Genomic DNA, 288,358 nt, shown 5'->3' with positions numbered 1-288,358 from the left:
TATTTTATTCTTTTTATTAACTAGGCTACCTCTTCTTCCCCGCACCACCCACCTCCAAACTTTTCTTCTACTATTAGACTTGGCTTTCCCTAATGTTTGGATTTATATGCTCTGTTCATAAGCTCTCTGTTTCCCTTGCTGCATTAGTATTATCTATTAAGGGAGTTTATTCCAGGTTCCTTGCTCCTTGAGAACCCAGGCTATATCTCTACTTAGGCATTTTAAAACATGTAGTCCCTACCCGTCCATAGGGCTGATTTCTCTATCTGAAACTAGGCTTGCCTTAGTGCCAACTCGGCTTACCAGTCTGGCTTTGATTTTCATGTTCCTTTCCGATTTCCAAGCTTTTCCATAGTATCTATAATTCTAAGGTTAGCATGGCAACTTTTTTAAAAAATTCTGCTTTATTCCACTTTTTGCATAACTTTGTAGGAGGTGCAAGGGGGTCTTTCTGGGTCAGCTTATACAGACATGTTTCCTGAAATCCTTAGGTGATTCATTCATTAGCTCATTAATCCTACAGGATAAAAGGGCTTCCCTGGTAGCTCAGCTGGTCAAGAATCCGCCTGCAATACAGGAGACCCTGGTTGGATTCCTGGGTTGGGAAGATACCCTAGAAAAGGGACAGGCTGCCCACTCTAGTACTCATGCCTGAAGAATCACTCCCCATGGACAGAGGAGCCTGGTGGGCTACAGTCCATGGGGTCACAATGAGTCAGACACGACTGAGTGACTAAGCACAGCACAGGATAAAAGGAATTACTCTCATTTCCTGGGCTTCCATGGTGGCTCAGCTGGTAAAGAATCTGCCTGCAATGTGGAAGACTTGGGTTTAACTGCTGGGTTGGGAAGATCCCCTGGAGAAGGGCACGGCTACCCACTCCAGTATTCTGGCCTGGAGAATTCCACGGATTGTATAGTCCATGGGGCCAAAGAGTCGGACATGACTGAGTGATTTTCACTCATTTCCTAAATGAGAGGATAACTATCTGTCACACTGTTCTCCTTGTTTCATATTATTTCAAAAATTTTTCCTCCTTAAATCCCCAATGAACACGAAGGTAATAGATTTTTAACCTACACTTTTAGTTAGAATAATGCTGGCTTCTGTAATAGACAAGGCCAAAGCTCTCAGTGGCTTAAACAGTAAGTTTATTTCTTACACACTGAAGGATTTGCAGGGTCTCTGCTCCAACCAGTTGTTTAAGGACTCAGCTTCTTCCACTTTTGGTTCCACGCTCCTCCTGGGCCTTGGACAGCTCCCTGTTCAGCCAGATGACAGGGAAAGAGAGCTTCTCGTGGGAGGTTTATGGAAGCAGCCCTGGATGTTGTACATCTCTTCCGTCCGTGTCCCACTGGCCAGAAATCAAATGGCTACAAGTATAACTGTGAGGGAGGCTGGGAAACATGGTGTAGCTGTGTGCCCAGGAGGAAAGGAAAATGAATTTAGTAAACTGCCAGTCTCCCTGCCTGTATTTTAAAATTTTCTGTTCTACAGTTTTCTAAATATCTGGAAATGATTTAATCACAAGGATCTGTAATGATAAATATCATCTCATCCATTTAATCCCTCAGGTAGGCTTAAAATAATCTTTGTGTATTGTATGAGTTCAGTGTCTTCATTTCTTGGTCACGTGTTCTCTGCCCATACTTAAAACACTTATTTTACTCTTAACTTCTATTTCCTTACCTTTTCACCTTCTTTGTTGCTTTGGTAAAACTGTTTATTGCCAAAGATGCCCATGGAAGGAAGAGGGGGCAAAAAGGGGGACACCCCTATCAGGGAGAGAGGCCCTGATCCCCCTGGGTGGCCACTCAACCTCTGGAGCTGCCCTGACTCAAACCCAGAGCCAGGCTGACCCTGGGTGGGCTCTCCCGACCCTGGGCTCTCTTCCCGCACCACAACACAGACAGAAGCCCGAGGCTGGGCTACGGGAATCTATTTCTTCAAGGCTGCCCTCAGATCATTCAGCTGGAGTCATACCCACTTTGTCTCCAGGAACAGTCCTGGTATGATCACAGGGAAGACTTAAAATGTCTCAGTAGTAGGGCTCCCTGGCTTAGGGCAAGAATAGACTCCTGATTTGTTCCTCCCAATGGAGCTGACAAGCTATCCTCAAAATGTCTTTGTTCACAGATTTGGTCAGTCATCCAACCAGCTGGTCACTCATTAGAAACCCTGCGAGACCTCGGCACCCTCCAGGCCCAGCCCTGGGATGTGCATATTCCAAGCTGAATGAAACTCGCCTCCTGCTCTTGGAAACACTTTCTGAGTTACAGTCTCTCAGAGGCCACCTGGGGGCAGAGAAAAAGCTCAAGGTATAGTGCTGAGCACCCTGATGGTGGTCTGTGCAAGAGGCTGAGAGGTGTGAGGAGAGGTCTCGGCAAGCTCAGCGTGAGGAGTTACAGCGGGAGAGCACAAGGCCCAGCCTCAGCACAGCCCCAACCCTCCTCAGTTCTGGGCTACAGGCACCCCGAGCAGAGCTGGCTTCACACTTGGACTACACTGCACCCAGCTTACCTGCCCAGTCAGGGTCCTTCCTCAGCAAGGCTGGACGTCCAGGGCAATCTTTGTGCCTCATCATTGCTCTTCAGGCCGTTTAAAATGCTGATTGTGGATAAAGACCCCAGCAGCTCACCCAACCCCTCTTCCTGGAAACGTCATTATGAAAACCTCTCCAGTGAGGCCAGTCTTGCCTCCTTCACATCTGTCCTTCCTTGTCAGTTCATGCTTACCCTCTCACCCACCCTCAGGCCCAGCTGTGGACGGCCAGCGGCTCCCTGTAAGGCCGTGGGGCATCCTGAGCCGGCCTGGGTCTCCTGCCTTCTCCTCCACCGCTGCCCCTTCCTGGTCTTCAGTGTCAAAGCCCTGGACAGCTGGAGCTGCAGGTGACCAAGCCTGGCGAACTGCACGGGCGGACTGGTTCTGAGGAGGCCTCCTCAGAGGGGTGGCCCAGATGCTCCACAGGATTTAAACGTACGGATTCTGGGGCAAGGAAACTCAGGGGCCTCCTGGGCTTAAATACTGGGTGTGTCTGAGAGTTAAAATTCTCCCCAAGCCATCTCTGGAGAAGAGAGGGGTTATCCATCCACTTAAGATAAAGCTGCAAAGGCCCAGGAAAGATGAGGTTGTGGCAAAACTGAAAAGGCAACACAACGAGCCTTTTCCAGTCTGTTTCTTTCTTCAGGAAGGCCTGCAAAGTTACGCAGCCAGCAAGTTCACAGGGACAGAAACTTCTAAAACTGTAGGAAGGCCTCATATGGTAGAAAAGTTTCCAGCAAAGGAAGTATAAACGATGCTTGGCCACTAGCCCCACACCTGCCCATTCAGAAGCCGGCACTGGGCAGGTCCTCAGGGAGCTGACTTTGGACAATCTCGTTTCCCTCTTTGGGCCCCTTTTCCTTATTTCTCAGCAGAAATAACAGGAGGAGGAAAATACTTCCAGTCCTGGAGAGTTCATGGGTGATGGTTCCCGTAAGTGTCATCTTCTTAGGTGTAGAGGAAAGAACGCCACCTGCTGGGCGTTCACACGGTTTTGGAATCAATTTAGAAAACTAGCTACACGGACAATATAAAATTTAAAGGATTTTTAAAAAAATAAAAACAAGAACGAAAAAGGCTTTTAAGTGTAGTAAGAAGGAAGCCTGTGTACACGGTCCGTACAGCTCTGCCACCATCATGCTCATTCACTGCTGCAGAAGCGAAGCCTGTGGCTCATCCACGGCAGGTCCCCGGAAGTCCGCTCGTCCCTTCGCTGCAGACGCCCCAAAGAGCACAGTTCCAAAGGGTTCCTCCTAGTGGCCCTTAACTGTTCTCCCCTGGAGAAACCCATCTCGAAGCCAAATGTTCCCAGCAGACTCGGGCCACACACAGCTGGCAGAGGCACTGTCCCAATGTGGCCCCAGGTCCCTGGAGGGGCCCCTCGGCTATGCCTGCTCGCTGGCCCCGCCTCCGCTGGCCCCCGAGCCCTTGCCGGATGCCTGGGCCTCTGCAGAGCGCGAAGCCTGCTTGGGCAGGCGGATGGGGACGTACACGTTGGACGCGCAGTGCTCCCTGAGGTAGCCTCCCCCCTTCTCTTCGTAGTCCTTCCTGGTGATCCAGACGTCCTCGTTGTCCAGGTGGTCCAAGGCCCAGTCGCGAGCTCCGTACCAGGCGTCCAGCACGGGATTTGAGGCCAGCTGAACCTGGAAGACGAGCAGAGCAGTCACCGGAAGGGCATCTCCCATCAGTTTCTAAGGACTGAATGTTTAGCAAGGCTGGCTACAGAGATGCACATACAGGAGGGCCCCCTTTGATTCCAAAATGCAGCAGGACTATCTCTGCACCCCCCAAAGGGAGCTGAGCTGAAATGCCCCAGACATTCCAAGGAAGGACACGAACATGCAGAGTGTGCCAGGACCAACCTCACCAAGTAAGAGGTCATCAGTTACTTTATCCACACCACCCTGGGCAGGGGGCAAGGGACCAGCTGCCCCACCTCCTGCCCCCGTCCTGTTGGCCACAAGGTGTCAGGTGGAGACCTGGAAGACCTGGACCTGAGCCCCTCTGCCAGTGAGGGAAGCAGAGGCTGACGCGAGGTGGCTCTGGCCATGGTGGCAAATGAGCCTCGGAGGACATGAGAGCACAGAGGCTGCCCTGGGCTCGGATTCCGCTGCTTATTCCAGGAGCAAGACTGCGGTCAGCAGTCCCGGGAGTGCCCCAGTGAGGTTTAAGCTGACCACAGGGCAGACTGCTGTCCAACTCAGATCAGGCTCCTTTTTCCTGGAGTCACCTGGCTAACCCTCCTTTCTTCCCTCCATCTCCCATAGAAGTCCCAGGCTGGAATGGAGGTTTGGGAACTTTCTGAAATAAAGGGCAGGAGGAATCAGCACAGATGGAGGAGGAGGAGGCAAGGGACCTGCAAGAAAGGACCATCAACAAAATCAGGGTCACGAGAGCCCCGGCCGCTCTGGTGTAGAAGTGTCAGTGAAGGAACGAGGGAGGCGCTCGCTCCACTCCTTGCACCGGCAAGTGCCCACTGTGAGGAATATCAAGCAAGACCATGTGTGGAGTCTCAGAGGGTCCTTCTAGCGACTCATGGAATCTAGTGTGTTCTCAGGGGCCCTCAACACAACAGCTGATGTCTGTCCATCACACGCAGGCCCTGGGCTGAGCGCCTGACTCGCCCTGAACACTGAAAGCTGGTAACAGGTGCCAAGATGACCCCCTTCTCACTGCTGAGAAAACCGGGGTGTGGCAAAACTCAGTGATGGTGGTGCTGGAGTCAGAACCCAAGCCCAGAGACCGCCCCTTGAATGTGTAACACATCACAGAGCACGGGGCGGGCCAAGCCAAGCCCCTCAGCAGGACACACAGGCTCCATACCCCATGCGCCCTGCCGGCCTCTCCAGCCCCGAACCTTCACAGCCACTCTCAGCTGCACGCCCCTCAGCAAGATTTTGGCCCCCAAGCCTTTGCTCCTGCTCATCGTCCTGTCCTCAATCTGGAACATTCTCTCCATCCCACCCTGCTCCACACACTCTACATGACAAACACCTCCTCGCCCTCAGAAGACTCACTTCCAAGGAGCTGTCTCTGAACTCCAAGACCCCTAGGTGCCCAGGACATCTCAGCATCCTGAGATGACTGGGCCACGAGGGGAGCTCAAACCACTTCTCTTGGTGATTGGGAATTTGGTAAAGAAATTGTGGGGTACCCCCACCAGACAGTTGCTTTTAAAAGTATTTCTGATGAATAATGACATGGGAAAATGTTCCTGGCAGGTTAAGAAGTTCAAGTTACAAAAGCCATGTGTAGAAAATATGTGGAAGAAAGAAAAAACCTCCTCAGCCAGTCCCCTCTGCCTGTGGCCCAGGGCCTGGGTGAAGAGAAGGCCTTAATCTCAATGTACACTCTTTTTAAAGAAAATAACTTTGGTAATAATGAATCCCACACGCCGCAGAGCAAGTGGGGCTGTGCGCCAAAGTACGGAAGCCTGTGAGTCTGAAGCCCGCGCTCCGCAACAAGAGAGGCCGCTCTGAGGAGAAGTCCGTGAACCACAACCAGGAAGTAGCTCCCATCGCAGTAACTAGAGCAAGCCCACTCGCGGCAACGCAGACCCAGTGCGGCCAAAAGCAAATAAATACTTTTGGTGATAATTTTTAAAAAGTTAATTAATTTAGCTGCCCTGGATCTTAGTTCCAGCACGTGGGATCTTTGGTTGTGGCACGTGGGATCTAGTTCCCTGACTCGGGTCCGCTGCACTAGCAGCGTGGCATCTCAGCCACTGGGCCAAGTCCCTCAAGGTACACTCTTGTGTACTCTCTGAATGTTCACTGCATGCAGGTCTTCCTGTGTCAATGAAAACAAAACAAAGAAGTACATAAATTATGATTTCCATCTTGCTTTAAAAATCTGAAGAATAGAAGGAAAGCCATGAATGTGTTAACAGTGGCTGTTTCTGGATGATGGAATGACTATTTTTCTCATTTACACTGTACTACTTTTGCAACCCAAAAAACAAACAATAAGGCTATTTTCGAAACAGCTGGTTACATGGACAATCAGTACCTGAAAAGAAGACTGAAAGGGCCTCATCTCCAGCAGCTCCTTCTCGATTCTGACCTTCATCCCAGGATACATCATGTTCCCGCCAGTGAGGAAAACGTTCTGAACCAGCAGCTCTTGAACATCCTTTGGGTACCTGGGGATGAAACGATTCCGCTGCTATAGTCTCTCCTACTTGAATATTGGAAGAGAATGTGGATGTGGAAATGTGAGCTCTCAGTACAAATCAGAAAACATCCACACAAAAAGTTAAAAAACAAACAAAAAACACTTTCCATTTTTCATTTGCCTTTACAGAATGAATGTCAAACAGCTAGCTAAAACCTTATTGAATGGTCAATTCATTTCCTTAACATTATGCCTTTCTAATACATGTTTTTAAAAAATTGACTTTACTAAGGATTGCTTTAAATCCATTTAGATGAAGTCTGACAAATTTATAAACCCCAGCAACCAACACCACAACCAAGATACAGAACATTTCCATCCCACCCCCCAAAGTCCTGCCTCTCCTTCAGAGGACCTCCCTCTCCACCTGTGCTTTTTATTACTAGTTTTATCTTACACGTTTGATCACTTTTCTACCCACTGCGAGACAAAACTCAAAGTTATTCAAACAAAGTAGCTGCAGTCACTTTTCTTCCTTGCTAGTTGTTAAGTTGCCATTCTGTTTGAACCAACAGCAACTAGAGGACCACAAGACCGTGTTCCCTACTTGTCCCACGTGAATCAGGAAAACTCACACTGCAGAATCATATCTGTATAAACGGGTGGGGAGAGGCATGTTGTTATAGAAATGTAAACTCTTAAAAAATAAAATGCAAGGTGGGAAAAACACTAAGTTCTGCTTGTTTTTAGGGTGATTTAGAACCACTAGTCTGCAGTGATGTGAAGACTTTTAGAAAAGCCAGTGCACATATATTAACATATTGCCCAAACTTTTAAAAGACATTCTTAAAGCTCAAGTATATACACATTGAGCATCTATCTACACACTGAGAAAAGAATAGACAGCCCTAACTCTGTGCCAGGCCTGGTGAGAGAAAAAGAAGACCCTCTGAGCGCAGCAAGTCAATGAAAGAGATGCCTGGCCATCAGCTCCATTGTTCAACGCAAAATTCAAGGGAATGGTTCAAGAAAACAGAAGGAAAAGAAGGTCCAGGCTCACCTGTCCAGGATGTACTGGAGGGTCTCTGCTATGCCGGCCTGCTCCTCTCCGATGAGAGATGGCTGGAAGATAATTTCTGGAGCTCGAATTCTTTCTGTCCCAACAAACAGCTGATGGTACGCTGCCAAGTTAAACACGGGCTTTAAAAACCCAAGGTTTAGAAGATATTTTTAGGCCATAAGAACAAACATCCCAATTGCCAGCTTTCTCAAATTGCATTTCCCATTCCATCATAGCTTTGTTCGTGCCAGAATAACCTCTCCCTACACTCTCTTGATGTGATGATTCAATTTTTCTACCTTCTTTAACCTCTGGATTATAAACTGCTACACATCTCTACCATGAAATGACCCTTGAGATGTAGGAAAGAGACTTGGCGAAGAGCAGTAGCAGCAAGGCTGGCAATGGAAGACCAAGTCTCCGCCAGCGACCGGCCCGGCACCCAGTCCCTGCACGGCCAAGAAAGCCTTCTCCCGGGTGTCTCAGCCTCACATCCGTCTATCTGGTTGCCACGATGATGGCAGAACCATGAACCCAGATAAGGATGAAACATCGTGACACTCGCTTCAATTTAAATAAAAGCATTAAAAGCTACTCTTTGGGTCTCAAAGTCCCTGGTTACTGGGACTCTCCCAACGAGCAGACTGTTTCTCACAGTTCCACAGTTAGTGCTGGAACCCCAATCAATCACCACAGGGGAAAAGTCCCTGACTCTGCAAGTTTTGAGTACTGGTACTCGCCCTTCTAGAAAAATACAACTGAGATTTGCAGCTGGAGGGGGAAATATTCCTAAAGAAGCAGACTAGACCTGACTGGTCATTCACGTCAAGCTTCAAAGCATAAGCAAGGTCGAGGCTACAGGAGGCCAACCTGGACTGTGGCCACTGGCTTCTCCACTTCCGGCGTCTCCTCTGAAAACAGGGGCTCAAAGTCGTTGATGTTTTCCACATCTTCCAGAGATGGCTCGAGCTGCTCCAGGTCAGGAGTCTGAGAAGAGAAGAAACACAAGACAGAACCTGTGATTCAGTGAGCCTTAGCTCTGTGAGCTCATGGTCACCAAAAAGAACTGGGACCTCACCCAGTGTCCTCGAAGTATATCCACACATAAAAACGATGAAAAGTTTCTAAACTATTAAAAAAAAAAACCCAAACACACATGAACACAAGGTTAAAAGACTAAAAAGCCAGAGATGGGCTTTGTTCTTACCCCCTATCTTCCACACTGAGACCAGTCTCATCAACTCCCACCTTCTCTGAAGCCTTCAGAGGGGGCCGCTCAAGTCTGCCATTCCAGAGAGGACTGTCCCAGAGAGACTCCAGAGATGAGGGGCTCAGAATCCAGCTGGTCACCTCCCTAAGCTCGGTCCACGCTGCCTCTCACCCCAGCCACAGTGATTGGAGAGAATCTGGACTCTGACTGCTCGGATCTGACTCTCAGCCGCACTGCTTCTAGCTGTTGACCTTGGGCAGATTTCTTCCCTCACCTCAATCTCAGTCTCCTTATTCATAAAACGGGAATGAAGACAGTGCTTGCGGAATGGTGAAAACTAATCAGGACAATCCTTGCGCGGTAGGGGTCTGGCACGAGCCCCTGTTCTGTCATTAGTCCCATTGCTTCTGAACAGCGCCAGTTCTCTGGCTCCGACCTTGGAGGTGTGTCCTCCTCCATCCCCGCGGCCTCTGACAAGCTTCAGGTCACACTGGCTCCCTCCTGGATGAAGCCATCCCATTTTCATCCTGTCTCCCCACCTCCAGCCTCTCCCTAAATCCATCATCCTAACTGCCACCAGTTATTTTCCTAAAATAAAATCTCGTCAGATTATGCCTTGCTCAGCACACTCTGAAGGCTCTGTCTGAAGGATACTATTCAGGCTGACAGATAAAGACTGTTTCAGGCGGCCACGGCTTCCCTTGCGGCTTGGTCTCCCACATTCTCCATGCAGGATGGGCCCTGCTCCCTGCATGTATATTTCTTTCCATATAAAATGTCCTTCTCTCCTCATTGGATATCTACTGAAATCAAATAATCTTTCAGGGCCCAGCTCAAACATCCCAATCCTTTCTCATAACTCCATCTGAGGACTTCCCTGGTGGTCCAGTGGTTAAGCATCTGCCTTGCAACTCAGGGGATGTGGCTTCCATCCTTGGTCAGAGAACTAAGATCCCATTCACCGCAGGGCAACAAAGCCCCTGCAACCACAACTAGAGATTCCCATATGCTAGCAACTAAAACCCAATACAGCCAAAGAAATAAATAAAACATTTTTAAAAACAAACAAAAAAACAAACCTCCATCTGCATTCCCACAGACATCTATTAACAGCATCACATTTGATAAAGGTTATCACAGTCTAGGGCTTCCCTAGTGGCTCAGACGGTAAAGAATCTGCCTACAATTTGGGAGACCTGGGTTTGATCCCTGGGTCGGGAAGATCCCCTAGAGGCAGGCATGGCAACCCACTCCAGTATTCTTGACGGGAGAATCCCCATGTACAGCATATTACAGTCCTGAGTATGGTTCTAGAGCCCTAGGTTCTGAGGTACTGAGGAGGGAAAGGATTGTATTTTAGTCACCTCTGTGCCCCTGGTCCCTGGCAATCATGCCTAGCACTGAGTGGTAAGTCCCGGTGGTAATACACCCTTAGATTTCTCTAGAATAAAGAGGACTGTAAAATGTCTGGATTTTAAAGGCTTTTTCAGTATTACTACCCACTTTCATATCTAATTATATTCAAAAGCAGTCACCTTAAAAACGAGATTTCTTAGCTTCACCAAAATTGTGAAAACACACACACACACATTTTCCTTATCCTGATTCATGATTCATAGAGAAGAACAAAGCTGGTAATTTCAATGCAGCAATAGGCATCCCAGAGAGAACTGATTTCTCCACCATGGCTGGCTTCTCTCCCTCTTAGGGTCTGCAGGGTCCCCAGGTGTACTGGGTGACAACTGGGAACATATACATGGACTGCTCTTTGGGAACCAAACAGAACAACAGTTTGCCAAGGCCCGTCAGAGAAGATGCAGTGTGGTTCCCCGTCAGAGAAGATGCAGTGTGGTTCCCCAGAACAGCCTTGAGCAGCAGAAAAACAGACAGAGACCAGTTCAATCTTGATTCCTCAGGTAAGAGATCTTTCTATCTTCGGCCCACTGTGCTTTCCAACAAAGGAGGGTGCTAGGGAGCTGCACTCCCAACCATGTGCAGCGATGGAAAGTGAGCATCTTTTAAGTACTCCGTGAAGAATGCTAGCAGGACTTCCTTGGTGGATTCAGCGGTAAAGAATCCACCTCCCAATGCAGGGGACACAGTTTGACCCCTGGTCCCGGAAGACTCTACATGCCGTGGGGCTGTGTGCCACAACCAGAGAGTCTGCGTGATGCAGTGAAGACCCTAAGTGCTGCAACTAAGACCCAGGGCCGCCAAATAAACAAATAAATAAACATTAAAAACAAGAATGCTAACAAAACCTACTCCTTTACAACATCCTCACTGAATACCTGCAGTGAGGGATGCAATGGATTGGTCTGTAAGAAAAAATGGATTTTTAGAATACACTGGAGGTTTAAAAATTCAGCTGTATGAATCCAACGCAACTTTTACCATTTAGATGGCATTTCAATATGAACTGTGGTCCACATATATTTGCTCTCTCCATTCTAAAGGAACTGTACACTTGGAAAATACAATAAATATTTTTTGAAAGGTAGAACTCGTTGGCCAGGGTTGTGGCCAAACTCAGCCCATGAACGTTACTGTATTTGATCTAATTTTTAACAATCTCTCTGACTGACCGTTAAGGTTTGGGACAGACGGATTTATCAGATCTGTTGTACTATGTAGAGAAACCTTTTAAAGTCCAACAATTCAAAATCTCCCCAAGCCCAGAGAGATCTGAATATGTACTCAGGTTACAGGACCAAGTAGGGACTTAGTAAGTACCTGCTGAATGAATGAACAGAGTGACTGAATCAGGGCATATAACAGACACAGGAAAAGGAAAAGCTAGCTCCCCAACTGCTTGGGAATCACATCTTCGCAGTTATTTGATTTCTTTTCTTTTTAAATCTGAAATCCTCCGTGTGCATGTAGCTTAGTGGTTCATCTCTGATATAAAGATGCTGACACCCTGTGGACACGTTGATAAGCATGATAAAACTAAGTTCAGATAAACAAACAACAAAGGCAATGTGAACAGAGGATTCGATGGTTGGATGGCACCATCAACTCAACGGACATGAGTTTGAGCAAACGCCGGGAGAGAGTAAAGGACAGGGAAGCCTGGCGTGCTGCCGTCCATGGGGTTGCAAAGGGTGGGTCACAACTGAGCGACTGAACAACAACAACAATGTGGATCCAGATCCCGCTAACCAACGGCTCAAATCTGAAACATCTGGAAAGTGGGAGGAGCAAGCCAGAAAAGGCACGCTGGTTCTCCTAAAGCCAATCCAGGATGCTGAGCGAGACTAAGATGGAGGTCAAGGCCCCTTCAACCCCAGACCTCAGGGGTCCAGTATGCTGTGTCTAGGAAGTCTGACTCAGGACCTGCTCTGTCAAGCGTGCATGCTCACAGCCAGTCACCATCCTCATGTGATCTACAGCCTGTTGGAGAGGTGGGGAAGGGGAGGCTGAGAGCGGAAACCGTGAGAGCCGGCCTCCAATGGAGACAGTCCCTGCAAAAGCAGGCTGCCTGCTGAGCCAAGGACAGCTCTGAGACCCCCGATGAGCAGCACACTACACACACCCAGCGGCAAACCGCAATTTTCCACCGGACTGTTCCTTTCGGAAAGTAAAGGCTTTAGAATTTAAAGCTGACTTAAAAACAAAGGTCAATAGCTGGACTGGCTAACCCTGCTCTGGAAGTGTCACAAGGCAATGAACAAGTACCTTTATTTTAGAACCCTAGAGATGACAGATCCAGCAACGATGCATCCAGCTATTATCACTTTTTTCAAGATCTAGAGAAGGAGAGCCAACCAGAGACCTGGGACCAAGGTGTGACCTGCAGGCAGCCCCTTCCACACGAGGCCCAGTGCTAGGGTTTGATTTACCCAGGGCCCTGTCTCAGCCCCACCCACCCACCCACCCTTTCAGCCACATGAATACTTATTCACAGTCCACAGGCAGGGAAACAAAAAGGAGAGACTGAGAAGATCAAAGAGTTAGTTTTAGTAACTAACAAAAGGCTGGTTTTAAATCAACCCGCAAGTATCTTTTCAAGGTTTTTAAAATAACATTTCTTAAAAGTTAACATGTGCATGATAGGAAACTGAAAAACACAAGAAGCAAAAAACAGTGTCATTCACAATCACAAGCCGTTTACCCTCCGATGTGTCCTTCTGGGTCTCATTTGTGTATTTCCTATTGAGCATGTCTATTAGCGCCTATAAAAAAACTCGCAGACTACGTGTGAAGTGTGATCCCTGTCCTTAGGGAACACTGAGATGGAAAGGCGGCGAATGAAAGAGTAGTCACAATATATTTAATACGAGATCAGAAGAAAGTTGAGGCATTTATGATGATCCAAGAACCATCAGTGGGGCAGGCTCACGCTCAAGATGGGCCACACAATCAGCCTGTGTTATGTTCTTCCTTTTCTACTTGAACACTTTCCCCTCCCAGGGGGCCAGGGCACTACCAGGTAAAACCCCTTGGGTCAGCACTCCAGTTGGTACAAGGTCAGTGCCATCCCTGCCCCCATCCGTGCCCCCAGAGACATCAAACACCACTCTGTTCTGTTTGCTGCTCAAGTCTGGTACAACCCCTTTGTCATCAGCCTTTCCTGGACACTCCTCTGTCCTCAGAAAGGGCAATCCTACACAACCCCTCGAGACCTCCCTTCCGAGGCCCCAGTACCTCTGGCTTGCTGTCCACCACGTCCACCTCGAGACTGACTTCTGCTTGAAGGATCTTCTGCTTCGCCTGCTCCACTGCAGCACTGAGCTTCTGGATGTAGGACTGCAGCTCCTCCGGGGAGTCCATGTTCAGCTCCATCAGGGCCTTGTGAAACTGATCCATCTGGCCGTCCTCCAGGAGCTCCTGCAGGCAGAGCAGTCATAACCGGCCCTCAGAAACGCGCATCTGGGTGATCACGCCCAGGATGGAGAGAAGGAGCTCAGCGGCTGGATGGACAGGAAGAACGGCGGGAGAGGGCTCCCTGCGCCTGCCCCTCCACACAGCCTGCCCCATGAAGCTTCACACCACAGCCCTCCTCCCCAGCCGTCTCTGGGCTCCCACACATCACCATCTCAGTACCACCTGAGCAGGCAACACTCATCTATGCGGACAGATGTCAGACTGTGAGCTTCTGGGTGGGCCAAAGGCGGGAGAGGGGCTAACAGGAGACGGAGGGAGGCTCCTGGGCTGCTGGGTGCTCTATTTCTTGATCTGGATGTGGCTACGTGGTGCATTTCAGTGGTGAAAACTCACTAAGCTAGACCCTTAAGATTTGTGTGCTCTGCATCATGTGTGCCACACTTAAGCCAAGAAGTTAAAAATCAAACAAAAGGGACTGTAAGGATAAAATACATCAACAAGGCCAAGTCCGCAGCTCTTGCAGCAATTCCTGCGGCTACAATGTCCTCCACACACGTCATCTCTACACGGATGATCCTGCTAGACTCCTCCTGGACTTCAGGGTGGGGGGGACTGAGATGGCTGATGCGTTTCACAGCTGGGGCAGAATCTACAGGAAGAACACGGCGGGGACCCACCCAGGGGTCCGCATCACCTGCACATAGAGCAGCCGGTCTAGCCGCTCCTGATCCAGCTGCAGCTTCTCCTCCCGCCGCCGGGCATTGAGCTCCTGCAGCCGCCGCAGCTGCTGCTGCCGCCGCTCCTGCTTCTCCTCGGAGGTCAGGGTGCTGCCCAGAAGCTTGCTGGAAAACGGGAGCTGCATCTTGTGGACGTTGTCCTCATAGTAATCGGGGCACCGCCATTTCTGCAGCTCTTCAAAGGAAGCGTTTCGGAAGTTAGGAGACGGGAACACCATTAGCCCTGAGATTAGAAAGGTGGGACCAGAGTCCCAGGTGCAGGGGAAGATGGAGGAAGCATGCTCCCCCCATTTCTGAACCCACCAGATCGACGAAATGCAGCAGGAAGAATGGACATGACGCCAACACACCTGCTCTGAGAAAACTGGTAAACAAAGCTTTTCAGACCGAAAGGATATCACCTGGAGCACCAGAAATGAACGAAACACAACTGAAACGGTGAATGGACTCCATTAACCTCCTCCGGAATTCTTTAAAATATGTTTGACAACTGAAAGTAAAAACTGTGACAATGTCTGATGGGCTTCCCACCTATGTAGATGTGACATAGAAAACAAGTTCGACACAAAGGAGGAAAGACACAGGACCTCTGGAGTGCTAACATCTCCAGGTTCCACTTGAAGTGGCAAAAAAGAGACCCTAAGACTGTGAAAAGCCAGTTAACTGTCATCTCTTGAGCAACCAGTAAAACAAAAAACCTACACAAGATACGGTGAAAAACACAATAGATAAATTAAAATGGAATGCCAAAAAAACTGGTGGACCTAAACCCAGACACAAGAGGGACTAAATTCACTGTAAATGGTCTTATCAGCTAAAAGACAGAGACTCAAAGAAGGGATTTTTAAGGAAAGGACCTGTTAGAAAACTTGCTTTGAATATAATGTTTTACGTAGATTAAAAGGCCAGGAAAAAAACCACCACACAAGCACCAATCAAAAGAAAGCTCAAGGGCCTATACTAATGTCCAAGTAGACTTCAAAGCAAAGAAAATTATAAGGGATAAAAAGGAACATTACATAATGGCAAAAGATCAATTTGCCAAGAAGATGTAAAAAAGGATGACTATATAAAAGACCAATCTGCCAAGAAGATGTAAGAATCCTAAATGTGTACCTAACAAGAGAGCTTCAGATACTTGAAAGCAAAAACTGACAGAACTGAAAGGAGAAATAGGAAAATTCACAATTCTCCCTGGAGATTTCAACACTCTTAATAATCAGTACAGCTTGATGGACAATGAAGCTGGGTTGACAAGAACTGAACAAAACCAACAACCAGCGGAACCCCAGTGACATCACAGACTCCTTCATCCAACAACAGCAGGACTACCTTCTTTGCAATTGTACACGGAAGATTCGCCAAAGCAAACCATGCCTGGGTCCTAAACCAAACTTCCACAAATCTAACTGATACCAGGGAAAAGAAGTTCTTTGACTATGACAGAATTAAAGTAGATATAAACCACAGAAAAATAACTGGAAAGTCTCCAACACTTGGCTACATTCTAAATAATCAATGGTTGCACATAAAAAAGGCTTGAGGGAAACGTAAAAATATCTGAACTCAAATAAAAGGAAAATACACCATATCAAAATCTATGGAATGTAGATAAAGGACTGCTGAGAGGGAAATTCAAGCTTTAAATGCCTATATTAGAAAGAAGTTATGATAAAAATCTAAGCTTCTACCTCAAGAAACTAGGAAAAAAGGGCAAAGTAAACCTAAAGCAAGTAGAAAGGAAGAAATAATAAAAAGAAGACATCAATGAAATTGATCAAATTTACAACTACACCTGTTAAAGAAAATGAATTCCTTCAGAAAAATAAATCCCCCAGGCTCAAACAGTTCTGCTGCAGAATTCTAACAAACATTGAAAAAAAAAAAAAAAATCAACTATTTACTCAATCTTTTCCAGAAAGTAAAAGAAAACACTTTTCAGCTCATTTAATAAGACCAGCATTGCCATGATCCCAAAACAAGACAAAGACAGTAGAAGAAAACTGCAGATCAATATAGTGACACAAATACTTCATAAAATTTACCAAATTAAATCCAGCAATATATAACAAATAACACAAATAAACAAGTAGGGTTCAAGGCTAGTTCAATATCTGAAAAGCAATCCTTATACTCTCTTAAATGAACAGTCAAAAGCACAAACACCACAGAATCATATGAGATGCAGAAAAAGCATTTCACAAAATTCAAAAATCCACTCATGATAAAAATGATCAGCAAAACTTGGAACAGAGAGGAAATTCTTCGATTTGATAAAGAGTAAAAACTCACTGTATTTCATAAAAATTCACTGCATTTCTATACAATAGCAATGAGCAACTGGAAACTGAAATTTAAAATAAGTAAAGAAATAATTTAGGCATAAATCTAGTAAGACATGTACAGGATCTATATGCTGAGAACTATAAAATGCTGATGAAGGAAATGAACAAAGACCTAAACAAATGGAAAGACACATTATGTTCATGGATTAGAAGCCTCAACATAGTAAAAAACGTCACTTCTCCTCAATCTGGATCTAGCATTATATTCGGATTTATATTCAGAAGGTTGCTGTTTTATATACAAACTGATGTACACATTTAATGTTCTTTCAATCACATCCCAACAGAACTTTTGGTAGATATGGACAAACTGACCCTATCATTTAAATGGACAGGCAAAGGAACTAGAATAAACAAAAGAATTGTAAAAAAGAACGAACATATGAGGTATCACTTAACTGAAAAGTTTTTGAAGAAAGTAAATATCAAAAAATGGAAGAGGATGCTACGAAGTATTAAGTGTAAAAAAGTGGGCAAAGAGGGAACTCCCTGGGAGTCTTGTGGTTAGGAGTCTGCACTGTGACTGCAGGGGGCATGGGTTCCATCCCCGGCTAGGGGAAGATCCTGCACGCCACACCTCGTGGCCAAAAATAAAGCCTGTCAAGAGTGAGCAAGAGAGTCACCCTGGGAACAATTTAAAGAACACCCCCAAAGACAACACTCGGAAGCTGCAGGCAGACGTCCTCTTCGTACCTTCCACATAATCCTCAGCGATGTAGCTGTGCTCGTGTAGGATCTCCTCCATGCGACTGAGAGTGATGGCGGCCAGGTGCCCGGGGTACTTCAGCTGCAGGAGACGCTGGAGGTAGCCAGCTGCCTGGCTTCCTCCCAGGTTGATGCGCTTGCAGTTTCTAGCATCTAACCTACAACCAAGAAGTGGAAATAGCACTGAAACTTTGGCAACGTGGAGGAAAAAATATGGAGCAGGTGGACAAGGGGGGATGATAATTTAATAATGAGGAAGAAACTGACTGGTAGGGGAAAACAAAACAGTTGGAAGGGACTTTAAGTTGCCTTAGTGCAACCTCTGACCCAATGCAGGCATTCCTAGACCACGTCCTGACAGACACATGGACATTTAACTTCTGGTGTGGTGTTGGACAAGACTCTTGAGAGTCCCTTGGACTGCAAGGAGATCCAACCAGTCCATTCTAAAGATCAGTCCTGGGTGTTCTTTGGAAGGACTGATGCTAAAGCTGAAACTCCAGTACTTTGGCCACCTCATGCGAACAGTTGACTCATTGGAAAAGACTCTGATGCTGGGAGGGATTAGGGGCAGGAGGAGAAGGGGACAACCAACTCGATGGACATGAGTTTGAGTGAACTCCGGGAGTTGGTGATGGACAGGAAGGCCTGGCATGCTGCGATTCATGGGGTTGCAAAGAGTCGGACACGACTGAGTGACTGAACTGAAGAGTCTCCGAAGGAAACCAGGTTCAAAGCAAAGAACATGCTCTCTAAAGTCAGACCCTAATGTTACTTGTCGTGTATTTCTCAAACTGTGGTTCCAAGGCCATGCATCCTGGAATTAACTGGGGACAACGTTTAAGGTGACAATCCCCAGGACCTGTCTGCTCCGGGGAGGGCCTAGGGATATGCACTTTTTCTTTTTTGGCAGTGCCACACGGCATGTGGGATCTTAGTTCCTCAACCAGGGATCAAACCTAAACCTTCTGCAGTGGAAGCTTAGAGTCTTAACCACTGGAAGCTCAGAGTCTTAACCACTGATAGCCAGTGAAGTTCTGGGGTATATGCATTTTGACAAGCTCCCCAGGTAGCTCCAGTGTACCCCTCCCCTAGACACTCCACTTCTACTTATGCAAACACATTAAGTAACAACATACACACTGGCTTACTGTAATCTCCTAAGAGTGCCAGGTTCCTCTCACATGAAGTGAAGGGGAGGAGAACCAGAGTAACTTTATAAATTCTCAGTGTGAGAAAAGGAGAGGAGCTGGGCTCTAGGAACTTGCTGTGCACTGAAATGATGCTGCTATACCACACCTCACCAGCAGGGGCCAGCACAGAACAGGACATGCTCCAATCTGATCCTAGCTTTCAGGTCAAATCATTTTCTCTCAATATAAAATAACAATATTATTTTTAATTTCTGCATATTCTGGTTACATAAGATAGAAAATTCTGTAAAGCAGGAGTGTTTTGGAATGCATAACTATTAGTTTTTTCTTCATAAATGTTTGTACAAACTTCAAGAGAAATTCCCACAACAGGGCTCAATAAATTTGTCACCCTTATTTTCACTTAAATATTCAGATTGTTTTACAAAGTGCCATCTCCTACACTATCTCATTTCATTCTCAGGGTAACCCTGAGAAATCAGTTTTTCCCATGTCTATTGTTAGGAAACCAAGTGAAGAAGTTAAGTACCTCATCCTTAGCAGGGCTGCAAACCCAGGCTTTCAACTTCTCTCCTTATTTACACACTCACTCTATACAAAGAGAAACCTTCTCAGGAGAGCATGATGCTGGCCTGGTCTCTCTAATTTTTAATTGAAGCACAACTGATTTACAATATTTCAGGTATACAGCAAAGTGATTCAGTTATATATAACATATGTATATGCATACTTTTTCAGATTTTTTTCCATTGTGCTTCCACTGGGCTTCCCTGGTGGCTCAGATGCAAAGAATCTGTCTGAAATGTGGGAGACCCGTTCGATCCCTGGGCTGGGATGACCCCTTGGAGGAGGGCATGGCAACCCACTCCAGTATTCTTGGCTAGAGAATCCCCATGGACAGAGGAGCCTGGTGGGCTACAGTCCATGGGGACACAAACAGTCAGACATGACTGAGTGACTCAGCACAGCACATATATATACTTTTTCAGATTCTTTTCCATTGTAGGCTATTACAAGATACTGAATATAATTTTGTGTCCTACACAATATGTCCCTGTAGTTTATCTGTTTTATGTATATTGGTGTGTCTCTGATAATCCCCAATTCCATATTTATCCTTCCCTTCCTGGCCTAGTCTCTTTGAAGTGAAAGTGAAAGTTGCTCAGTTTAGTCCAACTCTTTGCGACCCCATGGTGTATACCCAGGCCAGAATACTGGAGTAGGTAGCCTTTCCCTTCCCCAGGAGATCTTCCCAACCCAGGGATTGAACCCAAGTCTCCCACATGCCAGGTGGATTCTTACCAGCTGAGCCAAAAGTGAAGCCTAAGAATACTGGAGTGGGTAGCCTATCCCTTCTCCAGGAGATCTTCCCAACCCAGGAAAGGAACCAGGGTCTCCTGCATTGCAGAGGAATTCTTTACCAACTGAACTATCAGGGAAACCCCCTGGCCCAGTCTCTTTATCAGACAATAAAAGCCCAACTATAAAATAAGGACACATTTTAAACATGACAGAAACTACCCTCAACTTTTATACAACTTGGAAAAACAATCTACTACATATCTATTATGTACCATACTTGAAAAGAAAGGTCTAAATAATTGTCATTAAAGAGCTTTAAATAAAAAAGCAAAATAGCACTTAATAAAAAAAGTGACTCCAGAACACATCAGTGTAAATTAAATTTATTTAAATAATTTACTCAGAACATTTTTATTGAGTGCCTACTACCTACAGATACTTGTGTTAAGCTATCTATTTCACTCTAAGAACAGTGAGTTTCACTATTAATGAGTTTCACTTTCAGAATCATACAATTATAGAATTACAGATTTGGACCTCAGAGACCATCGACCCCAACTCAAGCCAGGAGGTCACAAGGACAGATGGTGAAGTGACATATCTATACTCACACAGTGAGGGAGGTCAGAGTTAAGCCCAGAGGTCAATTCAGGGTCCTGTACTTGCTCTTTCCACTCCACCTTTACAGTAGGTGCCCAATAAAAGTTTCCTGAATGCTTCTCAAAACAGCACTCAAATGCCATAAGTACAACTCACCTCCCTTCTAAGATGGGTAAAATATGTGTACACTGATATCCAGATGAAATGATGAGCCCGCTGGAAATCATGTTCTTTGGGTTATTGTGGTAGAAGCTGAAGAGGCTGTCTATCCCATAGGCAACCTTAGGAATCCCGTAGCACTCAAACAGAAGCTCAGACATCATCTGTCGTGAATACAGCGGGGTGCACACAGCTTCTGTCAAAACTATGGGATGATCAACACAGCCCTACTTTGAAAGAAAAGAGCAAATTGTTAGGTGCTAAGAGGATACACTTTTCAAAGCATAAAAAGAAACAAAAATCCTTATTGCAAGGGCTGAATTGGCTTTTGGTCTCCAATCAAAACACCTGATCAGAAGCAATTGAGAAACACCCCTCTTCCTTGGAAGTTTCTTTGGAATATACGAAAGTAGGGTCAGTTGTGTCCGACTCTTTGCAACACCACGGACTGAAGCCCAACAGGCTCCTCTGTCCATGGGATTTTCCAGGCAAGAATACTGGAGTGGGTTGCCATTTCCTTCTCCAGGGAATCTTCCCAGGGAGCGAACCCGGGTCTCCTGCATTGCAGGCAGATTCTTTACCATCTGAGCCACCAATGCTCATAGTAACTTAAGTCAGTTCAGTTCAGTCCAGTTACTCAGTCGTGTCCAACTCTTTGCAACCACATGGACTGCAGCATGCCAGGCTTCCCTGTCCATCACCAACTCCCAGAGCTTGCTCAAACTCATGTCCATTGAGTCAGTGATGCTATCCAATCATCTCATCTGTTGTCCCCTTCTCCTCCTGCCTTCAATTTTTCCCAGCATCAGGGTCTTTTCCATGAGTTAGTTCTTCGCATCAGGTGGCCAAAGTATTGGAGTTTCAGCTTCAACATCAGTCCTTCCAATGAATATTCAGGACTGATTTCCTTTAAGATTGACTGGTTTGATCTCCTTGTAGTCCAAGGGACTCTCGAGAGTCTTCCCCAACACCACAGTTCAAAAGTATCAATTCTTCAGTGCTTTCTTTATAGTCCAACTCTCACATCCAAACATGACTGATGGAAAAACCATAGCTTTGACTAGATGGACCTTTGTCGGCAAAGTAATGTCTTTGCTTTTTCATATGCTGTCTAGGTTGGTCATAGCTTTTCTTCCAAGGAGCAAGCATCTTTTAATTTCATGGCTGCATTGTCAACTGAAGTCAAGCCCCATCCAAATTGTGAGCCAATCATCTGGCTCTATCTTCAAAACAGCTCCAGAATCCAACTGCTTCTTATCACATCCGCCATTCCTTCCTCAACTAAGTTACTAACATCCCTCACCTCGGAACTGCAACAGCCTCCTAACTGATTTCCCTATTTCTACCCTATGACTCAGGCCAGTTCATTTTCCATATAGCAGCTATAGTGATCCTTCTGAAACAAAAGTCACATCCCTCTTTAGTTCAACACCCTGCAATGTCTCACCATTCCACTCATAATAAAAGCCTACAAAGTGTGTGACCTCTCTGGCTTCTACTTACTGAAGTGAAGTTGCTCAGTCGTGTCCAACTCTTTGCAACCCCATGGACTGTAGCCCATCAGGCTCCTCCATCCATGGAATTTTCCAGGCAAGAGTACTGGAGCGGGTTGCCATTTCCTTCTCCAAGGGATCTTCCTGACCTAGGGATCGAACCCAGGTCTCCCTCATTGCAGGCAGATGCTTTACGGTCTGAGCCACCAGGAAAGACCTTATAAGTAAGACCTTCCATTTACTACCCTCCCCTCAATCTGACTGTCCTCAATTAGGATTAGGGCAAACTCTTGCCTCAGGGCCTTTTCACGGGCTGTTCTGTCTCTCCGGATTATTATTCATTTCGATATTCACAAGGCTTGCTTCCTCAATCGTCTACTTTAGTCCTTGCTAAAAACACCACCGTAACCCTCAGTCCTCTCCCTACCCATCTTACTGAAAAGCTGTAACCCTCTCCTCTCCGTCTATCATGCCGTAGAATCTACTGCTTAATTCTACTGTTTATTCTCTCTCTTTTCATACTAGAACGTCTTTCCATACTAGCTCCATAAGCACAGGAGATTTCGTGTTATGTTCCCGGACATATTTCAAACACCTAGAAAAGTCCCCATTGAGAGTAGGTGCTCAACACATATCTGTTAATAAATAAATGCACTAACAAACGAACCCAAACAGATGCTCCAAGAGAAAAGGGCGTTATTTTGTTCACTGCCATATCCCAACCGCCTAGCACAGGACTTACATACGTTAGGCGTTTAATATTTGATAGACTGACCGAAAGACTAAATGACAACTGGAGCGACTATCATCTCTCGGAGAGCGGAGTGACACGAGACACGACCACACCCCTCTCCTCAATCCTAACCCCACCTCGCCTGTCACCTGTGAGGAGACACCCAGATGCTGGAAGCTGTAGTCAAGCAGCAACTCCTGAAGCTCCAGGTTCACCGGCACGTTGCGGTCGAAGGGCGATCGCAGCATCCAGCGCAGCGGCTCGAGGCTGCCCAGCGCGTTCCCCACCTGCGGGCCCGCCCCGCCCCGAGCCCCACCCCGCCCGCGGGCGCACACAGCGCGGAACTGCAGCCGGGGCTCGGGGCCCGGGTCCGGTCCGGGGCACGCCCAGCCTGCGCGGGCCTGGAAAGACCCATTGTCCAACACCAGTGGCACCGGCAGTGACCCGTGTGCCACCGGGCCGGCCTCCAGCACCGGATCTGGCGCGGCGCGAGCATCGCGGAACGGAAACACGTTCGTGCCCAGCCCTGCAGCAGTGGCCGCCGCCATGTTGGAGCGCTGCTGGCTCCTCCCCTCGCCGCGGCGTCAACCACGGCGCGAGACTCCGCCCCCGACGCAGCGTGCGCTCCGCCTTCGCAAAGAACCGCGGCTGTCTCCAAGTCTCCCGTGCTCTTGCCCTTTCATCCCAACCGAGTTCTCACCAAACTCGCTTTCGGTAGCCCAGGTCTCCTTCGGGGATCGCTAGGCCACGCTCACCCTGGTTGTGGTTTAACCTTGCTCCCAGCTTTCGACCTGTTACTACCCTTCGCGCTAGCCGGGACTCGGGCCAGCAAACCCCGCCCCGAATGCGTAAAGCCTTCGGTCCCCGCCCGTTCCTTGCCTCCCGAACTGAGCTGAGCTCCGCGGGGCCCCGCCTTTCCGCCTAGCCACGCCCCATTTGCCTTCTGTCACCTTCCTTCACCGTTGACTCCTCCCCACGTCCACGTGATAACTTTGCCTTCGGTCAAGGAAACAAACTCCGGGTTAGCTGACTGCTCGACTTCTTGACCAAGGAGTTCGCTACTCAGGTGTGCTCATTTTGTTCATTCATCAGGTCGTTCACTTATGATTTCTGCACTTCTCTGCAGGTATGTTAGAAGGAAACATGGTGACTCAGACGGTAGAGAATCTGCCTGCAATGCAGGAGACCAAGGTTTGATCCCTGGGTCGGGAAGATCCCCTGGGGAAGGAACTGGCAACCCACTCCAGTATTCTTGCCTGGAGAATCTCACGGACAGAGCAGCCTGGCGGGCCACAGTCCATGAGAGCCATACACAAATGAGCGACTCTTTCTCTTTTTTTTTTTTTTGCACATATATTTTATAATACAATATAAAGTTTCCCAGGTGGCGCTAGTGGTAAAGAACCCACCTGCCAGTGCAGGAGACCTAAGAGAGTTTGGATCCGTGGTTTGGGAAGATCTCGGTGAAGGAGGACATGGCAACCCACTCCAGTATTTTTGCCTGAAAAATCCCATGGACAGAGGAGCCTGGCGGGATACAGTCCATTGGGTCGCAAAGAGTCTGACACCACTGAAGTGATTTAGCACATAAAGTTTTAAAATAGATTTATTAACTCCCACAAGTCTATGGGACTTTTACCTTCTCACAGACCTCAAACACTGCAAAAAAAAAAAACAACTGCTAAATGTTAATATGTCTATATTCTCTTTTTCTCTTTTGTGGTATAATTCCCCTACATGGTCCTCTAGCTTGTTGTGATCTTGTGACTCAGTTTTGGCCTTTTGGCCAAATGGGGGGGAAGGGCAGGGAGGAATGGAGGTGATGTCATCTGCCCCCTCCTCAGTTTTAGCTGTAAAAGGACTGGGCTCCCTCTCCCCTGCCCCATTTCTCCCTTTCCACCAGGCAAGATAACAAGAATTAGAGCGCCTGCTTTGACTGTACCCTCCCAGCTCTGGAGCACTTAATTTTGAGAGATAAAAGCAAGTTAATTATAAAAGGTTCAGTTCAGTTGCTCAGTTGTGTCCGACACTTTGTGGCCCCATGGGCTGCAGCACACCAGGCTTCCCTGTCCATCACCAACTCCCGGAGCTTACTCAAACTCATGTCCATCGCGTCAGTGATTCTACCAACCATCTCATCCTCTGCCCTCCCCCCTTCTCCTCCACCTTCAATCTTTCCCAGCATCAGGGTCTTTTCCAATGAGTCGATTCTTCCCATCATGTGGCCAAAGTATTGGAGTTTCAGCTTCAGCATCAGTCCTTCCAATGAACACTCAGGACTGATCTGCTTTAGGATTGACTGGTTGGATCTCCTTGCAGTCCAAAAGGTGGTTCTGTAATAAACATCCTTATGGAGAGATGAGACCCCCCCCAAACGTTCTCAGGAACATCTAGGAACACTTCTAGGCAAAACAGGGAGCCAGTATAGCAGCAAAATCAGATGAAAGGTGTTGCCTTCCAACATAAGTCATGATCTCACATCTGAAGGAATCCATCATTAAACAGAGAAAGAGCAGAGCAGAACACATAAGATTCAAGTGAATGTAAATTCAAGGACTACACCTGTGTATACTAATGTGAGAAAATCTCCAAGATACATTTTTAAAAGAAATGAGTGCAATTTATAGAAACTCCCTTTAAGAAAGGTGGGAGGGGGGTGGAGTGTAGAAAATATATAGTATTTTGCTTGTATTTTCATGTGTGAATAGATAGACAAGAAACTAAGAGTTTGCCTGTAAAGAAAAAGGACAAGGTGAGTGGGTCAGGTGTGGGAGATTTTTTTCACTGCATACTTTTTCACATAGTTTTGATTTTTTAATCTTGTAAAAGTATTACCGTTCCAGGAAAAAAAAAAAAGAGCACTATGTATAAAGGAGGTAGATTGGATTATTGCTCCCAGTTCTTCACTTCTCTGTAATACCATGTGACTCTGTTGGGCCTCTCTCACTGTAGACCTTGATATTGAACTTGGCCATGGGATTCACTTTTAGCCAGTGGACTATTAGCCAAATGTGATCTGAGCAGAGGCTTTACCTGTGCCTATGTGGCTTAGACTGCCCTCTCATCATGAGTCATGAGAAGAACATGCTCTGAGTCTAAAGAGGATGAGAGAGACACATGGAGCAGATCCAACACAAACTGCAGCCTGGAACTAATTCAGCCAACCTCCCTCCTAAAGTTGAGGTGTGCCCCTCTTCACTTCCTGACTGGTGTCCATGGAGCCCGGTTGACTCCCTTCTTCCCTCCAAAGCCCCTAGAGTGGAAAACGTATGAGTCCCTGGGGTAGGGCTTGTCATTTAATAAAATACGTCCCTGATTAGCATCCTTCTATGTTTGGGAGGCAGGGGACCATCAAAAGCCCACTTTTGAAATAGGGAGAACCTGAAAGTAAAGCACTAGAGAAAAGCAATCATTATCCACTGGGAAGGGAGGTGAGAGAGTACGGAGTGGCCGGGAAGCAAGAAGCATTGAGAATGCTGAAGGTGGAGAACCTTGTGAGCGCCGGCAGCTTTGCACTCTCTGCGCTAGGGGGCGCGGCAGAGCGGGCTCGGAACACGGTGGCGGCTCCCTCGCGAGGATAAGGATCTTGGTGGTTCCCAAGCCACCCAGCTGGATGGCGGTCCGAAGCGCCCGGAGCCAGGATTCGTCGTAAGAACAGACAGGAACTGATGGGGGGGAGAGGATGGAGGGGACGGGTCCTGGGGGGGGATTCCCTCGCTCCTCAGTTCGACTCCCGAATGAACCTTGCCGGCCCTTTCTGCCTCCTTCGAATTCGGATTGCGAGCTCACAGCGGACCCCTGCAAAGAACTCAGCTCTCTTCCGCTTCCACACATGCACTGTACTGTTGTGGGTTGGGGGAGGCAGAGATGGGTCTCATCTTTCATTTCTCCCGTAGGCCTGAATGCAGGCCTGGGGATGAGTGTTTTGCCCACGACGGGGCAGGGTTTCCCTTGGGGCGCCTAGGAGCTTGGCTCTCGGCCTCGGTCCTTCAGGGCCCAGGCGGGTGGAGGGGGGTGGGGCGGCGGGGGACGATTTAGAGGGGTGACCCGGGCTCCGGGGAACTGAGCACAAAGCCCGGAGCTAGGATGCAGTGCAGAGGATCCAGGCGGGTCCGCGGAGGTGGCACCCCCTGTCCAGAGCGTGCTTAGTGTCTCATTTGTCCTTTCAAAGACGGGAAGGACGGAGCTGGTGCAGCGTGACGCTCCCACCTTCCCTTACACTGCAGGAATCCGGGCTTTTTCTGAAGGCTATGGACCGAGCTCCGATTCAGAGAGCACCCAAGGGTGCGTGGACCTGCCGAGGAGCAGCGTAGGCGGGGCAAGCTTCCCCGGCCTGGGAGACGTCAGAAGGTGTAGAAGGACGGGAAACTGAGAATCCTCTGGCCAGCTCCGGATTCCAGCTCGCGACAAGAGTGACAAGGGGGCATCGGGCGGATGATAGCAGGCATTTCAAATGGCCCGTTTAAATCCTCAGAGCCTCGGGCGGCCAAGGGAACCTAATTTTATCCCCCTTGCGCTCCCACTCCCTTTGGGTGGCTGCGGAACCAGGGCAGTGCGCAGTTACCTCTGTCGCAGGCACGCGCTCATGGATGGTCTGCACACCGAGGTAAACACACGCATTCATCAAGGCTCTTCACGCGCCCCCCGCCCCCCTCCCCCCGGGATATCGCGTAGACTGCTCTCGCTTGCTCAGCGGCACACACTCACCCACGCCTGTCACAGCGGGCAGGGAGAAATGGTCACCGTGCATTTTCCCCGTGCGCCCTTTGCTCCTGGAGAAATCGTTCTAAACGAGGCCTCTGCCTTGATGGGAGAGACCAAAAACCTCCAGCATGGCTTCTCTCTCAGTGAGAACGGCCCAGCAGTCCTCAGCACGAAGAACTCATCTGTAGAGTCTAACCACGACCCATTCCCATCTTTCCCAAGACTGACGCCATGGACGCGAGGGCTGCGTCTGGAGTAGGATCTAACCGGATCCTCTGGGTATTTTAAGTAAACACATTCTCAGGCTGCTCAAAAAAAGGGGAGGCTGGAACATAAAGCGCTGTGCTTGGTGAATCTAAACAGTCGCATCTCTTCACTGTGGCTATGTAAACTCCACACAGAGGGGACTGAGGGGGGATTCTCCAGGGTGAGAGATGCGTGAGAGGCCAGGTTGGTTCCCACCCTGGGAAATACACAAGAGCCCTGCTGATTTCCTTTACAGCCTGTAAGTCCTACTGTGGATTTCAGAGTCCTTGTCTATTGCCCTTCTCTCCTCTTCTAGACTGTAAGCTCCAGGAGGGCAGAGCTGGGTTTGTTTCTCCAGGAAGCCAGCACAGTCCTCATCTGTGGTGAGCTGTCTATACATATTTGTTGAAAACCCTGTAGGGCTTTTGTTGTTGTTTAACTGCTAGGTGGTGTCTGACTCTTTGTGACCCCATGGACTGTAGCCCGCCAGGCTCCTCTGTCCATGGGATTTCCCAGGCAAGAATACTGGAGTGGGTTGCCATTTCCTTCTCCAGGGGATCTTCCCCACCCAGACATCCAGCCTGCCTCTCCTGCATTGGCAGGTGAATTCTCTACCAAAGAGCCACCAGGGAAGTGCTTCTGTGCCCAGAAAAAAACTTTTTAAAAAAGGATCGGAAGTTGAGAGCATCCACCAAATTCTCAGATGGATCCAACTTCCGGGAAGAGATTTGGGTTAAAAAAAAAAAAAAAAAAAAGCCTAGTCCTGGCGGCTGGGGACCAAGGTCACACGGAAACCGTGGGCGCACCGCCTGCTCCTCGGCCTGAGTCCCCCAAGCACCTGGAGAGCCGCCCCCTCCTCTCCCGGTACTCGTTCCCTATAGCTGCCTCTTTGCCCCCAATTGCTTCACCCGGGAGGGCCAGAGCCCGGATTCCCGCGCGTTCGAAAATGCAGAACTGAGCCAGGGCCGCGAGCGCCTTTGTTTCTTCTTTATTTGCGGATATAATTATGCACCGCACTCTAAATTAGAGATAGATTTTTTTTTTCTGATATACATTTCACCTTATTCACCACGAGCACACCACACGCACAGTAGAACAGTTCCACAACCTGGTAAATTGCGCAGAATGAGTTTGGATTCCTGAAAACCGCAGGCAAGCCAGCCCCGCCGCGGCTCCTCGCCTCGCCGCTTGGCTGAAGGAAATTCGCCCACCCGAAACGGATTTCCCGGCCAGCCTTTCCCGCTGCGGGGTTGAAATGTCTCCGGAATGGGAAGCGCTCTTGCTGGAAATGGCCGGACGCTGCAGATTCCGAGCACTGATGGCTGTGAAATGTCCCCCCCAAGGTCAAGTTTCCGCGTCAGCGAGCTGCGCCCCCCTCTCCCTCCCTTCCCACCCCTTCCCTCGGTGACAGGGACCAAAGTGTCGGGGCCCCTACTGGAAGGACAGAAAACCTTGCCCGCAGATGCGCCCCCCGCCTCCCCCGAAACCAGGGTGTTTTGTGGAAAAGAAAGGACAACAGAAACGCAGACGCGATGGATGGTGGATCCCTAGCCCCTCCCACCCCCAACCAGCAGAATCAGAAACTAGGAACCAGAGATGTTGACGGCTTGGCTTCCCTAGCGCGGCGGCAGCGGGGCGCACGGGGTTGGTGGGGGTGGGGTGGGTGGGGAGCGAGGAGAGCGCGGGAGCGCGGCCGCGGCTCGCCCCCGCGCGCCCTAGTCCTCCGCGTTGGTTCGGTAGGCCTCAATGAGGCCCTCCAGAGAGTGCACGAAGCCGGACACGCTGCAGATGCCGCCGATGACGAAGATGGCGACGTCGAAGAAGACCTGGTGCCACAGCAGCTTGCGCCAGAGCAGGCGCAGGTGGAAGAGGCTGGGCAGCAGGAAGCAGAGGCCGGCGCCCGTGAGGCTGCCGGTGAGGCCCATGAGCAGCGCGAAGTGTGGAACGTAGATGGCCATGAGCAGCGTGAAGACCACCAGGGCGCAGCGCAGCGTCAGCCCCCACGACTTGAGGCGCCCATCGCCGCCGTAGCAGGCGGGGAAGAAGGCGCGGCTGCCTTCCTGGAAAAGCGACTTCTCCAGCACCTCGACAGCAGCGAAGAAGGGCAAGGGGTAGGACAGCAGCGCCTTGGCCACCAGGAAGATGTTGACCACGGCGCGGATGGACCCGGGCAGGTTATCCGTGATGACCTCCTTGGTCTCATCGGCCCAGGTGAGGTAGGCGACGAGCGCGAAGAGGCCTTTGAGCACGCAGGCGGCGATGTGCGTCCAGTTCATCATGCAGTGGAACTCGCTCGGCTGCTGCATGTTGCCCTCCAGCGAAGGCAGGAAAATCTGCGACGTGTAGCTGAACACGATGATGCCGATGGAGATGGGAAACTTCTTGACGTCGATATAAAACTTGACCTTCTCCCAGGCCCAATCGCGCGCCCGCGACAGGCAGTAGGCAATGACCAGAATGTTGATGACGAAGTGGGCCAATGTGCACAGCAGGCTGAACTTGGACACGGCCTTGAGGTTCTTAAGGAAGGCGCAAGGCAGCAGTACCGCCGTGGCGATGATGGACCAGGACTTCTGCGACACGGGCAGCCCCGGGAAGCTGTTGTACATGAGGTTGCCGCTCACCACCACGTACAGGATGCAAGTCATCACCAGCTCGATGATCTGCGCCACGTTCACCACGCGGCCGCCCAGCGTTGGGAAGCGCGGGGCGCAGCAGGCGTTGGCAATGGCCACGTACGAGTCCCGCACGCGCACCACCTCGCCATCCTCGTTCTCCTCGTACAGGCAGGCGATGAGGATCTTGCCCGTGTAGCAGCACACCACGGCGGCGAAGATGATAAGGAACAATCCCAGGTAGCCGCCGTGCAGGATGGCGTAGGGCAGGCCCAGCACGAACATACCCTGCGGAGCGAAGAAGCAACCAAACCCGGGCGCTCAGAGGAGGCAGGTCTCGGCGGAGGAGGGTCTAGGGGAGTGGGTTAAGGGTGTCGCCGGAAGGGAGCGCTAAGGAAGTGAGAACGGGGCCTAAGCCTCTGAGAGAAGAGGTTAAGGGTAGGCTGGAATGAGGGTGTAGAGCAGCCGGAAGGGGGAACGTGGACGTTGAGTCAGAGATGGCGAGGGACGGAACCGAGAAGAGGTATGCTTAGGGGCTGGGAACTGGAGAGAGGGCTGAGTTGGGGCGGGGGGCGGGGGGGGGGGGGCGTCAGGCTACAAAGACGGAAGGGTAGGAGGAGATACCTGCGGGTGGTTCACTAGAAGGCGAGTAGGGGCTGGAGGGGGCGTGGCCGGAAAAGGGCAAGGAGAAAGGTAGAGAGCGGGGCCTGGGCCACTCGGAAAAGGGGGCACGGAATCTAAGGTGGGGCTGGAATGGGGTGCACAGAAGCTAAGGAGGGAAACGCAGGGGCCGAAGGGCCAAACCGAAGAAGGAAAATGTAAAAGCGGCAGCGGGAGGGAAAGGAGTCGGGGGAGGGAAGGAGAGGGGCTGAGCGTGAAGCCAGCTTCAGCGGGGCGGGAAGGGAGGGAAAGGGAGGTTGCCTGCGAAGGGTTTCGGGTGGGGTTAGGCCAGGGGGCGCGGGGGCAGGGAGGCAGGGTAGGGTGTCTTAGGGCCAGGCCGGAACTGGGGCGCAGAGACGGATCCCTAAGGAAGGGGACTGAGGGGTGGAGGCAGGCAGGATGAGGGGCCTGCGGGGATAGCGCGAGCGCTGGGTCGAAGGCGGAATCAAGCGGGAGTCGAGAACCAGAAGCTGCGGGATGGGGCGGGCAGAGCTATGGAAGGAAGGTTTAGAATCCACATGGGGAAGCAAAGCTAACGAAATCCAGGGCTCCCGAGGCTTGCAGGCCTCCAGCTTCCCACCCTGGCCTCCCACCAGGCCAACCGAACGAGCCCTTTAAAGATGCCCCAGGTGGAGGCGCGAGCAGCGGCCGAAGCTGGTGCGGTCCCCGGTCCCTGATTGCGCTTGGCCGTCCTGCCCGGCCCTGGAGTGGGAGGCGTCTTGGGTTGGGTCACTTTTTGAGCGGGGCCCCTAAGAGTCCCGCGGAGCCCGGGTCCCTAAGTAACCCCATCTGGGCCTCCAGCTCCTGGGAAACCCACGTTCTGCGCCCCAGCAACCGTGAGCTCCGGGGACGCCGAGGATAGGGCTTGGACTGCAAAGCCACAGGGCCCGGGGACGCCCGGGGCCGAGGCCTCCTGTGCCCCGCGAGCTGCGGCCGGCCCGCCTTCGTCGGCGCCCGGGGTCGTTGTGCAGATTGCAAACCCGCTCCGGGTGGAGACCGGCGCCGCCTGGTGGGGACTGAGGGTTGACCGTAGGGGTGGCAGGGTAACTACCAGAGGAGGTTCAGAGCATCTGGAGGCGGCTCTGCCAGGGTCACACGCGGAGGAGCTGGTCGCCTTTTTGTGGTCGCCAGGAAACAGGGATTTCGGCAGAGAGGGGTGAGTCTGTGGGCAGGTAGCGCTGGGGCACCAAAGACCATGCTGTGCTTGTGTGGTCACACGTATGTGTTTGTGTGTGTGTGCATGTTTGTGAATACCTGTTTGTCCCCGACAGGACTGCACCTGAGACAGCGGGTGGATCCTGTATGCATGAATCTGTGCGTGTGTGTGTTATGTTTAAATAGGTTTGTGTGTGTGCCCCTGGTAGGTAGAGGTATGTGTTTCGGTGTGCGGGAGGTGTAGGGGTGCATACGAAGGTGCATTTGAGGATAATCTTGTGGTCTATGTATAGATGGATGTCGTGTGAACCTGTGACCTGCGTTTCTTCGTTGGGGAGGGGGGCTGTGGGTATGTGTGTCTGTCTATGTACATGCGCGCTGTCTGTGCGCGTGTGTCGTGGCAGGAGACTTCCCGCTCAGCGATTCCCCCCTCTTCCTTTCTACCGAAAATGCAGCTGTGAATCCATTCCGGAGTCCCAGGCGACACTGTTCCTTCCTATCCTGATTTTCTTTCTCCCTCACCCCTCCCCACTCCCCCTCCTCCTGTTTCCCTCGCTTTTGCAGGGTCTCCCGGCAAGCATCTCTGACCGAACCTCAGCTTAGCCATCCCGCGGCCGAGGACGCGGGAGAGGGGCCGGACCAGTGGGAGGACACACCGCCTGGGGGCGTAGATCCCTGCGCAGGGCTGAAAGGGATGGGGAAAGGCGAGATTCCGGGTACAGGAGGGGGTCTTGAGGCTGAGATCTCCAAGGGACTCTGCTTCCGGCAGAGCCTGGTGCGCAGAACTGGGGGTGGGGGGGTCGGGGGAGGGGACAGGCAGAGCTGGGAATCCCGCGCTCACCTGGATAGCGTTGGTCACGTTCCAGCCTGCCTCCCATGCCGTGATCTTAGGTTTGTCGTGGCCTCCGAACTCGCCACCAGCTCCTAGGGACTGGTCCTTGGAGCCCGAGGGCGGCAGGGGCGCGCCACCGCCGCGCTGGTAATGGATATCTCCCTCGACGGGTGGTTCGGCGCCCTCGTCCCCGCAGGGCTCGCCCTCGCTTTTCAGGATGTCCATCTGCAAGCCCTGACGGTGCTCAAAGTCGAGGTCGTCGCAGTGCGCGAAGCCCACCGCCTCCTCGTCGGTGGCCGCCTGAAAACCCATCCTGGCGAACATGCCGCTCACCTTGGCCTGGGACTTGTTGGACACGGATGTGGCCACATTGGACAGCTTGCTGCGGAGCAGGGTGGCCATGGCGGCGGTGGGGCCCGAGGAGAGGACACCAGGGACCGGGGACCAGGGGGACGCGCGGCCAGGCGGCGAGAGCCAGGGGGGTGCGAGGGCGCTATCTTCGCTCGCTCTCCCCGCGGCGCCCCGGGGCGCTCTGGCTCATGACCTCCTCCGCTGGCGTCTGAGGCTCGCTCGAGGCCGACCCGGCGGCAGGCAGCGGGGCTGGCGGAGCGGCGGCGGCGAATGCACTGCGGAGCTGCCGCGGGGCGCGGGCTGGGCTGCGGAGGGCGGCGGCGGCGACGGCGGCGTCAGAGCGGCTACGCGAAGCTGGCGCGGCGCCCCCACCCGCGCGCAGCCCAAAGCGCTCCCGCCCCTCGGAATCAGGCGGGGATGCGGGTAGGGGGGCTGGGGAGGGAGAAACTCCGGGAGGCAGGAGGCGTGAGGAGAGGGCAAGGAGAAGAGAAAGGGGGCACCAAGGGACTCCGGAGGACAGAGATGGGGACCGGAGAAGGGCGCCCACGGAAGGGAGCGGGAGGGAGCGCGCGAAGGAGGGGGGCGGGGAGCGGGGTGGGGGCCCGAGTGCTGCATTTCTGGGGGAGGTGCTAAACTCCGATCCTGGCCCTTCCCATCTCGCAGCCGCAGGGAGGGAGGGGGCCCGAGCGGGCAGATTCTCTCGGTCCCCTGTCCCTGGCTACCCCCTCCAGAGTCCGGGAGCCTTTCAGCTCCAGATCCTCTCGCCAAGGACTGGTCCAGATGCCTGGGAAGGCAGCAGGACAGTTACCTGTCTCCGGCAGCGCGGGCCGTCAGGGCATTGCTCTGTCTCCCTGGCACCCATCACTGGCACTTGGACCTGGTTGCAAGCTCCCCCTTGAAGGCAGAAGGGTGCGGCAGAAGTGGGGGGACCACTCTCAAGAAGGCTCAGCCCCGGCCTCGGTCCCTGGGGCTGTCTCCTCCCGTCCAAGGATGCCGAGATGGAACTGATTCTGCGGGTTGCTCGCCACCAGCCGTTCTCCAAACGTGCAGAATGAAGGCGAAAGGTTGACTGTTTGCTACTCTTTTCGTTTGGGAGTCTGGAAGGAGGCAGAACGGAAGGCACCTGTCGACAGCTTCGAGGCGGGTCTGCGAGTGCTGGCGCCGCGGAAAAGCGCAGCCAGTGCCTGGCACAGAGGAAAGAAGGACTCGCAGAGGGCCCAGGCGCAGAGGCGCGCGGTGCGCTCCGACCCTGATGGCCCTGCGGCCGCCGCGGGCGGTGCAAACCTAGACTGTTTCTGTTGAGTGGGTGGCATGTGTGTGCGCTCGAGAGTAGGAGACCCAGAGACAAAGACCGACACGGTATCAGCTATTGCTCCGGGCCGGATCTGAGTGGACTCCGAGGGTGAGATTTGGTAACCATGTTTATTCTGTGAATGTGTAGTCCTGCGCCTCATCTAAGACCCTGTGTGCACAGAGCTTGTGTGCTGGATTGTATGTGTAGATGCATTCCCGAATGAGTTGCTTGCGTTTTTGCCTGTAGGAGTCCTTTTGTAGTCGTGTCTCCGTGCGGGTCCGCGGCTCCATGTGTTCCCAGCTGGGCTCCTGCCCCAGGACTCAAGCGGTAAACAGCAGCGTCAGCGACCTGGCCCTGGCAGCCGAGGTGGAGGAGAACTAGTGGCTGTGACTGGGAGTAGGATGGGGAGAATTCGAAGGAAACGAAAAGAAAGGGGCTCCTAGTGAACCCCTTCCCAAAACCAAGGCTCTCTGAGAACCCCCGTCTCCGTCTCTCCTGCTGTATTTCTGGATTAGCTCACGTCAGCGCACAAGTAGGGCGGCCTGAGGGCTTTGACCAGTTGGAGCTGCCAGGGCAAGACAGGCTTCCCTCTACCCGCCTCCCTCTCCTCGCCCCCACCCCCAGCGCCTCACAGCCTCTGAGACTCTCCTCTCCAGATAGGGAACCTCCACCACATTGATAAGAGATGTTGTAATCCCTTCTAGGGACCCTCTTAAATACCCCCTTCCCCAAGATCCTGCCTGGCAGAAACCAAGACAGAAATTGTCTGTCTGTCCTAACCTGAAGCATCCTTCCAGCCACTGTGACAAGAAAACCTTTCCACAGAGCCCTCTCCCAAACCCAGATCCTCCAAACAATGATGGGACTCAGAACAAAGACAGGACAGAGGTCCTTCCCCCTAAACAGAGATTCACTCCTCCAAGGAGGCTTTAAAGAAAAAACACACACACACACACACACAAAACATTCTGATCTCCTATCCCAGGAATTCACACTATGCAGAGACCCTCCCCACTTCCAACCCCAGATGCTGGAGAGAGAGAATCTTTTACCTACAGATTCTTAGAGACAAAAATCTATATCACCTAATCCTCATCACTCCCTTTTCTGTTCTTGGTGAAATTCTTTAGTTGCACAGATGATCCAGGGAGGGACTTGAGTCCCCTAGTACAGTCTTCCACCCCATACATGCTCAGACCTGAAGATGGTCATTAATGCCTTCTTTGACAAGTGAATCAATAACATCTATGCATCAGTTCAGTTCTGTTCAGTTGCTCAGTAGTGTCCAGCTCCTTGCAACCCCATGGATTGAAGTACACCAGACTTCCCTGTCCATCACTGACTCCCAGAGCTTGCTCAAACTCATGTCCATTGAGTCAGTGATGCCATCCAACCATCTCATCCTCTGTTGCATGTCTCATGCATTAGTTGGGCATTGCCAATTCGTGTGTGGATTTTATGAGGGTCCAGAGTGCTTATTCTCTCTTTCCTTTTGTCTGGTGATGTTCACTGTTGTAGGACCCAAGGTGAAGTTCTCTTAGTAGTGAGAAGTGGGACTCATTCATTCAAACTCATTTATTCATTCATTCAGCTAACCTTCTTGAAGCCCTACTGTGTGTGTGTGAGATTCTCTTCCAGATGAAGTTGATACAGGCATGGCCCTGTCACTACTCCTAACGCTAGTTCTTGGGTCTGGGTGGGGAGAACCTCAGTGAGAACTCAGGCCAATCACTCTCTCTGTAGTGTTTTAAACCACCCCTGAAACATCCCAAACAAAGCCTCACTTTCATTCTCATTGTACAGACAAGCCAACCCAGGCTCAACAGGAAGGTGTCCCGATCAAGGTCACACAGAGTCTAGGGTAGAGCTGGGCTAAGATATAGGAGCTCTGATGCTCCACTGTGCTTCCCCTCCACAATCTCATCTTGTCCTTCCACGCCCTCTCCCTGTTTGTTTGGTGTTTGGCCACCCCACTGTCCAGAGAGACACAATTCAAAATTAGACTCCAGTCCTTCCGGCTGCAATCAAATGCCAGCCATTGGGGGAGGAATGCCTCTGTTTCCCTCCTCTCCTGCTGTTGGCAGTAAATGCGGGCTGAAGGCTGGTGTGGTAAGCTCCTGAACAGCCCATCCCTTATGGCAGAATCCTGCTCCATCATGTGCTAGCCGTGTGACATCGGATGACTCACTTAACATCTCCTAGCTTCCATTTGCTCATCACTAAAATCTGAAAATAGCAACAGACTCCTAAAGTTCTTGAGGGGGATTCAACGAGATTGTGTATGTAAAATTATCAGCATGTGCTAAGGGCACAATATGTGGTAGCGATTATTTTATTATTGTTGTTGTTATTACTATAACCTGGTGGCCATTTTTCATTGTTTGGGAGGAAAGTGAGTGTACAACAAGAAAAAGCCTTGCGATTGGGGCTGAGTCGAAGTGAGCTGAATGCACTCCTTCTGGCTTTGCCTTGCCTCCCTGTCCTCACCCCTTCCGGTCCTGGGCTGACCTTCAGGGAAAGAGATGAAGGACAGGAGGAGGGCAAAGTGCAGGGGGCCTGGCAGGCAGCCTCAGGAGACCACCAGGACGACCTACCTAGCTCGTTATGAGCCAGCCTGTGCTCTAGTGAAGCTGTCGGCCTCCAGATTCTTCCACTAGCTCCTCTAGGGCCACCTTCAAGAGAGGAATTTGCCGCCGCTTGGCCCCCTGGGTTGAAACAGCACACACATACACACATCTGCTCACACACAGAGTGTGACAAGCCAGTTGACAGATGCACTAAGAAATGAGGGCCAACACACAGACTCAAGTACATCAGTAGATTCACACAGATTGACAGAGCAACACACACAGGTCAGACACCGGCCAGCACATCCACACACTGATAGACACCCAGACACAGGAACACACACACACAGATTCACAGCGACCAATGAATTGTCAGGCACCCACAGAAGCAAGAATACCCCCATGTGACCACTGAAGGGGAAAAGAGGAGAGAACAAAGAGAGGAACGGGGCAGAGGAGACATAAAAAGGAAAATGCTAGAAGAGGCAGCAGGGGGACAGAGCAGGACACGCCAGGCAGTGGCAGCAGCCAGTGGGGCACAAAAGAGACAGAGATGCCACAGGCTTCCTCTTGGCCAATGTCAGAACCTAGTTCTGTGACTAAGACAATGGGGTGGGGAGGGAGGGTGAGGGAGCAGGAACAGTCCCTGTTTTCTGTCCTGGGAGTGGGGTGGGGGCTCCCCTCCCAGGGCCACATAAGGTCCCACCCTCTGGGGGGACTTAGGCTGCCCGAGAGGGAGCAGTGAGGGACTCCCAGGACCCCTGCCAAGTTCTATGAACTGTATTCTGAATCAGTCCCACCACCTGGAGCCCACGGCGGGGGTCCCTCTCCCATCATGAGTTTTTTTTTTTTATATTTTTGATGATTTTGGTACCCAAAGGGTTAAACACCTGGCTAGCACAGATGGAGGACACTTTGTGGGGAATAAATGGGGTTAAATAGAACCAAGCTTATCTCCCAGAGCAGGCAGCACCATGGGGGTGGGGCATGGAGCCCTTGAATTAATGGCCTGGAAAGCCAACATCATGAGCATCATTTCGGGGCTGAATGATTACAGAGAGACCCCCTCCTTTTCCTTTTTCAGAGCATAGACAGTTGTGAGCCTTTTCCTGCCAAAGGGGCAGCCACTGACTCTATAAATCACCCTCTCCCCTTCCCCCCGTCAAGCTGGGGCATTGGCTTGAGAAAGTCATGCCAGTCTTGCCTCAAACCAGAATCCAGTTTCCTGATGCTGTGTCCATGGGCACCAGGGCTGAGAGGGGACCTCAAGGCTGAGGGCTCCAAGTGGGCAATCCATACCCAGAACAAAGACCCCAATTCTTCTCCCTTCGGTGAGACAAATCGGGGGCACTGTAGATGGTGAAGATGCTATCTCTGCTGGCTCAGGGTAAAACATATTAAAATATATTAAATGATTTTTTAAATGCTGGCATTTTTCCTTGCGGAAATAGAAAGCATCTCATCTCTGGAGGCATGCAGGCAGAGGCTGGATGTCCTCTTCCAGAGCAAGTGGAGTCTAGCCTCAGGGCAAGAGAGGCTGGATTCCATGACCTCTGGCCTTCCAGGTTTGTGCCTTTGTGTGGATGGCTCTGAGAAGAGACCAGGGAGCAGGGGACATTGGGGACCCAGGCTGGCCTGGCCTTGAAACCAGAAGAAGCTGCCTGTAACTGAAGAAGGAGCCCTGGATCGGACTTGGTGGGTTAGACCAAGAGTTCCTGCCGTTATGAGAACACAGTTTTCTATCACATTGGGAAGCAGGAAGAATGGTGACCTCATTCCCCACTGGGTCCCCAGTGCATAGCAGACGCTCAATAAACATATGGATTGGATTCCATCCACATCCCAAAACCATTCCCCCACCCTGAACTTTTAGGATAATTGGTTAAAAAAACACATCCAGCTCTGAAGTCTGAGTTCTGTAGCTCTGCTAAATGGATTCCTCTTTTATGCTTACATCACCCTCTACATAGTTGAAGGTCAGTCATACGTAGACACATATGAGAATGATTTTTGTACAGAGAGGGTTTGGGGTACACACCTATATTCAAGGACTCTTTGCAAGACCTCTCAGCAACCTTGGGCATACTTGAGTCACCAGTTATAACTGGGAGAGATGGCTGAGGTGGAGGCTGTGACTCCAGTGAGCCTTGCTGCTAGGCCCCTGGACGCCAGGAGTGCAAAGGTGCTGTGGGTCTGACCTGGACCTTCAGACCTGTTGGTGCAGAGCTAACCTTTAGTGAGTGCTCTTTGCCTGCCAGGCATTGTTGAAAGCACTCTGGGGATTGTCTCCTTAAATGCCCCAAATCCTTAGGTTCAGCGGCTGTCATCTTCAGAGTTTTCAGGTAGGAACCGCAGGATTGGACATGGGGAGATGGTACTGGTTGGGCACAGGCAGGGAAAGGGGGAAGGCTGGAAGGATGGTGGGAGTGGGAGATGTTAGACTTGGGGAGCCAGGGGAATGGGGGATGAGCCATGCTTAGAAGGATCAATACTGGTCAAAACCTTCCCTCACCCAGAAAACCCATTTCCCTGAGTGATATGAACCAAACTGTGTCCTCTCATAATTCATTATGTTGAAACCCTAACCCCCAAAGTGACTATTTGGAGCTAGATGCTCTATGGAAGTAAGTAAGGTTAGATGAGGTCATAAGGGTGGGGCCCTGATAAAATAGGATTGGTGACCTTATAAGAAGCGGTACCAGAACTTAGTTGCTCCTTCTGCCATATGAGTACTGTGAGAAGGTGGCCAGCTATAGACCAGGAAGAAAGTCTTCACCAGAAATCAACCCTGCCAGATCTTTTTTTTTTTTTTAATATTTATTTATTTGGCTGCATCGGGTCTTTGTTGCAGCACTCCAGCTTCTCTAGTTGCAGCTTGAGGGCTCCAGAGTGCATGGGCTCAGTAGTTGCAGCACACAGGCTTAGTTGCCATGAGACATGTGGGATCTTAATTCCCCGACCAGGGATCAAACCCACGTCCTCTGCATTGGAAGGCAGATTCTTAACCACTGCACCACCAGGGAAGTCCCAACCCTGCCACATCTTAATCTGAGACTTCCAGCCTTCAGATGGTGAGAAAATAAATGGTTGTTGTGTAAGCCACCCAGTCTCTTGTATTTTGTTATGTTGCTCAAGCTAAGACGCTGAGTGACCTGCCAGCTCCTGGCTAGCACTAGTTCAGTGGCCTAAGATTTTTCTAGGTCACAGCCTCCTTGAACATCTGATGAGGCTGAAGATCTTCTCTCTAGAGACACACACAAAATGTGGCATGGAGTTTCAAATCCTCTGTAGCCCACTCATGATGGCTCTATGACCTCCAGCCTAAGGGCTCACTCTAGGAGTTTCTTTCTCTTCCGGTTCTGCTGAGAGCTGGAGTCAGGTGAGACATCAACATTAATAGTTAGCCAATGCTTATTCCATGCCAGGTTTAGGATGAGTTGTTTTGTCTGTGTTTCTCACTCTTGCCTTATAGCATCTCTATGAGCTTGGGTTGGTTTCGTTACAGAGGAGGATGCTGGCATACAGAGAAGTTAAGTAACTTGCCCAATATCTCACAGCTAGGGAGTGGATCCAGAATTCAAATCCAGAACCAGAGCTGATCTTATAATGTCTACTCTCTAGGTGAGTCCACCAGGAAGGGCTCAGGCCTTGGACTCCGGGGAGGGATTGAAGTCCAGATGTGGCTCCCACTGGCCAAGCAGATCTCCACGTCTGCTCTTGGGCCTGTTCCCTGCACTGACAGGTGTATATGTCTTTTCTGGCCACATTCATCTTCCTCCCAACCACCCAGGCATCTTCTCTGGGACAGGGAGTCGGGGGAGGCACAATGCAGGCATAGAACAGGTACTCAGAAGAACTTGCACATTTCACAAAAGCCTGGGTGGCCTTTGAGGGCTAGGCCCTGCGTCCTGGGCTTTCCAGTCCCAAAAGCACATGTTTCTTCCTCCACAGGATGGCTTAGCCTAGCACGGCTGATAAGGGCTCCTGGGATATTGCTTCTTAACCTGGGATGTATGGACTCTCATCCAGAATTGATGGATTTTATGTTGTGTTATTTTACATCTAAACAATCTACCAGCAGATTCTAGATCCCCAGGATGACCAAATAATGCTTTAATTGCCATAGGCCTTATGACAAAAGGACAGAGGAGGACCAAACGCTGCAGCATACAGAACCATATTCCCTGTGCAAGTGGCGATTTAATTTCAGCAAGGCATCATCCATCACGTGAAATTAATCGTGTCATTTTGAAATTTCTGATTTTGTAGCTTTATTCGTGTCACGTGGCTACACTGTGCTTGCTTTTCCAGTAGTATAACGCTAAAAGGATAAGGATTTATACTCAGCTTTATGTTTGTGCATATTTCAGTAAAATCATAATAAAGATAATTTGTCAACTGTTGGGCAGGGGCTGTGATTTTTTTTTCCCCTTTAAAAGTGGCTCGTGTATTAGCCAAGTGTGAGAAGCGTGTGTTTAATTCATTCTGACCAAGTAGAAAATAAGCTTCACACATTGATGCCCCCCCCCACCACAACCCTTGTCACCTGGACGGGTCCCCATCCTCGGCTCGGCTCCCCCACTGCTGCCTTCGAGGGGAAATATGACAGCGTAATGAACAGTGGTACGACTGCTATAAAAAGGCAATTAAGGGAACTATTGGACTGGGACAAGCCAGTGTGACCTGGTTAATAGCTCTGAGCGGAGCTGGGCTGTGGGGAGGGGGAGGGAAGGGGGGAAGGGGCTTGCTGTTTTACTGTGAAGGGCTGAGCTGAGCTGCTGCCCACTGCCTGCCAGGTACCCAGGGAACCCACGACGAACAGGTCCAGAGACAGCCCAAGGGGGAGCTCAGCTCCAGAGTCCATTCTGCCACTCCTGGCTGAGTGACCCAGGCAGATGACTCAGGGTCCCTTAGTTTCAGTTTACTCATCTGTTAAATGGAAATAAAAATGATTGTCCTAGAAGGATTGGGAGCAAGGAGTAGAACATTCATTGTTTAACTGGTCAGCGCTTAGAGCTGTATAGAGTCCAGAGGAAGATGAGCAAGAGGCTTTTGCTTTGTGTTCAAGTAGGATCTTCAATACAAGACCGTGTGTGTGTGTGTGTGTGTGTGTGTGTGTGTGTGTGCACACGTGTGTATTCCGATCGGTTCACCCAGGCTCTCTACTCTCCACAGGATGTGAGTTCTTGATCGGATCTCCTGGAGTCACCCACACAGTCTTCCATCATGAGGTCACCCCTCATCCCCTTTGGACCTCTCTCATCTTCTCAGCGCCAAAGTCCCTGTTCTCCCCACCTGCCCCTTTAGGATGGAGACAGAAACACTTTCCACCCCTCCCAGTACCCGTTTCGCCCTACCTCGCAGTGTTGGTGGAAGGATTAACAAGACCGCACATGAAAAGTAGCTAGTGAAGCACCTGGCGCATAGTATGTGCTCGATGAAAGCAAGCTATTCTCATAAATCAACTATATTTCAATAACAAAATTTTTAAAACTTATCCAAAGAAAGTGAGCTATTCTTGTGGTCACAATGGGCGAAGCTCTAGGTTTATATTTAACACCTCGTACAGTGCCTGACACAGAGTGAAAGGCGCTCAGTCGTGTCCGACTGTTTGCGACCCCATGGACTGTACAGACCATGGAATTCTCTAGGCCAGAATACTGGAGTAGGTAGCCGTTCCCTTCTCCAGGGGATCTTCCCAACCCAGGAATCGAACCCGGGTCTCCTGCATTGCAGCCGGATTCTTTAACAACTGAGCTATCAGGGAAGCCCCTGACACATAGTGCTGAATAAATGTTGGTCGACTGAATTAATTAATGAAACCCTACTTGGTCCCGTTATATACAATCTATGATTGGACACTAACCCCTCTCAGAGCCTCAGTTACTCATTAGTCAAAGAGGGATGTGATCCTGCCCTCTAGCCAGATGCCTTGCAGATTGTCAGGTCCTGCCCACTGAAGAAACTGGTTCTATTCACTTCCGTACCCACCCCCGCTCCTCTATGCTTGGCACCTGGATTTCTGAGAACCTGGGGGCTCAGCCCCCCAGCACATGCATTTATCCTAAAATAGGAGACCAGCACACACATCCATCTGCCTGGTCCCCCTCCCCCTCCCCACAGCTTCAGATGGAAGTGGGGCTGAGAGCCAGCCACCGACAAAGGAGCAATCAAGAGTCATTATGGCTTATTTAGGGTGGGCTTAGTGATTGGCTGAGAAGCCCCAGCTCGCTCCTCACTCAAGAGGAAGAACGTCTGAGCAAGGCAGCTGGAAACCAGCCCCTCAGCTACTTCTTTCCAGCACCCAGCCCCAAGGCGGGCTGTGAGAGACAGGAGGGTCCCTGAAGGAAACCTTGTCCTTTAGGTAGGCAGTGACTACCCCCACCCCCCAAGCCTATGCACAAGCATCCCCTGCGCTGAAGATTGTACCTGTGGGTGTAATGCTGACCCGGAAGAGCTCTAAAGCCAAGTCTGGCCATCTATCCTCCAACCACATTTACGATGAAGTCCAAACTCCCTCCCTTGCACTCACAGCCAAGAAGACCCTCTGTGTCCTGACCCCAGCCTGCCTTAGCAGCTTCCTGTCCAGCAGTAAAACTGGATCTCTGACCAGGGAGTGGCCTCTTTCCCACCCCGACTCCCACTGTTACTCTCATTTCTGTGGTTCAGAACCCACACTGACAGGCAGGTAGTGTGTGCTAAGTCACTTCAGTCATGTCTGACTCTGTGCAACCCTATGGACTGTAGCCTGCCAGGCTCCTCTGTTCATGGGATTCTCCAGCAAGAATACTGGATGGGTTGCCATTTTCTCCTCCCGGGGATCTTCCTGACCCCGGGATTGAACCCATATCTCTTATGCCTCTTGTACTGACGGGCAAGTTCTTTACCATTAGCCCCACATGGGAAGCCCAGAAGGCAGGCAGGTCCACCTGCAAATCCAATCTTCACTTTGAAAGTGTGGCCAGGAGATTCACTTCACCTAACAGAACCTCAGCATCCTCACCGTCAATAACCAGGTCCTCTCCCAGGGTGGCAGAGAGATTACGTTAGAGGAGATAAAGCATCTAAAATGTCTCACATGTTTTACACCCTTCATGAATATTAGCTTGTATTATTTACTGTGCTTTCTTAGGTCACTGCTTAGATGTCGCCTCCTCCAGGAAGCCCTCTTCTATTGATTCCCCAGGTCTGGGGTTTGCCCCTCTGAAGTATTCTGACCACCCTCTGTGCTTTGCCCTGGCCTGTTGTAGGTACAGAGAGGTGTGGTCTGTGTCTCATTCATCCTTATATCCTGGAGCTCAGCACAGAGTGTGCCATGGAGGAGGCTCTCCAGGGGCCTCCAGACAAAGCACTGTCCTGACAGGCACTACCAAGTGAGTATGCCCAGCATCCCTGGCCCCCAAGCCCTGATACAGGAGGAGGTGAGGCTGTATCTCAGGCTGCCCAATCTATACTTCAGTGGGACCTGTCTTTTCATCCCAGCCCTTGGACCATTGTCCAGACTGTACCCCCTGCTGGAATGCTTTCCACTCTCCTAGTCGCGCAAGCCTGTCTTGTCCAAGGGGTTTTCTAGGCCCACCCTGCTCAAAACAGTACATAGAAAATAGAATTTGCCCTTCTGTACCACACAGACAGATTGCCTGTTAGGGTGTGTATTTGAGCTGGGTCTTTACTCTCTTAAGTGAGAGCAACTGATTTTCAACTGTGTATTGTTCTGAATAAAGAAAATTATCCATTAAAAAGAATAGCAGCTACCGCTTAACTGAGGCCTGCCCTTTTCCATCTAATGTGCAAAGAATTATCTCGTAAAATGTAACATCTCATTAAATGTAGTTTCTCGTTTATCCTCAGCCTCAGCCACTAGTTAATCTAAAGGGGCATTCCTGGGAGGATGCTGGGGCCTCAGGTAATTCTGGAAGAACCAGAAGCAGCATGGCTTCAGAGGAGCTGGGACCAGGGTCCCCTCTGCTCCTTGCTTCTGTTTCCTTAACATGTCACCTTTTTTTTTCTTCCATGTCGAGGGAACACAACCGCCAGCAGCTCCCAAGCCTCTCATGCCATAGCTGGCACCACCAGAGGTGGACCAGCTGTCTGGCAGCTCAAGCATCTGCCTGGTTTGTAGGTTTGCTGCAAGGTTTAAATAAGATCATGTGCATTAAAGTCCCATCCCTTCTAGTAAATACTCGGTAAACGGTGGCTGTGATTAATATTGTTATTATTACCAGCTTTGATCATGTTCAGCCTAAGAGGACGTGACACTCACAGGTGGAGATGTGAGGCTGGATCCCATATGCGATCCATCCTTGGAACAGACCTTTTCTGAAAAGGGCATTTGTTCACACCAGAGACCATGCCCCAGACCCAGCCTGTCACCGCCGCCAGGGGGATGACATCACGGCAGGGGCTTTAGGGCAGGGCTCAAAGGATGGGGCTGTCCACAAGCCTGCTGGAGGCCTCCCTCTGGCCCTGATCTTGGCAGCTGCAGACCAAGACAGGGGTTATTCTCTTAGGGATTCACAGGCTGGGCTACTTTGTCTGTTAAATGAAGGTCACTAAGGGACTTCCCTGGTACTCCAGTGGCTAAGGCTCCACGCTCTCATTGCAAGGGGTCTAGGTTTGATCCCTGGTTGGGGAACTAGATCCCATCAGTCACAACTAAGAGACTGCATGTTGCAATGAAAAATCCCTCATGCCTCAACTAAGACCTGGTGCCGCCAGATAAATAAATAAATGCTAAAAAAAAAAAAAAAAAAAAAAAAAAAAAAGACGGTCCCTGAAAGGCAAGGAGGCTCCTCCATGCAGAGGTGTAAAAGTCAAATGAATGTGCTCACCAAAGTGCCTCCTGTAGAGGATGTCCATCCATGTTAGAAATTCATAGGCCTGCTTGAGGCAGGAGGTCCTCTCTGCAGGGTCTCCGAGTCTAGATTCCGTAGACAGGGAGAGATCCTTGTGCCTGAACAGCACCCAAGGCCCTTGGAGTGGGGCCAGTCAGCCCCAGCCCTTGGCCTCCTCCCTCTGACTCCTGAATCAATGCTGCCCTCGGATGCAGATGCTACAGGTCATGCCCCATCCACCTGCCACCCTCCCATCCCTGCCACCCCCACATCCCACCCTTGCTCTGTTCCCCCAGGTGGGCCTTCCATGTTTGACACTGTGTAAAAGCATTGAGCCGACCTCCACACTGGGCTATTAGTAACCCTGACATCAGGGGGGTGCTCCCTGCCCCTGGAGATCAGAGAGGGTGCCTAGCTGAGTCCACGCCTGGTTGGTGCAAGTATCTCGCCAAGAAATTGAATCATTCGATGTTTCTTGGTGGGTGGGTATGGAGAGGAAAGGTGGGGAAGGCAGGGACAGTGAAGGTTTCCTTCTTTTTGTTCCTTGGCCTCTTGTAATCAGGCCCTTCCCCACTTCCCCTTCCTGCCCCTCCTCTAAGCTGGCCTCTGACCCCCCACCCCCCCACCCCCGCCAAGAATTCTTTCCTGCCATCTGTGCCACTGCCATCGTGGCTACAAGAGAGATGTGGAATTTAAGGAAATGATTCTGGAAAGCTCAGGGCTCCAGGGAATTCACCTAATGGTTTCTGGGCCAAGATCAATAGGTTAGGGGATGTCTAAGTCCTTAATTAAGCTAAGTCCCTGAGAATATGAGTTGTAACTAGGTATTAACTAAGCATCCTTTTTTCTCCAAACAAGAGGGCCACTCTCACTTAGCATTTTCTTGGAGTGGATATTTCCTGTTTTGTTTTCCTTTCTTGGTTTAGTTTCTGTTAACATGGTTGAGAAAAAATATATGAAATATATACACTGAAAAGTCTCCTCTAACACCTGTTTCCCATCCACCCACCTTCTGATTCTCCCCAACTACTGTTACTGGTTTCTTCCCATTTGCCTACACCACAAATGGAAATGTACAAACAAGTACAAACATATTTTCTTATTGTCCTTTTCCTTTTTTAGTCACACAAGAGGTAGTGCACTGTTATGCCTTTTGGGTTTATTATTATTTTTTTGCCTAATTTATCTTTGGAGATCTTTCACATCAGAATAGAGAAGCTACTTAACATTCTGAAGGAGCTAAAAATAGCGTTCTCTAATTATTTTTCCTTCTTTCTTTTCTTTATATTCTACCGCTTCCCCCAAATAGATATGTCATGTTCATTCATCCATTTATTCAGTGCTCACCAATCTCCTGCTCTATTCTGGGGCCCATGCAAGATGCTGGGGCATCAGAAATGAATTAGCCCAGACTCCCTTCCTCAGGGCTCAGAGGCTGGGGGGAGCCAAGTCACCACCAGCAAGCTGTGAGTTGGGGACGGGGGCAGTCCCTGGCTCACTTTAGTTTGTGTTAGTTGATCAGTTGTGTCTGACTCTTTGTGACCCCATGGACTGTAGCTCACAAGGTTCCTCTGTCTGTGGGATTCTCCCGGCAAGAATACTGGAGTGGGTAGCCATTCCCTTCTCTAGGGATCTTCCCAACTCAGGGATTGAACCAGTGTCTCTTGCATTGCAGGAAGACTCTACCATCTGAGCCACCAGGGAAGCCCTTACTGTAGTTAGTGACTTTTCCTTTGTAGGACAGTGATATGGACTGGGTCTTTCCCTTTCTTACCTTTCTTGCACCGTGCCCACACATCCACCAATCTGCTTTTATGGAGGGCTGGGGGAGTCAATTTTCCCTGTTCTGGGGCAACGATTTTTCAACTAGTTTGGGAGGGAAGATTTCTAAGAATCTCTAGCAAGGGTGTGTGTGTGTGTCTGAGTTTTATAAAAGCAAATTCATCATCAGAATTTACATTGCTCCTCTGGAAATTCCCATTATATTTTTAATACAAAGCACAGAAAATAATAACCAACTGAGATGTTGGCTAGCAAGGGATATGAAGGCAAGGTCTTAAGATTAAAAATGTGCCTGAGATTGTGTGAATGAAAAGTTCCTTAGTGGAACATCCTTGTGTTTGCCATGTGCCTGGGATGCAAATAGTATGTATTATGATCCACTTTATGCCTCTGGTGCATTTACTATTTTAAAGTTATGATAGAACAAGGATATAATAGCAGCTACCTCCCAAAGCCACATGGCTACCATCTATTAAACGCTTCACATGGAACACTGTCCTAGTAACCCTGTGAGGTGAGTATGACCATCATCACTGCATTGATGAGAAAACTGAGGAACGGAGAAGTTCAGTAACTCCCCTGGACCAAATGAGTAGTCAGGAACCTGAGTGGGTCTTTCCTCCATCCACTACATTATCCCACCTCCTGAGAGTCCATTTCACTTCTCTGGGCCGCAACTTTTCTCATCTGTAAAATAGGGATAAAATATTACATCAAAAGACTGACTTGATGATTTAAAGGGATCTTATTTGTAAAGTATGTAGGACCCTCCCCAACACATTGCTATGGATATGACCTGAGATGAATGTCAATGACGCTCCTATACTCAGGCTGCTAGGAAGGGCCTACTTCTTCTTTTTTTTTTTTAATATTTATATGTTTATTTTTGGCTGCGCTGGGTCTTCATTGCTGGGCACAGGCTTTCCCTAGTTGCAACACGCGAGGGCTACTCTTCATTGAGGTAGTAGGCTTTTCATTGCGGTGGCTTCTCTTGTTGCAGAGCACAGGCTCTAGGCACGTGGGCTCAGTAGTTACTGTTCTAGGGCTTAGTTTTCCTGTGTCCTGTGGAATTTTCCTGGACCAGAGATCGAACCCATGTCCCCTGCCCTGGCAGGCAGATTCTTATCCACTGGACCACCAGGGAAGTTTAGGGAGGGCCCTCTTCTGCATGGGGCCCTGGGAAGATTGTGTTGCAGCCGAAAGTCAGGGGAAGGTGAGGGATGGGGTGCCAGGGGAAGCTCATTGATTTGATAAACTCCCCTCTGCATCTCAGCCCCTTCCCTGGCTCCCCTGGAGCGCATCCTCTGCTGAGCAGGGCCAGGGTCCCTCTGGGAAGGAGAGTCTGTTTTGGTCCCATTTCCATTACACACTTGGCTGAGCAGAGGCGGAGAGGAGCCAGTGGCCGCCAGGCAGTAATTAATTGCCTATTTGCACTCCTGCTGTCACCTAGATGGAGGATGCAGGGCAGTTCCCGCCTGGGCCTGGGCGGGCTGACGGCTGGGAGATGAGTGTCCCTCCTCTCTGGCCTCTGCTGTCCCCTCTGAATCCATGCCCAGGCCATTTGGGAAGGAACCATGGCAGAGGAGAGGCGCCTTCTGTCCTCTGTGATACATATACAAATGGAATCTAGAAAGACTGTACGACGTTCCTACGTACAGGGCAGTAAAGGAGTGTGCTGTGTATGCTAAGTCGCTTTAGTCATGCCCAACTCTTTGCAACCCTATGGACTGTAGCCTGCTGGGCTCCTCTGTCCATGGGATTCTCCGGGCAAGAATATTGGAGTGGGTTGCCATGCCCTCCTCCAGGGGATCTTCCTCACCCAGGGATGGAACCCACATCTCTTACGTCTCCTGAATTGGCAGGTGGGTTCTTTACCACTAGCGCCACCAGGGAAGCCCTGCAGCAAAGGAGACAGCCATGAAGAACAGATTTTTGGACTCAGTAGGAGAAGGAGAGGGTGGGATGATTTGAGAGAAAAGCATTGAAACATATACATTACCATATGTAAAATAGATAACCAGTGCGAGTTCGGTGCATGAAGCTGGGCATCCAAAGCCCATTCTGTGTGACAACCTGGGGGGATAGGGTGGGGAGGGAGGTGGGAGGAGGTTCAGGAGGGAGGGGACATATGTACTTGTGGCCAATTCATACTGATATAGGGCAAAACCACAATATTGTAATTATCTTCCAAATTAAATAAACAAATTTTTAAAAATATTTAAGCAGAAAAGAAAAAAAAAAAAGCCTTGTGGTCCTGGTCAGTGGTACTTACTGACTTGTCAGCACCACCTTAAGTGCCCTGTCTTGGATGATTTCTCGAAGATAGTAAGGGTCACTTTAGCTTCTGAGAAGTGGCTATTGTGAAGGGAAAAAAAATTCAGAACTCAGAGTTTTCGGACCCTGGGTTCTCATCCTGGCTTTCTTACCCACTGGCTGTGTGATTTTGGATATGGCACTTGCCATCTCTGAGCCGCCACTTTCCTTGTCCAGGAAAAGAGGGAGGGGAGCAGGCAGTCATACACCTGTGGACTTGTGCTTTTTCTACCTCCAGAATCCATTCTCTTGGAGAATCATCTGCTCCCCTCCCCATTTCATAATAATCCTTCTCTGTTCCTATGGTATGGTGCCAACCCTGCAGATTCCAGAGACAGAAATTTGACCCAGGCCTAGCCATCAGCGTTCTCTGTGGGGCTTTTTAAAAATTTTTAGTTATTATATATTTATGTGTCTGTGTCGGGCCTTAGTTACAGCATGTGGGATCTTTGTTGCGGCATGCAGGCTTTTCTCTAGTAGCACACGGGCTTTAGAGTGTGTGGGCTCAGTCAAGGCACGTGGGCTTAGTTGCCCCGTGGCATGTGAGATTTTGGTTCCCAGACCAGGGATCAAACCCAGGTCCCCTGCATTGGAAGGTGAATTCGTAACCACTGGACCACCAGGGAAGCCCCTTCTGTGGGGAATTTTTTTCCAAGCATGTTTGAGGAAAAAAATGCTGTTGGCATGCATGCTCAGTCATGTCCGAATCTTTTACGACCCCAGGACTGTAGCCCTCCAGGTTCCTCTGTCCGTGGGATTTCCCAGACAAGAATACTGGAGTGGGTTGCCATTTCCTTCTTCAGGGGATCTTCCTAACCCAGGAATCGAATCCAGGTCTCCTGCATTGGCAGGCAGGTTCTTTGCCATCGTGCCACCTGGGAAGTCTAACTTTGAGGGTTGTAGGGTACACAGTGGAAGTAATGCAGTTGACAGCACTTTGCAAGCCTCAGAGCACAAGGTATGTTTGTAAATAAAATCATTATCATCTCCATTGTCACCATAATCATCGTTATAGTCATTAATATTATCATTATCATTGCTATGTCTGGGCCCAAAGACCTTTGCTAGCAAGAAACAGGTTTATTAATCATCTGGCAGGGGCTTGCAGGAGTCTGAGGTTAACTGGATCCTCAGCAAGAAATATTAGCTGATCAATTAGTGATGTCTACCCTGACTGCAGAAGGGGCCAGTCCTCTGTGCTGGTCATCCTTCATTCACCTCTCCTGTGTTGGAAATGAATATTCAATGTTATGCGACATTTCTGGTATTACAAGCAAATGCAAAATCTCAAACTAGAGCCCAGAAAGGGGCCCAGAGGATACAGGGGTGAGTTCACGTGGTCGAAGCCAGAGCTTATGGGAGGGCTTTCAGCACCAAAAGTTTGGAGCTCAGCCTGGATGTGAAAGAGAATTACAGGCACGATCCTGGGCAGAAGAACTGGCAGACAATGGAAGATATGTAGGCTGGGGATCTGCAGTTGAACCCTGTCTGGTCTAGGTGGTACTCCATCTATCCGGACCCTGCTGATGGGTGGATATCTCATCCTCCATTTGGGAGTTTGTGTTTTGGCCAAGGCTGATGGCTTAAGCATTCTGCCTCTAAGAACAGCTCTGATGAGGACGACCAAAGGAAAGGCTGCAGCTGAAGGCTCCCCTTCTGCAGCCCTGCGGCCAAGATTCCTACCGCCCCCTCAGCCTCACCACCTCCAGGGTTTCCATGACCCAGGTCCTCAACACAAATTCTCAAAGAGCATCTGGCTTGACTCAGGGGACTTGTCCCTGAGTGCCCCCAAAGCTGCGTCTTGAAGGATCCTGAATCTTTACAAATCAAGCACAGACAGGTCTGAGCAAAAAGTCTACTCCTGCTCACTGCTCTGGCTGGAAAAGTGGCGGAGGTTTTCTAATTGATGCCTCGTGAGAATTATTTTTACAATTTGGTGATGCTCAGACTACACATCAGGTGTAAGCTAAGCATTTCCTTCTCACGACTTCAGTGGACTCTCACAGCAACCCTGCGGAGCAAGTACTGATATTAATATCTCTGTTTTACCAAGGAGAAAGCCAAGACTCAGAAAACTGAAGTGCTTGGCCCAGGGTCACACAGCTAGTACGTAGCAAATCTGAGTTTCCACCCCAGCGCTGTCAAATCCCACATTTCTAGGAGCTCGGGGGCAGTGCCAACCTCACCTCACTCCCATGCATGCACCTCGGTTTTTATCCCCCAGCGTCTGAATGTCCAGCTGCCCCTATCTGTAGCAGGCAAATGCTTAGATGGCACTTGGGGACATCTGGGCTGCTTCTCATCCCCTGACCTGGGAAAGCTCTGGACAAGGTCTGGGAACAGGGAATGGCAAATGTGGAGGGGACAAGGGAGCAGAGAAAACAAACTGGGAAGATAGAGCTGCAAGGTGAGATGAGTCACATTGCATTCTAAATATCAGGCATCAGGGAGCCATTGATCACGACCTGGAACAAGGTCATAGAGCAGGGTTCACCTTAGGTCGTTTAGGTGCAGTGTAATGTGGGGAGAGGTTGCCACCCAAAGAAAGAGTGTCGTGATCAGAAGAACAGGAGGAGAGGGATGTTCTAGCTTAAGGGTGAAAGGTTCTAGGAAGAGGTGACGCCTGGGTTGAGCCATGTGGGCCTCGATGGAGTTGTCCAGGTGAAGAGGGTAGGGGGAGGGCAACTAACAAGGTTCAGAGGTGGCAATAGGTGCATTTGGGAAATTTCGAGTATTTCATTGGCTGGAGCAGGGGTCAGTTCTGGAAAGGGACCAGGGCTTTCCGTCCATGGGGGAGGGTCAAGCAGCTTAGGCTGGTGAAGAAGAGGAAGCCCTGGGATTTGGGAGCTGACCTGGCACAGAGCCAGACGTCACCAATCAGAGGGCACCGATGAGCTGGGGCTGGGGGTCCTAGCATCCACCTCAGGGTGAGGGTGGCAGCAGGGATCTGTGAAGAGGGGCAACATGGTGACCTCACCACATGGGTTGGGCCAGGGCTGGGGGGCCAAGGAGAGCAGTCTCTAGGGAAAGAGGGGACCTGGAGGGGGCTGGGCTGATGGGCTTGTGGGCAAGGACTCAGATCCAATAAGGTCCTGGAGAGCAGATGCCAGAGGGAAGCAGAGCAGACTGAGGACAGAGGAAGGAGGCACCTAACATGGCCCAAGGGAAGAAGGCTGGGAAGACTTCCTGGAGGAGGAGAAATCCTAGTGTTTTGCAAGATTAAAAGGAGACAGCTCTGCCTCAGTTCACCAACTTGTACACGAAGGCATTCTCGGGGCAGGGCTATGGCTCAGTAGGTAGGCATGAAGAGTTCAGGCACTAGATACAATCCCTTTTCATCGAGGTCAGAATTAGCCCCTTGGCCAAGGGAAGGGATCTGACTACAGCCACTGGGGGGTGGGGAAGTGGGAATGGGTCACCAGCAGTTGTTTGGGGTGGCTTTGAGAAAGAAGGGAGACCAGTGAAGAGGCAGGTACAAGAATCTAGGTGAGAGGCAGTGAAGTCGAACCTCAGGCGGTGGCCACAAGGAGGGGAAAGAGATGCTGTCCATGCTGGAGACTGACGGGTCAACAAAACCAGGCCAGGTCTGCTCGCAAGAACTTGTGACCTAGACGTTTGGTCAAAAAATCAAGCAATAGCCAGAGATGTGGAGTGCTATAAAGAGAGGTTCTGGAGCTGTAACAGCCATTGTGGAAGGATGAGACTGACTCCAGGAAGCAGGAGGTGAAGACAGTGCTTCCGGAAGAAGAGCTAACAGCACATCATGAATGTGCTGGAGCACAAGAAATCGTGTTCATCCTTAAGGTTCAGCCCATTGTATTACCTTTCCCAGAGACAAGCTCTCTTTCCTACACTCCCCGTGTCTTGCTTTACTCAGGACATTGTTGTTCAGTCACCCAGTCATGCCCAATTCTTTGCAACCCCTTGGACTGCAGCACGCCAGGCCTTCCTGTCCCTCACCATCTCTCTGAGTTTGCCCAAGTTCATGTTCATTGAATCCGTGATGCCATCCAGCCACCTCATCCTCTGATGCCCTCTTCTCCTTCTGCCCTCAGTCTTTCCCAGCATCAGGGACTTTTCCAGTGAGTCGTCTGTTTGCATCAGATAACCAAAATACTGGAGCTTCAGCTTCAGCATCAGTCCTTCCAGTGAATATTCAGGGTTGATCTCCCTTAAGATTGACTGGTTTGATCTTCATGCTGTCCAAGGGACTTTCAGAAGTCTTCTCCAGCACCACGGTTCAAAGGCATTGATTCTTAGGCATTCTCAGGACATACTGATTAATATTAGGTGTGCACCTGCCCCAACACCCTGGGCCTTCCAAGGCTATGACTGTGACCCATTTGCCTTTGTACCTACCCCACCACCTCCCATCCTGGCGCTGGCAGAGGGCTGATGCCACTAAGTGTGGCATCAGCCTCTCAGTGTGTCACAGCCTCATTACAGATTGGGGTGGGTGGACGAATTTGCCATCACTCTTGTCTTAGTTCAGATTCCTCCCAAAGCAAGAAGTTGGGTGTAAGCGGTTTATTTGTGAGATGAACCTAGGGAGCTCAGTGAGGGAGTGGGAAGGGAGAAAGCCAAGGAAAAGAGGGTGTGCGGATGAGTGAGCTACCATAGTGGACCACTGGGGCTCCATTCCATTAGAAACACTCTGAGGAATTATACAGAACATGACTCAGAATTGACCCACCAAAGGACAAAGCGGATTATTGATCCCCACCTCTCCTGGCCCCCCAGCATTTCCAAATTGCCCTTCGAGTGGGCTGGGCTAAGTCTCATGGCACCAGAGAGCCTTCAGGATGGGGACAAAAATCAACCAGGCACTTGAGATGGGGAGTTGCCAGCAGACTCTGGAACTGTCTGTCAAGGCTGGGAATGAGCATGGAGGTAGCCAAGGGAATGTGAAGTGAGGGCAATAACAGTCTGGTAACATTGCTCACTCCAGGCTCCAAGTCATCACCGAGCCTCTCTGTAACCATATTCTGAGATCAAATACAGCTTCAGAATCCTCGCCATGGTGCCCTGGGCAGCCATCTGCTCATCAGGGCGTAGCATCTGCAATGCACATATTCACTGTTCTAGTGAAGATGCGTGGACCCACAGATCAGACCCAGAGCCTCACTTTCCACACTGGGGGAAAGGCTGGAATGGGGCTGTGTAGACTGAGAAGGGCTGGATGTGTGTCAGCGAGTGTCACTGAAGTGACCCCAGAACAAAGCCCCAAATCTCTTCTCACGGGGGCTGACCTTTGGGCAGCTGGGTCTCATCCTAGAGAGGCTTTTTTTTTTTTTCATACAGTCCATTCCTGTAGGAAATTTCCAAAGCAGATGGCTGGGCTGCCCCAGGGAGACAGGCTGGCTTTACCAGAGAGCGGCGGCATCTGATAGTGCGGGCCGCGCTTCCAAACAGTCTGAGCAGAGGAATTCCATCCAGATGGAGCTGGAAGGAGGCCTCCACAACTGGAGCTGCTGGAGCTTTCAGCAGATCCTGCCCAGGCTCCCTGCTACCTCCCCAGGCCAGGGGCTAAGAGGGTGGCCCTAGAAGTTGTCTCTGAGCGGAACTGCCAGGCCCAGGGGATCATACCCCGTGTTCTCAAGAACATTTTGAATGTGGAGACTTCCAAGGATTCATCAAATTGATCAGGAATCTCAAACACCAGATCACAAACAGGTGCAATGAGATAACCTCTACTTATTCCTCCAGTGTGAGCACAGACAGCTGTAGCCCCTCCTCCCACCCTCAAGGCAGGGGAGGGTCTCAAACAGCCAATGGGAGGGGCAGCCTGGGTCTCCTCTCCCCAGTCATTCTTCCAATGGGTCAGCTCCACCCAGCACCTCTTGACTCTTCACACTGAGGAGACTTGGGGTCCTTCCTCTTACCCATCATAGGCCGGGATCCCCAAGATGCCAGTCCTGAGACAAGGATTTTAATAGTAGGTGATTCTGGAAAGCCCAGTACAAGAGCAAGCAAGAGAGGGAAGGAAAGCCAGCCAAGAAACAAACAGGAGAGGGATTATTGAGCAGGTATTGGTCAGGGCAGCTGGGGTTCAATCCCACTGGGGAGCCTGCGAGACATGGCAGAACACAACTGTGCTACCCGAGGAATGAGGAAGCACGGCATTTACTGCCCCCCCCCTCCCCCACTGCCAGGCAGCATCAGCTGAGGGCAGCTCAGTGCTGAGGGTGGAATCCCAGGCCCTCAGGACTGCCCTAGGCACCGGCTCAGGGGAAGAGCCCTTAGGACACAAACTGAGATGGGGAGTGCTCGCAAGATGTGATGCCTGCTGCATCACCCTTCTCCATCTTTCCTCCTCTTTCTCCTTTTTCCCTCTTCTTTCCTTCTTTTACCCTGAGATCCTTACTGTGCCTCATGTTCTTAGCATCTTTCCTAGGGTTCTTGGAATTGAATGTTTCTTCAAGTGTGGTCCCCTTGGGTTTTTGTTAAAAATATAGACACCAGGGCCCTACCCCAGTCCTACTAAATCAGTATCTTTGGTTACAGGCCTAGGAACCTGAGTTTAAACAAATATCCTGGGTGGATCTGATGCACATGGACCTTGCTAGTCCTAACCTAGACCTAACCCCATTACAGCAAGGGGGCAGCAGGGAATTGCTGGTCAGTTCTGGGAATCTTCAATCCCTGCCTTTGCCCCTACCTGACCTCCTGCCTGCATCCTTGGGTTTGGTTGTTGCTGTATTACCCAACCCTTCTCTTCAGGGTCCTTCTCTCTTGACCAGTTCTTGGGTTGGCTGCCTCTTACGTGTTGCCTCTGCCCATGATGGGTCCTTCATAGGATTCAGGGCTTGGCCCTTCACCGAGGAGTCAAGAGGTGGTACTCGCTCCATCTACCGTCCAGTCACATCTGCAACATCTGGCCAGGTGCATCTTAGGGTCCACGGGGAAAGAAATCGGATGTAGGTGTTCACACCAGCAGTCACAACAAGGCATCCTGCTAAAACTCACTGAGCCCGGCCGTGGCACTTAACTCCACCACAAACAGCACACTCCTTAATTCTTGGAGTGTCACACAGTCCAACCGAAGTCCATGTCCCTTTGTGCATGACCAGATGGCATAATTTAGCCATGTACAAACTCGGTTTTAAAATGTATGTGTATTAAACACACATCCACAGAAGAGAAGTCTCACAGTGCAATACCAAATGACATAGCAACACAACGTCTTGTGATAACACATGGCACACAAGTTGTCACAGCATGAAAAAAAAAAACACTTTCAAGTCTTGTGGTGACATAGCCACATACCACATAATACAGTTGCACAGCAAACTGGTGTCGAAAACACACACACGCACATGCACACACCCACCCACACGCAACTCAGTCCACAGCAGCTAACATGGACTCTTACATACAAGCAAAAAGAAACCCATATGGAACACAGCCCCACAGCAGCACACAGTGAAGGTCTCGGTTATAACAACACACCTTGTTGAAATAACACAGCCTGGGGAACAGAGAGGCAGCAACACACGACCTAGCTCAACTGACTCAGCCATAGTCAGGGCAGGACAGACACGGGGGTGCAGAGGAGACTGATGGTGAGGGGAAAGGTTGCCTTTGTTTGAACAGATGTCTCCTAAAGGGGCAGAGGTGTTATTTAGCTGCTTTGATGAGCTAATGGATTCCAGTAGCTGTGAGCCTGGGGGAATTCATTACTGGCCCCATGAGCAATTGCTGTTCTTACACACTCTTCCACCCTCACTGATTTCTCACTTCCTTGCTATAGCAGACAGCCTCCAGCTCCAAAGCCAAAGCCCTATTTGAACAAGAAGGGCAGAAGCTGAGCAAATATTTGTGTCTTCAGGCCTCACTTGGCACTTGCCGGGATGAGGTTTCCTTCTGGCATCAAGAGGAAACCTTTGCCAGGCAGATTCTGTTGGATTTAGCCTGGGTAGGGGGCGGGGGCTCCAGGCCCTGTCCTGGACCTCTCATGTCGGGCTGGGATGTCCCCTCTCCCTGTCTCCCCGCACTCACCTCTTATCTGTTATCAGCCTTGAACACTTGTGCCCTAGACATACAGTGATTAACTCCAGAGAACAGGGGTCGAGAAAGTGGGTGTGTAATGGGGGCAAGGGGTCCCTGGGTGACAGAAGAGAACTCCAGGCCTGCTGGGATGAGTGGGCCTTGGTGAGATGTGGGGGTCAGAGACAGGCTTCAGCTCCTGCTGCTTTGCCCTGTAGGCTCTGTGAGGGCCCCTCCCTAGTTGGAGGGGTTGCTCATTGTTCTCTTATCTCTCTGAACCAGTGACAGCCTGTCCTCCAAGGCTACTGATCACATGGCATTGTTATCATCCTGTGCCTGTCACCAGCCAGGGCTGTGGGGCTGTTGATTTCTGATGAACAGCACCTGAGCGCCAAAGGGAATCTGTTCTTGGCCTTATCTCCGGCCTGTGTATCCTGCCTGGGCTCCACGTTCACCGTCCCAGCGGAGCCATCACCATACCAATAGCACTCCCTAGGGCACCCAGATAAGCGCTAGGTGTCTGTGCCCTGAGCTCGGAAGTCAATAACTGTGGGGAGGGGGCAACACCCAGACTGGCATCTCCAGGCCAGGTCAACATCTCTGGGTATCTTATCTTTCTGAGGGGCACTGTGACAGTTACAATCATGTCCAAGGCACAGAATTTACTTTGGGGAATGTCCCCAGCTTCAACACTCACTAGCTGCGTGGGATTCCACATCTTTTCACTTGCTTGCCACCTCCTTACCCAGCTGAACAAGGGAGAAAAACGAGTCAGCACCAAGGACAGCGCATTAGGAGTCTTTCCAAGGCGGGAAGGGAGGGAGGGAGGGAAGGAGGGATGGAGAAAGGGAGTAAAGAAAAGAGGGATAGAAAAGGTAGAGGATGGTGAGAGAAGGGGAAAGAATGGTGAGGGAAGGAGAATTCTTTTGCAGGTCAAATAATGCTGTGTTATTTAGGGGTCTGCACTTTTCAACTTGCCCAGTAGTTGAAGAAAAGTCTGGCCATTTGGCCAAGGCAGAATGAGTGAAACTAAATTTTTCTGATCTTAGACAGGAAGGATTTGGGGCAATTAGATATTCCACATCAATATCAGCCAAAGAAGGAACTTGAGGGAAGTGACAACAAAGTTAGTTGACTGCGTCATGCTCTGGACTAAGTCTTCGTGTGCTGCAACTCATGTAATCCACCCACCAAACTTGTCATGTTGGTGCTATCATATCCCCCATATAACAAATGAGGAAACAGAATATGAGTGAAGCTTAATTACCAGCCTGAAATCACACTATAGCATATGCCAATGCCTGGGACTTGGGAAGAATAACATCCCTGCTTATTTTCCCCTCCATTCCACTCCTTCCTGACATTTCATCTTCTTTGAGTGTCCTGTATCTCTTTGAACTTGTCTCTCTTTAACTTATTGGCTCATGTGTCCTCATGTTTGCAGAAGGAGACTCCTGGGCCTCCGTCTTTTAGCTTAAAAAGCTCCTTTAGATTTTCCTGGGCTGGAATCAGCAGGGCATTGTTTGGTTCCCTATGTTCTGCAGCAGGGAGGTTGCTGACCGGGGAAGGACCTAGGGTCTGACTTGTAGTCACTCTGTGGCTGATCCTCAAGGAGGGGTGATATAAATAGACCTTTGATAGCATCAAATAGAAGTACAGTTGATATATAATATTATATGTTACAGGTATACAATATGCTGCTGCTAAGTCGCTTCAGTCGTGTCCAACTCTGTGCAACCCCATAAACGGCAGCCCACCAGGCTTCCCCGTCCCTGGGATTCTCCAGGCAAGAACACTGGAGTGGGTTGCCATTTTCTTCTCCAATGCATGAAAGTGAAAAGTGAAAGTGAAGTCGCTCAGTCGCGTCTGACTCTAGCGACCCCATGGACTGCAGCCCACCAGGCTCCTCCGCCCATGGGATTTTCTAGGCAAAAGTACTGGAGTGGGGTGCCATTGCCTTTTCCATACAATATAGTGATTCACAATTTTTAAAGGTTATATTCTATATATGGGCTTCCCAGGTGGCTCAGTGGTAAAGAATCTGCCTGCCAATGCAGGAGACGCAGGAGACTCATGTTCGACCCCTACGTCAGGAAAAAACCCCTGAAGTAGGAAATGGTAACCCATTTCAGTATTCTGGCCTGGAAAATTCCATGGACAGAGGAGTCTGACAGACTATGGTCCATGGGTTGCAAAGAATTGGACTTGATTTATCACAGATGAACTCTATTCATAGTTAGGATTAAATATTGGCTATATTCCATAAATAAATCCTTGTATTTATATAGTATAATGTTTTATTCAAACTAAATGGCAGCTTTCAAACCAATGTGTCTTTAGAAACTAAAATTTAACTTTAATTTACTTGTACATTTTGAAAGTTAATGTATAATTTACATTCAATAAAAAGCACAACTCATAAAAGAAAAAACCAGGTTCAGATTCTGGTTCAGTGACTCTCTAGTTATTTGACCCTGGGAAAATCGCTTAGTATTTTCATCTGTCTGAAGACAGTTAAAATTGAGAGATCTGTTTAACTCCCAAGTTGACAAGTCAAGTAGACCACTGAATATAAAGGACCGGACTGCAAAGCAAGGATGGGGCTGGAAAAATTAACATGGGAGCCATTGTCTAAGTGAAGACGCTCAGTCATGTCCTACTCTTTGGGGCCCCATGGACTGTAGCCTACCACGCTCCTCCATCCATGGGATGATGTTAAAAACTATGAGAATGAGCTCCCTGCAGGAAGTTGGGAGAGAGATGTGTTACTCTGAACAAGTTGCTCAACATCTCTGTATCTGTTTCCTCATCCTCAAAATGGGGGTGATAATAGTACCTCCCTCATTGTATTGTCCTGAGGGTAGGAATGAGATAACTCCTATTCAAGTACTTAGGATCTGATTGATATATGTTCAGTACGGAGACTAATACTATTAATCTTTACCTAGCCCTTCAAGACAGGTATAATCAACCCCATTTTACAGAGAAGGAGATTGAGGCTCAGAGAGTCTAAGGTTTCATGGCAAGTATGCAACAAATCAATGTCTATATACAAATTCCATGCTACACAGCCTCTAGCCTCTGGAGGAACACTACATGAACTCATTAAAAAATTTCAAGGGATGATTTTATGAGTCTTGCCAGAAAGGACAAGGCTGACCTTCCAAAAGGCAGTGGTAGCAGGCTCTGGGCTTGGAAGAAGGTGTCATTAGGAAGAGACTACCATAATCTTCAGGATGAATTCCTGTAACAAAACCTCAAATTATGTGCACACTCAGTTTCCCATCTCACATGTATGAATGCCTCCTTGGCAGTCACTGTTCTCAGTGATCCCAGCTCCTCCCAGTTCCAGAAGCCAATGAAGTAATGTCTCTGCAAGGAGCGACTTAAAGCCTGTCCCATTTGCCTTCTCAGATGAGTCAGTGAGGCAAAAAATTCAGACAATAAAGAGAGTTAATGACAGGCCTCCCCAGCTGGCTGAGCTGGCCCCTGGGGAGAAGGAGTCAATGCGCTTCTGTCACAGCTGTGCTGACTTCTCCATTTCTTCATCTTCTCGCTCCCATACAGCCCCCTTGCCTGCCTTGCTTCCTGCCTTGGACATTGATTGCAGCAACTCAAGCAGCGAAATGAAACTTTGCAGGCTCTGGGGCATCTCTAGGTCAGTGGCGGGAGGCAAGGGGTGGTTGGGGAGGCAATTTGGTTCTTTTGTAAGTGATTGCACAACTTCCCTAGCCCCTCAAAAAAGGAACTTCCTTGTAGCCCCATGGAGATGATATACAAGGAGGATCCCTGGAACTCACAGTTAATAATACAACTAGTAATAACTAGCACTAAGGTGGGGAGGTGTTATTATGGCAGACACTGTATCAAACTTATTATTAATACATACAGTATCTCATTTAATTCTTAAAACAGCCGTCCAATGCTGGTACTATTAGTATTCCCATTTTGCAGACGAGAAGACTGAGTTCAGAGAAGTGACATTGTTTTCCTAAGGTCATACAAGTTGGTAGATTTGGCTTGCTTTCTTAAGTCTCTATTGAATTTGTTACAATACTGTTTGCTTTACATTTTGGTTTTTTGGCTGGGGTGGGGGCATGTGGGATCTTAGCTCTCTGATCAGGGATCAAACCTGCACCCCCTGCATTGGAAGATGAAGTCTTAAGCACTGGACTGCCAGGGAAGTCCCTCTTTTTAAAATATATTTTTTATTGATGTAGTTGAATTACAATGTTGTGTGTTAATTACTGCTGTGACTCACAGGAGTCACTTTGCTATACAGCAATAATTAACACACAACATTGTAATTTGTATATATTAACACACAACATTGTATACACACACACACACACACTTCCTTTTTCATTTTCTTTTCCATTATGGTTTATCACAGGATACTGAATACAGATTCCTGTGCTACACAGTAGGACCTTGTTGTTTACCCATTCTGTATATAACAGCTTGCTTTTGCTAATCTCAAGCTTCCAATCCAACCCTCTCCTACCCCTTGCCCCCTTGGCGATCACCAGTTTACTCTCTATGTCCCTGATTCTATTAATATTTCTGTTCCATAGATAGGTTCATTTGTGCCATCTTTTAGATTCCACATATAAATGATATTATGTGGTATTTGTCTTCTCTTTCTGACTTATTTCATTTGTACTTGGTAGATTTGGGATTCAAAGCCTGGCCATTATTACTCCAAAGCTGAAGCTGGACTGCTTCTCTCCTTACACTTTGTCCTGTAGAACAATAAGTAAGTTTCATTAATTTATTCAAAAATTAGCCAGTCTGGCAAGGTAATGGTCACTAAGCCAGGTGTCTATTATTCCATTGTTGGCACTGTATCTTTTCCAGTAAAACCTGGACATTTTCTTGTTACTGAATGACATGGTTGATATTCTTGAGTTTGTGGTCAACTCAACTCTTCAAATCTTTCTCATACGAACTGGGATTGAATCAGTATTGTCTGACTTGAATTCACACAGAACACAAAGGTCTCAAGAAATTTTACTGACATAGGGAATTGGCAGTAAAGAAACCAAAACAGGCATATTGGATTTAGATTGGATTTTGCTTTTTCCTTTTTTTCCCATTTAAATCAAGGTATAACTAACATACAGTAAAGTGTACTGATCTCAAGTGTACATCCCACTCAGTTATTTCTCACTCAAGTCAAAATAGAGAATGTTTCCTCGATAGGATTCCCCTATAGGAATCCCAGTCAATTTCTCTACCCCAGAAGTGATCCCTATGGATTTCACTTTTAAACTTTAAGCATCCACAATTATAAATTATCAACTTTTGCAAAATGAGATTTTAAAGTATCCTGGAAATTAAAATCGTTCAATTTTCTTTTTTCTCAATTGTTTCTAAGCTTTGAAAATCTGTTTTCTTCCTGAGATTTGACAACTTTTATTTTTAAAATACTTTATATATTTGTATTTGAGTATTTAACTTGTTTGAAATTTGATGAACCCCCTGATGTGAAAGTCAAAGCATACTTTTTCTAACCAATTACCATTTTGCTATTTATTGACCATTTCTCTCTAAATTGTTCTTTGAGAATTCTTTTATTATAACTTAAATTGTTATATGTTAACACATTTCTCATCCCCAAATTGGAATGCTAATGACACCCACCTCATAAAAGGAGTGTGAATATCAGATTATGTGCAATAAATTAAGTATAGGATCTGTCACAGTCACAGTTCTGGCACACAGTAGGTCTCAACAAGTGGCAATTCCATCCCTTCCCACCCACTCCCATAGACACCCTCCTCCCTCTTGTTTAAGGCACTGTAACTATGGAAAGAGGAAAAACTTTCTTACAAGACTGTCCAACAGGCTAACCTGGAGGTCAGATGTGCACCTAGAAAGTAGAAGACCTCTGATTTGGATATTTATAGAGATGCTATTTATCTTCTGAGGGCTTGGCTGATGGATCAATTACTCCCAAATGCCAGTTTTGGAAATGATGCCAGTGCATGATAAAATTTTCTGTGGCTCTTAATGAAATTACAGAGATAAGGACAATGAAGTGAGTTTTCATAAATCTATTTTAGTCAACTGTATTTTATTCTGAGATTATGGCCTCCTACTTTTTCAGTTTTTAAATATGCTGGGTTTTATCAAAAAATGGAAAGAGTAGGTGACTGTTGATGTTTTTGAATGTCTTTCACTTGAAATTGTCCTTGATTGTTTTCTGGCTCACAAAATCCTTAAATCTTGAAGTATCAACTTTGAGGTTCCTTGAAACACCTACAAAACAGGATTCACTGATAATGAGTTGATCTTTTTTTCAATTCTTCAGAGAACCATCCACTATATATAGTAGGTGATAAGTAACTTTTGCAGAATTACTGAATAAACAATATTGTAGTATAACATCTGGCTGTGTGTTTATCATTGACTGGAAAGAAACTGTTGCAAGAAGCCAAACTTGGCAGACTGAGAAGTATGCACCAGGCATTTAGCTCTGACAAGCTTTCCTCTCATCTAGCCGTCAGCACCTCGGACAGCTCAGCTACAATTACACGGATCTCTGAGGAAACCTATTTAAACACAGACAAAAGCATTTTTACATTATCTTTTCTCTACTTCATTATTTAAATAAAAATCTCTTGTTCACACACAAGGCTTTCTCTTTGCTCATTTAAAACTCACTCTCGGATTGTTTGCCTCATGGTCTGCAATTCCCCAGCAAAACAGTCAGCTCCAACTCTGAGCTTCAGAAATGCCAATTTTAATTAAAAGTGCAATTTTCAAATCCACCTAAAGCTCAGCTAGGATATGACACGCTTGCTGCCCTGTGATCTTTCTGGCTTCCTTGTTGATTAAAATGGGTGCTGTTCTAAGTGCTTTGTCAAATCTTCACAAAAATGAGACGAAATTGACATTTACACCTTTATACCAGCAAGAAAGTGATATATTAGATTCACCTCTGTTGCCATAAAAGCTTACTTCTGGTTTAAGGGCAGCAAGAGGCCAATAGATCCCTAGTGATAAGTCTGTTTTTATGCTTCAGCTTTAAAGGCTTTCTCTCCAGCTGGTGGTGGGGTAGGGGAGAGTTACTATGTCATTTTCCCATTGACTTCTCCATCTCTGTCTTCCTAAAGTTCCCTTTGTAGCTATGCAAGGACTTTGAGCTTTTAGGGTAATGGTTCTCTAACTTTAGTGAATATAAGAAAAGCACAAAAGGTTCTCTTAGCAGCTTCATTGGCTTCTAGAGACTCTGATTCAACAGTTTTGAGCATGACTCCAGAATCTGAATTCTAATGAAGCACCCGATTATTCTGATGAAGGAAGATCATACTCTGAGAAGATTTGTTCTAGCAATTCCCAGAAAATTTGCTACAAAGATCAAAGCTGTAGAGTGGGTGAGAAACGCTGTGTAGGGAATGCAGGAGTGTGGGACCCTGTCCAGATCTAATTATTTGCTTTCTAGTGTCCTTGAGCAACTCATTTCTCCTCTCTGTTACCACTCCTCTATCTTTATAGATGAAGGATGCTGACTCCAGTTCCTGAGACACCTCCAGTCCTATCAGCAGGCTGGGTTTCTCATGGACATGACTGAAGTTGAGACCCAGGAACTGAGGCTATAGTTTGGGGGTTTTTTTTTTACCCCTTTAAGCAAAAATTGTGAAATACACCACACATCTAGAAAAACTTATGACATAAAGGCACACAGTTATTTAATAATTCTAAAGTAGGCATCTATGTAACTACTACCCAAATTAAAGAATGGAACAGTGCCTGAAACCCCCCATGTGATCCTTTATAACTATGCCCTCACCCTTCGCCTAGAATAAGTCACTATTCCATCTGCTATGGTCAATTATTTTATATTTTAAATAGTTTTACCACTTTTGCATACATCCCAAAATAGTATCTTAGTTTTGCCTACTGTGGATTTTATATAAAGTGTGAAAGTGAAAGTCGCTCAGTCGTGTCTGACTCTTTGCAACCCCATGGACTATACAGTCCATGGAATTCTCCAGGCCTGAATACTGGAGTAGGTAGCCTTTCCCTTCTCCAGAGGATCTTCCCAACCCAGGGATAGAACCCAGGTCTCCTGCATTGTAGGCAGATTCTTTACCTGCAGAGCCACAAGGTGAACCCGAGAATATTGGAGTGGGTAGCCTATCCCTTCTCCAAGGGAATCTTCCTGACCCAGGAATTGAACCAGGGTCTCCTGCATTGCAGGTAGGTTCTTTACCAACTGAGCTGGGCTCATATTTATTTTTTGCTGTCAATATTAGAAAGATTTATCCACGCTGCTATACATAGCTATGGTTCATTCATTTTTGCTGCTGTATAATATTCTTCTCATGATTATACCACAGTTAATTATTCTATTTTTAATGAGTATTTGGGTTGTTTCCAGTTATTAGCTACTATAAGCCATGCTGCTATGATCACTGTGTATGTGTCTTCTAATGTCATGTACACAACTACCTCTGGAAAGAAATGGATTTGCTGGGTCATAGAGCTTGCTGATCTCCAGCTTTGCTAGATAATGCCCAACTGTTTTATAAAATGTACCAGTCTGAACCTCTTATTATAAATGACTGAGAATTTATGGTTCTCCTCCTTCTCTCCAGAATTTTATGGATACTCTTTCTCTTTTCAGAGTCTTTGAACATGCTGATCCTTCCTCTTAGGGTGTTCTCTTTCCCTATTTTGTTATTTATCTTGCTAACTCTGCTGCTGCTGCTAAGTCACTATAGTCGTGTCCGACTCTGTGCGACCCCTGAGACAGCAGCCCACCAGGCTTCCCTGTCCCTGGAATTCTCCAGGCAAGAACACTGGAGTGGGTTGCCATTTCCTTCTCCAATGCAGGAAAGTGAAAAGTGAGAGTGAAGTTGCTCAGTCATGTCTGACTCTGAGCGACCCCATAGACTGCAGCCTACCAGGCTCTTCTGTCCATGGGATTTTCCAGGCAAGAGTACTGGAGTGGAGTGCCATTGCCTTCTCCGTGCTAACTCTAGGCAGTCATTAAAGACTCTTCCTCCTGGCAGTCTTCTCTGACTCCTCAAATCTGGGTTATGTGCCCTCCATATGCCTATAACTCCCTTCATTGTCCCCTCCACAGTCTGCATCACATATATTGTAACTTCTTATTCATCTGCCTGTCTTATCCCGTCCCCTGCACCCATATACCAGACTAAAGGATCTCTGAAGGCAAGGTGTGTACCTTGATCTAATATAGTGCCTAGCACACAGCTCAGTAGATGATTATTGAATGAGTAGAATCCATTTCTCCCCTCAACTCATGGCTCCTCTCAACCATTGGGAAGCCAGGTGAGTATTAAGGCTTTTCAGAGAATTGTTGCCAAAACAACAAATAATAACTCTGGGGAAATTAATTGTTAGATCTGGCTCTTTCATTAGTAGCTCATCAAAGGGCTCTGAGCCCCTAGGGGGACTCTTAAGGATAAGTAACCGATCAGCATGGAAGAAAGGGCATCTTCCTGCCATCCCCCCACTGCCACCACCACAAACACACAAACAGATACACCTCCTGCGAATTGCTGGGCCTGGCCATTTAACACAGTTATTACCAACTTCCACTTAGTGAATTATGAGAAACAGCCTCGAGAGAGCTTTCAAAGATCTTCAAATGGATGTTTAAAAGCCTGCGGTTTCTCAGACAGGCTCAGCTAATGGCATTTATTACTTGGAGGATAGGGTATTTACATAAAGCGGGATTTTTATTATAAGGATCAGATGGTTCCCGAGAGGGAGGACAGAGAGGAAAGGGGAGAGTGGAGATACAAACATTCTACTTGGATGGATGTCAAACTTAGGAAAGGGGTTGCATGGGGGTGATCCTGGGGCAGGAGAGGCCAGGTACAGAGAACAAGAGAGTCAGCATGCTGGACAGCTCAATGTGTCTGTCAATGGATCTGTTGATCGGCATACTGTCTGACACTTTTTTCCTACTAGAGTCCTTCCTTTAATGATTTATGGCATGTTCCTCATTTATCCCAGCTATAGTCTGGGCTGAAGATAACACAGGGTATTCACTAACTCCTGGCTTCATCAGTAGATCTAGGGATTCCTAAGCACTCATTTGCACCACAGTGGTCAAGATGAAGATGAATTAAACAAGTTGCTGCTGACTTCAAGGGCCTTGAATTGGTTATCCGTTTCTGGATAATAAATGACCCCCCAAAAATTTACAGGCATAAAATAATCATTATTTATTGTAATTCTGCTGGTTGCGTGATTCTCCCACTGGCAGTGCCTAGGTAATTTATGCAACCGTAACCAGCAAGTGGATCCTTTGGGGCTGGGGGATAAGACAGTGTACAAATTTAATGAGAGTGATTCCAGGAGTGAGTCTGGAAAACGTGTCTTCCAGGTGGGCAGCTCTGAGCAGAAGATTTTAGGAAAAAGAATCAGCATGTAAGCAAAGGTATGAACCAACTGGAGGCTGTTTTGGAGCCATGGAAATTGGAAAGTGGTTCTGACCAGGTTATCAAAGGGAGAATGATTTCAGATGACTCTGGGGAGGTGCATAGGGCACTGGATTTTAAATAAGGAACTTGCCAGTATCTTATGGATTTTGAGGAGACCTGGCATAATATAATAAATATCATTTAGAAGAAAAATTGCCAGATAAATATCAAGTACACTACTGAGCATTGGACACACGGCATTATCTCACCTAATCCTTGCTATGATTGTCAGTTTACACATAAATAAGCTGAGCTTTACCCAGGGTTGCATAGTTAATAAGTGCTAGTGGTGTGATTCAGAACTCAGATGGTCTGGCTTTAGATTGGTTGATTTAGTTACTATATTCCATAGTTCTTCTTGCAGGGGGTGGGGGGTGTGGATCTTGGAGTTGGGAGTGGGACTGGTAATGAGAAATGACGCAAAATCAAATTTTCATTTCAGAAAAAGGGGGATGTTCCATAATTAAATAAATATGGAGAACACCGGATTAAACAAAGTTTATCAGGTTTCTTTACTGCTGCACTTCTTGGAGCCTAATGTGAAACACTAATACTCAACTGGAAAGTAAGCTCCGTAAGTGCAGGGCTCTTTGCCTTTCATCGACAGTTCTTCCAATTTCCAACAGCCAGAATGGTACCAGACATACAGTAGTAGTTCAATAAACATGCACTGAATTAATTAACTGAATTGAGAATGTCCAAGGGCTTCCATATTCCAAAATTATTTAACTACAGAATAGCCTTTTACCAAGGCTGTTTTCCCCTATTGAGCCTTCAAATGACAATAGTGCTCTGTGGAATACAATTGAGAAGTTCAGCCTTAGAGTACATAAAAATTAAATCTAACTTTTATTGTGTATCCACTGTGTCTCAGACACTCTTCTTCATTTACCCACTTGTCCGTGCCTCTGCATGCATGCTAAGTTGCTTCAGTCATGTCCAGTCTACTCTTTGCGGTCCTATGGACTATGGCCTGCCAGGTTCCTCTGTCCATGGGATTCTCCAGGCAAGAATACTGAAGTGGGTTGCTGTGCCCTCCTCCAGGGGTCTTCCTGACCCAGGGATCGAACCTGAGTCTCTTAACGTCTCCTGCATACCACTAGCGCCACCTGGGAAACCTGTCCATGCCTTTAGGAAACATGAACTGGGAGCTTGCCACTCATTGGATCCCCTACAAAATACCAAGGGACAATGATAAGAAGACATGTCCCATGCCCTCAGCCAGGGAGCATTTTCTCATTTTATATTGGATTTAATTTTATGGATTTGCAACAATCTTGCACAGTTTTCTACCTCATTAGAGATGTGACGCTCAGAGAGATGAAATGACCTTCTTAAGGTCTTAGCACAGTCAGGTGAAAACTGCTGGCCCTTGCATGATGGACAGCCCTCTCCCACTCACAGGTGGAGCAGAGGGAAGCAGTGGTTGGCTTGGAGAATCCCACTCCATCTACACACTAGGCTCCTGGACAATCGGGGGCCAGGGCTGCACTGTCCCTTCAAACAGGTAAACTGAGGTTGCCACTGTTTCTTCCTGCTGCAGGAATAAAGTGTTTCTCAATGGCCGGACCATGCAGCAGAATTCTGAGCTAGAGAAGCAGTGGACCCCAGACTGTAACGAGGATGTCCTGGGCCACCCAGTGGGTGGGTCCTGGCTTCAGGCGATTCCTTAGCCAACACACAAGTCTTCCTGCTGTGGGGGCAGGTGAAGTATGTGGGAGTTCCTTTCATTATCAAAGGGCCGGGCCCCACCTCCCATGGTCATACAGGCACATGCATGTAGGACTATGCACACGTGTCCAGAGACAGGCATGAACATGCACCTGGGGACTCAAGCACATAGGCACACATACAGGCACACCCACAAAAGGGCACAAAAATGCAGGTGCACACAGAGCACACCCACACAGATGCACACGCAGAGGCCTGTACACTCATCACATACCTGATGAGTCACATACCTGACAACCATCCCTCACTCTGCAGCACTCCATGCTAAGTCCTTCCCTGGAAAGATATGAGAGGAGGTGATGTGATAAGATAATGCCAGGTACCAAGGCATAGTGGGCCCATGAGAATCGGTGACATGCTGTCCCTAGACATGGCAGGTCTGGCCCAGGCTGGCTGCTTGCAAGGTTCTCTCCTTTCAGCCACAGGCTGTCCACTAAAGCACTAGTCAGCAGACCTGGACTCTTGGAAGTGCCAGCTCGTATAACAAAGTAATCACCTTGACAGATGGAAGAACTTAAAAGAAGTTCCCAGGATCAGGGTACTTGTGTAACCCTATTTAACATCCCTGAAATAAGCTGTGTGTGTGCTAAGTCGCTTCAGTCATGTCCAGCTCTTTGTGACCCCTGGCCCGCCAGGCCCCTCTGTCCATGGGGATTCTCCAGGCAAGAATACCGGAGTGGGTTGTCGAGCCTTCCTCCAGGAAATAAGTAAGTTCCATCATTTTGGGAGTCAGAGTAGTCACATCACTCATTTCCTAACATTAAATGTGATCAGTTTCAAATCCCCATCCAGCTGGCCAGGAAGAAAATTCAACTAGTCAAAACTGACCTTCCCTCTTCACCTCCACCTCTGCCAACTGAACTGAGGTCATAAGGGTTTACTCAGAGCAGCTCATCTGGGGAGAATCCTCTGGTTCTCCATTCCCAGTGGCCATTATTAAAATGCTCTTTGTCCAAACTCACATATAGTTATCCCTCTGTATTCATGGGGGCCTGGTTTCAGGACCACCCCAGAATACCAAAATCTGTGGATGCTCAACTGCCTTGTGTAAAATAGCATAGTACAGCCAACCTTCTGTATCTGAGAATTCTGTATCCATGGGTTCTGAATTTGTGGACTCAAGCAACTGGCAGATATTGAGGGCTGACTGTAGTCCTTGAAGCCGTGTGATTCTGAGGTCTGAATGTCAGTCATATACACAGGGACCCTTGCTGGGTCTGAAAACTCTGATGCCCTTCCTACAGAGAGGCTCCCAGGTGGCCTTCCTTAGCATTCCAGAGTTCTAGAAGTGGGTGTGCAGATTGTCATACACACACACACACACACACACACACTCCCTGGATGAGACTCTAGAGTGTCCTGGAGAACAATCAGTTAAAAAGAATCATTGAAATATAAGTATGTCTTCCTTTATCAGCCCGACTCTCCAACAAAATTGATCGACTCCCAGCACACTTAATTCCAATGAAACGCACGTTCTCGGTGCTATAAAAATGACTTTATCATGGTCAAGAAGAGAATGATTAAAAGAAATGAATATGTGGGTGATTGAATACAGGATGTCCAGTGACAGTGCAGTGGAGGACGAGGATTGCTATCTCGGTTCAGCCTCTGCTGGGTTTATGGTTCTCCCAGCGGCTACCCCATCTCTGAGCAGAGGTGGGATGGCCACAGAGTAAATGCTGCCCTGGCCACACCTGGCAGCCATCACCTGGCACACACATCACAATCACCTGGGCTGGCCTGGCCACCTCTGGCCTCCTGTTGCGGTCAGCACAGAGAAAGCACGGACTGAGGACCCTGGGGTCAGACTAAGGGGGTCTGAATGCCAGCTCTCTCATGTAATAGCTGTGCGGCCTTACATAAGCTGGCTAACCCCACTATACCCCACTTTCTCCTTCCGGAAAATGGGAATAATGATAACAGGAGGGTTTCACTGAGTTTGCTGTGAAGATTAAATGTTGTAACATACCTGAAGTAGAGTGATGGACCCAGGGGAGGCCAGGGCTGACTGACTTGGTGTTTGTGTTTTCACTCGGATCTGTGCTTGCCTTCCTGAGCTTGGGCTTCCCTTATGGCTCAGCTGGTAAAGAATCGACCTGGGTTTGATCCCTGGGTTGGGAAGATCCCCTGGAGAAGAGAAAGGCTACCCACTCCAGTATTCTGGCCTGGAGAATTCCATGAACTGCATAGTCCATGGGGTCGAAAACAGTCGGACATGACTGAGCCTACCAGGCTCCTCTGTCCATGGGATTTTCCAGGCAAGAGTACTGGAGTGGGTTGCCATTCCAGGGATGGAACCCAGGTCTCCCTCATTGCAGGCAGACACTTTACCATCTGAGCCACCAGGGAACATATGATCCCTGGGAAGGGATGATCTCTTGGGACCGGATCATCTTAGCTGGGAGGAGCCTGGCATGTGGGTGGAAGAATGCCTGTCTCCCTGTAGATCCCTGCTGCCCTCCGCTACAGTCCCAGGTTCTTTGCCTAGAATTCAAGGCCCTCCAAGATCAAACCCCATCCACCCCTGCTTCGGGCATTGCGGACTCACCTCCTCCAGGAGGTCTTCCCGGATCTCGCCAGGCGAGTCTGGGGTCCCTGCTCTGGAGCTGCCAGAGTGCCTGAGAATACCTCCCGATCTTAAAATAGGGAGATCCGCACTGAATGAAGCGGAGGGAGAGCTGTGGGCTAGGAATGGGGAGACTCGGGTCCTGGGGCTTGGCGTAGGACTGAGCAGAACTCACCCCCAAACCCCCTTCCCACTCTCCACCCGGGGCAGGAAAGGAGCTGGGCCGGAAAGGAGCTGGGCCGGGGGCTCCAGGTCGGCGACCACGTGCCATCCCCAGACCAGCACTCGCCCGGGGCTCCCGGGAGCAGAACAAAGGGCCCGGCGCTGGGCCGCGGCAGAGCGGAGCGCCCCCCGCCCAGCCCTCTGCGCTTGCGCCCGGCGGGCGCTAGCCACTGGCTGGGCCCCCAAGGTCGGGTCCCGGTCTGGGTCCAAGTCCGGGTCCAGGTCTAGCGCCCCGGAGGGGCTCCTGGGGGAGGATTTGGGGCGGGCGTGGGCGGGAGATCAGCGGGTGCTCCCTCGCTCGCTCCCTACACCCCCAATCCGCCCCCCTCCCCCGCGCCTTCCGTGGACAGTTAGAAGCATTGCTTTGGTTTTGCTGACCCGCTTGAAGCCGAGTAGAAAATTATCTGTTGCCGCGAAAATAATTAAAGGTGGTGCTCGTGGGGGCGCGTTAGAGTTCCCTCCCTCCCCGCCCTGGGAAAGTCGGGGACCGAGAGGGAGAGGAGCTATGCCTGGGGACCCCAGAGGCCCCAGAACCTGCCAAACTGGACCCAACTTCAAGTGTTTCCGGACATACAGGGCACTGGGTGGGCCATCCTTTCTGATTCCCCTGGTTTAACAAACCCTGAGTCTTTACCATGGCGACGAGACCCTGGGGGATCAGCCCCTGCTCCTGCCGCAACCCACACTGACCACGGTGCCCTTTAATGCGCCCCACGCCTTCAGTGTCCTTTCTGCTTCCTGGACATGCTGATGGCTCTCATGATCTAGGGTCTCTGCACGTGTTCCTCCTTCTGTGTGGAAAGCTGTGGACCTCACTCTACCATGACTGGCTCCTACCCTCTCAGCTGAATGTCACCGCCTCCAGAAGCCCTCCCTGAACATCCTTTTGGAAGTAGAATTCCCCACTACCTTTTTAGTCCCTATGCCCCTGTTGCTTTCCTTCTCTTTCAAGGCATGTGTCAAATTTTGTAATTAGACATTGATTGGTTTAAAGCTTCCTAAGAGCATGGCAATCTGTCCCTCACTACCCCTTTCTTAAGTACCCAGCTGAGTGCCTGGCTTCCCCTCCTCCTTTTTCTTCCTGAGAAGTGAAGGTTCAAGGGAACCCCTGATGGAAGAGAAGGTGGCAGGGTGGACAGGTCAAGAAGTGCATCTCCTTGGCAGGTCCGGTCAGGGAAGGTGGGTTCTCAGTGTGGGCTGGTTGTCTCTGACCTGGCTCCTGAGGCCCCCATGGCCATTCCAGCCTTAGGTTCCAAGTGCCTGGCACAGAAGGGTTCACCGTCCCCTACAGGAGCTACTAACCATGTGGCCAGTAGCCATTTGAGCCCCACTAGAGATGTGAAACAAGCATACAATGCAGACTGAACTTTGAGTGTGAAGGAAAGAATGTAAAATAGCTCATTAATGACTTTTTATATTGATTCTGTGTTGAAATGTTGACATGAATATTTTGTATCCATTAAGTTAAATAAAATATATTCTTAAAATTAACTTTACCTGTCTCATTATTTTTTTTTAAATATGGCTACTAAAAATGTAGAATGATATATGTGGGTTACATTTGTGACGGCCATATATTTTCTTTGGATGGTGCTGAGCTGAGTGTCTGATTGACTCCATAGGTCTGCCCCTCAGCTCCTGGCCAGCCACATTTAAGGGGAGGGGAATAAATGCTACCACTTGACAGTGAGTGTCCAGAAACTGGGGGGCCAAACTGAACAGCCCATTTCTTCCAGCCGACACCTAAAGATGGGCCGCTGTGTCCTTCCCCTGCAGGAGGGTGGGAGCAAACCCAGATGGGTTTCACATGGATCACCTGCCTCTTCCCACTTTTTGTAAATTTTCACTGACTCCATTGAGCACTGAGTTGGTTCACCTCCAACCTCCATTCCCTCATTCTCCCTCTAATACAACCAGCCACCTCTCTACAAATTTGAGTTGAGTTCAGTTCACCCTGAATTCTTCCATATTGCAATAGTACGTTACTATTTTGCGTTACAATACAAATCGTCCTTCCCACATTCAACTAGCATCTGGCTCTGTTTACCTTTGACAGAGAACACCTAGGGGAAGTTGGCAGGGGCTGGCGTGTGTGTGTGTGTGTGTGTGTGTGTGTGTGTGTGTGTGTGTGCGCGTTAAATCGCTTCAGTTGTGTCTAACTCTTTGTGACCCCCTTGGACTATAGCCTGCCAGGCTCCTCTGTCCATGGGATTTTCCAGGCAGGAATGCTGGAGTGGGTTGCCATGCCCTTCTGAAGGGGATCTTCCTGACCCAGGGATCAAACCCATGTCTCTTGTGTCTCCTGCATTGCAGGCAGATTCTTTACCGCTGAGCCACCGGGGAAGCCCCAGCAGTGGCTTGGCTGACCCCAGCCCTTGGCTCCAAGGGCCACTCACAAGAGTCCAGTCTCCTCCAAGTCTCTCTCTGAATGCTCAGTCTTCTTACCCTCTGGATAAAGGCAGTGTTCTCTAATTTAATCATCTACAAATCACTATCAAAAAGTAGGCTTTATCTGTGTGCCAGCCACACTATTAATTATTTTCTTAATATTTTTCTTTAAATGGGTTCAACTCTTTTACTTTGTCAACTACTTACTAAATTTCAACTTTTACCCTTTTTACGTTTATTTAAAAGGGAATTCATATTACTGCCATAAATGCAAAACCAGTATCTCTGGCCATAAAGGTAAGATATCTATAAAGATAAACACAATGAAAGAACCATAATGCTACTAAAATCAAGCCAGTCAAGGCTGCTTGCTTTCTCCTTAAAAAAAGTTCCGGGGCTCCCTTGTTGCTTAGTGGTTAAGAATTTGCCTGCCACTGTAGGAGACATGGGTTTGATCCCTGGTCTGGGAAGATTCCACATGCCCTGGACCAACGAAGCCTGTGTGCCACAACTATTGATCCTGTGCTCTAGAGCCCGGGAAGCACAACTGCTGAGTCCACACACTGCAACTACGGAAGCTGGCAAGCTCCAGAGCCTGTGCCCCACAACAAGAGAAGCCGCCACAACGAGAAGCCCGTGCTCCACCACTAGAGAAAGTCCACGCACCGAAGAAGACCCAGTTCAGCCAAAAATAAATAAATAATTAAAAAAAAAAAAAAGGAGATCAGGAGTGCTAGGCTTGTGTTGAAGACATACCAGCATCAAGCTGCTACTTTCTTCTCTGCCAAAGCAGAGTTGCAATATGACTAAAGAGGGCATGTCCTTCTCACAGCAGGATTTATATATTTGAAGCCAGGACAAAGCACTAACCTGGGCAGGGGATTTAAAATCCAGGCCTGGAAGTAGTGTATCAGGTGAAGTCATTGAGAGCTGATTTTCTGAGCTAAATGATAACAGGACTAGTCATAATAATAGACATTACTCGCTGTGCAGTTATACACCTCATACCCTGCTGGTCACTAAAAACATTAGTTTATTTAATCCTTGCATCAACTCGGTTTATCTGTGGTTTTAACCACTGCCAGGTATCTTGCCTCTCACCTTGAAGAAAGGTCTGGTATTTGCATCCAACGTGGGCATGTTGGTGGCAGGGGCTGCGATGGTTGAGAAGATACTGCCTGCTGCGCTATCGCCATTGGCATGCAGCACTGGTGGCCTGATGGCGTGCAAGAGCGGGCTCTCCCACTCACAATCGGTGTGACCTGGGGAAAGTCACTTCACCTTTCTGAACCTCAGTTTTCCCATCTGTCAATAGGGCCAGCCTGAGGCTCTCCTCTCCTGGCCTGACTCAGATTCAAGTCGAAATAAAGGGCAGGAAAGCACTTTGTCTGTAATCTGTGTGATGGTGATTGGCTTAAGAGCATCTTGCTGATGATCCCTGCAGAAACTCCCTCCCCAAAACACAGTGCAGAAGCCATACAAGCGAGTAGTAAAAGGTACTTAATAGGTAATAAGGGCAAACACCGAGCACTCACTATATCGTATCACTGTTCTAGTTACTGCACACATAGTGGCCAGTTGACACCTTACAACAGTCCTACAGGGAAGCGTTTGTTATTTTCACCCTCATTTTGCAGAGTGGGAAACTGAAGCACAGAGAGGTCAAGCAACTGGCCCGAGGTCACCCTGCACAAAGTGGCAGAACTGGATTTGAACCCAGGCAGCTGGGCTTGAGCATCAGTCCCTTCACCACGACTCTGGTGCATCTTTACATTTACAACAGACAAACCAGACGTTGTTGTTCAGTCGCTAAGTCATGTCCAACTCTTTGTGACCCCACCGACTGTAGCTCACCAGGCTCCTCTGTCCATAGGATTTCTCAGGCAAGAATTTCCTTCTCCTGGGGATTCTCTGGACCCAGGGATTGAACCTGTGTCTCCTGCATTGGCAGGCTGATTCTTTACCGCTGAGCCACCCGGGAAGCCTCAAATTAAATGACTCGGTGGTTAACAGAGTTGGGGCAAATCCCCTGTTTAATGAAGCCCTGATCGGTTTAAAGTAAAAATCTTCTAATTATGATGAGAAAGGAGAATGTCTTTAGGCAAGGTCTTGTTTACTGTCCACTCTGGTGATTACAAGCCCTCCAGTTCTGGTTGGCAGGGAAAGATAAAGTCAAGGATTGAGATGGTGATGGAGGAAGAGCTCTGAGCTCATTGCAGAGAGAACCTGAGTGCTAGCCGGGGGCCAAGCTGCTGCTGCTGCTAAGTCGCTTCAGTCGTGTCCGACTCTGTGCGACCCCATAGATGGCAGCCCACCAGGCTCCCCCGTCCCTGGGATTCTCCAGGCAAGAACACTGGAGTGGGTTGCCATTTCCTTCTCCAATGCATGAAAGTGAAAAGTGAAAGTGAAGTCGCTCAGTCGTGTCCGACTTTTAGCGACGCCATGGACCGTAGCTCACCAGGCTCCTCCGTTGCAAATATTTGTTCTCTCTGAGTCTCCAGACACAACAACAGCAAGCGCTCACAGGTGCCAAAAACCGCGCCCGGCATTTTCCATGCCTCTCAATGGGCCTCTGAGATTTGAATCATCACCTTCACTAGGGGGTGGAGCAATAAAGGTTCAAGATTGCGACGAACCTTCTTGGGAGGGTGGGCAGGGGGTGTTCCTGGCCAGAAAGGAAGGCTGGGGGGGGGCTCTGGGCAGAGAGGGGGAGGGGCGGGACCATCCTGGTCTCTTTCACGGCTATGAATAGTTAAGAGGCAATTACGATGCTAATTTGCAGAGCTAATGACTGTCTCGGAGAGAGGGGGAGCTGGGAGAGGCTATCTGCCAGAGCTGCCAGTCAGCGCCCTGCAGGCACAGTTCCCTTGAAATCTCTGGACCATGGCTGAGTCTAGGCAGAGACACTGGCTTCTTGTCCCCAAAATGTTGTGGTCCCTGGTCCCAGACAAGACTCATCTCTGCCAGGTCCTTCCTCAGTGTCCCTCAGAATGAAAGCAGTGTTGCTAGGACTTCAGGCCAGTGATCAGAAGACGGCTGCAGACTCCAGGGACCAAGAAAGGTGTTCAGGAAGGACTTTCCCGGTGGTCCAGTGGTTAAGAATCCTCCCGCCAATGCAGGGGACACAGTTTGATCCCTGGTCCCAGAGGATCACACATGTCACGAAGAAACTAAGCGTGTGTGTTGCAACGACCGAGCTAGTGCTCTAGACCCAGGAGCCGCAATTACTGAAGTTACTGCCTAGAGATCATGCTCCACAACAAGAGAAGACCCCGCGATGAGAAGCCCGAGCACTGCAACGAAGAGTAGCCCCTGCTCACTGCAGCTAGAGAAGGCCCGCAGCAATGAAGACAAAGCACAGTCAAAAGTAAATAAACCTTAAAAAAAGATGCTCAGGAAATTTTTTCATCTTCCCCCTCCCTGGAACAAAAACAAAAATAACAATAGTACTCACAAAACAAGATGTGTTTATCTTGTTGGAGGCAGGCAGTCTGTGACTCACTAGCCCTGTGGGTTTGGGCAATGTACTTTACTTCCTGTGCCTCAGTTTCCTCATCTGTAAAATGGGGATGAAAAAATGCCTATCTCATAAGGCGAGTATCAAGTTTAATTGACACAATGCCCATAAGCCCTTGGCGTGATACTGAAAGTGGAATAGAGGTCACTGTGGGCAGGGTCGTGGGGATGTCACCCCGAGTAAGATGCACAGGGTCCCAGGCTTGTGGTGGAGAAAGAAACAATTAAACAAGTGATCAGAGAACAACATGAAAGGTGCTGCAATGGGCAAGGTTAAGGGGGCTGTAAGCTCATAGTGATGGAGGGGCATAATCAGGATGAAGGTGGGGAGTGGCAGGTAGGGAGGGCTTCATGAAAGAGCAGGTATCTCAGAAAGGCCAAATGTGGGACAAAGATTTTCAGATAAAGACTGGGGTAAAAGGGTAGAGGATGGAGATTCCTTCTCCATCACTGTTTCATCAACAAATCCATCAGTGCCAGGCGGAGCCCTCTCCAGTCATCACACACATGACATTGACGCAGAAGTCACATCTCATGAGGAAGTCAGGGCTCAGGGACTGAACTGTAGGAGGGGTTCATGTGACACGGGTACACATCACGGGCACATCAGAATAAGGGAACTGCCCACAATTAACTGTGACTGTGTCATTGTGACTGATGCTGGAATACATGGCAAAAGAGTGGGAGAGAGGAAAAGACATGTTGGAATGAATTGCTGCCACAAGAGAGGCTTCCCAGGTGGCACTAGTGGTAAGGAACCCACTGCCAATGCAGGAGACACAAGAGATATGAGTCCGATTCCTGGGTCAGGAAGAGCCCCTGGAGGAGGGCATGGCAACCCACTCCAGGGTTCTTGCCTGGAGAATGCCCATGGATAGAGGAGCCTGGCAGGCTGCAGTACATGGGGTTGCAAAGAGTAAGACACAACTAAAGAGACTGAGCACCCATGCACGCAGCCAAAAGAGAGTGAGGAAATTTCCTCCTCCCTCGAGCTCTTGTCAAAGGGGCTCCAAGAAGGAGGACGACTGTGAAGGCAGAGAGGGGGGAGTCCCTCCATGTCATAGAAGACCTTCCACGGCTCCTCCCCCTCCTTTTGTTTATCCGGGTGTCTCAGACGTGAGCACACACCAGAGCCACCTAAGGACTTGTTAAAACACAGCTTCTGGTCCTGGCCCTGAGGTTTCTGGTTTAGTAGATTTGGGGTCAGACCCAAAAGTTTGCATTTCTAACAAGTTCCTGGGTTGCCAGTGTTGCTGTTCAGGGTACCACACTCTGAGAAACCTAGTTCCCCAGCCTCATCTCCTGCCATTTCATCCCATGCCCCCTACAAACCACAACCTTGTCCATCATCAGTGGGTTTTTTGGTTTTGTTTTGTTTTAGCCTTTTGGCTGTACAGCATGTGGGATCTTGGTTCCCTGATCAGGGATCGAACCCACGCCCCCTTCATTGGAAGTGAGCCGTCTTAACCACTGGACTGCCAGGGAATTCTCTATCAGTGGTTTTGATGTGTGGTAAAGGCCAAGAAAGTCTGACCCAACCACACAGAATGAGACAACGGAATTCTGAACTCAATTGACTAGAAGACGTGAAAAATCAAAACAAAACCTAAACTAAAACGAACTCTCTGAAGCTAGTTTACATGGAAGGACTCAAGTAAGAGTGTATATCTGTGGTCCTCTCTGCTCCAGCCCTCGCGGGACCTATCTGAACACCTTGTTTTCCAACCTCTCTCTGCATTCAAGCCGGCCCAGGAGAGTTAGCCAAAGAGGGCAACAGACAGCGTAGCTCAAGAGGCACATGTGTGACGTGTGTCTCTATTCTCTTCGCCTCCCCGCTACAGACATCACTAATCACTCACAGCTCTCTGGAACCGACAGCATCAGAATCTTTCCCAGTGTGGTCCAGACACCCACTTCCAAATAAGCAGACCTGGTACCCAAATTTAAAATTATGTGTACTGGTCAGGAACTGAGGATGCCTTCCTCACTGCCTCTCTTGACTCCTCTAATTACAAATTACTTCTATTCATTACCTGCTTCTGTCTCAGTTCCTGGTTCCATTCTCCTGCATCCCTGCTACTTCTTGATACTCCCAGCCATACAGAAACTCTGACTTCAACTCTTTTGAGTGGCCTTTTGCTTTGGAGCTTAGCACAAGGCCCCGCAACATCAGATACCTAAGCCATGTTGTTGTTATCTGGGAGTCTCTGAGTGAAAAAAAGCAAGTTTTCCTAGTGTCTCAGTTATTGTTGCCTAATAAGCTGCTCCAAAACTCAAAAGCTTTTGGAGAACTCTATACTTCAAAAGATACATGCACTCCAATGCTTCCGTTCAGTTCAGTCGCTCAGTCGTGTCCGATTCTTTGTGACCCCATGAATCGCAGCACGCCAGGCCTCCCTGTCCATCACCAACTCCTGGAGTTCACTCAGACTCACGTTCATCGAGTCAGTGATGCCATCCAGCCATCTCATCCTCTGTCTTCCCCTTCTCCTCCTGCCCCCAATCCCTCCCAGCATCAGGATCTTTTCCAATGAGTCAACTCTTCGCATGAGGTGGCCAAAGTACTGGAGTTTCAGCTTCAGCATCATTCCTTCCAAAGAAATCCCAGGGCTGATCTCCTTCAGAATGGACTGGTTGGATCTCCTTGCAGTCCAAGGGACTCTCAAGAGTCTTCTCCAACACCACAGTTCAAAAGCATCAATTCTTTGGCTCTCAGCTTTCTTCACAGTCCAACTCTCACATCCATACATGACCACTGGAAAAACCATAGCCTTGACTAGACGGACCTTTGTTGGTAAAGTAATGTCTCTGCTTTTGAATATGCTATCTTGCCGGGAGCCGGCATATTGCATATTGAGTGAGGATCTGTAATAGCTCAACTGGAATTCTATCACTGCCTGGAGCCAGCATGAGGAACTCCGCCCATGACAAAGGTCATGAGGAAGGAGGCTCGGCATACGCAAAGGCGGGATCGAGCCTCAGGAGTCCCCCTGGAAATTCTCGAGCATCTACCCCCAAAACCAGAGTCTGCCTACTTTCTGCTTTGTGCTTTCACCTACACCTCTGACTTTACGGGGGGCTGTCTCCCACTACCTCTCTCTGAAAAAAGAGTTAGCTTACAGCTCCAGTTAATAATTCTCGGATGTGACAGTGTTTCAACCTACAAACTCCTTTGGAAATCCTCTAGCCTGCCTGAATGGGTTTTTCCGGCCACATGTGATTGTTCAGAGCCTCCCAACTGTGAGAGGCAGGAGATGTTCTAAACTGCCTAAACACAGATTCCTTTGAGTAGTTAAAAGATTGATTAGAAATTGTATTGGTGAAGGGTTTTTCACTTGTTGGGCCAATGTTTGCTGCTAAGTCTCCATACTCCTTACCTACTGTGTCCTTGGCAGTGTATTGATTGATATAATGGGTGTATAGAAATGTAAAATGCAGCTTTGTCCAATGTTTTTTGGAGGCTGGTGCCTGACTTTGGAATAATCACCTTTAGAGAAAAATAAGTTTCTTAAAATGTTAACAGGCCTCCAGGCCAGAAGATGATGTCAATCACCTGAACTTTTGCATATGATAAGTTTGAAAGCCTGGCTTCGATTAGAACCAGGAACTGCTGTCCTTGCATGACTCCACCCCTTCCCCCATTATCCTCTATGCATAACTTAAGGTATAAAAACTACTTTGGAAAATAAAGTGCGGGCCTTGTTCACCAAAACTTGGTCTCCCCATGTCACTCTCTCTCCCAAATTCCAGCTGAGTCTCCATCTGGAGCGCGGAACCCACCATGCTTGCTAATTATGCCTGGGCTTCTAAGATCCGACCGGGGAGGCCTCAGTGTCTCCTCTCCTTCGGGAGAATGGAAGGACGCCTGCGGCCTACGTAAGTGGTGCAAACTTCTTGTCTTGAAGTTTTATTGGTCTCCCGCGTAAACCAAGCTACTCAGCCTCTTTTCTCCACTGAATTTTCCTACTGAGCTATCCTCATTCTATTACTTTTTATATCTTTGATGAATAAATAATTAAATAGGTCGCCGACGCCGTCCCCGCTTCGAATACCCTGGATCAGCTGGGGCTGGACCCCGGCACTATCTAGGTTGGTCATAACTTTCCTTCCAAGGAGTAAGCGTCTTTTAATTTCATGGCTGCAGTCACCATCTGCAGTGATTTTGGAGCCCCCAAAAATAAAGTCTGACACTGTTTCCACTGTTTCCCCATCTATTTCCCATGAAGTGATGGGACCTGCCACCTCTTCTTAATATCTTCTGCTTCTGTTAGGTCCATACCATTTCTGTCCTTTATCGAGCCCATCTTTGCATGAAATGTTCCCTTGGTATCTCTAATTTTCTTGAAGAGACTCCAGTGCTTACTATAGCACTATTTACAATAGCCAAGACACAAAAGCAACTGAAATCCACTGACAGAAGATTGGATAAAGAAGATGTGGTGTATATATATATATATATATACATATATATATATACACACACATACATACATATACACACACAATGGACTATTACTCAGCCAAAAAAGTTATGAAATATTGATATTTTCAATACCATGGATGGGCCTAGAGATTATCATACTAAGTGAAATAAGTCAGACAGAGAAAGACAAGTATCATAAAATAGCACTTATATGCAGAATCTTAAAAGATGATATGAATGAACTTATTTACAAAACAGAAATAGGCTCAGACTTTAAAGATAATCTTATGATTATCAAAGGGGAAATGTGGGGGAAATAAATGAGGAATTTGGATTAATATATACACACTTTATATATAAAATAGGTAATCAACAAGGATCTACTGGCTAGCACAAGGCACTTACTCAATATTCTGTAATAACCTATATGGGAAAAGAATCTGAAAAAGAATGGTTGTATGTGTATGTATAACTGAATCAATCTGTTGTACACTTGAAGGTAACACAACATTATACAATAAATCAATTATGTGTGTGCGTGCCCAGTCACTTCATTCGAGTCTGACTCTTTGCGACCCAGTGAATTGTAGCCCAATCTGTTCATGGGATTCTTCAGGCAAGAATGCCAGAGCAGGATGCCATGCCTTCCTCCAGGGGATCTTCTCAACCCAGGGATCAAACCCACATCTCCTGTGCTTCCTGCATTGCAGGTGGAATAGCTGAGCCCCCAGGGAAGCCCAAATCATATTATACTCGAATATAAAATAAAAATTAAATTTTAAAAAGTACTAGCTTAAAGCAACAATGTTTTTATTTTCTCATCATTCTGTGGGTCAAAGCTTTGGTAGGGTTCAGCTGGATGCTTCTTCAGCTTCCCATGCCATCCTATGGCTTTCTCACATGGCTGGCAAATGATACAGATTTCAGGAGGGTCTTTCCACGTAGCTGCTCAGGCTTCCTCACATCATGGTGGCTGGATTCCAAGAAGGAGCATTTCAAGTGACAAAGGCAGAAGCTGTTGATCTCCTAGGATCCAGTTTCAGAGCTACACAGTGTCACTCCTGTCACATACTACTGGTCAAATGGGCCATAGAGTCAGCGCTGACTTAAGAAGAAGGGAAATAGACTCTATTTCTCCAGGAGAGGAGTGGCAAAAAATTTGCAGCATTTTTAAGCCACCAAATCTGGAGCGTTTAAGATTATGGTATCCAGTACATGCTCAATAAGGTCTTCAATAATGGTGGCTCAGTGGTAAAGAACATGCCTGTCAATGCAGCAGACCGGGGTTCAATCCCTGGATCAGGAAGATCTCCTGGAGAAGAGAATGGCTACCCTCTCCATTATGCTTGCCTGGGAAATCCCATGGACAGAGGAGCTTGGTGGGCTACAGTGCATGGGGTCGCAATGAGTCGGACATGACTTAGTGACTAAACAACAACAACAGATGCTCAATAAATATTTCTTTTTAAAAAATTAATTTTCCAATTTATTTTTGACTGTGCTGTCTTTTGTTGCGGGCTTTCTCTACTTGCAGAGGCAGAGGCTACGCTTCATTGTGACCCAAGGGCTTCTCGTTGTGGTGGCTTCTCTTGTTGCAGAACACAGGCTCTAGAGCACAGGCTCAGTAGTTGTGGGACATGGGCTTAGTTGCCCTGAGACACGTGGGATCTTAGTTTTCAGACCAGGGACCAAACCTGCATCTCCTGCATTGGCAGGCAGATTCTTAACCAGTGGACCACCAGGGAAGTCCACAATCAAGATGGTTTTTTTTAAATTAATTTATTTTTTATTTGAAGGATAAAATTTTTTTTATAGAATGTTGTCGTTTTCTGTCAAACATCATATGAATCAGGCATAGGTGTACAAATGTCCCCTCCCGCAATCAATATTTTTTAAGTGAATGAATAAATTGATGTTATGGCCAGGACTGGCTGGGGCTCTTGCAATTCATCCTGTAACCCAGATCCCAGGCCTGCCCCACGTTTCCTTTCACAAACCCAGACTTAGGTCCTGACCCAACTGCATATGCTACTGCAGGGTGATTGGTGGATTCCTACACCCATCCTGGTATGTGGGAGGGACAAAGGAGGTGCAGGCCTTAAGGGTGGGGACCCCACCAAAGGGTATAGGTAGAAGCTCCCTGGAAATTAGTCACACTTGGGGGCAGGGAGTCAGGGCTGCCCCTGGCCCATTTCTATCTTGTTGATGTGGAATTGGAGAAAATGCTGATTTTTTTTTTTTTTTTTTTTTGAGCACTGGAGACAGAGAGCAATCTGGGTTGCTATGCAACCAGTGCCTGTGCCCAGCTGATAACACCAGAGGAATTAACTGTCCTTGTCCCGCACAGGCTCTGGAGGAGGCGGCTGATGCTGCCTCCCAGCACCCTAGCCTCAGCCCCCCACCAGCTCAGTTTCTGGCCCAGCTAGGGATGGGGGAGTCTGGCCTCTCTCTTGCTTCGCAAAGAGCAACCAGGGGAGTCCCTTGCCTCATGCCAAGGAGGAGGGCATTGCAGAGTGTAAGGAGGGGGCTGCCTGGGGGTCTCTTGGACACAGGGCATCCTTGTCTTCTTTGATCTGCTAATGAGCTGTGAATTAAAAACAAACACAAACTCAGAGGGAGGCTGGAAAGAGGGCAAGGCTGGTGAGGGCCTGGCCCAGAGTGAGGACAAGATGGGCAGAATGGGGACGCCTCCTGGGGCAGCAGAAGAACATAAACACTGCAGCAGCTGGGGCTCAGCCGGCTCTGCCCACACAACAAGCCCCCCAAGGCCCAGGGAGAGACAGGCCAGGCAGGGAGGGGATGTCCCAGTGGGCAAGGGAGAAAGGGGCGGGCAGGAAGGGCCTTGGCATCCTCAGAGGACCAAGGACTCTCATCCCCAGAGTCTAAGGAGCAGAAAGAATCCTGTATAGGGATTCAGGGAGGAATCCTCAGGGGGAGACCCAGGGAGACATATTTAATGTGTTCATCTCCCCACTGGATCGACACTTTGAGGACAAAGACCTTGTAAGATAAGGATTTCCGAGTCAGACCTGCATTCAAATCCAACCACTTTTATAGCTGTGGAACCTTGAGCCAACCACTTCACCTCCCTGAACATCAACCTTCTCAGCCACAAAAAAGGAGAATACTATCTCAACAGATGTGTCATGAGAATAGAACGTGATCATGTATTTGGTTTAACCACAAGCTGCTTTTCTGTGAGTGAAAACCAGTTGAATATCAGCTCATCCTAAAGCGTCCAGTGCTGAGCAGCGTCCCACACCCATAACATACTCCGTAAATAGAAGCAGCTGTTGATCCCTGGTATTGTACTGGGTGGTACTCCACTGCGTGTGTTCAGTGGATGAATGAATGAATGAAGAAGGGCAGGCTAGGGACACAGCAGGGGCTGAGTGGCCGGTGGCTGGTCCCCGGAGCCCAGAAGATGCTGAGAGGTGAAAAGGGCATCCCCCCTGGGTCAGCAGGGGACAATGTTCACAGCCCCTGCCTTTCTCCTCCTCCCTCCTCAGCCCCTCGCCCCCTCCCCCTGCCTCTGGATGCCCTCTGTTTATTTCTCTCTCTTGCCCCATTTACTGAGCAAAAGTCTTGTTTTCAGGTTACCATGGTTACCATTTACTTGCACACTTACTCTGTGCTGGGCTCCAATCTAAGCACTTTGCAGACATTAACTCATCTACTCTGAACAACCACCTAACTTGAACCTTATTTTTAACCCTTTGAGATAGGGTTTAACATCTGTTATTTTATTGAGGCATAATGTGCATACAATAAAACACACCCCCTTCTCAGTTTACAGGTCATCGAGTTTTGGCAAATGGATACATCTATACAGCCACTACCCTAGTCAAGAGGCAACATTTTTAGAACTTCCCACGTGGTCCAGTGGTTAAGATTCTTTTTTCCAATGCCAGGGGCTCAGATTCAATCTCTAACGGTTCGATCCCTGGTCAAGGAACTAAGATCCCACATGCTGTGCAGTGAGACAAAAAAAAAAAAGATGCCACAGTCTCATCACCCCAGAAAGTTCCCTCCTGCCCTTTGCAGTCAAGTCCCCCACGGAGTCTCCCACCCGTCCCTCTGCACCAGCTGCCACTGAAGTGCTTTTTGTCACTGTAAACGTGTTTTCACTTTTCTAGCATTTTGTATGAGAATCATACCATGTGTACATTTTTTGTCTGACTTCTCTTATTTATCATTAATGTCCCCCTTTAATTACTGAGTCACTGTTATGGACTGAATCATGTCCGTACCCCACCCCCTGAAAATTCAGTGATTAAAGTCCTAACCACCAACGTGATTGCATTTGGAGACCAGACATAAAAGGGGCAATTAAGGCATCACCGACTCAATGGACATGAGTTTGAGCAAGGTCTGGGAGTTGGTGATGGACAGGGAAGCCTAGCGTGCTGCAGTCCACGAGGTCGCAAAGAGTCAGACATGACTAAGAGACTGAACTGAACTGAACTGAAGGTTAAATTAGGCCATAAATGCCTGATGTCCTTATAAGGAGAGGAAGAGACAAGCGGGGATGGACAGGCAGGGAGGAAAGACCACGCGAGGACGCAGCAAGAAAGCAGCCGTCTGCAAGGTTAGGAGAGGGACCTCGGGAGAAATGAAACGTGCCTCAGCTTGATCTTGGACTTCCAGCTTCCAGAATTGTGGGAACTGATGCCCCAGCTGGAGCCCGGGGTCCCTGCCAGGGTTAAGAAAGCAAGGAAGGGGGAGGAGGCCTGGGAGGTTCCTGGGAAGGACTATCCCCCATCTTTGCCCTCAGAGGCCAGGATACACCAACCTTCAGCAGGAGCCCAGCTAGAGGAGTGGTAGGTGCCCCACAGGCTGAGGGAGTACTGGGAACAGGAGAGGAGATATGCAGGGGGAGACTGCTGAAGAAAGACCCTGCTGAGGACTCGGGACAGGCTCTGCCTCAACAAACCTCAGTCTGCCTATCATTGAAATGAGTGTGATAATTCTCTTCCTGATCCATGGAGCTGGAAGGGATTTTAAAGAGAATGAGAGGAACTTCCCTGGCAGTCCAGTGGTTACGAGTCAGCCTTGCAAGGCAGGGGACAAATTCTGTGGTTCAGTCCTTGGTCTGGGAAGATCCCACATGTTGTGAGGCAACTAAGCCCGAGTCCCGCAACTACTAAAGCTCACAGACCCTAGAGCTTGTGCTCCACAACAAGAGAAGCCACCACAAAGAGAAGCCCGCACACCACAATAAAGGCCCAGTGCAGTCAAAAATAAATAAATTTTAAAAATTATTTTAAAAAATAAAAGAGAATGAGAGCACTGGAGTCCCATGTTGCCAAGTCAGTGAAGTGGGGAGTGGGGAGACTGGTCACCTCCATTTCACAGATGATAAAGCTGAGACCCAGGGAAGAGAAGGGACACTGGGGTCTGGGCCAGCCCACCACGAAGCGCCACCGCTGTGGGCTGAGACACTGTCTCCAGGTCTGGGCTCTGAGAAGGACTCTGGGCCTTTGTGCCTCCAACACTTGCCTCCCAAACAGGCTGTAAGCCCTGCAGTCTGATATCATGTCCAGTTTCCTATTATCTCCCTAATGTAGTGGGGCTCCTGACACACAGATGGTACCCAGTCCACATTTGCGGAATTAATAAATAAATCCATGAGCAGTAGCCATGCTTTTCAAAGGGGCATATGAGTAGCCTGGCAGAGTACCAGAGAGCACCCCTTCTTGGAATGTCCCTTTTGTTCAGAGTATGAGGGAAATAATCATGCAACAGTTAACATCATTCTGGGGGGTAATTTTTAGTTGTCATAAAGTAGAAACACCAGGATGATGGTTTCTTTAAAAAAAAAAATTAAACATAGGATAACCATATGAATCAACAATTCCACTTCCGGGTCTATATCCCAAAGAATTAAAAACAGGGACTCAAACACCCATGCTCATTGCAACATTATTCACAATAGCCAAAAAGTGGAAACAACCAAAAGTCCATCAGTGGGTGAACAAATAAACAATATGTAGGCTATGCATACAAGGAAATATTACTCAGACTTTAAAAGAAAAGAAATTCTGACACGTGCTACAACATGGATGAACCTTGAAGACATTCCACTAAGTGATATAAACCAGACACAAAAGAACAAGCATTGCATGAGTCCACTTAGACGAAGCACCTAGAGCAGTCAAATTCACAGAGACCGAAGCTATAACGATGGTTACCGGTAGGGGCTGGAGGGAGAGGGGAACAGGGAGTTTCCATTTAATGGACACAGAGTTTCTGTTTGGGAAGATGAAAATTTCTGGGGATGGATGGCAATGATGACTGTACAACAATGTGAATGTACTTAATGTCACTGAACTGTACCCCTAAAAATGGTTAAATGGGTACATTTTATGTATATATTGTGAGTAGTGGTAAAATACACACAACTCCACAGCACTGAAATCATCAGCATGGGTGATCAGGGTCACCTTTCTGTCTCAGCGGGTGAGCCTGGTGGTCAAGGTCATTGTCCACTATGAATGACCCCTCGGGAGCTCGGGGCCCCGAAGTCCAGGCTGCCAGTTGGATGGAGAAGTCAGGGAGGGAGGAGATGGGCTGATTTAAAGGGGCCTGATCAGTCAGCTGATTTTCCCAGTATTCCACCAAGTCTGCCAAACTGGTACTTCCTTTCCTTCACAGTATCTCTAGAGTGTGTGCCAAGAGCAGATTTAGGGACTTCCCAGGTGGGCTGGTGGTTAAGAACCTGCCTTCCAATGCAGGGGATAAGAGTTTAATCCCTGGTCGGGGAACTAAGATCCCACATGCCTCAGGGGAACTACTGAGCCCATGAGCTACAATTAAGATCCAGTGTGCTATAACTAGAACTCGATACATTAAAAAACAAATGAATATATATTTTTTTAAAGAACAGATTTACCAGAACAGACATGGCAGGGATGAGGGGCACAGAGGCAAACCATGCCTAGGGTCTGGGGTCTGGAGCATCTAGGCCAAGAGGAAATACACAATGCCCGCATCTATAAGATGGACTGAACGTGCTCCAGGGGGTTGGAAAGGACAAAACCTGAAAAGCTTTTTGCGCAGGGCTTGGCCCAGAGCAAGATCCTACGAGATACCAGTTGCTGTTCTTACTTTGCTTTGGTTCATTTTTATTTTTTCCTTTTAACTCTCATAGAAGGTAAAGACCAAGTCAGTTGGCCATGAGGTGTTGGGGGGTTCTGTGAAAGGAGTAGCCAGTTTTATTTTTAATTTCTTTCCAACGTAGGAGAAAAATCTCACTGAGAGAGCAAAGTGGGGTTTGGCTAACCGTGATTTCTCTGCACTTCCCCACCCCCACCTTAGTCAAGGGCCTGCTCTAACATTAACCACCACCCTCTCTGCAATTTGTGCCCCCACCCCGGTGACTCACACTCCTCAGAACTGATTGTTCACCGGCCTCCTCAGTCCAAAGCTCTTGATGGATTTGGTAATTGGAGTAATTACGGTAATTTTACCTTAAAGACAGGCAGCTGCAGATTTGCTATTGGGGAGCCCCCTCCCTGGGCCCCCTGCCAGCCAGTGTTCAGGGACAATGAAAGTGGCTCCCCATCCCCTCCCCCAGAAGGCAAAGTGGCTGGGGTGGGAAGAGGGGTTCTCAATAGAAGGCATCTCCCACCCTCTGAGCAGCCCACGGAGGGGGCAGGGAGCAGCAGGATAGGTTTGCCAGGAATCTTTCATTTCTACCACCCTAGCCTTGGTTCCAGGGACGTGCAAAGCACAGCAGTGGATGTCCGCTTGTTCCCCACCCAGACTTGACAATCAGGACAAGAGACCCTCCCCTACCAAGTCTGTGGATGAAGTCCCTTATAGATCATGATGACACATATCCTGCAAGATCCAGGTGTGAGCGGCAAGCAGGCCGTGTGGACTCTGGGAGGTATTGGAGGAGAGTCTGCAGGCTCAGAACGTAAAGAATCCGCCTGCAATGCAGGAGACTGGGGTTCGATCCCTGGGTCAAGAAGATTCCCTGAAGAAGGGAATGGCAACCCACTCTAGTATTCTTGCCTGGAGAATCCCATTGACAGAGGAGGCTGGCGGGCTACAGTCTGTAGGGTGGCAAAGAGTCGGACACAATTGAGCAATTAACACTTTCACCTGCCCACAGCAAGGTACCAGGCCCTCACCCCCCAGCCCCCTTCCCGCTGAGCCTGGGCTGCCCTGCCCCCAGAAGAACTTTCCCCTTCACACTAGTGCCCCTAAGATGCCAAGAGCCAAGTGTGGGGAGGGGAGGACATGGGAGGTGAGATCTCTTCTGATTTCAAGGTTAGAAGGCTTCCCAAAGAGGAAGGACTTCAATGAAGGCCTGGAAGAATATATGGGACCCTTTGAAAGGGCCTGGGGCAGTAGCCATCCCCCAGAGCAGACCAACTGACATCCCATGCCAGGGCATTGGGGCCAAATGTAGATTTGCTAAGAGCAAATCTGGGAATGGTCTCAGAATTCTCAGGCCACTGATCTGGTAGATTTAAACCCTTCCAGTCAGGACTTACCTGGTAGTCCAAGGCAGGGGATGCAAATTCAATCCCTGGTTGGGGAACTAATACTGCCTAGGGGGCGACTAAGCCCGCCCACCACAACAAAAGATCCTGTATACCGCAACTAAGATCCAAGACAGTCAAAAATAAAAATAAATAAATAATTTTTAAAAATAAATAAATTAGTAAACACTTCCAGTCTTCCCAAATCCCTTTGGATCCAGTTCCATCTCTGCCCAGCCTGCCCACTGTCCCCTTTACCTCTCTCAGCTCCAGCCACATCAGCCTTTCAGGATCTCCTCCACTCAGAGCCTAACACACACTGTTCCTCCTGCCCAGAGTGGTCTTCCACCTCTCACTGTTCATCTTTCAAGTTCAGCCTCCTGGAAAACTTCAGAGCTAGTCCCTTTCCCCTCGCTTTCATCTCACTCCCCACAATTGTAATTAGCAAAACCATGATAATCAGCAAATAGCAATTTGTGGGATGCATCATTTTAACTTCTTTCCTCCTTCACTAGGCTGTAAACTCTGAGATGAAGGTCTGTGCTGATTCAGTGCTCCATCCACAGTGTCTGGCTGTCAACAGAAATTTTTGTTTATTGCATGTTGGCAGTTTTCATTAGGCAGAAATGGGGTGGAAGGGCATTCTCAGAAGAGGGAACAGCACGAGCTAAGGCTCTGGGGCCAAAGAAGAGACAGAGTAAGTTCAGAAAATGTGGGGCCAACATGGGGAGCAGAGGAGGAGCAGGGGGACAGGGTGGAGTGACTCTGCTGCAGCTGAGGACAAAGGGTGAGAGAAGCCTGCATGAAGGGGGTGAGGAGGGAGGGTTGGGGAAACTCTGGGAGGGAGTCTCATCCATCTCTTGGCCCAGCTGCCCCCGACGATCTCTCTGCCCTGGCAAGCAACGCTCCAGTAACAATGGCCATGGCTGACACCTTTCCTTCCCTCTACCTACAGATCTCTTCTCCTGACTCGTTCGATGGCTGGTCTCTTCTCATCATTTTGATGTGGGTTCCAGCGTGATCTCCTCAGAGAGGTGTTTGGTAGCAGACACTCCACGAACATCAGCCCCACCTACGCCACTTGACGCCCACCACGATGGCTTCCGATTGTCAATACCCAGGACTCTCTCTGCCCAGGATCTTTCTCTGACACAGGAAGATGCCCAACCTTGGAGTACATGGAACGGGCCGGACGAGCTAGGGAGTTAAAACCCCTGGGAGGAACACTCAACCCATCAAAGAAGAATCGGTGGATAATACTTCATCCTCTTTGCTCCTTGGTTGGCCTGCATTAGAGGCACATCTACACATTTTCCCAGAAATCCCTGCAGCATTTAGCCCCAGCCTGAAGAAAAGTTAAAATAGCCTGGAGTTAAAACTCCTCTCCAGGTCCTCCCCACCATTCTATGCAAAACAAAGAACTCTCTCACCTGAAGAAAAAAACTGGACATTAAGTTTGATTACGCCCAGCTCCCAGCCAGTCCAGCCTCTAGCCAGTCTCCACAATTCCTTGCCCCAGCCGTTTAAGAGAAAACGACTCCGAACAACCTTGGAGAAGAACAGGCCCCCTTAAGACAGTAGCTTTCCACATATATGCCTATATATACTTATTTTCTTGGGTTAGTGCAGCAGCTCAGTAATCTGACTACTGCCCCTTCTCGCCTCATTGAAGGTGATCTGTTCCTGTAAAGTGCCAGTCTCTTCTTTTTCTGAACCTCGCCTTCTCTGACTGTCATGGCTCTAACCTGCTCAAAAAACACACCCTTCACTGGCTCTGGCCCTTCCCCATCTCAGATCTCTGCTCTCACTGGGTCTTCCTGGGACCACCTCCCAAATACTTGCTCTCCAGCTCTTGGCTCAGAATCTGTTTCTAGGGGCCCCAAAGCTAAGACTCTTCTCTGGCCTCTCGAAACAGATCCACTCACGTTCCCACCCCGTCCCCACCCCATTCTCTCCACACACCCCCCCCCCCGCCCCGCCCCTCCCCTCCCATCTCTCTTGTCTGCCTCATTTTCTCAGAAATTGATCACAATGTGAGATCTTTTGTTTCTAAGTTAGTGTGTCTCTCTCAATAGTCTATGAGTGCCCTGAGGGCTGAGACTCATCCTATTTATTACCCTGGCCCCAGCGTAGCCCAGGGCTGGGATCACAGTGGGTATTTAATGTCATTGCCAAGTGACTGCAGACTCCCTTATTTCATTCTCCCCACTCTCTGTGGTGTAGCGATAGCACAAGAATCTCTCTCTTGGGCAAGTTACCTGCAATCCCATGGAGTTGGACTGGAGCCCTATCTACCAGCAGGCCCATGGTGGCCCCGTTTCAGCGCTGCCACTCCGGGGAGGCACTCACCTGAATGCCAGGTGAGACATCTCCTCCTCTGCTCAGGGGTCATTTACACCATTTGCCGGAGGAAGCGCTCCCATTGGAGGTCATCCGTCCTCCCACCTCAGAAGCTGGAGGCTGCAAGGGCTTGTTTTAGTCTGTTCCTACTGCCACAACAAAATACCACAGGCTGGGGGCTTAAACAATAGATGTTTATTTTCTCGCAGGCCTGGGGACTAGAAATCCAAGGTCAAGGTGCTATAAAATTTGGTTTCTGGTGAGAACTCTCTTGCTGGCTTGCAAATTATTGCTTCCTCATTTTGTCCTCACCTAGCTTTTTCTCTGTGCCCATGGACAGAGAGCGAGCACTGGTGTCTCTTTTTATAAGGACACCAGTCTTATCAGATTAGGGCCCCACCCTTATGACCTTGGTTAACCTTAATTACCTTCTTAAAACCTGATCTCCAAATACAGTCATCTTGAGGGTTATGCTTCATCATATGAATTGGGGGAGGGTGGGGGGGTGGGTGATGCAATTCAGTCTGTAACAGGGCTCCTTAAAAGAAACATGATTCCAGGCCCAGTGAGCCCCAGGCTGCAAAGAGGCCTGAGAGGCTGGGTACCCACTGTGAGTTGTGCTAACCCAGCAGCCAGGCTGGTGTGAGGTCATCAATCACCATGACGCCAGAGGGTGGGGAAAGATGAGGCCTCAGATAGCGCCGAAGACGAATGAGGAAACTGACATGTGATTAAACTGGGCTCCTCTGCTGATGGCTGATGGGCAAAGCCAGTGCAGCCACGCCTGGGCTCCCAGCACCCACCGAGGCATGTGCCCCTCCTCCTGCCAAGGTTAAGGCAGGAGGATCCTCCCTCCAATCACACAGCTCCCTGGCATCCCAGGCTTGTTAATGAGGGGCTGAGGTGTGCCATGGGACCAGCGCAGATGCCAAGAACCATGGGGGAGATAATATCATTCATTGCCATCGCAGGCCGCCTGGCTTTTGTTGATAATTAATAATAATGACAGCCCTGGATGAGCACTTGCTACAGGTCCTTCAGGTGCATTTCCTCATTCTCACACGTCACACCAGGGAGATCAGAGTTAACTCAGGTGGCGAAGACAGCAGTTTCCGGAGGACACCGACAGAGGAGCAGGAAGGGACTCATGTATCTGTTCATTCAGCAAGTGGATTTTTATTGAGCACCTACTCTGCACCATTATATCCACAAAGGTGGACAAAGCCCCATGTGGTCTCTGCTTTCATGAGGCTTCATCCCAGTCAGGGTCTCAGATGAGAAAGAATTAAGTATGATAATTTCAGGTAGTGATAAAAGCTAAGAAGAAAATTAATTAAGGTGGTGAGAAAGAGAAAGAGAGGAAGCATTGATCTCTGAGTTGGGAAGATTCCCTGTAGGAGGGCATGGCAACCCACTCCAGTATTCTTGCCTGGAGAATCCCATGGACAGAGGAGCCTGGCGGGCTACAGACCACGGAGTCGTAAAGAGTCAGACACAACTGAAGTGCCTTAACACACACGCAACTTCAAATAAGATGGTCAGAGAAAGCCTCTGGAAGTAAGTGGCATGTGAGCTGAGACCTGCAGATGAAAGGAGATGGCTGTGAGAGTAGCTGAAGGGAGAATGTTCTGAGAGGAGAAAACAGTACATGCAGACATCCCAAAGCAGCAATGAACCTGGTACGTCTAAGGAGTGGAAAGGAAACTCGAAAGGCTGGTAGAGTGGGCAAAGTGGCAGCAGACACGACAGACGGGCCTCATGGGCCAGGGTAAGTGGTTGGGATACTATTAATACTTGAAGTGGCGTGACATCTCTCTCGAAGGTTTTCAGTAAGAGGGCTTTTTGTAGAGTTGAGCTTTTGTTTTACAAGGGTCACCATGACGGCTGTACAGGGGACAGACAGGAGAGCAAGGAGAAAGTGTAGTGAAAAGGCATAGAAGGGACTTCCCTGGTGGCCAGTGGTTAAGGCTCTGCACTTCCACTGCAGAGTAGGGGTTCGATCCCTGGTCGGGGAACTTAAGATCCCATGTCATGCAGGGTGGCCAATTTTTTTTTTTAAAGCATTGAAGCCACTGAGACTTAGTACCATCATATCACCACCTCCACCATTATCACCACCATCACCATCATCAAAAGGATCGCGATGACAGAGGCTTGGACCAAGATGATAGCAGGAGCAGAGAAGAGCATCTATATCCCTTTATCTGAGGGCTAGCTCTAGTGACTGGGGCAAACTTTGCCTGTGCTCATGCAAGCTGAGCCCTCACTCCCATGCACTCCCTACAGTGGGCTCCCACCCCATGATTGCTGTATGCCAACACCACTTGTGGACTTAGACCTGCATGGATTTTTGTTCGAGACTTTGCCTGTGCTCGGGAGAAGGCAGTGGCAACCCACTCCAGTACTCTTGCCTGGAAAATCCCATGGACAGAGGCGCCTGGTAGGCTGTAGTCCATGGGATTGCTAAGAGTCGGACACGACTGAGCGACTTCACTTTCACTTTTCACTTTCATGCATTGGAGAGGGAAATGGCAACCCACTCCAGTGTTCTTGCCTGGAGAATCCCAGGGACGGGGAGCCTGGTGGGCTGCCATCTCTGGGGTCACACAGAGTCGGACACGACTGAAGCGACTTAGCAGCAGCAGCAGTTGCCTGTGCTCATATAGAATTCTTTAAGGAATCCACAGCCACTGGCTCCAGAGAAGGTCGGCTTCAGCTAGCCTGGCCCAGAGACATCAGTTTCACCGGAGGTGCTAAGAGCTGTCACACTAACAAAAATTTCTGCCCCCTCCATGCCTGAAGCCAGCTCCAGGCAAAACTTCAAACCCCAGGATGGAATCCTAAGATATGCACAAACTGAACCTTGACCTCACAGCAAGGGTCTACCTTGTTTCAGAGCAGACAGAGGCCTGAGGGGGAGATTCATCCCAGGGTGGACTCTGGCCTTCTCCAGAGGGGCCCGGTGAGCCCTCAAAGTCAAACAGCTCCCAGGGACCTAGGCTCAGACCCAATTCCTATCAAGGCACTTCCTGATGTTCCCTCTGACTTCACAGAGGAGGATGTTGACTGACTTTGTGAACCTGTTGCTATAAGACGGAGAGAAGCAAGCAGCTAGTTCTTCTAGAGGCAGTAAGACCAACCACTGAGCATGGAGCCGAGGCCTGGAAGGACCAGTTAGGGGCAAATTCTGAGTCAAGATGGATTATGAATATTGAATGAGTATTATGTTAATTATAATTAGTATAAAAGGATCATATAATTATTATATGATAATTATGGATATCCCAAGTTCAATTCCAAAATCTGTCCCCAGTTTGCTGTACAGCTCTGGGCAAGGCTCTTCCCCTCTGTGAGCCTCAGTTTTCCCATCTGTATAAGAGGAACTCGGCTAGATACTTGCTAAGAACTGACAGTCCAGGAGTCCTTCGTGCCAGTTCTATCAGGGGGCTCCTGAGAGTTCAAGCTGTTTCTTACATCCTGGGGTGACAGTTGCAGATTATCCCCACGGGTCCTCTCTCAGCTCGTGGCCTGCTGCCTCAGGACCTTTGCACCTGCAGTTTTCGGTGCCTGGAAGCCTTGCCTCATTCTCCAGACTACGCCATACTATACTATACTTGATTTACATTCCCATTGTTCCTTATATCTCTTACACAACCCAATACACTTTGTAACTTAATATTTACTCTGTGGCTATTTGACTCATGTCTTATCTCTTCCACAGGGCTGTGAACTTGTAGGTCCAGGGCCTCTGTCCTTTTCATTGTGATTCTAGCATTCCACATGGTGCCTGGTCAAGAGTAGGCATTTATTAAATACCTGTCAAATGAATGAATGAATAATGGCCATCATCATTATGATTTGGAGCCAAGAAGTTCTCTAAGAAGGTTGGAGAACCCAGTTCAGATCTCCCCAGAAAGGGAATGGCCCACAGCCTGCACAACTCCCCTCAATGGCCTTCAGCTCCAAGGTGCTGACCCCTTCCAGTACCTGCACCCCTTTCCCTACAGGGGAGAGGCTCCTGTAAAGGGTAAGGGGAAGCTGTCCATGTCCTCTCTGCTTTCTCGACCCTGTGATCCAGGGCTGAAGCACTCTGTGAACCTGCCTGAGGACGTGGGCCACTCTAGTGTGCGGGAACAGGGCCACTTCCAGGGGATCTTTGATCGGCCAGGCCACCGGATCTTTGCCACTCAGGGAGTCTGCAGAGAGAGAAAGATTCTTACACATGAACACACACATGCATGCCTGAAATTCAAATGTGTGTGTGTAAACACTCATGCACGTCCACTTTCACAAAGACCCACGCTCAAAATACAAGATGCACACATCCACACCCACACCAGTTATGTGCATGGATCATATCATGGCCACATACACAATGTCCCCCAAAGGGTGCACACACTAACACAGGCACAGAAACATGTGTGCACATGCGTTCATGCTCATACACAACAGGAGTGCGTGCAGGGCACCTGCAGACCCACGCAGACAGGTTCACATAAACATGTGCACAAGGCCAACTTCTTGGTTCTGGACTCCTCCCTGGAACACTCAGGATTCTTACAAGTCCCTCCCTTTCTCCTGCCCGCTTCTCACCACAATCACTCCACACCCCACTTTCCCAACCCTTGGCAAAGCACACAAGAGCTGCCTAAAAACGGGGCAGACGCGATAGCTTCCAGAAGACCCCGCTGCACCGCACCGTTTCCGCCTTGCTCAGCCGGGTCACCTCCGTAGTTTCTGAGACCCCGCCTCCTCGCTCGCTGCAATGGGCCCGGGGCGCCCCCGTGTGGCCACAATCGGCAGCGCCGTTCCTGGCAGCCTGGTCCCAAGTCCTTGCAGATGCGGAGGATTCAAACGCAGGGCCACCAGGTGCCCTCCCGCTGCCCCTTGCCCCTTTCTTCTTCCACCTGGCGGGGGGTGGGGGTGAGTAGGGGGCACTCACCCACTCGGGGCCGTCCGCCGCCTTGTTCTTGTCTGCGTGCGTCTTTCACAGCCAGATCTTGAGTCGCCTGTCGCAGGGCTGGAGCTGTCGGCCACTGCTGTCCTTCAGTCTTCACATCTGGGCCATCAAGAAAGGCGACCTGGCCAGAAAGTCTCAGCGAGGACGTCAGGCCGCCGGGATGACAGGCAGAGCCTGCGGGGTCAGTGGGGCCTCTTTCCTGTCCCAGTCCCCCAAACACAGCTTGGCAATATCTATTTGTTGAACTTAGGGCTGAAGCACTAGTTTGATGAGAGGAGGTGGGCCATTTAGCCCCCTAAAGGGGGCCATGGACTAAGAGCAGAGCCCACGCCCACTCTCAGGCTTCCTGGACAGCAATCTCCCCAGCCAGAGACAGGTGGTCTGACCATCAAAAGATTATTGCAACTTAAAGAAAACCAGGTAACTCAAGTCAGCTCTTTTCTATATATGGGAAGTTCTTTTCAAGAGTCTGGGCTCACTGAAATCACTCCTTTGATATGCACCTCAGCTCTCTGGAGCCAGCATCCTGTGTATTCACATCTTGCACTTCTTCAAGACTCAGTATAGGGAGTGGCTGCAGTCTGATGGCTGCTAGATGGCAGGTGTTCTTTCCTTCCTGAACTCCCTCAGGGCTCACTGGCCTGTCATCTGTGGTGGCTGCAATCGCTGGTGACTGTGACATCCTTGTTTACTGATACGGCAGGAAATACTCCATTTCTGCATGTACTGGTGCCTCAAGATGGGGCCTGGCCACCAGCCCTCTGGGCAGCATCCTCCCCAGCCAGGAGCCCTTGCCTCAGGCATAGGTGCCTCCCCGGGCCACCTGCCTCTCTGCAGGAGCTGTACAGCTTGTTTGGAGTCTGTGGAGTCCAAATGCTGGAGGTTCCTCCCCATCCCCACCCCCCTCCCCCGACCCGACTGCAAGCCTGAACTTGCAGCCTTTCAGACTCTGCTGCTGCAGGGAAATAGAACATCTGTTTCTGAACCGAACCTCTGTTCGGTCAGACCCAGTCCACTCAGTAGCAATGGCCTAGGGTGCAGGGGCTGAGATCCTGACTTAGGAAAGCAAGTTTGGAGGTTGAGGACGCAGGACTTTTAGCTAAAGAAGTGATTTCCCAGACTCAAGTGCAAGCCCCAGGATCAAATAAATGGGCTTGGAGCTCAGACCCATTGCCCCAGGAAGTTATTTCCTAGCTAAGGCTCATTGCCCCAGCAAGTGATTTTTCCAGGCTGAAGCAGAAGTCCACCCTAGGGCCCAAGTTTTCGCCTCAGGGTCCCTTCCTACTGTCCTCAGGCCAGAAAGGCAAATGGATGGAAATGCTTAAAGGCGTGCGGGTTCTCTCACTTCACAGAACAGCCCCTTAGTGAAGACTGGAGGATTCCCAGGGCCCTGGAGAAGGAAGGCCACTTAGGTGGAGGAGACTAAAAAGCCTCACAACCAAGTCACACCTGTGTTCAGTTTAGTTCAGTTCGGTCGCTCAGTCGTGCCCGACTCTTTTCGACCCCATGGACTACAGCTCTCCAGGCCTCCCTGTCCATCACCAACTCCCAGAGTTTACTCAAACTCATGCCCATTGAGTCGGTGATGCCATCCAACCATCTCATCCTCTGTCTTCCCCTTCTCCTTCTGCCCTCAATCTTTCCCAGCATCAGGGTCTTTTCCAATGAGTCAGCTCTTCGCATCAGGTGGCCAAAGTATTGGAGTTTCAGCTTCAGCATCAGTCCTTCCAATGAATGTTAAGGACTGTGACCCCATTTTGACAGCTAAGCAATGAGGGAGGAGCAGTCGTTTCTTTAGGTGTACTTTCTGAGGAGGTCAGACAAGGGTGCAGAAAAGAAGTCAAATAAAACCCTAACAGTTCCAATGGCATCACTGTCCTAAAGTCACGTGATGCGGTGTGGCAACAAATCCCTCATTCCACCAGAGAACAGCACATCCATAGAATTTGTTCCGAGCATCACTAACAGGTGAGTTTGTGTTTGTTTTCAGTGTTTTATTGATGTGCGGTATATGCAGAAAAGTGCACGGATCCTCAGTGGATGGTATAAATAACAATCTCTGGTTGTCATTTTGTTTCCAACATTTATCGAATTATTACTACTACATGCCCAGCACCAGACACGTGCAGGCATCATTTAAATATTCAAGGGTGAGTGCTACTGTCCCCAGTTTACAGATGGGCAGACAGACCCAGGAGTAGATGGCCCACCTACACACATCCAGCTGGCAAGCTGCAGACCCAGGGTTCAAATCCAGGTTGCAAGCCCCAGACGCAGTGCTCTCAACTGCTATGCGCTATGGTTTGTGGACGCCACGGTGAAGGAAGTGATCTGAGCCCATTCTTTCCCCTCCATAAACCCTGCTCTCCTTTCTGAATTCCTGGTCTCACCAGATGGTCGCTTCAAGTGCACTGAGGGCCTGAAATGATTTCTTGTTACTCCTCACATCCAATTCGTTGTTGTTGCTTAGTTGCTAAATCATGTCTGACCCTTTGCCACCCCATGGACAGGAGCCCACCAGGCTCCTCTGTCCATGGGATTTCCCAGGCAAGATACTGGTGTGGGTTGCCATTTCCTTCTCCAGGGGATCTTCCCAACCTAGAGATCGAATCTGCATCTCCTGCATTTGGCAGGTGGGTTCTTTACTACTCAGCCACCAGGGAAGCCCTCACATCCGACTAGCCACTAGACAATTTTGTTTCATTAAAAATTTTTTTTTTTATTTTTAACTGGAAGATATTTGGTTTAAAATGCTGTGCTGGTTTCTGCAGTACAACAATATGAATCAGTCATAACTATATATATATCCCCTCCTTCTTGAGCCTCCCACCCACCTCTCATCCTACCCCTCTAGGTCATCACAGAGTACGAGGCTGAGCTCCCTAAACCTCTAGATAATTCAATCCTTCATACACCTCTTGCATTCCCCCAATTCCCATCATCCTGGTCCAAGAACCCCTCCTCTCTGGCCTGGACCACAGCCTCATCACAGTCTTCCTACATGGCTTCAAGGTACCCTTAAGACCAGACGGGTTCATTTCATGCAGGGTGCTCATTCTTTGAATTGTCCAGCGATGTTCACCAACTTTCTTCCACATAGTAAGTCTGGTAGAGTTGATCTCTGGGTTGTGAATTTTTCAAGTATGGCTCTTTTGTGGTATAGACAACACGGATGAAAACATCTTGAAATAGAATTAATATAGGCTTCCTGAATCCGAGCTGAGGCTAGGCCAGGAGACAGAGAAAAGCACAGCTGTGGGCGATCCCTTCGCCTGGTCAAGGTGGGTGAGAGCCAGAGAAATAGGAGCCCTGCTGGGCCAAGGAACTGCATTCTAGGTGTGGAGACCAGACCCAAAGACCGCTGGTTCTAAACCCTGACTGTGCACAGGAAACCCTTCAAAGTCCCGACGCCTGGGCCAAACTCCAGACCAACGGCACCAAAAACCAATGGAGATGGGACGTGGGCATCCGCACGATTGGAAGCTGCCCACTTGATTCCACTGTGCAGCCAGGGCTGGGGCACTCTGCTGGAGGCATCATTATGCCACGAGGGCTCAGAGAACTGTACAGAAGCTTTCAAGAGTCGGGAGGGAACAGATGGGCTGCATCGAGATTCTCACATAGCACTTCTGGGAGGGAGCGGCCGGCTGCATTTTTCAGGTGACTAGGGGAAATTACAGTGCTGCCCGTGACCCCAGAGAAGACAAGTGCTCCCAACCAGATCAGGATCCTCCAAGCTCCATTTGAAGTAGCAGAGTGGCTCCCCCTAGCGGATGTTAGAGCACATTTAATATTTGCCATCATTTGAACCTGGGAATGTTAGCACGTTCAGGGTAGCTTGCCATTGTTTGAACATGGGGCGGTCTCACATTTTAAAATCCTCTAGCTCTAATTCCTCTCTGAAAAGAGACTAAGAGAGGATTATCCTGGGGTCCTGCCCCTGAGGGACAACAACTTGCAACAGCTGATGGTGGCTGCTCCTTCAACGGGCTTATCTGCAGGGCTTTCCAGAGAGGTTCTGGAAGTTCCCCAGGGGGTTGAGCCTTGCTCTGATCCTTCCTTGGAACTCGGTCAAGCCTGCCTGCAGAAGCACGTTCTCCAATATAAAATAAAAAGGTAACAAAAAATCAAGTTGCCCATTTAATGAACAAAAAAAAGTAATTCCGGCTCTAATAACTCAGACTTATTCTCTCTCTTTTGTTTAGAAGCCTTATGGGGGTTTATTGGTGGGACATGGGTTGAGAGAGAAAAAGGGGACAAAGATGACCACCCAGGGGATCCCGTGGGTCTGTCCTAATCTCCAGCCCATCAACCCTGCTGCCTCCGTGTAGCCAGCAGGGGTGCAGAGACGGGGGGGTTCTGGAAAGGTCAGAGCTCTGTGTCTCCTCCATGTTCTCTTCCAACACCCCATCCTGGAGAAGTGGCACTGCGGAGCAGGGCTGGCACTAGAGTCAGGGCTGAGTTTCCCTTCCAGCCCCACTGGTGTGACTCTGAGCAAGGTGATTGACAACTCCGTGCCTCAGTTTCCCCATCTGTCAACCAGGGATAACCAGAGACCCTACCTCACTGCCTGCTGCTGAGGGTTAAAAACCATCATGTGTATAAAAACAATGCCTGGAAAAGCACCTGGTACACAGTAAGCGTTCACTAACTGGGAGCTCTTCTTTTTGTGATAGTTATTAAATGAATATTTGTTATTAAAATCAACCTGAAGACTAATCAAGGAGTGAGACTGAGGGAATTCCTGGGTGGTCCAGTGGCTAGGACTCAATGCTTTCACTGCCGAGGGCCCAGATTCAATTCCTGGTTGGAGGAGTAAGATCACAGGTCATGTGGCTTGGCCAAAAAAAAGAGTGAATTTGTGCTTGAAATGAAAGAACAGAAGTTCAGAGCATGATCTGCCATCCCTTTGGACAGATGGGAACAGATCCCCAAAGGTCAGGATGGCACGAGTCGGTGCCAGGACTACCCCGGGTGCCAAGGCTGCCCCCGTCCCCACAGCTTGTCAAATGAGTGGACTTGATCAGGCCCAGCAGGCTTGTCAGGGTCTCCTGAGCACAGGAACCCTCTTTGTTTCTTTAATACGGATCCATGCCCTCTAGCCCAGCCCTGCCCTCGCAGACCTCTGAGCTCAGCTGGCCAGCTTCTCCCCGGGGCCGGCCCGCTTATGCTGTCTTCACAGTATAAGAGGAGCTCCGGCTCCTCCCTGGGGGGCCGGGGAGGTCGTCTGTAACATAGAAGAGCCGGGTCTCTGGAGGTGTTTGTGTGTCCATCGGTGGAGGAGCCAAACTGGGCTCACAGGGGAGCACCTCACTCGCCAAAGTCCTCTCCCCTCCCTGGAGAGTCTCCCATCGCCGTCGGCCATGGCCACAGCCCCACTGATGCCAGGAAAACCAGGCTGGGAAGTAGTGAAACACTGAATCTAGGGTGACAGGGAGATGAAAAAGTAAGTGAGGGGTGGGAAGGGAGAATGGGACGCTAGTGGGCGGGAGGTTCAAGAGGGAGGGGACATACATATACTTAGGGTTGATTCACATTGTTGTACGGCAGAAACCAACACCGCATTATAAAATAATTATCCTCCAATTAAACATTAAAAGAAAAAAAAAAGAATGGGACAGGATTCTAGGGTAGAGACCAAAAATCTCCTTCTCTCCCCCCATTAATAGTTCAACAACATACACTACCATGTGTGAAATAGGTTAGCTAGTGGGAAGCTGCTGTCTAACAGAGGGAGCTCAGCTTGGTGTTCTGTGATGACCCGGCGGGTGGGATGGGATGCGAAGCCTCAAGAGGGAGGGGATATGTGTACACATAGAGCTGATGCACTTGGTACAGCTGAAACTAACACAACAGTGTAAAGCAACTATACTCCAACAAAAATAATTGTACACAAACAGGTCAGGCTACGTGATTTGTGGCACCCATTAAAAAAATGAACATGCGGGGCCCCTTGTTCAAAAATTAAGAATTTCAAAGGACTTCCCTGGCCGTCCAGTGGTTAGGATTTCATGATTGCACTGCCTAGGGCTTGGGTTGAATCCCCGGTTGGGGAACTAAGATCCCACAAGCCACATGGCGTGGCCAAAATAAATTGAGAATTTCAAGATGAGGACAGCAGAAGGTTAAACAAAGCACGAGGCTCTCCTGAACAGGCACCCTTGTGGGACTGCACAGGTGACCACTGTGAAGCTGGCTCTGGACACAAAACTTTGAGTGCACATCCAGGTGTGTGGTTTTCTGGGAAAAGGGCCCTCAACTGTCAAGGTCATGACCTGACAAGGTTAAGAATCAGTGTCTCTGAGGTTGAGTGAAGGTCCCTGCTTCTTGCCACCGCCTCTTTTCTCCATGTGAGATATACGGGCTGACCTGGGGGTGGCCATGGTGGCCCTGGGGACAGAGAGAAGAGGACGTGTAAGAGATGGCGTTTAGGATGTTGCTGATGGACTGGATGTGGGTAGGAGGAAAAGAAAGGCATGAAGCCTGACTCTTGGGCTTGAAGCTCAGGCAGCTAGACCAACCAATGGCAGCTCTCTTTGTGGGTATGGGGACCAGCAGGGAAAAGACGGGATGCTGTGCTTTGTTTCGTGGGGTAGCAAAGGGAAGGAAGAATCTCATTCTAGCCATGAGAAGGCTTCAAGAGGACAGATAACAGAGCTCAGAGGGAGATTAGAGCGAGAGATATTTGGAGTCACTGGCACAGAAATGGCATTTAATCCCATTGGGATGTCCTAGGTGTCCTCTGTTCAGCGAAGGTAGAACTCTGATACTTGGGCAAATTAGTTAACTGCACTGCCACTCCGCATTCCCTCATTTAGGACTCTGTAAATGAGCTTGCGAGTACTTAGCAAGGGTCCTAGCACCTCTTAAAAACCCAGTGACTATCAGCCATTATTATTACTATCACTATAGTTTTTAAAGTTTCTTTTTTTTTTTTTTGATGTGGACCATTTTAAAATTTGTTACAATGTTGCTTCTGTTTAATGTTTTGGATTTTTGGACAAGAGGCCTGTGGGATCTTAGTTCCCTGACTAGGGATTGAACCCAAACCCGCTGCACTGGAAAGCAAAGTCTTAACCACTGGACCACCAGGGAAGTCCCGTTATTACTATTACTACTGTTATGATGTCATTCGCCTTCCTTTTACAAATATCTACGGTGCTTAGGAAGAGAGATGTCAGTTATCGAGCATGTCAGGGATGGTAAGTGCCGTGGCAAAAGAAATTTTATAGCAAAGTAAGTGAGGGGGAGAGATGATAATATTAAGGAGGTTGGCTGCGGGCTCTACTGAAAAAGTGACATTTGAGCAGGACCTCCAAGGTGAGGGATGTGTGGAGGAGAAGGTTCCAGGCAGAGGAAAAGGCCAGTGCAAATACTCCAAGGAGAGTGGTGGGAGGTGAGGTCACAGAGATAAAAGGCAGGGGGACCTTTGTAAAGAAACCCTTTATGGAAGGGGTGACTGGTCCTCTAACCTGCAAAACCAGGTCTCCCACACAACAAGGCAGAAGGTTCTCTGATGGCAGAGACCTCAAGTTTTCCAGCACAGTGGAGGGTGAAGACTTTTAGGATGGCAGCCGCCCTAGGCTTTGGCTGAGGCTTCAGAAGCGCTGAGGCTTCTGGTTCCAGCTCTCCAACCCTCAGAGGGGCCTCACCGGGCAGAATAGGCTCAGCAGCAGGGCCTCTCCTCCTCTTGGCTGTGGAGCATCTCCTCCTGGCAAAACTCGGCAGGGTCTTTGCTCCAGGGCTCCCAATCGAGGCATACATCTGAGTCATTTTCCTCTGAATCTGTGGAAGGACAAGGACAAGGCCACTTGGGTGGTCACTTCTTATCTCCTATTCCTGATGCTGAAGGAGCCCCCTGCTGGATACCGGCATCCTTGCAGCCTTATCTGAGGCCAGGGGGCCAAGGCAGAATCATGACATGTGAGATAGCCCTCCCAGGAAGACTTCAAGGCCTTGAATGGTGGCCAGAGACCAAGAAAGAAGGCTGGTCCGTGAAATACCAACCTTCTAGAAGAGGGAGGACCCCAGGAAGTCCCTGGTGGGATAGTGGATAAGAATCCGCCTTCTAGTGCAGCAGACACGGGTTTGATCCGTGATCTGGGAAGATGCCGCATGCCATGGAGTAACTAAGCCCATGAGCCATCACTATTGAGCCCGAGTTCTAGAGCCTCGGAGCTGCAACTACTGAACCGGCACGCTGTAATTACTGAAGCCTGCAAGTCCTAGAGGCCACTGTGATGAGAAGCCCATGCACTGCAATGAAGTGTAGCCCCCACTTGCCTCAACTAGAGAACGCCCGAGCAGCAACGAAGACCCAGTGCAGCCATACATACATACATAAATTTTTTTTTTTAAGTGGAGGAAGGACCCTAGAGGTGAAGAAATGACCTACCTGCATTGAGCATGGTCCAGGAGGGGACACTGAGGAGACACAAGCCCGCCCGCCCACCTGCTCATCCATTGGTCCACCGGTTCATTCATTAACAAAAATCTGAGTATATGTGTCCAGTGGTTTTTCTCACAGCACTGTTCTTTGGTGAAGCACACACACACTGAAATACCCTGGACACCACGTGTGTGTCCATGATGAGAAGTCTGGGTGATGAAGTGTGGCACACTCACACCACAGAACCCCTCCATCCTGTGGCATGTCGTGAGGCTGTTACATGTCAGATCTGTATCTTTCTGCCTGCAGGATGTCCGTGGTGTATTATTGGGTTGGCCAAAAAGTTTGTTCAAGTTTTTCAATAACATCCTTCCCCAAGTGAACTTTTTGGCCAACCCAATCAATGGCGTTGCAGAGAAGTATATGACAGAATCCCTTTAACCTTAGAAAACATGAATTTTTGCCTAACGAAAAAAATTATGACATTTGGATTCCACTTGTTTGATTTAGTATGAATAGAATGCGAGATTTCTAATTTAAGAAATAGATATGCAACAGGTAAAAAGGTTTACTGTATAGCACAGGGAGCTACAGTTGGTATCTTGTAACAACCTATAATAGAAAATAATCTGAAAAATAATATTCATATACATATTCAAGTTATACATATACTCATATATATTATTTGTGTCTATGTTTAATTGAATCACCTTGCTGTGTACCTGAAACATTGTAAGTCAATTATACTTCAATACAATATATATATTAAGAAAAGAGAATCCTTTTTTTAAAAAAATCCAAAGAACACACCTCCCATTTTTAAAAAAATGGGATTATTTTGTATTATTATACTTTGTATTATTTGGATAATTATGTATTATTAAATGGGCACATGAGCTTGCCGACATGGCTTATCTCAGAAAAGCAAGTTGAGAAAAGAAGGCAAATGGGAGAGATTATTATTTTTCTTGGTATACTCAAGCAGATTCACCAGTTACAGAGAAGTAAAGGAGGCTGAAAACAGCCCCTCAAATGCATATCAAGAAAAGGCCAAGCCTTGATTTCCTCCTTTGTAAAATGGGCATCATAGTAACTTCTGTTATGGTGAGGGTTCACTGAGAAGTCAGACATGTTAAACAGGCTTTCAATGCAGTTACTGTGATTTAAAATCAGTGTGATGGACTTCCCTGGTGGCCTAGTGGTTGAGAGTCTGCCTGTCAATGCGGGGGACACAGGTTCAACCTCTGCTTTGGGAAGACCCCACATGCCACATGACAACTGAGCCTGTGCGCCACAAGAGAAGCCACCGCAATGCGAAGCCTGCTCACCGCAGCTAGAGAGTAACCCCCGCTCCCTGCAGCTAGAGAAAGCCCGCATGCAGCAACAAAGACCTCATACAGCCAAAAATAAATAAATAAATCTTTTTTTAAAAGAACTGAGATCATTAAAAAAAAAAAAATCAGTGTGATGAAGTGACTTTTCCTCCCAAGAGACAGTGACTGTTTTTTGAACACATCCTCTGTGCTTTTGTTTTTTTGAAAGATAATTGCTTTACAGAATTTTGTTGCTTTCTGTCAAAGCGCAACATGAATCAGCCATAGGTAGTACTCTTGCCTGGAAAATCCCATGGACGGAGGAGTATGGTGCGCTGCAGTCCATGGGGTCGCTAGGAGTCGGACATGACTGAGCGACTTCACTTTCATTTTTACTTTCATGCATTGGAGAAGGAAATGGCAACCCACTCCGGTGTTCTTGCCTGGAGAATCCCAGGGACGGGGGAGCCTGGTGGGCTGCCGTCTATGGGGTCGCACAGAGTCGGACATGACTGACGCAACTTAGCAGCAGCAGCAGCAGCACACATATATCCCCTCCCTTTTGAACCTCCCTCCCATCTCCCTCCCCATCCCACCCCTCTAGGTTGATACAGAGCCCCTGTTTGAGTTTCCTGAGCCATACAGCAAATTCCCATTGGCTATCTCTTCTACACATGGTAATGTAAGTTTCCGTGTTCCTCTTTCCTTTGTGCTATGTTTTACATCACTTTCTCATTTGATCCTCTTAACAACTTCATGAAGGCAATTATCAGTGTTATTCATCTTTTGCAAGGAAGGAAGCTTGGAAAGGTGAAACCAGGCTCCCACCAGGTGGTGGTAGCTTGGGACTCAAAGGCAGGTTCCACAGTCTGGTGCAGTTCCTTCCGGGGCCCTCGTTCGAAGGCAGAGTTCAGAGGCTACATCCTGCTTCCCCATGTCAGGCCAGGGATTGGCATCACTCCCCTTCCCTCCTCTTCAGGGCTCAGCTGCCATGACCTTTTCTTTTTCTTGCCTCTGCTCTCATCTCACCAGGCAGCTCCCTCCTATCCACTTGCTCCCAGCTGCACTTGGAAAAGCGCCTCCACCCTCATGGGATGCATGGGTGCTGAGCCCTCTGCCTTCTGGGCTCTGAAACTGCCTGCTGAGCCAGGCCAAGCAGGGGTGGGGAGAGGGGAATCAGAATTCCTCTTGCCTGCTGTTCATACTGGATCCAGACCAGACTGATTCCAACAAAGAAATCCAGGGCAGACTAGAAACCCCTGGACAGGGTGCCGGGAGTCCCAGCCCAGCAAACCCTGACAGACCCAGACCCTGGGTTTGAGCCAATTCTCAGCACAAGGACAGAACAGACCCAGTAATACTGAGAATTCCAAGAAGACAGGGGCCCTCGGGAGGGCTGCTTGCCTCGCTTTAAAGACAGTTTCTCTTCATTGCAAAATTAACAAAAGGATGTCTTTCAAACTGCCACTGAGATGTCGGTGGGTGAATGCCCGTCAGAGAAGAGGTCAAACAGGGCAGGTTGTGGATGGCTTAGAGCTGAGCCTACAGGAAGAATGAATTGCTGGAGGAGGTTATTGCCTTGGATCTCAGGGACGGTGTCCCACCTTCCAGAAGAGTCACCCAAAGCCATGCCTGCTTGTCCTCTAACCTTGACACTGCCTGGATTACTTCTCAGCCCTCGAGCACCTGCTAGGTGCCCTGTGTATCCGTGTACCCTGCCCTTGACATGCATCTTTCCACAGGCCTAAAGGGAAGGGAGATGGGGGTGGCTCAGATGGTAAAGAGTCTGCCTGCAATGTGGGAGACCCAGGTTCAATCCCTGGGTTGGGAAGATCCCCTGGAGCAGGAAATGGCGACCCACTCCAGTATCTTGCCTGGAAAATCCTATGGATGGAGAAGCCTGACAGGCTACAGTCCATGGGGTTGCAAAGAGTTGGACACAACTGAGCGACTAACACACACATACACAAAGGGAAGGGATCATTATCATCTCCATTTTGTAGGGGAGAAAACTAAGGCTCAGAAAGGACTTGTCACAAGTCACACAGCTGGTAGGCGGCAGACCCCACACGGGAACCAGAGGCCACGCTCAAGTGTTTCACAGGTGTGTAGCCTTGGGCAGGTTACTTCTCTCCCAACTTTACTTTCCTCAATTGTACGATAAGGATTATTTCACAGGGTTATCCTGGGGATTAAATGAAATAACACACATCGAGTGTTGAGCATCAGGCTCCAGGACAGTTTTCACAAAAGCTATTGTTATAATTAAGGGCAAGGCAGAGGACTTCCCTGGTGGTCCACTGGTTAACACTCTGCACTTCCAATGCAGGCGGTGCAGGTTCGATCCCTGGTCGGTGAACTAAGATCCTACATGCCGTGTGGCATGGCCAAAAAAAGGGGGGGTGGAGGGCGGGGAGGGGGGAGGGGCGAGGCTGAAACCTGGGCCCACCTTCCCTAGGCTCGAGAGAGAGATGTGCTTCTATAGCCACTACCCAGACAAGGGCTCCGCCTTCTACCTGACACCATGACACCAGCCCTCAGCCTGCGGTCCACCCTGGGAATCGAAAGAGAACACACTTTAGACATTTTCTGGAAGCCCTCACCAGAACTCCCAACTGCACAATTGCCCGCCCCCACATTGGAGATCATGGGACAAGTTGGTGGTGAGCCGCTCGGCCGGTCTGGACGCCATCTGAGCAGAGCTGGCAGCACACCCAGCACCCTCCCTGCCCAGCTGGTCAAAGGTGATGGGGCGGCGGAGCAGGAGGTGGGGGGTCAAGCGGTCCCCAGGAAGAGGTCCCTGGGTGAGGGGAGTGGCTGCGGGGCGCGGGCGGGACCCTCGGGGAGCAGAGTGTCATTCCTGACGTCCCTGCCTGCTGGCCCACTGCCCCCAGCCTCCCTCAGGCCGGCTTCGCCCTGCTTCCTGCTCCTCTGGGTGGTTAGCTGAGTTCAGGACACATGTCAGCCGGCTTCTGGGTCCCACAGTAACCCACAACCTCCCTGCGGCGCGATCTGAGCTGGAAACCGTGTGAGTGGTCTCTATGTGCGCATGCGCGCACAGTCGGGTCCAACTCTGCGACCCCATGGACTGTAGGTAGCCCTCCAGGCTCTTCTGTGCGTGGGACTTTCCAAGCAAGAATACTGGAGTGGGGTGTCATTTCCTACTCCAGTGAGTGGTCTCCGGGTACCTGCTAAATGCCTAAGGCCGCTGTGCCTATCCAGCTGGTTGTTGATTGAAAAAACACCAGGCTGAGGGCTGAGAGGGGCTGAAAGCCAGCCCAGGCTCTCTACTCCTGGAGCCTTGTGCCCTGGCTGCGTCCACAGGAGGGACAGCACATACTACTTCATCAGCCCAGAGGGGCCACCTCTTTCCAGTTGGTAACCAAAGACTTATGTGCTAGCGGTGGCCCTGAAGGGACACCTTGTTTTCTTTTTGTACTTGCTTATGTATTATAAAGATTCAATTCCTCCTCAATTACTGATTGGCTGCAAAAACAGAAAGCATTCACTACCATGCTGACACATACATTTTACATTTGATACCATATTTCATACAAAAAGTATAGTTCTGTTATTCTGTTTATATGTTTATAAATACAAAAATTATACTTTACATATACATTTTGATATTAATAGCTCTTATTACCAGTGGCACATAACTAGTGCTTGCTCAGAAATCATGAATTTTGTATACACAATAACCAAGTCCAAGTCCATTTCTGTTCCAGGTTTATTTTACCATAAATATTTATATTGTAGTGCAAAAGCAAATTGTTTTATCTTCTATCTGCTGCTGCTGCTGCTAAGTCGCTTCAGTCGTGTCCGACTCTGTGCGACCCCATAGACGGCAGCCCACCAGGCTCCCCCGTCCCTGGGACTCTCCAGGCAAGAACACTGGAGTGGGTTGCCATTTCCTTCTCCAATCTTCTATCTAGAATACCTTAATCAAATTTGCAATCACACTCACAATAATTTCATACAGACCAAAGACCTTCTGTGCTAGCGGCGGCCCTGAAGGGACGGACATGCACACATACGTGTTGTTTCCCAAACTCAGGCTTCACTCTGGGACTCCAGGTTCAGAAACTAAACTAGCAAGTCAGTCCTTTCTCTTGCAGACAACCGTCTGTTAACACAGAGCCAGCAGTTAAAACACCTGAAGAAGTGAAGTGAAGTCGCTCAGTCGTGTCCGACTCTTTGCGACCCCATGGACTGTAGCCTACCAGGCTTCTCTGTCCATGGGATTTTCCAGGCAATAGTCCTGGAGTGGATTGCCATTTCCTTCTCCAGGGGATCTTCCAAATGCAGGGATCAAACCCGGGTCTCCCGCATTGTAGACAGACGCTTTACCGTCTGAACCACCAGGGAAATCCCTAAAACACCTGAAGGAAACCCTTTTCTTGACAGTTGTTTCAGGAACCCCACCCTGTTCCATGCCCTGCCCAGCTCCAGGATTAGGGCCCGGCCTGGGCAGCTCACCTTGGCTGAGTAAGAAGCGTAGCTGGATGATCAGCAAGAACAACAGCAAGGCCACGGGCAGACAGAGCCAGAACACCAGGAAAGAAAATGTCAGCTCGTTCACCAGTGGCACCAGAGGGTACTTCATGGTGCGTGTGTGGCTAGGCCAGGCCAGCCGGGGCTGCCCTGGGGACCTGGCGGGCCGGGCCACGCTCTGCTCTCAGCCCAATTGTGACTGAGCCAGTGACGTAACAAGGAAGCCACGGCGTCCTTCAGGCCAAGAGAAAGCTGTTCCGGACGAGTGGGCAGAAGTGGGTAGTGGGACAGTTTGAGAACAAAAGCCCAGGCTCCCAGGCAGGTCAGCCTGGATTTAAATCCCTGTAAGATGCTGTGGGATCACAATCCTCTTGCTTGCTCAGAAATCATGAATTTTATATGTACGACAACCAATTCCATTTCTGCACTTGGAATTTCTGTACTCCCCAGTCCTCTTGCAGGATGGAAATCCTTAGAAGACACTGGCCAAAGGAGAAGGGCAAGGGGGGACACCACTGTAAAAATGGGGCAGGTGTTAGGGAGATTAAAATGGAGAAACGTCCTATTCAGGCTTCAGAAGCAGGAGAGCAGGCCTCTGACTTACCTGGACACTGCCTGGATTCCACGCCTGCTTTCAAGCACAGCAAGTCAGGCAGCACGTTAGATAAGAAAGGGAATGGGCCTTGGAATTCTTGAGCCCCTGGAGGTCTGGCCAATCCCCAGGGTCTAACGAAATCCTATGACTCACACTGTGAAATGAAAAGCATTGTAAAACCAGAGCTGCATTTTTGCCTGTAAACTGATGGTGGTATCAGTTTGCAGCCTGGGTTTATTAAGTGGGACCCCCGAAACTGCAATTTGAAGTCTTTCCCATGGGGTGGACACACCACCAGGGACCCTTTCCCAGCTGGTACTCCCGATTGCTGTTAATGAGGGACTTCCCTGCGCTGTTCAAGTCTGTATGTAGGTCTGCCCAATTTGGTGATATATATGCTGTTATTTTGTCTATTGTTTCTTTTCTTTTAATGACTGTACATTGAAATTGTCTAATAAACTATAAAAAATTGAAATTGTTTGTGTGTAATGAGTGGTTTAACAAATTTAAAACAAAAGTAAAAATTTCAGCAAAACAGGGACTTCCCTGGTGGTCCAGTGAATAAGACTTTGTGCTCCTAATGCAGGGTGCCTGGATTCCATCTCTGGTCAGGGAACTAGGTCCCACATGACTCAAGTAGAGATTCCCCCGTGTCACAACTAAGCCAGCACAGCCAAACAGATAATTGAAAACTTTCAGCAAAACAGTGGGTAACAGCTGGGGCTCAGAGAGCCAGTGTGTTTAGAGGGAGTCTTAGTCCAGTTGTGGAATGACCAGAGTCCCCAGCAGAAGTCAGGGCAGATAGTATTAGAATGTGTACCTTCAAAGCATGGTCCCCTGGTGAGCTGTGCCATTGAGGACCCTGGGGCCAAGAGTAGAGGAAATGGGTAGTTTGGGTTGGGGTGATTTCTCGGCCCTGGGTCCTGAAGGGGCTGAGGTCAGAAAGAACTGAGCAATGTAGCTGAGACAGACTTGAGCACTCATTTCTTTTCCAGACCCCGAAACAGGACCCCCGGGCAGTCAGCCCAGGGCTAAGCTTCCCTGGCCACCAGGACACCGCGGCAGGTCCTGGGGGGAGCAGGCGTGGACACACGGCTGCAGGGGAGGCGGCTCCCAGCCCTGGTGTCCAGGCGTACTTTGTAAGGAGTCACACATTAGTGTCATGTGGTCAGCAGCAGGCTGGAGGGGCAGCTCTGGGCAGAGGCCAGCACCATAGCTGTGTGCTCAAGAGGCACACAGCTGTGCCACCACCTGTGACCTAGGCATTAGGTGCTAATGGGCCCCATGGAACGTGCTGTAGCCAGCTCTGCTCAAAGGGCCAGTGGGCAGAGGAGGCGCTCCCCCCGCGTCTCTGCTTTCCTGACTGGCCAGTCCTGATGGAGCTCTGATCTTCTGCAGGCAGGGAGCACAGCTGGCATTTCTGGTTCTCAAGACACAGAGAGACAGCTAGCCCCTCGGCAACTGCTAGCCTCTGTCAGGTGGGCCTTTTGACGGCAGTGCTTTAGTTACATGACATCCTTTCAGCATAAAAGGCCAAGTACTTTTAATTTTAAAAAATTTTATGAAGTCTAGAAAAATGGTATGGATGAACCTATTTGCAGGGTAGGAATAGAGACGCAGATGTGAAGAACAGACTTGTGGATTCAGCAGGGGAAGGAGAAGAGGGGAGTGAACTGAGAGAGTAGCACTGACTTGTATACACCACCATGTGTAGAATAAATGGTGAGTGGAAGCCGCTGTACAGCACTGGGAGCTCAGCTCGGTGCTTTGCGATGACCTAGAGGGTGCGCTGGGGGGAGGGAGGGAGGGAGGCTTAAGTGGGAGGGGATATATATGTATATATACAGCTGATTTGCATGGTTGTGCAGCAGAAACACAACACTGTAAAGCAATTATCCTCCAATTAAAAAAACGAAAGTAAATAAAAATTTTCAGATTTTGAGAATTTCATGATGATCTACAAAACCAGGGTAAAAACCTACTGATGTAAATTCTGAAGAACATCTATGCAAGAGTCAAACCAAAAGCACACGTGACATTGTTAGATAAGAATCTCCTTAAAATTTAATTGACTAAATGTATTACATTCAATATTCCATGGTTTCTTCTGGACAAAGGGTCTGCATAAATACAAACAAGCCTCTGGGCCTTCTTCCCTAACCGACGAAGAGGAAACACAGGAGGCGAGGGTACACGGACACCTTCGTATTTACATTTTGCCTTTACTTTACAGTTCAGTGCCAGAAATATTTACAGAAAATACAATAAGAAAAAGATCATGTCTTGGCAACATACCAAAATTCATACAAATTGTGTATATGATTTCAAGCAAATAATGATACTGTTTATTTTTTTAGCCACAACTGCCAAGCCCTTCAGAGGAGAAAGATGTTCTTGGTCACTGCAAGAGACAAGGACTTGGGAAACTCGGTTTGCTTCAACAAATATTTATTGGGCGCCTACTGTATGCAAGGCACTGTGGAATCCCAAATTATACCTTTCCCTCACCGTTAAAAAAAGAAAAGCATCTGAAAAAACATGAGTTGATATTCTGAGAAAAACACTATACAGTACATGGCTTCTTTTGCTGCTGAGAACCCACGGTTTGATTCCACGTTAAATGGGTGGATTACCTCCAATCTCTCCATCTCGGGACAAGAGGTTGTCATGGAAATCCCTAAAACAGACCATCTAACACAACTTACCGCTTTATGTAAACATATAAACCAATTCTTTTTTGGAAAAATATAACCAGAACAGGTTTTAAAATGCTGAATGAAGAACAACCAGCAGGAGTGTCAAATCACCTCTGATACATTTTTTTACTGTCCAGTGCGAAACATGTCTTTGAGCAAGGCTGACTTCCACTTTCTTTGGGTAAAGTTCTACCTTCCAATGCAAGTTAAGTACTCTTGAAGACTCTGCTTCTCTAAAAATCACTCTGCAGAACTCGATAAATGTTTCCTCGGTGTATACAGGAAGTAACCACTCATGAAGCCTCACATGTGCAACCTGTAGGAACTGACGTAACTGGCCCAAAGACCTATTTTGTTTTATAAATGAGTCCAAAGGGCTGCCTCAGGGGAGCTGAGGACTTGGAAATGGAGGGTAGCGTGCATGCGTGTTGTGTATATATTGCCAGGAAGGGAGTGGGGGTCAACCCACCAGGTAACGATTCCAGTCAAAGGGCCAATGGATAGGAGGGGGTCTTAGGAGGAAGCACTGGACAAAAAGAGAGCTGGCTGAACAGGAAAACGCAAAAGTACTCCTCACTGTCCTTGGTGCTCTCAGGCAGACGGGGAGAAAGCCCCTTGCCCTCAAATGTGAGAAGGGACTACGAGGGGCTACCTGCCTCTGTCCCTTGGGTAATACATTCCCTGTCACCAAATGCAACATTCATCCATGCCCTCATTCACCTGTTACAGCAGCAACCGAACTGTTCAAGCCAAAGACCCCCCAAAGGTTCTGAACCTCTGTTAGCAAACATCAAGTGGACTATTCAAGGTTATTCTTGGGACTAAATATGCCCCTCTGGCATTATTCTACTCAAAGTGATTTTTACAAAGGCAGTTGAGAGATCTCAGTGACCATGAAACTCACACCCACACTAGTGAAAGGTCTAAGGGTCCTCACCACACTCCCTTTTTAGGTAGATGTGATTTTGAGCAGAAGGAGCCAGCACCTGACGAGGTGTTGCATACCCTGTATTCTGTGCTGTATATACTGGGGTTTCATGCCTCTGGGAGCAGCACAGCCCTGAATCCATCCCGTCTTCCCTGGAAGACCACAGAGTCTTCCAGATCATAACTGTACTCAACACAGTTGTTCACTGACTTATCAAAGCCATTAGAATTACAAAGAGCTGTGACAAATTAGAGCAAACTGAAGCATCATGAAACCCGCCACTAACACGAACAACCACAGTACGTTCTCCTGACAGGAGAACTATGCCAAAGGTCAAAGTGTCATCTCAAGGGTCACACTGTGGAGGCATACCTACACCAGCTATTTTTAGCTTCTGGAATGTTACAAGTTGCACATTAATTTATAGCCTTCTTTGCCCACACCTATTAGAAAGAAGGGCCCATTTTTTTCCCCAAGAAATGTCAATCTGGAATTTCCATGAAAGTTGTTAAATCTCACTCTATAGCTTAGTAGCTGGGCTACTAATTTAAGAGTAGAACTTACTAATCATACATCCCCCTCCCCCATTGCTACCATCTGGGAATATCAATTTATTGCCCAGATTAAAAAGAAAATCAAATGTTATACCCTGAATGGAAACTGGAGTCATAGAAGGAGGAGGTTACCTTTACCTGAGCTTAAAACAAACATGAAGAAAAAAGGTGAGGCAAACTTGGAGAGCTGCTATGCCCACATTTCTTGCTCCTAGATATCAATATATACTTCTGGAATAGAAATATCTGCACTGGGAGTTAGGTCCTATACTATCCCCTGTCCTCTAAGTAAACTACCAAAACATTGAACCAAACAGCCCACTATAGTTCTGACCTACAGAATCTACTGACATCAGAGTTCAAGTAGGAAATCACCCCTTACACAATTGTGATCATTCCTCTTTGGACTTTTAAATGTCACTTATCTTCTTAGCACAAAATAACCTTAATAAAAAAGAAAATAACATAAATATTCTTATGTTATTCTTAATAAACATAAGAATAGGAGAAATGAGCAGTGTACACTCTAGCACTGTAACAGGAATCCTTGTAAGGATGTTCTGGGTCTGGCCACCTCAAAACATTTATCCCTGGCAGAAAAGTAGCAGCGAGGTAACAGAAGTATTTAAAAAACCTGGGCAGGGATTTGTCACGCCTTCAGCTGGCAAAGTCCAGAAAATATGACAACAGCTGTTTCTAAAAGCAGCCACCCCAGGGGGCGGTCACTAATGTTTGTCAATTATGATGAAATCCAGTAGCTCTCTGAGAGAGATCTGAATTAGGAGCGTTGAGAGGCTATTTCCTGAACCCCAAATTAGAATCCTTCATAAACTACTGCAGTTTCCTGCTTGGTCCTGAAATAAGAGACAAGGGATGAAACCAAACAATGTTTAAACCTGTGCTATGAATTTGTATTTCTTAATATTTAACCAAGAAATTACCAAGGAATTACAAACGGTTAACCTGTCGTTTTGTCTCTGAGCTAGACAATAATGAAGAGGGGGGAGGTGTCACTTGTGACTTTTAACTCCACAAACTCCATCTGTATCCCCGTTAAAGGACCAGACCATGCCTCCATTTCAGATCCGTTCCTGGGCTGCCCAGAAACTGAGGCCTTCAGACAGACCTTTGCAGTGATGAGAATAACTTTTTGAAATCTGGAGAGAAACTATGAAATATTTTAATATCAGACTGAGCAAAAACACTTCTGTTCCTTTCTGTCAGTATGACTGCTGGATGACAGATGGATGACAACTGGACCTACGAGTGAGCAGAAAGTTGAGATTCCCTCCTTCTCCTCCACGCTAGCAACATGAGTTTTTAAACGTCCTGGATGATTCTGAGACAGATTTTAATTTTTAACACAACCTCCTAAAAAGTGAGGTATAAAACTATCTTCAACTGCTAATTTGCAAATTTGAGACTACCAATGCACATGTTTAACTGAGATGCATAAAAGCCTTTCTCCTCAAAAGGCTTGTGTTTAAGTAAAATTGTCACTTCTGAAAGAAAAGTTTATGGCTAAAATGTGTATCATCATTACCAGCAGGAATATGATTGTGTCTGGGAGCCCATTTCACTAGAAAGCCAAAAAGTCTTCTCTCAAATGGGTTTATAATGTGTCTCTTCTATTCTGGTGATTAAACAGTAAGCTCTTGGGGAGTGATTTATTTTTACAGTGATCGCCTATCAAATTGCTTTGCTTTGATATTATAGCCCCAAACTAGAGTTCAATAGTCCTAGACAGACAGTGGTCTAAGAACTGCAGTTTTTGAGTCCAACCTCCTGAAAAAGTGAAGTGTAAAACTCTGGCTCCAACTGTTTGTTCCGGTACTTGTTGACAATGTCAGTGATCTTCTGTTTCCGGCGGACGTGTGGTGGGCTGTAGGAGTCACTCTCCAGTCTCTTTCTTCTACAGATATTAATTACAGTCTGCCTCACCAGAAAACCTTGAAGACAGAAGGTTTTCATTCAAATCAATGTGAATAAACAGGTAGCTAGGTGAACTATAAGTATTCAAGTGAACTATTTTTGGCAAACTCAAACTATCTAATTCCATTTACAAAACTCCTCACAGAGACAGATAAAAACTGTCAGAAGAAAGTAAGATAAAACTGTCAAAAGAAACACAATGATGAAGAAAAACAGAATCAAACTCTAGCCTGACAACCCATTTTCTGCCCTGGATTACAAACAAACTATATTCATTTTCCAATACTGGAAGTTTGCGAATTACAGTTCTTCTGGTACTTACTAGATTGAAGCACACTTCAAAACAGAACAAAACATGCTTCCTCTTATAAATAAGAGCCAGAGGATTTTCTACATGTGAGACCTATTAAGTAATATTACCATTTCCTTATTTCTACTTCTTTCTGGTTCATAAAAATGTTAAATAAAAAGAAAAGAAAGAAAGAAACTTCAATCCTTCAGCTACATATGAGGCTTACCGAGCGCTCGCCTACTGACAATCATCCCGTCCACGAGAGGGATGACCATGTTAAATTTTCCAGTGGCTCCTTGAATTTTTATCCGGAATAATCCAGTGTTTAAAGGGTGGATGAAGATGACAGGAACTTCTTTTTCAAGAGCAGTGGATCTTAAGAAAAGAAAAGAACACTCCTTTTACTCCAGATATTCAAGAGCTGTAATCCTAGTCCCCCATGCATGATACAAGAATACCAAGGGAAATACTGCCAGGCAGTGTTTAGATGAGCCAAGTGATCAGTCTGCTCAGAACTCTTCTTCCTGGGAGGCCATGTGGAAGCCCCCCACCAACATCTGGCCCTACATGCCCATCACTCGGGTTAGCCTTTTGAAGCTGACCAAAAAAAGGGCCTAAAATTGTGCTTAGAAAACCACTGGGGACACAGGGTGGAAGGAAAGGCCAGAAAAATACATCGTGGGGAATAACCAATCTAGCAGCCAGCTGCGGGACTTTCACTTAGTTCCTCCTCCTTGCAGGGAACAAAAATGGAGCTGGCCAGAGGGCAGGAAATTCTACCATGTTGAAGACTAGCACCTCAGAGCAAGTGGGAATGTAGCGTAGGCCCACTAAGGGAAGCCCTGATATAACTTTTTTAGGGGCTGGGGAAGGAGGTTGGGAGCACCTTAGTCTGGGGCAGTTGCAGGTGTCCTCCTCAGCAGAGGTGAAGAACGGCTGAATCTTGACACAGCCAAAGCCCTCAAAGCCCCTGAACAGGCAACAGGTGCCAAGGCAAGCAACCACACCCATAGGAGACTGAATGACACATGTGTTGGGGATATGCCAATGCATCTGGACATACCCATGTAACTCTTGGATGCTATTTGTCAGGGTTTTGGTTTGTTTTTGTTTTGCAACACAATGAGCCTTCTTTCTAAAGTGATTTTGGCCAAAGCAACAGAGAGTCAATTTTTCAAGACATCTAATAACAATCAATCCTATACTAATTCTGTCCGTAAGACAAACTCTAAAACTTTGCTAAACTACTAGTAAAATACAAATTTTACAGTTCAAACATATTATAGCACTTTTGACCTAAAAAGTTTAAAACAACAACCAAAAAAACAGTACAAGACACTTAAAAGTTCTCTTCTAAACTAGTTCAAGTAAAGTTTACCTCATGAAATCTATTTTGGTCTCTTCAGCAAGTCAGTGTCAAAAAAGAAGGTTAAAAAGGAGTTAGAAAAACAGGACTGTTCTGTATTAAAGGAGACTGAAGGAATGAGTACCAGACACAAGGCTGAAATGCGTGCTGGTTTAAACAAACCAGCTGCAAAGACTATTTTAGGGGAAATGGAGAAATTTGAATATGAACTGGCTACCAAATGAAATTAAGAAATTATGACTAACTTTATTACTGATAACGTTATCTTTATACATTTGAAAAGTATTATTTGAAAAGTATTAATTTTCAGAGGTGCACACTGATATTCAGAATGTTAGAAAATCTGCAGTTTGCATTAACATACTTTGGCATAAAAAACAGAAATTTTAGGAATGATCTGCCCTATTCTGGAAATTTAAGGCTATGGTTTTTCCAGTGGTCATGTATGGATGTGAGTTGGACTGTGAAGAAAGATGAGCTCCGAAGAATTGATGCTTTTGAACTGTGGTGTTGGAGAAGACTCTTGAGAGTCCCTTGGACTGCAAGGAGATCCAACCAGTCCATTCTAAAGAAGATTAGCCCTGGGTGTTCTTTGGAAGGAATGATGTTAAAGCTGAAACTCCAGTACTTTGGCTACCTCATGAGAAGAGTTGACTCACTGGAAAAGACTCTGATGCTGGGAGGGACTGGGGGTAGGAGGAGAAGGGGACGACAGAGGATGAGATGGCTGGACGGCATCACTGACTCGATGGACGTGAATCTGAGTGAACTCCGGGAGATAGTGATGGACAGGGAGGCCTGGCGTGCTGTGATTCATGGGGTCGCAAAGAGTTGGACATGACTGAGAGACTGAACTGAACTGAATGTTAAAATAAACCCTCTTTCTAATGTTAGACTAAATTCATTTTATATGCAATATAAATCAGAACAGGGAAAATAGAAGGAATTTATTATTTATTTATCAAAGCTAAAATATTTTATGTAAATATTATTTAAATATTTAATATATTTAATATATATTTAACATATAAATATATTTAATAATTTTTAAATGTATATTTATATATAAATTATATAAAAATATAATATATGTTGTATATTAATATATATTTAATATATAAATATATATTATATATTATATATATATGTTTACTTTTTAATATTTAATAATATATAAATATATTTAATATATATTAAAATAATTTAAATTTAATATTTAAATTATTTATTTAAATATTATTTATTTATCAAAGCTAATTTATTTATTATTTAAATATTAATTAATTTATTATTTATTTATCAAAGCTAAAATATCAAGTTAAGCTTGATATAAAGTATTTGTTTAAACAAAAGACAAGACAAGCAAAAAGCTTTGAGATGATAAAGCCTGCACAGACACATTTTTACTATTCTATTTTTAATCCATTTTTGTGCATGAGCAGCTAAAATAAAAATCTTAATATTATAATAAAGTTAGTATCCTGCTTTACTTAGAAATATTTTTCCATTAAATAGCTCATGGGATGAGGATACTTTAACTGCTATCTATCCAAATGTTTTGACCAGTTAAACTCCATTATTTCCATCTAATATTGCTACTCTATTATCACTCTTCATTAATACTTAATTGTCTCCACTTTTCCATCTTTCTTTTTGCCTCAGATAAATGTACAACAGCAATTAATTATGCCATTTAAAAATCCTTGCTAATTTGATCACCTTGTGCATTTATCTACAAACTTTTTTAATTCTTTCTCCATAATTATGTTTACTTCTTACTGTCTTCATCCCTTTTGTTTCATAAAAGTCATTATTTCTTAATTAAACTAGAACCACCATATTATAAAAAATAGCTTTCTCTATGCTTAAAGTCAATATTGATAAACTTCAAGCCACGTAAGGGAGTACCTCAGAGAAGTGCTACTGTTTGCAGTGGTTTCCACACCAGTACTGATTTCTGTCATCAGGTCTGAGAGGGGAAAGTTTTCTGGAAGAAAATCATGGCATTACATTCAATATCTCCCTTCAAGAAAACTCAATTTCCTAAACTCTTTACATAGCAGACAACAAATATATGGACTTTGCTCTCCTAAAACATGTAGTCCTAAATATTCCTCACAAATCAAAAAAAAAAAAATCCATCAAGGCATATTTTAGAAAAGTTCATCTAAAGCAGAGTTTTTAGAGAACGTAATCTATAGTCCTGGAGGGCTTAGAAAGAGCTTTAGAAGTGTTAGAAAGCAACCATTACACTTTCCTATGAACTCTGAGCTGAATGAGATTCTAAGGTAAATACACATTTCTTATGTTCTTATGCAGCTTACATAAAAATCATGAGAAACATATTCATAGCGGAATCCCTAAGGACCAATTAATCTTTACAATGAAACAAGATTGTGGAAAGAGGGTGAGGAAGGTGAACTCCCTTCCCCTTCCCAGAGGTCCTGGGGTGACTGGGAACCACATGAAGTGGGACCAAGTGGCCAGAAACCAGTATCTGCCATACCAAGAAGACCTGAAAGCTCTGTATCCATCAAATCTTCACAACTATGAACTAATTAAGTGCTGAGTCACTCATTTAACAGATTAGTCACCTAAGGTGTAATGAAACCCAAGCTTCCTGAACTCCAGTCCCAGCTCTTGGCCACCATATAGGGCCTATGCTGCCACTCCTTTTAGACATTCAGCAAGTCATTGTCATCCTACCAAAATCTTGTTTATGGACAAAGTCCTTGCACAATACCTATATCATCATAGCGTTCCACCCAGACTACAGAAACTCTTGTCTCGGGTCCAAGGGGAGGCACAGGGCGACCCTGAGGCAGCTTCTTCATTCTGGAACTGGGACTGAGCTGTATGAGGCAGAGAAAAGCAGAAGAGGGGAAAAAAAAACTGGCTTAATAAAACTACAATCATACATTCATCAAGCTATCCAGTGACATAAGGATCAGGTCATGGGAAGTCACTTCCGGAAAACAGTATAAAATACATTTTCAAAAAAGCCCTTCTTTGGTTTCTGTTTATCAAGTCTCAAACTAGAACAAGGCAATGAAAGTCTAAAATATTCAAATAAAAAAAAGATAAGCAATACTGAACAACTATAATTGACATTAATAAAAACAAAATTTGCATACTATGTCTTAATGAGGACTTAAGAGGATGGAGTCTATCTCTGTAACCAGAAGGTAATATGCTTTTTCCATCAGAGTAACATCACTGCTCCGCCTGGGGATCTTTCCAGTGTTGAAGTCTTGTCAACTGCTTTTCCTCTGTCTACTGAGATAATGATACAAAATTTTTTTTTCCCCTTAGTTTGTGAGTAGTCTGCAAAGTATGTGGTAAATAAAAACATTGTGCTTTGCTGATCTTGCTCTTCTCCAAACTGTATTCTGTGAAATCTTTTTTAAATGGAGCAACTTATGATTTTCAAAATCAGTCTACTTCAGAGAGTTTTATACAAGCTAACTTTTTTTCCTAAATCAATTGTACAGGTGAAACCCCTCCCATATTCTTTTAAGCAAATACTTATATTAAAAATAATTTTAAGTGTAGAGAGGTCCAAATTAAAATTCTTTACAATGGAAGAAGGGCTTCAGACAAGTTTGCACAACATTTCTTTCGTCTTTATTATTTATTCTATATCAAGTGTCTTACATCTGTAAACTGATCCTATACTCTTGTTAATTACGACTTGGTCATTTTCCAGTAAGGATTAGGAGATAACACGAGGGGAGAACAAAGACAATGACGTAACATCCACTGATAAGGTCAGAAAAAAGTGTGAAACCAACATGCTCTCTTCTTGCAGTAGCCGCTGTGCCACCTCACTCGGTGCAGTTATTCATACACCGGATTATTCTTCAAAATGCTATCATGTGTGTTGTCAGACTGAAGTTGAATTTTGCATGATTAATGCTATAAAATACATACTATTGTACCTCTAGTGGATATTTCAGGGACCAAATAATAACCTATACTCAAGAAGGAATGGGTGAAAGAACCAAGCATGGAATCGAAATGACTAAATAGAAAAAAGCAACAAAGATGGAATTAGAGTGAATCATCTGTTGCAAGCTGAAAAGAAGAAAATCATGAAAATTTGATTTTAAAAAATTAAGATCCTAATGAATTAGTACAGATATAATTATTTTTTGGGTTAAAGTTAAAAGCTTTTCAGGTGTGATTCTGTAATTACCTAATTACCTCCATTTCATTACAAATTTCTGGAGATTAATCAACAAAGTGACTTACCCTCTGTGAGGAATTAAGATTGTCTGTGTGATTAGGGAAAAGCTCAAGTGTCAGGGATGGCTGTTTCAGTATTCCTGGCATAAGATCCATATTTGAATCACTATCTTGGTCTGAGATGTTACTTTCCAATGAATCAGCTATAGGGTAAAGAAAAATATATATAAATAAAATATCTACTACTTCGTTAGAGCAAACGTGTTTATTAAACTAGCTATGTTAACAGTACAACTTAAATTACTTAAGCAAAGCACTGCTTATAGTGCAAGGGTTGGCAAACCTTTACTGTAAAGGATCAAGTAATAAATATTTCAGGCTTTGCTTGCTGGCTATATAGGTCTTTACTGCATATTCTTCTTTATTTTATTTAAGCCCTTTAAAAATGCAAAAAACATTCTTAGTGTTTTGAATTTGGCCTGTGTGCCATAATTTGCTGGCTCCAGCTCTACTGAATTGCTGCAAATAAGCTGGGCCAGAGACACCAGAGATGGACTCAGTCCACAGAGGATGGTTGGGGCCTGGCTTCTGGAATTAAGGCAGGAGATCACAGCCTTGACATGAAGGCAAACAGCTGCTCAGACATTGACCTAGACCATGGAAGGGCCCTCCTGCCAGGGACACAACTGGCCCCAAAGAAGAGAAAGGGAGGAACCTCAAGTGCAAAATCAAGGGTCCAAGTACAAAGGTTAAGAGGCGGCCAAAGCAGGGTACAGGAAAAGTCATTAGCCTAGAAATGCGAAATGTGAAAGCATGATGTGCAGCATCCCATCCTATGGATGGTCTCATGGAAAAGGTCAAGTTTTCCATCTCCTGTCTGGTCAGGCACAAAGTAATGTACTTAATTTGCAAGAAGCAAAGGTTCAAGGCAAAATAAGACTAAGAATTCAGACTGAGAAGTAATGATCACTCCTGATCCTTGAGAAGAACATGCTTGATGGCCACCTTTTCCAGGTTGGAATTTCTCCACCTCAGTGTTAGAAGACCAGGCAGTTACCACCATGAGAGCCTCCAACTGCAGGATTCTCTGGGGTTCCATACAAAGGCTCTCACATGGAAAGAGGGAAGCAGGTGGGGGTTCACTCATTAGAGAGAGAAATGAATAAACTGAAAAACAGGGCTTCTATGTATCAGTTAAACTAATCAGATTTGTTGTTGTTTAGTCGCTAAGTCATGTCCAACTCTTTTGAGACCCCATTAGCCCGCCAGGCTCCTCTGTCCATGGGATTTTCCAGGCAAGGATTCTGGAGTGGGTAGCCATTTCCTTCTCCAGGGGATCTTCCCGGCCCAAGGATCGAAACTGCGTCTCCTGCATTGGGAGGTGAATTCTTTACCACTGAGCCACCTGGGAAGTCCAATTAATCACATTAAAGAAAGTTAAAAAATGGGTCAAAGTGGATCTCCTTTGCTATTTAAAAATTATTATTAGAGGGTCAGTCTTCTAGTCTTTCACTACCTTCCTCTGGTTAAGAGGAACTAACACCCCATACCTCTGCATAATCTAAAAGCTATCATGTCTTCAAAGCTTAAGAATGTCTTAGATGACTTCAGAATCTCTCCCAGTGCAGTAATACTGCACAAACCAGTGAATACAAAATTGTTCCATACAAAAAACCCAGCACCATAAAAAAATTCTCTTACTTAAGGACTCCACAGGAGAAGGAACCACAAAAGCTATTTCCGTAAGGGCATCGGCATAATACAGCACCTTCTTCTGTCCGTTGAAAATGCTAGCCCCAACGTCTTCAGAGGAAATCACTTCATCTATGAATGAGAAACACTACATCAGTGCTCTGAAAAGCGGGGAAAACCAGTATCACCCTGCTACATGAAATTTAACTGTAGCAGTTAATAAGAAGTGATAATAAATAGAAGGTACATTTCCAACATAAATAATGTGTAGGAAGAATAAACTATAAATGTTCATTAAATGGCTTAACACTAACTTTAAACCATAAAATCTTAATTTCACAGTTGCTGAAACTAAATCAGATCACTTCTGATTAGCAGGACCTTAGTTCATGTGTATCAGGCAGATTCAGGGAATAGTCTTTTTGGAAGAGGTAACAGTAATTAAAAGAGAGACCACCCAGTCCCTCTGAAGGGAGGTGGGGCAGATGTCTGCATGTGTGCACGCTTGCTCGCAGGCTTTGCTGTCCTTGGTCTCTCTGCTGCTCTTCAGCTTTGCTTTTGTGTCATTTTCTCCAGTGATCAGTGATATAATATGAAAATGTACAGGCAGCTTTAATCATAGTATCTGCTCTAAGTCAGCAAGATAGAATTAAGCAAAATAACACTCTTGAGAGCTGGTATAGTTCTCCATTAAAATGAACACAATGCCCTACAAGTAATACGTAAAAGACCAACAACCTGACAAAAAATTGGGAAGAGGAAATAAGTAGTTCTCAGCTAAGAAATAAAAATATGAGATGCTGAAACTCAATCATAATTAAAAATAGAAAACTCCTCACCTAACAGATCAGAAGACACCTAATTTGGTGAGGAGGTGGCAAACGAAGTTTAGACCAGAGTCTAGCAAACTTTTTCTGCAAAGGATCAGATAGTAAATGAAGCTTTGTGTGTCATATGGTCTCTGCCATGACTACTTAAGTCTGCCGTTGTAGTGTGAAAGCAGTCCGATAATACATGAACAAGTGTGGCTGAGTGCCAATAAACTTTACTTACAAAAACAGGCATGGGCTGTAGGTGCTGGCTCCTGGTTCAGATGTTGGGCGGGCATTGTGTCTACCATAGCAGACACTGTGGTTACTGCCCCAACACACTCATTCTTCCCGCCTCCTCGTTCACATCTCTCTCTCAGGGTCATTCCACCTCTCTTGCCACAGCAATGGCTCATGGTGGTCTAAACACTGTGTATTTCTGGCTTTGGGAGAAGGGACGTTCTGAGACCCAGCTAACCTCTCCTCTTTAGACTAGTGTGGTATGTGAATGGTTTTAGCCTGGAATGGCCTTTTTGCAGTGTGAGGAAAGCCAGGATGGGACAAAACCAACACATGGAAAACAGAGCTAAAAGAAAACTGCAGAAAAATAGAGCAGGAGTGCTGATCAAATGGCAATAAAACTGTACACTAATCTCTGGAATTTTAAGTTATATGAGGCAATAAATGACCTTCAAAATCTAGCCCAGTTTGGGTCAGGCTTTCTGTTACTTGCAACCTTAAGCATCCAAGTGATACATTTATACATTTATCAACTTGAAAAATGTGCAAATCTTTGATCAATTCTACTTGTGGGAATTTAGTTGATAAATACACTCAAGGGTAACTATTAAAGGTTATGTGGCAATTGAAATTAGAGCACATTCTCATATACTTTGATTCAACCTTGGTTGAAAGCAGGAGAAAACTATGTCACAAGTCACAATGGTATTTAATGGGAAATTTAAGAGCATAATCTCGCTGACAGAGGAACTCTGCTAATTCAAAGCACTAGATACAGGCATTCCCCACTTTGGAGAGGTATTATTAACTTTCCAGTGATTTCAAGAGCCCTTGGAACAGAAAGCTCCAGCCAGGTAGGGCAAAGGCCTTAAGATTAAACTTATACTTGCTATCCTGATTACAGTTCCTCAGGAGGATTTGCATTGATGTGTATGACTCTCTCAGTCAGCTGTTTACTACAAAGGTTATTGTATCATGTCCTAACAGTGTAACCTTAAATGATAGCCACAAAGTCTAAAAAACATACCTGCTAGTAGAAAAACTATATTAGACAAAGTATACTTGTTAGGAAACTACTGTTTGCTATAATCTAAATTTATTATAATACTGTTATAGAAAATGGAATTTGTTCACTCCCACTATAAAAAACTTACCAACTTTATGATAAGTAAGCCATTAATTTTATATTAGTTGTCATAATGTATGTATATAACATACATGTTTATATATATACATACATAATTATTCCTCATATTAACAGAAAATGTTTGGAAGATGATACAATTATTAAGTGATCTCCTGTGAGGATGAGAGGAAAGAGACTTCTCCATTCCATACCTCTGCCTGTTTTTTTTTTTTTCTTTCGTAAGACTACAAATTCATATTAAAGGAGAAAAGTCAAGAGTAACGAGAAAAAACAAATGACCATATGAGATTTACCTTGTTCAGGTCCTTCACCATCATCGCAAGTGTTAATAGACCAACTGGTGGAAACATGCCCAGTCCACCCAGGGTGTTTGCCCACATCTACTGACCAGCCAAGCGAGAGCAAAAATTCTAGGAAATGTGGCTGAACATTTCTGGAAGACTCCACATTCTTTAAAATCTGAAATACATACCAATCATCAACTATAGTGAAGGAAACAAAAGAGCATATCAAAGTATCTTCATAAAAATTCTCTTCGAAGTGTCTGATAAATCAAGTCCAAGCTGAGAATAAACTGAGAACTACACATATGACTGCAGTTAAACATGCATGCTTCTGGGTTATATAGATCCAGGTTCAAATCCTGGCTGGGCTTTGGGCAAGTTTCAGTTTCTGAAACCCCACTGTTTCAGTTTCTTCATCTATAAAGTGAGTAATAATGATGGCTGTGAAGATCAAATGAGATAAAGCAAGAAAATCCTTTAACTCTCTCCCTAGCAAAATAATTACTGAGCCAGACATGCTTACTAAAAGTAAACAAAAAACACTAGGTCCCTGCCTTCACATAGGTATGTGATTATTTACTTACAAGTCGTGACAAATGCTATAAAAAATATAAACTTGTTAAAAATTCAATAATGACTAGCTATAATTAATAAGTGAGTGGGAAAACATTCTTCTCTGGGTTCAAAGAAGAGAATACAACCATCCCAGATAAAAATGAAGGCTCTCTCCTCTTCACCAGGTACGAAATTTAATTTCTGGGCCCCAGAAAGAAAAGTCCCCTGTTCTAAAACAGTGGTTCTCATCAGGTGGATTTTGCTCTCCAGCAGACATCTGGCAATGTCCGGAAACATTTTTGACATCACAACTGGTGGGGCACTCCTGGGATCTAGTGAGCAGAGGCCAAAGATGCGGCTACATGTCCTATTTTTATAGAACAGCTCCCTGAACAAGGAATTACTTGGCTCAAAACAGCAACACTGTTGCTGTTCAAAGTCCAATGCTAGAAGGAAAATGAGAAATCCTCTACAAATTAAAAATGAAATGGGGAGAGAGGTAGTGTATCAAAATCACCTGGGGAATTTCTTAAACATGAGATTTTCTTAGCCTACTCCAGAACTTCTGTATCAGATCAGCAGAGATAAGATCCTGGAATTACTACTTTCAAGAGGTCTCCCAAGTAACTTCTAATGTAGCCAGCCCACAGATCACTGATGTAGTTCATACAATGCTAACCTAATGAAGTCAAAATATGTGGTTACATCAAATACTTCTCAATCTAGTGGGCATCGTTGCCAGGCCTCATCTCTTAAACACTTCTTTTCAGAAGTGTACCTATTTAGTTTCCCATATCCCTTCATATTCTTTTAAGTGCCAGGAAACTGATCTGACAGCCAGTTTTTGTTTTCTCCCAAATAATTATTTTATTCAGAGGTGAGACTTTTAAACAATTTGAAAATGTAGCCAAGATACAATAAGTAAGTTAAATTCAACTTGTAGGCCACTGACTGGCAGCTTGAAATTCATCTAAATCTTCCCTATGGGGCTAGGGAAGGCAGGATTCAGTCATTCTAAAGGATGCCTCTGGGAATCTTATCGTTTTCTAGTCACCCTTGGTCCCTAAAAAGCTAAGAAAACTCAACTGGTGTAAGAATTACCTCAAGGGTTTGTGTCTTCTTCTATATGTAGGAGGAAAATGGCCCCACTACTCTCATATGAACCATGCATTAGAATTCCTTCAAAATAGATCCCCACCCTCTGCATTTAATCCACTTCTACTGAAGATCTTCCAAAAAACTTGAGTCTACCAGTCTCATCTCTGGCTACCGATAGCCTCCCAAGCTCTAAACAAATTGGAACCAATAATGAATTTTATGAAAATGAAATTCTCTCTCATCTCCAGGGCCTTTGCACATGCTGTTTCTTGATTAGTGACAACCCACTTCTACCTTTTAACCTACTGCCAATGTATACCTGATACATTAGCTTAAAAGTCTTTTATTCCAGGAAGTCTTCTTCAAACCAGGTTAGGTTTTCATGGTATGGCTCCTATAACATGTTCCTATCAGCACACTTTATCATAGTTGTGTGTTTAATCATCTGTCTTTCCCTCTACACAGTAGTTCCAGAAGTCCAGAAACCTTGTATATCTTGTTCACCACTATAACCCAAGCACCTGACAGGAGACACTTGGTAAGTATTTACTGAATCACTAACATGAAATGAGAAGAATTTTCTCCTTTTCTAGTAGTCTGCCAATAATCTGAAATATGCTTGTAGTATAAACATTTTGTAATTCTGGTACATTTCTTTAAGTGTGTTTAATCTGATTAACTAATGGTCTTACAATGATTATAGTGAAACTCCAAGATAATACAGTCATAGTGCTCTACACATGTGAATACATTCTATATTTTACACATCTTCCTTTGGTCCTCTCTTAGTCACAGTTGGTAACTACCTGTCCAATCCATGTTTCAACCACTTATCTCTGATAGACACTTGATCTCCTGACATTTGCTCTCAGTTTTCTGTTCTCACCTATCTTATGTTGTCTTCATCCTTCTCCTAGTCTCTTTGTTACATGTATCCAACTGTGTTTTACTTATTGTTTTTATCCTTTACTTTATTTCAGATGTTCTTCTCCTACTGTGCATGCCTTGACTAAAATTATTTCCTTGTGAAATTACCTGGAAAGTGAGTTCCTCAAGAGGAAAGGGTGTTATCACTTCTACACTTGGGCACATTAAGGGAGCCACAGGGAAGATGGTCAGTAAACAGTTGTTGCTGGGCAGTAAAGCCTAACTTTAGCTTTTCATGGTTAACTTTTGTTATTTTAGTTTTCTGTGTCTTAGGAATCTGAATTCCCTAAGGTAAGAAAGACATGCTCTAGCTCTTCTCTACATCATTCATTGAGAGTCAAAAGACTCGAGGCTCTAGGCACCATAGTTTTCATTAACTCAGTTTCTGAACTGATTCACAAGAAATCTTTAAAGATCAAGAATAACTCACCTTCCACCATAGAGAAGTGCAAGTCATGAACATTTTTTTCAATTTACAGCATAAAAAATTACCCCCAAAATCCAGAAATCTTACCTCCTGGTTTGTTTTCTGGCCTGGCTTCATATAGAAAATAAAAACTGTGTCAAAGGGACGACATGGCAAGAGATCCAGATACCCAATGTCATCAAAAAATCCAGGTATCGTGGAGTCAAGTGCGATAAGGTGAGGAGGTAGACGACTGTTTGCAGGTTCCTACCGCCAAAGGAAGAAAGGAGAAGATATCATCTCTTTGCACTATTCTAATTATAAAAGCAATACTTGCTCATGGTTTAATAAACATTAAGTAAAAAAAATTAAAAAGTGACAGGAATAAGCAGAACCATAATCCCAAACTACAGAAACTATTTAACATTCTTGTGTACTTCCTTCCAGTTCTTTTGCCTTTTTTGTTAAAGACGGTTGAGATTATACTATGTATTTAATTTAAAATCCAATTTTCTCTGTAATACACCAAACTTTCTAGAAAAAATTTAGTATGTATTTTATTCTTATTAATTGCTGGTGGAAATGGAAAATGGTACAGCCATGCTGGAAGACAGTCTGGCAACTTCTTGCAAAGCTAAGCATAATCTTACCATATAGGACAGCAACTGCATAACTTGATATTTTCCCATATGAATTAAAAACATCTACTCAAAAACCTCCACACAAATGTTTGTAACAGCTTCATTCGTAACTGCCCAAACTTGGAAGCAACCAAGGAGTCTCTCTGTAAGTAAACTGTGATAAATCCACCCAATGGAATATTATTCAATGATAAGAAGAAGTGAGCTATCAAGTCACAGAAAGACATGGAGGATCCTGAAATGCAAACTGCTAAGTGAAAGAAGCCAATCTGAAGAGACTACATACTATGATTCCAACTATATGACGTTTTGTAAAAGGCAAAACTGTGGAGATAGCAAAAGATCGGTAGTTGTCAGGAGTTGGGGGAATTTCCAGAGAAGGGGAGGGATGACTAGGAAGACTACAGTGGACTTTAGGGCAGTGAAACTCTTCTCTATAGTGTTATAATGGTGGACATATATGATTTCATATTTGCCAAAACCCACAGAACTGTACAATACAGAGTGAACACTAATGTAAACTATAGAGTTCAGTTAATAATCCATCTGATACTGGTTCGTCAATTGTTACAAATTATGTCACAACAATGCAAGATGTTAGGAGAAAATACATGTGTGGAGGAAGAGAGGTTATATGGAAACTCTCTACACTTTCTACTTGGCTGTTCTGCAAACCTAAGTGCTTTAAAAAGTAGTCTATTACTTTTTATGCATTTCTTGTTTTGTTTTCCCCCTGATCCCTTATCTTCTTTGAGATCTTGATCTTGACCAGCAAGTTGTATCATCCCTGGTATTTTTCAGGAAAGCAGCCCTCAGAGATGGCAAGGATTACTCTTTTCCTACTCCAAACAAGGGCTGAGGCAACACCCTGTCTTTAAAGACACCACTATTTCTGCAGTCAAACAGAAGAGTATTAACACTATGAAAAAAGACTACAGATAGCCTTGTGTCAATTCAGGTCAGATTTCTCCACTAAATGAATTTTCTACAAACATACAAAAAACGTTCTGCTTTTCATTTTTCACTCTGAAATCGTGGAGAAGGAGCTGCAGTCTGGCAGTGTGCTGCAACACATCTTGTAGGACGAGGGCTCCTGGTTCTTTTTTTTTTTAAAGCTACCTCATCAGCTTGTTCTCCGGATGATCTTCTAATTCAGGAACATAACACATATGTACTTTATATCTCTTAATAACTTCTTCAAGTTTTTTCCTCTAGGTCTGTGTTTTTCCTAATAAATTTTGTTAGGATAACTTTTATCAATATCACAGTTGTAACTGAGTTATTTTGCATTGTATTTCTAACTGGATATTAACAGCTATAGTCATTAATATTTGTACTTCATATGTGGGGATCTTAACTTTCATTTACTTTAAACACTCTACTGATTCTCCTTCTTCTTGTCATTCAGTAGCTCAGTCGTGTCCGACTCTTTGTGACCCCATGAACTGCAGCACGCCAGGCTTCCCTGTCCTTCACTATCTCATGGAGTTTGTTTAAACTCATGTCCACTGAGTCAATGATGCCATGGCTGCCTAACTAGAAATCATATTACCTGGGAACTGTCTTTTCCTTTCCAATGGTTTTTTCCCTCTTACTTAGTTTCTTTTAGTATTTCATTGACCTTCCTGGTTTTGATATTATACTATAGTTAGGTAAGATGTTACTCACTGGGGGAATCTCCCTACACATTTTTTTTTTTTTTTTAAACATTTCCTCATTCTCCATCTTGTTTCCTAAATGGGCTGCCATTTACACAGATCTACATTACTGGCCCTGGTGAAGTTTTTGGCTGTTTATTCATTTTTTAAAAATCAGACTGAATATTGTTTTGCTGAATATTGACTGTTGTACTGACTGATCTGCTAACAGAATCAAATTATTTTCTTAATAACTTTACTAATATTTACCCATAACTGACTCTCCTGCATTCCTAAGATAAACTTTACTTGGTTGTAGAAGTTAATTTGTTTAACATGCTGCTGAATTCAGTTTTATTAGTATTCTCCTTAATACTTTTGTATATACTTTTGCATGTGTGTTCTGTCAGGTTTAAGTTATTAGAGGTACGCTTAGATTCATAAAATAAATCAGGCTACTTTCTGACTTTCCCTATGTTCTGACCCAGTTGAGAAAGTACAGGAATTATTTTCTTCAAAGATTAAACATTTCAACTACAGTAGGTAACATGAAAGGAAACTGCAATCTCAGAGATTTGTCTTGTCTCCATTCAGTCCATAGCATGCAATCATTTCCTTCTAGAATGTTTTTATGTACTGCTTCTACTCTGTCCAATTTTCTCCACCAGGAATATCACTAATCATCTGTAAGATTGTATCTTTGTTCCTTTCTTTCCACATTTACCACTGCATTTCTCATTATTTCCTCTTTCTGTTCTTTTCTTCTGCATTTTAAGAGTTTTATTTTTTAGTCTCCACCACTAATTCAATTTTCTACAACATAAAATATTTTTCATCTACATGCCAAAATCCAAACTCAAGACAGCAATGTTCCCTTCTACTTTTCTTAAAAGTTAAATGGCCTTTAGCCAAGTAGCTGCTAGAGAGTAAGGCAGGGGGCAACTTGTACAATAAGTGACTTCTTGCCTGGCAATCTTCAGTTGGGTTTTTCAAAATAAACAGGCTTAGTACAAATTCTAAATTCACATACATGGAAGCTATTTCACATTTTTGAGGCCCTGTTTCTACATATGTGAAATAGAGATACTACCACTTTCCTAGTAAAACTGTTTTAATGAAATTAAGAATAATGGCAACATTTACCTCACAGGCTGGCTGACTCTGTTCTATGCACTACATGAAATGCCTGACACAACCACAGTGAGATGATACCTTTATCACCCCTATTTCAGACATGAGGAACTAAGGCTCAGAAGTTGGGTAACTTTCCCAAGATCACACAGCTGGTACGTAGTGATGCCAGGACATAAACCAAGACAGTCTGACCCCAGAAACTGCACAACCTAACAAGTGTTTACACTCGTTCCTTTTCAAAAGTGGCATGAAACAACAGTCAACTGTAGACCATACTTTCAGTCATAAACTTTACCAGAGAAAAGTTTTAACATTCTTTTTCTAACTGCTTATAGATGTCATTAATATATATATAATATGAGTTCTACAGCACCTAGGAAAAGTCAAAGGTGGATATACTATCAAAGCAGCTCTCACAACAGAACTCTGAATACATTCATGGGAAAACTGTCTTGGAGCTCATATTGTAGGCTGCAGCATCATAGAATTTTATTTCCTTGTATGAAAGGTAAGATTTTAAATAGTTTCTGTTTTTTTAATTCTCCATCTTCACAAAAATGCTTTAGCTATCATTAGTTGAATGTTAACTTATGAATATATTTACTCATAGAAGTTTATGAAAATTACCTTCAATGCTTCTAAAGACAAAAATCCGAAGTGTGAAAGGAAAAGACGTGCTGTTTGGAATTCCTGGGCAGGGGGTGGGGGCTTACAATCTGTAACTGGATCAGGAAAACTTCTCTTCTGCAATTCCTCCTCACTTTGTTGCTCAAGGTGTATTTCATAAGCGATCTGCTGGGCCATGCCATTCCTTAATTTTTCATGTCTCTCTTCTAACTGAAATAAACCGAACATTTCATTTTGGGGGAATTATCATATCAGGATTAATCTTAATTTTTAAATGAAAATAAGGCTACAAGCAACAAAACAGAAGATAATTTTCAGTGATCAACACTGAGCTTCAATTCAATACAACCAAGAGCAAATACGCATAAACCAAGCAAAAATGTTTTAAAGTTAAAATAAAACCCCAAGAATGTTCCTATAGCCTCAAAAATTGCTCCTTTATCTCCTCGCTATAAGTGAAACCATTCTGTCTCTGCTTCCCTTTACACTGGCAAGAAAGGGGGCAGAGTTGCCATTCTCTGCCATGTCCCCTCCATCTTCCACATCATTTTCCATCTTCTTCCAGACCCCTGTCCATCTTTGTCCTGCAAGGATCTCCTCATTCTTTGAAGTCCACAACTGCATGGATTAGCTGCTGTACTCTTGGGAGTTACCTCTGCTTTCCTTCTGATCTATCCTATTTAAAATTTCATCCTCTTTGGTGAATAGCCTGGCCTACATTCCTACAACTTCCTCAACCTTCACAACTCTGGCCATTCATGACAGACTCTGTACTTCAAATGTGCTGTACTTTCAAGAGCTCCAATTTTGAAATTCCTTTCTTACAGCTCACCTGTATACCCATTCTCCCTTTACCATCACTGTGGGGTAAACAACCCCTCTATTTCTCCAAGGCTTCTGGCTTCATCTATGTCCCAACCAAAACTAAACCCCCAAATCTGACATCTTAATACCCTCTTCTAAGCATATAAAATGGCTATGTTATTCCTTATGCTTCTATTCACCTGGCCAATCTCCATATCACTCAGATTTTTTTATTTATGCCTCTGGATACCAAGAACTTTTGAAGAAAGTCAGCAGAATGAGTTAAGTAACTTCACTACAGATGATACTACTTAATCTAGCAAGGCTGCCTGCAATTTTAAGAAGCATCCTTGCTTCCCTATGTCATTTCTAAGAACTAAGATTAAAATTTAAATAAGCAGCTTCAATTTCCGTCCCTTCCACCTCTAAATGTGTCTGAACCTAAACCAAGCCTCTCTTCTCTCCTATCTTACCAGAAGGACCCCTTTTCTAGATACAATCACAGATTTTCTTGACCCAATTGCCTCCAGGGCCTTATTCTATTACTTATCATTTCCTCAGCCTGCCTCACAGTGTAGGCTGCTGACCCTTCTTCACTGGCTCCTTCTACTTCTGATTCTTCTTAAATTAAAAAAAAAAAAAAAAAGAAAGAAAAATTAGCCCTGCCTTTCCTTCACTAGGCCATTTCCTCATTCTATTTTCTACTCTGTACCTTTTGCTTCCCTGGTGGCTCAGAGGTAAAGAATCCACCTGCCAATGCAAAAGATGCAGGTTCAATCCCTGGGTCGGGAAGATCCCCTAGAGGAGGAAATGGCAACTTATTCCAGTATTCTTGCCTGGAGAATCCCATGCACAGAGGAGCCTGGCAGGCTATAGTCCACAGAGTTGTAGAGTTGGACATGACTTTAGCAACTAAACAACAACCTTTCCCCTTACTGCTAACAGTTAACAGTGTAGCCTATATTCACTGCCTTTTCCTCATTAACCATTCATTCCCCAGACCTTACACTTTAATACTCCTTTGAACTTGATCTCAAAGGTCACCAACATTTCATAACAAAATCCAGGGGCCTCTTCTTAGTGTTCCTTCCCCCAGTCTCTCCAGCATCTGATACTATAGGCAGCCTCCATACCTGCCCTTCTATTCGCTCATGCCCTGACATACCTGTCTTTCATTTCTTAGAACTCCTCTTCCTCGACCTAAGCAACCAATTATTTAATCTAGTTAAGTACCTACATTAATCTAAAGCCAAGTAATTTTTTCCTAAACCTGTCCTCTTCCTAATGTCTATATTTCTATAAATGGCACTAATATCTTTGCCACTCAAGCCTAAAATCTAAAGTTCTTCAGCTCTTTTCTATCCCTCATCAATCCAAGACTGTCTGGATCAAAATATTTCTATGAGACATGCCATATATTTAAACTTTATACTACCAGTAAGACAGTCCTTCCCATCCCCTGCCTGAGTTGTCATAACGGTCTCTGAATTGGTCTCCCCTCTTCAAATATCCTCCACTAGGGTTGGATCATGCCCTCACACTAATGAAACCACAGACCAGTCCAGTTCCTTTAGACTGGTTCCTTTGGACATCGGCAGCCCGATGTCAAGTTCCTTTCACTTAGCCACAATCTCTATTTGTCTTACTACATGGCAACCTCCTGGATGACAAACATCTAGGTCATCTTAAGAACCACCTCCAGGGATAACAAACAAAGGCAGTATCTTGATCGCAGAAGTTGTTTAAGGATGTTTATAGTCATTCTCTTAACAACAGCTGGTAATAATTTATCTTACTTCTTCCGTGACGATTTCATGCAAATCTGGAATGCTCAGATCTGCTTTCACAAAAGGAATCTTATCCACCTCTTCAGGAAATGGTCGATGTTTCACAGTATATTTAAGTCCAACATCATTTTTAGGAACTGGACGAGGTTCAGGCACAAAAAGCTGTTAAAAAAAACAACATTACGTTTATTACATTTGGCGCCATCCAAAATGACATGTATTTCCCTGGTCTCTTAGATGTCTATGTTTCCCTAGGGTTACAAAACACAGAATCTCAGTAAAAATCTGCAAATACTACTGCTAATGGTAAAGGCACCAGTGTACTCTTTTTTATTTTTATAAAAATCTTCATCAACTTACAGATTTTTGCAACTGATATATGTGTTACGGACCTCTATTGTACCAGGCCTGAATCTTCCACATTCAGTGATAAGCTAATAGATAAGGCATTTCCAAATTTAAGGCTCAAACTTCCTTCTTCCCCCAACAGCTCTCAAATCATACAAGTTGACATCCACTGGGCATCTCTAGACAGTGAATTCAATAATTAGAAACTTAGCATTGCTTAACTGAAAAAGTCTGGCACTGAATCTAGGTCTTCATGGCTCCAAATCCGTGCTTTAATAAACATATATGAGCTATGTGACTTCTCTTTCCACATTTGACAAATGGAAACAACACATCACAAGACTGCTGCAAGGGTTAAAAAAAAAATATATATATATGGCACATATTAAACTGTCAAACAGGTTTTAGTGCCTTTTCTGACCTCCTTCCTCCTCAGTCTTTAATGGGACTGAGTGGCTTATAGTGTTGCTGACAGATTGGTGACGGGTATGATGCCACTAGGAGAAAACAGGCATGTGCTCCTCAGAGCAAACAAATGTTAGGCAACAGCAACGTCTAGAATGTTGAATTATTTTAGGCACATACTCTAATTTTGTGAGTTTCTCTCTCAAATGCTGGTAAAATTTTATTAAGCCATGTTTTAAAGAATTTTTAATAACGTAAGTAAAGCTTACAATGTGATAAAAAATGAAAAGAGCAGTATACAAAATGACTAAATTCTATTGAAGTGTTAGGTACAGAAAGGGAAAAAAAGATTGGAAGAAAATCCACTAAAACAGAGGCTGTCTACTTCTGAAGAGTGACTTAAAATACCTTCTTCATTATTTTCATTTTCCAACTTTCTCCCATGAGCAAATTTTATTCACATAATTACAACTGTTATAAAGAAATAAGCTGTGCCACCCCAAAGAAAGACTTCATTAAATTATACAGCACATTAAAAAATTACAGAGCATACTGCCAGTTAGACAGTTAAATGAAACAATCAGAAACTAAGTACTGTTGACAGAGACATCTAGGATCTGGCCACATGTTTTTCACATGGCATGTACGTAGATTTTATTTAACATTCCATGAAAAAAGGTGGGGCCACTCTTCAGAACAGCAGTTCTTTTTAACTTATCATTTTACTTAGAAGTATAGCTGATTAACAATGTTGTGACAGTTTCAAGTGGACAGCAAAGGGACTCAGCCATACTCAGAAGAGCACTTCTTAATCTTAAGTGGATGTCAGAGGCACCCAGAAAGCTTTCTGAAATTACACCTGCCTTGAAGATGTCTTTAAAGAGTATTTCAGTGGACCTGGAATTCTAGCCTCCTAAGATGATTCTGATGTGAACTCACTGAGAACCTGGCTAGGATCAAAAATATTTATTTTCTCTGTTATTTTTGTTGGAATATTATTTAACCTTTAAATCACAACACACACAAACACATACACAGGCACTCACTCCTAGCCACTCCCCTGTAACTTCTGATGGATACCTTCTGATTTGCTTTTGCTCCTCTGGGTAAAAGGCAAAGTTGTTGTGCCCAAGCAAGTCTTCCAGACATTCCCCGGACGAGCACAGTGACAGAGGGGAAAAAATCATCTAGAATAAAATATTGGTGGAAAAGTTTTTATTTCTGGCAACATATAAAATACACCTGCTGTCTATTTTAGAGCTTCTACTAAACACAGCCCTAGCACAGTGCTTCTCTAGCTTTTCTCCTTTGTGAACCACCTCTGCAGATTCTGCCATACCCATGTACCGCTGTGACTATTATCTCACTTTCTCTATTAACTTCTTTCTTCCCTTTTTCTGTTTTTTCAAAAGGAAATTATATCCTTAAAAGGAAAACCAGGAACTCTGGTGTGTTAATTATATATTTTTAAAACACCTGTTTAAAAATACATAAAATAACATCATTATCACATACCTCCAGCAGTACACATACACATTTTTTGGAAACATTATCCTGGCAAATACTCTTAACTGTCAGTGTTGCAGACGGTCTAAATGCAAAAGACAGGCTGGGTGCTTGTGATGCTGAGGTCCCATTCACCCTTGCCTTTGTGTACTGCTGCCCACCACTGGCAGGCACTGTTTCATCCCAAGGGGGAATGAACGCAGAATGGACTTCTTAAGCACCTAGATCCTTCTTCCTATTCCTTTCTTTTTCCTCTGGTCTAGCAGTCAAACTTGTTCAAACTTCTCTCACTGTTGTTTTAAAATGTCCTTGTACATCTAAATAATCCCAATAGTTTATATTTTTGGTTGACTTTCAATGCAATGAAATAACTTAGAATGAGAGGAGTGGAGTCTTAAAAAATTTGGAAAAGGGTTGACACCCTTCCGGGCAGGAAACCTGGAGGAGAGACTGGTATTTTATAGACTCTTATAGCAGGTAGCTTGGGAGTGGGAAGCAGGAGGAGCCAGGAATAATTGATACAAGCCAGGGAAAAAAGTCAAGCAATCCCAGGTCTAAGGTAGAGAAGGATGAGGTGCCTGTAGGAAAGACCTGGGACCAGTGCTTCTGGAGTTGGGCAACAATTAAAAGCCCTACCTAGTTCTTATTAAAATCACTATATTTTACCATAACATGAAGGACATCTCTGGTGGTTATTTCCCTGAACTTCTGGGAAACACCTAGTTTCATTTCATGAACAAGTCAAATACCCTCTCTGAGCCCTACTTTCTTCATCTGTAGATTCCCTGCGTTCCTGTATGCCTAAAGGTTCTGTAATCTTCACTTTCCTTCCTCTTCCCAGCAATAAGGATCTCTCTAAGAACATGCTTCCTTTACATATTGGTTGATTCCAATTGAAAAAAAATGTACTTTGAGCAGTCTGCACTGCAGGGATAATACACCTTGAGATGGTTGTAACTGGGGGAAAGATGGGAAGAAAACAGTGCATGTTGCGTCAATGGAAAATCAATGAAGGATTTTCAGGAGGGCACGGGCATGATCGGATCTACATTTGAGGATGGAGGCACCGGTGGCAGCAGTAGGATGGAGGGAAGGGTGATGAATTTTGGAAATGAAAGGAGGGACAATCAGATCAGGCAAGAAGCAACTGCAATAATCTAGAAATAAAAGTCCTGCATTTGGTTGTATTGGGAGGAATGCAGAGAACAGAAGACGCCAAAGTCACTAAGGGAAGAGAAACTTGGAAACCAAATACATAAGGGAGTAACAGGAAGGAGCAGGTGAAGATGACTCCTCCAATTCCCAGCCTGTTTGGGTGGCAACAATAACTGAAAAAGAACAATGTGGAGTGAAGGTGGGACAGGAGAGGTGCAGGATCCAAAGGCCAAGAAGGAAGGAAGAGGAATAATGATTTTCATACACAGGGAACAACAGAAAATATTCTATCAACATAAACTTTTTATACAGCTATGGAGTTCTTTTCTAGTAGATTTACATTAAGAGCCTCTAAAAGATTCTATTTCATATGTATATTCCACTTTCTGACCCTCTGCTTTTCAGTTGCTATTATGTCATCAGCTAGAAGCCTTTTTTGACAAATGCAAAATTACTTAAAATTTGTCTTTCCTTCCCCGATGCCAGAGACAGCTTGCTAATATTGATAGACATGTTGATTTAGCGATGGAAAAAGCCCAAAGTGCTGAAACTTACTCTGTTCATTTCCAAGAGGTTGCTCCAGCATTGCCAGGATGACACTGTTATCCAAGACAAAGTACCGGAAACTATGTTTGTTTATGGTTGGCAGTCTGGAGTATTTGATCAAAGTGGTCTCATTCACCAGACTACAAGGAGAGGCAGGACCACTGGGTGAAGGAAATGCACCAAGCAACTGCATAATACTAGAGAGAATGCAAAAGATAACAGTTAATTCCCAAAGCAAGACCATAACTTTACCCCATGCATCAATCTGTCTCTCTAGATTTATCTGACCACAGCCATGCTTCCTCTTTGAGGGTCAGATTTACTCCCTGTGGTGGATGTTGTGGTGTGCTGTCTAGATTCCCTCTCCAAAACTGGAAAGATCCACTGCCCCAGATACAGGGAGATGGTGGCCCTAACTTTCAGCTGAGTCTTGGAGAGGCCAATGAGAACCACTTTATTCAAGACCACAGCTTCCTCCTGGGACAGCTCATGTCCAGTGAATTGTGGATGCTGGGGGATAAGGGGTATAAAGTCCCAGTACCCAGGCCCCAACATGAGAGACTCTTGAAGGGCCAGCCCAGCTCCAGAGCTCTTTGCTGCAAACGCATCGCAGTTTGGTTCTTCCCTCTGCTCAGTCTGACTTCCCTCATTCCCCCAAAAGGGTTGATCCTGACAGCACTTTCCAATAAACCTCTTACAGGCAAATTTCTCTCTCAAAGCCTGCTCCCCAGGGGACCTGACCAATCATACTTCCAAATCATGAAGCTCCTAAAGATATATTTTAAAAATATGCACACTCCAGGTTTAAGGACTATGCTAGCTAAAGCATTCTAGACCCAGACAAGGATCTGAAGATCAGCCAAATCCCCTCAACTTTCCAGCTGAGGAAACTCAGGCTCAGAAGAGATAAGTGATCATTAAAAGACCAGAAACCAAGACTTGCTGCCCTCTCACTGTGTGGCCATGAATAGCTATCCTCATTCTACAGACCAGGAACTAGATGCACTAGTAGTTACATCTTACAGGATTGCTGTAATTATTAAATGAGAATATATAAGAAAAAAATACTTTTTAAATTAGAAGTCAACTGATCAAGCCTAAACATTCCAAAATGTTTACATCCACAGAGATTCCTGCATGTCTTCAAGGAACAGTAGTAATAACTTATACAATACCACTTACTATGTGCCAGAGTCTAGAGCTAAGCACTTGACACCTAACATTTTATTTATTTATTATAACAACCCTATGAAATAGGTACCATTATTATTCCCATTTCATAATTAAGAAACTGAAACACAGAAAGAATCTTGTTAAGAAAACATAAAGATTTCATCTTGTGGTCCTAATATCATCAAACCCTTCCAAAGCAACTCATTTGGAAAATTAGTATTCCCCACCACTACTTTCATCATTGCAATTCTCAGCTTGAGTAGCCTCTCCTCTTCTCTTTCATTCTAATGCTTGAACCCAAATCTCTCTGATAACAGAAGACAACACTGCTCAACAGATACTTTTCCTCCATTTTTTCTCTTCCTAGGACGAGGATTATTTAAGAATTTCAAGGACAAGGAGAATTTCATGATGAGTTCAGGCCTAAGGATTTGTAGAAAACCAGTAATGGGAAAAACATGGGTTTTCTAATATGGAACAGAGATGGCTGTCACAAGCATATGGACCATGTAAGCTTACGTTCCATGCAAGATTTTTAAGACATTATCAAAATATAGGATTCTAGGAAGGGAATAGGTCAGTAAGATCAAATCATACCAGCCTAACTACATTTTCTCTTCTCGATAATGACTAGACTGGAAAGGCAGAGAAGTATCTTTGAAATTAAGACATGCAACTTACTTGGCAGTATATCATTAAAAACTTATAGATAAGATTTAAAAATCCCTGTGAACCAGAAGGGAAATCTCTTATCACGTGCTTTGTCAGTCTTTTTCTGTTCAATATTCTTATCAGAGTTTCTGATTAGGACACACAGGGCAGGCTCATTAAATCTGCAGTTGACCTAAAGTTGAGCTGCAGAGTTAATATTACCAGACAGAGTAAGAGTTGGGATCCAAAGGAATCTTAAAAGATTAAAAATAATAAGGTAAATCTTACATAAAGAAATTTCAAGTTTAAATGTAAAATTCTATATATTACATCCAAATACCCCAAAATAAGTGATCAGGATGAGAAAGACAAAAGGTAAATGTGTTAAAAAAATAAATAAAAGCCTCTAAAGTTTGCCTTGACTAGGTTCTCAAAAACCCAATTTTAATGAAAATACAATATTCTACAGAGTTTAAAGGTGATCACCCTTTAAAGACGTACACAGTCAAACGAATGCCACTGAAAGAAAAATGACTAGGATAAAAAGTACTTTAAATCCCTGTCATTTGAAAAACAGTTAAAGGTACTGGCAGAAATGAATGAGAAAGAACATGAGCATTGTTGGAATTCCTTCAGTGGCCCAGCAGCTAAAACTCTGCCTTCCAATGCAGGGGTGTAGGTTTTATTTCTGGTCAGGGAACCAAGATCCCACCTACCAGGGGATGCAGCCAAAATGTAAAATAAAAAACAAACAAAAGAACACAAGCATTGTCTTCAGATATCCCCACTCTTTGGAAATAAAGAATTTCACGATCAAAAGTCTGAATCAGAACAAATGGGTAGAAGTTAAAGCGGGAGAGATTTCAGCTCGATGTAAACACCAAGTTATCAACAATTAAAATGAAATGGGCACTTGGGGGGTTAAAGTATCTCCAAATTAGAGGCTAAATAACTTGGTAAATAACTCTTAAAAATCACTAAGCAGAGGGGCTACTGAAATGACTTCCAAGAGTCCTAATGTATATTATACGGCAAGGGGAAAACCACCACCAAGCTGATCTGCATTCTGTAACTATCTCCTGTGTGCTCACACTGTGAGGGGTGTAAAAAGGGAAATGGGGCCTCTACCCAGGGTGGGGAGCTAAGACTAGCACGTATCAAACACGACCAGGTGTGATCATGACACCACAGAATTCATGTAGTGTGGCAAGGTCAGACTGAATGAACACAGAGGTGTGGAAAAGAAGCAGAGTAATCAAAGAAGGTTCCACAGAGGTAGCTAGATGTGATGTGAGCAGCTAACAGTGGAGGATGTGGCCAAGAGGAGAGGGAAGTCCCGAAACGCAGGGGAAGCAGACACAGGTATGAAGACGTGCAGTTCACAGCCACAAGTGGCCAGCCAGCTGGGACAGAAGGATTGTGCTAGGAAAGATCACAGTTTGAGTGGGGACTCAAGGAGGGCCTTGAATACCAGACCAAAAATTTCATAGCATATGGCAATAAACAGAAATCTTCTGTTTTCAATCACTCACACAGCAGAATAAGCACAGTATCTAAGATGATGAGTTCAGTAACAGAATGCAAAATGAAAAGAGTAAGAGATTGAATTGGAGAAGGCAATGGCACCCCACTCCAGTACTTTTGCCTACAAGATCCCATGGACGGAGGAGCCTGGTAGGCTGCAGTCCATGGGGTCGCTAGAGTCGGACACAACTGAGCGACTTCACTTTCACTTTTCACTTTCATGCATTGGAGAAGGAAATGGCAACCCACTCCAGTGTTCTTGCCTGGAGAATCCCAGGGAAGGGGAGGCCTGGTGGGCTGCCGTCTATGGGGTCGCACAGAGTCGGTCACGACTGAAATGACTTAGCAGCAGCAGCAAGAGATTGAAAACAGGGAAATCAGACAGAAAGTGAGAAGGGCCTGGACTAGGATGCTGAGGTCTGAGGGAATGGAGGAAATACTTTCAAAATTAAATTCTACCGGACTTGGTCACTGAGTTCATATGGGGAAAGACAGATAAAACAGAGATAAATCAGAAAGAGTCAAAATTTTGAGTCTGCATAGCTGGAAAACAGTCATGATACTGACACAAAGCTCTAATTGTATGGGAACAGAGAAAATTGGTTTTGGATGTTTCATGGTGACTCTTTAGGGCCCTTTTTAAGACATGAGGCATTTTGTAGAGCTGCCAGCAGAGATAAGATGAGCCACCTAGGCAACTACTGCCTCGGTTGAGGACTACAAGCATGACTCTGCTCATTCCGGGCTTATATCCAATCCTTGCTGCCAATCATACTCTCAATGGAATGTCCCATCCACAGGCTAGGATGGAGCAAACTTATTTTTATATAATGCAGAGTCCCAGTGAGAAATATCCTTCCCCCTTTCTGCATATCCCTTTTATTCTTCAAGGTACACATCAGATCTTAGTTTTTAATAACCTTTTTAAGTCCACCCCAGACCACACATGGTCTTCTCTTTGGACTTTAATAATTATTTCTAGTAATTAATCACATTTTTCTGATTTTCCAGCTATTAGTCAAACCTCCACAGTTACTGAAAGCCCAGCATCAGCACAGTGAGCAGGAATGAACTAAAGCAAGCATGCTTCTAAAACTTTACTGAATAACCTAAGCCCATGAGGAACAAAAATAAACCCAACTTTATTGTGCATGCCCCAAGTTGTCTTGGAAAAGGCTCATTTGCACACAAATCTTCTACCAGCTGTCTTCTTGTGTAGTCAGGGAGTTGTGTCTGACTCTGCTGTGATGCCATGGACTGTAGCCCGCCAGGCTGCTCTGTACATTAAATTCCCCAAGGCAAGAATACTGCAGTGGCTTGCCATTTCCTTCTCCAGGGGCTCTTTCTGACCCAGGGATCAAATCCCTGTCTCCTGCATTGCAGGCAAATTCTTTACTGCTAAGCCACCAGGGAAGCCCACAAGCTGTCTTACCACTTTTACTAAGAAGACCAAGATGAGCCAACTCAATATGATCTGACATTCCTCCTTCCTGCTTCTTATGTTGTTCTGGATCCTCATCCACACTTACCCTTTCATAAGCCACTTCTTCCCAACTGTACCAATTCTACGCAATCTTCTCCATCTGTCTCTTTCAGTCAATAAACTGCCTTTCTTCCCTCTTTCTACTCTGCTAACTAACTGGCCAAACATAAACTTTCAACTCTCTCTGCTACTTTTTCAAGATACCAGCCTGTCTCCGTCCCTTCATTACCAAATGCTTGAAATAGGAATTTTCTCTTGCTGCCGTAACCACCCCTGCAATCTGACTTATAGCTCAAACTATCCATTCTCTGAGAGTCAGGTCAATGTGATTTTCCTCAGGAATCTGACTTCCTGAATCTGAAACTATTCACTCCCTTCTTCCAACACACCTGCATTCCATATGTACCCCTTCTCTTGGAGCATTTATTCTCCAGCTAATATTATAGATATTTGTGTTCATATCTTATTCCTCCCTATTGGACCAGAAGCTCTCTGGGTGTGGAAACTAAATCTGATTTATTTTTACAATTCTATTACTAGTTCGTAAGAGGATGTTTATAAGTTTTGGCTGAATGAACCTATAATATGTAATATAAATGGTGTAGCACAGAATAAAAACCACTAAGCTGGAAAGCAGAAGAGGTAATGGTGTAATCGAAGTCTCTGGACTCAGCCATCAGAGTGAGGATGTGGGTAAGGTTCTCCAAGATCCTTTCTAGCTCTAACATGATATGACTTGAATTACTGCCAGCCAGCATAGAAAAACAAGGACCCAAACTTTTAGCCTCAAGATCCTGGTTTCTTTGGTCCAAAAGAACAAGACAGTTTCTTTTCCATTTTATTTCTGGAGAAAAAGTATCCTAAATCAGGTTATGTCACTTAATGTTGAACAACTGGGGAGGAGATGAAACAATACAGGATCACATCTAATCCCGTCTAACTCCTAGACACAATCCCTCTGATGTCACTTTCATACCATGTTAGGGTGGCTTCAGCAGCATCCTTTACTCTCATAGAGGCAGGGTTTGGCTCCTTATCACCTTTGTACTTGACCTCTTGCTCACTATTCTTGGACTTGCTTCCTGAAATACCCAGTTCCACAATTTCCAGCACTTCCTTAAGGCAATCCTAGAAAAAGGAAAAGCAGATTAGTTTTTGTAATACATCTATCTTATGAGAAGACAAGGAAATACATCCAAGGGTCAATGTTGGTTGTGTTTTGGTGGTGGGACTCTTAATTTCTCATTTTCTTTGGTACGTACATATTAACTTCATAATAATTTAATAAAATAAACTCCCCCCCCCCCATTTTTCTTTAAAGATCTATATTTGAGTATTAAGAGATCTAGATAATAAGTAATGATAACTTCACTTCAATTTTATCAGTCACCATTCTTATAAAATTATCATGGACTATAAATTGTGAAAGGTAACTGAAAGAGATATAACAGGAATTCAGCTAAACCTGGATACTTTTAAAACAATTTCTGGTATCCTAATGCTATACGTCATCATGCAAATGACTAAGATTTAATCAATGGTATCATTTTTATAAACTACATAAAGCTCTGTATAATTTTCCAATAAGCCTGATATCTCTTCTTTTATTTACACTATGCATTCTTTTATAACTGTCTTCCCATAAGAAAAGTATTACAATGGTAAGAGAAAGCAGCCTAGATAATCTGTGTTTACTTAAAATGAAAGAAACATTGTGAAATGAAATTTTTAGCTACAAACAACCTTTACGAACAAGGTGTTTTCTAGGTTTGCAGCCTGGTTATCAACCTCCCTTTCTGGTCTAATGATAGGTGACCAAAGTACCTTCTGGCCATCTCAAGGCTACCATCCTTTCAAGAAAAAACAATCCTGATTGTTTGCAGATAAATTATCTAAAGCTCCATCTTTCAAAGAATTTCTCCATGGGTTAATCTGCAATCAAATACAGTTGACCCCTGAGCAACATGGGAGTTAGAGGCATCGATCCCCAGTACAATAAAAAAATCCACATATAAGTTATTTTTTCTTTTTTTTTTTCTGTTCCACATATAAATTAAAGTCAGCCCTCCATATATGCAGTTCTTCCCTATCCACAGCTCCACATGCCTGGGTTCAACCAATCACAAATCATGTAATAGTATTAACAGTTTTTTAAAAATCTGCATGTAAGTGGACCTACACAGTTCAACCCTATGTTATTCAAGGATCAACTATATAAGCATGATGATAGTTTTTCAGTTATGCTCAATAGGATGAGTGTTCTCCTGAAATATAACAAGTTATATATAGCTTAAAGTATGCAATATTGGATTTAAATTTAGATATTCTCTTTTAAAAGATATTTTCCCAATATACATTTTGGTTCCTATTTTCTGTTTTAATACCTAGTAAACTAACCTTTTCATCAAGCATGTCGGGGTGCTCTGTCAGCCAGACACAGAGACACTGAAAAGCTGCCACTATCATGGAGTGCAGATCCCGGGAGTGAAGAGGAGCTGGCCGACTACACTGGTACACAATGTAGCCGCACACAGAACTGATGGCTCGCTTCCGGTCTCCAGAGTCAACCATCACCTTCACCTGAGCATATTCGTTTGGTGAACACAGTTAGCCAGGAACCACGGTACCAATTTCAAAGCCTCTACACTGAGGCCCAGCCTTTCTGAGAATATAATATTTCAGATGTACTATCATATACACTCTATAAAAAGAGAGGGCATTTTTCAAACCCTAAAACAGTAAAATTTCATTTTAGCATCCCTTTTCATGCTCTAAAACCTAAACTGCTGGGCTACAACTACTCATCACTGCCATAGATCACAAGAAGAGCTGGCAATGGAACATTGTACACATTTTTTTAAGCCCCCTAACCCACCCCATAATGATGCTCTATGGGCTACAAAGTTCTATGCAGCTGTCCAGAGGTATAATTAACATATAGTAAACTACACATATTTAAAGTGTACAATTTGATAAATTTTGGACTAAGTATACACCTGTAAACTATTACCACAATCAAGATGGTAGACATATTCATTACCCCTCAATCTTCTCATGCACCTTTATAACACTTCCCCAGAAAAAAAACCCAAAACTTCCCCTACTCCTTTTTGCCCCCTCTCTAGGTTACTGCCAATTTGTTTTTTGTCACTATAGGTTAACTTGCCTTTCCTATAGTTTTATATAAATAAAAACATAGAGTATTGTACTATTTGGGGTGGGGGGAGAGTCTGGCTTCTTTTACTCAACATAATTGTTTTGAGATTTATCCACAGTCTTGTGTATATCAATTTTTCATTCCGTTTTACTACTGAGTAGTATTCCATTATATGGATTATACCATAATTAATTTATCCAGTCATCTGTTAGACATTTGGATTTTTTCCAGCTCCTGAGTATTACAAATAAAGCTGCTATGTATAAGACTTTGTAAGAGTATATGCTCTCTTACTTCTTAGGAGTGGACTGATTAGATCATATGATAGGTGTATGTTTAGTTTTTTAAGGACCTGTGAAGTGTGAGTGAAAGTCTCTCAATTGTGTCCAACTCTTTGTGACCCCATGGACACATTTATTAAGCCCCCATGGAATTCTCTAGGTCAGAATACTGGAGTGGGTAGCCTTTCCCTACTCCAGGGGATTGTTTTCTAAAATGGTTACACCATTGAACATTCCTTTCTCTCTCTTTTTTTTGTACACGAATATCTGATCTAGCACCACTGGATGAAAAGACTATCCTTTCTCCTTTTAATTATCATGGCACCTCTGTCAAAAATTAAATGTCCATACACACGCAGATCTATTTCTGGACTCCCCGGCTCTATCTACTGATCTAGTTGTCTAATATTCCAATACCAAACTGTTTTGATTACCACAGCTTTATAGCAAGTCATGAATCAGGTAGTGTCAGCCCTTTATGATTTGTTAGGTCTAGACAGCACTCCATTTAGGGTTAATTATTCCTTACTACTGCAAGGGTACTGAAGGTCACAGTCAACAGTATCTTGCTCTCAAAGACCATGTGGTCCTGCACATTGCACAAATGGCTGTTCTTACCTCCTACATCAGTAACTGCTCCTCACAAAACTATGGCCATTACATCTACGCTTGAGAATCTTTGAGGTAAAGATAAGCTCTAAGTGGTGGTGAGAACACCTCAGGTTTTCTTGTCTATTTTGCCTTTCATGACTCAGGTAAGTCACAGCCTCTGCTCACCTGTCCCTCATCTATAAAATGAGGGCTTAAAGTTTACCATCTCAGACAACATCACCTTATGCGTGTATATCACCTTTGTGTTTACAAAGTGTTCTACATATTTCATGTCACTTCATCCTCACATGACCAGGTGTTACGCACAAGATAATCCTGCCTATTTTACAGATACGAAAATAGTTATATGCTAGTGAAGATTGAGAGAAACTGGAACCCTCCTACATCATTGGTGGGAAAGTAAAGTGATTCAGTTGCTGAGGACAACAGTTGGGCAGCTTCTCAGAAAGTTAAATACAGAATTACCATATGACCCAGCCATTCCCCTCCTAGTTATATAACCAGAATAACTGAAAATTGGCATTCAAATAAACACATGTACATGTATGCTCACAGCAGCACTACTACTCACAAGAGTCAAAAGGTAGAAACAGCTCAAATGTGCTACAGAGGAATGGATAGACAAACTGGTACACAAATATGATGGAATATCATTCAGCCACAAATGGAATGAGATTGAGACTTTTTCCTACAACATAAATGAACCTCAAGAACATATTAAGTGAAGAAAGCCACATACAAATGGTCATAGGTTATATGATTTAATTTCTATGAAATATTAGAATAGGTAAATCCACAGAGAGAGAATGCAGACTGGTGGTTGTTAGAGATAAGGGGAAAGGGAGATCAGGAAACACTGCTAAATGGGTACAGGGTTTCTTTTGGGGGTGATAAATGCTTTGGAACCAGAAAGAGGGGGTGGTTGCACAACACTGTGAGAGTACTAATAGGCACTGCATTGTTCACATCAAAAGGTTAATTTTATGTTATCTGAATTTCACTTTAATTAAAAAAAAAAGAGAGAGAGAAATGCAAATGGACACCCAACTCTAAGGTTCCACAAAATAGATGAACAGTTGGGAAAGAAATCTGAAAGTACAGCCAACTTTCATTTATCTCTGATAATGGAAGATGGAAGAGTCACAGGTAGGCCCAAATGGTGTATTTTAGGATAAGTTTTCCTTTTGTTGCCAAATCTGTATTTATTCGTTAAAATTAGATGATTGATGATCTTATAATGGCACAAAATGTCATGCTGAAAATTTAAGGGTATTATGAGTAAACACAAAATCAACCGGTGTTCCATCATTATGTGCAAATAAAGAACAAGTACTGAAATGTTTCCTATCATCTAACAGCAAAAATATCATTCACACCCTTTGACCCTATTAAACAAAAAAGTAAAGATCATTTTGTAAAATCTCACTTGAAGGCTCATTTTTGCACACTTTGGATATCAACTGTGATGTGTATAATCAAGACTGCAACACCCACATGAAGGGGGTCAGGAGATACAGAAAAAAGAGCCATACTCCAAGGCTGCTGGGCTAAAATAAAGGGACTGTCATCTCACCTTTGCCAGTCCAGAGAGGAGCTCCAGAGCTGCCAGTGATATGCTCATGTCTTGCCGCCACTGGGAATTGAGTCTTTGGGTGACGAGATGAATGCTGCGAATCAGGAGCCCAGCAGCTGAATCTGTATTAAGAGCTAGGATATAACCCCAATGCCACATCCCACAGGGAGGGAAAACAACTAAGCATTAGTAACGAGAAGCACAGCATTCCACTAGGCACAGACCACAGCAGCCACAGTGAGCATGACGGGCACCCACACAGTGTTATGCTCCCCGCCCCACTGGCCTGAGCAGCTGAGCCTGACTGAACAACGGTGCGCAGGGCACACACACTAGACCAGAGCAGCTTCTAGCTCCCAGCTCAGGTACTCTCACACAGACATCCACTGGGATTTGAAAGCTTCAATATCATTCTTATAACAGTATAAATCTCAACATTTCCAAATTAACTCACAGAGTTACATTTAAAAAACAAAAACAATGAAACAATCAAAAGGCTATCAATTATTTCCTTAGAATTTTATAGAGGAAGGAATTCAAATTTTAGAATCTCTTCAGATGCTGGGAATTATCCTAAAGCATCTGCTGAAATTATTTTCAGGGTTCATAACGTCAAAAGTCACATGCAATGCTTTTTCAAGCAAACTTTAACATTTAATTCTCTGAGACAACTTTAATACTCTTAAAAAATTAAATAATCAAGTTACTGTGTTTTTATGTAGCCTCCAATTCTATATTTAAAAGTAATTACTAGTCAGTTAATAATAAATTAGGACAAACTAAATTGAATTTATAAAGGAAGCTTTAGGGACATTATACCTGTCGATCCTATCAGAAAGAGGGCAGTGACAACAGAAAAAGGAATGATCATTAAAGAGAGACATTCATGCGACACTAACACAAATCTGGATTTTTTAGTAAAAACTATTTTATGACATTACAAGCAGAACTCACTAACACCAGTTCAAAATGCTGAAACAAACAATAACCACTTCGAACATTTATATTAGAACACATATAATAATGCAAAAATTTCTTTAGTTTAAAAGTGTCTTAGAAGCAGGAAAAATAAATAAATTTTCACCTATATTTAAATACAAGCATAATGAATAAAATAACGATTTAAATAACTTCTTCATAAATGCAATATTTAAATGTGTTAAATGGCCACATAATGACCTTATGTATCTGACAAGCTGAAGGATACTTATAGCAAACTTAAATCACTGAAACATGCCTGGACTCCTGGGCTCATAAACTCTCCAAATGATTAAAACATTAAACTCCATCTAAGAAGCTAGATTTCATTCCAATCTAGTTGGATTAATAATCTTAGATTCAATACACCACTAGTATTTACGCATAAAAACATAAAGGCACCCACAAACTCAACAAAACCCAGAAAGCAACTGGCCACGGTAAAGGACATTATTGAATAGGATGCTCTACTTGCAAATGCTTCCTTACTCTTTGTGACTGAAGAATCTAACCAGACATAGGGTATACAGGCTTCAAATACAAAGGCAGACTCCATCAGGTTGCCATCTAATGCATAAACCATTACCCATCCTCACCATACTGCAAAAACTGAAATACTGACTGATTCTGCCATTAGACTCTGTGGCAATGCCTAAATCCTATTTGATTCTGAATTACTAGTGCCTGGTACAGAATTCAGAAATGTTTCCTATAAATCACTTATAAAATCTAAGAAACTATCCAAAATCTAACTACTAAAAACTGTAGCGCTAAATTTAAAAGATCTGTTTTCTTTTTCATAATGTTTTAGACTAATAGCTTCTCTGTTATATTAAGTACATAAAAATCATGAATATGAAAATCTAGTTAAATTTCTCTGCTTGTTTAATATAGCTGGGCATTAAAAGTTTTTCTACAACTTTAGATTAAAAAAATAAAACTAAACTAAACTAAACATGGCTTACCATAATCTCTCAGGAGAGCTTGAGCAGGTCTTTCACTGTCAGGAGTTGTGGGTTCTGTGCTTCCACCACTTGCTGAACTAATACCACTATTTGTGCGACTGTGACTCTTGAAGTTATTTTCTCCACCACCCTTGGTCAAAAAAAAATGAATCAAATATGCAAATATGGACAGAAGTCAATTACTAAAAGCCATGCTGGTAAAATGGAATGTGCCAGCTAAATAGCACAAACTGAAACATAGATAAAAATTGACAAAGGATTAAAACTGTTGTGGTGTTTTAACATAAACACCATTTACTGGTGGTATCAAGGGTCTGATGATTAGAGGCTGCCCATTCTGGAATCGTCTTTGCTGCTGTTTAAAAGGATCAGACTTTTTCCACCTTCATTGGACTTCAACAGTTAATGGTTCTGGGTCTGTAAAGAAATACCCTAGTGCCTCCCAAGCAAAACTTCAGAATAGGAATACATCTTAAAAAACAAAACACAAATAAACAAATAACAGTAACTTTCCAATGTTACATAAAATACACAAATAATAAATATATGATTAGTATATATAGCATATATTAGTATATATAGATAGATAGATAAAGATCAACTGTTATATGTACAGGAGCTAATGAAGGTATCTGCTAAAGACTTCCCTCATCTCCCCTACAAACACAATTCATTTTATCCACGTAAGACGACTGTTATTAGCCACCTACTGGGACATGAACATAATTTCCTTAATAATAATTTGATCACCCATCCTACATCCACTCATCTCACCCCAGTATACTCGGTTAATTCCTCTCCCACCAACTGCCTGCCTCTATTCCAGGTAGAGGGATCACACATCTTGAAGACAGAAGCAGGGAGCACTGGAGTCTCTGGAAAGTACTTCTGATTTAGTAGCACTGGTGCTTTGGGGAAACCTTCAAACTTTGGTCTAGAGGGACAGAAAGAGCAGCTGAGATAGAAAAGGATAAACTAGATGCTGTTTACAGCCAACACTAGATCTACTACAGATACAAGGAGTCACAGAGTATGGGAATTTTTCTGATTATTCAAGCCAATTCACCAACACAGCAAAAGACATAAAAGCTTTAGGTAAATACTGTCCAGGAGTAAAGACACTGTTTAGCTGGAATTTCTCTCCTACAGAATCTCTCAGGGACTTGATGAGACACCGAAAGCTAAGAAACTTCAAAACAGATAATATTTCTAAAAGGACCTGCTGAATCAATGAGCTGAATCTACAAACAAATGCCTTTAAGAACACAAGAACAGATATTTTGGAATATAATTTACATAAAAACAGAAGTTGATATTCTCTAATTACATGTTGTATGCTTCTTACCATCTCCATTTGGCAACCAATGGCTTCTAAAAGTGCTGAATCTTGAACAATATTTAACATTGCCCCTAAAACAACAAAAAAATACATTTAAATACATGACAAGAATATGAAAATGGACAAAATATCTCAATTAACAGCAAAGACAAGAATATGATTTTAGCAGAGTATTTCTGGAAATTCCATAAGATTACTGATAAATCCATCAGTTGGTCAAAGAAGAAACTCTTCAAAAGTGACCTAATTCTGATCTGCCCCCCAAATTTCAAAATGACATTTTTCTAAAATAAATCTGAACATCAAACTTTGTTTTGTATAAAAACATGACCAATTTTTAAATTCGTGTAAAAGACGATGTAAACATCTCAATTTTAAGGGTAATATATACTAAGAAAAATATTATGGAACATTTTAAAACCAGATTCTGATCTTTTCAGTATAAAATAACAAAGTGAAAATCCACAGCTATATCTTTCTGACCAACCGCTTTTTAAGAATGCTTTTAGGGCTTGCCCACTGCATATTCTGAAGGCAAGCTGTATGTATTTATCACCAAGGAACTCATAGCCCTAGAAACTAGTAAAGAAACAAGATGGTGAACCTTGCACTCTACTCATCCCAGTGGGGGAGTGCTCCGGTGCACTATGGATAGAAAGAACACACATAGTTCTGCCAAACTATGAAAGAGTGACAACTGACTCTTCCTTGGAACATACAAGGGGAGCTTCTACAGAACAAGGATAAAGCAGAACTAAATACTCCATCAACTGTAGAAATTATCTGATTTCAAGTGATATGTGTTTTGAACAATCTAAAAAACTACAACGTGGAGGCTCTCTCATATTGAGATTTAACCTCTGTTCATTAAACTCCTTTACAAAATGAAGGATCTACTCTTCTGTTTATTCTCCCTTCTTGCTGCATAACCCACTATAATTACAGGCACCCACTCCAACCACTACTGTCGCCATAAATTCTCCAGCCTTGCTGTTTCCCCTCCTGAAATGAAATCCTCACCTCACTGGTGCCTATTCAAATCCTGCCCTTTAAGATCCAATTTAATTTCCACTTTCCCCTACGAAGTTTCCTTGCTCTTTCAGTTTATCCTCCCTCAACACTAAAGACATCCAACATGACATGCAATCAGCACTGCCTTCTGCTGTTATCTGAGTACTCTGTGAAGGTGTTTCAATCTCTGCAATGAGACTTGCTCAAGGATAAAAGCTGTGCAATTTGCTTCTTTCTCCTCAGAGTACCTGTACCTAGGACCACGCCCTTGGATTTGATTAAAAAACAAAAAAGTACAGTAAGAGACAGCTGCAGTAACCAAGTTGAGAGGCGATAAGGGTTTAAAGTATAGAAGTGGTCATAATGATGAAAAGTCATTCAAAACAGTATGATTAGAAAACCAATAGGAAACAATAAGGGAAAAGGGAGGAGGCAGAAACAGCTACTCCTCAATCTCCTTTTGGCAGGTTCTGTCATGACTTCCACAATTACACCCAACTCCAAATAGCCTTGCATGTACTAACGGGCAGGAGGAAAAGGCAGAAGTAGAAGTAATGATGGCAGAGAGGAAAGGGGAGAAAAAGGGGACACAAGGAGAGACGAAGGGCAAGAGCGGAAGAGAAAAACAAAGAACACACAAAAAACAAAGCCAGTATGACCTACCAAGACAACTGATGCGTTCCTTCCCTCATCTCACCTCTTCAAATTTTTTTCATGTTTAAGAGCAAACAATTCTGCCTCTGATTAAGATTTAAAGTAGGGCTGTACTTCGCTTAGGTTCCTATCACTGACCCCCTGCCTCTAGATGCCTGAGATCAACAACAGTATCTGGGTTTCCACTTACAGAAAAAATGTGTGAACACAAACCTAGTATCATCTGAGTGTTGTTGGGGTCCGTTTCCGTTTGCAAGGCACCTATTAGTATATTCACAAGTCTCAACTTCAGTGACAAAAAAGTTATTGGTTTATCATAAGAAGAGCTGTCATCATTACTAAACTTTCCTTCCAGGACTACCTGCGGAAGAAACAAATAACATTTAATATCACCTGCTGCGGCACACTACAGTCCTGTAGGAACTGCTACAGCGGATAAAGAGAGGATCAGCCCAATGAGCAGGGCTTTCAGTCTGACTGATGGTAGCCACCGTGCTAAGTCTATCACTAACTTACACAACATAGGGGATCAGACACACTAGTCTCTCACCACGTGAAATAGTAGAATGGCTGAGTGACAGAAGACATACCTTCACAAATCAACTTTGCTGATTCACGTGAAATAATCTGAAATTTTTAAGAAAGTTCCTGTTCCATCTTAAAAATATATATTGACTTGAATTAGCACACAAAACATACAGAATATGAAAAACTTTAATAAAACCTTACCTCAGATTTGACTGTGCCAAAGTGATGTGGGAGGGGCAACAAAGAAAGCAGGATATTAATGGAAGATCGTCTCAGTTCTGTTGGATTTACATAGCTTTTGAATTTTGAGAGCTCTCTGCAAAAAAAAAAAAAAACAAAAGCTATTAGTATTTCTGAACTCAAGTATGTTTTTAGCTATTGCCAAATATATATTACGCTAATTTTTCACAATACAAATACTGGGTTTGGTTTTACAGAGAATGCAGAAACTACTTTCCACTGAGTTTATATTCTGTAATTTGTTTTTTTGGGAGAGAGAATCGTACTGTTAAACTGTTAGGGAATTAAACTAGAATCTGATGGATTAATTTAAAATATCAGGCCTATGCTACAAAAGACCTATGGGCTGGGGCTACTCTTATCGCTCTAGACCAGGCCAGAAAGGATTCAACACATCCATGGACAAATCAGAACTGAAGGAGTTCAGGGACAAGGTGGGTCTGGATGCTCTAACTCTCATTTAATGTGGCCTGAGAGCCCTTGGATTACGAAGACCACTGGACAGGAGAAATTGGGAAACTGGGTAGGAAGCACCAAAATACACCAGGCCAAAATCAACAACTGACATACTAGCACAGGATGAAAGCTTACCTGTCAGGCAAAATGGTTTCAAGAGCTGAAATAAAGTAAGGAACCACAACATCAATCCCTTTCAAGTCACAGCAGAACAAAGGAGGGGAGTTTAGAATAACGTTGGCCAAGACAGGATGGCACACATAATCATTTATCTGCAAACCTTGAATTAAAAGCATGTAAAATCTAGGAAAGCAAGAAAAAAATTTTAAACAAACTGCTGGTCAACTGTTTTCATAATCACTAATATTTTCTACATAGTCATCTTAAATTCTATTTCCAATCTTCTACTTCTATCCTTTAAAAGGCATTAATGAGAGTTAGAACAATTCAGAATCAAATACACTAAGAACCAAGTTGTATTTCTTAATCAAAAAAAAAAAAAGAGATTCATGTTTATTACACTTTCTTGCAGTGTTAATTAAGCCTTGCAACTCAAAGTTACAGGTGCCTGCAAATGAAGTTAACTAAAAACAAAAGGCCGCAGTAATTATCAATAAACTGGAGGAATTACCAAATTAAATTTCATGTCAGTAAAATTTTGCAGTATTCCAAAATTCCTGAAAAAAAAGTGTGTTGTGTCTTTTCCCACTCCCCTACTATTTTGGGGGCACGATGAAAGAAAGAAACCTCATCTGACCCTTTATGCACAGTATGAAGGTCACCCTGAGTAAGAATCCTTTTAGGAATGTACTTTAAAGTGTACCTTACTTTCAACATCCTCCCCTAACCCCAAAGAACTAAGCATTCAAACTTCTATCATTCAAGAGACACTATATAGGTACACTCTTCAACTATATAAGGCATTTTCTCCACAAAACTCCTCACCTCCTGGTTACTGCTCAACGCATTTCAATCTACCTTCTCTCTCTGGAACTCAACTAAAAACATGTTCTAACAAACAACCAGTGGCCTCTCAACTGCTGAATCCAAAAGACACGTCTAACTCTTAATTTACTCTGCTTTTTGAAAGCCTTCAACCTTTTGAGTACTCCCTCCTCTTATTCTTCTCTGATGTCTATGGCTAGTTCCTTTAACAAATCTTATTCCACATGCCTCATAATACTAGTGTTCCCCAGGCTGACAACCTTGGCTCTCTAAGCTGTTAGTCTGGTTAAATAATACACAAGCCAGCAAACATAGTCAAATTAGTCTCTAGCTCCATAGCCATTAGCCAAAAGCACACTGGAGACCTGAGGACAGCATGTGTCTGACTCTAGAACTCCCTGTGCACCATGTCTGGCACAAAGTAGGAACTTTATAAATATCTGTTGATAAATAACCCACAGGCACCTCAAATTCAACAGCTTCAACACTAAGCCCATCCTCGGCCCCCTCACACATCTGTTCTTTGGTTGGTCACACTACCACCCATCTGATCTTATGGGCCAGATGGAAGGCTCATGGTCACAGCCTTCTCCCTTACTGCTACTGACACCGTTTGGAGTACCACCCCAACCCACAGTCTCCCTCCTAAGAAATGTGCCCTTACAAGGGGTGCCTGTATACAGTATGAACCACCTTCACAGCCGTAGCTGATCAGACTAGAGGCAGACAGCTGATTAATCAGATCCTCTTTCCCAGGAATCTGAAATTGGGATTCAGAATAATAATTGGCCTTTGTGTCACTAAGGCAAAGGCCATGGAAATTTGGAACTTAGAAGCACACTACAATGTAAGAAATTGATATGCAGATAACAGAAGAATGAGGCAGTTCTAGAAGACCATGACGACAGAGAAACAGAAAGGTGTTTTGGTCCCTGAATACTTTCTAACCCCTGGTTTCTGCCCTTTCTGAGACCCTGCTGCATGTCCTGATCTTAGAAATATTAAATAGCATGAGTTTTTCAAACTTTTGCTTAAGTCACATTAAGAGGGGTTTCCATTAAAGTCAACAGCTTATTATTATTAACTCCTGATTAGTTCCCTGCATGTACCATTCTGTTTCTACCTATATTCTCTACTTTTTCTGAGTCAGTTTAATCTTCTCTCCTGCGAATCTAGTATGTACACAGACACCTGAATGTTCTTTCTAATATCACTTCAGCAGCTGTGTGAAAGATCAGTTGAGGAGGGCAAAAGAGAGTCAAGAAAAATAGGAGGCCATTACCAGTTAATTTAGGGAAAAAGTGACACCTGAAGTGTCATGGTGGGGACAGAGTGGAGAGATTAGAAACAGGGTTAAATAGAAGAAAGGCAAGAGTCAGCTGACTACCTAAAGATACAGAGGGAGAGAAGAGAGGCCTAAAATGACGGCAAGTTTCTGGCATAAGCAACTGAACGGATGGCAGAGACATTCAAAAAGACTGGCTGAAGGCACAGATTTGGATAGAATGACCCCATTCAACTTGCTAACACTTGCTAGTCTAAGTAACTAGCCATCTAGTAAGTCCAGCACAATCATCCAACTCTCTGTACTCTTTTCTGAACCCCCGGAGCAAGGGTATGCTGCTGCTTCCTCTGAATTCCTATAGCACTTTATCTGTGTCTCTCTCCTGCCAACTTCCTATTGCTGCTGGATTGGTATTACTGTGTACATGGCTCTGCTTGAGAAAATTAGCTCCTTAGAGGCAGGATTGACAGTTAACATTTTTGGATCATCTATAGTGTCTAATACTGTGGCCAAAAAAAAAGTATCAAAAATTGAGTGTGGCCCTTCCAAATCTCTCTATAATTATTAAATGTCAATAAGTTAGAATAAATACTTCCAAAATAAAAGAGATGTATTGGGGGTCCTCATAAAATCTAGTACGGTAGGTAAAAAGGAATTCAAGCAAAACTTTCAATTACTTACATGCATTTGCAGGTATTTAAAACCAACATTTACTTATCAATTCAGCCTACCAAGCCATGCTACAATAGACTTTCACTATCACAACTATACAAATGGAAAAATAAACAAAAAAAATTCTAAGACCTGGATAAATAAGCTGGCAGAATCTCTTCTCCAGTCTTCTTGCTACAAAAAATCCTACACAGTGTCCCACAAGCCTCAGCTCTTCCTGCTTCATAGTTATCAGGAAATTCACTTGCATCAAACATAGGATTGGAAACCATGGTGTCTGTGGACATTTGTGACCCTTTCCGTCGAAACTCCATGCTAGCTTGTGTTGTAATGGCTGGGGAGAAAAAAGGAGGGTTTTATTATATTTGTTGATATGCAAAAAGGCTCATGGGACCCTGGACACAAAGATCAAATGTTGGTGTCATTAAATAGCTACTTGAATAGAATCCAATAATACTTTTGTTTGGCAACTAGGTCTTAATTTTTTTTTTAAAGGGCTCTCTGAAATCTTCTTTGAAAAGGGGTAACAATTAGTTTATAGTGGTACTCTCAGTTAACAGATTCAACAAGAAGCATTTTTCAACTGAATTTTTGATTAGCAGAGTACATTTATATATATATCTGTATTCACACACATACAGATATATAACACAGAATTTGGCTTTTCTATTACTTATTCTGTTTTTTCCTCTCCTGATAAAAGTGATGCTTAAACAATAAAAAAATAGGTGCTGCAATTTACACATTACCCCAGACAGACATCATAACTGAATGGGTCATCCCATGCCAGGGTGTATACTTTAGGGAGAGGACAAGGTAAGGACAGAATGGGTAGGGAGGAAGAGAGAGCATTCCCACCACCCACCCAACTCCAAAACACACACTGAAGAATTGCTCAACCAAGCAAAATGAGAATGAATTTTAACAACCACAGACAGCAGCTAACTTGAGGTTGATAAATCAGAAAATTGGATTGGGTAAGAAAGATTATCATGGTCATTTGTCACTGAAACAGAAGCCCTTCGAAAGTTGCTCGCGTTTTTAGGAAAAGATTTCATTGTGTAGTGAAAGTCACTCTGAAATCTTTTATCACTCTACATGAAATGTTTATTTTATAGTAATAGATTTAACAGAATGCAGAGTCAAGCATAAATCTTTATGCAACTTCCCATGAGCCATTTTTAGTCCTGAATAAGGTATCCAGCAATAATACATTTGAAAAACACTACATGCAGAATGCATACAAATCAAACACTAAATCTGTAAAAAAATAAGCTTAAGCTTTAAATTAAAAAAAAAAAAAAAAGCCAAAACACAGTTAGTGCAAAATCCTGGAATTCATGACATGACCAGACTAGTGTACAAAATAATGGGACTGATTCAGGCAGATTAATTTGCTTTTGCCAACAATCTTCCCCATTCAAAACACAGAAAAGTATTTTTCTTCCCAAGTGCAAAAACTACAAGAGACAATGACAATCAAAAATTTTAATGGAATTATGAAAAAAATAAAAACATGACTGCAATTAAGGAGAAGCTTCTGGTTCCTACTTACAAGATTTATAAGAAAGAAGAATTTGGATAAAAGATGCTGCAAGATAATAGAAATAAATGGAAACAAATCAAAGGACAGCAGTAATTATAAAATACTTTAAAGATGGTGAAATTTTACAATAAGTTTAGAAGCTTTTTAGCTTTTTAAAAGTTAGGTTAAAAGCTTTATGATACAACAAGCTAGTTCAAAAACAGGAAACTGTGCATTCAGATCCAAAATTATGATTTTTGTATCATGCAAAACAATGAACGAAGAAAATTACACAACTACAAAGAATTGAGGTTCTGAACTGCCCATAACGTGCATTAAAATTTTAGTTCATTAACCCTTCCCAGCTCAATGTTACATTTACAAAGCACCGTGTACTGTCATGTATATCTAAAGCTAACTAGTTCAGAGAAGCAAACATTTTAAGTTAGAGGTGAACTACATGGCAGAATTCCTTGATGGCAGCCAGTACTTAGAAAACAGACTAATAGAGTTAGTATTCTCCAACTTTCCACCACCCCAAATCCTCAAAAGCAGCACCCAAAAGGACTCTAACCCATTCAACTGTCTGGACACCTCCTATCTCCTGAGTAATACAACAGATTTTCTCATCTCTGAACACAAGGTCGGGGAAGAAGAGCTGCTATCCTTTCCCCACCAAGGAAAATGGTTAAGAGTTGAAAATAAGAATTAGTTGCCCACATACGATGTGAATTTTAGTTTCTATCTTTTGGCACGAGAGGATGAGCAAAGCTGTTAAAAACTCCCTATAGAGTGGGAAGATTTGTAAGTTCCCTTTAAGCAAGCCCACCAAGGAAGCAGCAGGTTGAACCACTCTGGATTCAGGGATTTTAGTGTCAACAGCTTGATACCCAAAAGTTACACTGTAAAATAATTATATCTTAGTGAAAATAAATATATGACTGACTCAATCTAGAAAATATAATACAATAAACATAAACATGGGTCATAAAATTCAAAATATAAGGCACATGAACATAAGAAAATAGAAGCCAGAAAGTTTTTTAAGTGTTTTCATTTAGTCATCAAATAAATACATTTACTTATCCATAAGTCAAACTTGTAAATAAAATATGAAATGGTAGAATAAAAGGTATCTGAATTTGAACAAAACAAACAAGGAATCCCTAAACTCAATCATGCAACCTCAAATTATATTCCTGAAAATGTCTTTATATCCACTTCTCTTATAAATTATTTAAAGATTTATAAGAACATCCAGAATAATTACATGTGTATAATGCTAACAGACATAGACCCTTAGTTCTGAGATGATATATAAAAGAAAAGAATTTATTTCTGAGAGAAAGCAAGAGACTTTTATGGCTATTTTATTAGTTTTATCCTTGAAATCAACACTCTCCCCAGAGATGCATTGTGTGTGGTAGTCGCTCAGTTGTATCTGACTCTTTGTGACACCATGGACTGTAGCCCACCAGGCTCTTTTCTCCATGGAATTCTCCAGGCAAGAATACTGGAGTGGGTTACCATTCCCTTCTCCAGGGGATCTTCCCAACTCAGAGACAGAACCTGGGTCTCCTGCATTGAAGGCATATTCTTTACTGTCTGAGCCACCAGGGAAGATGCATAATCTAATGCAATTAGGCATCCTTTTAACTCAAGTTATTTCCAACCCCAGGGGAAAAGTGCTTCTCTTACCAATCAACCAATATTAATTATATTATTACATAGAGCAGAATTAATGCATAAAGCACAGTGCTTGGTACAAAGTAACCACAACTCAATAAATGTTAGCCATTATTATTATTCAGCTCTATTCATACAGTCATAAATATTCAGTATAGTCTATAGGACCCCACCCTCCCATCCTGCACCCTAATGCCACTACTTACAACTATAATGGTAAGATGACATAGATCAGATTTAGATAAGAGTTTCATTTCTGAGATATCAAGGTTGAGTTATTAATTCTTTATTAGTCTTATTTACTTACAGAGCAAATGATATTTTTTTAAAATGTGCCCTTGAAATAAACTTTTCTAGACTAAAACCTAAAAGGATAGTCTTCTGTGAAGCAGAAATTTGATTTATATGCAGTAATGAGGGAATGGCTGTCAAAATCTAAGAAAACACTTCTTGTGAATAAATTTCCGGTCAATCATGTTTAATTCTTTATATCAATAGTATTATCCTGGCTGACATGAAGGGAACTTCCAGGTCACCTACTGAAAGGAATCTGATTGAACAAAAAGTGGCTAGCCTGAAATGTATCTAATAAAACCAGACAAAAGCCAAACCTCGTAGAATAAACATGAAAAGGACACGTAGGAAAACGTTCAAAATTAGTTCAGCTGGAAGGGGTTAAGCACAAGACACTGCTTGGTCAGAGACAGAGAGCTTTTTAAGATACATATTAATCTTGCAGGTAGGAAAGATTAAAAAGAAAAAAAAGGAAAGAAAAAAATGATAACGTATTTCTTGAGCAATATTTACCAGTCATGCTGCTGTCTCTGTTTATCCCATTATGAAGTTTACAGTGAACAAATGCTGCATCAAATAACCATGATCCAAAGAGATTCAAGATGCTGTTAACCTTTGGTCTCCGGGGGGCAGGCAGTGGCCGGGGTTCTGAACTAGTCTGATTTGGACTTGACAGAGGAGAGGTGGAGGATGTCTGATGCTGAACTTTTGAGGTGTGAGCAGTACTAACCTGTGAGAAGAACAAAAAAATATAGCCACAGTCACAAGAAGTTTGCAAAAATAGCAGGACTTTTTAAAAGGATGGCTGATTAAACAGCCAATTTTATAAGGTATAATAATGGTGATGAAAACTCTTACTGTGCTTGTCTTCATGGTGGCCTTATTCACAGTAACAGCCCGGTGCCTCCGATTATGTGGTGGGGTGGTATTGACAGCAGTGCTCTGAGGCATACTCAGTCTGTTCACGGGGGTTGGAGGAGCACTGTCTGATCGGGGTCTAGAAATGCCTTTAAAGAAAGACAAAAAGAGTTATTCCTCTTGTTCAAAATATGTGGTCAGCAAATCTTCCTCAAGCAACACTGGTGAAGGCTCAGGACTGACTAGTATAGCAGAGACTACAAGCTGCCTCCCAACTGCCACCCATCCTTTCTTCCTGAGTTACAGAACACAAAACTTAGCTGGACGTGGCTACCCAGAATAAACAACTACATTCCAAAGGCTCGCTTATGGCCAGATGTGGCCATGTTCTGACCATAGAGAAGTGGGTGATTACTGGGTGAGTCTTCTCCAAAAATCTCCTTTTAAGTGTCCTTTTAAGGACCAATCAAAGGTAGATGCTTCTTTCTTCCTAGTTACTAAGAGGATGGCTGGAACTCTTTCAACCATCATGGTCCATGATAATGTGCTCGAAGGATGAAGAGCCAGAAGATGGAAGTGCCCTGGGTTTCTGAGAATGGTGGAACTGCCACAGCAGCCCCATACAGCTTAGCCTGGGGCTTAACATGTATGAAAATAAGCTACCCTGTTTAAACCACTGGTATTTTTGACCAAGTGGCAGCCAAACTTAACTGAACTAATGTATTACCTCTGTAATACCTCTGTAATATATTAAGTACACATAACAAATGTTTTCTAAATGACAGGTATTACATATCAAGGGCTTCTCAGGTGGCACTAGAATCTGCGTGCCAATGTAGGAGATGTTAAGTGACGTGGGTTCAATTCCTGGGTCAGTAAGATCCCCTGGAGGAGGAAATGGCAACCCACTCCACTATTCTTGCCAGGAGAATTCCATGGATGGAAGGGCTTGGCAGGTTACAGTCCATGGGATCACAAAGAGTTGGACACACTTGAGCATCTGAGTACATTAAATATCACTGCTCTTTAACAGGTTAAAAAAATTCTGACTTTTCATGTGAAAAACAGTTTAAAACAACGTTTCACAAAAAGTATAATTTGCTTCCTAATGATTCATATAAGAATGATACCTAACACATTTTAATCTGTATTTTCTAGGATTATTAGTGAAATGACACGCCTCTCTTTTGCAAATCATTTATTCATAGCCTTTGTCCACTTATCTACTGGGTCTTATTCTTTTCTCTTTGCATCGTCTGATCTATTCAGCATTTATATAATAATAACAAAAACACTCAGGCTATTACATTAGTTGCAAATAATTTTTCCTAGTTTACTACTTGGCAATCAAATCTCTTCATCTTTTTCTTTGGGCTGTCCCCTAATAGTCTCTAAAACCAGACTCTAGAGTTATCTTCAAACATCCAGCAACATATACAAAATTCACCTAAGAATGCATCCACCAGACAGCTGATTCCACGCATGGCACGAAAAAATATTTGAGGCAGATGTTTAAGGCAGGGATACTGATTCAATTCTTGGGGCATTCCGCTCACATTTAAGAACTGTTCCTGAAATTTGGGAGTAGAGCTTATAATGGCTGGGTTACTCAAATCCACGGGATTACTATCAAAAGAGAGAGCAAGAATTAATTATACATTTAGAAATTTCTTTAGCAATAAAATACATACAATCTAATTTTAAGAACAGGGCTGTGTGTACCTATTTGATTCAGAGAGGAGATGAATCTGTGTTTAATAGGCTAGAGAAGCAAACATCAACTCTACAGAAGACCTGCAGTGTGCTTACATAAACTTCATTTGCCTATTCAGAGAATGAGAACCGAAATAAGACTAGAAATTTTTAATTTTTTAAAAGTATATATGGATATATTGTTATATGTTTGGAATTAAGCAACAGAATGGTTAAATTATAAATAAATGTACAAGAACCCCAAGGAGAAAATTTTACTTTAGTATTAATATTTCCAATTTTTAAAAAACTATGTGAAAATCAGGATTAGTGCTTACATTCTTGTGCATGCACTCAAGTCGTACATTTTGATATATTTAAAACAACATATTTGGGCTTGAGTATTTCCACTGAAAAACAGATTTATGTTTTCACTCAAAACAGTCTGCTTAAGTGTCCATTAAACAGCCTTTCCAACTCAAAGTAATAATGTTAGTTAACGCATAGCCAGCCACTTGGAAAGAACTTCCACTGGCTACAAGATCAAAAGAATTAGGCTGAGAAATATAAATCCGTGGTTTATAGAGGACCTGGGCCTTTGAAACCTTTTTCCATCTAGTTAGAATCTTAATTTCAAGTAAATGAAAGTGAGGACAAAAGAATGTGTGTGCCTGTATGGAAAAGGGCTTCTAGTATTAGTATACTGTATCCACAGAACTGTAGTTCACTCTGTGGGGTGGAGGAGAAAAGAAGCCTCTAAGGACTTCCCTGGCAGTGTAGTGGTTAAGAATCTGCCTTCTAGGACAGGGGACGCAGGTTTAATCCCTGGTTGGGGAACTAAGGTCCCATGTGCCTCAGGGCCAGAGAAAGAGAGCAATGCATATATGCACAAGAAGATCAAAACAGCCAAGAGAGACAGATGATAGAGCAGCCTATCCCAAGGCTGCCCAGATCCCTCCAGTCACGAGTACTGAATGTTCACTGCTTCCCGACGCCCAGTAAGACCTCTCTATCATCACACAATAACCCCTCTTTTCCACCAGCATTTGTTCAAATTCCTATCCTGTATATCCAAAAAAAAAAAAAAAAAGCAACTAAAACACTCTTTCAGCTCAAGAAGAAGGACAGAGTATGAAGAGATCAATTAATAGTGAAAGAGTAGGAGCTTCCCTGGTGGCTGAGTGGTAAAGAATCTGCCTGTGAATGCAGGAAACACAGGTTCAATCCTTGGTCTAGGAAGATCCTACATACCATGGAACAGCTAGGCCCACACACCACAACTATTGAGCCTGTGCTCTAAAGCCCAGGAGTCACAACTCAGCCCACTCACTGAAAACTACTGAAGCCCACACACCCTGGAGCCTGGGCCCCACAAGAGAAGGCATCCCAATTAGAGGCCCATGCAATGCAACAAAGAGTAGCCCCCGCTCACTGCAACTAGAGAAAAACCCATGCAGCAACAAAGACCCAGCACAACCAAAAGTAAAGAAATAAATAGTGAAGGAAAGGAAAAGACTATCTAAGAACGACCACTAAAAAAAAAAGGAACTACCATTAAAGAAGATTCCACTACTAGAGTTTTACTGGTGGCATATTTCAAATTCTTAAGGAATATATAACTTTCATACAACAGAGTACAGAAAAAGATAGGACGTTTCCTAAGTTTTTTAAAGTTGCCAAAGAATAAATTAGTCAAAAAACAGAGAGAGAGACAATTTGGGAAAATATTAAAAGAACAACATTCCATAATCAAGCAGAATTTATCTTTAAAGGATGCAGGATGATTCAACACTGGGGAAGAAAATTAATATACTATCAATAGATAAAATAAGAAAAGATATTTAATTGCTTAAACGGATCCCAAAATATGACTTGAAAATAATTCAGCACTATTTCCTATTTGTATTTTTAAATTTAAAATTCTTTAATTGCTTATGAAATCAAGAACACAAGAAACAGTAACTATCTAATATTAACAACCAATATCCCATTCAAAATTTCATGCACTAGAGGCATTCTAATGAAAATCAGAAAAGAGGGATGTCAAAACAGTGTCATTTTAACACAATAGTGTTGTAGAAATTCTGACCAGTATCAATAACCTCAGATATGCAGATGACACCACCATTATGGCAGAAAGTGAAGAAGAACTAAAGAGCCTCTTGATGAAAGTGAAAGAGAAGAGTGAAAAAGCTGGCTTGAAGCTCAACATTCAGAAAACTAAGATCATGGCATCCGGTCCCATCACTTCATGGCAGATAGATGGGGAAACAGTGGAAACAGTGGTTGAATTTATTTTTCTGGACTCCAAAATCACTGCAGATGGTGACTGCAGCCGTGAAATTAAAAGATGCTTACTCCTTGGAAGGAAAGTTATGACCAACCTAGATAGCATATTCAAAAGCAGAGACATTACTTTGCCAACAAAGGTCCGTCTAGTCAAGGCTATGGTTTTTCCAGTGGTCATGTATGGATGTGAGAGTTGGACTGTAAAGAAAACTGAGTGCCGAAGAATTGATGCTTTTGAACTGTGGTGTTGGAGAAGACTCTGAGAGTCCCTTGGACTGCAAGGAGATCCAATCAGTCCATCCTAAAGGAGATCAGTCCTGGGTGTTCATTGGAAGGACTGATGTTGAAGCTGAAACTCCAATACTTTGTCCACCTGATGAGAAGAGCTGACTCACTGGAAGAGACCCTGATGCTGGGAAAGATTGAGGGCAGGAGGAGAAGGGGATGACAGAGGATGAGATGGTTGGATGGCATTATCGGCTCGATGGACATGGGTTTGGGTGGACTCTGGGAGTTGGTGATGGACAGGGGGGGCTGGCGTGCTACGGTTCATGGGATCGCAGAGAGTAGGACAGGACAGAGCAACTGAACTGAACTGAAAACAATATACAAAAATAACTGTAACAAAAATGGCAACTTTTCAAGCACCTACCACATACTAGATGCACTGTTTTATATTTTCTTCAATTCTTGTAACAAGATGGACACTATTATTATCCCCATTTTATAGATTAAAAAGAGACTGAGACTCAGAGAGACTAAATTGCTTGCTCAAGCTCACAAAGGAAAAAGCAGTAGAACACGAACTCATATACAGGTCTTACTGCAACCAAAACACTTTTAATGAATTACCACAGACTCAAGTATAAATTACTAGAAAGGAGACATTTTTTATTTGCAGATATATGCAAATATGTGTCCATTACATCTAGAAATCTAAAAAGAATCAGTGAAATACAGCATTTTAAAACCCCAAATATAATATACAAAAGTAAAATAGGTAAAACATTTTCTTTACAGCAGCAACAGCCACTTGTAAGACTTAACAATAGGAAAAAAAGTTGGCCTTTCACAACATCAGCAATAAATACATAGGAATAATCACACACACACAAAAAATTATGCAGATGTACAAAACACTTCCACAAGATATTTAAGATTCTTAAAAAGAAAAATACCTAGTCTTGAAAGGCAACCACAATATATTAAGATGTCAGCTGCTCCTAAATATAAATACAAGCTAATACAATTCTCATCTTTGGCGGAGATGAGAATTGCTTAGCTGTTTGATAATTTCTCTTTTCCTTCTATGTTCTCTTGTAATTTAATGTGGCATATGTGAGTTCCAGCCAAAGGAATATGGGTAGCAGTGATTCACATCAATTTAGGAAGTCCATAAAAACTTTCCACATAATTTTCCTTGCTTTCTCTTTTCCATCTTCTAGCCAGATACAGAGGCTTCTGCCTACAAAGTTAATGTTCTAATAAAGCCACATGTTGAAGATGGCGGAGCCTTTGCCAGCCTGAGGCCCTGAATAACTACCTAAGCAAAGCTGTTCCTTACCCAAGGCTTTTATGAAACATATTGTACTAAGCCACTAAGATTTCCAGGTTCATCTGCTAAAGCAGGACATGTTCCTTACCCTAATATATACTCCAAACCCCAACAGGTTTTGTGAGGTTCTTCTCTTCACATGTGCTTTATAGCATGTCAAATGGATTATAAAATTCATCTAAAATGTTAAACAGGCAAGAGGGATTCTTAAAAATATTCTAAGACGTGGAAAAAGGGAAAAAGTCGTTAGTTCTACCAAATACCAATAACTATAGAAGGTTAAAGTAATTAAGTGTGACTCTCCTATAAGAATGAATGGTTTTGCCATAAATAAATTAAAAAATTTTTTTTTAAGTATATAATAAAAAAAAAAAATGAATGGAAAGATCAATGGAATAATATGCAACCCAAAGACAAAACCCATACATATAAAAGGAACTTAATGGCACAAAGGACACAAAGTCAGAAGCAGTGAGTGAGTATGCTGCTGCTACTGCTGCTAAGTCACTTCAGTCGTGCGACCCCATAGACGGCAGCCCACCAGGCTCCCCCGTCCCTAGGATTCTCCAGGCAAGAACACTGGACTGGGTTGCCATTTCCTTTTCCAGTGCATAAAGTGAAAGTGAAGTCGCTCAGTCGAGTCCGACTCTTCGCGACCCCGTGGACTGCAGCCTACCAGGCTCCTCCGTCCATGGGATTTTCTAGGCAACAGTACTGGAGTGGGGTGCCACTGCCTTCTCCGGTGAGTGAGTATAGGTGAGTATATACCGGATCAAAGTACACAGAAGACTTTCTAATCTTAAAGGAAATAGAAAATGGTCACAGAAAAAGGTAGATGTAAAAAAATAAACTAAAATCACTGAAAGATGAAAAACAAACTACAAACTGAAAAATAAAATGACAGAAAATAGTTAAGATCCCTAATTTATAAACAAGTCATACAGAGTAATTCAGAATCACTAATATACAAATAGAAAAATGAGACTCATCAAACCAGAAAGAAAAGATGCAAGGAAAAAGTTTATGAATCAAGACAGTACACAACAGAATTAAAGTTCCACAGAGCACAAGGATAGGGCTAGAATAGAGAAAGGCAGGAAGCAATGAAACTGAATTGAAAACAATATCATAAAGAAAGAAAGAGCATGAAGTATTATTACTTTTAACAATCTGTCCCTCTGTGATATTTTATGCTGTTCCCTTAGTGGAATTTTAAACAAGGCTACCAGAGGAGAGGCCTTGAGAATAAGACTGACCAGTCAGTGCTGGTCACAGAGAGAAACAAGGTAGTCTTCAGGCCCCACAGAATGTGACAAAGTCCTGGAAGACAGACTGTCACCCAGGCGGCAGCAACAGGCAAGAGAACAAATACTGCACCTACTGCAGGGAAGAAGCCCCTAGAGAGTGTGGCCCAAGAGCAGCTGAGGAGAGCCTGACCCTGCCAGGATGGAAGGGGCATGTGACACAGATGAGTGTATTGTCCAATTTGGCTCCATCTGACTCCTGGGCTTAGCAGCCACACTGTGAACTCCAACAAGGAGTTATAGTATGGTTCCTGCCTAAGACATTTACTGGGTAAGGACACATGAAATACAACAACAAGGGTACCTTAACATATGTAAAAAGCGAAACCATGTCTGTGCAACACACTCATTATCCATTTCAGGAGGGATCAGACTGGCATCTTCATCAGGAACTTTGAATGGAGGAAATGAAGGACCATATGTAAAGCGTAGCAATCTAGAAAATTAAAACAAAAAAAAATCACACCACCAAGTTCCTTTTTAACAGAACTGAAGATACATTCAAGCATTAAAATATAGTAGGAGAAATATGATAGGAGAAAATAGATGAAACTTGTATTATACCTCACTGAAGTGAATAAAATAAATGAAAACCTTTTTATAAAATAAACTAGAAGAGGACTTTCAGTTTTGTAAAAATTATTTTAAAGTGTTTATTTCTTTAAAAAATTAATATCATTTATAATTTAGTTCATATAGTTATGTTATATGATTATATTATAAATGTTATTTACTTATATGATATAATTATAAAATGAAAAGTGATTTTATAAATTAAATATTGCTTCTCATATTATAAATTTTAATACATCTTATTATATATAACATTGTATGTAATAAACAACACTGTATATAACACTTATACAGAATATAAATTTATAATGTATGCTGCTGCTGCTGCTAAGTCGCTTCAGTTGTGTCCGACTCTGTGCGACCCCATAGACGGCAGCCCGCCAGGCTCCCCCCGTCCCTGGGATTCTCCAGGCAAGAACGCTGGAGTGGGTTGCCATTTCCTTCTCCAATGCATGAAAGTGAAAAGCGAAAGTGAAGTCTCTCAGTCGTGTCCGACTCTTCGCGACCCCATGGACTGCAGCCTACCAGGCTCCTCCGTCCATGGGATTTTCCAGGCAAGAGGACTGGAGTGGGTTGCCATTGCCTTCTCCATTTATAATGTATACTATAACATAAATTACAAATTATATATAATTTTATAAAATTACAAATTGTTTAAAATTTTAATTTATAACTGCAAATAAATAAATAAATAAATCATATAATCATGCACAATTATGCTTATGTTGATTATATAGTCATATAATATAAACAATAAATTTTTTTAAAAGAGTCATCATACTACAAATGCCCTCAACACAACTAATTTATTATAATTTATTCGTAACAACTGCAACATAACTTTACATGAAGTTTAGAATTTATGGTATGTGTCCCATAAATTGAATTTGACCATTCAGTTACTTAACTAAATACTAATATTCCAAATGTATTAAAACTGTTCAAAGCCCTTTGACTCAATTATTAATCTATTATACTTAGAATAGATTATGATCTACTATAACTAATCTAAAAATATATCTTAATAAAATAACCAGAATACATACAAAGACTAAGTGTAAAGTACTCGCAAATCAACAATATTTTTTCTTTTTTACTTTTATATCCTTCTTTATTTAGCTTTTTTTGTTTTGTTTCTGCCCCACTGAGCGACTCATGGGATCTTAATTCCCTGACCAGGGATTGAACCCAGACCCTTAACAGTGAGGGTGCCAAGTCCTAACCATGGACTACCAGGGAATTCCCAACAATAGTTTTTAAAAGGAAAACAAAGAGAACAATTTAAATATCAAAACAGCAGAGAAACTATTAAATGAATTATAATTCCATTTATATAATGAAAAACTATAAGGCCATTTAAAATAGGATCTTGAGATCTACATAAGAAGAAAAAAGGTACATGTAATTACTAGGACAAGAATCAGACATCAAGCTAAAAAAAAGCAGGTAACACTATATAGAATAATCTCAAATTGATTTTTTAAAAAAGATAAGATAGAAGAAAATATCGGAGAAGGTGATGGCACCCCACTCCAGTACTCTTGCCTGGAAAACCCCATGGACGGAGGAGCCTGGTGGGCTGCAGTCCATGGGGTCGCTGAGGGTCGGACACGACTGAGCGACTTCACTTTCACTTTTCACTTTCGTGCATTGGAGAAGGAAAGGGCAACCCTCTCCAGTGATCTTGCCTAGAGAATCCCAGGGACAGCGGAGCCTGGTGGGCTGCTGTCTATGGGGTCACACCGAGTCGGACACGACTGAAGCGACTTAGCAGCAGCAGCAGCAGAAGAAAATATATTCAAAGATTGGTTATTTGTAAGTAATGGATATTTCCCCTTATGTCTTCCTAATTTTCCATAATAAGCATGTATTGTACTTTTATAATCAAGATAAAAGGATGTATTATTTAAAAATAGATTCATAATAGTGACATTCACAAAGACATACCAGAATAAACAAACAAAAATTCATCTTAAATGAGTGATAAAGATATATATATTAACTCATAAAAAGACCAATGTACCTTCTGATACGTAATACCACCTATAAATTATCTGTTCCCACCTCCACCACTAAACCTCCCATTAAGTCTAAATCAGATTAAGTTTCCAGTCTCCTGTCAGATTAACTACCAGCTGACAGGAAATATAAGGGACAGAGGAACATATTAATTAACAACTAGGACATAATCAGAAAAATCAAGAATGTGAAGCATTCAATAGGACAAAACAACCCAATTCAACAACAAAAAAAACCTGCAAGGAAATAAAAATGAGAGAGCAGGAACCTACAGTTTAAAATAGGCTTAAGAAATATGTCAACTAAATATAATGTCCAAACCTTGTCTGTGTTCTGATTCAATGGAATCAACTATTTAAAAAAGTTGAGACATTCAGGGACATCTGAACACTCAAAAGCTAAACAATATTAGAAAACTGTTAACATTTTGTTCATGTGTGATAATGGTATTGTGATCATGTTTAAAAAAGAATGCTCAGCTTTTAAAGAGTTATATATTACAAGAAATGAAAAAAAAAAAGTCTGAAAAAAATGAAGCCTAACGGTTTACTCACAGAATAGTGATATTATATATAAATGGCTAAAAAAAGAAACCAAAAAACAAAATAATTATTATAAAAAACTGCCTACTTTGGTTACATATGAGAACATTATGGTATGGTCCTATTTCTGTAAAATTATGTATAATAAGATTTCTGGTGAACTTAACTCTTTCTGTTATAACTTTCTTTGGTTCATTTTTTTTTTTAATAATGATCTTAAACATTTTGGACTTCCCTGATAGCTCAGACTGTAAAGCATCTGCCTACAATGCAGGAGACCTGGATTCAATCCCTGGGTCAGGAAGATCCCCTGGAGAAGGAAATGGCAACCCACTCCAGTATTCTTGCCTGGAAAGTCCCACGGACGGAGGAACCTGGTAGGCTACAGCACTTGGGGTCACAAAGAGTCAGACACGACTGAGTGACTTCACTTTCGCTTTCTTTCTAAACATTTTAATAATTAGAATTAGAGTGGGATTTGGGGGGTGGGAATAGTAGGGCTCAGAATTCATCTGCCTCTCCAACATACTTTCTCAATCTAAAAGGTTTTAGATTAGACAGGCACAAAGCCCATTGCTACATCTATTTTTAAAAACTGATTGATTCTATTAACTAAAGTATAATAATAAGAGACACAGAATAGAGGCTTTTACCATGTACTCCAGAAAGATACAGAATTAGGGGAAGGCTGCCTACGGCCAGACGGATGAAAGAAGACAAGTTGATGACGGTAACTTACCTTGAAGTGAGTGCACAGATGACCTTGCTCCACTGCTCCACCACTGCTGGGTGGTGCCTCCAGTTAGCCACCATCTCCTTGGCTGTTTTCCAGTAAGGAGGTGTTGGGAAGCACCGCGTACATGCTAGTAACCAAACCTCAAAGAGAACACCAATCAACTTCTCTGCTAGATTCTCAGCAATGCCACCTTACCAACAAAAAGAAAACATCTTTGGCATACTTATTTGTAAAGCAGAATCTTTAACTCACTGATTTGGGAGAACTGGTCAAAAAATTAAAATAACTGCAATGTTAAGTTTTAACTTTCAAATAATCACTTAATAGTAAGAACAAAAAACTACTCTTAGGAGCTCTTATGAAGGAAATCATGAACACATCAACCCATTATCACATGGGAAGTTTTCAAGTGGCCCTGCTGGGTTCTTATGGAAGATCTTAACCTTCCAGTAGTGAGACAGGAGCACACACAGAAGAAGGGAAAGGATGATTGCCTACAATGAATGGCTATTAGTCACTTTCCGTGCCACATAGCTCATACACGTGACCTCACATTAATTCTGCAGGGTAGGTTTTTATATCAATAGTATCTATTACCAATTATCAATTATATCCATTTTGAAGATGAGAAAACAGGTTCTGGGAATTTAAGTAACTTGCCCAAGTTCACACAGCCAACAAGAAAAGGAATCAGAACAAATACCTGAGACTTCCTACCTTCAAACTTTGCTATAAAATGCTTCATGTGTTTGAAAGCCACCCTTCAAGGGAGAGGGAGCCAAAGAAGGGAGCCAAAGGACTAGTTCTGGCAGGACAAAGCCTCAACCACAGAGCCCAAAATAGAGCTGCTCCTCGGTTCCAAGCCTGGGAACTAAGGAGAAGAGCAGCGGTCTGTACTCTGCCTACCCACAGAAGGCAAACTTTGGATTTCCATACAGAACGAAAAGTTCTAAGGATTTCAAATGCGCAAAAATGAAGTTTCAACAATAATAAGCTCCAGAAGGGGAAGGATGGCTTGATTTATGGTGCTGAATCCCTGGCATGGGGATTGTTTAAGAGAGAGGCACACTACCTATCTGGCTAGCTCATCACCAATGCCAGACAGGGTATTTCTATTATGGAGTCCCTCTCAACACTAAAATTCTTCCTGGACACTGCACTTGTGTCAGAGCACAAGCACACTCACATGTGTCAGTAAAAAGAATACAAAGATGAATAAGCAACAGGGGAATTTGGAACTAGAATTATCAACTTATTGTCTGTGTATACTGTGCTATATTATACAAAGCAAGACATCTTAAAATACACTCTAAACTCATAAAACTGAAGGCTTTTTGATGGCTAGGTAATAAATGACACACTTGTCATAGTTCCAAATAGAATACTTTAAGATTTTCTAGGTTTCATTTGCTAAACAAAATATCTTCTGCAGCCATCAAGTTTTCAGTCTACCTGGATAACTACTTTGTAACCAGGTACATTAGTTGTTTCTTATATAGGCTCTGTCCTGATACACTGAACAAGCTACTATTGCTGTCATTATCAAACATGTATTAATTCACTGAGTCTCTCCTCATATTGGTTTTTCAACTGTAGTGCCAAATTTTAAATCCCCACTGAGTCTACTACTCATTGAGTCTAAAAGTGAACTGTGTTTGGAGCACAGCAATAAATTAGAAAAAATAATTAACAAACCTTGAACAGTTGGTGGCGCTAGAAGTATGTCATTAATCTGCAGAAGAAACAACAGTAAGACTTCCCAGGTTTCTCGGGCCATAATGGATGACTCACGGGCCAGTTTTTGAATGGCTTTCAGGACCTGTAAGCATAGTCGGGTCTGACTGGAGCCCTGTTCCTGTCTAAAGAAGACAGACAGACATCACTGACAGGCTTAAGGACAGAATGCAACAGTTAAAGACAGGCAACTCCCTAACAGCACCAGCAGACAGAACTAGGCGCACCCTCTTCAGTTCAAAGCTATTTCCTTCTCATGCAGTTTGGCACTCTGGGATCTAAACCTACCACTCCTAAAGAGCTTGAAGAGCTCCCGGGGAGAGGGAGGATACTAGAAAGTGGATTTCACCTCTGGGTTTTCTAAGTCTGAAAAGTGCCTGGCACATACAACAGATACGCCATAGGTTTCTGCTGAATGAATGAGTAAATAAATACCCACAGCCACTTCTGCTGCTCACACAGCAGAATGACCTTTGTATTCTTTAAAAAAATTTTAAACATATGTTCACAAGAATTCAGCATGAATTTCATAATGCTCACAATCCCTTTGAAGTTAATGTCTGCTAGAGAAGAGCCTAAAAAATGAAATATCCTAACAGGTCCCCAAAACTGATGGGATACAGAGACAACTTCCTCAGAAATGAGCACCTGCTAACTGTGGCTCTATTAAAAAAAGGCAACTTAACCCAAAGGTACCCAAGATACTCCCAAAGAAGTTTTATAGCTCTGTTTAGTTCACAACACCATTTTTTCCCAACAGTATTATTACATTAGTATATCAGGGCTAGGGTTGAGGAGGAAGATAAAAGTACAAGCCCCAGCCCTTATCCCCACTGTCCAACATAGATCACCTTAAGATTTTCAAGAATCATAGTAAACCTACTACATTGGCAAATAGTGAATGGGCTTCCAGAGTTCCCATGTGAAGACCAAGGCAAGTAACTATTATTACTGAAATAAATCTTGAGGCCAAGTTTCTACATGACTCATGTCACAAAAAATTCATAAAACATGTTTCTATCAGAGGAGGGAATCTCAGAGCCTCCTCGAGAAATCCAGACAATGAAGTGAGTGCTCTCAGAACTTCCATCACAACCTCAGGATAAAGATTCTCAGATTCTGGGCCACGACCCATAAAACCAAACACTTACACTAGAGCTGCAAGAAAATGACAACCCTAAGTTCTCCCTAAAGCAGCCAGACCTAGAGTGAAATGATGAGACATTCACCTAGGAAAAGACAAGAGTCCCCAAGGACAGGGAGAGGTCCCATGTTCAGTTTGAGGTGAATCCGGACCCTGGGAAGCCAAGAGGCTCAAGCCTGTATCTGTTGGTCTGCTACTAAGCAAGAGTAAGAAATATACAATAGCCCCAAACCTCATGTAGCCATATAAGAGGAAACCCAGAATAAAAAATAAAAATACCACTAGTGGTCCTAGGGGCAACACTCTTACAAGCTAGCAATGACACTAGAAACTTCCCAAATGGTAACCCAGGCTTACCTACCATTCCTAGTACTACCTGCCCAGTGCAGAAAAGGAAACATCTGCTCCTTAGGTACTGTGGCATCACTCAGACAGCCTAAATTCAAGAGCAGTGTCCAAGTTTCTACAGCTAAGAGAAATACGGCAATCTTTACTGAAAAAGAAATAGAAAGGTCGAAACATCAAAGATGCTCTTTTCCCCCTAATATTTCCAAAAGCAACTTACGAACTTCAGAAAAACCATTCTAGAACATGAGCTGGTGAACTATGTATGGCCTGTGGGTCAAATCTGGCCTGTCATCTGTTTTTGTAAAAAAAAATTGGAACACAAACATGCGCGTTGATTTATATATTGTCTATGGCTGCTTCTCTGTACCAGTAGAGTTGAACAGCTGTGACAGACACTACGGTATGGCCCACAAAGCCTAAAATATTTACTATATGCCTCTTTACAAAAAAAGCTTGCCAACGACTGCTTTAGAAGAATGCCACACTTTCTAAAGTACAGTATATTTGAGCAATGAAGACCCTAATCAGTTTTAGATGATGGGTCACTCTTCACTCAGCCATGCGCTCCCCCAAATCAAACTGGCAGGCAAAAGAGAAAGGCTACATCATTCTGACCTAATCTTCAGCAAAGTGGTAGAGGCTGTTTCCTCTATTCTGAGAGTTAGTTTTCATAAAAACAATTAACTAAGGAAACTTGACAATTTTGTGACTATTTGACTCAAAAAACAAAAACAAAAAACTCCCAATAACAGGAGATAAGATCATAACTCCCAATATTTAGCACTGAAAATATTTAGCTCCCTAAGATACAATTTGCCAGGAGAACTCTAATACTCAGTTCAGCACCCTCTCAGAATTACACACACTTTTGGGAAAACAAGCTAATTACCAAATAGTAAAATGAACAATTTATACGATATTGATGCTTCTTAAAAAGAGAAAAGCAAAAGCCTAATTAATATAAATGCAATCGCTTCTTCTCATCAATAAAATTAACTGAGCACTCAGAGTTGGTAAGAGTACAAAGAGGAGACAATACTAGCCACGAAACTCTCCCATTTACTAAGAAAAAGCCTAGTAAATTAGTCTCCTAAATGGGATGATAAGAAAGCATTAAAAGTATTATCATTTTAGAAGAATCTGCTTAGCTACAAACAATGTCTTCCTACCACTTACTTTCTACCATTTCCTGTTATAACTTCTTTTGAAATCAATAAATACAAACAACCAGCATTTAATTCACCCAAATGTAACCTAGACAGTGTATTAAAAAGCAGAGACATCACTTTGCCAACAAAGGTCCAAACAGTCAAAGCTATGGTTTATCCAGTAGTCATGTACAGATGTGAGGGTTGGACCATAAAGAAAGCAGAGCACTGAAGAACTGATGCATTTGAACTGTGGTGTTAGAGAAGACGTCCCTTGGACAGCAAGGAGATCAAACCAGTCAATCCTAAGGAAATCAATCCCAAACATTCATTGGAAGGACTGAGGCTGAAGCTCCAATACTTTGGTCACCTGGTGCGAAGAGCCGACTCGTTGGAGAAGACCCTGATCCTGGAAAAGACCGAAGGTTGGAGAAGGGGACAGCAGAGGATGAGATGGTTGGATGACATCATCGACTCAATGGACATGAGTTTGAGCAAGTTCTGGGAGATGGTGAAGGACAGGGAAGCCTGGCGTGCTGCAGTTCACAAGGTCACAATGAGTTGGACATGACTGAATGACTACACCACCAGAAGTAGAATTGGGTGGCTGGTGATGTGGTGATAAGATTAAGGGGTTAACAGACATACCTCAATGTACTGCACTTCGTTTTATTGCACTTCACCAATATTGTGGGTTTTTTACAAACTAAAAACTTGTAGCAATCCTACACTGACTGAGCAAGTCTATACGTGCAATTTGCCCCACTGCATTGCTCACTTCGTGTCTCTATGCCACATTTTGGTATTTCTCAAAATATTTTCATTATTATTATATCTTTACAGTGATTTGATGATCAATGATCTTTGATGTTACTACTAGAATTGTTTTGCGGCACCACAAACCATGCCCATATAAGATGTCAAACTTCACTGATAAACGTGTTCTGACTGCTCCACCAACCAGCCATTTTCCTGCCTTCTCTTTCTTCTCAGGCCTCCGTCTTCCCTGAGACACAGCAATATTGAAATTAGGCCATTTAATAACCCTACAATGCCTCTAAGTGTTCAAGTGAAAGGAAGAATCATGTCTCTCACTTTAAATCAAAAACTAGAAATAACAAGTACCTACCGTAATAGCACAGGGAACCATATTCAATATCCTATAATAACCTATAATGGAAAAGAATCTGAAAAAGAATGTGTGTGTATGCATGCACGTGCACAAAACTGAATCACTTGGTTGTCTAACAAAATCTAACAAAGCACTGTAAAACGGTAGAAATGACTAAGCTTAGTGAGGAAAGCAGGTCAAAAGCCAAGACAGGCTAGAAGCTAGGCCTCCAGCATCAGTAAGCCAAATTGTGAATGCAAAGGAAAAGCTTTTGAAGGAAATTAAAAGTGCTAATCCAGTGAACACGCAAATGATAAGAAAAAGAAAGGGCCTTATTACTGATATGAAGAAAGTTTTAGTGTCTGAATAGAAGATCAAACAAACCACAACATTCCCGTAAGCCAAAGCCTAACCCACAGCAAGGCCCTCCCTCTCTTCAATTCTGTGAAGCCTGAGAATGGTGAGGAAGCTGCAGAAGGAAAGTCTGAAGTCAGCAGAGGCTGGTTCATGAGGCTGAAGGAAAGACGCTGTCGCCATTTAAAAAAAAAAGGTGTACATGGGGGGCGGGGCAGCAGCAAGGTGAAGCAGCAAGTGCTAATGTAAAAGCTGTAGCAAGTTATCCAGAAGATCTAGCCAAGATAATTAAGGTAGATGAAAGTAGCCACACTAAACAATAGATTTCCAGTGGAGACAAAACAGCCTATAGGCTTCTATTGGAAGATGCCATCTAAGGACTTCCATAGCTAGAGAGAACTCCTGGCTTCAAAAATGCAAAGGACAGGCTGACTCTTGATAGGGGCCACAAGCAGCTAGTGGCTTCAAGTTGAAGCCAATGCTCATTTACCATTCTGAAAATCCTAGGACCCCTAAGAATTATGCTAAATCTACTCTGCCTGTGCCATATAAATGAAACAATAAAGTCTAGATGACAGCTCACCAGTTTACAACATGGTTTACTAAATATTTTAAGCCCACTGTTGAGACCTACTACTCAGGAAAAAAGACTCCTTTTAAAATACTACTGGTCCTTTACAAAGCACTTGGTCATCCAAGAGCTCTGATGGATGTGGACAAGGAATGTCACCTGCCATTTCAGTAAACAATGTTGTGGCCATAAAGCCACCAGTCACTACAGCCGCTCCCTACAGTACACCCTAGGGGAATTCAGGACAGAGGAAAACAAAATACTGGGCCTACACAGTTAAGATGCATATCAAAGGAATAATTTCAATAAGCTCAAACTCTTGCATCTTCCTATACAAAGAAAACTCATTAACTTGAGATGTCTTTTTTCTTTTTGATTGGCAGTAATTTTTCATGTTCTGCTACACAGCTTTTTTTTTTTTTCCAGCAAAACTCCTATATATTCTTGCTCCTTCCTTACCTCTTTGGAACACTCCCTCTGAGCTTCTGAGAGGCTATATCCAGGCTATAGTTTTCAGTAAGTCTGATGAATAAAATGTAATTCTCAACTTTTAGGCTGTGCATTTTTTTTCAGTCAACACTGAGATGTACAATGAGATAAATGTTGCCTGCTAACCTACCATTCATTCTGCTGCCCATGGATGAAGGAGTAATTTGAACTTTCAAGTCTTATTATTTAAGAAATACATTGGGTAAGACTATAGCTGCCATAGACAGTGATTCCTCTGATGGACATTTTCAATTTCAAGTAGAAACTGAAAAGCCGGTGGAAAAGATTCACCATTCTAAATGGCATTAAGAATATTTATGATTCATGGGGAAAGGTCAAAATATCAACATTAATAAAAGTCTGGAAGAAGCCGATTCCAATCCTCACAGATGACTCTGAGGGGCTTAAGACTTCAGTGGAGGAAGTGAATGCAGATGTGGCAGAAATAACAAGAGAACTAAAATTAGAAATGGAACCTGAAGATGGGGCTGAATCGCTGCAATCTCATGATAAAACTTTCATGGATGAGGAGCTGCCTCTTATAGATGAGCAAAGAAAGTGGTTTCTTAAGATGGAATCTACTCCTGGTGTAGATGCTGTGCACATTATTGAAATGAAAACAAAGATTTAGAATATTGCATAAACTTAGTTGATAAAGCAGTAGCAGACTTTGACAGGATTAACTCTAATTTTGAAAGAACCTCTACTGTAGGCAAAATGCTATCAAATAGCACTGCATGTTACAGAGATATCATTCATGAACTGATGAGTCAATCAATGTGGCAAATGTCACTGTTGTCTTATTTTAAGAAACTACCACATCCACTCAACCTGATCAGCCAGCAGCCATCAACATCAAGGTAAGACCCTCCACCATCAAAAAGATTACAGTTCACTAAAGGCTCAGATGATAGTTAGCACTTTTTAGTAATCCTAGTGTTTTTAAATTAAAACATGTACTTTTTTTTTTAGACATAATGCTATTGCACACTTATAGAAAACAATATAGTATAAACATAACTTTTACATGCACTGGGAAACCAAAGAATGCTTTATTTCAATGTTTGCTTTACTGCAGCACCCTGGAACCAACCAACAATATCTTGAGGTATGTTTGCACACTTGATCCTATAGATCACAGCACATAATGAAGATTCTCTTTTTAATTCAGATTTTCCAAAGTAATCTTCCTTCTAAATTTAAAAAGCTAAAATTTACAGAGCTGGTTTTGGCTGATTCATAGTCAGTCCCTCATCATCTGACAGACCAAAAGTCTTAACCAAAACTTTTCCAGAAGGATGGAAGTCAGCCCTCTTGACCCTTCCACAGACATTTTCAAAAAAGAAAAACACACATACACACACAGATGAAAACAGATTTTTCTCAAAGGAAATCCCTACAAATGGGTAGGCAACTAATGTTTTCCTCTCCATTTTCTATTATTTCCAAAATCCTTTAAAATGACATATAATTCTTTTAGAATGGGAAAAAATGTTCCAGGTATAAGTAAGGCAACCATGTGGATCACAATAAACTGTGGAAAATTCTGAAAGAGATGGGAATACCAGACCACCTGACCTGCCTCTTGAGAAACCTATATGCAGGTCAGGAAGCAAGTTAGAACTGGACATGGAACAACAGACTAGTTCCAAATAGGAAAAGGAATACATCAAGGCTGTATATTGTCACCCTGCTTATTTAACTTATATGCAGAGTGCATCATGAGAAACGCTGGGCTGGAAGAAGCACAAGCTGGAATCAAGATAGCCAGGAGAAATATCAATAACCTCAGATATGCAGATGACACCACCCTTATGGCAGAAAGTGAAGAAGAACTAAAGAGCCTCTTGATGAAAGTGAAAGAGGAGAGTGAAAAAGTTGTCTTAAAGCTCAATATTCAGAAAACGAAGATCATGGCATCTGGTCCCATCACTTCATGGCAAATAGATGGGGAAACAGTGGAAACAGTGTCAGACTTTATTTTTTGGGCTCCAAAATCACTGCAGATGGTGACTGCAGCCATGAAATTAAAAGACGCTTACTCCTTGGAAGCAAAGTTATGATCAACCTAGATAGCATACTAAAAAGCAGAAATATTACTTTGCCAACAAAGGTCCACCTAGTCAAGGCTATGGTTTTTCCAGTGGTCATGAGAGTTGGACTGTGAAGAAAGCTGAGTGCCGAAGAATTGATGCTTTTGAACTGTGGTGTTGGAGAAGACTCTTGAGAGTCCCTTGGACCGCAAGGAGATCCAACCAGTCCATCCTAAAGGAGATCAGTCCTGGGTGTTCATTGGAAGGACTGATGCTAAAGCTGAAACTCCAATACTCTGGCCACCTCATGCAAAGAGCTGACTCACTGGAAAATACCCTGATGCTGGGAGGGATTGGGGGCGGGAAGGGAAGGGGACGATAGAGGATGAGATGGCTGGATGGCATCACCAACTCGATGGACATGAGTTTGAGTGAACTCTGGGAGTTGGTGATGGACAGGGAGGCCTGGAGTGCTGCGATTCATGGGGTTGCAAAGAGTCAGACACGACTGAGCGACTGAACTGAACTGAAGGCAACTGTACATTACAATATTTAAGGTCTCTGTCACAGAAGGTAGGAGAAAAACTCAGTAACAAACTGTCAAAAGTATTCTTTTGGTCTTCTACAAATTTGCCCATAATTTCAAATCTGCTTACTTCTATATCTTCATTCTCTCATAAGATTCATTTTAAGGTACAGGGCTTACTTATTCTCTAGCTTAAGTTTAGACAAGAATTATGTTAGGCAAAAGCAGAGTTTTTTGACTGTAAGGGAAAGGGGTCACAGTATTTTCATATCTAATAGCTATCAGATCTTAGAAGCAAAGCCAAAAGCTGTTAAAATGAAAACACATTGTTAAAGAGTCCTAGAAAACATTATATAAGCCCATCTCTCTCATACATATTAACGCTTTTTTAACTGAAAAAGACATGAAAATTACTGCTCAAAAGACTTAACAATGAAATCAGTTCCTATAACTCAAAAAAGTAACAATGATGAATATTTTATTATGATCCGGATAATGGCCAGATAGACTAGTATAGCTTACCTTGGTACAAAAAGATTTTGCAGGTGTTTTAGTATATTTTGAACATATAGATTAGGCTCTTTAATAACTGGCAATGGAATAGAATCTTTCGGTAACACTAAAGCCATAATCCAGTCGGTATATACATCAACACAATATTTTACAGTCTCTCCATCCAATGGAAGGGTCAGTCCATAGCAAATTACTTCCATGGTCCATTTTACCTAAACAAAAGAAAATATAGATACAGAATTATTAAACATCCCTCCCTGTTTATCAGTAGACTGATTTAAAATGTTAACTTCTTATTGCCAAAAACCTCTCAATTGAAGTATATTCGTCTCAACAAGGATCAGATTAATTTTAGAAAATGCACCTCCCATGTATAAGACATACTCAGACAACAGTCTCTAAGCAAAAGATTTAAGAAAATAAATTATGTGCTTATTTCTAATTATCAAGCCTACATTGGCTTTCACCCCTTAGACATTATTATTGTTTGCTCTGTAAAATAAAAAGTACAGGTCATCTTGGCTTTCCACAGAGATTAGACGCGCAGAAATAGAAAATTTTAGATATTTTCCTCCACTTAATTTGCATGTGGGTATGTGTCATTTAGGAAATCATTTACATAAATTTAATCATATTCCATTTTCAGATTATGCAACTTTAACAAACAACAGGAAGGAAGATGAACTGTCCAACTCTTACTGTGTGACTATTTTCATTTGGCAAAGAAAATAATATTTTAAATGGAAGGGCAAGATCAAACACAAGTCAGAAGGGACTGAAGCTGGGTAACATCTTAAAAAGGCACTTAGCTACACTAAATGACTTCCAGCCTCCTGACCTGTCTGAATCATAGGGGCTGAGAGAAATTGTCTAAGAGACTGCTGAACCACTGCCAGCAATCATGAATGAATAAGGTACAATGAGAAGGGGAAAATGGTCCAACTTGCAAAAGAAGATAAAACTATATTCCAGATAATATAGACTGGAAAGTTTAAGTGAATTCCAGACAAAACTCTGGGACAAATTACTAAGCAGATGATCAGTGAGTACTTACAAAAGGGAAGAAGGGTCAGTGGGAACTAGCCTGCTCAAAAAGAACAAGTCATGCCAGACAAGCTTCATTCCTCTATCAAAAGGGTTACTATGAAGGCAGCTGGTATGAACCTGGTACTGATTTAAAATCAGTTTCCGAGGAACTTTCATAAATATTATCTAACCATCAGAATAACCCACGTGAGAGGGTAAACTATCCTCATTTTAGACAGAAGGCAACTGAAGTTTAGCAAATTAAGCTATTTGGCCCAAAGCATCTGCTTCAAAATGCTGGAGCTGAAAACCAGATCCCTGGCCTAGAAATCTAAAGCTATTCTCACCATGCCATTAACAGCCTTCTCTGGCAAAGGGGGATCTGGGCTTTAACAAATTTGGTCCTTGTGGACAAGATGGAGACAACACATAGTCCAGAAGAAGGTAGAATGGCTGGATTTGTAACTGGTCAAAATAACATGGGAGACTAGCAGTGGATTACCAAGATCATGTACCAAGATCATTTTGGAAGAAGATGTCCAATGGCATGCCAAAGGCTCTGCCAAGATTTTAACTTAGAGAAAATCAGATTACATGCTGACCATGTGTAGACATCACAAAACTAAAAAAATAAAAAAATAACTAACTTGTAAAACAGAAATTTAGGATTCACAAAGATTTCAGCAGTTTAAAACTAAAGCTGAATGTAACAAGATAAATACATGTATTGAAATTTTTAAGCTCAGAACAAAACTACAAAGGTCACAGGTAGAAAATATATAACAACAGTATAATAGAAAACAACATGCCACGGCAATTACTATTAAAAGCAACTATAACAACACAGTGAGGCTGTGACAAATGAGGTGGGGAGGGGTGCAGAGCGGGATCAAGCTGAACAAGGGAAAGAATTTTAAAAGAGGCTGCCAAGTTCCTAATTATCAGAGGAAAGACCAAGGAGAAGATATACCTTTGGTGTTATCTTCATACAACAGTTCACTTACATAATTTGAGAGGACACTGGATTTAAGAACTATTATTCTCTCATATTCTTTCAAGGGTAGAAAGAGCTGCACTGAATACCACCACCTAATCACATGCCATCTCTTCCCAGGAGAAGGCAGCAAGGAATTACAGATACACCAAGAAGAGAGCGTACCAGGGCAAGTGCTAGTCCTTACGGTAGCTCTGCCAGGGCGCTCCGAGAAGAAAACGCTCTTCAGTATGAAGGGCTTCCCCTACGGTAATCCATGGCCTACAGAGGGTAAATAAACTGCCTCCTGAGCCATAATCTTCAGTCTATCTAGAGTGGTCTTATACCTGGATTAAGTCTAATCTCTCCTTCAGGTGAAATCTGAACATAAATGAAAAGGGATGGGCAGGTTAAGTCCAACTTAAAGCAACTTAACTTTAATGCCCAGTCCCCTGAACCCAAGAACAGAACCAGCTCCAGGCCAAGCCACTCCAAAAACTCCTCATCTTTAGGGACAGCAAACATGACCCCTGTTCCAACCACTTGGGCTCACAGCCATACCGACTGAACTGCTCTGCAGTACTCTCAAACTTATAAGTCAGGATGGAGACAGCGGGAGAGCCTCAGGCTCAATGCACACGGGTAGCCTGAAAACCACACAAGACAGGCCTTTGGTTAGCGGCCTTTTAGAGGTAAAAACGAAGACCTTCCAAACACAGCCTCTGAATAGAAATCTGAAGACTGAGCCTAGAACTTGGGGAAAGGGGCCTGAGGTCCTGACATCCAAGTCTGCTCAGCACACAGCTCAGGTGGAGGAGAATTGGGTCCAGCTAGCAGGAAGTCCCAATAGCACAATGGAACAATCTATTCCTTGAACTCCCACAAACTCTGAGCTCTAACCCGCAACCCATATAAGTTCAAACTGAGAAGTCACACTCCATTGAGCAGAAATCCATTTTAAAAGCGTGTGATAGCTGCTCAGCTGTGTCCGACTCTTTGTGACCCTATGGACTGTAGCCTGCCAGGCTCCTCTCTGTCCATTGGATTCTACAGGCAAGAATACTAGAGTGGGTTGCCATTCCCTCCTGCAGGGGATCTTCCCGACCCAGGGATTGAACCTGGGTCTCCTTCATTGCAGGTACATTCTTCACTGTCTGAGCCACCAGGGAAGCCCATAAAATGTTAAATAAATCATGCAGTAACAAACATACTTTCACATAGTAGAATGAAATGAAGAAACACTTACTTCTTTGTCAGTTTTTAACAAACTCTCACTCCCAGCCACTGAAGGGGTACCTAAGGCCTGCCCGAGAGGATGAACCACTGCATTTGCCACCTCTCGCCCAACGCTCTCTGGATAGCTGTGCAGCACACTGGTGTGGCCCTGATCATTCTGAATCACCAAATGCAGCGACCTCCACTCAGAGTACATCGTGCCGCTAAAGGACTATCCAAATGGCACCTGGAAAGACAAAAGAGAATTCCACGTCAGATTATACTGCTGGAAGCTATAAAAATAAGTAAAATACATATTAGCACAATAAAGCAGCTGCCTCGAGATGACTGAGGGAAAAAAAAACAAAACACCTAAATGTTTTGAGAATGTTCTCAATAGCCTCTTGGTGAGATCAGGTAGGAAAGGCAGACTCTGGGAAGCAGCTGTCTGAGCACCTCCCCAAAAGAGCCTTCAGAAGCCCAGAGGAGAGCTGGGGTAGATGGCTGCTGTGCAAGGGGATAAAATAATCAGATCTGGGGCACTCATGGCATGAGGGAACCCTCCTCATTCCATGTTCCAGAATGGAAAAAGATGGAAGAAGGGTATGCTCCAAGTAGAAAAGGGAGACAAAGGAAAGGGTTTACTCCAAGCCCCAGATTTTTCAGTTAACAGTTTCCAAGTACCTATTACATGCTAGAAACAGACTCCTGCAATTTCCCACCACTGCCCTTAAATCAGACATAAAATTCTTCAAGAACATTTCATTCTCTACAGCAGTGGCATACCCTCTTCTGGTAATGGAACACCTGGAACTCAGTATCCTTCAGAAAATCTATTAAGACCTGCCACTTATTGAGCATATATTACCTACTGCTCATGAAAGGATCACAACTCTGTGAAAATTAAGTCACGTTATCCCTATTTCACAGATGAAAAGACTGAGGCATAGAGAGGTGTGCTGCGTCTCTGGGGCTTCAGAACTATAACATGATAGAGCTGGGTTTTGAGTCCCATCTGTTGCACTCCATGGACCATGCTCTTAACCGGAGTACGTACTGCCCCTCTCTAGCCTATAGATTCTCCACGACATAGACTGCGTTTCCCAATGCTGTATATTCTCTATGAAACAATATCTAAGTCTACTATACAAATAAAAAATTCTAGCCACAGTAAACGCTATTTATATGATTACAATGTAAATATTATAATCACAAATGTCATATTCATGAAGCAAATCAAGGATGATTGGTCCTTTCCAAATCATTTCTGTAAACCTTCATTTTCTACTTGCTCTGAAATCTGTTGGCCCAACCAGCAGAGTTTAAGGGTACATTTAAGCTTTAAAAAGTTCCATCATTTAAGCTAGTTTTTCTTCAAATGGGTAGCTTTGTTTAATTTTATCTTAGAAAACCTCATTCCAGCTCAACAAGTACCAGTGTTTTTCAAGAGGATATGGCCCTCCTCTGGACAAGAGTCCCTGAAAACACAAAGGCAGAAGGGATGGATCAGCATCAAAAAAGGTACCTACAATGTGAAGGATGGGTGCATGCGAGACCCTATTAAAGCTGACTCAGTCTCCTTAGGATTTATAAGGAACCCCCGACAAGGGTATCCCGGTGTTCCCCTACCCCCGGCTGCCCTAAAGTAACTCTCTCAAAACTGGAAGGGAAAAAAGGGGAAACTCTGATAGGGTGCCATTCCCATCAGAGGACAACTTATACCCACACATTTTTTCTCACCTTTTAAAATAAGCATATATACACATAAATACATATATATATATAGTACACAGTATAATATACATACACACACTATAATCTCTTACCTAAACACACAGGAACATTATACTACAGGGTTTTTTGTTTTAGTGTGATTTTTCACCCTTTTCATTTGTTTGCCTTCATTCCCTATCCAAGTAATTCACTTCCCAGAATAGATAATCCATTTAAACAACCTAACACTTCCTCTTGTATTTTGCTCAATCATATTAAAATAATTTATATACACGCAAAGCTAGGAACTATATACTTTTTTCTTATTCACCAGTACCTCACAAATATATTTCTTTCTAATAACAGATTCTTTTTCATGGCTATGTACTATTCCATGATATGGCATAATTTATTCAACCAATCTCCTAATAATGTTTTTTTCAGGAGAAAAAAACTAATATATTTACTTCATTTCCCATTTTTTTGTCACTAGGAAATAATAATGCAAAAAATAGGCTTGCTTATATATCCTTAATCAGTGGCCTTTAAATTTCTACAAGAGAAACTACTGGAGCAAGGAGTATATGTATTTTTAACGTTAACAGGTCTTGCCAGATCGCCTCCCCAAAAGCTGTAATAACTCCCATTCACATTAGGAATGGATGAGAGCTTTTCTATCTTCTCACTCCCAATCTTTTGCCAAGAATCAGATTTACTTATGTATGTATTTATTTGCCAGTTTGGAGGTATGAAATGAAATTTCACTATTCTAGCCAAATATATTTTTATTTTACACCTTCTAGTTTTGAGTCTGCCTTAGATGATTTCTCCCTCCTATCCTCCATATCAGTGCTTTCCAAAACATGGGTCATAAAATAAATGTAATAGATAATACTTTTTAATTATATGAAATAGAACATACAATAAAGGCACCACACACAGTAAAGGTAAGCAAAGTTCTGTGAAATTTTGTTTCATTTTTTATATATGCATATGTTCTGGGTCACAATATAAAATACATAAAATATTTATTGTGGGTCTAGGTCCAAAAGTTTAAAAACATAGCCCTAAAATGTATATGTAGTCTACTACATTTCCAAGAAAGATAATTTAGTCCTCATATTTAAGTTTTTGCCATCTGGAATTTACTTCTATAAGTGTTACAGCAAAGACCCAATTTTATTTCCTTTAAGATGTATAGTCAGTTGTGTCAACATCATCTATTAAAAACACATCCTTGGGACTTCCCTGGTGGTCCAGTGGTTAAGAACCTGCCTTGAAATGTAGGGACATGGGTTTGATCCCTGGTCAGGGAACTAAGATCCACATGGAGTGGAACAACTAAACCCCTACCCTACAACCACTGAGCTCGTATTCTCTGCAGTCTGAGAATACAACTAGAGAGCTCGCATGTTGCAGCTACTGAGCCCACACACCACAACTAGAGAGTCCATGTATCGCAACAAAAGACCCTGAATGATGCAACTAAGACCTGATGTAATCAAATAAAAATTTTTTTTTAAATCACACCCTTTCCTACTGACCTGAAATACCAATTTGTCATATATTAAATTCTCATTTATGTAGAAATTTACAAACCTGTTCTGTTCAACTATTTGTCTATCCCTATGCTCATGTTATAATGATTTAAATTCAGTGGCTTTATACAATGTCTTGACTATTTTTTTTTCAAAACTTTTCTTAGCTATTCTCAGGCATTTACTCTTTTACATAAAATTTAAGATGATTTTATCCAAATAAAGGAAAAAACCTTGCTGAAATTCTAATTGAAACTACTTATCCACCTTCTCAGTTTCATCTTCTACTGCCACTTTCCCATCCCATCCTCCAAGCAATGGCCCCAAGAACTACCAATGATTGCTCACACTCAACAAGTTTTTTCACACCCTATTATTACAACTCATGCTGTTCCCCACCTCAATGCACCTTATGAAGTCTCTACCCCTCAAGGCACAGCTCTGCTGCTGCTGCTGCAAAGTCGCTTCAGTCGTGTCCGACTCTGTGTGACCCCAGAGATGGCAGCCCACCAGGCTCCCCCGTCCCTGGGTTTCTCCAGGCAAGAACACTGGAGTGGGTTGCCATTTCCTCCTCCAATGCATGAAAGTGAAAAGTGAAAGTGAAGTCGCTCAGTTGTGTCCAACTCCTAGCGACTCCATGGACTGCAGCCTGCCAGGCTCCTCCATCCATGGGATTTTCCAGGCAAGAGTACTGGAGTGGGGTGCCATTGCCTTCTCCAAGGCACAGCTCAAGTATCCTCTTTGGGAAAACTTTTTTTTTTTTTTAATCTGCCAATCACCTCTCTACCCCATCTCTGAGTCCCTGTTACAGGCTATCCATTTTAAGTGTCAGGTTAGGTTATTCATTAGCTTTGTAAAGATATCTTTTACCACAAGTGTGTCAACCTTTTTTGAGGGGAAACCTCACTTCCTGAATCTTTGAGAAGTCCTTGGCACACAGTGCATACTGAATGTTTTAGAATGCCAAGGTTTACCAATGGGAAAAAGGAAGATGTTAGAAGCTGTTCCCTTTATGCCACTGAAGGAAGTCCAAACAAAAAATTGAAAATGTCCATTCGCTTTAAGGTATTTATTAGTTTAAAAAAAAAGTAGTTGGAAGGTTTTCAAATATTTAAGGAATATTTAAGTAATATTTAGTGTCCATTCCAGGCAATACATTATTGGAGGGGAACAAGTGTTTTAAGGGGAAAAAAAGACAAGCTAGCTCTCAAACGCCACTGTACACATAAGAATAGCCCCTCTAGTTTAAAATGCAGATTCCAAAACTCCATCCCTAAAAAGCTTGATTCTGTAGGTCTGGGTTAGGGCCTGGGAATTTGCTTTTAAGAAACAGCTACAAAAAAAAAAAAAAAAAAAAGAAACAGCTACCACCCTTCTCAATTCTGAAGTATAGACAGGAGTATCTTTCTTGAAAAAACACTCTGGAAGACCAGTCAAAACAGGACTAATAGCTCTTAAATTTTTCTTAAAATTTGTTTAAAGTTTTTAAATATAAGAGATTTCTAATTTTTCAAATCTATTAATGTTTAAATGATTACATGGAAGAAAATGAAATAAATGCTTAAAAATGCTTATCACATTTCAAGAAACATGTAAGGTAGACAGGAATAGAAAAGATACAATGAAAAGGTTGAATTAAAATATTTAAATGCATGTAATATCAATAGAAAAATATAGATGCTAACTTTCAATAAAATGCATAAAAGACAAAAATATTAAGACAAAGATATACATTGTAATTACAACTGTCCCTTGGTATTCATGGGGTACTGTTTCGAGGACCCTCCGACAATATTAAAATCACAAATGACCAGGTCTCTTACATAAAGTAATTACATGTAATCTATGCACATCCTCCCATATACTTTAAATCTCCAGATTATTTATAATAAATACCTCATACGGTGAAAATGCTATGTAAATAGTTGTAAATACAAGAGAAATGCCATATAAAAAGCTGCCTGCACATGGTAAATTCAAGTTTTTCTTTCTGGAACTTTATGAAAATTTTTTTCCTAAATATTTTGAATTCATGGTTGGCTGAAGCTGCAGATTCAGGACCACCAACAGAGGGCCAACTGCACAGGCAAGTTAAATAAAACAATGAAGAGAAAATAAACATTGGAAACAAATAAGAATATCAAAAAGTAAAGCAACTAAAGGTATCCTTTTGTACCTATTAAACTAGCAAAATGTGTGATAAAACCACACTCTGATTTAGGAGGTAAGGCCAATGGGACACATTTCAAGAGTTTAAGGGAAAGATTTTCAATTAAAAAAAGGACTGGCCCCCACCCCGGAGGACACCTAGGAAACATCAAGTGCACTTCTGGTTAACATTATGATCAGGGCATGCTACCGGTTATTCACGGACAGATCCAGGTTATTTATGGGCAGATCTTCTTATAATACAGAAGACAGTCCTGCACAATGAATAATTATGTTACAATTATGCTACATTTCACCTGACTTTCTAATGTCTGCCAGAAAATCATTGTGTTTTTAATTGTTTAAGCCTAAAAATCTAACTTTTACTCATATATACAAAATATTTTGTGGTGTTTTAATATACATCAGATTTTCCAGTAACGCAATTAACCCTGCAAACTGAGGAAAAATTCAAGTTTTTCATGTTCAGAACCTTACTGTACCAAGAACTGTTCACCATTTCAGAACAATCACATCACCAAAGGCCACAGCATTGGTGGTATCTGAGTTGCTAATACCACACACTGCTTTCAGTAACACAATCACAAGAATTTCGTATGTACTTAGCCCTTATTTCAAAATGTCAAATATGAAGTGCATATTACTGTCTTACTTCTCAATTTATAAGCAGACACAAGCATCTGACCACTTTATATGTCTAGTATAGCTGGACCTGAACATTCTTACCAAAATACCAATTTTATCGGAAGGATAGTAATTCATGGTTTTAATTTATTATTGTTAGTTTCACATATTTTTTAAAATTTCTGTGTTGTTAGGTTATATATTATGTGTTAATTTCAACACAGTGAAGCAGTCATTACCAAATATTAGACCTGGGAAGGACGAAAACCTCCAGTCTAGGAAACTAAACACAGTAAATTGTGAAGCAGGTAGGGTGGGCATTGTGGCAAACTAGAGAATTAAAGCTCTCTTTAATGGCACAGTCACTACTCAGCCTTAACCAACTATTACCCTTAAAGAATGCAGACCCAATTTTTCAGGAGACACAGAGAAAATTTGAACTTCTCTGTAAAGTCTACTCTTCAAATGTTTTCAGCTGACTAAAGTTTAAAAAACAAAACAGGATGCAAGCTAAAAAGAACTCGTGGGTCAATTTATGACTGATCAAAGATAAAAGCATATGCTAGTTTTGATAACCAAATTAGCATGATTCTTGTGGAAGGAAGGTAGGGAGGCGTACATTATGAATGAGCCATTGCCGCCCTGGAAGTTACCCTAACCCATCTCTGCCCCAGGGTCTGGGGTTATAATCTATCTGTGGAGGTCCTATAACATCATTTTGTTTCATGTTTGCTGCTGTTAGGGGAGGAAAAAAGCTGAGGGTCGAGTGTAACGTGGCAGATTTGGCAGGGTAAGTCCTGCTGGGCTCAGTTTTGTCAGTGGTCAGCCTACTCTCAAACGCACAAAGAAGAACCCCCTCTTGCTGGACAGCTCAGGCTGTCCAAATACCAAACCCAGAGATCTCAGAGAACATCAACAGTTTTAGGAACCAGAAGTGCTCCATAGTCTGGGGCCTCCTGGACAGGGATGTTCACATCAGCATCAACCTCTCAGGAGTCAAAAATCCTGTTGGGCCTTGACTGCCTAGTCCACTTACCATGGAACCGTTTCTAGTTCTATCCTGTCACTAAATGGACACACATTTGTAAGGCACCTCAGGCTGATGCCAATTTTCTAACCATTCACCCAAGAACAGCATGAATGTTTTGCCAATACATAGTAGGAGACATAGTAATATCAGGTGCTTTGATGCAGTTATATTAATATTGCTTAATTTATCCTCATGAACCAATTCAATAGAGAAATGCACTAGACATTCACTGTTGTATTGCACCTAAGATGGGTAAGTGAGCATAATTTAACTGTCCATCAATAATGGAATACCTTCATAATTAGGGCAGATTAACTCTATATACTATAATGTAGCCATTAAACATAGAGATAAGAAGCATAAAAACAAATAGGAGACTGGTTAAAAGCCAGGACTCTGGAGCTAAGCTTCTTATATTCAAACCCAGCTCCACCACCTGCAAGCTAAGAGATCTTACAAGAGTTACTCTACCTCTGCATCTGAGCACCTTCATCTGTAAAATGAGAATATCAGCAGGATAACAGCTCCCTTTAGAGTTGTGATTAGAGAATCAAGACATGTAAGATGTTTGGAACATGTATGGGGGGATGTATATATCATGATTACAACTAGAAAAACATTCATGACTGAAAATTAGAAGGATCACAGAAAAAATATGAGTAGTTTTAGCTACGTAGTAGAACTGCTGTACAGTTTGATATAATAAGTTCTTATTAATAGCATGAATGTGTGCTAAGTCACTTCAGTCATGTCTAACTCTTTGTGACCCTATGAACTGCAGTCCACCAGGCTCCTCTGTCCATGGGATTTCCCAGGCAAGAAAACTGGAGTGGGTTGCCATGCCCTCCTCCAGGGGATCTTCCTCACCCATGGATCAAACCCATGGTCTCTTGCATCTCCTGCATTGGCAGGTGGGTTCTTTACCACTAGTGCCAAACCTAGGAAGCCCCTAATTAATAGCTCTTCATGTCATAAAGGCAGAGCACCGAAGAATTGATGCTTTCAAACAGTGGTGCTGGAGAAGACTCTTGAAAGTCCCTTGGACAGCAAGGCGATCAAACCAGTCAATCCTAAAGGAAATCAATTCTGAATACTTACTGGAAGGATTGATGCTGAAGCTGAAGCTCCAATCTTTTGGCCACCTGATGCAAAGAACTGACTCACTGGAAAAGACCCTGATGCTGGGAAAGATTGAAGGCAGAAGAGGGCGACAGAGGATGAGATGGTTGGATGGCATCACCAATTCAATGGACATGAACTTGGGCAAACTCAGTGAGATGGTGAGGGACAGAGAGGCCTGGTGTGCTGCAGTCCATGGGGTGGCAGAGTCAGATATGACTTGGTGACTGAACAACAACATGTCAAAGAATTGCTAAGTATATATGGGTAGACTTCACCATACACATAAATATTCAGACACTGGCATCAAGTTGATGTTTTCAATAGACAGTTATTAACCATCTATTCCAGTCCATTCTAAAGGAGATCAGTCCTGGGTGTTCTTTGGAAGGACTGATGTAAAGCTGAAACTCCAATACTTTGGCCACCTCATGCGAAGAGTTGACTCATTGGAAAAGACTCTGATGCTGGGAGGGATTGGGGGCAGGAGGAGAAGGGGACGACAGAGGATGACATGGCTGGATGGTATCACCGACTCAATGGACATGAGCCTGAGTGAACTCCGGGAGATGGTGATAGACAGGGAGGCCTGGCGAGCTGCGATTCATGGGGTCGCAAAGAGTCGGACACGACTGAGCGACTGAACTGAACTGAACTGAACTGAACGATCTATTATGTACAATGCAGTAGATCAGGAAGGAAACAGATTACTAGGACTTGGTTACTATTTCAGTAAGTTTATAGTCTAATTGAGGTTGAAAAATACATAAATAATGAACATAAGTTAAAAAATTCAAGTTCTGAACACCTTTTTTTAAAAAAAAGAAAAGCTATAGGCAAGATATTATCTAAGTTTAGAGGACAAAAGACTTTTGGATGAAAGAAAGGCTGAGCTGGAAAACAAAAGGATACAATCAGGGAAGACTATAGTATATAGGGCATATGAATTGGGTACTGAAGCAAAATTATAAATTTTTACAGAGATAAGAAAATTGAGTGGATAAGAGAATACAAGGAGCAGCTAGTATATAAGAGGAAGGACACTTGCTTCAAGTAGCAAAAAACAGCATCAGAAACTAAAAACCTAGAGTGGCAGAAAAGCAAGCTACATACAGAAGGCAGTAGGGTTTCAAGATAAGGAGTGACTTATCTTGAACTTATGGAATATCATTATTATAATTATAATGATAATAATTATGAAAGACTATGAATACTAGGACTGGAGATCTGAAATTAATGTAGTAAAAACTGGGGGCAGAGATGAGAAAAAGTTTAACTTTATCACAGGAATAACACAACAGAAACTGAATTCCTATTAAGGAAATTTGATGGAAGTATCCAACACAGGCTGAGGGGACAGCAGAAAAGCAGACTCCAGTGTGTCTGATACACTGAGGAAGGGAAGGGCAGGAAGGATGGGAACATGGCCGGGAGGGTTGGGCACTGTGGTGAAATAGGAAGACATAACTGAAGTCAGATGGTTGAGAGCTTTGACTGCTGTGTTAAGGATCTTATGAGTCTCCTTCCCAGCTATCAGGGCTGTTGGCTATCAATTTGAGCTGCTAACAGGGAAGTCTCCACTTTCAACACTCTAGAAGTAAATGTGATATTGAATTGAAAGTGAAAGTCACTCAGTCGTGTCCGACTCTTTGCGACCCCATGGACTATACAGTCCACGGAATTCTCCAGGCCAGCATACTGGAGTGGGTAGCTGTTTCCTTCTCGAGGGGATCCTTCCAACCCAGGGATCAAACCCAAGTCTCCCGCATTGCAGGCAGATTCTTTACCAGCTGAAGAACAAGGGAAGCCCAAGAACACTGGAGTGGGCAGCCTATCCCTTCTCCAGTGGATCTTCCCAACCAAGGAATCGAACCAGGGTCTCCTGCATTGCAGGTGGATTTTTTACCAGACAGGAGGAAGGCAAAAATGACAGTGTCCCCTGAAGATCACTTAATATCCTTCCCAACTCCACACACTTCCACTTTCTAGGTACTCTCTGGATGTTTCTAATGTCAGGTCATTGTGTGCTAGGTAACAGCTTATGGCTTCTAAGTACTACCACAGAATAACATGAAGGTCTGGTCTAATTGACAAATTACCAAAATGATCAATACAGTGGTAGACACACTAAGACCACAGTCTGGCATTAATTACATCAATTGACTCAGCCAATATTTATTACATGCCTTCTATACACCAAGCATGGGGAATATCATAATGAATAAGCATCATTCTTGTTCCTAAGGAGCTTCAAATCTAATTACAGAAAACAATTTTTCATAACTTTGTAAAATAAATTCATACATCCGTTATTTCATTGAACAAACATTTATTAAACACCTGCTATGTGTCAGATATTGTCCTAACATGTAGGGAGGCAAATATGAATACGACACAATGGCTGCCCAAGAAAAAGTTTCATAGTAAAGAAGAGAAACTCACGATGAATAAATCCATGATACAGTAGCATTCAACGTAACAACTGAGGTGATGATTTATGAAGGGAACATCCTACAACAAAAAAACTGCTATAGATCCTGCTGGATAACAATGCAGCTGGATACAATTGACCATTTTCAAAAAGTTCTCACGTTACTTCACTTTAGTTCCATAACAAGCCTAGGAAGTTAAGGAAGACAGATGTCACTAGCCACTACAACTTGCTCACGGTCACATCAAGCAACAGGTGAGCTGGGATAAGAAATTCCACCTCTTGCCGCGAAGTCCAATGCTCCTTCTTTTGTTCAGACTCTGCACCTCACCATATGACCTTGGACAAGTCACTTGACATTTCTTTGTCATAGTTTCCTCACCTGTAAAACAGGGAGAATACCTGCAGTACCTAGCTACAGTGACTCGGGAGAAGGATCAAACAAAGCAATGTAAGTCAACATACTCTGAGTAGTACAAATCCAAGATAGACACTATCAGGCATGCTTTGTTTCTCTAAGGAAAAATAGGGTATAGGGTGCCAAAACACTGGATAAATGAACTGAGTAAATAAATGCTGGATCTTAAGGCACATACATGTGTTCAAGGTCACGCATAGAACTTTTATAACTAACAAAGACAAAAAGAACATATTTCATATTTCTGTTGTAATGGCAAATATCAATCAACCTTAGCCAAAAAGGAATGCATTCACCTGTGCACCAGATTCTAACTGTTAGGGATCCTATAAAATGCCTGAATTACAAGAAAGAGAGACAAGTTCTGCCTGCATTCCTTCCGAAAAGTGAAAACAGGTAGTTTTTGCTAGCCTACCCCACTTCCAAAAGAATACTCTGCCTGCACAGTGCTCATGCTCATCTTTTATGCCTCACACTTGCTCTAATACAGTAACCATAACTACATGTTACTTAAATTTGAATTAAATTACAAATTCAGTTCAGTTACACTAGTTACATTTCACATATTACATGTGGCTAATGGCTACCATATTGGACAGTGCAGATATAGAACAGTTCCAGAAATTTCTATTTGGCAAAGCTGCCTTAGATACTACCCTTTTATTACAACCCTTATTAGGCTATAGATTCCTGAAGGAAAGGAGCTGTGTCTTATTTATCGTAACATCCCCAGTTTATACAGCAAAGTACATGTCATACGATGAAAAGCACTCACTATTCATCTAACTTAGTATCTCAAACATAGCACACTACTCTGTCCACTTCCCCCATCCCCAACACACACACACACACACACACACACACGAAACAAGACATCCTCTCATATGAGAGGTGTGAGGGTGGAAGGGGATACTGTATCCAGAGCAAGAAGACCTGCTTTCTAGTCTTGGATGTGCTACAGCCAACCATGTAGTCCTGAGCAAGTTACCTACTTTCTTCATCTATAAAAACTTAGACTTAAACTCCATGTACCTTAATATATCTAAAACTTTTAGTCAGCTTGCACCAAAGAAAATAATGTATTCTATCTGAAACAGACCTATCTGAAAGGTCTTTACAGATGTCAGGCAACACATCTACTAACACCGATGGGTATCTCATATTTAAAAGAATCATTTCGAGTTCTCAGGCTCTCATGATTAGTCACCTTTGGTCTTTAACTGAGTCTGTGTAGTTTTTCACCTTTTCTTGGGGATCAACTAGAGACTTAAACCTGAGGCTTAAAGATTGAGTTTCTTCCATGTGCTAAGGCCAGAATGGGATACTCTGCCATATCTGATCAGAAAAACAGGGCAAGTTTCTTGAGTATCTGAATTTAACATAAATTATTACATCAGTTTCTACATTAGCCTTAGCCTAAAATTTGAGCAAACAATACAAAACTGAACCAAGAAAATCTTTCTATAATAATCTGTATAATGTAAAGAGTGTCATTCCATGAAATGTGCTTTTTATTCAGTCCATATACTTCACCATATTTAACTGCCATAAAAAAATCTTTACTGTCAAAAAACCTCTTCATAATGACCTTCACACACATACTCACTTTTATAAACCTTACATGGTTTTAAGACTAGCCAAGTACAAATATAATCTGAATTACCAGCCTGCCTTCCTTTATAATTTGTAAATATGTTGGACAATAGCAGTTCAGGCATTCTGTAATAAATATATACTAACTTTATCAATTCTTCTGACATCAAGGTTTTAATCTTTGTTAAGTATTTCTTAAATTCTCCCTCCCAGTAATAGGATGAACTACCAATGGCACTTCCATCTATTAGTATTTACCAAGTGCCAACAAGGTAGTAACATTTTAAAGTATTAAGTTGCTCAGTGGTGCCCAACTCTGTGAACCCATGGGATGTAGCCTGCCAGACTCCTCTATCCATGGGATTTCCCAGGCAAGAATATTGGAGTGGGTAGCCATTTCCTTCTCCAGGGGATCTTCTCAACCCAGGGATCGAACCCCGGTCTCCTGCATTGCAGGCAGACTCTTTACCCTCTGAGCCACCAAGGAAGCCCAATTACACTGAGTGGATGATAACTAAACACTACTTTGGACAGCATAGTGTTCAGCGGGGAACACAGACAAAGGTCTAAGAGCAATAAAAAGGTTTCCACTACAGAACTGATTGTATCTGCTTGTGATAAAACTAGATATTAAAAATCAACCAATGTCGACTGCACATAGTCCTTTTGAGTGTGTCACTAAGTGCTAAGTGTGCAACTTAGTGTAATTCAAGTGCTAAGAATGCAACGTGTTTATTCAACTTGGGGACACTAATTAACCTAACTAGAGTATTTTCAAGCAAAAAAGAGCAAACCTCTGTAGACTAAGAACTACCAAACACCTTTTGCAAAAATGGAAATAGAGAAGGATCTGTTTGCCGCATGCAATATGTGGCATAAAAGGGACTCAAACATTCCATTCAGTAAAACCTTTGTTGAGTCTGTATGTCAAAGCACTGGGCGGAATACAGAGATGAGAAAAGATGGTTCAAGTCGCTCATAATCTTAGCAGAAGAAAGAGAAATATGGCACAGAAAGATCATTGGTAAATTTCATTAGGATCATGCTAAGGAGCGGATAGGAAAGACCCAAGGTTGTTGGGAGTGAGGGGTTGGGAGGGAAGGGTCACAGAGAGGCATCCTGAACGTTAAAAACTCTGGGAGTTATGCAGCCAAAGATAGGAAGAAAATACTCTGTGCACGTGTGTAAGAAAGAGCAGAAGTGTGTGTGTTTGGGTGGCACAGGGAGAAACCCAAGAGGACAGTCTAGGCAAAGAACAACATATGCAAACAAGACCCTGCGATCTAGGAAAATTGCAAGGTAACAGTTTCGCATGAGATGCACACACTTTACAAGGTCCAGCTGACTCGGAAATCCTGCACAGAAAGTTACTTCCCACCCCCAGTAGGCTTTCACAAGGTGCAGTGAGCCTAATGAAAAGATTATCTGCGGGTGGAACCAGAGTTAAAAAAAAAAAAAGTCCCATAAGGTTCTCCTACACTGGAGAAACACTGAAACGTTTTCTTGAGATGCAAAATTATCTAGCAGTTCCCAAACTTTGCTGCACACTGAATTCATGGCGGGGATCTTTAAGAAATACTGTCTGGCGTCGTCCCCGCCCCCCGCCCCCCAGCTCCCCTCCCAGACACCCTGATTTAATTGGCCTGACTCTGTTACCTGTGCATCAGAAATCTTTAAAAGATGTTCCAGGTCATTTTTACGTGCAGCGAAGTTGGAGAGCCACTGACCTAATAGTTAAGAACTTGGATCTGGAGTCAAATTTACCAGCTCTGTGACCTTGGGCATAGACGTCACCTAACCATTAAGGGCCTCAATTGCCTCATCAGGAAGATGGGGATAATAATCCTCCCTTACCGGGTTGTTGTGAAGTTGGATAGGGTGAACGTAATGGCCTGGCATAACGCCCGGCGTATAGTAAGCGCTAAACAAGGGCTAGTTGTTCATCTTCATTATTAACTCTTCCTCCTCGAGAGTCACCGTGCAATGGGCAGCATCGTTCCCACAGGGCGGCAGCCACTCGACCAACCTTGCTGCTGGACCAGATTCTTCGCCGGAGTTGTCTAGCTCCGCTCCAGACCCGCCCCCTCCCCCAGGCTGCCAGGAAAGAGCTTCTCCCGGCCAGGGCAGCTCTCAAGGACCACCCCGGGTTTGAGCAGATCCGACAGAGGCCACCGACTCCAGGGACAAGCTCCCCCGGACCCCGTGGGTCCCCCCCCCCCCGCCCGCAAAATGAGATGCGCTTCCGAAGGCCGGGCCCTTAGAGCCTCCGGGGCCGAGAAACAAGGCTTAGCCATCCTTGGACCAGCCTGAGGGGAGAAGAGGGGAGGGTCTGGCCGAGACCTGGAGGCCCGCCCGGTTACCTGAGGCGACGGGCGGGGCCCGCATCGCTGGGGTGGGCGCCGCCGCCGGCCGCACTCGGCCTTCCGCCTCACGCCACCCGCGCCATAGGACCGGCGCTTTCGCTGCCCTGGCCGGCTGTCCTCAGGCGGGGGTTCTGTCCACCAGTCAGCGACTCTCCCACGGCGCCCGGGGACGACGAAGGCCAGTCGGGCCGGCCGGCTGGGATCTGCTCAGGCAACTTCCGACTGCCAGGGGCGGCAGCGTCAAATAACTCCCCGAGCCGACTGGGCCACCGCGCGTGCGCAGCGCGCCTGATCAGAGACTTGTGCAGGTCCCAGACGGCGGCGTCAAATAATTCCCAAGACACGGAGCCGGAAGCTGCGCGTGCGCAGCTATCCCAGATCGCCGCGCGCGGGACATAGTCCCTCCTTCTTTTCCGGATCAAGAAGCGCAGGAGTGGAGTGACGGATACTCGTATCTCATCGCTATACAGGCGTGGAGGCGGTCCACCTGCGTCCGTACAAATCAGTCGGAACTCTGCCTGTTTTTGATGCGAACGAAGTAAGGTCTTCTCTGCAAATTTCTAGCTCCTACTCAGGTTCCAGGAATTTCTCACGTCCCACCATTACAGCACCCTTCTTTTGAAATGTGGCCTTTACCCCCCGCCCCCTTATAGCATTATGAGCAATGCACAATTCCAGGCCAGATGTGAGTTACCAAGATGAATCAGACATCAACTTCAGAGCCTGTCATTAAGGATCTGAGTCTGATAAAGGCAATAAGACGTTATTAACTTTAGTAATAATAGCAAGAGATACCAGTTTGAGCACTTACAATGCACCACACGTTTCGTAAACAGTAGCACTTCCAATCGTTTGGTTTCAGCTTCAATGAAGAAAATGATAAATGCCATTAGAGAGATACAGCTCAAGTGCCTTGGGGGTGTAGAAGAGGAAACTTGGGCTGAGAGAGAAGAGGAGGGAGAACCTGGCCTTGAGATTGTCCTTGATATTCAGAGAGGAAGGGATCAGGGTAATAGCGCTGCACTCACTATCTGCAAAGAGCAGAATGGAGCATAGAAGATGCTAACTCCTCCTCCTTACCTTCAGAAGAGACCATGGAGCAAAGAGTGACAAAGGAATTGGTATCCTCATGGAAAGAAAAGAGAAGAGTGTTTAAGATTTTGTACACACATGAAAGTAGCTAGAAGAGAGCTAAATCTAGGTCACTTTGTGGATCATAGCTATACATTTCCATTAAATACCGTGTGGCAAATGTTATGAGAGGCTCTCAATATTTATTCCAACCACTTAAACTTGCTTTTCTAAACTACAGAGGCTGGAAAGCAAAGCACACACTTCCCAACTTCCTTTGCAGTTGGGAGTGGCAGTAAGACAAAGTTCTGGCCAATAAGATATAGGTAGAAGTCTCAAGGGAGAACTTCCTTTTCAGAATAAAAAGGAACTCTTTGGAGAAGTTTGTGAGCTTCACCCTTCCCCTAATTCATGCTTGAAACTGAGGCACAACACCTGGAGGTACAGCGGTCATCTTGGCACCGCGAGGAGGATTGTGCTAGGGAATGTGAAACAGAAGAACAAAAGAAGCCTGGTTTAGGACATACTCAAGCAGCTGCACAAACCCTGGACTGCCTTCCTGTTTTATGGGGGAATAAATGGGGGGCAGGGGGAGATTCTTCTTTAGATCACAATTTTTTTTAGTTATCTGTTACTTTCAATCAGACTCATTCCTAACATAAGAAATATGGAACTCCTGTAATATAACAGACAGGTAAGGGGCTAATAATGGAGGTGACAAATTAGAAGAGCAATGGATGATAGAAACTGGGAAAATGACAGACACAGAGGACTGGGAACCTGTCAGAGCTTTTAGGGAGATGATGAAAAATAATCTGTCTCCTACCTGGTGACTTTAATTCATTCCTGCAAATTCTGCCTCTAAGTGAAAAGCTGATAAATGAAAAACATTATATTTCCATTAATTTTGATGGGAAAAAATATGTTTAATTCCAACTTGAGACACCTAAATATTTTAAACAAAAAATATAGCAATGAAACAATGCAAACAAAAATCATAAGCAATAAATAATCTTAAGAATATGACTTCTACATAAAATATAAGGTATAAGGACTAATACATTGACCAAGAAGATACGATTTAGTATTAGGTGGGGGCAGGGGAGGTGGAGGAAAGATGCACGTGAGTCATTCTTTAAAGGTGATATTTCTGCACCTTTTCATTATCAGTTTCTAAAAAAAACTTTGAGGGTTTCTCTTAAACCAACATAAAAATAAAATTATAACACACACAAAGCACCTTGAGGGAAAATGAAGACTAAATATCAGAACACTGAAACGGGGAAAAGTATGCATACACAATAGAGTGAAGAGACGTGAAATGCTATATAGGAAAAAATTTGGATTCTCCAAAACAGATTGCTTCTCCATCGTAAATTCTAACTATAAAAGTAGAATAAAGTGGGAAATTATTGTCTGAAACTGAAATGGAACAGTTACATCAACTTTCCTGGCAGACTTTTTTCCTAAATTGATGACACCAATATACATTGTCTATCCCCCAGTACTTCTTACAATGTAACCAACATTTTCCCACTGAGAGATGGGATCCATACTCCCTCCCCTTGAGTCTGGTTGGCAGCTGTGACTGTTCTGGCCAATAGGGCAGAAGTAATGCTTTGTGTGGAGAAGGCAATGGCATCCCACTCCAGTACTCTTGCCTGGAAAATCCCATGGATGGAGGAGCCTGGTAGGCTGCAGTCCATGGGGTCACTAAGAGTCGGGCATGACTGAGCAACTTCACTTTCACTTTTCACTTTCATGCATTGGAGGAGGAAATGGCAACCCACGCCAGTGTTCTTGCCTGGAGAATCCCAGGGACAGAGGAGCCTGATGGGCTGCCGTCTGTGGGGTCGCACAGTCGGACACGACTGAAGCGACTTGCAGCAGCAGCAGCAGCAATGCTTTGTGACTTCTGGGGCTAGGTCATAAAAAGGATACAGCTTCCACCTGGCTTACCCTCTTTTGCAATGCTCACCCCCAGAACCCAGTCACCATACTGGGAGGAAGCTCAGACCACAGGAAGAGAGCATATGGAGATGTTTCAGCTGACAACTTGAGAATGTTTCAGCTGACAAGATCAGTGGCCAGACATGTGAATGAGGAAGCCTTCAGATGATTCCAGTCCCCAGGCTTCAAGCCAGCCCACCTAAAACCAAGCAGAACAAAGACGATAACCTCAGCCCAAACAGCAGATTCATGAGCAAAATAAATATTGTCATTGTCTTAAACCACTAAGTTTTAGGGTAAATTGTATGGAATCATAGTAACTGGGACAGTTTTCAAGAGCCATAATTGAGAAAAGTTGTTAACTGAACAGATGTATGAGAAGTATGTTGTCTGTAGCCAATTTTTTCTTTTTTCCTTTTTTTAGTTGAGCAGAACTTGCTTGGTGTAGATAATGGTTGAGAAGACCCACTTTATTTCTCCTGAACCTAACACAATACTGGCACAGCGTTGGTGGTCAGTGACCATTTACTGGATGGATAGGTGAGTGGGTGGAAAATTCATTGGCTCAGCACTGAACCCACTTTCTTGCTGGACTGTTAAAGTCTTAATGAATAATATCCATTGGTAGTGGTAGTAACCATTATTAGACCTGGGTAAGAAGTCCCCAGGTTTCTCTGGTGGCTCAGCGGTAAAGAATCTGCCTGCAATGCAAGAGCCATGGGAGACACGGGTTCAATCCCTGGGTTGGGAAGATTCCCTGGAGGAGGGCATGGCAACCCACTCCAGTATTTTTGCCTGGAGAATCCCCATGGACAGAGGAGTCTGGAGGTCTATAGTTTATAGGGTCACAAAGAGTTGGACATGACTGAAGCGATTTAGCACAGCAAGAGGTACCAGATCCTGTGCTTTAAGCAGTACTTCATTTTGGAATGGTATTCCTCAAAATTTTCTAAGTGCCTTTCTTAGGCCAATAACACCATCTTGGTCAGGTGCCCCAATTAGACCAGTCCCCATGAGGGGCCTGTTAGCCAGAAATTTCTAACTTGAAATTTTGTAAGGCTCCCTCCAGTGGTTGGGACTGACCAGAGCCAAAAGTGTCATGCAAGCAGGACTAAGCAGTCCAGACCACATCCATCCCCTGTGGGTCTCATTCTCCATTTCTTCTCTTTGAAGAACTCTTCGACCCTCTGTCTTACCCCCCACCATTCCCTCACATATGTGTGGGTTGACAAGATGCCCTGAGATACTCCAGGACTCATGTCATGAGCCTTATAGCCAGCTGTGGTTCCCAGTGGGCAGCCTGGCAAGGACCCCACTCTTGGTATCTGGTGCAGTAATTTTTTCATGAATTTGTGAAAGATTGGGCTGCCAAAATGGTTTTAACATGCTGATTTTGATGATTCTCACTCACATTGAAACCAGGCTGGGTTTCAGATTCTGAGCTACCAGCAGTCCCCACAGATGCTTGAGCTGCAAGCATGGGCCCAGGCATTGGCTTGCACAGCTCTGTTCAGACCACACTGCCTCTCTGACCTACTGCAGCCAGAGCAGTGAAGAGAAGGGCAGTAGATGGCCTTAACTCTGTGTTCTGCAGTCTCTTGCCTACCTGGCCCCTGACATGGTCACCTCACTCCCTTTGGCAAAAGCAGCCATGCCTGTCTCCTCTGCAGACTTCTGAGATGTTGCTCTGCAATGCCAATGCACTCTTCCCACTGATGTCTCCGTGAAGCTTTGTATTTCCCAGTCGTGACTTGCCTCAAGCTAAACCTGTGAGAGCAGAGCTCACAGAGGGTCTATTAGAAGTGGTCTGATGTTTATAACGAGGCGGCACATTCTGAAAAAAGGTAGCACTTACTGGCAACACCTGTGACATCGGAGCAAACTTCATTACTCAGAAATTTTTATTTTAAAAAGAGGTTAAACCTGTATTCTTGTGTGACTTTTTTCACTACTGGGAAGTTGTCTGTCTTGGATTTGGAAAGGACAGCTTCTTTTAAATGATAAATTGCTTGCTCCCAACAAAGCAATGTCTTTAGCGGATCTAAATCAAGTATAACATAAACCCTGGTTTCCCTTAACACCTCTGACAGAAACCACAAGGCCAGCTTACTTCACAAAGCTACAATAGGGAACACATCTCATCCCTTTTCTCTGTAAAATTGAAAAGAATCTGTTCTGTACCTCCACTTTTCGGACGTGGTAGGCTATCCAATCTCAGTGTTTTACTGTGGTTCTGATTCTGTCACAGTTCTCCAGGCTAAAGTCCTGGTGGAGTGCCCAAGACCAGAACACTGGGGAGAAACCCTCTGAACTCCTGTCCACACTCCAGTCCACAGTGCAGGTAAGTCTCCTGTGTGCTGAGTCACGTGTTCCCTTTACTGGAGAGAAGTTCTCAATGAAGTCATTTGCAGTTTTAAACTTCTCCTTACGTACTGATTTAGCTGCATTCCACAAGTTTTGTATATAGTATTTTCATTATGGTTCAAGTCTAAGCGTTGTCTAAAGTTTCGTGGTTTTTTTTTTAAGGTATTGTTCTTTAATTTTATTTATTTGTTTTGGCTGTGCTGGGTTTTTGTGGCTGCATGGCCTTTTCTCTAGCTGTGGTGCTCGGGCTTCTCACTGTGGTGGTTTCTCTTGTTATGGAGCACAGGTTCTAGGATGTGTGGGCTCAGTAGTTGCGGTTCCTGGGCTCTAGAGCATAGGCTCAGCAGTTGTGTAGTGCATGGGCTCAGCTACTCCACGGCATGTGGAATCTTCCCAGACCAAGGATGGAATCCATGTCTCCTGCATTGGTAAGCCTTACAACTCCTTACCACTCAGCCACCAGGGAAGCCCTGAAGTTTTGCTTTTGTGTCTTTATGTTGTAGTCACATATTGTAATCTGTGTGCTTCTGATGCATTGGTATCTGAGACTTGCTTTGCAGCAGATAACGTAGTCAATGGTTGTAAATATTCCAAATGTTCTTGAGAAAGAGATAAACTCTCTCATTGTTGAGCATAGATTTCTAAATATGTTTTTTAAAATATCTATCAAAATTAAGCCTATATTCCAAAGACTAGAGTATGGATAGGGAAATATAGTGGGGATGTCTGGCAGCAACCACTTTAACCAAGTTATCAAGGTGATAAAGCATGTTGATGTCATGTACTCTCTGATATGACATGATGAGAGTGGCATTTCACCTCTGTGATACTCTTTCCCAAAACCCACAACTCCAGTCTAATCATGAGAAAACATCAGAAAAATCCAAACTGAGAGACATTCTTACAAAATACTTTTACCAACACTTTTCAAAAAAAGTCAAGGCCATGAAAAATAAGGAAAGACTGAGAAACTCTTTCAGATTAGAGGTTAAGGAAAATAAGGGAAAAATAATGACTAAATATAATGTGGTATTCTGGATTGGATCCTAGTACTTTGGCCACCTGATGCGAAGAGGCGACTTAGTGGAAAAGACCCTCATCCTGGGAAAGATTGAGGGCAGGAGGAGAAGGGGACGACAGAGGATGAGATGGTTGGACGGCATCACTGATTCAATGAACATGAGTTTGAGCAAGCTCCAGGAGACGGTGAAAGGACAGGGACGCCTGGTGTGCTGCAGTCCATGGGCTTGCGAAGAGGTGGACGTGACTGAGCGACTGAACAACAGCAACAGAAAATGGATATGAGGGGGAAAACTGGGGATAACCAAGTTGAGCTTGGAATTCAGTTAATGGTATTTAATACCAATATTAAGTTCTTAATTTTGACACGTGCTTATTAGGAACACCTCAGTAAAGGATACATGGAAACTCTCTGTACTAGGTTTTAAACTTCTCTGCAAATCTAAAACTACTCAAAAACATTGGGTTGACCAAAAAGTTCATTCAGGTTTTCCCATAATGGGAAATTATGGGAAAATTATGGGAAAAAATTTCCCATAATTTTTTATGAAAAAACCTGAATGAACTTTTTGGTCAACCCAATAAAATGTTCATTTTAAAAAGTCAAGCCTATTAATCATATCATTCAAATTTTCTAGTAAAAATAAAGTCAGGAAAAAATTAAAGGGGGGAGCTCTGCCTCTACTTCTCCAAACACTTCTAATTTAGAACCTTCAACTCCAAAGTCCCCATTGCGATGCATGTGTACATGGTCAGTCATGTCTGACTCTTTGCAACTCCATGGGCTATATCCCGCCAGGCTCTTCTGTCCAGGGAATTTTCCAGGTAAGAATACTGGAGTGGGTTGCTATTTCCTTCTCCAGGATGTATTCCTGTCAAAGTCCCCAAGACAAGGAAACAAACACAAAACTTGGCCATCTTCTTGATATAGTGCAGAAGACCCTTCAATAAATAATAACAAGGGTCAATAATTTAATGAGGCAGGGCAGCTGGTATACCAAGAGTTTTCATACATCACTCTTTAATTTTCACCACATCCCCCTAAGGGCTTCCCCCTGTGGTTCAGCAGTAAAGAATCGCCTGCAATTCAGGATACACAAGAGACATGGGTTTGATCCTTAGGTCAGAAAGATCCCCTGGAGGAGGGCCTGGAAACCCATGCCAGTATTCTTGCCAGGAAAATCCCATGGACAGAGGAGCCTGGTGGGCTACCGTCCATGGGGTCGCAGGGAGTTGGACACAGCTGAAGCGACTGAGCAAGCATGCATGTCCTTCTAAAGGAGGTAACTGGGGCCCAGACAGGTTGAAACTTGTCACCCAAGTTTCTGGCTGAGTTGCACCAGGTCTGTGTGACTCTGAAGCCAGGGCTCTCCCATCCACTCTAGGCTGCTGCACTAAACCTCTGTGATGCTCACCCTCCACACTGGCCATGTTAGAGCACCTCCCAGCATCCCTGACACTGCTTTTGCACGTAGACCACTCCTCTGCCCAGTTAATTCTACTTCCTCCAAGAAAACTTCTCTGACCCCTAAGAGATCAGGTATCCTTGTTTAGACTCACAGCACCTGTCATTTGCCCTCCATAGCATTTCTTACAGTTTGTTCTTTTTTTTCATTGTTTCCCAAGTTAGTGATCTTTTTTTTTTTTTTTTAATTATTTATTTGGCTGTGCCAGGTCTTAGTTGTGGCATGCAGGATCTTTAGTTGTGGCAGTGTGGGGTCTAGTTCCCTGGACCAGGGATTGAACCTGGGCCCCTATATTGGGAGCTTGGAGTCTCAGCCACTGGACCACCAGGAAAGTCCGTCTTAGTTTTTAATGGTTTCTTCATTTGTGGGTTACTTGTTTATCATGGTGGGACTGTGAGCTGTCAGCTATCTATGTTCACTGGTGTGTGTTCCCAGTGCTTACTTAGCACAGAGGCTGGCAGTTAGGTGCTCAATTAACAAGTGGTAACTGACTGAATGATGCATTCTGGGCACACTGAGATTAACTCTAGGAGGCGGGGCTTATGCTGGGCTAGCACTACAGAACCTGGCATCCTGCCTCAGGAAAGTTTGGGAACATGCCTCAGGGATTCGATCAGGCACACCTGATATATACCTGGCCCCACTCTGACTAGATAAGGAAGAGGGATACCAGAGGATGGCGAACCCAGGCTGGAGCAGCTTCTTTTAAGCCCCTACAAGATGCAGCAGTCTTCCGTAAAGGAGGCACGTTTGCAACACTCTTCGATACCCTTGAGCCGCTCATCATCCAGATCTGTGCTGTAGTCACCAGCCACATGTGCTAGAAGCATAATCCAGAGGTGCTAGAAGCGTAACATGCACACCAGGTTTCCAAGACTGAGTTTGGGAAAAAATAGAAAACATCTCAATCATTTTTTAACCTTGATTATATTGTTGGAATGACAGTATTTTTTGATGTAGTGGATGAAATAAAATCTATCACTAAAATTATTTCATCTGCTTTTTATTTCTTTAATGCAGTGCCTAGGAAATTTTTATTTTATTTTATTTTTGGAAAATTGTCAATTACATGTGTGGGTTTCTCTTGGCAGTGATGTTCTAGATTGTACACTCCATGAAGCCCCTCCTCAGCTTTGTTCAAGGTTTCTGTGCACATCTTAGAGCCAGACCCGCACACAGTGACTGTTCCATAAATACCTAGAAATAGAATTTAGAGCTGTATATGATCCCTGGGAGGGCAGACACTTTTTTATATATATATAATTTTATTTATTTATTTTTGGGTGTACTGAGTCTTTGTTGCTTTGTGGGCTACTCTCTAGTTGTGGTATGTGGGCTTCTTATTGCAATAGCGTCTCTTTTTGCAGAGCACAGGCTCCAGGGCACTCGTGGGCTTCAGCAGTTACAGCTCTTGGGCTCTAGAGCACAGGCTGAACAGTTGAGGCACTCAGGCTTAGTTGCTCCATGGCATGTGGAGCCTTCCTGGATTAGGGATGGAACCCGTGTCTCCTACATTGGCAGATGGATTCTTTATCGCGGAGCCACCAGGGAAGCCCTGAGGGCAGAAACTTTCTTATTGATCCTTGTATTCCGATTCTCAGCTTATAGGGACAAATGAACCTTCATTCTCCCAGCTCTCCATTCTCCTAGCTTGATTCTACTATGTATAACTCCCACTAGTGGCTTCATGAGGGCCTCTGGTCAGTTTAATTCAGTTCAGTCGCTCAGTTGTGTCCAACTCTTTGCAACCCCATGGACTGCAGCATGCCAGACCTCCCTGTCCATCACCAACTCCCGAAGTTTACTCAAACTCATGTCCATTGAGTCAGTGATGCTATCCAGCCATCTCATCCTCTGTCGTCCCCTTCTCCTCCCACCTTCAATCTTTCCCAGCATCAGGGTCTTTTCAAATTGAGTCAGTTCTTTGTATCAGGTGGTCAGAGTATTGGAGTTTCAGCTTCAGCATCAGTCCTTCCAGTGAATATTCAGGACTGATTTCCTTTAGGATGGACTGGTTGGATCTCCTTGCAGTCCAAGGGACTCTCAACAGTCTTCTCCAACACCACAGTTCAAAAGCATCCATTCTGCGTCGCTAAGCTTTCTTTATAGTCCAACTCTCACATCCATACATGACTACTAGAAAAACCATAGCTTTGACTAGACAGACCTTTGTTGGCAAAGTCATGTCTCTGCTTCTTGCTGATAGGATCATGGCTCTTCTTTATTTTTTTTTAAATAACCTTTACTTTAGTTGTATTTTTAAAAACTATTTATTTGGCTGCACCGGGTCTTAGTTGCAGCACGCAGGATTTTAATTGCATCATGTGGGATCTGCATGGTGGTGCAGGGACTCTAGACATCCACAATGTCCAGCCTCAGTGGCTGCAGCACTCAGAGCTTAGTTGTTCCGAGGTATGTGGGATCTTAGTCCTTCGACCAGGGATAGAGCCTGCTTCTCCTGTATTGGAAGGTGGGTTCTTAACCACTGGATCACCAGGGAAGGCCCTTATGGCTCTTCTTGACCCTAATCCTGGTTCTTGGGTCACTTCAATCATACCCTGCAAAGGTTTCCTCAAGCTTGGAAGACCCAGGACGAATCCTGCTTCAGACACAACCCTGATGAGATGCACACAGTATTTTGGCATTGGCTGAAACATGCCCATCGTCTCTGTATGTGTCAGGTTCACAAGTTCAGTCCTCAAGACTGGTGGTTTGAATGCGGAATATTTTAGGAAGACTGGATAATAGGCAATAATTTGAAACAGATGGAGGGAATAGTAAAATATCCTAATTTCCAGTTTTCCAGCACAAACAAGCATCTGACAACCTCGTATGCTTGTGCTATTTATGAAATCAGCCTGCAACATATTTCACTATTTCATACACTAGGAGATGGAAACCAGCTGGGCTGCTCATTGGAAGGGAGACAGGTCCCTTCATTTCTCTGAGCTTTGGTTTCCTCATTTATAAAATGGAGGATAATTAAGTCTACCTCACTGGGTGGTTGTGAAGATTAAGTGAAGTAATTATATACACAGGCCCACTTAGTACAGCACATGGAATTTAATAAAAGTTCATTCCATGGTAGGGATGATTAACACCAGCCCCACTGGGATGCCTGCAGATCTGCACAGAAGTAAGTATTCATGGTGTCACATTAACAGATGAGTCTATCATAATGACATTTTATATTTGTTATTCATTTTTAACTATCAGAAAGCTAGACATACTCATCAAAAACAGCTGATGTGTACAGAGCACTCAGTGTTAGGTAGGTACTGTGTTACGCCTTTAGCACGCATCATCTTATTTCATCGTTACTATTTGTGGTAGGTCCTTATAATGGTCAAACGACAGAGCCAGAAACTGATATTCAAGGAGGCAAAATAATGTGCTCCAGGCCCCACGACAATTAAGGGACAACATCAGAGTTCAACAGGCTCTTGGGACTTCCCTGGCGATCCAGTGGTTAAGACTGTGCTTCCACTGCAGGGATCACAGGTTTGATCCCTGGTCAGGGAACTAAGATCTCGAATGGTGCAGGGCACAGCCAAAAAAAAAAAAATAGAATTCAACAGGCTCTTAATGATTTCCTTAGGTTTCTTCCTCATGTAGGTGGAATTAGGTATCCTGGTGACATGGCAGTTGTAGTCACAGAAACAGAGGGGCCCCAGTGAACTACTCCTTGTACCCGTGGTCCAGGCCACCACTGGCTTCATCCTTCATTAAATATACATTGAGCTCCTCACCTGTGTCAGCCACTATGCTTGTAACACACTATAGGCTGCTATCAGCAGAGACTCATTTAACGGCACAGTGCTGGTGAATGTAAGGGCTCTTAGAAAGAAAAGGAAGATGGGAATTTTGGTCACATGACCAATCACACCTTGTTAAAATTCAGGGAAAGCTGAACCTCAGGCTTCCTATCAAGTCTGAGTGCTGCTCTGACTCCAGAGCCAGGCCCTTGTGGAACATGAACGTGGCTTGGAAATTGGAATCTCATCCTGTCCCTGTAAGAATTCCAGAAATGGCTCTCTTGCCTACAACAGGAGCTCAGCTCTCTGCACCTCTAGGCTCTATTTTATTCTTGGCTGCGCTGGGTCTTCCTTGCTGCATGCAGACTTTCTCTACTTCGCAGTGCAAGGGCTCTTCATGGCAGTGGTTTCTCTTGTTGCAGGGCATGGGCTCCAGGGCACATGGGCTCAATAGTTGGCCACATGGGCCTAGTTGCTCTACAGCATGTGGAATCTTCCCAGCTCAGGGATTGAACCCAAGGCCCATGCACTGCAAGGTGGGTTCTTACAACACTAGACCACCAGGGAAGTCTTAGACTCTGCTGTTAAAGGGACTTAAATCCTCCATCTCTTCCTGTTTTTGTTCCTGCAAGCAATTACTCAGGCTCTTGACACACTCAGGTGGTGCAGTGGTGAAGAATCTACCCACCAATGCAGGAGACACAAGAGACGCAGGTTCGATCTCTGGGTTGGGAAGATCCCCTGGAGTAAGAAACGGCTGCCTACTCCAGTATTCTTGCCTAGAAAAATCCCACGGACAGAGGAGCCTGGTGGGCTACAGTCCACAGGGTTGCAAAAGAGGGAGCACACACGCATGACACACTCAGCTCAAAAGGAAAACATGCCTGGCTTGGTTAGCACTACTCTTGGTCCTCAACCTAGGGCAGACCTAAGAGGCTGGGTTGGGGTGAGCATCAATTTGAAAGTGAACAAGTGAATGGTCAAAAACGTGTCCTTTTTTTTTTTTTGCTACACTGCATGGCACATGGGATCTTAGTTCTCTGACCAGGTCATAGGTTAGGCCTATCCTTGCGTGATAGCACCGAGTCTACTGAGCTGTGGATGGGGGGTGGGGCGAAGGGGCCACAGAGCTGACAGTGGAGAACCTGCCCTCAAGATGCACACAGCCTGGTCTGACTGCTGCTAAGTTGCTTCAGTCGTGTCTGACTCTGTGCGACCCCATCAACAGCAGCCCACTAGGCTCCTCTGTCCCTGGGATTCTCCAGGCAAGAACACTGGAGTAGGTTGCCATTTCCTTCTCCAATGCATGAAAGTGAAAAGTGAAAGTGAAGTCGCTCAGTCATGCCCGACTCTTAGTGACCCCATGGACTGCAGCCTAGCAGGCTCCTCCATCCATGGGATTTTCCAGGCAAGAGTACTGGAGTGGATTGGCATTGCCTTCTCCGACTAGCTAACCCCAACTTGATTCAGCCGCCACCCCTCAGCGCATGGCAGATGTTGCTAATTAGCCTTAGTCCTGCAGTTCCCTGGGCCTGAATCCCAGAGGAAAGATGCCTCCCAGCCCCAGTCCATGCTGTGACAGCTGGTGCACAGGTTGCCATGAACACCCAGAGGTGAAAGCCACTCACTCTGCTCAAACCACACCTCCTAGGGGAGGCCTTCCCCATCTCCAGATTCAGAAGGCCACACACCCTACTTGCCCTCAGGCTTCCTGTCTTAGTTCTCTGCTCAATTTGTAAAGCGTCTGTCTGGAATGCAGGAGACCCGGGTTCAATCCCTGGGTTGGGAAGATTCCCTGGAGAAGGAAATGGCAACCCACTCCAGTACTCTTGCCTGGAGAATCCCATGGAGGGAGGAGCCTGGTAGGCTATAGTCCATGGGGTCACAAAGAGTCGGACACGATTGAGCGACTTCACAACGACACAACAGTCCTTTTTCTAGCACACTACACATTTCAATACTTTATGGTCTATCTCTGTTCTCTAAAATGGAAGCACCATAAAGTCAGGGGTTTTTGCTCTTCTGCCTTCTTCCATTTACTGATTCCTAGAATTAGGCCTGCCCCAAATTGACCCTTTATGTGAATGAAAGCCATTTCCTTCTCCAGGGGATCTTCCGGACCCAGAGGTCAAACCTGAGAAGCCCACTGTGCACAAAACTGACACTTGATGTGAATGAAAGGAAGGGCAGGGAATCCAGGCTGGGTGGTGGTTTAGCCAGTGAAGGCTTCCTGCAGGAAGTGACACAAGCTGAGTCAGGCAAGCATCTGAAATGAAAGGGGGTTTCCAGGCGTGTACACAGGCTGGGAAAGTGGCGGCGTGGTCAGCAACATTATGTGGTAGCATGGCTGGGCCTGTGGTGCTTCTGGAGTGTGATGTGTGAGATGAGGGTGGACACAGACCGTGGGCCATGAGGGGGCCCCAGGTGTCTTCCCTGAACAGTGGGAGACCTCTCTGGGGGCTGAGGGTCAGGTGGGCAAGGATGGCAGAAAGCAGGGGAGGGCAGACGTAAGAGGCTGGGTTGGGGTGAGCATCATTTATAATTTGAAAGTGAACAAGGTGAATGGTCAAAAACATGTCCGTTTTTGTTTTTTTTTTTTTGGCTACACTGCATGACACATGGGATCCTGGCTCCCTGACCAGGGATCGAACCTGTGCAAGCATGGTCTTAACCACTGGACCGCCACGGAAGTCGCAATTTGGATTTTTGACTAGCCATGAGCTCTTATATAAGCCCAACACCTGGCCTTTGCCCACCACACCCCCAGAGTCCTCCCGAGGGCAGCTATTCCTACTATATCCCTCTTCTACCCCTGCTCAAAACCCTCTCCCTAAATTCACCACATGTACTTCCACCCCAGGGCTCTCCTGCCCTCCTGGAGGACTTCAGTGCCTGATTCTCTCTATGTCCAGCCCACCCTCATACTCTCTTCCAAAGCCCTGGTGCAAACGTTCCTCTGCCAACAATTCTAACAGCTCCCTTCTCGCCGAAACCTGAGCCCCCAGAGCACTTGGGACGGTTTAAACCCATGGCAATTTGCAATTCTACATCCCATCCTCAAGTCAGGCCTCAGGAGTGTGTGAAGTAGAAAGTCTCAGTGAGTGAAAACTGGAAGACCTGCCCCTGTGACCCACGGTCTCTCCACCCAGCTGTGCACACAGAGGCAGGGATTAAAGGAAACAAAAGAAACAAGAGGCAGGGCAGTTTCAAGATTTATTGAAGTGGGTGAGAGGACAAGATGCCCAGCAGAGACACCTCCAACAGGAACTCTTGGTTCTAAAAGTTACACCAGGAGCAGAGAGGGGGACATGGAGGCCACTGGAGGACCTGGTCCAGATGGAAGGAAACCAGTCTTCTGGGTCTGCCGTGCCCTGTGGCACCTGCTGAGGGGCGGGGGCAGAGCCAGCTGAAGGTCTCCGGCTGTGAATCCCAAGGTCCCAAGTCCCAGGGTCTCAGGCCTTAGCAGGCCCCTGACCTGGTCACATGGGGCCAAGTCCTTCCATACTGTGCTGAGGCAACAGGAAAAGAAGGTCTGGCGGTGGTCATGCAGCAACAACCCTCTTCAGTCTGCTATGCCAGTGTCTGTGATCAGACCCAAAACAACCTAATGGAGGAAATCAGATGAGGCTGGCAGCTTGCACCGTCTGTCTCAGAAACAGAGGCCGACTTAGCCCCTTGGCAGTAACTCACCATGAGGAGGCTCCTCCAGGGGAGTTGGAACCCAGGTCACCATCCTGAGAGGCCAATGCTCCCATCCCCGAGGTGTCCTCCAAGGCAGCACCCCCAGCGTGATGGGGAGGTCACAGGGCAGGAGGTCACGACAAGGGTTTGCTCTCCGATGTTACCTTGCCTTTCTTCAAGCCAACATCTGTGAGAATGCCTCCAAATAGTCAGGGATGCGCTGTGGCTTTTTTCACACCAAATTCAGCTCAAAAAGGAAATCTCAAAGCTCCCAGAGAAGAATCAAAAGGAACACTGTCTTTTAAAAAATGCACCTTCTGAGGGCAACAGAGCAAATGTAGGAACTGGCAGAGAGATGGCTGGAGAGCCTGCTCTCAGGAGGTCCTCGTACTCGGTCCACCCACCCTGTATGTCAGAGGGGGACCACCACGGCCCAGCAGCCCTCCCCCCACACATTCATTACCGGCCTGCACACCTGACTCCCAGGTGCGCACACTCACCCTGGCCTCAGATCATCCTCATGTTCCTCCCCCCACCCGAAGTCCCTCCTGTGGTCTATCACGTCTCAGTCCTTCCAAGGCCGGTCCACCACTCCTCCAAACAGCTGATCCCCTTGACAATCTTACAGCAGTCCCCAAACACCCCCCCCCGACATCACGCGTATTCTTTATGCGTAATGCAGCCTGGCTCCTTACACCCTCTAACATCTTGAAGCCTGACACGGACATGGCCTGGCTCTGGTAACAGGAGGCCATGCTGAGATGGCCTCACTGCCCATCACAAAGGAGCCCCCAGCGCCTGAGGGGGAAGCTCGGGCAGGGGTGGAGCAGGGGTGAGAGGAGCAGGGGTGTGGGAAAGCGCCAGCATTTGAAAGGGACAGGTGCGGACCCTCCAAACTCGGGAAATTGCTTTCCACAACTTCTCTCCCTGCATTGTCAATGACCAGAGCACGGACAGCCCGTGGTCTCTTTTGAATGCAGGTGCATACGGGGCAAAGAGCACTCTGGAAAGAGAAGGCCAACACTGGGCAGAAGCACTGGGAAAATACTACAACTGGAGGTTACAGGACTCACGTGGTCTTGGGTACCATAAAGTCACCCCCGACGTAGCTGTGGTTTTTCAAATGATGGAAACAAGGTTCTGAATAGGATGCTGACTGAGACGGCGGTCAAAGGAGACTCAAGCCCAGGGGCAGAATCTCTGGCGCCCAGGTTCACGTGCTTCTGCCTACACTCCGGGGAGGAGGGCAGATACCCCATAACTCTCAGTGCCCTAATGGGACTCGAGAGGTGCCATCCCTGCAGCAGCCACTGAAGACAGTGACGCGCCACATGTGACCCAGGCTGCCAGGGGCTGGGGTAGTGCGTGGACCTGGGGACTCGTGGATGCTGCCTTCATCCCACCTCTCAGCTCCCCTACATCTTCACCAAAGCCCCTGGGGACACACATACGACCACTGTGTGGGAGGACCCAACACTCTAGAGAACGGACCAGAGATCTTACCTCAAGGACAGTGCGGTCTAGAATGCTCCTGACATGACAGCTTCCATGACGCCTCTGCACGCAGTGGACTCGTCTGGAACAGACCAGAAGCAAAGGGTGAGCGCTCGACTTGCCCCTGCTCACAGGAGGGCAAAGGCACCAGGAAAGGCCTTAGCACTAGAGTTACCAGACAGTAAACATCCCCCAAGTGTCGGCTGTTGTTATTTCCTGATAAGACATGCTATTTCTTCACACAAAAAACAGTAGTTAACTCTGAAGAAGGAGACAGTGGATGCTCTGTGGCAGGGTGCCAATGCCGATGGATGTGTAATTGATCAGGGACAGGCAGAAAAGGATGTCATCGCCAGATTTATGGGAATGTGCCATGGCTGACTGACAGCAACTGAAGCAACTCATAAAATGAGCCTGTTTCCCAACAGCAGGAGCCAGAAGGACACGCCCCAGCAATGACACTAACACACCCGAGCAGACCTGAGGCCCTGGAGGCCCAAGGGGTGGGCAGAAGAGACACAGAAGTGTAGAAATCTCCCAGAACTAGGGAGCAAGGGTGCGAGACAGCCCTACTGTGTTTCTTCTGTCTGCACTACCAATAAGCAAGCCACGGGCAGCCCAGCATCACTTCCAAGTGCAGCGGCAGCAAAGGACAGAGGGCTTACTGAAAACGGAGGCCAGTGGCAGAGGCTCAGAGCAGTCAGCCGAGTTGAGCATGAGAACCCAGTATCTGCTTCTAGTCATGCTTTTTAAAAAGCCTTCCACATGGCCCAGAAGGGACAGACAAAGGGAGGACACCTCTGAAAGTAAAGTGACAGAGTTCTTAGGTTGTAACAGCCAGGGATGACATGAGCTGGAGACAAATAGCCTCACTGCAGTCCTGCTTTCTGGAGGATGAAACCAGAGACAGGAGAAGGTCCCAGAGTCAGGAGGAGACAGAGAAGTGACACACGAGTACAGATGGACATGTCAGAATCCTTTCCCTGCTCTACACATTCTGCTGCCAAAGTGACAATCTGAGGAAGGGCTCCCCAAGGGCTCTCAGGACCAAGCACACAAAGAGAACTGGGTGGGTCCTCAAAGACCCCAGAGAGGGTGAAGCTGAGTGCGAGGACCAAGTCACCCTTGTCTCTCTCCTATCTCTTCCCAGACCACATGGGGACCTCATGCACCTGGCGGGGGGCAAAGCCCCAGATCTCCAGGGAACAGGACTCACCTGGGCCAGCTGTCTCTTGACAGGATGGGGACACCTCTCAGGGACCCCTGTGCACCGTGCTGCTTCCTCTTCAATGATCAAGAAGCCCTGGATGAGCAACCTGGATGCCACCTGGTCACCACGTGTCCTGGAATCCAGGCAGAGCGCCTGGGTTCTCGGAGATGCTGGCTGCTTCACAAAGGTGGGCTGTGTTCCCAACCCACGAGCCACACCTTTTATTCCCAGGACAGAAGTTCATTACTCCACACAGGACAACAGCTCATCTGCACCTGACACAGAGACGGCTTTTCAGATCATCTTTTGTGCAAACTCAGATGACTCCATACAGATTCTGGAAGCTGGATCCTGAATAGAAAGAGAAAGTCCAGGACAGATTTGCGAGTGTGTGGCACCTGACAGGCCATGCCTGGCCTGGGCAGGGGGTGGGGGCTTACGGGGTGGTGGTGTGTGTGAGGAGGTAAAGGCACCTCAGGCCTCCTGCAGAGGTGAGGTCTGGTGTCTCTTTAAGCCTTGTCCAATTGCATTACTTCTGTGATTCCTGTTATATAAGCCTTGTCCAAGGGCATTACTATTCTAGTTCCTGCCACCGTAACCACAGGTCATGGGGAAACTCTCCCTTAGTAGACTGGGCTCTGTCTCACGCCAAGGAACCTCCAATGGATAAATACTGGTCAACAGGAAGAACAACTCCAAGAAAAGAAAACACAGGAAGTACCTCCACCTCTCCCCGGGCTGGCTGGCCACAAGCAGTCTTTCTCTGATTCTCCATGACATGATGGGCCACACCACCTCACTGGGATGTGTCTGTCCTGTCCTCTCCTGCTGGGCAATTGTTCCACAGCTGCTGCGCACCAGACACCTGCCAGGCACTGAGCAGATGACACTCAGGTACTGGCCTTGAGATCGGAGCAGAGAGAGGCAGAAAAGACAAGAAAACCCATGATTCCCATGAAGTATGATTAGTGTCCTCACCACTCTCCAGACCACAAGCCGGACTAAGGACCTGGAAACGGGGAAGAGGGGAGGTAGACCTGGCTTTCTAGAGGGAAGCTCCTGGTGAAAATTACCCAGTGGCTCCACAACCAGCCCCAGCTTCTAAGAAACAGCCCATGCTTTATCTTCCTTTTTTTTTTTTAAACACATTATTGACCAGAGACTTATTATTAATACATCTTTTTTTACCCAAACATTTTTGACCACCGATGTATCAATATCACTTCCATAACAAATCACTGGCACCAGACATTAGTTTCCTGAAAACATCCCCTGGTCAACAATGAGTTAAAAGCTTCTCAGCAACTAGCACTGAGACTGGCATAGGGAGCGCTTAGTAAGCTGCACACCAGGTGCCAGGAGGCAGATCTAAAAAGGCAGCTCCCGAGTTCAGAAGGGACAGGACGGACCCTCCAAACACGGGGAAAACGCCTTCAGCAATTCCTCTCCCTGTGCTATCAATGACCAGGGCACCGGCAGCCCACGATCACTTTCGAATGCAGGGGCAGAGAAGGGCAGATGGGGAATCAGGCAGAGGAGCCCGGGGTTAGCAGCTGGCTCTCCACCCAGGCAGGGGAAAGCTGCCTAGCCAGGCCCAGGACCCCAGGCACTAGCCTCACTTCCTGAAAAGGTTCCACCGCCCCCCATCAAAAGAAGCCAGGGGAGACCAACTTCTGGTTTAAAAAAAAAAAGCCTCAATTACTCATCCACCCCACAAATACCAACTTAGCACTCACTACATGCCAAGTACTGTGAGTTCAAATAAAAAGAACACAGACCAGGCCTCTGCCCTTCCGGAGTGATTGCCATTTTCCCCCTTGAAGGAAAGGAAAGCTCAGGAGAATAAAGGAACTCACCCCAGGTTCCCCGGCTAATGAGGGGCTGACTCAGGATCCGAACTCTGGCCTTTCTGGCCCCCAAACCCACCCCCATCCTCCTGCACACGCGCTTTGCAAGGCAGGTCCCAGAACCCTCAAGCCCAGGAACCACCCGCTCTGCAGTAGGGCAGGAAGGCCACAGCTCCAGCACTGCCCCAGGGGACAGCTCAGTCCCTGGACACTGCGGGAGCGCGGGTCAGGGTCCTGCAGGAGGGGAAGGAGCGCCGCCTGAGGCAGGGTCTTCAGCTGCACAGGGCCTGGCTCGGCAAAGCGAGGGGAAGGCCTTCAGTGCGAAGCAGGGGCCCAGGAAGCCAGACTCTGCTCTCCTAGAGCCCTGGGGCGCCCTCAGTTAAAGTGGAAGTTTGAACACTTTTACCTTAGAAGTTAACCGAGGGAAAATGGGCTAATGGTCACGAAGATATTTGCCCGGCAACCGACAAGCGGCTTCAGGGGATGAAACGTTGGAGTAGGAGGTGATGGGATGTGATCGGGGGCCTCTGGCGCAGCGCGGGTGCGGTTCACACCGGCTCCGCACGAACTTCCCTGCGAGACCTTGGGCCCACGCATCCCCGGACCCGCTTCTCGCCGTCGGTGGGCCCAAGTCTCCCCACCGGGCGAGTCCCGAGACCCGACGCTCCAAAACGGCGCCGGCCGGTAGTGCGGTGACCCGAGGCCCCTTTGTCAAGAACAGGAGTGCAGAGAGGTCCACATGCAGCGGAGGGAACCGGCTCAGAACCCAGAGTGGGCCTGGGCTTGGAGCTGACCTGCACTCCCCGACCCCAAGGGCCTCAGTTTCCCTCCTGTCGGGGGCAGGCGGGGACGGAGAACCTTAGAGGCCTGCGGGGGTTCCGGGGCAGCGAGGTCCTGCAGTGACTCACCCGGGGCGCCAGGAATGTCGGCTGCAGGTCAAACTGGACGACGTGAGAAGATGCTGGACGGTTCCCGGCGACTCGGAGACAGGACCCGCCCTCCATCTGTTGGGCGCTGGCGGAACTGCAGTTGAGAGACGGGCTAGGGCCTAGAGCGGCGAATCCCCGGATGCACCCCGCGCAAGCAGTCTCTTCGCGCCCCCTAGTGGATCGGAGTTGAAACTGACCCGCCAAGTATTCAAGCATTCTTTCATCTCCCCAACCATCCATCCGACTATTAAATGGTTAGGATGTCTGTAGTTTTGAGCTGTCTATTCTTTCTCTCTGATTTTCTGTGGCATTCACTCTTCCTATTGAATTCAGTCTTGCTGGGAACGTCAATTATGGTGTCCTGCCTTCTGACAAAGTGTGTGTGGGGCTGAAGCTGGGGAAACTATACTTTCTTCTTTAATTTTGCATCTCGAGTGTGAAAGACTGTGGGTCCTAAAGAGCTTGGAGGCTAGTTGTGGGGCTATGAGTAGAATCATACTTCAACCAATTTCCAAATTAAGATGGCTTCATGGTGGAGGTGTGCCTTACTGGGGTTCTGAAGGACTCAAACAGAAGAGGGAAATGGGAAGATGTTCCGAAAAGGGAGGAAGAGAAAGACTAAAAAGCTGATGTTGGGGTAAGGATGGGGGAGTGGATGCATGTGCTGGGACGTGAATAAGTTAGAAACTGGATGAGGCATCTCATTGCATGATCTTTAAATACTGATGCAAGAGAAGAAACAGAAATTTTCAGTGTTGCAATGCGAGAGGGGCTCACTAGATTCCGAAGTGTAAGAAAAATTCCATGTGTCTCAGTCAGCTCCTGGCTCCTGAGGGCTTAAAAAATGAGAAAAAGGACAATTGAAAGGATCTAAACAAAGTGAAAATCAATAAAACAACAAGAGCAGAAACTAAAATAGCAGAAAATGAGCATAATCATATGTAGAGCAACAGAGCCAATTTTAGCAATGAGGAAGTTGGTACAGTCAGAGCAGAAAGTAAAAAAATGAGAGAACAATCTACTTGATTTTTTGCTTGTAAAATTTTAAACTTAGGTAAAATGAGCACTTTTCTGGAAAATATTTAACAGAATTGTCTTAAGGAAAAAATAGAAAACCCAAATAATTTCATAACACTGTAAGCAATTGAATCAGTAGTTGAGTCTTCCCACAAAGAAAACATCATAACCAAGCGTCTTAATAAGTAAGTTCTACAAAGCTTTACAATATTATACAGCCTCCTGGATAAGAGAAAAAGAGAAAACCATTCTAAGTTCACATAATTCCCAAATTAGAAAAGGTCAATAAAAGAAAAAATAAATTATAGGTTAATTTATTTAGGAATGTAAACATCCTAAAAATATATTGGTAAATCTCAGGTAGAACCAGGCTTGGTCAGTGATAACAGGCAGACAAAGGACCCAGCTCAGATTCGACTACCTTTCGACTCCTCTTCCTTTCACTGTTGTTACCCACCCTCCACCCACTGTATCCCTGGGTATGGCCTGCCTGCCCAGTGAGCTCACCCAGGAAGGAGCAGGGTCTTGGCCAAGCATGCCAAGCAAGGCAAGCCACAGAGACCCTGAGATGTATGCATGCTCAACAACTAGGCATCTCTGCACGGTCAGTACCTCCCAAGGCACGGATGAGACACCTCCCAGATGCGTGACTCTTCCCCCAGCTACAGAAAGGTGGAAGTGCCTGTCCTTTGGTCTAGAAAGTAACTGAGAATTGAGAGTTTCAAGATTGTGGAGTTAAGGATTGCATTTCTCAGAAGGTCCCTCTACTTGCAAACCTTTCTCTTATTCTAGTGGACATTCATGGCTTACACTGTCACAGGTTTAGTTATTAATATCTTCCACTTGTTGTCATGAAGCTTGTGGGAAAATTCCCCCCCAGGTGTTTCTCTTTAAAGATATTTCCAGGGACTACTCTGGTGGTCCAGTGGTTAAGACTCCAAGTTTCCTAATGCAGGGACCAAGGTTCAATCCCTGGTTGGGGAGCTAAGATCCCACATGTTGTGCAGCATGGGAGGGGCAAAAAAAGATAATCCCAAGAGTCTTCATTAGAAGGGCCCACCATTTAAGGATTAGAATGGAGATTTTTTGAATTCCCCCCTCCTTCAGGATGGTAAAAAATAGGGTGACTCTGCTGGGCCAGAGAAGGATGTGCTAGGAAAACATCAAGTGTTTTCTATGTTCAACCAAGCATCCCTAACATCTCTGCTTCTCAGCAAGAGACTATAATATGAATGGCATGTCCATGAGTTGGACAGTGCATGACCATATGTGGCAATCCTGCCTCCCTTCGGTGGAAGGTGGATGGATGTGCACTTCAGGGCACACCCAGCATGTGTCCACCTGCTACCTCACGTGCAAGAAATGGAGTAAATGTAAAGTCGGAAGTCCACACACAGGGAGAGGGGGAGATACAGGACAGAGTGTCCTGGGAGCATTTAAGTCCCTGGTGTTTGTCACCTTGGGAAGCTCAGTTCCACCTCTGCCCTTCCTCTTGTTCGATTATATAAGCTTCCCAATAATGTAATTCTTTGTTAGCATAAGTTAGGTTTCTGTCTCCAACACTCCTGGCTAAAAGCCCGTAAGTGGCCGATTATTAAGGTATTCCACCAGTGGCCTGGAGCATGGGAGGTTGGCAGCTGCCTGATGCACTGTGTGTGCTTATCTCAGATGACTTTCTCCTCTATGGCACTGGCCTACCTAACTGGAGACTGCAGCAAATGGCAGCATGTTGAAGTCTCGAAATAAAAGTATTGTGACAACCTTTGCTTGGGGCATTCAGATAACAGTCCATGCTCAGTGGCTTGGCCTTTTTTGTCAGTCAGTGATGTGTCTGCAGATGTTAAAAACAAAACAAAATTTCAGTGCATGCTCTGCAAGCTCCTGAAGGGATGGATGTTTCAAGTGAGTCTACTGCTGGCGGGGATGTATTGAGGACCTATCCAGAAGAGGAGTAGGCTGATGATTAGGTCTGCCTGGAACAAGGCTCTTTGAGGAGTGGACACAGTGGGCTTAAGGAGGCTCTAAGGGGAGGAGAAGCCACCAGCCACTTGCTACTGGTCATCAAAACAGAACAGTCGCAGCAAAAAGGGGGCAAGGGCACTGCTCTGCCAGTGAACCTTCTATCCATTCATTCATTCGATACACGGTGAGTGAGTGCTTCCACTCTGTGCCAGCACTGTGCTGGTGGGTGTGGCCAGCAAATGACAATCGCAGCCTGACTGGCAGGAAATTTAAAAAGGAACAACGAAGACTACCACCTAAACAATTCCCCAAACAACTGTTAATGATTTTTTCCCATAAAGGCACTGGAAAAGCCATGCCCCTTTTCAAATGCTGCTTTTTGTTTTTCTGTTTGTATAATGACTGGGACTTCCCTGGTGGCTCAGACAATAAAGCGTCTGCCTGCAATGCAGGAGACCCAGGTTCAATCCCTGGGTCAGGAAGATCCTCTGGAGAAGGAAATGGCACCCCTCTCCAGTCCTCTTGCCTAGAAAATCTCATGGACAGGGGAGCCTGGTAGGCTACAGTCCATGGGGTCACAAAGAGTCGGACACAACTGAGTGACTTCACTTTCACTTCTTTCGCTTAATGACCGGGAGGTATAGGGATGAATGAAAGAAACCCTTTGTGTCTGCCTCGTTCCAAACTTATGGTCTAATAATCCACCAATATCAAATTAGCTCTGTCCCACAAATGCAAGCATGGTTTTCTTTTGGGAAGTCTAGTAATTCATTGCAGTGATGGCAAAGTGTGGTCGATATCACAGAATCAGGAAGAAGATAAGATATGATGGATTGAGTTATGACCCCTCAAAAGGTGTTATGTTGAAGTTGTTTAACACCTGGTACCTGGCAATGTGACCTGCCGTGGAAACAGTCTTTACAGATGTAATTAAGAGGTAAGTTAAAATGAGGTCATGTTGCAAGAGGGAGGACCATGAATCCAATACGACCGGTGTCCTTACAAGTAAGGAGAAAGGTACTCCAGGAGAATGCTGTGTGACTCCCAAGGTTGATGGGCACCACCAGAAGCTAGGGAGAGGCAAGGAAGAATCTTGCCCAAAGTTCCAGAGGGAACATGGCCCTGCCGTCACGTTGATTTTGGACTTCTAACCTCCAGAATAGTGAGAGAACACATTTGTGTTTTAAGCCATCCAGTTTGTGGCACTCTCTTATGGCAGCCCTGGGGAATAAATTCAATACACATAAAAAATTTTTTTCTCTTCTACATTTTACCTGTGTTAGCAAGCTACTTAATCTTTCTGAGTCTCAGTTTCTCAACTCTAAAATAGATCAAATATGCAAAATGGAGCAGCTACTGTGTGAAAAAAAATTTTTTTTGGCTGTGCCATGCAGCCTGCAGATTGTTAGTTCCTTAACCAGGGATTGAACTCAGACCACAGCAGTGAAAGCGCTGAATCCTAATCACTAGGCTACCAGGGAACTCTCTGGTGCAGCCGCTAGGGCAAATAGTATGGTGGTTGCTCAAAATATTAAAAATGGAATTGCTGTAGGATCCAACGATTTCACTTATGGATATATCCTCGAAACAACTGAAAGCTGGCTCTTTAAGGGATGTTTGTTCACCCACGTGCATGGCAATATATTCACTATAGCCAGAAAGTAGAAGCCACTCAGATGTCCATTGATGGATGAATGGATAAATATGATGTGGTCTATCACACAATGGAATACTATTCAGCCCTCAAAAAGGAAGGGAATTCTAACAAATGCTACAACATACATGAACCTTAATGATATTATGCTAAGTGAAGTAAACCAGTTATAAAAGGACAAATACTGAATGATTCCAGGCTTCCCTAGTGGCTCAATGGTAAAGAATCCATCTGCCAATGGCGGAGATGCAAGAGATGTGGGTTTGATACCTGGTCCGGGAAGATCCCCTGCAGAAGGAAATGGCAACCCACTCCAGTATTCTTGCCTCGGAAATCCCATGGACAGAGGAACCTGACAGGCTGCAGTCCATGGGGTCCCAAAGAGTTGGCCATGACTTAGCAACTAAAGAACAACAACTGGATGATTCTACTTATGCAAGTTTCCTTGATTAGTCAAATTCGGAATCAGAAAGTAGGATGGTGGTTGCCAGGGGCTGGGGAAAGTGGAGTTGCTATTGGATGGCTGTAAGTTTCAGTTTGAAAGATGAGAAGAGTTCTGGGGATTGACTGCATAACGAGGTGAATGTACTGGACAGTACTGAGCTGAATACTTAAAAATGGCTAAGATGGTAAATTTTGTGTTATGCTTATTTTACAATTCAAAAATTTAAGAGGGTTCCCTGGTGGTCCAGAGGTTAAGAATCTGCTTTACAAGGCAGGGGACACAGGTTCGATTCCTGGTCGGGGAACTAAGATCCCACATGCCTTGGAGCAACTAAGCCTTCAAGCCACAGCTGGAGTCAGTGCCCCGCAAAGAAAGATCCCACATAATGCAATGAGGGTCCCGTGTGCCACAGCTGAGACTCGACGCAGCCAGATAAATATATAAATATGTTTTAAAAATTAAAATAGGTAAAATAATGCATTGAAATATGTTAGTACCATAAGAGCTTTTTTCAGTAGTTGATATCTTACATTAAATAGTAAACTAGTAATACATTTTAGCTATTACCATGGTTATCATAATTTGATTAAAAGTTAATATTCATAACTATAAAAATTCTTGGAATTCTAAAAATAGGATATACATCATAAAACATTGTGCTTAGTCACTTCAGTCATATCTGACTCTTTCCGACACAGTGGAGTGTGACCCGCCAGGCTCCTCTGTCCGTGGGATTCTCCAGGCAAGAATACTGGAGTGGGTAGCCATACCCTCCTCCAGAGGATTTTCCTGACCCACGGATCGAACTCTCATCTCTTATGTCTCCTGCATTGGTAGGCGGATTCTTTACCACAGAGCCACCGGGGAAACCGTCAGTCAGTATCATACATAATGGTGAAATCATAGAAGAATTATTCTATTTTTATCCTAGAAGCTCCAGAAAAATAGTCAGGGATGTCTGCTGCCCTTGGCCAGGATGACCCAAGGTCATAAAAATAAAGAATTGGGGACTTCCTTTGTGGTCCAGAGGCTAAGATTCTGCGCTCCCAGTGCAGGGGGCCCAGGTTCCATCCCTGGTCAGGAAACTAGATGCCCCACACCACAACTAAGAGTTCACACGACACAGCAAAGACAGAAGGTCCTGTATGCTGCAACTAAGACTCAGCACAGCCAGATAAACAAAGGCATAAAGAAATAAATATTTAAAAAGAGTAAAGAATTGATATCATCAACTAGCATGGTGGGAGAGAATGAGCCAAAGTCAAATATTGTTATCCTGGTTGCTCAAGTATTCAGGCAAGATAGTTGATGATTCTCAAGTCAGGAAAGTTTAAGTTAGTTAGCCACAAACATCTCAGTTATTTAGTTAGCAAAGGAGGCCCAAAACTGTTGTTCAGGGAAACAAGTTAAATAGCTAAGACCATCCAGAGTCATTAGTCAAGAAGGTTGTATTCAAGGACTGTCCACCGTCGAATGAAGGAAAGTCCAATGTCACCAACCAAAGTTATCAGTCTTTCTCTTGGACTCTGGTCCCCCAGGGCCCAGCCTGCCAGTTTCTGAAGGGAGAAAGCCATCTCTTCTCCTGTTTGCTCCCATGGCAGAGGCCTGAGCTATAGAAACCCTCAGTGAGCTCACACTGACCCCCTCTCCAGCATCAGTGGCCTTCAGCCCAGGACAAAAATGAACCAGAAGCAAGTCTAGTAACAGAGAGGTTTGGGAGTCAGAGAACCCAGCTAGGGGACCCAGGGAAGTGGGGGTGCTGAGACCTCGGTGGGAACTGACCCTGGTGGAGAGCCCCTCTGTCTCATCTCAGTCTGTCCGAGCATCCAGTGAGGGCTAGGGGCTGCTGGAGACCCCCAAACAGGCCCAGACCTGGGCCACAGGACAGCAGAGGCCCTGGGCGGCTGGACTGGCCAAGGCTACCACTGGGCCTCAGTCCCAGCCTGCAGAAGCCCAAGCCTATTCCTCCTGAAAGACGTAGTAACAGAGCATCAGTAAGATGATGATGAGGAAGAGGAACATAAAAATAAAAACCGCCAGGATGTTGTTCATTCTTAGTGTGGGGTTGGAGCCTGGAGCTCCTGCAGGGCTCACCAGGCCAGCTGCTGACTTCCGGCCTAGACCCTGGGCATCACTTCCTTGGTACAATCTGTTTAGTCAGCTGAGACCTCATCTCCCCACCCCAGCGCCCCCCCAAGTCCAGGCAGCAGGAATCTCTCAGCCACTGTGAGGTCACAAACTCCAAGATGGCAGAATGTTGGCCTCCCAGTCACAGCCCTATGCTTTATAAATGCGATCAGTATTTTGAAAGTGAGACTTTTCGTATGTCATCGTAAAACATATATATTATATATATATATATTTTGCCTCTCTCTTTAAACTTTCTAAATGGAAATATCTTTTCCCTATCCTTGGAAAAATATCAGGCAGTCCTCATAACTTCTCTGATCCTTCTTAGGTAATAAGTATTGTGTTACTAAAAATAGCAAACATGATTTCTATTCCATTAATTTAAATGTTCATCTCATATATTCATCATGCTTTCAGTGACTGTTGATAGTTAAGACTTCTCTGCTCTCCACCGTCTGGGACCAAGCATAGGGTGGGCTGCTGTCTACTAGGAGGGAATGGGAACCTTCTCCCTTTACTTGGCCAGATGTATTTCTAGTCACCAGTTTCTGCTCAGTCCCCCTACCCCCCCACTCCCAGTACCTCCAGGATCAGGTGAAATGAAGAGTGAGATGGGGGAACATCTCTCCCCAGGCTGGACCTGAAATTAAGGCTGTGCGTTCTCCCTCGGCCCCTGTTTCAGGGGTTCTTCAGCGAGCCTCCTCCTGGTGCCCTTTGAGTGAACCCCACGTGATGTGAACAGGCCCTCTTCTTGGGGGCCCCCTCCCCCTAGCGGGCTCTGTCTAAAGTAGAACCTCTTGGGCAGCAGGTAGCCAGTCCTAGCCCAGATCCTACACCTGCTAAAGGAGACAATGTACCCTTGACTGAGGAAGGGGTTGGTCATGGGTCACCTGGGCTTTCCAACGCTAGGTGACATTAATCAAGCTCCGGGGTGTTCCTGCTGGAGCTCCCAGGTATGAAGTTCACCAGAGCAAAAGGAACTTCCTCCTACTCTTCCTCTTGGGGGCAAAGGAGGAGGGAGTGTTTTAAGACATAGAGCCCATAATTCCCTCTTTTTCATGCCTAACACTGTACTTTAAAACATATATATATATATATATATATATATATTTATGACTGTGCTGGGTCTTCATTGCTTTGCACAGGCTTCCTCTCATTGCAGAGAGAGCGGGGGGCCTCTCCTTGTGGTGGTTTCCCTTGTCGCAGAGCACGGCTCTAGGGCATGTGGCTTCAGTAGTTGCTGTGCGCGGGATCAGTAGTTCTGGCGCACGGGCTTAGTGGCTCGGCAGCATGTGGGATCTTCCCGGACCAGGGGTCGAACCAGTCGCCCCTGCATTGCAAGGCAGATTCTTAACCACTGGACCACCAGGGAAGCCCCACTATACTGTTAATACCCTCGGATTAGAAGAGAGGAGTGAGTCACAAGCAACCATTTTCCAGTTATTTCTTCCTAAATTCGACATCTAATCGAATACCCTCTTTGGAAGGTAGCTGCCATTTTATCAGGTGGAACCTTCAAAAATTATAACCGTGACTTGTTGTTCAGCTATTCTTTCCTGTATTTTGGTGCCTCCTTGGTACCTCGGCTGAAATATCTATTTTAATATCTTGTTACACTAACAACAAGCATCAACCACACCTTTTAGATGGCCAGCCTCCTCTAGAGACTGGGGATGCAGAAATGAACCCGCCCAGATTCCCTCCCTGGCATCACGGGCACAAAGATGCAGATTATCTAGGCTGGAATCATGGCTCTGACCTTTCCCAGCCTTCTGAAAGCAGCTTTCCTTTACTCTCCAGCTTAGAACTATGAGGCTTCTCATCTGAGTTTTGCAGGAGACCCAGCCCCTCTCAGGCGGTCCCAGGCTCGTGGGTGGGGCCTGCGGAAGGGACTTGCTGTCAGTTTCCTACTTGCTGTTTCTGTCCTCTGGCTCCAAAGGCTTGATTAAAGCCAGATGGCCTGAGACCTGGGCTGATGGACACAGTAGCCACCAGGCACACATGGCCACAGAGCACTGAAAATATCACCAGTCCCAGTTGCAATGTGCTGTCAGCATAAAACATGCACTGATTCCGAAGACTATGTGCAAAGGAAAAGAAATAGTAAATATCCTATTAATAATTTTAAAATATTGATTACATATTGAAATAATATTTTGATTATCTTGTATTAACTAAAATATATTATTAAAATTAATTTTCACCTTTTCGGTACTTTAAAATTTTTTATTTATTTTTATTGAAGTATAGTTGATTTACAATGTTGTGCTAGTTTTTGGTGCACAGCAAAGTGACTCTCTCTCTATATATATATTATTTTTAAAATTTTATGTATTTATTTATTCGGGCTTTCTCCAGTTTTGGTGAGCGGGGGCTACTCTCTAGCTGTGGTGCACCAGCTTCTCATTGCGGTGACCTCTCTTCTTGTGAAGCATGACTCTTAGAGCACCTGGGCTTCAGTAGTTCCAGCACATGGGCTCAGTAGTTGTGGCACACGGGCTTAGTTGCCCCACCGCATGTGGAATCTTCCTGGACCAGGAATCAAACCTGTGTCCTCTGCATTGGCAAGCGGATTCTTAACCACTGGGTCACCAGTGAAGGGCCCTATATTTTTTTTTTATACTCTTTTCCATGATGGTTTATCACTGGACATTGAATATAGTTCCCTGTGCTATACGGCAGGACCTTGTAGTTTGTACATTCTACACATTTGGTACCTTTTTTTTTTTTTTTTTTTTTTTTTTACCTTGGTGCTGGTTTAATCGCTAAGTTGTGTCCAACTCTTACAACCCCATGGACTGTAGCCTGCCAGGCTCCTCTGTCCATGGGATTCTCCAGGCAAGGATACTGGAATGGGTTGCCATTTCCTTCTCCAGGGGATCCTCCTGACCCAGGAATCGAACTCAGGTTTCCTGCATTGTAGTCGGATTCTTTACCAACTGAGCTATGAGAGAAGCACCTCCCCCTTTTTAATCTTTCTTTTCTTTTTTTTTATTAAGTTTTATTGGAGTATATAGTTGCTTAACTTTTTTAATGTGGCTCCTGGGAAATTTAAAATTACACATTCAGCCAGCATTGTATTTCTACTGGATAGCGCTGCCTTTAGACCCTTCAAATATGGCGCAGTCTCTCTGCCTCATAAATAATCCCATGGTGTCCTAAATAATCCATGGTGTCCTCACAGTGACAGAAACTGGACTTTTAAAAAAATACTTACGTAGAGCAACTACCACGCTTGGCCATCTGCTCTGCCCTGTGTCCTCGACGTGCACTGTTTGATTTAATCCTCACAGCAACGCTATGGGGAGGGGAGCTCTGACTCTGCCCATTTTCCAGAAAGGAAAACGAAGGCTGGACAAAGTTAGGTCATAGCCAGAGGGAGAGTAAGGGCAAAAGCAGGAGGCAGGAGGACACCAGCGCTGTGTTCTCACCCAGCTCCTTTGACTCGTGTCCTACCAGCCACAGTATCCCCTGACCCCTCCCCTCAGGAGACCCCCAGGGTTCTGACGTCTTAGAACTGCACCAGCTCTTCCCAGCTACAGAAGATGGAGTGTTTTCACCCTCAGAGACCACCCCAAGCCATCTCCCTCTTTGTTGTATCAGTCAATGCAAACATGATTAAGTCCTTCTTGATCAAAAGCAGCTTCAAGGCTAGTTTTACTTTTAGGATGACCTTTTAGTAAAGCACCTGCCTACCACGCTAGGCTTATCTCCTTGTCATCCTCACGTTCCAGTTGCAGGTCATCGGAACACTATTTTAGTCTGGTGAGGTCCAAATGAATACACAGTCAGAATTCATTCATTTGTTCCACTGAGCCAGCCACGAAACTAGGTACTCTGAATACAATGGTAAATCAGATTAAGACCCCTATTGTCCAAACTCAACACAATCATCATGATCTCTTGCTAATAACAGTTCCTGTCTTAGGCTCCCTGGTAAAGACATCTGCCTGCCAAGCAGGAGACGGAAGAGAAGCAGGTTAAATCTCTGGGTCGGGAAGATCCCCTGGAGGAGGAAATGGCAACCCAGTCCAGGATTCCAGCCCGGATAATCCCAGGGACAGAGGAGCCTGGCAGACTACCAGTCCATAGGCTTGCAAAAGTTGGACACGATTTAGCGACTAAACAACAACAGGTAGAAAAGTAACCATTCCTACAGATTAATGACAAATCAGTGACAACAAACAGAACACAAAGAAAAGCAGAGCAGGTGAGGAAACGTTACTGCCAAAATTCCAGGCTGCTTCTGGAAATTACCCAGTCATGCAGACGCAGAACTTGGACTCCGCTTCACAAGAGGGCGCTGCAAAACCGGTTGCGCGGGATCCACTCCGGGCAACGCCGCTCTAGGCCGCAAGCCCCGCTTCAGCTGCATTTCCGCCGTCGCTGTGCGTGTGGAGGCGGTTCTTGCCTCTTTGTCCACGTTTCGTCGTGGATCCCGCGTTGTCTGCACGTATCCGGGGACATCCGCGGACACCGGCATCTTCCCGCACTGTCGGCTTTGTCTCCGCCGCTCTCCCGCGCCGTCTGGTCGTGGGGCACCCCGGGTAAGTCCTCTGCGGGGAGCGCTGGGCACGTGGTCTGCTCCATCCCCAGCCCAAGGGGAAACAGACCCGAGTGGGGAGCACAGGCCGCAGGTCGCCTCGGAGCCCATAGCCGCTCCCGGTTCCGAGCCCGTCCCCTGAGCGTGTGGGTCTCTCGGGACTCGTCTTCTCGACAGAGGGGCCTCTGGTCGTCTGGCCTCCGGTCGGCGCCGCTTCGGAATATGGGGGTTCCCTGGCCTCCCCATCTGTGGGGAGACTTGGGCTGGCCGACGGTGAGAAGCGGATCCGGGGATGCGTTGGCCCGAGGTCTTGCAGGGAGGTTCGTGCGGAGCCGGTGTGAACCGCACACGTGCTGCGCCAGAGCCCCCCGATCACATCCCATCACCTCCGACTCCAGCGTTTCATCCCTTGCAGCCGCTCGTCGGTGCCGGGCAGATAACCTTCGTGACCATTAGCCCATTTCCCCTCGGTAATCTCTAAGGGAAAAGTGTTCAAGCCTCCTCTTTGAGAGCCTCCCCAGGGCCCCAGAAGAGCAGTGTCTGGCTTCCTGGGCCCTTGCTTCGCGCTGAAGGCCTTCCCTTCTTTGCCTGGCCAGGCCCTGCGCAGCTGAAGACCCTGCCTCGGGAGGCGCCCCCTCCCCTCCTGCAGGACTCTGACCCGCACTCCCTGCCGCGCTCCCGCCGTGTCCAGGGACTGAGCTGTCCCCGGGGGCAGTGCTGGAGCTGTGGCCTTCCTGCCCTACTGCAGAGCGGGTGGTTCCTGGGCTTGAGAGTTCTGGGGACCTGCCTTGCAAAGCCCATGTGCAGGAGGATGGGGGTGGGTTTGGGGGCCAGAAAGGCCAGAGTTCGGATCCTGAGTCAGCCCCCTCATTAGCTTTAGCCGGGGAACCTGGGGTGAGTTCCTTTATTCTCCTGAGCTTTCCTTTCCTTCAAGGGGGAAAATGGCAATCACTCCGGAAGGGCAGAGGCTTGGTCTGTGTTCTTTTTATTTGAACTCACAGTTTTTGGCATGGAGTAGGTCTTCAGTTGATATTTGTGGGGTGGATGAGTAATTGGGGCTTTTTTTAAAACCAGAAGTTGGTCTTCCCCTGGCTTCTTCCCCTCCCTGAGGGGAGGTGGAACCTTTTCAGGAAGTGAGGCTAGTGCCTGGGGTCCTGGGCCTGGGTGGGCAGCTTTCCCCTACCTGGGTGGAGAGCCGGCTGCTAACCCGGGCTCCTCTGCCTGATTCCCCATCTGCCCTTCTCTGCCCCTGCATTCGAAAGTGATCGTGGGCTGCCGGTGCCCTGGTCATTGATAGTGCAGGGAGAGGAATCGCCGAAAGCCTTTCCCCGTGTTTGGAGGGTCCATCCTGTCCCTTGCAAACCCTGGCGCTTTCGCACATGCCTGTCTTTCCCCTGATTTGTGTTGCTTCCTGGCACCCAGTGCGTGTCCGCACTGAGCGCCCCTCTTCCGGAGCAGGCCCCTGCCTTGGGTCTGTGGGCTGCGGGGGAGGGCTCTCCTCCTGGAAGCTTTCTCTGCTTCCTGCCCGCACCCCTTCCCACGTCCTCAGCCCCACCACCCAGCACTAACCCCACCTGGGAAACTTGATTTGCTGGTCGTGCCCGTTATGCTGTGATCTTGAGGGCAGTGCCTCTTTGCGTTGTGTCTGATGCCTGACTATAGCAGCTGATCATAAAAGGAGGGGTGGGGGGACAAAGAGGTAGAGATGCTTATCTGTTGCAAGGAGATCGGAAACCTCCCATTGCAGAGGGTCAGGGCACCATGCCCTCCGGCAAGCCAGCCTGCTGGGTCAGCCTCCTTTCCTTCTCCCCTGGGTGTGTTGTTTCTCTAATGAAAGGTAGACTTACTGTTACCTGCCTTTAACCCTGCTGGGGGTGATTTTCTAGTAATTGACTGGACAGAGTACAGCGTCATCGAGGATACATATGTACTTATCCCTTATACTAGATGGTGGCCCCACGGCCCTCCCTGTACAGCTGTTAGCCCTCCCGGTCCATTCTGGTCGCTGCCAGTCGGCCATGGGCTGCTCCGCAAACCCTGACCGCAGCATGTTGTTTTTAACAAGACGGATGCGCTGCAGATCGATTGCCCCATAGGATGACGTCGGGGTTAGTCCTGTCCCAGATGACCTGCACACCCCTTCTAGAGTCGCCTTGTCCTTGTTCCTGCGACAGTAGTGTGGCCATTGAGGGACTACAGTGACCGCCGCCCGTGAGGGTGCTGGAGTCCACCAGCCGCTGTGCCAGGTGGTTCGCTGTGAGCCCCAGGCCCTGCTCTGCGTGCCCGCTCACGGCTTTTCTCTTGCAGGTGGGTCTGTGTGCACAGAGGTTCCACGGGAGGCACCATCTTCATGCCAGCTGGGCGCTAGGCCCTGGGGCCTCAGGTAAGGGGTTTGGACCTTTCTGTGGAATTCTGTGTTTTGTAAAGTCTTCTTCGTGTTTCCTGGGGCTTGGGTGATCATGTAAGGGGAAGTGGGGTGACAGTGGCATCCTGGTGTGAGGCAGTCTCTCCCATGTACACAGGGGAGGGCCCTGAAGAAACCTGCATGCCGGGCACCTCCCTTCCGAGTCTTGTGATGGAGAGCATGTGGGTTTACGCACTAGAGACTCTGGTTCCACCTCTGGACCGTTTAGCCCTATGACCTCCATCTCAGACTCCGCTTGCCTGAAAAGGGAAACTAGGACAGCAGTGATGGTTTTAAAACAGGTCTCACGGCTGTGTCCTGACCAACATCCTGATCGTTTTCAGCCAGAAAGCTGTTTTTTATGCTGGACGTGTGTTGACTCCCCCTGGCAGGGATGTCTTGTGGGGTCTTGGCAGGGTGCTACAAAGCTGCCGGGACTTGATGCGGCTGGGCTGGGCTGCTCCCCTGACTCGGGCATCCCCCAGGCCCCTGGCGCCAGTCTCCTGTCCTCTCTGGCTCCCCTTCTGCCCTTTTCTGCTCCTGCATCGAAAGTGATTGTGGGCTGCCCGTGCCCTGGTCATCGATACTGCAGGGAGAGGAGTCTCTGAAAGACCTTTCCCCGTGTTTGAAGGGCCCAGCCGTCCCTTCCAAACCCTGGAGCTTTCACACACTAGTTTTTTTCTCCTGCCATTCTCTTCAGAGCTTAGACCTTTGCTGGTCCCTGGACTTGTAGGGGTTCACTTTGTCTTTGAAGTTCAGGGGCCTCTTGGCAGAAACCAGTCAACACATTTATACCTGGTCTTCACACTGGAATAAGTCCACGTAGTGCGAAAGAGCATGGGGTGGGGAGGAAGGGCTGTAAACCGTGGCTTCTGCTCTGTGGACTTAACAGGAGTGGAGGACAACCTGCAATGTGTTATTCAAGACAGCCCGTGACTGACGCGCTTGCTGGTGTGGCTGACAGAATCCCCAGCCCTGCCGTCAGCAGAGGGCTGACAATCCACCTTTTGTCCTGTGCTGCAGATGTGTTCGGGGGAGGCAGAAACCCTCCACCAGTGCCCTTGCTTAATATACTCCGAAGATGCAACATGGCACCCCAGGAGGTGTGTCCAGCTCCCAGATAAAGGTGAGGTGGGGTCCCATTCACCATTGCCCCCCCCTGCCTTCCCCCACATTTGGTCTGAGGGCTCATGTCTAGTTCTCTCCCATCTACATTCGTGTTTGATCCTGTTTTGCTAGAAGTTTCTATTCGCATCTCATAATGTGAAGGTAGTGAGACTATTAGATGTGAGCCACGGGGTACTTGGTAGGCATCCAACAGCCTGAGCATTCCGTTGGCTTTCAAACCTGCCCTCTGCCCCTGACGTGCATCAGAGGCTTGTCCTGTCCAGTCCCTGGTCCTGGGGCTCCTCAGCCAGCCTTTCCATCTTTCTTGGCTGGCCAAATTAAGTGGCTCTTTGCAGAATAGGGGCTTCCCTGGTGGCTCAGGCGCTAAAAGCATCTGCCTACCATGTGGGAGACCCGGATTCGATCCCTGGGTGGGGAAGATCCCTGGAGCAGGAAGTGGCACCCTACTCCAGTACTCTTGCCTGGAAAATCCCATGGACAGAGGAGCCTGATAGGCTACAGTCCATGGGGTCGAAAAGAGTCGGACATGACTGAGCCACTTAACTAACTTTAACTTTTGCAGAGTAGGATGACGGTGGGAGAGCCCCTGAGGGTGGCGGTCCCTCCTTTGATGAAGATGCAGTGGGAGCTTGGTGTCACAGCCCCTCATAGCACTAAAGTCTAGTCCGTCTGCCCAGATCTGGAAATGCTTGAAAGAAAATCCTTTGTTCTAAAAACCAAACCTTTGATGTGTTTTTCTTTGTTACTGCATCTATTCTGGTGATTTCTAGTTGAGCTTGCATAAATTGGAAGCTTGGGCCTGGTCGATTGGAACCCTCTCAGTGATGGCTGCCTCAGGAGAAGATGGTGCTGGAGACTACATGCTTGTATGGTTCTTCCCTCCTAGGTCAGCCTTAGATCTGGAGGTGGCTGAGGAGGTCCCAAGGTCCTGAGTCAGTGACCTTGGGGTCACCTGGGATCTGGAATGGCTGGTATTTCTCCCTGAGGTGGGAACCGAGCCAGCTGGGAACCGACCCCCTGCGGGTTGGCTGGTGAGTTAATGCCACTGGCTGGGAACCACCCCCTGGAGGGTTGGCTGGTTTAAGTCTGTGCAGATGGGAACTCCCAACCATTGGTCTTGCCTGTCCTTTCCTGTAGATCCCTATTGTTTGCGGGCACCAGTGGAGCAGAGCATGGAGCGTGCCATTCCCACGTGAAGAGCTGTCTGCTCACGGTGTCACGGGAGCCGTGTTCACTTAGCACTAGAGATGCGGGGCAAAGCTCTGGGACTGGCGGCCTGGATCCCCTTCAGCCGCTCTGACTCCTGACAGCGGTGCCCTCGGAGGCCGTAGACCGAGAAGGCTGGCCCTAGTCCCTTGGTGACTTCAGTGACCAAGAGTTCTTCTGTTGAGTTGGCAGCTGTTTATGATTTTCCTCTCCACCTGCCCATTCAATAAACTGTATACACCCACCTCACCTGTGTTTTAAATCCTCAACAAGCCACATGCCAGCGAGGCGGGGCAGCGTGGGTGGGTCATGGGCCGGGTCCTGTTTTCACCCTTGAAGTCCTTCCATCCTGCTCCTGAGGCTAGGCACGCGGGCTGTTGTTTGAGGTGTTGTGTTAGGACAGAGGTGAACAAGTGCTGGTGGTTGGCTCAGGTTAGGGCCCGTGAGAGTCGAGGGCTGTGACAGGAAGCAGAGTGCCAGAGTGAGGCAGGTGCTGATGTCATTGGAAAAGCTGCTCAGTATGGGGGTAGGCTCAGCATGCACCTGCTTGTGTGGCCAGCTGGCCTAGCTTGCATGGAATTGGGGGGTTTCCCAGGACATAGGACTTCGGTTGCCAAAACCAGGAAAGTCCTGGGCAAGCTGGAACAAGTTGGTCAGCTTGTCTGGGGTGTAAAATACACAGTATTGGGACTTCCCTTGTGGTCCAGCGGTTAAGAATCTGCCATCCAACAGGGGACCAGTTGGACCCCTGGTGAGGAACTAAGATCCCACATTCCTTGAGGCAATAAGCCCATATGCCAGTCAAACTGGGTGTCTGTCACTACAAACCAAAGCATCGCTGACTTTTCCTAAACTTGTGAGGTACGATGCTTCTTATTAGGGTATCCTGTGATGGGCCTGCCCCTGGCAGAAGCCCAGCAGGTGGTGTACTTCATAAGGAAGACGCCCGCTTGTGGTGCTGGCCTAGATAACCCAGGAGGCCAGAAGCAAGGGGACCCGCTGAACTCCAGTCAGTGTGTGGCATCCTTCACTCAGCTTCCAGACAACGGTCCCTTCTCAGAGGTATTTGTCAGGTGTCTGCTGACATTAAAAATAAAGCAGCAGCCCCTGCACACTGCAGCCAAGAAAGCCTGCATGTCGCAACAAAGACCTAGAGCAGCCAAAACTAAAAATTTAAAGCCATAGGCATGCCTCCTGCAGGCAGGAGCGGGTGTGTGTGTGAAGTGGGCCTTTTTGGTGGGATTTTCCCTGAAAATATGGGAAAGTAGGTTTGTCCAATGACCTTGGCCAGGAAAACCCATGAACGGGAATCCTTTGCTGCCAAAAGATGCAGAAGCAGAGAATGAGGTTTTCGTAATCAAAAACAGCCTATGATTAGAACAATAAACAGTAATCTGCAGGAAAAATGGTAACTTTCTTTGCTAACTAACCAAGCATTTCAGGATAACACTTGGCTTTGGTTCATTACCACTTTCTGGGGAAGTCCTCTCGTGCTATTTTAAAATTGAGGAATCTGGGGTTTGGAGAGATGTAATAGATTTTTGGTAAGAGACCAAAGAGGTGATGGAACCACAGTCATAAAGCAGGTCACACTTGCCCCAAGTCTATGCTCTTTATTGTAACTGAGTATATGTTAGTAAATTTCCTAATTGTATTATAGATCAGGGTTGCATTCATGGTGTAAATCCCTTTTATTGGTGGATTATTTTAGACCAGGGGTTTGTACATTATGGCCCATTGCTCAGATCTGGCCTGCTGCCTGTTTTGTGTGTGTGTTTGTTTTTTTTTTTTTTTAATAAAGTTTTACTGGAACACAGCCACATGCACTCTAGCAAGCTGTTCTCTGTTAACAACAGAAGTGTTGAGTAGTTACAACAGAGACAATATATTCAGCCAAGACTAAATGATGTGCTTTCTGGCCCTTTACAGAAAAAAATCTGTTGGTTCCTGTTTTTGGCTGTAAGCTTGATGTAGGCAGAGACTGTGTTTTTCTTATTCTGATCCCACCTCTTCTAGCACTCAGCCCAGGGACAGAAGCCAGTGCAGGCAACTCAAAAGTGAAATCATTTATCGGATAGATCTGTAGTCCGTGTAGGAGCTGGGTGGTCTGTGGTCTCAGTGAGTCTTCTACACCAAGAAAGTAGTAGCTGCTGCTTCTAGAACAAGGCTTTAAGCCCATTTCTGTCTGACTTGCTCCTTTAACCATGACAACAAATAACATCTACAAAGTTGCACATGTATGTTTAATGTTGAGCAGGATGCTTTGGGCTACATGGTGGTTGAACACTGCTCATATTTTTTTCTGTCGTTGAAGTTTTCTCTAGGGGACCACAGGCAAGGAGTTGGAGTTGGTTCCCCAGAGAAAGGCTGAGGACAGCTGAAAAGTATAGGGACACGGGAAGGGGTGGAGGAAGTCAGGTGTGTCTTCAGGCAGCAGACTGAAGACATGAGGACAGAGGACACCCACGGGAGAAGAGGCAGCTTCGTCGACGCAAGGTCAAGGGCAGTCCACTTGTGTCGTCCACTCCTCCAGCTGCAGTTACTCTTCCATCGTCAGGCTAATCAACATCAACATTGGCCCCTAAGAACAAGAAGTTCTGTAGAGAAGGCAAAAAAGACGAGAAAGATCATTTTCTGAGCCGCACGGCATCAGAGCTTCCTGAAAGGGAAGCCTTTACAGGAAAATACAAATTGTCACTTGAATCAAAAACCGTCAGTCTACAAGCCAAGCCCTTGGAGGCCTTAAACACCGTGCCCCTCAGCTGCCTGCCCCTAGGAACTTGTCTGCAATTTCCCAATCTGACTTCTGGAAGACATCCATGAATGTCCCTTTTCTGCTTCATTTTTTTACCCCCCTGGGAGAACCATGTGCACACGAGTGCTGGTTGAGTTTACTCCCCTCACATAATTAATTTCTAAGGCTGTAGCCCTTACCTTGGAGGGCATATTACACAGTGACGACACGGGTGAACTAGTACTTCTGGATTTACGTCAGGAAATCCTAGGCTTGTGCCTGGCTTGTCCTAGGCCTGTGCCTGGCTCTGCCCCTGGTATGTTTCTTCCACCAGAAAGCATAGTCAGGTTTTCTCCAGGCCCACCCATCCACGGTGGGAAGCCTGGTCAGGGGCCTAGTCGGGGCTCACAGCCATGGACATTCTGGGCTTTTCAGGTGGCCCCTTAGCTCAAGTGGTCCATCTAATCTGACCCCTTTACACCCTCATCCTGCCTTCAATGGCTAACAGGCCTTGTACATTGAAGATGCTCCATTATCATGTTTGAACTGAATTATTGGGAACTGAGCTATTTGAAGCCAAGATTCCAGATCATCAAAACGTGTCATTTATACTCCAAAATTTAAAACAAAAATTCTTTTCCTATGAGGATTAGGTTCAGGATCTACATGAGGGTCAGGGACTCCCCCAAGTATCCATCAGCCCTAAAGAAAATATCCTAGAAGGTCTAGAGCTCCCAATTCAGACACCACTTCTCACTGACCTCGTGGATTTGGAACTCCAAGCTGTTGAGGTAGGTGTCCCTTGGCAGAGGGAGTGGGATGCCCTCCTCAAGCTTTGCTGAAATAAAGAGCAGAGAGCAGTGGGCTGGTCAGAGGAGATGAGGGAGATGTGAAGATGCAGAACATCGCATTTGCAGCTGGCTAAGGAGAGAGCGGGCTGCTTTGACATGTGGCAGGCTACTGGATGCAGGGCACATCTGTCCACTCTTCAGCCTCTTGAGCTTCTACTGGCCCCTTCAAGAGCCCCCTTTCATGCGCTATCTAAAGTGGCCTTGGCTGGGACATGCAGTGAGAGGTGTTTACATGCAAGGACTCAACCCTGAGGACCAGCATCTCCTCCACTTTATCTTTTCCAGGCCAGTTTTGCTGCTCTTATCTCTTGGTCATAAAAGCCAGATGGTGAGGCCAGTTGGAGAAGGCTCTGGCATCAGAGGAGGCACTCTGGGTTCACAGACAGCCACTATCCCAAGAACTACTTCCATCATGGTCATCCAGCAAGTCAGTGACCTCGCCTCACCCTAGGACCCAAATGTGCTAACTCCAGGACTTCCCTGGTGGTCCAGTTGTTAAGAATCCGCCTGCCAACGTAGGGGGCAAGGGTTCAATCCCTGGTCCAGGAAGATCCCCCATGCCATGAGGCAACTAATCCCATGCACCGTCACAACTGAGCCCACACTCTGGAGCCCACGAGCCACAACTACTGAGCCCACGCACTACAATTACTGAAGCCCATGTGCCTACAGCCTGTGCTCTGCAGCAAGAGAAGCCACTGCAATGAGAAGCCTGAGCACCACAACTGGAGAGCAGCCCCTGATCGCCACAACTAGAGGAAGCCCGTTCGCAACAATGAAGATCCAGCACAGTCAAAAATAAAAATGAAAATGTGCTAACTCCAGGTGCTCTCCACAGCGCTACCTGGAATGCGCAGCCTCCCTTGGGCTAACTCCTTGTGCTTTGGGACTCAACCCAGCCCTCTAGACTGACCTCCAAGTCGTGTTCAGCGCCTCCTCCTAGCTCCCGCAGTCCTCTAGTTCCCACAGCTTTCTTCTGTGGTGTCATTTATCTAACCGTTGTCATTTACATGTCTGCCTTCCCAAAAACGTGTGAATTCCATGAGGGCAAAGATCATGCATCGCTAATCCCCCAGCCACCACAGAAGAGAGGCTCACCTTTTTGAATGAATGAATGAATGAACCATGAATCCCACAGAAAGTGTAGAATTCAGCTTTTGCATGGGCAGGCTGTAGCAACTATTCTTACCATTGAGAGAGGGGTATACAATGTGGAGTGCATAGTAATTGAAGATGGATTTCATCAAAGTCACCTGGAGCAGAGAAGGGGCCAGAGCAAAGGAATCAAGTAAGACAAGAATAAAAAAAATCCATGGGAAGAACATCTGACTCCCCACTCTGAAAATATCAGCGTGTTATCCCATTTAAAAAATAGAGGTTGACAATGACCGTCACCATGACACATAAACGGTTCCTTGCTCACAATTCCCAAATCCCAGATCTCTGAACTTCATTCTCCACAGGTGTACACAGACACGTTTTGTAACAAAACATGACTTGAACTGTCCTGGTGCTATTTAGTGGATTTTTTTTTTTTTATTCTACCTTATTTTAATGTTTTAAAATTTTATTGCAAAACTATGAGTGTGTTTGATTATAGAATGCTGCCTCAGATCCAGGGGGGGCATGCTCCACAGTACCTCCTAAGAATTCCTAGTTCTGAAACTCATCAGTCTCGAGGGCTTTTGAGAAGAGATTGTGTCCCTGGCCTTTGTTATAGTGACATATCCTGAGAGTGTAATATTTGTGAGACATTTGGCCAAGGTGTCTTACTGAATTCATTGCCCCATTTCAAAGTGCAGTCCCCATTAGAGACAGATGCTATTATCATTCCCATTTTATAGTCAAAGAAATGGGCTCAGAAAGGTTAAGTGATTTGCCCAAGGTCACACAAGTAGCAAGTGGCAGAGCTGATGGGTGAGCCCAGACCCACAGTCCTCCAAAGCCCACGCTCTGAACGTCATGTCCTGCCACTCCTTTTGCCCTTCTTGGATGATTAACTTTTGGACGTGATATCCTGATTCCTGCAAGACTACAGTGCATCTTTTCTGGGATCTCGTTGCTTATCCTGGAGCCCTCCCATGAAGCTTCTTCCCAGGAAGCCCTGGTTGGAGAGGACATTCAAGAAACGCTGAAGGACAACAACTCACATTGAAGAAACCGATGTTGGAGTGCTTCAGTTCCAATTTCAGCTCACTGTGCAGAAAGAGGAGCACAGGTCACCCCACGCTGTGGCTGGTACTTTCTCCCAGGTTCCCCCACCAGTGGGGCGTGTGGTACTTGTGAGCAAGGGCATTTCTGGGGGCTGGACACCCAAGGGTTCCTCTGCAATGGGCTTGTGGATTTAAGCCTGTAAGCATGCACTGTGTGGGACTTCCCTGGTGACCCCGTGGTTGAGAGTCCACTTTGCAATCCCGGATTGATCCCTGGTCAGGGAACTAAGATCCCAGATGCCTCAGGGTGAGTCAGTCCTTGCGCCACAACTACCGAGTGATGAAATGAAGGTCCCATGGGCTCCACCTAAGACCTGATGCAGTCAGAGAAATAAATATGAAGCATGCATCATGACTTAAGAAGTGACATCATTAAAATAATGTTCGCTGAGGCTCTTTGATAACTTGAAGAAATTACGATAATGTAAATATTAACCGGAAAAAGTGGGATACAAAAAAGTAATGTATGCCTCCAATGATATAAAAATGTATAAAAAATCTGGAAGGAACCATGAATCTATTAATGGTGATGATCTCTGTGTGGCAAAATGATAGGGGATTTTGTCTTTTTTTTTTTTAATACTTTGGTAATTTCCATTTTTTCCTTGCCATGAGCATGTGTGACTTTTACAGCATGGCAACAGACAATAAAAATGGGAAAGAGGGGCACCATGAATGATGCTGGCACGTTGACTCCATCGCTATAAAAGCCAAGTCTCACCCCCCACCTGCCATATTGATCTCCCTCCTCACAGGCTTTCCCTTGGCTGCTGACCTGGTCCCCTTGTTCAGAAATTCTAATTACCCTGGATCAGTCTCTCTGTTTTCTGCTCACAGGGCAGGGGAGTTTTGATAATTCCTTGGTAAAATTGTGTGAGGTCCTCATGAATCCTCCTTATTTTGCTGTCTCATACTCTAAGCCCTTGGCTGTCTTCTCTGACACTGCAGAGACCCCCAAGCCATATGCACAAACTCGAATTCCAGGACCTCCAAAAGCCCCGAATGCTCATTGTTAACTTTTTATTTCTGTATTTATTTATTTTAATTTGGCCACTTGGCATATGGGATCTTAGTTCCCTGACCAGGGATCAAACTGGTGCCCCCTGCATTGGAAGCACAGCCTTAACCACTGGACTGCCAGGGAAGCCCAGCTTCTCTTTTTAAAGGTCTCTTAAGGAGAGGTTCATTTTAACAGGGTCAGGGCGTTCTATGAGCCAACAGCATCTAACCCTGAGACCAGGAATTCCTTCTAGGGAACCCACTGCACGTGTACCTCAGCAGGGAGCAGAGCATAGAGTGGATGAAATGTCGGGCACAGGTGAAGGCTCCGAACAGAGGACACCGCTAGGACCAGTGCCAATCCATCCCCTTCTCTCCTCTTCCCCAACCCATGGCCTCTTACCTCCCTGTGGTCAAGGAACCAGTGATCCTGCTGGAGTTCACATTGATGGTGATGGAGATGTTGGTACTCTAGAAAAGCAAAACAGGATGATCCAGATTCTCGGCCCATGAAGACATGCTATTGGGTCCAAGAGCAAGAGACAAATCTCCAGAAATAGATACCACAGCTAGATGTGGGACATATGAGTGAAAAGCAGCTGCCTAAGGATTATGAGGAGGCAGGAGGCTGGTGGCTCCACAGATGACTTTAAAGAGAGGTGAGCTGAGGTTTCAGACATCTCCATCTTCATGGAAGCATCAGGAAGGGGGAAATAAGCCCTGACTAAAGACACAGAGCGTGTGAATGGGGAGACTGTCCATCTGTAAGCAGGCCACCAAAAGTTCAGAGTCCCCAAGCCCTAGGGACATTTAAAGCCACCAATAATTGACATCTATGTTTAATGATTAAGGTTGACCTGTTACAGATGTGGGGTTGAACCAGGTGACCATATCTGGAGGCTCCATAAAGCCTGTCCTATCTATGATGGTTAGCTGTTCTACCTGAGTCCATTTCCTCTTTCCAGGAGGTGAGATCTTACCTGCAACACCTGAATGAATGTTTGTGGCAACATCACCGAACAGCTCCACTTTGAAACCTGATTGATATCCCAGAGGCTTGTGGTAGGAAAAACGGAACACTGTTTGTGTCCCTTCCAAAGGACAGAAGGCTGGCTGCTGCTTAGGTATAGACAAGGTCATTATCAGTTTGAACAGTGGCCGAGAACTATTGAAGATGAACAGGGAAGGGTCTATGGCAGAGTCGGCTTCAAGTTTCGTAAGACTACCCACTGAACTACATTTCCCAGCTTCCTTTGCAGTTAGGAATGGCCACGTGACTGAGTTCTGGCCAATGCAATGTGTGTCACTTCCCGACCTTATCTTGGATTTCCCAGTCTCCAGAACTATGAGAAATAAATTTCTGTTGTTTGAGTCAGCTAGTCTATGATATTTTGTCGTGGGAGCCCGAGCTAAGATAGCACTTGACATATATCATGTCTGGAAATTCCCCGGCAGTCCAGTGGTTAGGATTCGGCACTTCCACTGCAGGTGTGATCCCTGGTTGGGTAACTAACATCCTGCATGCTGAGTGACTCGGTCAAGAAAATGAAGGAAAAAACAAAAAAAAAGCGTCATTTTCTTTTGACCCCCATGTTTTCTGGTGAAAAACATGCTGCCACTGGAAAAGTTTTTCCCTTAGGGATAAGGTGTTTTTTTTCTCTTGCTGCTTTCAAGACTTTTTCTTTACCTCTAATTTTCGGAAATTTAATTATTACATGTCTTGGCATAGATTTCTTTGGGTTTATCTAGTTTGGAATGTGCTCAGCATCTTGAATCTGCAGCTTTATCTGTCTCTTGCTGAATCTGGGAAGTTTTCAGCCATTATTTCTTTGAGTACTTTTCAGCCCCTCCCACTTTCTCCTCTCCTGAGACTGATGGCCTGAATGTTAGATCTTTTGTTATAGTCCCACAGGTTCCTGAGGCTCTTTTCATATTTTTTCTTCGGTCTGTTTTTTCTCTGTAGTTCAGATTGGGTGATTTCTACTGTTCTATTCTCTAGTTCCCTTATTCTTTTCTCTCTGGAGCTTAGCAATAAGTTAAAAGTTAGTCACTCAGCCATGTCCGACTCTGGGACCCCATGGACTGTAGCCCGCCAAGCTTCTCTGTCCATGGAATTCTCCAGGCAAGGATACTGGATGGGTAGCCATTCCCTTCTCCAGGAGATCTTCCTGACTCAGGGATTGAACCCAGGTCTCCCTCTGTGCAGGCAGATTCTTCATCATCTGAGCCACCAGGAAGCTATGGTAAAACAATTATTGTCTAAAAGTTTTCTATTTTACTAGACTTCGTTTTTCTGGTTCTTTGGGTGGAGAAAGGAGGGTTTTGTTGTTTGTTTATTTGTTTTTTTTGGCCCCACATACTGCCATGCAGTTCTCAGATCTCAGTTCCCTGATCAGGGATTGAAACTGCAATCCCTTCATTGGAAGCAAAAAAACTAGAGGGGATTTTGATAGGGATCGTGTTGAATCTGTGAATGAATTTGAACAATATTGCTATTTTAAAAGTTCTTTAAATTTTATACTTTCTTTAAAAAGGTAATTTGATAATTTTTATTTATAACATTTTAAATAGGTTTATGCAGGAGACACAAGAGACGAATATTTGATCCCTGCGTTGGGAAGATCCTCTGGAGTAGGAAATGGCAACCTACTCCAGTACTCTTGCCTAGAAAATTCCATGGACAAGGGAACCTGGAGGGCTATAGTCCATGCAGTTGCAGAGGGTCTGACATGACTTAGCAACTAAACAACAACAACAACACTTTAAATTAAATAAATTTTTAATTTAAGTAAATGTAACAATGAGGAAGCTAAAAATTTTCACCTCAGCTGGAGTGAATGACTTTTAAGGTTGCTTGCAACTCTGACAATGTTATGATTTGATTAGCTATATCAGGAAGCTTGGCTGTTCAGACCAAGTGTGCAAGACCCACTCACAACACACCAGAAATAAATAGCCTTCAGCTACTTTAGCTGTGTAGTCTCCCAGTCCTTTAGCCAAGGGAGGGGCTTCTACCCATAGCAAACATGACCTTTTATTGCCCTGGACAGATTCAGACTTACCGCCCTGATTTGGAAGAGGGGCTTGCGGCCAGCAGACTTTGGCCGCAAGTCTTCATCCAGAACGAAGGCCTGGATGTCCATCACTGGCATGAACGTTACATTTCCGGGAGTGAATGTCAGGAATGGAGCTGATTCAGGTGATGTCTCAAGCTCTAGTTCCATATTAGGATACAACCTGGCCAGCTGGAAAAATAGGCAGATACTAGGGGAGGATACGAGACAAACAGAGGGACCCTGAGCTGTATTAGGGAAGGCCAGATGGGCAGAACCCCCAAGACTCAAATCTTCAAGGGCCCTACACTGGCAGTGGAAAATCATAGGATGGTGGGAATTTTATATAATTTTATATGTATATATATAAATATATTAAGTTAAAAAATATATATAGTATATCAAATGGTTAATGTAGCAATTTAGTTGATAAGAAATACGAATGGCTATAAATAAATGCATACATGTTAAAATTCAATAGTAATGGGGATATGCACACAAAATGTAGTTTCACATTATTCCATGAAAATGGCCAAAAATTTCATACATGTGACAATATCCAATTTAGGAGAAAAGACACTCAAAATAGTGAGAGAAAAAATTAGCGAATATTCTCAAAATATTTGTTAGTAGGGAATTATATTTTCAGAACTCTTTTTCAGTGGATGGCTTTATGGTTGGAAAGAGCACTTTGATAATGTATCAGAATGGGTAGAAATACACAATGGGCAAGCTCCAGTAACAGTGGATGGTCACTATACTGCCTCCTACACTGTGTTGACTAGCGTGCAAGTTTGGGGCCAGAGCTGAATTGCCTGGCTCAAGAGAGGGGAGGCTGAGAACTCTTCTCCACTCTGCCTCTGCTACTTTTCAGCTCTGCTCTACATAAACAGCAAACAAATAGTGATTATTGGTCTAGACCCCAGTTATTAGCCTGCCCAGTATGTCCCATTTGCACCCTGAAAGGATCCTGAATATTTGTCCTGGCTGAGTGTTATCTCCCATTTGATGACGACCAACCCAGCAGCAACTTAGTGGGGGCAGGTACTAGAGTTGTTCCATTTGATAGATGAAGAAACTGAGGCCCAACAAGATTGAGTTCCCAAGACAGGAAACAGCAGATCCCAGATTCAAACACAGGCAATCTGAATCTGGATCCTGTGTCTTTATGCCTTCAGAAGTCAGAGAATGATGGAAATTTTGAAGCAAAAAAAATCTTAATAACTTACTTAATAGCTTACTTTTATCCACTATGTTAATAAGCTATTTGTCTGGAGAAAGTTTATGCACAGCTCATAGATGTCCACACACAGTCTCAACATTTGGCCCATGTCAATGGGCTTGTCCTAAGGTCTTACCTGAGGAATAATGGCCCAGAATGAGCTGGTATTCAGCTGGATTGGGAAGTCCAAGGGAATCTGCAGCACACCAAGCAGGAAGCCACTTGAGAAGCAGGACACCAGAGTAGTTAGAGGCATGGACTTGGAGGTCAGGCAATGGGGCCTCAGATGCTGCTTCTGCCAGTTTTTGGCTGACTTATGGTTGATAAACTTCGTTAGGTTCTGTATCTGGAAAAGCAGGATGATCATAATAGTACTTGTACAGGGTGTGCGAGGACTGAACGAGATATTCTAAAGGTAAAGAGCTAAGTGCAGGGCCTGGAACATAGGAAGGGCTTAATAAATGTCTATGATTGTTATTCATCACTTCCCAGGATTCTCCCCTAAAGGGCCAACAAGAGCTGGTAACCACCACAGTCTGGATTTAACGTGCTTTCAGATATGGCTTTCTCCAACCCCAAACTCTTTTTCTGGCCAGAAGTCTCTCATGGTGCTATTCTCTACCCATGCCTTGGACTTGTTCATCTTTCAGCTTGGTGAGCCCTGCCTGTACCTGTCGACAGCACACCTTCCTCCATCTCTTCTCCCTTCAAGATCCTCACCCTTGGGACTTCCATGGTGGTCCAGAGGCTAAGACTCTATGCTCCCAATACAGGAGGCTCAAGTATGATTCCTGATCAGGGAATGAGATCCCAAATGCCACAACTAAAAATCCTGCATGCTGCAACTGAAATCTGGGGCAGCTAAATAATCAAATATTAAAAAGAAAGATTCCCACTGTTCATTTGGGCTGCTGGGAGTTGGTGATGGACAGGGAGGCCTGGCATGCTGTGGTTCATGGGGTCACAAAGAATCAGACATGACTGAGCGACTGAACTGATACTGATTGTTGTTGTTCAGTCACTAAATTGTCTGATTCTTTGGGACCCCATGGACTACAACACTTCAGGCTTCCTTGTCCTTCACTATCTCCCGAAGTTTGCTCAAACTCATGTCCATTAAACTGGTGATGCTATCTAACCATCTCATCCTCTGTTGCCCTCTTCTCCTGCCCTCAATCTTTCCCAGCATCAGGGTCTTTTCCAATGAGTCAGCTCTTCGCATCAGGTGGCCAAACTATTGGAGCTTCAGCTTCAGCATCAGTCCTTCCAGTGAATATTCAGAGTTGATTTCCTTTAGGGTTGACTGGTTTGATCTCCTTGCTGTCCAAGGGACTCTCGAGAGTCTTCGCTAGCATCAATTCTTTGGCGCTCAGCCTTCTTTACAGTCCAACTCCATTTAGCACTTATCACACTGGTGATAAGTGCACTGCTCAACTGGGAGCTGTGAGGGTGCCCTGCTCAGACCTCCTCACAGGCATAAGCTGTGAGCAAAGCAGCTGGTTGACAGGCCCCCACACCCCCTGCCTCACACTCAGGCCTCACACCATTCATGCTGGGACCACCCTCTCCCAGATAGCTCCCAGCCCCTGACTGGGCACAGCCCACATGGTAGAACTGGAGAATTTTGTCAGATTTCAGGATTCAAGGGGATCGCTTAAGACGTGTCAAACTGAAAGTCACAATCAAGGCTTCATTTGCTTACTGCAAGAGAGGAAGCAAGAGGGTAAACCGGAAAGGGCGCTGGCCCCGCTGTGTCCCCCTTTTCCCTGTGGCGGGACATAGGATACCATCATGGACCCAGTGGGAGCTAGTGGAGGAGACAGGGAAGGACCAGGAGGCCAAAAAGAAAAAGTACTGACTATTGAGTCAAACTGGAGAAAGCTGTCTTCAAGGCCCCCAGGAAGGGATCTCAGCTGAAGTTACCCCCCCTCTCCATCCACAAATAGGCCTCTGAACCGGACATATCAAGGCTAGGAATGCAGATTGACGGGTGAGGCATGGGCTTGAGTCCTTAAGGGTACCTCCCTCCGGAAACTAGCAAACACTGGCCATGAACCAAGTCTGGACTGGGTGAGACCTGCCAGGTAAAGCTTAATGTAATTGCCACAGGCAGACCTGAAAGATCACACATAGGACTTCACCTTGGAGCCAGACTCCTCTGAGGCCCGCCTGATATACACGCCTCTAATAAGCAAGCTCGGTGCTGTGGCTCTCCTTCAGCTTAGCTAGACTTAGAGACACAGCAGCACTTCTGCCACATCTGCCTGCCTTCCCTCTGCTTCGCAGTTATCTCAGGTGGCTCAGATGGTAAAGCGTCTGCCTACAATCCAGGAGACCCAGGTTCGATCCCCGGGTTGAGAAGATCCTCTAGAGAAGGAAATGGCAACCCACTCCAGTACTCGTGCCTGGAAAATCCCATGGACGGAAGAGCCTGGTAGGCTACAGTCCATGGGGTCACAAAGAGTCGGACACGACTGAGCAACTTCACTTCAAGGGCTCGTCCCGCCTGCTCCATCCTCCAATGCCCGTTATCTCCCCAGGTGTTTTCCTAATAAATCTCTTATAAGTCTGAGGTTGTCTTGGCATCTGCTGCTTGGAGTACCTGATACAACACACCAGAGCCTGTGTTATTTTTTGAAAATACTATCGAGACTTCACTGGCAGTCCAGTGGTTAAAACTTCAAGCTCGAAATCCAGGGGGTGCTGGTTCGATTCCTGGTCAGGGAACTAAGATCCTGCATGCCGCACGGTGCAGCCAAAAATCAAAATCAAAAAAAAAAAAAAATACTGCTACTATAGCTAACATACATACATGCATCAGACTCCAAGTTCTTACAGGCTGTCTCATATAATCCCTGGGGAATAGGCACACTTGGGATTCACACGCACAAAGAGGGAAACTGAGGCACAGCCTGGATTCGAACCCCTATTTGGGAGGCTCCAAATGCCACATTCTTCTCCCGGCTCCCCAGAGCACTCACAGTGGATCTACTGTCCCATCTGATTTTCTCTCTGGGGACCCCCAGCCTCTTCCCTCCCCTACTCACATGCTTATTTTGGATGGTGAATTTCATCTGCCCGGCCTGATGGTAAACCCTGCTGGCCCTGTTGAAGACATATTCGGAGACGGCAAAGTAGATCATGTGGTCGTGTTTCTGGGGCAGCGTGATGGGTGGAGCATCGAAGGGGACTAAGGAGTTCCAGTTTCTGCCGAAGAATTCACCCTGCAGACAGAAGGACACATTGGCCACCAGGGTTCCTACCAGAGAAAATGTCAGGCCTGGGTGGTGGCTGGGCTGGCGATTCCTCTCTAGACTGTAGGGCTGGTGTCTTGGAAGATTCATCTGGCCCCACAGTATGAAGGCCCTAACAGCTACCTGAAATTCCCTGGTGGGAGCTGTGTCCTGTGTTCTTCCAGGCCCAGGATGCAGGGGAGGGAGCACTGCCCAGGGAAAAGTATGGACTCTGGAGCTTAACTGCTTGGTTTTGGATCCTGGCCTGCCACTTACTTGCTCTGGGATCTTGGGTAAGTCTCTGACTTCTTTGTGCCTCAACTCCCTCACCTGAAAAATGGAGATGATGCGGGACTTCCCTGGTGGTCCAATGGTGAGGAATCCGCCTTGCAATGCAAGGGATGAGAGTTCGATCCCTGGCTGGAGAACTAACACCCCACATGCCACAGGGGCAACTAAGCCCATTCGCCATAACTACGGAGCCTGCACTCTGGAGTGCTCATGCTCTGACTAGAGAGCCTGTGTGCCACAGGGATAGACCCCGAACGCTGCAGCAAAGATCCCGTGTCCTGAAACAAAGACCAACACCGCCAAAAACATTAATTAAAAAATTTAAAAAGTGGGGATGCTAATGGTTTCTACTTCATAGAGGCTGTAACATGCATTAACATTTGTACAAATACTTAAAATAGCACTTGGCTCATAGTGAGAGGAGCTTCCCGAGGTGGCGCTAGTGGTAAAGAATCCGCCTGCCGAGGCAGGAGACATAGGTTTGCTCCAGAAGATCCTCCGGAGGTGGGCATGGGAACTCATTCCAGTATTCTTGCCTGGAAAATCCCATGGACAGAGGAACCTGGCGGACTACAGTCCATAGCATTGCGAAGAGTCGGACATGACTGAAGCGACTTAGCATGCACACTCAGAGTAAAAAGCATGTAAAGAAAGTGTGAAGTTGCTCAGTCGTGTCTGACTCTTTGCCCCATGGACTGTAGCCTACCAGACTCCTCCATCCGTGGGATTCTCCAGGCAAAAATACTGGAGTGGGTTGCCATCTCCTTCTCCAGGGGATCTTCCCAACCTAGGGATCGAATCCAGGTCTCTCAAATTGCAGGCAGACACTTTACCATCTGAGCCACCAGGGAAGCCCTGTAAGTGTTAGGTGTTAGTTAAATAAATAAAACTGGAGAGGGGTGACACTCCAGGACCTGGCTCAACAGGGGTTGTGGGGAAGACCAGAATGAAGACAGAGTGTATTCTTTTCCTACTGCTGCTGTAACAAATGACCATAATCTTAGTGGTTTAAAACAGCAGAGACTGTAGTCCTTCACGTTTCTGGAGGTTAGAAGTTAAAACTCAAGATGTTGGCAAGTCTGCCTTCTTAAGGCTTCTGGGGTGAATCTGCTTCCTTTTCTACCCTGTAGAGGCCACCTGCATTCCTTAGCTTCTGGCTCCTCCCTTTCATCATTCTGACCTTTAGTTCCAAGCTCTTGCTTCTGTTGTCACATTGCCTCCTGTCCTTTATCACCTACCCCCTTATAAGGGGCTTCCCTGGTGGCTCAGATGCTAAAGCATCTGCCTGCAATGCGGGAGATGCAGGTTTGATCCCTGGGTTGGGAAGATCCCCTGGAGAAGGAAATGGCAACCCACTCCGGTATTCTTGCCTGGAAATCCCCACAGTCAGAGGAGCCTGGGGGCGCAAAGAGTCGAACTCGACTGAGTGACTAAGCACAGCACATGAACAGCAACATGAAAGTGAAGTGAAGTCGCTCAGCTGTGTCCAACTCTTTGCGACCCCCTGGACTGTAGCCCGCCAGGATCCTCCGTCCATGGGATTCTCCAGGCAAGAATACTGGAGTGGGGTGCCATTTCCTTCTCCAGGGATCTTCCTGACCCATGGATCAAACCCAGGTCTCCCACATTGCAGGCAGAAGCTTTAACCTCTGAGCCACAGCTAGCCCACTAATCCAGGATAATCTTGTCATTTCAAGATCCTTCATTTAATTAAACATTTTACCGTATATTTCAAAATCCCATTTGCCATACACAGTAAAATGTTCAGATTCTGAGGACTGGGACACGGACATCTAAGGGAGACATTTTTCAGTCTACTAACGGAGTAAGGCAGGTAGTAATAATACTGTACCCATACACATACTACGTGCCAGACACTTGGCTATGCACATTATACACATCTCACTTAATTCCTGTAGTCCCTTTATGATATAGGCTATTATTATTCAAATTCCAGGGAGGCTCAGAAAAGTTAAGTAATTCTCCCAAGATTCTTCAGCACATAAGTGCTAAGGTCTTCTGGATTCCAGACAGATTTACTATGCTGGTTCAGAGACCTCATCTTAGGTTTTGTTCTTCCATGTGTGCTGTGTATCACATCTTCCTACTGTGGGCACTGGTCAGGGACATGGACTGACAAGCAGATGGTCTGGAGGAGAGGAGAAGCCAACTCTGAGAGGGAGAACTGGATTTCTGCCACTCCCCGGCTCCAAGGCCCTTTCTCTACAGCCCCTTACCTTGAAGGGTGTATCCAGGCCTTGGGAGGTCACCTGGGGAGCTCCTACTAAACTGTAGTCAATGCCGGCAATCTGGTCAATCATTGTGGTGACTATGAGCAGGAAAGAGACAGCATTATGAACAAGGGAGCCAAACACAGTTGTTCAAGTTGTGCACTGTGCAAATCTACAGAGCTCTTTTCCCATATAGTCTTCAGAGAGTGAAAATGGGGTTGGTGCTGATCAATGGTAACTTCAGTCACAAAGACAGTGCTTCGTACACTCATTCATTCAATATTTATTGAGTACTTGCTATAAACCAGGCACAATGAATGCAAGAGGCTGATGAAACAGGTTAGTAGGAGAGTCAAAGTCTCCATTCTTCTAGAGCTGGCAATCCAGAAGGGAAAAAAAGACAAGTATTTGAGCAAATAGATATAAAATCATAACTCTGCTAGGTAGCATAAAGTCACAGGATGATGCTAGCCATATAAAGGGGGTGAAACGGGGGATATAGAGTCAGAGGAGGTTTTGCTTGGGCCGAGATCTGAAGGAGGAATAGGTGTCAATTGGTTGGCAGGGCAGGCAGAAGGGGGGACTCGGGGAAGGATGATCCTGGCAGAGGGAACGACACATGCAAAGATCTTGTAGAAGTATGGGACATGGTGTATTAGTGGAATCACAGGGACCCATGTGGCAGCCAAGTTGCCCAGAGCAAGATGAAGCTGGCAGTCAGGCCTGCCCATGGGATGCTGTATCACCCACTGCGGGGTTGATATTCTGATAGTCAAGGGAGTCTTTGATGGCTTTAAGAAGAAGGGAGGATCTGACCTGATGTATGATTGTACAAGGTCCTGTGGACGCCAGATGGGCAAGGTTCAGGGGTGCATGGGAATCTCAGAGCACCCCTGTTTTGTTCAAGCAGCCAGTAGAGAGTCAGCATGTGATTCTCTCATGTATTTGTAATCCTTTGCCTACTGGTGCACCCAGCAGGTTGCTGAGTCCCCACCCTCGATCACCTTATGCCCCCGTCTCCAGACAGCAGACCCTCAGATGTCCAACCATGTAGGATGGAGAAATACTCGACGGGGAAAATTCTCCCAGGGTTCTTGGGAGATGATGGTGGTGGTTCCAGGGGTACTGGGTGCCACGGCCCCTGACAGCACCCAGAGAAGAGAGGAGGGCTCCAAACCTGGCAGAGTGCGGAGATAGGGCTCCAGGCGGAAGGCTGCTGACTCGTTGACCATTTTGCAGATCTGCCAAAGTGGACGAGACAGCCACGTGAGTCCTTCCCCATCTCCCTCCCAGGCCATGTCCCTGCCCACTTCCCCACCGCCACTTCAGGAACCGTGGGTCATATGCCCACCCTGTAGGCAGGTGAGTGGAGGGGAGGGAGAATATGGTGAAAATGGAGACAAGACCTCCATCAACCACAGCACTTGGTCACTGCCCATTTGTGTTTGCCCAGCTCAAGTTCCTAGACTTTTCTGGAACCCTCATTAAAAGCAGATGGTGGTCAAGTCAGCACTTCCCTGAAGTCTGCTATTGCCATGGTCTTCAGTTCAATGTCTTGGTTGCTAAGTGCCCAGAAGTGCAGTATGCATTTATTAAACAGCAGAGGTTGGTGGGGGGAACTTCCCTGGCGGTCTAGTGGTTAAGACTTCACCTTCCAATGTATGGGGTGTGGTTGGGGATCTAGGATCCCAGGTGCCTCCTGGTCAAAAAGCCAAAGTATAAAACAAAAAGCAATATTGTAACAAATTCAATAAAGATTTTAAAAGTGGTCCACATCAAAAAATATTTTAGAAAAGAAAAAAGAGACAGAGAGATCAGAGGGACAAAACAGAAGAGCTTCTAGGTGCAGGAGGCAGCTCTTATATCAGAGGCTCCACCGCCGCATCCTCCTGCTCCTTTGCCATCTCTTCCTTCTGGGATTCCTTGCCATCTGGGATTAGCGGATCTGTGAAGGGGCTCCGTGCCTGGTCTGCAGGCAGTACTCAGCAGGGCCACCAGAGGGCGCCCCAAAGCACAGCCAGGAGCATTCCGTTCCTCAGCCAGCCACCAGCTTCCTCCTCCGTGTCAAGAATGGGAGAGACCAGAAGTTGGAAGCTTGTCACTTCCTAACGTTAGCCATATCTATACCATTTCTATGAATTTTCCCTTCTTACCTGTTAAAGTAATTAATATTTCTTTTATACCAAAAGTGAAAGTGAAAGTAAAGTCGCTCAGTCGTGTCCGACTCTCTGCGACCCCGTGGACTGTAGCCCAACAAGCTCCTCCATCCATGGGATTCTCCAGGCAAGAATACTGGAATGGATTTCCATTTCCTTCTCCAAGTGGCCTTTTAAAAACTATATAGTCACTTAGTCATGTTAGACTCGTGACCCCATGGACTGTAGCCCCCCAGGCTCCTCTGTCCATGGAATTCTCCAGGCAAGAATACTGGAGTGGGTTGCCATTTCCTTTTCTGGGGGATCTTCCTGATCTAGGGATCAAACCCCGGTCTCCTGCACTGCAGACAGATTCTTTACTGTCTGAACCACCAGGGAAGCCCCTAAAAACTACAGACGTTTAATAAAAAATACAGAAAACTACCACTGTTGTCAAAGGGAAACTGTTATCCCTTGGCATAAACAGGATATACCTGGGAAAAAGAGTCCAAGGGGTTGAAAAGCCGCTCTGCAAGGTGGGCTAGATATAGCTGCCCACAAGATAATGCCCCTTCTTTGTTAAAGGAAAGTGTTCAGCACATATTAACCCTAAATGGAGACTTCCCCTTTGACATGAGAAGAAAGAGAAAAGGGACAGCATAGGGAATCCCTTGTTCATTTTATCATTCTGCATAATTTGAATGATTATGGGGGAGCTGTCCCCACTTTGGGAACCACTGTTCAATGCAAACTCCAAGTCAGCCTGTGTCCGGTGCACCTGGCCTGGCTTCTCCTGAAGCAGAAGGTACAGGCAGCGCTCCTGGGCAGCCAGCCCTTCCAGGCCTGCATCCATCCACCCCCAGCCCCTCTCTCTGCAGAGCCACCTGGGGCTTTGCACTCACAGCCCCATGGAGGCCGGTCAGTGACCACATCCTTGGAAACTGTTCTTGTGCTTAGCCTCTCTGACACCTGCCCCGCTTCCCACTGGACACATGGCACCTGGATTTTTCTGGCCCATGTTTCCTGTGTTGATAGGGCAGAGACCACCCTTGCCTCTGGCCTCAACCTGCTGCACAGGGCTACAGGAGCATACATGTCTATGAAAATAAGCTTTCCCTCCCCTTTTTTTAAGCTTGCCCCCTTTACCTAGCTGCTCTTCTGTACTAGGCACTGGTCAGTGCCTGTAGCTATGATGTCGTATGGTCCTCACAATAGCCCTCCAAGGTAGGTGCTACGATTCTTTCTATTATTTTTTTGGCTGCACCTCACGGCATGCAGAACTTCCCCAATTAGGGAAGGAACCTGCAGCCCCACCCCCTGCAGTGGAAGTGGGGAATCTTAATCACCAGCCCACCAGGGAAGCCCTATTTCTATTTTATAGATTAAGAATCCTAAAGTCCAGAGAAGTTAGGCCAGTTAACCAAGGCATCACAGCCAGCAAAGTGGCAGAGCTGGGATTTAAACCCAAAGTATCTGCTTACAGAGTTCATGCGCTCAACAGTCCTCACTGTTGAAGGAGGTGAAACCCAGTTGGGAAATGACTCTGGAACAGTAATAACGTGAGTCCTCTGAACATACCCAGTGTACCTCTATCTAATCAAATCCTCAGAGCTCTCTTCAAAATAGGGGTTATTGTCTCCATTTAACCAATGAGAAAACTGAGACTCCGGGGGGGGGGGGTCCCTCAATTTGCCCAAAGATACACAGAGGGAAAATGGAAGAGGTACCTCTTTGCCTCTAAGACCAAGGCTTTTTGTAGAGCTGAGAGTTACCAAGGGCTGACCTCACTGCTGTTTTCAATGTGGTGCATTTTATGGGATCAGGATAGGGAACATTATTTGAGAAATATTTTCCTCTATTTGAGATAAGAAAGATATCCTAGGTTTTCTCCCTGAAACTCTTAGATTTATTTTGGCGTTTAAATCCTTAGACCACCTGGAGTTGATTTTTGTATATGGTGTGAGGAAAGAATTTAAAGTCACTTCTCCATATCTAACATTATTTATAACAAAGATATCACTTTATCAGTTCCAAATGCCAATTTAGCATGTGTGGTTATACAAATCTGGGAAAGCCTTGACATTTTCCTTTACATCATGAATGAAGAAGCTTTTGCTAAGCAAATTCCAATGACAACATATTTAAGAGCCAAGACTGTGTCTACACACCAAACGTGTACATGCCGATGATCTGCGTGTTAACTACAAATCTGCTCATCCTTTTGTTTACCTTTTGTTCCAAGATGGTTTTGACATTGTTTTCAATTCTTTCATGGAAGAGGTTCAGGATCCAGCTGGAGAAAAGAGGAAATCAGGTCAGAGCCCACTGTATGATTAGCTGAGACTCCTAAGAGAGGGCTAGTGGTGGCGCTAGTGGTAAAGAAACTGCCAAGGCAGGAGACACAGACGTGGGTTCAGTTCTTGGGTCGGGAAGATCCCCTGGAGGAGGGCACCAGCAATCCACTCCAGTATTGTTGCCTGGCGAATTCCATGGACAGAGGAGCCTGACCAACGACGAGTCCATGGAGCCCTAAGGAGCTGGACACAACTGAGTGACTAACACTTTCACTTTCACTTCCCGAGAGAAGGGTTACCCATGGATCTGAGCTTTCCCATGTGCTATTCCAAGAAGGGACCTGGCCAGATGAATTTGATCTGAGGGATGGTGACCATAGTATGCTGCTAAATCAGAAATATAGGTGAGAGTAGGCTAGTTAGGGGTGTGGTATTAACTATACACATCAACATTGCCAATATTCTTTTCCTTCCACAAAATCCACTCATTTCCTATTTCCAGTCCTGGTGGTTCAGTGGGACTAACCCTACTCCTAACCCCTAGGTCTAGAGATGGGCCCTAGACCCTGGCTCAGCCAGTAAGAGTCCAAAATGATTGATCCAAGGAATGGTCTTGTCACCCCACATTGACCAACAAGAACTTGGTCAAAGTTCTTATTGGCCAGTGCTCTACCTGGAGCCCTATGGAAAAGGTTGCTCCTGCTTGCTGAGATGGTGGGCTCTAACTGACAAGGAAACCTGGCTTCCTGCAACCATCTCTGCCACTCTAAGAGTGGAGGACCCTGTCTGAGACTGAGCAGACCTAGACCCAGGAGACAGAGAGATTCCTGGCAATATCAAACACCTGAAGCCAATCGCAGCTTTGGCTTCCTCCATGGACTTTTGGGGCTTCCCTGGTGGTTCAGTGGTAAAGAACCTGCCTGCCAATGCAGGAGATGTGCTTTCAGTCCCTGGGTGGGGAAGATCCCCTGGAGGAGGAAATGGCAACCCACTCCAGTATTCTTGCCTGGGAAATCCCATGGCCAAAGGAGCTCGGCAGGCTACAGTCTATGGGGTTGCGAAATCCTCTGACATGACTTAGTGACTGAGCATGCACAGACTTTTTAGGTATATGTGAGCCAGTCAAGTTCATTCTCAATGCTTAAACACCTGAGTTGAATTTCTGTAACGTGCAACTTAAAGGAGGCTGGTGAATTTGTATGTCAAAAATTTTAAACATTTCTTGGGGAGAAGGAACGGTGGACCGAGAAGAATAAGAATGGATATAAATAATCTGCTTAGAAAACATGAAATATGTGGCTCTTAAGGATGCACAGCATTATTCACAATATAGCACTCACTAAAACTGAGACACAGTTACCTTTCAGATTGGCAAAAAGCTTAATCTCTGATGATCTGCCCGTGATGGCGATCGTGCTTTCTTACCTTGCTAATGGATGTGAAAACTAGCAAGTCCCTTGGAGGGCAGTTTGTTGGTAAATATTAAAATTACAAAATGCACATACCAATTTAAGAATAAATCCTAGAGTTTATTTGACCAGGTATAAAATGATATTATTCCCCAAGGTTATTCTTCTAGCATTATTTATAGTAACAAATGACAGGAAGAAACCCTCAGTCCCAAACTAAAAATGTATTTATAGAGGACTAACTATATATGTTTTGAAAAGTTAAAGTGTTAGTTGCTCAGTCGTGTCTGACTCTTTGCAACCTCATGGGCTGTAGCCTACTAGGCTCCTCTGTCCATGGAATTCTCCAGGCAAGAAGCTCCCCTGCCAACTCCATTCTGCTCTACTCTGTGTCCTGGAGGGCTGATGTCTAGAGATTCATCTCCCAAACTCTCTTGCTCTCTGGCTGCTGGTTGTTTTGGCTAATCGGAGGCACAGGCAGGAAGGAGAGAGGAGATGGGGTGCTTATACCAGGCGCCTCCCTGTTGGACACTATAGTCCGGTCCCCTGGCCCCTCCTCTGAGATTTCAGTTCTTTCCAGCTCTGGTAACTCCCTTGCCCCCTTGCCTCCCTTGCTGAACACTCCTTCATCCTGCCCACACTCCAGTTAATATTCCCCTCTTGTTTGCCACTGACTCTTGTCAGTTAAGCCTTTCGAGTTGCCCTCTGTGTCCTGCTGGGATCTGAGTGATGAAGTGCCAACCCAAACACAGTGAGAGGCTGTCACCCCACAGACCACCACCGTTCATTCCATATTCACTGAGCGGACCCTCCAGGGAAATCACTTTGAAATGCGGGCTTACCTTGGAAGACAGTCTTGCCCAGGCATTGGCAAACTGTTTCTTAAAGGGCCAGATCATCAATATTTTTGGCACTGCATGCCAAATGGTCTCTGCCAACTACTCAACACTGCTGTTGTCAGACTAAAGCAGTCCTGGACAAATGGGCATGGCTGTGTTCCAGTGAAACTTTGCTTACTGGTGGCTGTGACTTCCCTAGTAGTCTAGGGGCTAAGACTCCATGTTCCCAATGCAGGGGGCCCAGGTTCAATCCCTGGTCAGGGAACTAGATCCCATGAATCGCAACTAAGAAGTTGCTTGCCACAACTAAAGATCCCATGTGCAACAAGGATCAGTGATCCTACATGCAGAACTAAGACCTGGTGCAGCCAAATATACAAATGAATATTTAAAAATAGATAAATTTAAGCAATGGTTGGCAGGTGGATTTGGCCCCTAGGCCTTACTTAGTTCATTGACCTCTCATCTTGATGGATCCTCAGTTTTGCTCTTATGTCCCATCGGAGGTGTCCCTTGGGTGAGCTGGATGCTGAGGCAGCTCTGACGATCTCCAGCAAGTGTGTTTGGGGGTCACTTACCTTATGTGTCCAGAAATTTCAATGCTGACATGGCCGATGGAGTTGTGGCAGTAGGTCACGGAGACAGTGGGTCGCCCAGACTGGTCCTTGTCCAAGTTCAGAGAAACCAAGATGGAAATGCCATCCACACTCATATCAAACGTACCATGTAAGGTGCTGGATGAGAGAAATGAGAAGCAAGGGGTATGGAGTCAGTCACCTCCCAGAAGATGAGCCAAGCTTATGCAGACCCAGGTTTGTCTCTCAGTCCCCACGGGTTCCATCTCTGGGTCAGGAAGATCCTCTGGAGAAAGAAATGGCAACCCATTCCAGTATTCTTGCCTGGAGAATCCCCATGGACAGAGGAGCCTGGTGGGCTGCAGTCCATAGGGTTGCAAAGTTCAGACACAAGCAGTTTAGCATGCACACATAGCTGGTGTCAAGTATTTGCTGTGTGCCAGGCACACTGCTAAATGCCTTATAACTGTTATTTTATATAAGCTGCAACTGCACCTATGAGGTGGATTATTATTGACCCCATTTTACAGATAATGAAACCAAGGCTTAGGGATGATCAGATCTGTGTCATTTATTGACTGGAGAGGTTTCAGCCCAGAAAGGGAATTCCATTGGGGGAGGACATTTTGTTTTGTGTTATGCAGTCTCTAAGTCGCGTCCAACTCTTTTGCAACCGCATGGAGCCCGGCAAGGCTCTTCTGTCCCTGGGGCAAGAATACTGGAGTGGGTTGCCGTTTGTTTCTCCAGGGGATCTTCCCAACCCAGGGATGAAACCTATGTCTCCTACTTGGCAAGCGGATTCTTTCCCACTGAGCCACCAGGGAAGCCCAGGAGAGGATATGACCTTGCCCAAAGTCAAGACACAGTCTAACGCCAGTACTACTCACATGAAAGACTTTTTCACCTCCCAGTTCCCACTGACAGATACGTAGTTATTGGACAAGGAGGCTTTGATACCCTGTCCTGGGTGTAGACTCAGCTGGGAGTCCTGGAGTAAGAAGTGATGGATCCTCATTCTAGGGAAGGAAGACAGATCATGAGACTCAGAAAAACCAGGGGCACATCAGTCCTCTAAATGAATCTTGAGAGTCCCCTTCAGCCTCTCACACTCTTTCAAGTTTACCGACTTAAACTGAAAAGGACAAATCATTTCATTCACATCCTTCATGGTCTGCTCAGGTTTTACCTCCTCCAGAAAGCCTTTCTTCCCCAAGCTTCCAAGACCAAAGACCTTCCTCTTGCCTCTGACACCCACCCTCACGAGCTGCCCTTGTCTATCTTACTGGATTCTCACCACCTTGAGGACCTTGTGGATGGTCTGCCCCTGCCCCCATGCCGTCTGCCTGCTTTTCTGTAGAAAAACTTTAGTCAAAGAATACATTTAATCAGAGAAGTGAGAAAACACAGAAACAAAGGAAAATAGTCAAACCAGACCAAACAAGAATAGTTTAGTCATTAAAGAAAAAACCTTTAGTTCCTGCTCAAGGGCTTTAGATAATATTCTGAGCCATATCCTTTGAGCCGTTTTGTATATAGTGAAACCTCCACTATGTGGAAGAAGTTAACCATATGATGGCCAGAAGGTAGCTATGACGTAATTCCAAGAATCAGCCTCCAAGAAATGGGAACAAACCAACTCTGTAACTATAGACTAATTTTACTTAAAAAGAGTCAAGATGATGCTGATCAGACCACTGAATGGCCAATTCCAGGATGACTGGCGGAGCTGACTGTGCCGCTTCTGCATGCAGCTCGGTCCCTCCACCTACACACCCCTGAAACTCTTGCCCACTGATTGGCAGCGGGGAGTTGGCCTTTGGAACTGACTCCACCCTCTCCTTTGTTTGTGGCCTCTGAAATAGCACAAACTTTCCTTTCCACCAAACTTTCCCCTTTCAAATGGCAAGCATCTGGATCTCACTTGTGTAACACTGTGAGCTGGCTTTGCATTGTGTATCCTTCAGCTTCCCTTTTATATTCCCACCCTAACCCACTTGGAATACAAATAAGAGCTCACTATTTAGATCCTGGGACCTGAGGGGCATACATATGAGAAATACGCTGTAGACACACTTTTCTTTTCCTATAGAGTTAAAAAAAAAAATTGTTCACTTTCCCTTACAGCCTCAATCAACTGCAGGTGAGTAGCAGTGACCCCTTTAAACAGGGCAGGTGCCTTCCAGGTAAACATTGCTCTGATCATTTGTTGTTTTTTTTTTTTGTTCACAGGTCCATTGCTTCTTCATCCCTTCTAAACATATGTTAGCTAGGAATGATGTGTGCAAACTACATTTCCCAGAATTCTTTGTACCTGGTGTCTGGTTAGGACTGGCCAATGGGATGCTTTGGGAAAAGATGAGTGGATAGGCAAAGAGGAGAAGCCAGGATATTTTTTATCCTCTCTGCCTCAGATTGTGTCTTGGTAGTGTTGGTTACATTTCCACATTGGGGCAGCTCCTGCAGACAGCCCGTTCCTTCATGATCTTAGCTCCTTCTAGAGATCCTGGATCTTGTACTCTGTTGATTTTGTCTTTTGTCTTGTCTTTTTCTCTCTAGCTTTTAGGGATGTTAGTAGCTTTTCATTGCTGCTAATTTTAGGTTGTGTCATCATTCTCAAAGTGGCTTTTCAACTCTTCTAACACTTTTGTAGCAAATTCCTTATATGCAGTTCCCTCCACTGAAGTTCCTGGCATGGGTTTTCTACTTTCCCAGCTAGTGCCTGATGGATACATTCACCCTGCCTGGGACACTCATCTTCATTACTCACTGTGGTCATTTAAGTTGGTGGTTTTTGTCAGATCAACACTTATTTGTCCACTCAACAAAAATTCATTGAGATTCTCCTGCTCTGTCAGACCTGGCTCCAGGCACAAAAGCCATAGAGATTCAAAACTCAGTCCTTGCCCTTGGAGAGCTTACAGTTGGTGGTAAATCTGGATGTTAACAGACTGCAGTAACTCACTGTGAACACCAACTGCAAGGGGGTGCTCTAGGGCTGCAGTAAGGAGCATCGCCCTGTAAGTGGCATGTCCTGGATATTTTCTGTCTGTGCATAAATTTAAAATGACTTCTTTTTGCCGACTGTCTCAGGGAAATTGTCTTGAGAGACTTGAGAAGGATTCCAAGAAGCAGCCTTTTCTGTCAGTGATGGACAAACAATCCCCAAGAACCTATTCTGGACACTGAGGAAGCTGGGGAAGGAGAATTCATATAATCAAAGAATGAATGAAAAAAGAGTAAGGGATGAGGACTCTAGGGCTGAATATGAGAAAGCTGGAGGGAGTGTAAGGTCAGTTACATCTCACAGGGAGGGAGAAGGGGAACCAGGGCTGTTAACCAGAGACCAGGAGGCTCCTGCTTCATTTCTTACTGGGGATATGTGTGGATGCTATATTCAAGGGGTAGTATGCAAATAAAATGTGGACAGGGTCCAGAAAGACTTAAAGTCCTTGATTGCAACCCCTAACAGGCTCTGAGGGGTGGATGGTACGTCTCAAACAAGCCTTGATCTGGAGAGTAGCCAGGGTTCCCTGTGTATTAGTCCCTCAGTCGTGTCCAACTCTTTGTGATCCCAGGGACTGTAGTCTCTCCCCATGGAATTCTCCAGGCAAGAATACTGGAATGGGTTGCCATTCCCTTCTCCAGGGGATATTTCTGACCCAGGGATCAAACCCAGGTCTATCGCATTGCAGGCAGATTCTTTACCATCTGAGCCACCAGGGAAGCACCCAGGGTTCCCTGGCAGAGGAAGAATCCAGAGCTGATCTTTGTAGGGCTGACATAGGAACTGATGAATGGTTTCTAATTCAGATGATTCAAAAAACACATAGCACCTTCCAAAAGTCCCACAAGAGCTGGCCACGATCCCTTTACCTTTAGTCCAAGTGATGGCTCAATGTTTATCCCCTTCCCCATGACCCTAGGTCCCCATTCTTCCCTTTCTGCTGCCCCCGTGGAGGAGAACAGAGACCTCACCCACTAAACACATAGTCCACGCTTCCAAGCCAACCAATTCCGTAGCTTCCTGACAAAGTAGGCAACTCGATGGTGGACAGCTCATTCTTCAGGGTGGCTACTCCATATTGACGGGCTGGAGGGACATAGAGTTAACACATTCAGTGGGAGGTAGCTAAGTATAACAGTTGAATGGCTGGGCTTTGGAGTCATGTGAACTGGGATGAAATGCAGGATTTACCACATACTATTGTAATCCCAAGCAATTTCCTTATACTCCCTGAGCCTCAGTTCCCCCATCTGTAAAATGGTAACAACAACAACAACGATGATGATGATACTAACCTGAGTCTGAGAATTAAATTAGATCATGAATGCAAAGTGCCAGGTTAGTGGCAATCATTGTTATTTATTCATCCAGATCAAGGTCGTGGAAGCAATAGTGGGATACAGTGGGGCTTTTGAGGAATACCTAACTGCAGTTTGGTCAAACCTTAGGGTTTTTGACTATTGCCTGGGTCATGTGAACAATGCAGATGTACAGATCCAATTTCATCCAGTCTTGAGTGGGTCTCTGGAATCTGTATTTTAATATATATCCCAGCAACTCTAATATGGGTGGTTCATGGACTACCCTGGGAAGAAATACTGATCTAGTCCTATCCTTGGCTTCTGTCATTCAAGATGAGGAATCTGAAGCCCCAAGGTTTCTAAGGCTGATATCCAAGGTTTCTAAGCCAAGCAGTGGCAGAACCCCAGCCTGTGACTCCTCGACCTGATGACCACACCACTTTGGTGGGCAGAAACGAGCCCCAGAGGAGTCACACCCCCCTCTTACCATATTCCAGGCCTTTTCTGGTGATCCTGGCCACGAACCCGGGATTAGGTGTTCCTTCTCCAAACCTGGTGAACTCTGCCAGAAACAGTAGGGCCACTACCATATAGTATGGTCTGGCCATCATCCTGTCCTCAGCTCCTTCCTGGGCAGGGATGGGTCACAGTCTCTTTGTAGGAGCCTCCCTTAGTGAAGTTGATAGCAGAATCTTAGGTGCTTATAAAGCCAGCGGCCGGATGAGGAACCGAGCCAGCTAGGAGGGGCTGAGAAAGTTCAAGGCTTTGGGGCAGCCCAAGTTTCAGCAGCTTGAGATGCGGGGCAAAGGTTGCTTATGAAACTTTTTGAGGTTTCTTTCTGGCTTGAGAGCAGAAGTAGTAGAACAAACTCAAGCTGCTTCGTCTTCCAATAGCTGGTGCCCAGGGCTGCCAGTGGAGCCAGCCTCCCCACACCTCTCTCTCTAGCTGAACACCCTCCATTCATCCCCCATTATCTACAGACTGAAATCTAAACACCCAGCCTGGCAGCGAAGGCCCCCACAACTTGGTTGCGATCCGTCTTTCCAACTGGTCCTTCTACCAGCTCAGCTTGCTAAGACCACACTCTGGCTCTGTTGGAATCCACTGTTCTCCACTTGCATCGTGCAATACCATCTCAAGTCAGGTCATGAAAGCAACGAATGGCTTCCACAAATCTAGACCCCAGACACTTTTGGATTTTTCTTGCCCATGTTGTTTTTATTATTTTTAAACACTATTTTTTATGTGAATTTGTTACAATATTGTTTCTGTTTTATGGTTTGGTTTCTTGGCTGCGAGACACGTGGGATCTTAGCTCTGACCAGGGATCGAACCTGCACCCTCTGCACTGGAAGTGACAGGTGCTCAGCCGTGTCCGACTCTTTGCGGCCCCAGGGACTATACAGTCCGTGGAATTCTCCAGGCCAGAACACTGGAGTGGGTAGTCTTTCCCTTCTCCAGGGGATCCTCCCAACCCAGGGATCGAACCAGGGTCTCCCGCATTGCAAGCGATTCTTTACCAGCTGAGCCACAAGGGAAGGCAATGTCTTAACCACTGGACCACCAGGGAAGTTGCACCTATGTTGTTTTTAAAACAACCTTCTTAAGGTATAATTCATATGCAATAAAACACACATATTTGAAGTGGACATTTCAGTGAGCTTTGACACACGTGTATATCCATGGGATCATGTCGTAATCTAGTTAAAAAATTCCCATCACTCCAAGAAGTTCTCTTGGCTCTTCTCAATCTTCCTCCACCTTCTCTGATTCCAGAGAACCACTGATCTGCTTCCTGTTGCCACTGATTCCTTCTGCCTCTTCTAAAGCTTCATAGAAATCGATTCATACAATATGTGTTCCTTTCTGACTGACTTCTTCCATATAGCATTATGTTTTTGAGATTAAGCCATATTATTTTGTGTATCAGTAATTCATTCCTTTTTCTTTATTGTGGAGGAGTCCTCTGCACAGCAGCTAGAACAATCCTTTTATTGTATTTTTAATTTCTTGTAAATAGGAGATACATTCACATGGTTCAAACGTCAATCAATATAAAAAGATGTACAGGGAAAAACCTTACTCTCATTCCTCTTTTGTGTCTTTCCAGTTCCTGTCTCCTCCCCATCAAATCAACAGATGTTTCTATGGTGATAAGTGCTAGGAAATATGGAGGGTGCTTTGACATCTTACCCTCTAGGGCCCAGGGGAGCACAGAAAGGAAATGAGAGAAGATGTGCTCAAGCTTGATTTTAAAGTACGTGTAGGAGTTTGGTAAACAGGCACAGAGAGGGAAGTTACCCCAGGCAGGGGGCACAGCACAAGCCAAAGCATCGAAGCCTGAAAAAGCACTGCACATTCTGGAAGGCACAGAGAATTTTTGGAGAGTAAAGCATGGGGGTGGGGATGGAGGAGAGTGCCAGACGAGGAGGCATGAGCATTGGTGGGGAATATCCTCTTAAAGGGCCATGTTATCCAGTCCTTGTATGAACATGGAATAGTTTTATTTTCCAGTAATTGATAATCCCTATGCTGTGTTAAGAGCTTCCCAGATGGCGCAAGTGGTAAAAAAAAAAAAAAATTCCGCTTGCCAATGCAGGAGACATTAGAGTTGCCGGTTCAATTCCTGGGTCAGAAAGATCCCCTGGAGGAGGGTATGGCAACCCATTCCAGTATTCTTGCCTGTAGAATCCCATGGATAGAGAAGCCTGGCAGACTACCATCCATAGGGTCAAAAAGAGTCAGACATGATGGAAGCAACTTAGCATGTACGAATGCATGCTTTGTTAAATTCTCTATTTTCCCTGGAAAGGCAGCTGACTTCGTGACATCTCAGTCCTGATTCTATCACTTTTAAATCATGTTTGGTTTAATAAGGCTTGGTCTGGGACTTCCCTGGCAGTCCAGTGGTTGAGACTTACCTTCCAGTGCAGGGAGTGTGGGTTCGATCCCTGGAGGGGGATCTAAGATCCCACACGCCTCACAGCCAAAACTGTGAGGCATAAAACAGAAACAAAACATAAAACAGAAGCAATACTGTAACAAATTCATTAAGACTTTAAAAATGGTCCACATCAAAAAAATCTTTAAAAAAAAAAAAAGAGATGTGGTCCTGTCCTTGTAAAATCTCAATCTCATCTTCTACTTAATGTTTTCCCTCTACTTCTGTGCAGGTTTCCGTGGCTCTCATGGCTTGGAGCAAGCAAGTATGTATATGTGTGTGTGTATACATGTTTGTACACAAGCGTGTGCCTGCGTATGTGTGCATCTGTCTACGTGGAGGGATGGTCTTCTCTTTCACATACCCCTCCCTCTTCTCTGCTCTGTTTCTGTAAGGAAGAGGGAGGGGAGGCTAACTGGAGGAGTTGGGGCTCCTCTTTGCTTCTCTCAGTGGTGATGAAGGTGACCCTTCCTGAGGGTCACCACCACTGACCAAGCTCAATATCTGTCAGCTCCAGTGGAGGAACAGAGGCTCCGTAAGCTCAATCCATGTGGAACTCAATTCCAAAGAGCTGTCTAGATAAGAACCAGTCTGTGAGAGACTCATTCTCTACCTGCAGCCCCCAAATTCGTGCCTTCGACCCTATACTTGTGGTCAGTGTTGCAAGAATTTTGCATCCCTTTGGAAGATGGGATCATCTCAGAGAGGTGGTCCATGCCTCTTCTTTGTCTGCCCAGAGCATCTTTGCCTCCCTCACCAATGTTCTAGGCCACTAAATAGGGTCCCTCAGCAAGCCCTGGACTCAGCAGATAACCAATTAGGGAAGGAAATGTCAGTCTCTGCTAGTTTCCCTCTGCTTGGACTTTAATGGACCAGTCGAGAATCCTTTCTCCTCTTTCACAGGAAGAGGTGTGGGGAGGGCATAGCTGAGAGTGGGCAGGTCGTGTTTGGCTTCCGGATGGAGGTCCAGCAGCCCTTGGAGGATGGAGAAGATCTGCGTGAAGGATGCACAATGGGGTTGGACTCCAGAGTGATTTAGGGGACAGAACCTGCTGCCTGTACTAGTTTGCTAGGGCTGACATAGCAGGATACCAAAAGCTAATAGCGTAAACAGAGATTTATTTTCTCAGAGTCGTGGAGGTCAGACATCTGAGATTGAGGTCTTGGCGGCATTACCTGCCAGAGCTGGGAGGGGTAATCAGGTACAGCCAGCCGTTTCCCCCTCTTTCAGTGGTTTGCAGACAAGCTTTGGTATTTCTTGGCTTTGCAAACATATCACCCCAAATTCTGCCTTCATCTTCACATGGCATTCTCCTTGTGTGTATGTCTGTTTCCAAATGTCCTTTTTTTTAAAAAAAGTAAGGACACCAACATATTGCATAAGAGGTCCACCCTAATGACACATCTTAACTAATTACCTCTGAAATGACCCTATTTCCAAATAAGGTCACATTCTGAGGTCCTGGGGGCTTGGACTTCAATATATGCATTTGCAGGGGATACTGTTCAATCCATAACAATGTCCCAACTGCTATAAGGAGTAAGGATGGCAAAGTCATGGCGATGCTGAAAGTTGAGTCAGGGTCTTGTATGAATTGTGCCTGTGCCCATCCCCAAGACAGGCACAATCCTACAAACCTTTCAGGATCGTTGTGGGGATCAAATAAGACAACATTTGGGAATGTGCAGAGTGCCCAGACCTGTTGAGTCTGGGCAGTGAGGTCATCTGCCTTGAGGACCATCCTCTGAGATACCTTGTCTTGCTGGAAATGTGGAACCAGCAATAGAGGAAATCTTCTAATCATAGTTTTCACTTCTCCTTTGACTTGAAACTTGGGGCAGAGCCAGGAAATTGGAAGTTCACGTTTCTGAACTCAAGAGTTAAAGCTCCTCAAAAGCTGCGAGCTGAACACATGCCTTCGAGACATTTTTAAGGCGCTTTTTCCTCCAGCCCTTCCGGGCACCTGGATATGTTTCCTTTGCCATCTCATCCTGGAATTGATCTGCCCGCTGCTCTCCACACAAGTTCCTCTTCTCCTCAGGACTGGGAGCTCACTATAATCCATGAACACCCATGGGTGGCCTGGTCTTGGCATTTTTTCCTTCCCCGCAACAATGCGACAACTTGTCCTCTATTTGGGTTCATTCCTGGCCCAAATAGACCTCAATCTACAGCAAGGATGTTGTGTCTGTCTTTGGTCCTTTATCCAGGCTCAATTGCATTCACCTGTTTCTTCTAGGATGGGGGTAAATCTCTAGCTAACTTGATTAAAAACTATCTTCATAGGCAGTATCTGTACATGATAAAAAGTGGTACAAAAGGTTGAAAATAACCCTTCCTTCCCTGTTCCCGGTCCTCCATCTCCTTTCTCTAGGGGAGGGTCTTTCTTACCCTTCCAGAAGCCCTTCATGACCACAGAAGTATACACGATAACACAAATTCTCTACACCTTGTTTTTAGCACTGACCAATAAAGTTTAGAAGATGGTTTCATATCAGCAGATACTAATCCAGCTCTTCCATTTTAATAACTGTAGAATATTCTGTTATATCAAAATTCTAGAATCTGTTTAACCAGCCTCATTTTGATGGACATCTGAATTAGTTCCATTCTTGCTATGACAAACAGTGTTGTAAATAATATCATTGTGCAAATGTATTCGTGTGCAAGTGTGAAATGTCTGTGGGAATTAATCTTAGAAGCAACAGTGTCCCTATTTTGCTTAGGTTTAATTGAGCTTCTTGAAACTGCAATGCTATATCTTGCACCGAATTTGAGAAAAATTTGGCCTTTTCTTCTTTTTTGACTGTGCCTCGCGGCTGCCAGGATCTTAATTCCCAGCCCAGGGACTGAACCTGTGTCCCCTGAAGTGGAAGCATGGAGTCCTAACTGCTGAACTGCCAGGGGATTTGCAAAATTGGGGCATTTCTTTAAAAAGTATTTTTTTCTGGCTTATTCATTCTTTTTTTTTTCCTCTTTCTGGGACTACAGTTGCATGTAAGTTGAGTCTTTTGATGTTGCATAAGTCCTGAGGTTCAGTTCACTATTTTTTCAATCAGCCCCCTCTACCCCCCATTCTTCAGATTGGATGCTTCCTATTGAATTTGCTTACTCTTTTATTTTTTCTACCATATTTAACTTGCTGTTAGGTCCATTCAGTTTATTTTTTTTAAATTTCAGATATTGTTGTTTTCAGGTCTCGAATTTCCATTTGGTTCTTTTTCACAGTTTCTATATTTCTGCTGAGGTGTCCTATTTGTTCATGCTTCTTCAGCAGTTTTTCCTTATGTCTTGGAACCTAGTTACAACAAAAACTTTAAAATCCTTGTCTGCTAATTCCAACGGTTGGATCCTGTGGGTGTTGATTTCTTTGGGTTGTCTTTGCTTTTGAGCGTAGGTTGTGTTTTTCTGTTTTTCACACATTGAATGTTTTAACATGTATCCTAGACATTGTGAGAGGTGTGAAAGCAATTGATTCTGTTAGGTTCCTCTGAAGAGTATTAATTTTTTCTTTTTAAGAAGGCAGTCACTTTGATTGATCTAACTGAAAACTTGGCCTCCTCTTATTAGACAGCAAAGAAAATCTCAGTTCAGTTATTTTAGCCATAATCGGGCTATTTAGGGGCTTCCCTGATAGCTCAGTTGGTAAAGAATCCACTTGTAATGTAGGAGACTCAGGTTCAATTCCTGGGTTGGGAAGATCCTCTGGAGAAGGGATAGGTTACCCACTTCAGTATTCTTGGGCTTCCTTTGTGGCTCAACTAGTAAAGAATCCACCTGCAATACAGGAGACCTGGGTTTGATCTCTGGGTTGGGAAGATCCACCTGCAATGCAGGAGACCTGGGTTTGATCCCTGGGTTGGGAAGATCCCCTGGAGAAGAGACTGGCTACCCACTCCAGTACTCTGGCCTGGAGAATTCCATGGATTGTATAGTCCATGGGGTCGCAGAGTCAGACACAGCTGAGTGACTTTCATTTTGAGCTGTTTAGAGTCTGTGTTGTTCATGCACAATTGAGGAGTTGGCTAGAGATTTAGACAGTTTATACACAGAATTTGAGGATCCTTTTGCTTTGAGAGGTTTCTTTCCTCACTTTCAACCACTATGGTTTCCCTAAACTCTGTCTTTGGGTTCTTCAAACAAGCTAGAGCATGGCCTTCCCTTATATTAAAAGTCATAAAAATGGGAAGCATCAAGTGCTGAGCCCTTATTTCAAGTTTTAACTTCCCTCAAGTATCTCCCCACTGTGGTTTTCTCTCCAGGGCCTTTAGAGAGTTGTTTTTCAGATTGATCCGATGTTTAGAGTTGTTATGTAAGGGAGGGTGGTCTAGGGGACTTCCATGGTGGTCTAGTGATTAAGAAGCCACCTTCCAATCAGGAGATGCAGGTTTGATCTCTGGTCAGGGAACTAAGATCCCACATCCTATGGGGCAACCAAGCCCATGAGCTGCAAATACTGAGCCTGTGTACTTTGGAGCCAGAACACCACAATGAAGACCCAGCACAGCCAAACATAAGTAAATAAATAAAATTTTAAAAAATAAAGAAAGAGAAAGTGGTCTGGTAGGAGATGCTTGACCAGTTTTAGTGACAAAGAATCTCCATTCCCTTCCTTGCACTTAATGTTTAAAACTTGTTCTTGATGATTTATTTATTTAGGCCACATGGCATGCAGGATCTTAGTTCCCTGACCAGGAATTGAACCTGTGCCCCGTGCAGTAGAAGAGCAGGGAATTTCCATATTTTTAAAAATTATTTGTAATTGTCTGCCTTCCCATCCCTCTGTAAATATCTTGCAGGGAGGTGGGGATGGAGGCCAATTTTGTTCATCGTTGTATCCACAACTCATTGTACAGAGCACATGATAGGGGCTCACTATATGTTTGTTGAATGTATTAATGAAAGTATACACAGTCCTTATCCTCATGGGACAGTCTGTTGGAGAAGATAGATAATAAACAAAATACGAGGTTAGAAAAGGGAAGCACAGAGTCAAATAATGTAAATAAGGATGACCAACGTTACTGTGCCCAAGCATTATGCCAAGTGTTTGACAAACATCATTTCATTTAATCCTCACCATTGCTTATAAGGTAGGTGCATTAGTTTTCTAGAGATGCTGCAAAAATTACTGCAAACTGGATGTCACACAACAGCAGAAATTTATTCTCTTACAGTTCTGAAGGCCAGAAGTCCAAAATCAAGGTGTCAATAGGAACACGTTCCCTGAAGACTCTAGGGAAGGAATCCTTCCTTGCCTTTTGTAGCTTTTGGTAGTTTCTGGCAATCCTCAATGATCTTTGGTTGCAGCTGCATCATGATAACTTTCTGTTTATAAGATATATTTATTTTTGCTTATTTCATTCTCTATATATTCTATCTATATATGGTTGTATATATAGAGATTATATATAGAGATAAAATATAGACAGACTTCTCCTCGGATTTCATTTTATCCCTTCCAAACTTAAAACAAGATGGGACAGTGCCCACTGAAATGCTCTTTCACCCAGCCCTGACTGTCTCCGTCTTGGTCACAAGACAGACGACCACGTGCTTAGCTAAAATCATCTCTGGATTTGTCAGTCCGAGAGGAAAGCGAAGGTGGTCTTAAACCTGTGTCAGCTCCATCAATCCCACAAAGACAGAGAGGGGAGCAGGGGAGAGGAGATGCTTAGCAGTGAAGAGGGTCATATGATGTGCAGGGAACACCGGCTCTGCCACAACTCAGTGTGGGATCTGGGGAAACTATATCCCTTTAAGTGTTTGCAGTCCTTTTATAAAACCTGGATGATCGTGGTGACCTCCCAGGGTTGTGAAAGATGAAGGAGGTGGAAGTTTTAAACCCCAAAGAAAGAAACACTGGAAATCACACATTCTTATGAATATGAAGAAGAGGGATGGCATGGGATCTTAAGGGCTGCTGGACTGTGCTTTCTTGGGTTGGGTTTCCCCTGAGGACTGTCATGGTTGCCAGGAAGTTATTGCTTGTATGTGTCAGCAAGGTTTGTTGTAATTCCTCCTCAAGAGGAGGGATGGAACTTTGTCCTCTCACTGACCTGCAGAACAAGGCAGTGTGGAGGTTTCGGGGGCAAGTACTTCCTCTTCCTCTCAGGAGATCTGGAAGTCATCCAGGGCAGATGTAGGAACCACTGGGCCTGAGGCAGCTGCAGGATGGGAGGGCTGGAGCATGAGTTCACAGATGTGATTGGGCACCTGCTTTTCCAGAGAACTTCTTAGGAATTTCTGGGTCCCCTCATGGGATAGTTCACTGGGGGTGATCTTGTTTTTTTAATTTATTAATTCATTTTTGGCTGCACTGGGTCTTCATGGCTACACAAGGGCTTTCTCTAGTTGCAGTGAGTGGGGGCTACTCTTCACTGTGGTGTGCAGGCTTCTCACTGTGATGGCTTCTCTTGTTGGGCAGCATGGGCTCTTGGCATGTGAACTCAGTAGTCGTGGCACACAGGCTTAGTTGCTTCATGGTGTGTGGGATCCTCCCGGACCAGGGATTGAATCCGTGTCCCCTGCATTGGCAGGCAGATTCTTAAACACTGGACCATCAGGGAAGCCACTGAGGCTGATCTTAAACGACAAAAAAAATTTTTTAAAGCTTGGCAGTGTGGGGCCAAACACAGGTTCCTGGAGTAATTTTGTTGCTGTTCAGTCGCTACTTGTGTCTGACTCTTTGTGACCCCATGGACTGCAGCATGCCAGGTTTCCCTGTCCTTCGCCATCTCCTGGAGTTTGCTCAAACTCATGTCCCTTGAGTTAGTGATGCCACCCAACCATCTCATCCCTTCTCCTCCTGCCTTCAATCTTTCCCAGCATCAGAGTCTTTTCCAGTGAGTCAACTCTTTGCATCAGGTGGCCAAAGTATTGGAGCATCAGCTTCAGCATGAGTCCTTCCCATGAATATTCAGGATTGATTTCCTTCAGGATTGACTGGTTTGATCTCCTTGCTGTCTACAGGGACTCCCAAGAGTCTTCTTCAGTACCACATTTCAAAAGTGTAAATTCACATATTTCAGAGGGGTATAGTGGATTAAATAGTATGGCCCCCAAATTCCTACCGAAACCTTAGACTGTGATGTTATTTGGAAATAAGGTCTTTGCAGATATGATTAGGATAAGGATTGAGATGGAGTCATACTGGACTTGGTGGGCCCTAAATCCAATGAGAGTGTCCTTATAAGAAGACAGGATACACAGAGAGACACATAGGGAAGAAGGCCATGAGAAGATGGAGGCAGAGATCTAAATGATGCTGTCAGAAGCTAAGGAGCACCAGGAGTATTTCTGGTGAGTGTTTCTCACCAGAAGCTGAGAAGGGCAAGGAAGGATCCTCCCTGGAGTCTTTGGAGGGATTGTAGCCCTGTTGTCACCTTGATTTTGGACGCTGGCTTCCAGAACTGTGAGAGAATAAATTTCTGTTGTTGTAAGCCACCGTGTTTGTAGCAATTTGTTATAGCAGCTCTAGGAAGCTATTATAAAGGGCAACTGGATAATATTTGAGGACATTTAACACATTAATTCCACTGCCAAAAGATTATTGTAAGGATATGCTTTCATATCTATGCCAACGTATAAGGAGATGTTGGTTAGGAAATGAGGATGGAAATTTGCATACTGTAATTCAACTATGCAAGACTTTGTTTTGGTAGTTAAATATAGTGAAACAGCAATTGGGGAATTTTGGTGAAATGTATATAGGAGATCTTTGTTCTGTTTTTGTAACTGTCCTATAAATTTTAAATTATTTCATAATAAATCCCTACCAAATATGAAGTTGCATATTAATTGACATTGTACTTTGAAGGAAGAGTGTTTCCTTCTTATTTACTTATATAGTTATCTGTTTATATTAGTGCAGACTCATGCATCTTTATTTTATTCCTTGGGTTATAATTCTTTAATATCATCATTTATTTTGATATTGGGTTATACCAGATTTGTCCAGTGGGAGTCCATTTAAGCTACATTGCATGTCCTTCTGACATGTCTCCATCTTTCTTAGAGCACTTCCTTACCTTCTGGGGGAAGAAGGTATTTCACACTCACCTTATACTTTGTCTGCCTCAGCCTCGAGATCCATCATTTCTGTAAGGATCTTGGTTTATTTTTATGGAAGAATAGTATTTAGAAATCAAGATCTGGACAGTAAGTGTGCTTATTGCACTCAAACGATATTATATAACTCTTGATTTGATGCTAACAGAAGCATACAGACACCTATAAGTATTTGGACACAAACTCAAATCTGAATCTGGCCAGCCTCTAAATTTTATTTTTTTTAAGATTTTTTGATGATGTGGACCATTTTTAAAGTCTGTATTGAATTTGTTACAATATTGCTGTTCTTTTATGTTTTGTTCTTTTTTCTTTGGCCGTGAGGCATGTGAGATCTTAGCTGATGGACCAGGGATGGAACCTGCACCCACTTCATTGGAAGGTGAAGTCTTAACCATTGGACCACCAGGGAAGTCCCTGGGCTAAAGATATAAATATGAGAGGCTTCTGTATTTGGAGACATTGAAAACCTGCCAGGGTAAAGTGGCTGGATAGTCTCCACCGGCCTCTATAGATCTACCCTTCATCCTTCTCCACTCTGTTTGTGCCCTGGGATGTTGACCTCTGTGGATACAGAACCCATTGTTGAGGACTTTGCTTACAGGTTTCTTCTTTCTAAAGAAATGTGAGATGAGATAAAAGACCATTGGTCTTCCCACGTGGTGCCAGTGGTAATGAATCTGCCTGCCAATGCAGGAGACGCAAGAGCTGTGGCTTTAGTCCCTGGGTGGGACGATCCCCTGGGGCAACCCACTGCTGTATTCTTGTCTGGAGAATCCCATGGACAGAGGAGTCTAGAGGGCTACGGTCCATAGGGTTGCAAAGAGCTGGTCATGACTGAAGCAAGTTAGCATGCATGCAATGAACCATTGGGCTGGTAGGAGTTGAGGAAAACTTATTTTTGTTTTTTAGTTCATCGGACATTTGAACTCCAATGCTTGAACTCAATGTTCTCTTGACACATAGAGCCACTGGGAGGACAGAGGAAGAAATAGAATTGAGAAGGGTGATTATCAATAAAACAGAATCTTGAAGAGAGTAAGCATTCCAGTGGAGGGGTTTGCCTTGGAAAGGCAGAATAATCTATGTGGTTCTTGTAGGCTATTTGATTTGGAGCAGGTCTTTATGTTAATATGTTGACCATCCCCTTACCTGTACTAGCCAGGCTGTGAAGTGAGTTAACCTTTTGTTTAGCCACTTATATCCTTGGACACTTCCTTTCAAGTTCAACCTGACTGGGTCCCCAGAAATAATGGTACATACAATCACATCAGCCTTCCAAAGGAGGCGGCTGCCATTCAGTGGAAGGCACTGAATGTAAGTTTGTAGATATTGGAGACAATTGAACTTATTTACATTGTAAATGAGGGGGGAAATGGAAATTTCAGAACAGACTGAGTTGAAATGCAGAGGAGGGGAGGGACCAGAGAGGAACCAAAAGGAAGAGGGAGTTGAGTATGGTGAAAATGTATAAGAAAACTCAGGCTTCAAAGTGGCCACAAGGGACCTTTCAGAGTGGCAATGTTGAATATAGGTTGGAGAATATTTTTCTGGGTGGTGCATTATGTAATCTCCTCTGAACATCCCTTAACTCTTTGGTTAAGTCTGAGATGTTTAGGAATCTTTGTTTTAGTGGATTCCCTTTGGTTAAAACTGGCAGAGGAGCGGCACTAAACACTAAAAAAGCTTTTTATTGGAGAATAGTTGATTTACAACATTGTGTTAGTTTCAGGCATACAGCAAAGTGAATCAGGTGTACATATGTTGTAGCCACGTGTTCCAGGAAGCAAACTCACTCAGAAGGACAATGCAGACAGTGGAGTACAGTTTAGGCCCAAAGCAGAGTCTCCTCTTAGCCAAGGACTCCGATAGTTTTTGTGAAAACCTTATATACCTTAAGCGTAGGTGCCCAAACCCACCTCCCCAAATTCCCTGAAACTAGTCTGAACAAAGGAAAAAGAAAGATAAAATCAAAGTTAACCTAAGCCTCAGTAGTTAACAGTGGACAATTATCAATAGGCTTGTGGTCACTCCCCAATAAGCATAATAGAATGTATGATTCTATTCGGTTACACAGATAATTAGGGTATTCTTTTAGGGATGGAGAGCCCTGGGGCTCTTCCTTCCGGGGGCCTGGTTTTCCAGTTGGTATGTTGTTTCCATAGATACTGAGCATATAGCCAAAGTCCACAGTCCGGCCCAAGGTGGAGTCCTGCTTTCAAGACAGAGCCTGTTCTGTTTTCTCCTTCACATATACATAGATCCCCTCTTTTTAAAGATTCTTTTCCCATCTAGGTCATTACAGAGCGCTGAGTAGAGTTCCCTGTGCTATACAGCCGGTACTTATTAGTTATCTGTTAATATGCATATGTTGGTGTGCTATGTGTCAAGCCCAGTCTCCCAGTTTATCCCTCCTCTCATTGCCCCCTGGTAACCGTAAGATTGTTTTCTACATCTGTGACTCTATTTCTGTTTTATAGACAAGTTCATTTTTACCATTTTTTAGATTCCACATATAAGTGATATCATACAATGTTTGTCTTACTTTAAACATTGTAAAGGATTGTGGGAAAATACGTTTTACATAACATGAAAATTACCACGTTGACCATTTGTAAGGGTACATACAGGTCTGTGGCAGGTGTGCGCATTCCCGTTGTAATGCAGCCGTCACCGCCGTCCATCTCCAAACGTTTTCATCTTCCCAAACTGAAATTCACTACCCATCAAACACCTTCCCAGCCTCTGCTCCTCCCAGCCCCGGTAACCACTATTCTACTCTCTGTCTTATGAGTGTGACTTACTCTAAGTACTTCATGCAGGTGGAATTATGCAATATTTATCCTTTTGAGAATGGTTTCTTGCACTTGTCATTACTGTATTCAAGGTTCATCCTTTTATAGCATATGTCAGTGGTAATCTTTTTTTTTTTTTAATATTTTTGGATGAGGACCGTTTTTAATGGGCTTTATTGAATTTGTCACAGTATTGCTGCTGTTTATGTTTTGGATTTTTGGCTGCAAGGCATGTGGGATCTTAACTCCTCAACTAGGGATGGGACCCACATCCCTTGCTTTGGAAGGCAAAGTCTTAACCACCAGGGAATTCCCTTTTAGGGTATTCCTTTTTAGAGCTGATTAGTATTCCATTGTTTGTATATACCATATTGTGTTTATGTGGCATTCATCTGTTGATGGACATTTGATGGATTCTACCTTTTGGCTATTTTGAATAATGCTGCTACAAGCATCGGTGTACAAATATCTGTGTTCCCACTTTCAGTTCTTTTGGTTGTATACCCGTAAGTGGAATGGCTGAATGACATGGCACTTTTAATAAACCAAAAACTTATTTTATTTTTGGTTGCGCTGGGTCTTCATTGCTGAGCAAGGGTTTTCTCTAGTTGCATCAAGTGGGATCTTCTTTTCATTGCACTGCGTGGGCTTCTCATTGCGGTGGGGCTTCTCTTCTTGTGGAGCACAGGGTTTAGGTGGGTGGGCTCAGTAGTTGTGGCACACAAGCTTTTTGCCCCAAGGCATTTGGAATCTTCCTGGACCAGGAAGCAAACCCATGTCCCATGCATTGGCAGGCGAATTCTTATCCACAAGACGTGACAATTCTACGTTTAAAAATCATTTCTGTTTTTTTAGGAACCAAGGAGCTGCACTTTATGTTTTGGGTTGAGGCGTGGCACCCCCAGACCCAGAGGGAGCAGGTTACACACTCAATGAAATGCAAGTTGGTTGAGTAAGTGAGAATTATCCAAAATCTTAGGGAGGAGATTTTGCTTTCAAAGACATTGGCCTTTGGGCTCAGATGTATTCAAGCTAATTTTTCCAGGTGCTCAAGATGAACTCTGGTCAATAATGCACCCCAGGCTCAAAGTGTTTTTATGTGTATAACCAATTCACTTAAATAGATTTTAAAGCAACTTACAAAAGGAATAACATGATAGTAAGCTGAAAATAAAGAAATCAAGGATGATAGAAAATACGGTGAGAAGACTGAGGTGAAGTCAAAAGAAAAGTCTGTGTGTAGGAGGCTGTTTCAAATCCTGAAAGATGATGCTGTGAAAGTGCTGCACTCAATATGCCAGCAAATTTGGAAAACTCAGCAGTGGCCACAGGACTGGAGAAGGTCAGTTTTCATTCCAGTCCCAAAGAAAGGCAATGCCAAAGAATGCTCAAACCACCGCACAATTGCACTCATCTCACACACTAGTGAAGTAATGCTTAAACTTCTCCAAGCCAGGCTTCAGCAATACGTGGACCGTGAACTTCCAGGTGGTCAACCTGGTTTTAGAAAAGGCAGAGGAACCAGAGATCAAATTGCCAACATCCGATGGATCATTGAAAAAGCAAGGGAGTACCAGAAAAACATCTATTTCTGCTCTATCAACTATGCCTTTGACTGTGTGGATCACAACAAACTGTGGAAAATTTTGAAAGAGATGTGAATACCAGACCACCTGACCTGCCTCCTGAGAAATCTGTATACAGGTCAGGAAGCAACAGTTAGAACTGGATATGGAACAACAGACTGGTTCCAAATAGGAAAAGGAGTACATCAAGGCTGTATATTGTCACCCTATTTATGTAATTTATATGCAGAGTACATCATGAGAAACACTGGGCTGGAGGAAGCACAAGCTGGAATCAAGATTGCTGGGAGAAATATCAATAACTTCAGATATGCAGATGACACCACCCTTATGGCAGAAAGTGAAGAAGAACTAAAGGGCCTCTTGGTGAAAGTGAAAGAGGAGAGTGAAAAAGTTGGCTTAAAGCTCAACATTCAGAAAACAAAGATCATGGCATCTGGTCCCATCACTTCATGGGAAATAGATGGGGAAACAGTGGAAACAGTGGTTGAATTTATTTTTCTGGGCTCCAAAATCACTGCAGATGGTGATTGCAGCCATGAAATGAAAAGATGCTTACTCTTTGGAAGGAAAGTTATGACCAACTTAGACAGCACATTGAAAAGCA

The 288,358-nt window shown here is 45.2% G+C and overlaps 5 protein-coding genes, 5 long non-coding RNA genes and 4 other non-coding genes across 21 annotated transcripts; 5 read left to right on the top strand and 9 right to left on the bottom strand.

The window, feature by feature from the left end:
• Positions 1-3,573: 3,573 nt before the first annotated feature.
• ACTR5 (actin related protein 5) lies at positions 3,574-25,054 on the bottom strand. The gene is made up of 9 exons (XM_055545035.1): positions 23,130-25,054; positions 20,752-20,981; positions 17,528-17,697; positions 14,447-14,664; positions 13,573-13,755; positions 8,586-8,702; positions 7,716-7,855; positions 6,551-6,683; positions 3,574-4,185 (listed from the first exon to the last, which is right to left on the bottom strand). Exons 1-9 carry the CDS (start codon positions 23,526-23,528, stop codon positions 3,928-3,930), a joined length of 1,848 nt encoding a protein of 615 aa, XP_055401010.1. The 5' UTR covers positions 23,529-25,054; the 3' UTR covers positions 3,574-3,927.
• Positions 25,055-26,533: 1,479 nt separating this feature from the next.
• Positions 26,534-28,002, top strand: LOC129625088 (uncharacterized). Its single transcript, XR_008701252.1, has 2 exons — positions 26,534-26,628; positions 27,207-28,002. It is a non-coding gene; the product is annotated as an uncharacterized LOC129625088 (long non-coding RNA).
• A 1,532-nt stretch (positions 28,003-29,534) lies between these two features.
• On the bottom strand, positions 29,535-33,594 carry SLC32A1 (solute carrier family 32 member 1). The gene is made up of 2 exons (XM_055543240.1): positions 33,202-33,594; positions 29,535-30,833 (listed from the first exon to the last, which is right to left on the bottom strand). Exons 1-2 carry the CDS (start codon positions 33,592-33,594, stop codon positions 29,646-29,648), a joined length of 1,581 nt encoding a protein of 526 aa, XP_055399215.1. The 3' UTR covers positions 29,535-29,645.
• Positions 33,595-43,629: 10,035 nt separating this feature from the next.
• LOC129625086 (uncharacterized) lies at positions 43,630-45,971 on the top strand. The gene is made up of 3 exons (XR_008701251.1): positions 43,630-43,768; positions 44,655-44,777; positions 45,426-45,971. It is a non-coding gene; the product is annotated as an uncharacterized LOC129625086 (long non-coding RNA).
• Positions 45,972-91,590: 45,619 nt separating this feature from the next.
• On the bottom strand, positions 91,591-93,651 carry LOC129625085 (uncharacterized). Its single transcript, XR_008701250.1, has 3 exons — positions 93,554-93,651; positions 92,382-93,468; positions 91,591-91,691 (listed from the first exon to the last, which is right to left on the bottom strand). It is a non-coding gene; the product is annotated as an uncharacterized LOC129625085 (long non-coding RNA).
• Positions 93,652-104,504: 10,853 nt separating this feature from the next.
• ADIG (adipogenin) lies at positions 104,505-113,731 on the bottom strand. The gene is made up of 3 exons (XM_055543239.1): positions 113,605-113,731; positions 107,076-107,208; positions 104,505-104,845 (listed from the first exon to the last, which is right to left on the bottom strand). The coding sequence occupies exons 1-2, from the start codon at positions 113,729-113,731 to the stop codon at positions 107,090-107,092; spliced, it is 246 nt and encodes an 81-aa protein (XP_055399214.1). The 3' UTR covers positions 104,505-104,845; positions 107,076-107,089.
• A 2,521-nt stretch (positions 113,732-116,252) lies between these two features.
• RALGAPB (Ral GTPase activating protein non-catalytic subunit beta) lies at positions 116,253-207,055 on the bottom strand. Of its 5 annotated transcripts, XM_055545021.1 has the most exons (32): positions 206,696-207,055; positions 202,562-202,706; positions 191,732-191,947; positions 188,496-188,698; positions 180,211-180,374; positions 178,519-178,705; positions 174,950-175,081; positions 169,253-169,431; positions 167,806-167,954; positions 167,461-167,677; positions 164,998-165,033; positions 163,575-163,776; positions 160,676-160,843; positions 160,046-160,160; positions 159,530-159,677; positions 157,658-157,722; positions 156,313-156,442; positions 154,370-154,503; positions 151,144-151,326; positions 149,723-149,874; positions 143,925-144,112; positions 141,789-141,895; positions 139,965-140,117; positions 137,365-137,574; positions 133,434-133,592; positions 130,349-130,514; positions 127,869-127,991; positions 126,234-126,370; positions 124,726-124,834; positions 123,891-123,969; positions 120,843-120,991; positions 116,253-120,341 (listed from the first exon to the last, which is right to left on the bottom strand). In XM_055545021.1, exons 3-32 carry the CDS (start codon positions 191,915-191,917, stop codon positions 120,148-120,150), a joined length of 4,524 nt encoding a protein of 1,507 aa, XP_055400996.1. In that variant the 5' UTR covers positions 191,918-191,947; positions 202,562-202,706; positions 206,696-207,055; the 3' UTR covers positions 116,253-120,147. The 5 variants fall into 5 exon arrangements, with proteins under 5 accessions (XP_055400996.1, XP_055400995.1, XP_055400997.1 ...); XM_055545020.1 differs by lacking the exon at positions 202,562-202,706; XM_055545022.1 differs by lacking the exon at positions 202,562-202,706 and having other exon boundaries at positions 154,370-154,491.
• Positions 207,056-207,084: 29 nt separating this feature from the next.
• Positions 207,085-224,773, top strand: LOC129625936 (uncharacterized). Of its 3 annotated transcripts, XR_008701659.1 has the most exons (5): positions 207,085-207,236; positions 210,144-210,259; positions 211,968-212,060; positions 212,370-212,511; positions 213,134-213,569. It is a non-coding gene; the product is annotated as an uncharacterized LOC129625936 (long non-coding RNA). The 3 variants fall into 3 exon arrangements; XR_008701660.1 differs by lacking the exons at positions 212,370-212,511; positions 213,134-213,569 and adding an exon at positions 224,650-224,773 and having other exon boundaries at positions 207,086-207,236; XR_008701658.1 differs by lacking the exon at positions 212,370-212,511 and having other exon boundaries at positions 207,087-207,236.
• LOC129625935 (uncharacterized) lies at positions 221,524-227,601 on the bottom strand. 2 transcript variants are annotated; one of them, XR_008701657.1, is made up of 6 exons: positions 227,465-227,597; positions 225,431-225,611; positions 224,716-225,060; positions 223,509-223,581; positions 222,015-222,192; positions 221,524-221,928 (listed from the first exon to the last, which is right to left on the bottom strand). It is a non-coding gene; the product is annotated as an uncharacterized LOC129625935 (long non-coding RNA). The 2 variants fall into 2 exon arrangements; XR_008701656.1 differs by lacking the exon at positions 225,431-225,611 and having other exon boundaries at positions 227,465-227,601.
• On the bottom strand, positions 222,854-222,987 carry LOC129626337 (small nucleolar RNA SNORA71). The gene has a single exon (XR_008701935.1). It is a non-coding gene; the product is annotated as a small nucleolar RNA SNORA71 (small nucleolar RNA).
• Positions 226,077-226,213, bottom strand: LOC129626339 (small nucleolar RNA SNORA71). Its single transcript, XR_008701937.1, has one exon. It is a non-coding gene; the product is annotated as a small nucleolar RNA SNORA71 (small nucleolar RNA).
• A 12,882-nt stretch (positions 227,602-240,483) lies between the features above and the next one.
• Positions 240,484-240,616, top strand: LOC129626336 (small nucleolar RNA SNORA71). Its single transcript, XR_008701934.1, has one exon. It is a non-coding gene; the product is annotated as a small nucleolar RNA SNORA71 (small nucleolar RNA).
• Positions 240,617-242,178: 1,562 nt separating this feature from the next.
• LOC129626338 (small nucleolar RNA SNORA71) lies at positions 242,179-242,310 on the top strand. The gene has a single exon (XR_008701936.1). It is a non-coding gene; the product is annotated as a small nucleolar RNA SNORA71 (small nucleolar RNA).
• A 4,127-nt stretch (positions 242,311-246,437) lies between these two features.
• On the bottom strand, positions 246,438-273,041 carry LOC129625934 (lipopolysaccharide-binding protein-like). Its single transcript, XM_055545026.1, has 15 exons — positions 272,846-273,041; positions 272,029-272,143; positions 268,941-269,069; positions 268,057-268,212; positions 265,166-265,229; positions 261,979-262,042; positions 260,808-260,899; positions 258,094-258,270; positions 255,183-255,392; positions 253,834-254,016; positions 251,175-251,242; positions 249,710-249,755; positions 248,749-248,812; positions 247,470-247,546; positions 246,438-246,571 (listed from the first exon to the last, which is right to left on the bottom strand). Exons 1-15 carry the CDS (start codon positions 272,967-272,969, stop codon positions 246,533-246,535), a joined length of 1,608 nt encoding a protein of 535 aa, XP_055401001.1. The 5' UTR covers positions 272,970-273,041; the 3' UTR covers positions 246,438-246,532.
• Positions 273,042-288,358: the final 15,317 nt, after the last annotated feature.

The sequence above is a fragment of the Bubalus kerabau genome, chromosome 13 (genome assembly GCF_029407905.1).
Source record: "Bubalus kerabau isolate K-KA32 ecotype Philippines breed swamp buffalo chromosome 13, PCC_UOA_SB_1v2, whole genome shotgun sequence".
Lineage (NCBI taxonomy): Eukaryota > Metazoa > Chordata > Mammalia > Artiodactyla > Bovidae > Bubalus > Bubalus kerabau.
The sequence above is the reverse complement of the archived record's forward strand: the minus strand, read 5'-3'. Positions and strand labels throughout refer to the sequence as shown.

Bases quoted from the DNA above. Each gene is read 5' to 3' on its own strand.
- ACTR5 (XM_055545035.1), bottom strand. From the start codon at position 23,528: ATGGCGGCGGCCACTGCTGCAGGGCTGGGCACGAACGTGTTTCCGTTC. The intron at 13,756-14,446 runs GTGATGCGGACC...CTCTGCCTGCAG, and splicing joins ACCGGCTGCTCTATGTGCAG to GAGCTCCTGGAGGACGGCCA. The intron at 6,684-7,715 runs GTGAGCCTGGAC...TTTCATCCCCAG, and splicing joins CTCCAGTACATCCTGGACAG to GTACCCAAAGGATGTTCAAG.
- SLC32A1 (XM_055543240.1), bottom strand. From the start codon at position 33,594: ATGGCCACCCTGCTCCGCAGCAAGCTGTCCAATGTGGCCACATCCGTG. The intron at 30,834-33,201 runs GTGAGCGCGGGA...TTCGCTCCGCAG, and splicing joins ACGTGACCAACGCTATCCAG to GGTATGTTCGTGCTGGGCCT.
- ADIG (XM_055543239.1), bottom strand. From the start codon at position 113,731: ATGAAGTACCCTCTGGTGCCACTGGTGAACGAGCTGACATTTTCTTTC. The intron at 107,209-113,604 runs GTGAGCTGCCCA...GTCCTTCCACAG, and splicing joins ACGCTTCTTACTCAGCCAAG to ATTCAGAGGAAAATGACTCA.
- RALGAPB (XM_055545021.1), bottom strand. From the start codon at position 191,917: ATGTACTCTGAGTGGAGGTCGCTGCATTTGGTGATTCAGAATGATCAG. The intron at 149,875-151,143 runs GTTAGTTTACTA...TCCTTTTTCTAG, and splicing joins CCGACATGCTTGATGAAAAG to GATTGCCTTAAGGAAGTGCT. The intron at 120,342-120,842 runs GTAAGCCTCATA...TCTGTCTTCAAG, and splicing joins TGTCAGTAGGCGAGCGCTCG to GTTTTCTGGTGAGGCAGACT.
- LOC129625934 (XM_055545026.1), bottom strand. From the start codon at position 272,969: ATGATGGCCAGACCATACTATATGGTAGTGGCCCTACTGTTTCTGGCA. The intron at 272,144-272,845 runs GTAAGAGGGGGG...ATGTCCCTCCAG, and splicing joins CAGAAAAGGCCTGGAATATG to CCCGTCAATATGGAGTAGCC. The intron at 247,547-248,748 runs GTAAGAATAGTT...TCTTTATTTCAG, and splicing joins TGTATACCCCTCTCTCAATG to CAAAGCTTGAGGAGGGCATC.